At 37.0% G+C, this 288358-nt stretch overlaps 14 protein-coding genes and 1 long non-coding RNA gene across 25 annotated transcripts in view; 4 read left to right on the top strand and 11 right to left on the bottom strand.

Annotated features, from left to right (window-relative positions):
• LOC129352550 (uncharacterized) overlaps positions 1–899 on the bottom strand; it is a 2638-nt gene extending 1739 nt beyond the window's left edge. The window contains exon 1 of the long non-coding RNA XR_008604889.1: positions 726–899. This is a non-coding gene — a long non-coding RNA (uncharacterized LOC129352550). The remainder of the gene's footprint in view (positions 1–725) is intronic.
• Positions 900–19972: 19073 nt separating this feature from the next.
• LOC129358447 (RNA-binding protein 6) lies at positions 19973–35357 on the bottom strand. 2 transcript variants are annotated; one of them, XM_055027505.1, is made up of 22 exons: positions 35270–35357; positions 34661–34714; positions 30731–32186; positions 30549–30638; positions 30378–30447; positions 29514–29587; positions 25530–25604; positions 25128–25407; positions 24747–25005; positions 24510–24579; positions 24139–24241; positions 23999–24057; positions 23291–23411; positions 23068–23165; positions 22141–22491; positions 21901–22050; positions 21759–21824; positions 21324–21548; positions 21162–21236; positions 20962–21059; positions 20817–20868; positions 19973–20722 (listed from the first exon to the last, which is right to left on the bottom strand). In XM_055027505.1, exons 2-22 carry the CDS (start codon positions 34699–34701, stop codon positions 20630–20632), a joined length of 3906 nt encoding a protein of 1301 aa, XP_054883480.1. In that variant the 5' UTR covers positions 34702–34714; positions 35270–35357; the 3' UTR covers positions 19973–20629. The 2 variants fall into 2 exon arrangements, with proteins under 2 accessions (XP_054883480.1, XP_054883481.1); XM_055027506.1 differs by having other exon boundaries at positions 24139–24223.
• Positions 35358–36360: 1003 nt separating this feature from the next.
• LOC129358449 (caM kinase-like vesicle-associated protein) lies at positions 36361–52041 on the bottom strand. Of its 2 annotated transcripts, none has more exons than XM_055027510.1 (11): positions 51855–52041; positions 40937–41079; positions 40699–40830; positions 40177–40251; positions 39954–40092; positions 39679–39799; positions 39490–39565; positions 39268–39404; positions 39055–39133; positions 38352–38439; positions 36361–37694 (listed from the first exon to the last, which is right to left on the bottom strand). In XM_055027510.1, the coding sequence occupies exons 2-11, from the start codon at positions 41029–41031 to the stop codon at positions 37359–37361; spliced, it is 1278 nt and encodes a 425-aa protein (XP_054883485.1). In that variant the 5' UTR covers positions 41032–41079; positions 51855–52041; the 3' UTR covers positions 36361–37358. The 2 variants fall into 2 exon arrangements, with proteins under 2 accessions (XP_054883485.1, XP_054883486.1); XM_055027511.1 differs by having other exon boundaries at positions 40937–41062.
• Positions 52042–65518: 13477 nt separating this feature from the next.
• Positions 65519–78586, bottom strand: LOC129358446 (macrophage-stimulating protein receptor-like). The gene is made up of 21 exons (XM_055027504.1): positions 78419–78586; positions 76518–77801; positions 73414–73590; positions 73202–73321; positions 72948–73118; positions 72656–72819; positions 71678–71807; positions 71449–71588; positions 71198–71377; positions 70966–71062; positions 70617–70847; positions 70351–70497; positions 70097–70259; positions 69759–69845; positions 68843–69049; positions 68682–68762; positions 67813–67994; positions 67619–67728; positions 66875–67040; positions 66658–66794; positions 65519–66218 (listed from the first exon to the last, which is right to left on the bottom strand). Exons 2-21 carry the CDS (start codon positions 77715–77717, stop codon positions 65987–65989), a joined length of 4122 nt encoding a protein of 1373 aa, XP_054883479.1. The 5' UTR covers positions 77718–77801; positions 78419–78586; the 3' UTR covers positions 65519–65986.
• Positions 78587–83879: 5293 nt separating this feature from the next.
• On the top strand, positions 83880–113709 carry uba7 (ubiquitin-like modifier activating enzyme 7). Of its 2 annotated transcripts, XM_055027509.1 has the most exons (25): positions 83880–83969; positions 84073–84141; positions 84224–84392; positions 85428–85562; positions 85712–85818; positions 85902–85992; positions 86233–86365; positions 86557–86654; positions 86737–86886; positions 87121–87285; positions 87726–87830; positions 87951–88031; positions 88678–88833; positions 89087–89252; positions 89349–89545; positions 89655–89719; positions 91567–91777; positions 93438–93512; positions 94627–94828; positions 94915–94997; positions 97418–97510; positions 98901–99092; positions 110161–110262; positions 110797–110879; positions 112293–113709. In XM_055027509.1, exons 2-25 carry the CDS (start codon positions 84095–84097, stop codon positions 112423–112425), a joined length of 3039 nt encoding a protein of 1012 aa, XP_054883484.1. In that variant the 5' UTR covers positions 83880–83969; positions 84073–84094; the 3' UTR covers positions 112426–113709. The 2 variants fall into 2 exon arrangements, with proteins under 2 accessions (XP_054883484.1, XP_054883482.1); XM_055027507.1 differs by having other exon boundaries at positions 83923–84141.
• Positions 113710–113777: 68 nt separating this feature from the next.
• inka1b (inka box actin regulator 1b) lies at positions 113778–117446 on the bottom strand. The gene is made up of 3 exons (XM_055027512.1): positions 116541–117446; positions 116393–116448; positions 113778–114785 (listed from the first exon to the last, which is right to left on the bottom strand). The coding sequence occupies exons 2-3, from the start codon at positions 116393–116395 to the stop codon at positions 113856–113858; spliced, it is 933 nt and encodes a 310-aa protein (XP_054883487.1). The 5' UTR covers positions 116396–116448; positions 116541–117446; the 3' UTR covers positions 113778–113855.
• A 294-nt stretch (positions 117447–117740) lies between these two features.
• Positions 117741–154406, bottom strand: gnai2b (guanine nucleotide binding protein (G protein), alpha inhibiting activity polypeptide 2b). Of its 2 annotated transcripts, none has more exons than XM_055022676.1 (9): positions 153745–154406; positions 132045–132087; positions 129565–129706; positions 126193–126353; positions 123772–123900; positions 121343–121472; positions 119697–119850; positions 119418–119610; positions 117741–118791 (listed from the first exon to the last, which is right to left on the bottom strand). In XM_055022676.1, the coding sequence occupies exons 1-8, from the start codon at positions 153860–153862 to the stop codon at positions 119420–119422; spliced, it is 1068 nt and encodes a 355-aa protein (XP_054878651.1). In that variant the 5' UTR covers positions 153863–154406; the 3' UTR covers positions 117741–118791; positions 119418–119419. The 2 variants fall into 2 exon arrangements, with proteins under 2 accessions (XP_054878651.1, XP_054878660.1); XM_055022685.1 differs by lacking the exon at positions 153745–154406 and adding an exon at positions 135369–135402.
• A 645-nt stretch (positions 154407–155051) lies between these two features.
• On the bottom strand, positions 155052–180379 carry slc38a3b (solute carrier family 38 member 3b). 2 transcript variants are annotated; one of them, XM_055022657.1, is made up of 17 exons: positions 180185–180379; positions 169811–169984; positions 169471–169491; positions 169289–169370; positions 168713–168828; positions 166654–166727; positions 166155–166247; positions 165328–165409; positions 161314–161396; positions 160153–160211; positions 159891–160064; positions 159724–159803; positions 159535–159635; positions 159113–159237; positions 158883–159027; positions 157973–158076; positions 155052–157835 (listed from the first exon to the last, which is right to left on the bottom strand). In XM_055022657.1, exons 2-17 carry the CDS (start codon positions 169912–169914, stop codon positions 157731–157733), a joined length of 1548 nt encoding a protein of 515 aa, XP_054878632.1. In that variant the 5' UTR covers positions 169915–169984; positions 180185–180379; the 3' UTR covers positions 155052–157730. The 2 variants fall into 2 exon arrangements, with proteins under 2 accessions (XP_054878632.1, XP_054878641.1); XM_055022666.1 differs by lacking the exon at positions 169471–169491.
• Positions 180380–181969: 1590 nt separating this feature from the next.
• On the bottom strand, positions 181970–190726 carry rbm5 (RNA binding motif protein 5). 3 transcript variants are annotated; one of them, XM_055026419.1, is made up of 25 exons: positions 190579–190726; positions 190292–190339; positions 188850–189024; positions 188613–188768; positions 188438–188507; positions 187964–188037; positions 187188–187271; positions 186939–186999; positions 186525–186590; positions 186275–186435; positions 186076–186173; positions 185895–185982; positions 185738–185806; positions 185587–185653; positions 185087–185181; positions 184847–185000; positions 184062–184156; positions 183792–183971; positions 183550–183690; positions 183375–183461; positions 183105–183296; positions 182942–183016; positions 182753–182853; positions 182530–182659; positions 181970–182435 (listed from the first exon to the last, which is right to left on the bottom strand). In XM_055026419.1, the coding sequence occupies exons 2-25, from the start codon at positions 190306–190308 to the stop codon at positions 182310–182312; spliced, it is 2562 nt and encodes an 853-aa protein (XP_054882394.1). In that variant the 5' UTR covers positions 190309–190339; positions 190579–190726; the 3' UTR covers positions 181970–182309. The 3 variants fall into 3 exon arrangements, with proteins under 3 accessions (XP_054882394.1, XP_054882388.1, XP_054882401.1); XM_055026413.1 differs by having other exon boundaries at positions 188613–188771; positions 190579–190725; XM_055026426.1 differs by lacking the exons at positions 190292–190339; positions 190579–190726 and having other exon boundaries at positions 188613–188785; positions 188850–188951.
• Positions 190727–192170: 1444 nt separating this feature from the next.
• brk1 (BRICK1 subunit of SCAR/WAVE actin nucleating complex) lies at positions 192171–193732 on the bottom strand. The gene is made up of 3 exons (XM_055026435.1): positions 193556–193732; positions 192734–192816; positions 192171–192651 (listed from the first exon to the last, which is right to left on the bottom strand). The coding sequence occupies exons 1-3, from the start codon at positions 193707–193709 to the stop codon at positions 192625–192627; spliced, it is 264 nt and encodes an 87-aa protein (XP_054882410.1). The 5' UTR covers positions 193710–193732; the 3' UTR covers positions 192171–192624.
• Positions 193733–194949: 1217 nt separating this feature from the next.
• Positions 194950–196267, bottom strand: LOC129358533 (glutathione peroxidase 1-like). The gene is made up of 2 exons (XM_055027657.1): positions 195979–196267; positions 194950–195642 (listed from the first exon to the last, which is right to left on the bottom strand). Exons 1-2 carry the CDS (start codon positions 196201–196203, stop codon positions 195292–195294), a joined length of 576 nt encoding a protein of 191 aa, XP_054883632.1. The 5' UTR covers positions 196204–196267; the 3' UTR covers positions 194950–195291.
• A 1324-nt stretch (positions 196268–197591) lies between these two features.
• LOC129352318 (testis-expressed protein 264 homolog) lies at positions 197592–236575 on the top strand. The gene is made up of 4 exons (XM_055021254.1): positions 197592–198017; positions 205640–205861; positions 226323–226488; positions 234205–236575. The coding sequence occupies exons 1-4, from the start codon at positions 197766–197768 to the stop codon at positions 234483–234485; spliced, it is 921 nt and encodes a 306-aa protein (XP_054877229.1). The 5' UTR covers positions 197592–197765; the 3' UTR covers positions 234486–236575.
• Positions 236576–239372: 2797 nt separating this feature from the next.
• Positions 239373–268470, top strand: grm2b (glutamate receptor, metabotropic 2b). Of its 2 annotated transcripts, XM_055022917.1 has the most exons (7): positions 239373–240047; positions 245047–245665; positions 258499–259336; positions 261948–263011; positions 265797–265971; positions 267521–267561; positions 267800–268470. In XM_055022917.1, the coding sequence occupies exons 2-6, from the start codon at positions 245159–245161 to the stop codon at positions 267544–267546; spliced, it is 2610 nt and encodes an 869-aa protein (XP_054878892.1). In that variant the 5' UTR covers positions 239373–240047; positions 245047–245158; the 3' UTR covers positions 267547–267561; positions 267800–268470. The 2 variants fall into 2 exon arrangements, with proteins under 2 accessions (XP_054878892.1, XP_054878887.1); XM_055022912.1 differs by lacking the exon at positions 267521–267561 and having other exon boundaries at positions 239375–240047.
• Positions 268471–270709: 2239 nt separating this feature from the next.
• rrp9 (ribosomal RNA processing 9, U3 small nucleolar RNA binding protein) lies at positions 270710–278114 on the bottom strand. Of its 2 annotated transcripts, none has more exons than XM_055022941.1 (15): positions 277783–278114; positions 277590–277684; positions 276241–276353; positions 276085–276152; positions 275649–275690; positions 275446–275572; positions 275235–275359; positions 275028–275120; positions 274816–274916; positions 274585–274719; positions 272766–272828; positions 272486–272643; positions 271612–271691; positions 271147–271220; positions 270710–270862 (listed from the first exon to the last, which is right to left on the bottom strand). In XM_055022941.1, exons 1-15 carry the CDS (start codon positions 277861–277863, stop codon positions 270760–270762), a joined length of 1458 nt encoding a protein of 485 aa, XP_054878916.1. In that variant the 5' UTR covers positions 277864–278114; the 3' UTR covers positions 270710–270759. The 2 variants fall into 2 exon arrangements, with proteins under 2 accessions (XP_054878916.1, XP_054878927.1); XM_055022952.1 differs by having other exon boundaries at positions 272498–272643; positions 277783–278112.
• A 166-nt stretch (positions 278115–278280) lies between these two features.
• Positions 278281–287650, top strand: LOC129353576 (uncharacterized). Of its 2 annotated transcripts, none has more exons than XM_055022928.1 (11): positions 278281–278443; positions 278744–278905; positions 279568–279724; positions 281003–281175; positions 281360–281588; positions 281694–281787; positions 284255–284463; positions 284586–285583; positions 285702–285771; positions 286570–286744; positions 286850–287650. In XM_055022928.1, the coding sequence occupies exons 2-11, from the start codon at positions 278744–278746 to the stop codon at positions 286998–287000; spliced, it is 2418 nt and encodes an 805-aa protein (XP_054878903.1). In that variant the 5' UTR covers positions 278281–278443; the 3' UTR covers positions 287001–287650. The 2 variants fall into 2 exon arrangements, with proteins under 2 accessions (XP_054878903.1, XP_054878898.1); XM_055022923.1 differs by having other exon boundaries at positions 278283–278443; positions 284580–285583; positions 286850–287649.
• Positions 287651–288358: the final 708 nt, after the last annotated feature.

Raw genomic sequence — 288358 nt, 5'->3', positions numbered from 1 at the left:
ACTTCAATATTGTTTCTGAGCTACAATTATTTGGGGACAACAAAGAAGAGTCCAAAAAACCCCAACATCTTTACAGCAGAGGAATATGTATTTTAAAGAAAAAAAAATAGAAAGCTCAAGTCTGTAATAATGGATAATCCATTGAGTTTTAGCCTGACAAAATATACTAGAAATCCATAACTAACAGGTATTTTATGAACATTTAACAAAGCTCAGAAAGCAATGCTTTCTGCAGGTTTCACCGACTGAAATGTAGGACTTTTTATTACCATAATTAATTAAGAATCTCGATGATGATAGAAAGGTACCAAAGTGTGTGTGTGTGCATCTACATTTACCTCCATAGTAACATTACTGAAATAGAATTAAAATAGTTAGAAATAGACTGATGTTAGATCAGTGTGTTAAAAATCCACTAAACCTCCAGGGAGCTCAGGAGGAGCAAAACTGTGACATTTCCGGGGTCCATTTGTGTCTCTGGCAGCAGCTTTGTGACCCTTACACTACATATGGCTCTGCAGAGTTTTTTCGCACAGAATGTACCTAACATGGTGCGGCGATAAATGTAAACAAAAAGCTATCTGCCTTAACCTAACCGACTTAATCTACAGAACATGAAATAATGTGACACAAGTATGGAACAAGTAGAAAATGGTGCAAATGGTAGAGAAATTTTAAGTTACATATTTTTATATGGATTTAGATGAAAATTGTTTGACTCTTACCTTCTTCAAATTAAGTAGATGCACGCCAGGAATCTCCCCTCTGCCCTTGAAAAAACCCAACAAGGTGCGAGCCAGTTATCTCGCGTGATTTTCCGTAATCTCTTGATGTCGCTGGATCCTCTTCAGCGGGAGATGAGTCTGACACAATAGCGCTTTGGAACTGACGTCACTGTGTTTTTTTTTTATTAGATTAACTTTGACAAATATTGATATTGAATAAAATAAAAAAAAACATATATATATATATATATATATATATATATATATATATATATATATATATATATATATGTTTAAAAAAAACATATATATATATATATATATATATATATATATATATATATAGATATATATATATATATATATATATATATCTATATATATCTATATATATATATATATATATATATATATATTATATATATATATACTTATATATACTTATATATATATATATATATATATATTATATATATATAATATATATATAAGTATATATATATATATATATATATATATATATATATATATATATATATATATATATATAGATATATATATATATATATATATATATATATATATATATATATATATATATATATATATATCTTGGCACAGCCAAGATACTGCGCAGGACCCTCAAGCTCCCAGGCCTCTGGTAGAGGCCTGGGAGCTTGAGGAATTAGATGTATTCAAGTTGAGATAACGTCATTCAATCACGTTAGTTCAGTTGAGAGAAAAAACCGATTGTCTCGCGTGTTCTCGCGTGATATCCCGTGATCTCACTCGTTGTCGTCAGCACAATATCAGTCTAACTATAATGAATCATGTTAGCTCAACATGATTCAATTTTATAAATGTGAAGTCGTGAAATATCTTGTTTATCCAACATGATTTTATCACGTTTTCGCTTCAAACCCAACATTATTGTGTGAAAGGTACATGATATTTTTTTGTTAATGTAATACGCCCCGACGTTCTTTTTTTTTTTTGGCGGAAGATCTAGCTGACGTAATTGAATCACGTTATCTCACCTTGAATACATTTTATTCCATTTGCGAGAAAAAACCGATTGTCTCGCGTATTCTCGCGTGATATCCCGTGATTTCCCGTAATCTTGCGTGAACTTGCGTGATATCGCGTGATCTCACTCGTGGTCTTCAGCATAGGATCGGTCTGACTATAATGAATCATGTTCGCTCAACATGATTCAATTTTATAAACGTTGAAGTTGTGGAATATCTTGTTTATGCAACATGATTGTATCATGTTTTTTGCTCAAACATGCAATTATTTAGTTAACAGTACATGATATTCTTTTGTTAATGTGATAACCCCTGAGGTTCCTTTTTTACAGTGTAGAGGACACCACACATGTGAAAGAATGTGCTCTTGATATATGACACCAAAACTGAATTTGGAAATTCCTAATGGAAAACTAACACTGCACATAATCTTGAATGCACCTTCCCCCTGAGAAACATTGCGCTAATATCATGCTATTGAGAGATTTTTCTTCTGCAAGGACAGTGAAGCTTGTCTGATGTGAAAGGAAGACGACTAAAGTTGAAAGAAACCTGGGGGGAAAAAATTAAGGTTGGAAATTACTTGAGACTGAGGTTGAGGTTCATATTGAGGCAGAAAAACAGTGAGAAGGACACTACTCCTTTAGTCCTGTCATAGACTAAAGGAAACGTCCAGACCTCAGTATAACATAGAATTCATACCAGGTCCTGAAAATTGGTTCTTTGCGATTGTTTTGCAAAACAAATGAGCAAAATCTAAAACTTTATATCTGTACTCGGTCCAAGTAAAGAGATTCTACAAGTTCAAGGTGAAGATTAATACATATGTAAACCTCACTTGAATTAATAAATTAATTTGTTGTTTGTCATTATGCACATGTACAATGACATTAAAACCAATTCCACTTTGGCCTCACAGCCTGTGGAGTTTGTTTTTATTTATGCAATGTGGCTTTTTGATGCTACATTTTTCTTTACACTTATACTTATGCAGTGTTTTTGTGGGTCTTTCACATAAAATACTAATAAAACATATTAAGGTTCATGAATGTAAAGTGACATTTAAAAAAATATGTATGAATACCTGAACATGCATGCAAAGATGTCCCTCCTATAGCATTTTAAACAATCCTCAAATTGTATAAATCACATTACAATTGTTTGAACGGCTTCATGGCTCTTTGCAGGGTCAGTTTGCAGCACAGTTCTTCTTTTGCCCTAAGCTCTTTGGAGAGTCACTTTAGATGAAGATTGGGACTTGAGGAATTCAGCAACAGGTGACAGGTCTTTTTGTTTCACCATGCAGGGAAATGGAAAATGACCACATATGTCTGAAGGCTGCAAAGCATTAGAGAATGAGGAGAAAAGAAGCAGGATTAAAACAGGAGCCAGGCCCCTCCTCACTCTCTGCCTCTCTCTCGTCTTTCAGGATGTTGTTTATGCTGTTGACAGGCCTTTTAACCTCCCTGAGCTCATTCTCTGTGAGGTCTCTTTGGGACCTCACTTTGGGCTTGCAGCCTATGGAGTCTGCATTCAAACAGTTGCATTATTTATGCGTGCCGCGGTTGTTGTTCTGCTTTACATATGGAAGCTCTCGAAACTTTAACAAAAACAATGAGGGTACACCAGATTTAGGAATTGTCAACAGTCACTTGAGCAAGTGCTGTCTTGGTCATGACATCAGTGATTGGCTTTCCCGTTGGACAGGTCCAAAGGATTGTCCCCAAGCCCCATTTCACACTGGATTAGATTCCATTTCAACCCCAATCTTCTATATCAGAGGCCAGAACAAAGGTTAAACCCTTTGAAAGTCTTTTTAATCTTTTCATTTTTCATGGTTTTAAAAGCATTGTGATGTGTTTTGAGGGATAAACTACAACTGGTTATATCAAAGACAGATTCTAATCTAATTGTTCCAAGTAGAAGACTGGACACGTCAACAAAAGTGTTGTGATTGTCTGGCGTACTGAGAGAACTGATTGGTTATGGATCAATCTCACATCCCATCATTTAACAATGAACAATGTCAAAGTGGGTCAGAAATGTCTTGACTAAATTTTATTAATTGGTTAATAAAAATGGACTGTTTAGTTGTTAACTAAACACTTTACATTACAACTAATTTAATGTAAATTGTAAATGTGTTTCACGAGAGAATAAAAAAAATAAAAATAAAAAATCAATTATGAATAATCTGGGTTTCATCTCTTTATAAGTACTTTTACCATTTTTACCGAGAACTGTGTGCTCTGAATTGCACAAATCAGTAGGATATTCAATGTTTATTTCAAATGTTTTTATTGTGATTGAATTAATTACTTTTTCACTATTAAAGCTTAAAATATGTTTTTCATACCCCCCAGAGATATTCTGTGGTAAAATATATAAAATAGACCAAGGCCAGGAATCAACTACCATGTAACACTGCAACACTGGTATGTCTTGATGACATGAGTATGAAATGATTTGTTACAAATAGGAAAAGAATGAAATTGTAATACATAGGTACAAAATGGTGAAAGAGGGAATTGTTCCAGAACCGTATATTTATAATCATACTGTAGCTAAAATAATAATAAAATGGTGAACTCTCTGGTATAATTTAATTTAATTGCATAAAATTATCATACTGTTATTATATCTTTGAGTGGGTCACTTGATTTATGGAAAAAGACAAATTATGACCCCCTAATCACACCAAAAACATTCTGCTGGTAGTTTTAATTCATTGTCTCAATTATATGCTCTTCTTTATTTTTAATCCCCAACAACAGAAAATTCCAAAATATCAAACAAATGTGCAGACGGATGAATTGTATAGGAACAAAATTACCAACACCCAGAACTGCAACAGAAGACAATCTTCTTAGTGTAAAGTAATAGCAGCACCTGCAGACTACTTGAAGTACTAACTTTCATTCCAGACATTTATTCTAACTATTACCACTCAAACAAAATATGAACATGCAATTTATAGATTTAAGCTCAGGCTATTGTGAAGGCCCCAAAGAGACGACACTAATCAGCCTTTTGGGCTACATGGGAGTGTTATCCTGTGAGAGAGGTGTTTCATGCAGACAGCTGAATGTAGGAGCTATGAATTATACTTCCAGATGTGCACACACATCAGCCGGCATTTAGAACAAAAAGTGTGTTGTATCTGGGGAAACCATAACAGGAAAAGGACCAACAGGGAATCCAAGCAGATGGAAAGCTCCAGCATATCAAAGCCTCCGGACAGACACCTCATCACAATCTGGTATTTTGCAAATGATGGACAAGTGTTGATGACATTACAGTTATATCAAGGATATGTTTGTACTCATGTAAGAATCACGATAATCATAGTGTTAATACAAGTCCTTCAAACTAACTCATTCTGTAGTCAATTAGCTCCTGAAGTTGCTGCTGAGTCAGTGATAAAGCCCGTCCTGTAGCACCTCATCATAATAAACTTCCAGTCGCACCACATTAGCTGGACCTTAGTGAGGCCATTTTGGAAAGCAAAACCATTCTCTCCATGACCCTTGACTCTGGTTCATACAGCCTTCACATTCTATTATTTTTTTGCAGTACTTAAAAGCACACTAAGTGACACGAATGCCCTCACAGGCCAAAGACTGATGATAAATGATTCTTGAATTCAATCAGATGATCAGGATATTTGAAATGACAACAAAATGATAAAAGTTTTTCAATTCCAGGGCTTAAAAACAGTACTGCCTTTTGAAAATCTCCATTAAATGTCCAACAAGTTGTACAGACATTAATAAGTCACCTAAAAAACGGATGGAAGGAACATCAATATGATATTTTCTGTTTGTAGAAAAAGGACGAAGCAATTAGATCTAAAGTGTATTTAAGTATTGTCCTACAGTATATAGCAAAAATGTATAAGTAAAGAGAGGCTGAACTTAAGAACATATACATCTTAAGAAACACAAAGGTTTTCCCACCAACATCCCATCTAGTACAAAACATCTGCTGCTGTACAAAAGTGAATATAGAAGCATTAGAAAAGTCTTTGGTGAGACAAATTACAATTGAAAGATTTATACATAATTTTAAAGTACTTAGCATTAATTTTAAAGAACCATATGCAGGTGGTTAGAAACCCCTGACCTATTCCAAGGCAAATGATTTCAAACCTCCACACCTGTGATTAATTCAAATGCAATATTCATTCAATTTAAGATTGTAAAAAATAGAAACTGGCAAACAAAATTGTCAATAATAATTAACTTCCCACTGCTTCTTTTTAAACATCTTAAGATGATATTTTAACCTTTTTTGTTATTTATTTTGTGTTAATCTGTTGAAATGAAGATTCATTCAGTCATTCATTCACTGATTTGAATTAAGCATTTGCATCAAATGTAATTCATTTCTGAATTATTACATCACAAAAAGCTAGAAGCTTGAGAGTTCATCAGATAAATGTTATTTGTATAAAAGTGATGCAGTACAAGCTGTTTGTATTCAGATCTTCACTTTGTAGGAGTGGTAATTAAAGGAGACATTTTGCTTTAACAATGATTTTCCCTGGGCCCATTGACAGAGCTACCTGCTGAGATTGTGAACTTTCTCAGCTCCTGCAGAGTGGCACATTGCCAAAAAAAAAAAAAAAAGAGAGAGAGAGATACTAGAGGTCCTGCTGGCCAGACTGGCTTCATTAGCAGAGCTAACCTTTAAAACATTCTGCTATGTCCTGATCTGCCCTGGGGTCTGTTATGACTGTGAGGAAGTGGGTGCAAGATTTGTGTCAATTATACTGTCAATGCGTTAACCAGGAACACATTGAAAAGAGCCGAGTGACAGGCTAGAGTCCCGCCGGGAGGAGAATACTTTGTTAAATTTTACAGGAAGCTCTGAGTTTGTTTTGAAAAAAAAAAAAGAAAAAGAAAAGAAAACTGCCTCCAGTCTGCGTGAAGTGATAAAGAGATTTCCAGCTTCCAACTTTTCTTCAATAAAGTCTAAGATCTGGAATCGTACAGGAACATCACTTAGCAGTGGCAATAACACAGCCTAACTTTGTTACTCTGGAAACGTTCTGTTTATTAATCATTTCCATACATCTGAGTGTACGTTTTATGATACAAAATACCATTTAAAGCTGGCAGAAACAAAAAAAAAGCAACACAAAGGAGAGAACAAATACTAGTAAGTAAATTAAAGAAACTAACAACTAAAGACATTAAACCCCTGTTTGTAGAAATGCTCTCTGTTTGCTTTTCAACAAAAAGCAAAGATAGTGATTGTGAATGTTTCAAAATATGTATAAAAAGAGCTGCACTTCAGAACAACTCTTATTAATATTTAGATTTGATCGCTCATGAATAATAATATTGTAGCAAACAGCATTTCTGACTTTAAACCGTTAGATGGACAATCTTAGTCTACAGTACCTTTTATGCAGCGTAATCTTTGTTGGAGGAAGACCTGATGAAATCCAGATGAGGTGAATATTGACAAAAAGCTACATAAGAAGCATGGACTCTTCTGGCTGCTCAATTAAGCTGTCATGTTTGATTCCTCTAACGATACAAGTCAAAGTTTGAGCGGAGCCCAGTGCTTATCTCTAAGTAGTTTACAGTGCGTTTTTGCATTTTTCTGCGTCTATGTTAAGAGAAATACTGCCAATGATTATGTTGTGGTGAGAATATGTTTGAAAGCCAGATGCTGCACGTTTCCAGCTTGTTGCAACGGTTTAGAAAGAAACATGTAGGATGCTGCAGTTTTTCAATCCTTTCCTAATGCAAACTTCAAAAAAGTTTATCTTAATTATTTTTCTCTCTAGGTGAGAATCAATTCAAAACCTTTATAATATTAAAAATATATTAAAATACTTTGTTCTAAGTCAGAACATTAAATTATTATTAATTTATTATTATCTGTGTGTCTGACCATCAACATTTTAAGCAGCAAAGTAAATATATTTTGTGATAAAATTGTTTATCTTAAAAAATCTGAATAAAGATATTGGTTCCATGGCAAAAAAATATATATTTTACATGATTGAGCAGATCCAATTCTTCCTAAAGTAGTATTCTAATCCAACTATAATTAGTGTAATTCTCATAGGCTTCTTGTCAAAATAGTGGAACAGATTGTGGAAACATTGCATTGTGTTAGCAAACCTTGGCAACCGGGCCAATGAAATTATAGAAAAATAAAATTATATGCTGTCCCATGGGTGATGAAAACTTTGCTTTATAAACACGTATTTTAATTATATCTCACCATGTTGGGGAAACTGGTTCCCAACAAAACATTGTGAAGGTAAGTGCAATTTATTTCGTGGCTCTAAATGCACCGCAAAATTGCACTACTTCCCCAAACAAAAGCCTTACTCAGCATGAACCACAGACCACACTGCAAAGTTTTTATTGGAGCAGCACCCTGTCAAAAAAGTCCCTGTGAAATCTGTTCACTGAGAATTGTTCTGTGCATTCTTTTTTTTTTTTATTCAGCCATGCAAAAGATAGTTCTCATACACATTTAGTGTTGATTAACATTAATTTCAGTGGGATTTTACACATATAGAATATATTATCTTAGATTATTAGCATACACTTGCATGCATGCATTCATAAATGGAACTTTTTCAGCGTGTCCTGTGATTATCAGGACATTAAATTGTATTAAAACTTTGACTGATAGTATCTGGAGTTTTAGCAGACATGATAATTATTTTTATAATATTTATTATTTCTTGTACTCAAGGCTTGGATGGAGACATGCTTAGGAGATCACAAATAGTGGACAAAATACAAAAAAAATCTCAGGAAAAAAAAGCAGAAAAAAGCCGTCTTTAGCATGCCTTATCTGGAAGAGTTTATTAGAATTTGAATAAAATAAATTCACCCTTACATCTCATGAAGATCAGAAGAAAGTTATTAGACCATAAAATACAATATTTAACCAGTTAACTGCCCACAAATGACCAAAAATACCTGGAAAGGTAAATTAAATCAGCTGCTGTTCTTGAACCTGTTGGGGTTCATGCAAAACTTTGGTCTCTTTATGAATATGCCAAGCTAATTTTTTTTAATATTTTTGCAAACATGCTTTGAAGCAAAAGCATTTTCCTTTATTTTTTTAACTCAGATCACTTCAGTTCGATTAAATCTGATTCAGTTCAGTTGTGGAGAGTTCAGTTCAGTTAAATTAACTTTAGTTCAGTTCAGTTGAAAATTATTTATTTTTATTTGGTTTAATTAATTTAAATTCTGCTTCATTTATTGCTAATCAGTTTGGTTCAATTCTGGCCAATCGGTTCTGGTTCAATTACTTATTCTCACTTTAGTTCAGTTCAGCTTACCTCAAATTAGTCTCATTCAGTTCAGTTTAAGTAGATTTAAATCAATTCAGCTTCATTACATTTGATTCCATTTAGATTAGTTCAGTTTATCTGAATTAACATTCATCCAATTCAGTTCAATCACTTAATTTAGTGTATTTCAAGTTAATTTGACAGTTTAGTTCAATTCAGATTAAGTTTCTCCTGTTTAATTCTTCATTAAGCAGTGCAGTGAAGGTCTAAATCAATGCCGTTTTCTGAGACCTGTGATCTGAAATAAAACTTATAAAAATATACACTTTGATCAAAATAAATAGAACAGCAGCAGATGTAAAAATAACAAGATAGTTCAAACTAGACGTCGAACAAAAAAGACAGAAATTAAACCAACAATTAAGCCCATATAAAGATGGCAGTGTAAAATGATTGTGCAGGGTTTTTATGTGCATCTAACGCTATGACTAAGACTATTGTCATATGCAGTCTCAGCTTTGCAGGTTTTGTGAATTTATGATTCCTCCAACACCTGCAGAGTTCCTATGCATCAAAAGCATTTATTTTAAGAGCAAGAAAAATCTCAGTACAAGTTGCTCATAAATGTTCTTCTGTTATGACATGGAAGCTAGCTGAAACTCAGTTTAGGAGGATAATTTATGGACCCAGCTGTACAATAGAGTACATTTATCACAGAACACCTTTCCCCATGTGTGTTACACTCTGTTTCTTTTGTTGTTTTTTTTAGGATGACGTTATGAAATCACATCCACATCCATTAAAGTATAATATTACTCACTTTTATCCAAACTGGCTCCAGAATCAAAGCGTGTATTGTGACCGAACACAGACAGCATCCAGGTAGATTTCTAAAGCAGAGGAGTAAAGAGAAAGAGAGAGAAAATAAAGCTCTGATAATTATTGGCTGTCACAAGACACGGAGGGGATGCAGAACGATTACAGATGACACATAAATTGCTGTGTAATTTCAGACAGGCATTTTCGGCTGGAGCAGGTCTCCTCTTGCGCTGGCTGGCAAAAAATGTTCAAATGGAAGTCAAGGCCGGAGTGATAGCATGTCATTGTTGCACCATGTGATATGCCAAGGTGATATTAATGCTGCAGGCCCCATGCAGAGCAGCAGATCAAACATCTTTTAAGGTTTCAGGAGAATTTGGTCCCTAAACAAGATCTTAAAAATGAGCCAAGGGTTGAAACACACGTGGAGAAGTTAAAAGATTGTTTAAAAAAGAAGAAAAACATTTACGTATTTTATAAATAAAACAAAAGCAATTATGTGTTTTCTTTCTGATGTATCTAAAACTAGGAAAACCACAGAAATCCATAACGCTGCCACTGATGCTCACTGATATGGAGTAAAAGAACTGAAATATATTTTGTTGTCACATAGGAAAAAGTCAGGCGTCATTTTCAACATGTCAAAGGTAAGACTGCACAAAATATTAATATTCCCATAGACTGTCCACATTGAGGCTTCATCAGAAAGGATTTACTCAAGAACAGCTGCAGAAGTTGCATAAAGGACAAGCAACACTAACCATGGATCTCCTTCATCCTTCACTGCAGACAGAACGTCGTGATCTTTGCGAGTGGTCACCGCTTGTCAGGAAGAAGAGTAATACTCAGAGCGGGACAATAAACTGTGGGTTGTCGGAGGTAATCCAGACATTTTGGTAGCAGCTGATAGACTGAGTTCAAAGGTCAGCAGTATGATTAAGGAATAGTACAACATGACTATGCCATGTTTTAAAATAATGGTCTAAGAGTCCTGCGGACACAGAATGTCTTTTACATCAACAGAAAAGTGAGCAGAGTATTTCTGATTCTGAATATGTTTTTACAGTATTTATTAATACTGCAGTTAAAACTCTCAGAAAGTTTGTCACTTTTAAGAAGATAATTTCTTCTAAAACTCCACTTTCACTGTTGTTGGCTCACAATGAAGCTAAGAAAAGAGATCGTTTTGTCTACACCTTTGAGTTTATATCTGAGGTGAATTAAAGTCATATTTTTCTTGTGTTGCGTCAGTGCAGACGTTTTAGCCGTCTCAGTGATGCAGCAGTGAAGTTAATTTGATTATAATACCATGTTCTTTCACTCCAGAATGCAAAAACAAAAGGAAATAAATTCACAGTATCTTTACTTCCAAGTTAAACACCTGAATAAGTGCAGATTTATCTGACAGAAATAGAAAATGTGGTTTTATTCAGTAAAATTACTGGGCTATCACATGATTTTTATAGGGCGCCTGCTCTAATATGCTGATGCATGCAGCACTTGACGTTTAACAGGCTTACATTAAGACGCACTGCATTCAGGGAGTGCGTCCCCAAATGGCTCTGTTGTTGTTAAGTGCTGTGTCCTGGGAGGCTGGAGAGGTCCTTTCTTTTATTACTGGATTTGTGAGGCATTGCATGCATAATAATAGGGCTACAGACGGCCTCATATTAAAAATAAAGCTGTTTTATTAAATTTATCTAATGGACTTTGGAGGCATTTTAAGAGAAACATAATTCATGAGCAGACACCTCATATAAACACATATGAAGTAAAACAGACATGAAAAAAAGTCTGTGCAGTACGAGTTTGCCACAGAAATTGCCTCACATTCAATTAACTTTCTAGTGTAGTTCATTAATGTCAAAATAAATTTCCCTCTGGTTTCAAATGGAGCAGTAAACTGTGCCACTGACACAGACGTGCTCTTGTTCTCAAACCATATTGCAAACAGCGCAAAGCCACAAATAGAAAGTAGAGGGAATGAGAATCCCTGAGCTCGGATTGTAGCACTGCATGATTCCCGTCTGTCCTATCCATTCTCATTTGTGTAAGAGCACATGCAGCATTACAGATCGCCATAATCCCTCAAAGCTGACGTTTGTGATGTGGCTGTAGACTTTACTGATTTGGGCCTCCAGAACCAGGAGTAATTTGTGAAGCAGGTTTTCCCTTAAGAAATTGCTACCTATGCAAAGTGATTTGAGTTCCAACAATGTTGATGTAGAAAAAAAAATGCACTGAACATTAAGAAAAGCATCCTAAAGCCAGATCTCCATAGATCAAGATGTAATGCTGGTTGAGTGACAGACACAAACAATGCCACGTCTACATCTGCTTTCTGGATCAGTGCTGATAGGTTTATCCCTTGAAGAAAAATTTATGAAACCTAGTGTTGCTAAAGCTGAACGTGTGTCCCTGACCTCCGCCTATAGAGGGAGAACCAACAAGACCAAGGAGGAGTTCTGGAGGAGTTCTGTTCCTGAGTAAAACTTTGGTGTTGCTAGCAGCTTTCAGCACCTTCTGATTCAGTGCACATTTAACCAAAAACACAGGTAAGAAGTCTGTAAGGAGGCCGAAAAACAGCCAGTTTTTGTCATTAGGGGATAGTAGCTGGGATGAGAGTTCCAGCTGCTCCAAAGCATTCTCGACATATAAAGCGTCTGTGATACCCTGAGAAATAATGGCACAGCAGCAGCAGGAGATGATCATTTTCACTTATGAGTTTCTCTGAACTGGTTGGATCAGTTTTACTTGGGAGTTTCAAAAGGAGGAGAAAAGAGGGGTACAGGAAAGTCAAATGGATGAGTTTATATCAGACATTAATATAAACTCATTAATATAAATCCCTGAATCTTTTCTCACATGTTGATCTTGCCAGAAGACGAGAAGGAGTGTGGGTCTAATTTCAGTTTTAAATTCAGGATGAAGCCCACTGAGCTTGAGTTATGATTTTTTCATTGTGTGAAAAAGAGGGTTTTGAGACAAGTCTGACAACTTTGACCTACACTCACCTCAAAATCAATCAATCAATCAATCAATCAATCAATCAATCAATCAATCAATCAAATTTTATTTGTATAGCACATTTCAGCTACAAGGCATTTCAAAGTGCTTTACATCATAAACACAAAACACAAAGGCATGCAACATAGAATAAAATACCAAGGTTTTTTTTTTTTTTTTTCTTTTCTTTTTGTCACGGAATTTAAGCGCCTGTTACAGCCGGACTCCGCCGTCCGTTCAAACACGGGTATTCGCCGGGCCCCGTTGCCCACAACAGGAAAAGGTCTCAACCTTTTGACACGGAATTTAAGCGCCCGTTACCGCCGGACTCCGCCGTCCGTTTAAAATCCAATATGGTTGATTTTTACTTATAACACAGATCCCGTAATGTTCTGACTCTTAACTGAAACTCAGGGAAATTGGTTGTGAGGTCCCTGCCAGGCATGACGTCCAAGTTCAGAGGTTTATGGAACAATGAGCTTTTCCTCTGTCTTCATTCTTAGAATAAGAACTGGAATATGTAACTTAACTGTTGCAACAACACATATCCAGTATTTTGTTTGTAAGTAAAAATATTTTATATAAAAAAAATCTATTAGCAATGGCAATGTTAGAAAAGACAGAAATAAAATTAATGCAGATTAAACCTAATCTTATTTCCTCGTTCCTGTTTAAATCACATTCTTGTTACTGCTGGACCACTTTTTTCTACTGGAACTTGGACTAGAAGCAATTTAAAACTCAAATAACCAACTTCTGCAAAAAAAAAAAAAGAAAAAAAAATAAATAAATAATTATGGTTCTGAAAACACAAAACAATTCAAGTAAGAATTATTTACTTATTGTGAAATGACTGAATCTTTAGGGTGTTTATCCAATGCTGGTATTTGAGTGTGCAATGTTGAAATTGCATTTAATCTGTGCACCAAACCTGTTATTAGTGTATTAAGGTGTGTAAATTGAATTAAAATGCAATTAATTGACTATGCAGTTATGCTTGAAAATAGAATAATATCAAAGAAGCTGCAATGGCCATGTGTTTAAATAAATAAGTTTATGACAATGAAACATTCATCTGTCCCTTCTCTGTACCTGCTTGTCCTAGCTTGGTCACTGGTTTCTATGTCCAGCGGTCGTTCAGCTGTTTCATTTGCTCTAAATTATCAGTAACATTCTTGTCAGGTATTTCCAACCCTGGATTTACATTTTCTGACTTCAGACATTGTTTACTTCCCTGTATCTGTGCTGACCTCACCCGTTTGCCCCGCCCACAATTTTTTTATAGTACATTAAAAATGTATTGAGTCATTAATTATACAGAGCGGAAAATCTAATATATGAGTGCCTGAACCTGATGACCCCTTATTAACCAGACAAATAGACAGAAAATACTCACCTTGAGGGCCATTTCACTCATCCTCGTGTGAACAGGGATGGTTCTGACAATATTTTCATTTTTCCTTCAGGCTTTTTTAGGATAGAAATTGAAATGAGATTGTGAAAACATTCAGAAGACACACACAAAACTTATTGTATTTCATTAAATCGAGATACTATTCAAAAGTTGGATGTGTTACAAATTTATTTTTTGTTTGGATCTCCGTATCAACCTTTTTCACAGAAAACAGAAAACAATATATATATATATATATATATCTATATCTATCTATCTATATATCTATATATATCTATATATCTATATCTATATATATATATATATATATATATATATATATATATATATATATATATATATATATGCCTTATGAATAGATCTACATATATATAATATATATATATATATATATATATATATATATATATATATATATATATATATATATATATATATATATATTTTTTTTTTTTTTTTCTGACTGGAAAAAAATAAATTTCTCACATGAAACATTGTTATGTGATTAACAGTGATTGTCTGCACTTGTGACAGTACCTGAGATAAAAGGAATCCCTGTTCATTCCAGCACTTAAATCTAATCTTGTGACTGAGACTTGAACATACAATTAGATTATTACTTATTATTTTATTGCTTTTGTTGAGGGGGGAATATTTTGTTGCCTTTGGGCAAAGAAGCTTCCACCTAATTATGCATGTTGAGCTTTCATAAAAAAAAAAAAAACAATCCCCCTGTTCCCCACCCACAATGCATTAAGGCAAAATACTTGCATGTGTTTGCGTATGTATAGTAGAGAGTCAGCAAGATGAAAAGTACAATTTGTGGCACAAGAATCTAAAGTTTATTCTGTAGAAATAGTTAAGAAAGACACAACTGTCTTTACCTGTGGTAAAAAGGTAAAGGGACTTACATATATGCGCCAAACTTGTGAAATCATTTGACTATTTGCACTTACTAAACTGTGAGCCATCTTAGACAGCACCTGTCTTTCTCTACATAATATCATCAGCCATTTTTTCACACTAACTTCACCGCCCTTAAACAAAATTTGGTGACATGCTTTAGGTCCTTGTTCATTTGGTGAAGCCAAGCTTTAAAGGCGTATTTATTTCCATGTAATGTCCTTTTGTCATCTATTTTGTCAAGTCCTTCAGTTCCTCCTGCAGAAAAAAGTCTCACACATCATGACGCTGCCAGCCCTGAACTTCTTACTTTCAGTGAAACTGTTTCAATTCAGTTAATGAGATCTATTTATAAGGCAATACTGGGAGTATTCACAAAAACTGAAATGCTGCAGAATAAAACAGATGGTCACAGTAAAGGTTGTGAATCACAATAGCTCAGACTTGCTTAAAAATCTGACTGTTCACAGAGTGTTGAAGCACAGACCAGGACAGCTCTGTCAGGAATATGAGTGATCATTGCACAGGTCTGCTGCAAACCAGTCAAGTAGAGTATTTCTGAAAAGTTGCACTTTGTTAAAACAAAAGAGGAATCTTCCAACCGAATAAACATTATATTGAATTATTTGCAGCACAGCCGTTGTTGCTGTGTCAAAGCTGAAATGCGACACAATGGATCGATTATTAAAGTGTTTGAAAGTTTGAAAGCCAAACCCAGTCTCATGGACTGGGTTTGGCTGAAGTAATGCACCCAGTGCTATGATGTGTGTTCCAAATTATTGTGAGTACATTTCAGAGATGATATTAAAGATTAGTAATCAATAACACACATTCACTTTTGGCTTACACTGGAAAGGAAAAACCAGATGGTAAAAGTTGCTCAGACAAGCACGATTTTGCACAGATCATGTGATTGCAGCGTCTCTTTGTTTGCTTTGGGAAACCACAAACACATGCGACTCCTTAAGGGAGTCACTTTATACCGGGATACGCTTTTGATGATCGGTCATGATGGACAAAGAAAAAAATTGAAGAAACCACACAAACATCCTCCCTGCAGCCATATTTCAAATGCTTTTGTTTATAGTGTGTGGATTTGAAGGGCCTTAAAAATGCACTCATTCCTCTAATTTTTTTTCACATTTTATCTGGTTACAACCACAAATGTTCCTGTTTTTGTGAAATAAAAGTAAATTATATTTCTAAAATTTTTACAATGGACATCTGAAGTTCACTCTGTTAATTTGTGTTCTGTTAGTTTTTCTCCTTTATATCCATTTCCAAAATCCAGGGCAATAAAATTGCTTCCTCGCCAGCTCCATGTAATTTAATCTGAGCATAAATCCAGCTGTTCTGTAAAGGCCCCAGAGGTTTGTTGGGGGAACATTAGTCAACAAAAAGCATCATAAAAATCAGGAGACACAGCAGATAGGTCAGGAATAAACCTGTGGAGATGTTTAAAGCATGGTGAGGATGTGAAACACAATCCTAAACTTTGAACATTGCACGGACCACTGTTTAATCTATCATTCTAAAATAGAGAGAGCAAGGAACATCTCACCAAAACTGACCAGGCAAGAACATTTTTATTCAGATAAGCACTTAAGAGGCCTGTAGTAAGTCTGGAAGAGCAGCAGCAATCCTCACCGTATGTGGGATAATCTGTTGATGCAACAATTGGTCACTTACTCTAACATTTTGACCGTTATGAAAGAGTAGCAAGAAGGAAATTGTTGTGGATAACTATATGTCATGAAGATTAGGACATGGGAAAAATGTAAAAGAAGATGCTGTGGTCAGATGAGACCAAGCTCGTCTCAGGATGAAGGCAAAATGCTATACGCACGGCAAAACACTGACCAAAATGCAGATAAGTAAAATCCTGAATCTGTGGAAAAATTAGATTATGGATGTTAACACAGATGCTCCCAGTCTAAATTTACTTTGAATTCCTTTTCAAAGAAGAATTTTTAAACATTTGATTCTACAGGTGTGCGTAGGCCTTAAAATATGTGGGAATAGTTTCAGCAAAACGCAAAAACTGCAGCATTTTGCTATAGTTTAATGTTAAACTACGTTTTCTTTTTCTTCCAACTCGCCAAATTGGAACTTTTTTGCGTTTGTTCTATGTCCTAAAGTCCAATAAAATGTGACAGATGTTCTTTTGAAAGGCACTGTAAATTCTCTAAGAGAAAAATTAAATTATTTTTTTTTTGTGGCAATAAATATGGAAATTACAAAAATTCTGCTTATCTTTTTCAATTTGCAGAGTTCATTTTTTTTCTTTTCTCCTCTCACCCACAACACACATATGAACTTCAAAAACACCTGCTGATTCTCTTCTATTTTGCTGCCAGACTCTTGCTCTGACTTCACCTGCCAGCTGCTAAAGGACATCAAGCTGTGATAATTGGCCCAACTATCCATTCGCAGAGCGATCCTGTCCTCTCCCTCATGCAGACAAGGGAATAGAAACATGAAAGTTTCTACTTTTAGTCTGTCCTCTCATCTCCCCAGACTAATTGAACATCAATTCTAATTCCATAGACCATTAGGATAGGATAATGACATCAGTCACCAGGAGTTTGGCATGCATTTTTTTTCTTTCTTTTAGGTCATTTGGCAGAGCTAAGCAAGGACAAATGGAAACCAGTCCAAACACAAAAGTAAATTAACTGAAAATTGGAAGGACTCTTCTCTTGGAATATTATTCTCCTTGAGCAGAGAAAAAGAAATGTTAGATAAATCCTCGCCAGTGATTTTACTTTATAATAAATTCCAGGTTCCTCCCAGTCTTTTTAATGCATCTCATATTTGGATGGCAAAATAGCCTCGGCACTGGGAAAGACTTTGGGATTATGTGCTGACAATTTTGTTTAAATTGCAGAACTTCATGCCCCACTGAGTCCCACATAGTGCCAGTCAAGTACGCTCTACTACTGTCAACAGTTGTGCAAATCTTTCATATACAAGCAAATACTTGGGCACTGGATCAAAATCTGTTGCAGTGCAAAACCTTTCGTTTGATTAATGCCCCAGATTACAGTCACACTGAGCAAAAAATAAAAGAACGTTGTGGTGATTTCGACCAATCAGTGGAAAATGGTCGAAATGTGGAAATGCTGCAAATGTGGAAGCAATTTTGAAACCTTTGCATGTGATCTATGTTTGATATCAACATAGACATCCAAGCGATCCTTCTTTCCAAGGACAAATGGACCAACAGTGACCACAAAAAAAGCTGTATACACAACAGTTTGCATGATTTCTCTTTGGGAAAAAACTGCAGTTTTATGCTACAATGTAAATAGACAGTTATATGCTTTTTTTCATCCCTCCAAAACAAAGATGATAAAAAGTGTACCTTAGCTCGAAAGCTCCCTCGTTAATAAACTCCGGAGGTAAAACAGGGGGATTTTTCACAAAATCTGCGATCATGGCTCTTACGTTGCATACACCGATTAAGGAAATGTAACTTGGAACCTGTACATAAATATGCATACAGCTGGACTATGATGAGGTTAGCCTTTATAATGTGACACCAACATGTGATCTTCAACACCTTGTGCATACTCTGCAAAACTATTGCAGAGAAATAGTTTGAGTAATATAAGGAAAATTTTGTAACAGTACACAACAAACTATAGTAGATTTTATTACTATTTTATAGATGTAAAGTAGTAAAAGACTGAAGCATTTGTTTTTGAGTTTTCTTTAGTGCGCATTTTTATAGCACAATTAAAAAACCGTGACCTTAAGTTGCTATAAAAATGCTTGCTATATCAAAAATAACTTGAACAGAATATACAATTTCATGCCTTAAAATTGGCCTTTGTCTCTTTAAGAAGCTCCTGCTCTTTCTGACACTTCAGCATGTCATCACAACAATGTCCTACATTACCCATTTACAACTATTCTGGACTGATAAATAGTTCATACAATCAGCCCAGCAGACACAGAACTAAGTGTTTGCTAATTGCTGCTGCTAGTCTGGAGGAGTTGAATGAGGAAGGCTCAGGGGAAGAGTGCTCTGAGGTGGAAGCTCAGCTGAAGACTGCAGATCCAGGGAGATAGCTTTGGGTAACGTGGTGTTGCTGGCAGCATAGGATAAATGGTACACAACAACGGCAAATAGACAAGTTGAACACAAAAGTAAAAAAAAACTTATTAAGACAGTGTCTCTGAATGCAAAAGTCATCAATTAAATGTTTTGAGAAGATTCTTAAATTCAGGAAAAAGAGATTATTCCACAACTCTACGGCAAAATTCCAATCTGAAAGTTTTCACTTGCATTGGATATTTGAAGTAAGCAGAATGTAAAAATCAATAAAAAAAGAAAGGTTGTCATTCATCCCAGTGCAGTAGATCCAGATTAATTTAGTTTTGAGACTATGCAAACTCTTAGCTTTTGGTTGAGCAGTTTTTTGTGATACAAATGTACGTTTTTGACATAATTGCATAACTAAGCAGAACCACAAAGAAGTTAGTTTTACAACAAATACAAACATTTCCATATAAAATTACTGTAGGTTTTTGTAAAGCCTGAAAATGTAGCTTTACTGCCTTGTCTTCAGTGACAAGCTCCACGTGTTGCAATTCACTGGAAAAGAAATATTACTTTAGTCATCTGAAATTTAATTTACATCTGGCACAAGCAACTATATCAGCAAAATCCAACATCTATCTCTGCTGCTTGTCCTTAACTACAGCTGCAGTTTTGTGTCCACATTATGCTCAGATGAACTGCCAGCACTGAAATCAAACCCACAGACACCCACAGAACAAAAACTGTTCTTCTAAAGAATGTGGATTCAGTTTTTTATGAAATGTCACAAGGAAGGCAGATTGTTATAAAAACATCCATTGCTGAACAGTAAAACATCACTGGTAGGATATTCAAGTTTATTTACCAAAAAAAAAAAAATGTTCAGGAGACAAAAAATCCTGATTAAAACACATGGTTCAGAAGTATTTTTCTTCAAAAGAAAACATTTTTGGGACAATCTGAACCACTGCATACCATGAATGATCAAAACAAGAAAGAATGATATTGTGCCACCTAGTGGTAAGCTAATAACTTTACAAACGTACACCAAGAGACACTGATCTTTACAGTTTACTTTACATGAGCACATATAGCAATTTTACCAAATAAAAAATAAATCAGCTTTAAAATAAATCTGTGGCTTGTGTGAAAGTATAAAAAAAGCAGGCTTCTCAAATATACATGGCACAAAAATCAACATGTATTTTTCTGTACAAAATCCATTCCAGGGGAATTTTTTTTGGATAATTTAGACCAGTTTTGCTGAATCTTTTATTTATCTCAGTGTTTCACATCATAAACTGAGAAATGATGTCTGATAGTAAACACATGCTCATGGAGTCTATGCAATTTCTCAAGCGGAGGTGCTCGTCATAAGCAGTTCACATTTTAAAATGAATGTTTATTCAGAAGAGATCACTCAAGTTCCTTAAACCGTGCAAACATGGCTTTGCGTACTGCCTGCTTGTAGGTGTTGTGGTCCCAGGATGGGGACTGGTTTTTTCTTTTCTGTTAGAAAAATGAAAAAAAATAAATAAATAATGCAATTCACTAGATGATGCCTACAAGATGCATTAATCAAAAAGAAGAAAAAAACACTTACTTGGACAGGTTCAGCGCCTAAACCTGGCCTTTCACTAGCTTTGTTTGTGTCCCTGAAGATGAAAAATACAAGACACAATTAAAAAATAATGAATTATCTAGATTATTTTTCATATTTTTTTTTTACACTTTCAACTTCAGTCTACCTTGAGCTTCCAGCCCAGTTGCCATGTTGTTGCTGCTGTTGGTGATGCTGTTTCCGTCTTTTCTGTTCTGGCGATCTGGAAGGTTCTCTGGTGCTTAGCTGTGAAGAATAAACAGCACATTTAACAACATTCACTATCATTTAAAAAGTATGAACTAATTACATGACTGAAAACCTCTCATTTGACAAATGCATACTGACCTGCTTCTCCTGGTTTTCCAAAGCTTCCAGCTCCTTTTTCGACCTCTTGATCTTGAGGTGAATCTCCATGTTTTGCTGTTGAGGGAACAGGCTGAGAGTCAGAAACTAAACACAATCTGATTAGATGCCACGACTTTTTATGTATAGAATATGAGTTAGTACTTTATGGAGATCAGAGAGCTGCTGGTGGCGGATTAGAGCGTCTTTGTTGGGGAACTGTCTCCTGCACAGCAGACAGGCCATTTTCTTCCAGTCTGTAAGTCTGTCCTTCTCCTCTGGCTGGCTCTTCGGAGTGGTTTTAATTGCCTCCTCCTTGTCTTCTTCCACCTCTTCATCGCTTCCAGCTCCGTAGTCTGATGCCAGCAGACCCAACGAGCCCATTGGACGCTAAAACCAAAACAAAATTTAATAAGGAGCAATCGTCACAAACCTTGTTGTACTGTATATCAATTTCCCACAGAGTAATATACCATTTCTGTTTATATATAATGCTAATTATTCTGTATGAGTTTCAGTTTTTAATTGAATTACTTTAACTGAAATTTCAGCTATAACGTAATTTATGAGGATGCAGATGTTTAGGAGAGGACGACTTACTTTAGATTTCTCATCTTTCTTGACAGGAGCAAGAGGCTTCTTAAAAAGATCATCAGCACCTGTGATCTACAGGAACAAAAGAATATTAACAAAACCTCTAGAATGACAAAAAACTATGAAACGTTGAGAATCAGGTGCCAACCTTCCGCTCAAAAATAGCAAAAGCAGCATCCGCTGACTTCGACTGCCTCTTCTCATCGTCCATTCCAGACTTCAGGACAGGAGACGGAGAACGCACCGTTTCTTTCTGACGATTCTGGATCTTTGCCCAGCGCTCCATATCTTTCATTATCTGCAAACAGCAACAGCAGAAGAATTATTGCTCACCTACATGTTATGTAAAATCCACCATGATACGTGATTAAATTACAGGGAACGCTACCTTAACAGCAGCGAGACTTCTTGGTTTCTCATCTTTGCCGTCCTTCTCTTTGTCTTTTTTCGGAGAGTCTTCATCTTCCTTCCTCTCGGGAACGACAGAGGGAGATTGGACGGATCCGTCAGAGCCATCTGCAGAACCAACAATGGGGGCAGCAGAAGCTTGAGGAGGTGCTGAAGGTTTCTTCATCTCTAATGGAGCATCTGCAGCCGGGTTGGAGAGAATGGCTCGATCTTCTGCAGTCATGGTGGGAGCTGGGTGGGAAACCGCAGAACTCCCTCCTGGAACTGGGATGTAGGTTTTTGATGTTCCATCCCAGTACAGGTACTCCTGGGTTTGAGCGTTGTAGAAATACTAAACAGAAAATATAGAAAATTTGGGAATATTTTGCAAAATATTCACCAAAAAAAGCAATACGTGAAAAAAGGGAATTTTTCTTTTCAAAATCTAACAAAACCTTTGAATTTGTGAAAGAAAGATCAGGTTTACATATGTATTTTTAATTATAACCTATGCTGTGAAAGTATCCAAGGTAACTTATTAATGAATAGAAAAATGTGAAATTGATTTCTTGACCAGCATTGATGAAGCAAAATGTTTTTCTGAGAACGTTTTGTAAAAAAGAGAAAGTCTTGAGTAATGCCCACAATGAACAAGATTTGGCTTTCTCTGTTTTCAGCTCTGGAGGACCGACTGCATCAAGGAAATATTATAGATGCCGCTAAAGACAGACGACAACATTGCAAAACCTCACTAAAGCGTAAACAATGAGATGTTTTCAATTAGAAGCTTCATCAGCACCACAGGAAGTAGAAATGCATCACACAGTTTATTTAAAGTACTGCATATTCCTGACAATGTAGACTGGTTTGGCTCTTGACGTCAGTGGAGCTAAAGACAGAACTGCACATATATGTTCTGGATTCTCACCCTTGAGTTTGGATCGTAGTACAGTGTCGTCTCTGGATCGTAGTAGAAGCCTGATGTTGAATCATACAAGTAACTGGACGTGTCTGGAGTTTCAGAACCTGGAGAAAGTTTGAAATTTTAAACGTCTTTAGAATTTAATAGCTGATTTACAATCTAAAGTGGGTTTTATATTTTTATGAATATTACCAACTTTTAATAGTTCTCTAAATCCAGACTTTCTCACCATAGATGTAAGTCTGTGATCCTTCTGGTGGGGGCTGCATTTCACCTGAATCTGTGGGAACATGAAGTCCACCAGTCTGGAGTGCTGGGGCTGCAATAGCAGTTTTATTATAGTCCATTCCCTGCATAAAAAAATGTTAAGTGTCCAAATTTTAGAAAACCAAGCAGAGTCTCAAGTTAGATTGCCATCAAAAAGCTTTTTTACTTTAGTAGAATAATAAAAAAAGTGAACCTTGAATACATGTCTGTTCATTTTGATGTGCATGGTGTACATCTAATGAAAACCCAAGATTCAGTTTCTTAAGATGATTACAATTTTTACATAAAACCAGACAACCAAAGTGACACCATGGCCTTTAGAGCCAGTATTGGTGGTATTGGCAGTGGAGACACATAAAAAATCTTGCCAAAATATAAAATCCACCTGTTCCTAAAGACTGGACCAGATGACAGACATTAAAAGATGAACAGTTGATAGTGTGGCTTGCCAAATCATCTATATAAAAACTATAGAAACTTCCGACTGGAAGCTCAATAACGGTGATAATCATCTATGGTTAAGGAGGCCGTGACATAACATGTCTGCATTAAAAGTCATTTTTAATTATGTTATGTTCAGAATTTGGGATATTTGTACTGAAATAAAACTAAATAAAAATTATAATCGTATTTACAGATCTAATTTATTTGTTAATAGTTTGAAACCTACCAGACTGAGGCTGGGGTCTGACAAAGTAGCAGGATTCATGCCGATAGTCATTAAATCTCCTAGTGGTAAAAATGACATGGTTTGGTATATCAGTACAAAATCTCGTTCAAAAAAAAAAATAAAATCCAAAGAACAGTCACCTTGCATTGCAATATCTGTTGCAGGAACGCCAACCATAGGAACCAGTAGAGGATGCAAGTACTGTGGAGGTGGAGGGAACGGCTGCTGTAATAAAACATCAGTCTGCAAGATTTGGTTAGTTTGTTTTTCCAACAAAATCCAAATATTACACACAGATATCACACAAAACTGAAACAGTCTGAACAAGTTTCAGTTGTCGCTTAATATGGTAAAAAATGAAAACAAGGAATTTAAGACTCTGAATGCAGCCCCTGCTAATGTGCTTATCTGCTCTTATTGTGCACTTTAATCAGTTCACCCATTGTTTGAATATTCTTATTTAACTTTATATAACACAAATTACATGAGCTTGTCTCCACATAAAACTTACTCCTGTCATGGCGTCTTCAGATGGGTGCCCAGCCATTGAAAGGTTTGGTGCATCATAATCTCGTTTCAAACTAAAGCAGAAAGAAAATTTCAAGACAATTCAATAAAAAAAAATTATTGATTAAATACAATCAATCAAATCAAATTAAAATGAAAATTAATAAGAAGAATCAGGGAAATAAATAGTTTTTCAACAGAAGATGGATGAAAATGTAAAACTTCACTCATGGTAACTCACTTTTGGTTCTTGAGAGGTCTTGCGATTTCAGCATGGACTCTGACTCCATCGATACACAGCGGCCTGGGTTTGGTGATAAGCTCCACCAGACGCCTCACTTGCTCGTGGGAGTCCATGTCGACAAAGCAGAAGCACTTTGTTCCAGGGGGCTTTCCCTTCACTAAACGAACGTTTCTCTCATCCAGATACGCAAATGGATCTAAAGATTTTAGGATGGTCTCTACTGTGGTGGTGGGTTTCACATTCTTGATTATCATTGCTATAAAAAGCAAACAAAATGAAAAAACCTTGAGTTAATAGCCCTTATAAAGAACAAAGTAGATAAAGAAATGTAAAAAAAAAAAACTGAAAGAGATATGCAAAAAGTTTAGTTTAACATACTTTTGCTATCTTTGAATACAGACTTGAGATGGTCTAAGATGTGAAGAGGGTTGCGGTTAAGCGACGACTCTCCTGGAAGCTCAGTTTGTTCTTGTTGGTGCTGCTGGTCGACCTGCTGCTGCCATGCCTCTGGGGTCAGGTCAGTGTTACGCTGAAATTGACCGACAGGTAGCTCCTCTACAGGACCCTTGGCGTTTAGGTTTGTCCTCAGATTGTCTAAAGGCTTGTCTGATGGGAGTAAATGTGAGTCCAGGGTTGGAGGTCCTCTGTGATCTGGTTCCTGTTAGAAAAAATAGACAAAAAATAAAAAATAAAAAGGTAAAAAGATTTTAAAATATTTCTCAGTGGGGAAACAGCTAAGTACTGCCTTCTTACATAATGATGAAAATCAATAATACTCACAAGAAGACCTCTTTCACACTCATTTGGCTGGACGTACTCAATAGCAGACGTTCTAGTGCCAACCTTTATGGATCCCTGGAAAACAAACAGGCAATGCAGTTAGAAATCCACCATATCAGTGACCCAGCTATGATGACATCCAGCATGCACTGCACTATGGAAGGTTTTATCCATCCCGTATAATGCAGAGTAAAACGGCTCAGCAGTTATTGGTGTGGAGCCCAGGTCCGCCGCCTTGCCGCACACTAGCCTTTTATCTTCCAGAGTAGGATATCTTCACAGAAGCTAGCATTTCGGGCTCTGGCGTTTGGTGATGTTATTCATCATTTACGCGTCTCCTACTCTACCCATGTGTCAAACAGTTTTGCGATTCATACCATGTCTGACCACAGTAAAAGCTTCTCAGCATTTTTAAAGTTGAAAGAAATATCCTTGGATAGGCCTCAAAAACGTGCAGAACCTAACGCAGATGCAACTTTATTTAGACCATAAGTTAACAAGTCGAGATGCAACGATCTGGCTTTTTCAGGGCGACGTCAAAGATTTGACGATACGGACGATGATATCAAAGAAGATGTGTTGTAAAGCCTTTTGGTAGAACTAGCAGGTTAAACTCAACTGATAGTAGGAGACATGCCTGACATGCATTTGATTTGAAATATCATATTGGTTGAAATACTTGTCAACAGGAACATGTTCTTGATTTTGGTGAATTTCACAACTGTCTTCAGAAAAGAATGAAAACATCTTTTGGTGTTCGACTTTCTTATCACTGATCAGGGCAGATCAAGAGAAAATTGGCAAACTCTGTCCTCTGTCTGCTTGATCTAATAATAAGCTCTCTGAGTTTTACAGTTATAGTTCAAAGCCTGAAATTTATAACATAAGAAAACTATCAATCTTTAAATTGAGATTTCTTATTTCTTTTTGGGGGAAAAATTGGTACATTAAGTTAAGACTGCACCAACTGATATTAACATTAACCATAACCAAAAGAAGATTCCAATTTTCTTTTAAGTTTATTATTTCTAATTGTTATTAGATATTCAGGAGTTTTAAAGACCTTTTGTAAAATAGTTCTCAACACCAAAAACTAAGTTTGCATTTGGATGGCACATGCAAACACAACTTCCCCCGAGAGTCACTCTCACAGCAGATTCTTCAAAAACGAACAATGCCTTCATAAACATCTCCTTCCATCTGACCTTACTGCCTCAAAAGTAAGTCTAGAGCTTAAAGGTTTCCTCAAGAACTACCAAAAAAGTTACAATTTACACTTGAAAATAGCTAACGGATAACAGTGAGGAAGCTGCATCTGCAGTGCCATAGTTCTGTGATAATCACGCAACAACAAACCCCTTTGTAAGAGTCACATTTTGATTTACCCCATTCAAGTTGATTTGGGAAAAACACAGAACAGCTTTCAGAGCAAGTAGATAGAAGCCACTGGAACCAAAGAGGGCAGAGCTTACCCAGCAGCACCGACACGAGCACATGTATGAAATAAGTGATATACCAATAACACATAGCAAACACGGTCATAATCTTCATGCTGGCCGTCCAAATTCATTCAATGTCTTCCATTCTCAAGAAGCCTTCTGGAGCAGATTCTGCTGATGAATGCATTTTTTCAGATTAAACCAAGAGTCCTCCGGTTGCGATGTTCCTCTTGCGATCTGAATTTGTTGTCATATGAGAAATTGTACCTCGATCACATCCCCATCATTGAACTTACAAATTTCTGATTACCTCTAGAGGCAGATAACATCAATTGCTCAAGCAATTGCTCAATTGCGTTGACATAAATAATCACAAGGTATCCAGAACATGTTTAAGTCATGCATTGTAGATATGGTCCAAGAGCAGTTCAGTTCAAGCAATTAACGGTCGACTCGATCCACGTGAAAAACCTGAAAATGGAAGCCAGCTGCAGCCATCAATACAAGTCAGTCCACCAAGTGGCTTTTATAATGCCAAGTAGAAGTTGAGTAGAAATAATAATAATAAAAAAAACAATGATCACAAGAATAATTAGAATAAAGGCAATCAAAACTATTGTCCATAAGGTACAAAATGCTTGAATCTTAAGACAGAAATTCTGGCTTATCTGCAGAGCATCCAGATAAATTGGACAAAAACACAAAATTACAAAGTGCTGCAAGCAATCCAAACAAGGACAAAAACAGACTCGCTATGCTGAAAACCTTGAGCGCAGTTTGAAACAATTCAAAAGCTCAGAAAAGATGGAAAGTCAGAGCATCTGCGTTTAGAAAAGCGCACACCTGCACCGTACCCGTCAACCACATGAAAACCACAGCAGAAAAAATTTAATTTAAATTTATCCAACTGAAAACCAAGCACAGCCATTTTAGTTTTCAATCAGCAAAACTAAAATTCCATACAAAACCTGGGGAAAATAAAAAACAAACTAAAGTTAAATATAATCTAGGACACAATGAACTTCTTGCCCAATGAATCTAGAAGATTTAAGACTTTAAATGCCACTTAAGAATTTTAAGCATTAGCTTTCACAAACTCTCAGCTTTTACTAGCCAACTAAAGCAACAAAATATAGAGCTGCAAAAAAAATGATAAATTGCTGATATTTCCTTAAACAAAAAAGACTAGAGAAAAACTTTCTTAGTCGGTTTCCATTCAACCTTGTTTAAGAAAACAAAATGTTCCACCTTAGTCTGAGTTTAGATTATTCAAACAAAACAGGGAGCTCAGCTTCACATTAGAGTGCACTTGGACACATGAAACCAACATTGCAGAATCAGTAAAATGACAAAGGCATCCAAGTAGTTCATTGAGTACAACTCAAACTCCCGCTTCAAACATCAGTCTGTCAGGGTTTCTATCAGGAGAACATTTAGCATTACTTTCAACACTCTATAAAGCCAAAACCAAGTCACAAAAAAAAAAAAAAAATAAAATTTAAAAAAAAAGAGAGAAACATGTCTGAAATGGGCTGTTTCTTGCCTGGCCATTGCCATTTTACACGATTGTGCACAATTCTCATCTCCCTTCAGTGCTATTTTTGGTATTTCTCCCATCAAGCTTGATTTCTCTGGTTGAATTTCAAAGATTAAAAGCTGCCTCGTTCAGCTCGGCAATTCCCTCTGAACAGTATAGGATGGTTGCGTAAAGCACAGGCAATTTTCAGTAAGATTCATACCGTCGAACTGGCACATTTTATACATCCCAGGCAAACCTTAGCGATTGCGTAAAATTTAAAACTTCAACGATGTCCATGCCTCCAGGAAGAAATTGTTTCTCAATAGCCAAGGGTCCAAACCCTCAGTATGGAGCAAAGTGCAGAACAAGTGATGGTTTTTACCAAGCCAGGTTGTTGGCGTCATACTGATAACTTATATCATATGGCTAAACTGAGGAAAAAATTTAATGTTTAAAAATCCATGAAATCCTAAAATTAGAAAGGTTCACTCTATATTTGTAGACGACGTATTGTTCAATAAGCTGGCTGGATTTTCCAACACTATGCTATAATAAAGGCATGCCGTAGCATTATAAGGACTGATGTTCAAAAGAAATGCTGCCTCTGAGCACTGCTTAAAACTTGTGACAGATGAGTTTGCGTCTCAGATACTTTACACAGCAAATACCTCTTACTTTTGTTATTTAGCTTTTAAAAAAAGTGTTAAATTGAGAAACTATTATTAATGTTGAAGTCTCAGGTGCAATAAATGGGGACTATTTTCTGTTTCATGACGAAATCCTTGTTAGCTAGTGTGCAGCTAAAATATGAGAAGTTAGCTCTGTCAAGCCAGGTTATTCCTGAAATTACTGAATAACAACTTCAGTAACATGACTTTGTGGATATATAATGATGATAGCAGGATATTTAGGATCAACATTTTGGATTAAAGTCCCTTCCCAACACCCCAGCTACTGAGTGCCCTCTCAACCCCTTGTAATCCAGATGGGAGAGACAGCCGTCTCAGAGTGACGAGGATGGGCCACCTTGTTGGACTCCATGAAGTGGACTGCATCCTCGAGGTTTAAAAACTCCACATAGGCCATATCGTAGCTGTAACCTGGGGACAGCATTTGAAATACAGATGGGTTTTTGTTAGTCAAGGTCAGAAATAGAAAAATAAGCATTCGTGAAAACATCGAGATCATTGAGAGTGCATTTTCACAGATTAACTGAAACACATACCTTTTTGAGACAACTTTTGTTTGATTTATTTTTTCTGGTTACTAGGCCATTTACTATAGCTTAGATAACCAAGACAAGTCACTGGGTTCAAGATTCCCAAACAAATGGCTGTAAATGTTTGCATGGTGTGAACGAAAGATAGTTCAATGGCGTTTGGAAACATCAAGATGGAAATATGAACTTAGGACATCTCCTTTAATAAAAGACTTGGTCTCATGTAGACATTTGTGGCGCAAATATAAATGAAGTTTTACTCTACAGCACTTTTTCTGTTTTACATACAACGAACATGAACCGTGCGGTATCGAGACAGTTTTTGTTTTTTGTTCGGCAAGATTTGTTTTTCGATAATGGATATTCCTTCTATCCCAGATCTTCTGTGACAACACTTAATATCACTCCAAAAGTTGCCAGTAAGGAAACCCTCTCCTAATCCCCAAATGAGTTTTCCTCAGATAACAAAGGTTGGCAGAACAGGATTCCCCTGAAACATATTTTCACTGAGCGAGTTCACAGACACCACCAACAACAAAAGCAACCAAGAAAACAAAACAAACAAAACAAAAAAAGGCGAAGTTTCACATTTTGTTTCAGCGAAATATCGAGGGACATATTAGCGATCGACTGCCCCAAACAAATTACAAGGGTAGAACCTTAATTCTTACCTGGCACAACGTTTTGGATTTTTATCCCCTGCATTGGTACGCCATCACGGACCGCGAAGGCTCCAAGAATCTGGAAGGAGAGTCCTAGTTGATAACACCACTCAAGTCTCTGCAATTACAATTGCCCAAATTCATAATGTTAACTGAAAGTTGTACTTTTTTAAAAATTACCTGATCCACTGAGTCAGTCTTTGGAATACCACTTATGGATATAATGTTCGAAACTTTGTCCTTCACTGATGCATTCCTGTAATCTCGATCCTTTCAGAAAATAGTTATGGGATATAAACCAGAACATGAAAATTACAAAAAACAATGTCTTCACAATAACTAGGGCCAGAAAAACCACATACCTGGGAACCAGAATCTGTGAATTTTGAAGGTGTAATTGGATTAGGGTCCTTTACAAATTTATCCGTGGGAGGAAGTTCTTCGTGTTTGTAATCAAACACCCTTCTTGATGCTGTTCTGTAATCTATGTCCCTGTAGTCCTGATCTTTTGCTTGAATTGTGCTGTTGGTTTGGTAATCCTCTTCCTCCCCCAATTTTTCCCTAAAAGGTATTTGTTCAGGCGGGACGTCTTTAATCTCTCTAAAAGGATCACTTAGCTCCTTAATCTCACTTGAAGGTTTATTTTGCTCTTCAAGGTACGGGACTCTTTCATCATGACTCATTTTATTCTGGATATACTTCGGATCCCTTTCTCTGGGCCATTCTTTATCATCTCTACTGCAACGACCTGTTAGAGGATTAGTTTCTGGCATCAGATGATCCTGTGGACCCTTCTTGCCAGGTATCGGTGGGTCTATTGGAGGAAAGTGGTCCCGCTTGTGAAACGGTGGTGGGTTCCTCACATTCACATTGCTGCCGAGACCAACAGGGAAACTAGTATCAGGTCCACCTTTCAAATCTTTTCCCAAAAAAGGATTCTTGTCCTTTTGACGGCTCTTCCATTCTTCGGCGAGAGTCATCTCCTCGCCACTTCGATAATCCATTAGGGGGCTACCGCTTACATCAGGGTAATCTCTACATCCAACAGTGTCTCCTGGACCCTTAAACTCTGGCCTCCGACCAAGAACATCTGGGGGCAGGTCTAATCTTTCCCTTTCAGCTGGATGGAACTCACCTGGACCAAATCTTAAAGGAGAACGGTCCCTATCTCTGAAGTCGACAGCGGGTCCAGGCCGATTCCTGAAGTCCATATCAGATTCAAATTTACCTCTTGGGTTGAATGGTGGCCCTTCTCTTCTATCATTGTCCATGAGTTTCCTTTCATGTGGAGGTAAGTCCATCTCATAGCGATCAGCATCACCAGTACCCCCTGGGTGCCTGTCAGGCATGTCCCTAAATCCATCGTCTCTTTCCATTCGGTCCATGGGAAAGCCTTTTCTTCCATCAATATCAGGCCTGTCAAAGCGGTTCATGTCATTATGGAACATTTCTCTGTCCCTCATGTTTGAAAATCTGTTGTGTGGTTCCCATGGAGGCATACCCCTCCCTCCTAAATCCCTGCCTGGCCCACGAAAACCAGGGTTATCAACAATTTGGTCTCTAATGGAAATTTCAACATGCCTTCTAGGATGGAAGTTTTGATCGTTCCTGGGCATAAAGAAATCTCTGTTTGGACCTCTTCCTCGCATATCACCTTGGCCCATATCATGACCTCTCATGGGAAAACCATCCATCCTTCGCTGGTCCATAGGTGGGAAATCAAACGGTCTTGGGCCCATATGGCCCATGTTCATGCCATCTCTATAATCAGGCATTGGACGATCTCGACCCCAAAACATCTGTCCACGGTGATCACCACTGAAAGGTAAATAAATCTATTAGTCTGCTGATTAATTCGAAACGGACAATTGCTTGGGGTCAACTTGATTTTTTGGGGTTTTTTTATTTGCCAATTTGCTATCCAATTTTAAACCTCAGCATTGGCATTTTGTCACTGTGAACAAACAGTGGTTTTACATATGTGCTTAATTCATATCAGTTTATTTTTTGGTGAAGTTAAGGCTTTTTATGAAATACAGTGGTAGAATAAAAATACTTGCTGGATATATATTTGAATATCATCTGAAAAATCCCTGTATCAGCAAGTTCATTCTTACACAATAACACAGATCACAACCCTTGATTAGGGACACAATATATTGTGAGAAGAAATGTTTGGATGCATATTTGTTCCAAATTCATCCAAGAGTCATGAATGCACATTGTACATGGCAACAAGATGTTCAGCCTATGCAGGAATGAAAATGCTGAAGTACACAGTGAGTGTGAAGCAAATAGAAGAAAATTTAACAACCTTTCAACAAACATTCAGAAACTTGTGGAACTAATTTAAGGAGAAAGTTAAGTTCCTTTTAAACAATCTATGTCGAAATCAGGGGTGGCTAAAGGCCTTTGAAGAGTAATAGAGAATAAGCAAAAGCAGAAAAAAAAAGATTTCAGCTTGGTCTAAAAGTATAAACGTTAGTTATTAACTAACTTTTCTAAAACCAAACTATGCAAAGACGCTATTAGGACAACTCGCTGTCAAAAGCAGAGCAGCACAGTCATTCCTGCATGTGTCTCAGTTTAGAATAATGCGCTTTAGAAACAACATGCTCAAAATCAAGAACAGCTTCAGCAGCTGGGTAAAGATCTATCCACAAAAGTATTCAGAAGAAAACATTTATGACAAAAAAGTTGATTTACCTCATTTACCTCAGCATTGAGGTAAATGAGAAAGCCATCTGCACTGCTGTTGACACCAATTGCTCCATCATTGCCAGACAAAGCAAAGCGTTGAGTGTTGATGTACATTCATTCAGGGAGCAGATGATGTGTGCAGCAAATTTAAAAGAAACAGGCGAAAGCAACAGGTAGGACGATTGGGTTTTTACAGGTCGATGACCAAAGCAAATTAAAAATGAATGCAGAATGGAAACCCAGTGAACGGTTAATGAGATGCAACTTGTCCACGCTAAGGGAACATAAAAGAAAGTTGATTAAAGACATAGATCACTGTAAACACAGATATCAAGGGTTGTGACCTTCAACTTTCAGATGTGTCTTTGCTTCAAGACACCTGAATTAAATAATTAGGTAATAAACAGCACTTGTCTGTATATTGAGGAGCTAATTTAGCCACTGGATTCTGGGTTGTTGCACCAGTGACAAGTGTAAAAATCCTGTACAGCACGCCCCCTCCCCAACCCTGTTGACTGTTTAAAAGTAATACTGGCTACTAGACTACAACACCTGTTGTGCCTTTTATTAGCACTGACTGATGAATGGCTATTAAAATACAACAATCTAAAATTGTGTTAATCAGTGAATGCAACCTCTACCATTGATAACAACACTCTAAGCAACACTGTATAAAGGGAAATCAGAGGCCATTGAAAAGGAAACAGTATTTTCCATGACATTTGTTGTTCATGAAAAACAGAGTGAGAATGATACTTTGAGAACATAAGAAGCAGGCTCAACTTGCTACACCAATGTTAATCTGCTTTTATCCTTTTGAGCTTCTAGACTCCTTTATGGAACATCCTGGATTGGGAAATGTTTTGGCCAACTATTTGTTTTAGAACAGATGCACATTCTCCATGAGTACACACAGGGAGCCTGCTGATTTTACCCATGCTGGTTGCACTAGCCATGTTATTTACTGATGTAGGTTAAATTAAATTTCAAATCATTATAGATTTTCAAAAAAAGTAATACCCTGTTTTACAGCGCTGCCTCTTCTGCTATGAACTAGTGAGTGCTCATAGTTGGGAAACCAAGTTAAAAAATTAATCCTCTTCTTCTATCCAATTATATTATAGTTCTTAAAACAAAATCACAATAGACTAATATCGGTTTCAGCCACACAGCATCATAAACTTGTCCATTCTATCTAATTAAAACGTCAATTACCTTTTGGATTGTTACTCCACTCTGATACAAATAGTATCAGATTAGAGCCTGAGTTGATAAAATGACTACAGAGCAAGTCTGAATAAATCTAATGACAGATGAAAACATTGAGAGGAAGAAAGTTTATTTATGACAACCATTTTTTGTCCCTGCAATATTCAATTAATATCAACATTTCGAAAATGTACCCTCGTTTTGAACAGTCGTGTTAAAAAGTGCCAGCTATGCTTAAGCAAACTACTATGTAAGAATAGAACCTTACAACTGACTGTTGTTTCTAAACACTACATTAAAACAGAAATGCAGTACAAACCAAGCAATGGCATATTTCTTACTAATAACATAAGGTTGCATTAGTACCAAATATGTTTCCTTACCGGAAGGGTGGTCTTCCCCGAGGTCCCGGTCCATCCCACATGTTTACAATTATTCTATATTTAGAAAAAAATAAATATCAGGATCGTTCGAGCTCGGGCGCAACACTTTGTCCAGTGAAATAGCATCCCCAATAAATAACCATAAACCCGGTCACTCTTTAAACAACTGATTTTATCAGTGCAACTTATTTTATTTTAGCATCATCGTTATTTCATGGCACGACGTAGATTCTCTGAAGATGGCTGCAACAACGCCAGCTACGTGACAGAAATGACTGGGGGAGTGACTGTTAATAATGGTGGCCGGCTAACTGTAGCTTCCACAACAAGGCCCATTACAAAAAACACAAGCAGAAAAGCCACACATTACAGCACTGCATTGGGATTCGGAGAAATAGCACTAATTAACACGGATGTGACTTAAGACAAAAAACAAAACAGATTTTTACGTGAACTCAAAGAAAGAAACAAGTCATCCGGTGACGCTTTTAGCTATCATGACAAGCTAACGCTCAATAGTGTTCCTCTGCGTTTAACCTTACCTAAACAGTCTGTACCAAAGGGATTAGACTTAAACATTGCTAATAATATTTAATCTAGAAAACCCACCTTGACTGTTCTTAGGGCTTAGTTTTTAATTAGAAATATTTTCAACGAGTTTCTCGTTGAAAGAACTAAAACAAAAATGGAGACGATGATACTTCTTCTACGTTGAGAATTAATTTTTCCAGCTAAACCTCTTAACAGCGTCACCTACTGGACTGGAGGGTATAAGATAACGCAATGTGTTTTATTTTTGTTTTCCTACGATTTATTTATTCACGATTAACTATTTGGAAAATATTCAGACTTGATTAATCTCAATAAGTTCAAGTATCTGATTTTAGCTTTAGTGTAAATTCTCAGCTAAACTTAAACATTACAATTTTTTCACTTCCTCTTCACTTGTTTTTCTCTCTGGTGTTGCAATTCAAATCCTGGTGCATAACAGATGTTGCATAATTGCAAAAAAAAAAGACAGATATAAGTAGTTCAAACAATAAAACTCTGTTTTATGCCAGTGCAAGCCTCATGAGTAGGAAAATATCAATTAGTTTGTTCAAAAGTCCAAATCTTTTACAAATGGCTTTAATGATCAAATTTAAAACAGCCATTATAAATATGACTGTTTTTACTCAGATGATAGATCATGTCAAATCTCCAACAGAGCTGTCCCTTTTTTTTTTTTTTTTTTTTTTTTTTTTTTTTACGTTATTCAATAGTACCTTAAACTCTACTGAACAGTTTAATTTGTACATCTGGTAAATTCTGTATATTTTTGAAACTTTCTAAGAGCAAACTTCTGACAAAATGCAGTTCTTTAATGGATTACAGTTTTTAGACCTCTGTTCCAATCTTGTACACTCAAGTTTCCAGATCAGATGTTTTTAACCTAGCCGAAAAAGCTTTTGCAGTGGCGACTCTAACAGTAGCATGATTTGCCTCTACAAATCATGCTACTTCCATCAATAATTATGTTTCAATCTTGTTAAAACAAATGCTTAATTTTTCATAAATAGTATGAACAATTTTTTTCTATTTCTTTCCCAGGTAGTAGGCACCGTTGGCATTACGGTCCTAATATTGGTTGGCATAAACATATTCAGTGAAATGTAATAAACAAATAATATGCATAATCAATCATACATGGCATGTTGGCTTTACAATAAAATTTTTATTTAGTAATTACAGGTAACATCACAGCAACAGCGAAAACATCACAGTACACAGAACATTCTAAATATCTTTTGTTTGATTTTTGTTTGTAATAAATCAAGCAATGAAAGAGGACAAAATTCAAGGCCAAAAACAGAAGTCAATGAAATATTTTGAATATTTTAATTATTTAAAAAGCATTTTAAATCAAGTCTAGAAATATGACTGCAACAAATGATAAGGCACTTCAACTTAAAAGTGTGCATTCTTGCTGCCTTAAAATTTTAAGTTATCCGATAAACTGCACTAAATGTGTAGATATCTAGAAGTTAAATTCCTCTTTTCAGCTATATAGTCTCATTCATTAAAAAAATACTTCTCATATTTATTATTATATGTTACAGTTTTAAATGTTATTCTCATATATCAACTTATCCTACAGTTTGGATGATGCACATTTAATAATGGTCACCGTGTCTGATTTGTTTTAGGAACAGATTTCACTCAAATATGCTCAAAAAGTACAGTGTTATTTGTTTCCTTTGAAAACAATTGTAATCAAATTAATTGTGATCAAATGACCAAATATTTCAACTTATAATTTTAAGTCACAAGATATAAACTCAGACTAGTAAGTTCTAAAGCTAAAAAGTAGCATTTTTTGTGAGAAATACACGTATATTCAATGAGCCTGTGAAGTTCACTTAATTACACAATGAACAATGAATTACCTGAATATATTATACAGTTCTCAAAGGAGGGGAAACAATAAAAGAGCTACTTTGCAACAATCATTTTAAGAGACCTACACACAAAATAACAAAAGGAAAAAGGAAGGTAGAGAACACTAATAATCAACCAGTACAAAAGGCAAAAGATGAAAAGTTTGCAAACTGTGATTGTCGGACAGCACAGACACATACTCATGATTCCAGATGTTTTAGTTTTACATGTGCTAGTAGGCCCATATCTCATCACGGGTCCCCTACATGTATCAATTGGCTTAGTCTCCTTTTCTCTGTGGCACCATTTGCGGAGCCTCACCATTGCACCGTGACTGCTGCTCCTCCTGCTGCACTCCAGGCTGCAAGGATTGTGCAGGGTTGGTTGCAGTCTGTGTGTCAGAGGCCTTTTCTTTAAGAGCAGCAGCTTTAAGGGCAGCTGCCATGCTGAGGCCGCCACCAGCTGAAGGAGCAGGACCACCTCCGGGTGTGTTGGCATCGGCTGCTGCCCCTGCTGCAGCTCCTGCTGCAGCTCCTGCTGCAGCTCCTGCAGCTCCTGAGTCACTCTGGTCAGGCCCTCGAAGCCGTTTCATCAGGGTAGTTACCCTAACAGCTTTCTGAGAGACAAACAGTTCGCCATGAAATGTAAAAAACTTATCCAAAACCTTAAATAATGTCATTCAAGTCTGCAATGCATATGTGTTTTTCATTTTCACTTTCAAAAATGACAATTGTGCAAATGCATGTGGGAGGTGCAACATTAAATAACTTCAATATATAAATCAAGGCTAACCTAAACACTGTGGGTGAGCTATTAGACTGTTTAAATGGCATATTCTCATATTTGTGTCAGAGGCCTTGTTGTAGTTAATTGCACCTTCCTGTTGTTTGTAGTTTTTACACAAAAACTCTAGACGTTTTGCTTTTACACAAATGCTAGGTTTATGCTGCTGGAAAAAAGTTGAGTTATATTAATCAAACATTGTGTCAAAAGCTGTTAACTAGTTTGTTGAGTTAGAGAAGAAACTAGAAAGAACCCAATCTTAAAGCACCATTTTAATTCAAAAGCTTTACAAGGATCATTCTTAACAACCAAGCTCAGAAGCTGCATTAACAAAAAATAGGATACTCCATTAAATCTGCAGTTCTTTGCCAGGAAATGTTCTCACATTGATGTCCTAAGTAAGTATCTGTCTCTACAAAACGAATGTGCATGAACAGGAAAAGAAATGTTGTCTAATGTGAATATTTGTTATTTATGTGAGTGAGTCTACCTTCCACTTTGCTTTGAAAAAGTTCTTCTCGATTTGGGCACAAACTCCATCTTTAATGTTCTTGTCAGAGGCCGCATTTCCAGAAATCCTGAAAATAGTAAACAAAAGGACAATAATTTTCAGCACTAGCAATACTTAGAAAAGCTTCATAATTCAAATTGTTATAGCTGGATCTTGCAGAAATTCGCATATGGAAAAGTCAAAAACATGATAAGCATCTTCAAAATAGAATGATCTGCACTTTAAGGACAATATTTTCTATGTCAATAATTTTTATTTCCAAAGAGTTGCAACATTACAAAGCAGAACCAGGGGGCATCAGTAGAAGAATCACATGTGGAGTTGGTCGAAGGACACAGAGGTCACCTTGTATTAAATCAGCATGGATTCCATTGGGAAGGGAAAAGCAATCCATTTCAATCAATCAAGACAGACAGTTACAAGCGAGAATTGTTGTATTGTGCATCAGGCAGCTAAAAAGGGCCAAGGCATTTTTGTCTGCACCTCAACGGATGTATTATATTTTCATATGATGACATGAGATTTGACCACCATTTAGATCTCTTAAATTGAAATCTTAAATCCTTTACGTCTTCTACATGAGTACACAGCTAAATATTTTTCTCTGAATGCTTCACTTTGTTGTTGTTTTTTAAATTTATATTTACTAAAGAAGGTGTATTTAACTTAATTCCTTTTTTACCATTCATGTGCAATAGCTTCCTGTGCAGTCAGTCGCTGGTCTTGGTCGATATCCATCAAAGATGCTACCAAGGTTTTGGCTGTGAAACACAAAAAACACAAGAAAATAAGATTTCTATTTGATTTGTATTACTAAAATTCAGTCTTTTGATATGTTGTCTGTGATATGGTTAATGCACAGATTGAAATAACTTAGAATATGACTATATATTACCAGAATCTGAAATGTCATCCCAGTAGGGAGAATCAAATTCATAGTCCCCAGACAAAATCTTTAGAAAGAGGTTCTTGTCACGGCTATCTGGGTCTTCTTCGTCAGAATCGTCATAGAAAGGAGGGTTCCCTGATAAACTTTGAAGAAATGTATTGCATAATTTTTAGAATGAAATCAGTTAATAAATTTAATGCGCTTAAAAGTACATAATTTAATACTTACAGTATATACATGATGACACCGATGGCCCAGCAGTCCACTGGTCGACCGTATCTCTGTCTTCCAACCACTTCAGGTGCTGCAGTTGGAGCAAAGGTAATGTCCCATATTTATTTATTTTTTTTTTAAATGATATGATTTGTTTTATTTAAATTACTACTATAAATTAAGATCAGATGACATGCCACCCACCGAGATACTCTGGAGTCCCACACGGGTCTTTAATTAGTCCATTTTCCAGTTTTGCCAGCTGAAACTCGCTGATAACAATTTTGGAGTGCTTCAAACGATTATAGTACACCAAATTCTCCAGCTGTATTAATAGAGGATAGCCAAGCAACAAAGGATCCATTGTAGTTCATTGATCTGTGTTGATTGTTACGACATTCATCCTACTCGGAGAACTTTTCATCTGCTGGGAGATGAAATGCTTCTTCATTTTCACTAGGTGTCAGTAGTAGACTTACCTTCAGGTTTCTGTGGACAATCTTCAGAGAGTGCAGGTAAGCCACGGCCTCCAGAACTTGCCTCATTACATTGCTAGTGTCCCTTTCTGAATAGTAGCCTTGGTCCAAAATCCAATCAAAGACCTCCCTTCCTGTAGCACTGATGAGAGTACAGGTCTGGGTTAGAAAGCATTGAATTGAATCGTGTTGTTTAATAATGAAAGGCCCCCCACAAAGAACTCACAGCTCCAGAAAGATGAAGTACTCCTTCTTAGTTTCAAATGCATCAACCAGCTGGAGGATGTTGTGATGTTTTATCCTTTAAATAAAAGAATAGAGTTAGGAGTAGAGTTCACTGAGTGATGTAAGAAGACAACCAAAATACAAGCTACAATTTACTGTTAAGGTAGCCAGTTAAATACAAGGACTGCTGGAAATCAGAGAATCACCTGCTTCCATCTCGTACAACTGTTTCATGTCATGACTGATTTCCAGATGCTAGATCTTATTTATTGTTCTTTATTCAGCTGTAGTGATATAAATAAATCTATTTAACTGTTGACATTTAACGTTTTTCAATAACTTTAGGTCTGATTTATGAATTCAGTAAAAAGAAAATATGTAAATTGACCAACAGATATTTAGTGAATTATGTTTGGACTTTTGTCCATTGTATGTCTTCTACAGCATATTAGTGATGGAATGTGTCTTGATAGATATTCTTTAAATGAGGTTAGATTGGATAACTGTGTTAATGCGCACTTACATCTTCAAGATCATTATCTCATTCTTTGCAGCTTTCCTAACTTTCCTTCCATCCTTTTTGTTAAACTTTTTACATGTGTACATTTTCAAGGTATTCCTGTCCTTTGCTCGGAATATCTCACAAAACTCCTCCCTGTAAAATAAAGACAACACTGCAATCATTTGGCGAATTTTGAATTAAATCACCACAGGACAACAAATATGTGAGAATTTACAACCCCAAAAAAACTTGTACTCACGACTTAACAACTTGTCCGAGGTCATATTTGTCAGTCACCTCCATGGGACTGTTATAATCCTTCTTCTCTCCGAGTGTGAGACAACCAAACGGCATGGCAGCTTGTGCCCTTCAGCCAATGAGAGTCCTGCCACAGCGCAACACCTCAAGATTACAGTGGAAAATAAAGTTTAATTTCAACAAACCTCTTCAGAGAAAGGTCTGCAGTAATCTACTGTGATAATGTGTTAATATCTATAAGAAAACAAACCAAGAAATGAATGCACAATGATGCACTTCAGACAAAAAAAAATCTCTATAAATTAATAGGCATATATAGGGAACAGTTTGTGGCTTTAATTGTTTTTCTTTTACAGTTTTGCATCTGAGAATACTGCAGGTGAGCATAATTGGGCATGCAGAGGTAATAATTTCACGTTACAACTGGGGCTACAGAACATAATGACTTATTTCAATAATGTAGCTTTCTGCAGTGAGCTTCAGCTTGTTTCTCTCAGGTTCTGCGGTGAGTTGATGCCGTACTGCAGCAGGAGCTGCCACGACATTCATTCATCTCCTTTATAACAAAAGAACTAAAACTGAAATAAAAGTAAAGTACCGCTACACTTCCAGCCCTGGGAAAAGTGCAGTTTTGTAGAAAGATGCCACAAAACAGTATTTAATATCTGAGAAGTGTATAAAATGAATCTAAGCAAAATTGTTTCTTGTATTTATTCATATTAGGTATGATTCAAATTATTCATATCACTGGCATTTTTAGATTTAAAATAATTTTTCTTCATCTAACAGGTTTCTTTTTTATAGAGAACAAAAGAGGCAAATCTCAAAATATAACACAATGGGAAGGATATCAAGTTTGAAAAAAAAAGTGGTATTCAGAAAATTATGGTTAATTGATAATCATTTCAAAAAGCTTTCTTAGAATTTAAACCAAAACAATTTCTCATAGTATTTGATCTTTTTGTATGCTTTCACTTTGACAATGCACCTTTGAGGATAAGCCATTATCTTGATTTTTAGCACCCTGTATAGATTACCTATCTGTTTATTTTGGTCTCTCCAACATGTTTACAGTCAGAACAAACATACTGGTAAGATCAAAAGATAGTGTTGGACCTAAACCCCCAAGGGGCAGAATTATTTAGGGTTGAATTATACCATTCATGGCGATGTTCATATTGCAACAAAAATGTATATGCTATTTCTAGATAAAAAGTTTTAAGTAATGCATTTGAGAAAAAATACTAAACTTTCATTTTTTAAATTTTAAATTCTTAAATATTTGTTTATTTCTTCCACTATGAAGGTTTAAAAATCTATAACAAATGACCAAATCAGAACTTAGGACACAATCATAGTCTATAACAGATAGAATCACTTGTCAGAGACTATTAATATGATGCAAAATGGCATCACTACAATAACAACTGCTTTGTTACTATCAAAGCAAATTGCTTGCTTAAGGAAATTATTTCCTTAAAATACTGTAAACAAAACACACCATGTTTCTCTGTGATATCTCATATTTTCACATTTCAAGAGTTTTCAAAGATCACAGCTGAAATCTCTCTCCTGCACAGATCTGAAAATGAAGAGAACATTGTAATCACTTGAGAATGAATAAATATTTGGACATAATATGGAGTGACAGTGACACCGCTAAAACTGGACATTTGTCCAAAATTGATAAAAAGACAAGGCAGTAATTGGTAAATGAAGAGCAGCACACTGGCAACAGCAACACTAAAGTTACTGTAGAAATTAATGTGAAGGCCTGTCTAAGTACTACAGAGTGATAAGATGCACATGTAATGCAGTAGGAATCTGTGTGCTATTTTCTTGACTGATAACTTCATGCAAAATTATGTAGATCGGTTTGAATATTTTGGAAACAATACCTTTACTAAAAGAGAGTAAGTGGACATCTATTTCAAATTTATTAAATTCACAATAATTGATAGTCAATATGAACTCTAAAAGCCTGAAAACTGAAAATGTTTTTAAATAAACACATAGTAATAAAACCAAGTATTTAGTTGTTAAGATTTTATCATCTCACTTTTATAGTTAAATCCAATTTAAAGGGAAATCATGACTTTTACTCCAGAGTGACTGATGTTGCTGTAACTGCAATTCAGAAATGCTACAATGTTTAAGAGCTACCAAATAGACATTACTGCTCACATGGATGACTTGTATGGAAAACTTGCTTATTTATTTTGGCAGGCCTTACAATAAAAGTGGAAGCATGTGCAGAAGAGTGGGAGTACAAAGATTGTGACTGTCTGCAGCCTCAGTCAAGACAAGAGGCAAATATTTCTCACAGCTATTGTGTCCAGAAGCTTTAAACAAAGAATCTAGAACTTGAATGTGACCTGAAAATGCAAAACTGGAAGCACAACTTAAGAGACCCTGTCCTTCCATTAATCCTTAACTACATTTCACCTTAGGCCAAAGGGCAAAACTCTTCTTTAGTTTTAGGAAAATTTTGTAGTTACTGTTTTCACATTCAATATTTACTTTTTAACCAGTGGCGAAAAAAGATCCAAAATGTCACTTGATCGATGACCAAAAAATCAACACGCCATGCTTCATCTAGTACACTTCTACTAAGTGTGTTATTACTTAAGATTTTAAAATACAAATAATTTAAACAACTATAAACTAAGCTTTAAAGTCTCCTTCTGATAATACATTTTTGGACCTTTAATTTGATGAAGCAGAAATTAGTTTTAGAATTAACAGTTCTTGGAGGGAAATTAAAACTAGTTTTGTTATTTCTCAATCCACAAAAGCTATGTTAGCGGATGTCATGAAGTAATCAAACAGACAAGATGTCTTTAGAAAAAACATCTGGTTAGTATGGTTATATCTGTACAGTGTTTTGTTTAGTGAGCCATGCTTCAAATTTTGAAAGGCAGTGAACTGACGCATTCTTTAAGGGATTTCTTGTAAGTTAAAAAGTTTCACTTGAAGTTATGAATTTATCAAATTCTAGAATTATTCCATAGAGTCTATACAAATATACATAAATTATCACATCTTTTCATTTATTTATTGCTGACTTCATAACAGAGTATCATTGTCCCCTGTTGTAATATTTGTTTGTTCAATTCATATGACTTTGAAGGTCTCTTAATTATTAACTACATCATTTAAAAGTACCTAGCCTTGTTGCCATTCTTTTGTAGACAGAAGAGTGTAAGTGTTGTAAAAGTAAAGTCTGGGCAATTATTTTTGGGAGATAAGCTGGAAACTGTGAAGATTAAATCAAACAGTTTATGTCTCCAGTGCTGCACTGTGGTTACTATATGTAATAAGAATTAAAAACACTTATTTAAATCATGTTTATGCACAGTTAGGGGTCCAGCTGGAGTAGCCCAAGGGATTTTGTCTCTTCTATTCCATTAGTTTTCCATTCTCAAATCCATCCCAGACAATAGTGTTTGCTCAAGGCTAGTTTTATTCCAGAAGTATGCACAAATAGTCGAGGCCTGAGAAGCACTAATACAAAGAGGCCATCTCTCATTGCAGAGCTCTACCTCTAACATTTCTATTCTTCGATCTTCTCATTCAAAAGACACTTCAGTATGGCTCGTTTTGTCCTAAAGGAAGGAACTCTGAGTTCTGCATCAGACTGCAGCTGAAGCAGAGGTTTAAGAGATTTATGATAGATAGATCACATCCTTCTATTCACTAAATTTCAATAACTATACTGTCTTGATTTCAGAAATATTAATTAGTTACTGAAGGAGAGCCTTAACATATATTGTTATCATATAGACTTTTTTTTCTTGTACATAAAACACCTAAAAGACAGAACAAAGTTCAGCCTGAATCTTAAAAAAAACCTTTCATAACATGTCTAATGGGGCTTTCTGGAAAATTTGAACTGCCTCCGTCTTTTCTCCACATCACCCAAAAACTGCCTCGGAGACAAACAATAGTCCAAACAGCAAGCAGAATTAAAGCCCAGCGCTGCTGTGAGACCATTTATTGCAATCATCAGACGCTCACTGAATCACGGCTCCTCACACCTTTTCCCGGAAGCTTGACTCAGTTAGTAGCACTGCACAGCAAACACCAAACGGCACAGAAAAGTCAGGCAGGATTTCCTGAACATTTTGTCTTTTTTCTCATAAAAGCAATTTTGGAGATTAAAGGCTGTTCTACATAAAATTGACACAAAGAAGCCCACTGCTGCTGAATCAGAGATATTTTATCTTTAGCTTTTCAGAGATCTGAGTGATAAAGTCTTCATAATGGGAGCATCAATGCTGCTTCAAATTAATACTACTCACCATTGAGAAAGCTCAAATGTGAACACTAATTGGAGTTAATGAAAACACTAGAGTTCCTCTTTTAGATTTGTAGATTGTATTGTTTCACTTTTACATTTTAAGAATTCAATAGGTAGAACAAAACATCCTTTGTTTTTAATTTCTCTTTAATGATGCAGCAAATGCAGTAGCCCCTGTGGATTACAGAATTTGAGGAAAAAAATTAACTTTAATTGAAATTGGGATGAAAAAAAATCATCCTACAGTCTCACAATAGAATAAGGCCATGTATGTATTGTTTGTCCTCGTCAAATGGAAGACAGTAGCACACCTTTTGTGCTAATGTACAAAAGATTTTTTTCATTTGTATGCCCCTTAATGTTTTTTTGTTTGTTTCTGCTTGTGTAAAGTGTGATCATCCTTAGAACTGTCATTAATATGTAGACTTTCAGTCTTTATCCCCTCCTAAGTTGCCACAAACAATGAAAAAAAAAAAATAAAGCTGAAACTGGAAAGAACCAGAAGAAACTTCCTTTCTGATGGACAGACTGAAGTCCATCTGCAGCAGAGTGGAGACACGGCATTCTGTTCTTTAAACATGCCGCAGCTTTTCAAACTACAAGAACAGCCTCCAAAAACCTGGTACCACACAAGATGGATCATCAACATTGTCTTACATATCTGTGTGAAGACATACATAATCAAACTTGTTAAAGGATGTGTTCTTTGTTTGTCAGTCTGCTTTGTTGGTCTGCTGAGGGTTGTGAGTGGGTTGATCTTATATGCTGAATGTTGTTTTTGTTGTTGTTAGTGTGCACTATTAGTGGTAAAATTCTATGAAATAAAACTTTAAAAAGCAAATAGCCTCAATGTCTGCTGAGTGGGGAAAAAAATATCCAGGCCATAATCCTTAACCAATATCGTCTTAAAAATATGAAGATATGTCTGGACTTTACAAAAAAGAGTTTATAATCTCTTTATTTTTTAAAATATTTAAATCAGACTGTTTTAGACTTCTTTGAAACTACCAATGAATTCCCAGCTCCCTTCCTTGTGCTGCATTTTTTATTTAATTGACTGCCTTGTTTCCCATGAATCACCTTGTTTTTATTATTCATCTTCAGTTTTACTGTATTCTTTTCATTTTCATTAAATTTCTTGCATTTTTTAAATTTACCTTTCTTTCATGTGGTCAAACTTAACTCCAAAAAAATGTGAGCTCTCAATATTTCAAATATTAAGAGATTTGTGTCAGTTTGACAGCCACCAAGTTAAAGTTGGGCTCTTGGAAAATTCATAACTTAACTACATGGCTTATCATTTATCTAATGACTGGATATGTATGTGGCTTACATTAAAAAACAGTGATAATATCGTCACTTCTTGATGGAGATCATTGGGATGATTGTTCTTTAAACAGTTGTAGTTTGAAAACAGTTAAGCATCTTTCAGAGAATGTGGTTCTAAAAATAATTCCAGATAATAATTCCATCCATCCATCCATCCATCCATCCATCCATCCATCCATCCATCCATCCATCCATCCATCCATCCATCCCATCCATCCATCCATCCATCCATCCATCATCCATCCATCCATCCATCCATCCATCCATCCATCCATCCATCCATCCATCCATCCATCCATCCATCCATCCATCCATCCATCCATCCATATTTTGTTGATAGATTCCTTTGTCCAAGCCAGGTTTGCATCCATTCAAGCTCCTACTCACAAGTGCAATAATATTTATAGAAAAAAAAAATCCATGCACACAATGAGAAAGTGGACACTATAAACAGAGAAACAGACATGGAATTACATGTTTGGCCTACTTATGTGAGTCATATCAACGTCCTGAGATTAATGTGTAATAATGCATGCTAATTTTTCCAGTTCATGTTGTGATTAAAGTTGATATGTTTGAATTGTTTTGTCCAAATTCAATTGCTGCATTGCCTCATCTTCTCATCTTCTTGATGTATGAATAGTGTTCTTAGCAATTGTATTAGTTCACATTGCTACAGTGAAGGTGTATTCTCGCTGAAGGATAAATAGGACCCCCACCTCCAGTCAATGAATTTAGAATTTATTTTTAAATATATTTTCCCTACATATTTATAAAAAATAGTTTGGAAAAATTAGGTATGGGGGATATTTGATAGTCTTTTCTTTCATAATAGGAAAGAAAAATGTAATTAATGTCAGTTTAAGGTCTTGCTGCGTACTTTATTTAGAAACTGTTTATCTTTGTTTTTTATTAGAAAATGGCTGTGAATCATGCAACTTTAACTTCTATAAATATGCTGTTTGTGTTTTTTATGCTGCTATTTTGGGTTTGAATTGTTGTTCGAAGCGACACGAGACAGTGGCAGCAGGCCAGAGCTGCAGATTTTGGCATCAACTGAGGCTCTTCAAAGGAAACTGCGTGGTGACATGGGGGCAGATGGTGGTGATGATTTTTGAGCCAATTCTTATGGCCGCTAAAGCTTTATTTAAATGCCTCATTAGTGATGCATGTCTGTATGCAAAACAGAAGTGTACCTATCTGCACCTCTGATTTTACATCGGATAATAAGGTTGATAACTTCAGTCCAAAAGGTGAAGACAAATGATGGTGCAAAGACGAACTCACCAAATTTGTACATGTTTGGGACTTTAAGAATCCTGCAGGAGGAACTTGCAATCTCCACACATAAAGATCATCTTGCCAGAATGCAACAACTTCCAACACCCAAGGAAAATTAACAAGGATAAATGAATAGTGCTTGCTTTTTTTTAAGTAAAAAAAATCCGGATTTGTGGAGAAAATTTTGATCAGCATGAATCAGCCTCCTTTTGATTTGCTCTGCATTGACTCCACCATTCATCTCTTTCTCAAGCATCACTGGCTCATCTGATCAGTTTCTTCTGATGTTGTTTTGTTGCCATGGTTTCCAAGTGCTACAGTATGCACCAAGGTACTGTCTGTGCAGAACAGCTCTGTGTGTTCTCACTGCCGTCACTGGCCAACACTCCTGCCACTTTATGTGACTGGTACAGAGCTGGAATTCAGACTAGAGTCTAAAAATTGACAGGATTTGAGCCAAGCTCATAATATTGCAGATTATTACCACATATAACTCATAGGCAAAAATGTTAGCCTTTTCTTTAATTTCTCATCCATAAGTAAAGAAATCAGTAAAGTCCAACAAAACAGATTAGTGCAAACCAAATAACATACCAAAGGTCACACATGTGTTATAATCATGTCTATAGTCACTCTCTTCAATGATGACCCTTTCAGTTTCTCTCAATGAGCCATTGCCAGTTTAGAAGAGCAGAGTAAACACACTCCAATGAGGAGATATAGCCATGTGTGTGGCATTTGAAGGGCTAAATTAACCTAACATCAGGAGAGAAGCAAACAAGATGTTGCTTGCTGTAAAACTGTGAAAGAGGTGGATGGAAACACTCTTGACTTAACAGGAACTAAATTTCCACACTTGTCATTTATGTATACACGTGAGCTGGTTTTAGCACTGCAGCACAACCAACTGCAGCAGAAAGTTAGAAAAGTATCTTAGGGGATGGCGGAGCCCACAGAGGTCTCTGCTACCCAAATTACAGAGACTTTCATCCTCTACAAGGCTGTCACAGGTTTGAGTCCCGGCCTATTGACCTTTGCCAAATGTATACTTCTTCTCTCACAGCCCACTTTCAGGTCAAATAAAGGCTATTAGAGTCAAAACGGTATCTGTTCAAAGCTGTCATTAGTCATTCCTAAGTATGTAACATAGTTTATGATATTAGTAATTTGCATGGCGCAACCATCTATTTAGACTATCCTTGTAGTTTATGTTGAGTACTTCTAAATAGTTTTGTTATAAGGATGTTGATTTAACATTGGCTGTTAGTAGCCATCATAATAAAAGTTTCTACAGGAATAAGTGATTGACATTAACGCCGTGAAAAAAAGTGTGTGTAAGAAAAAGCATAATCAGTTCATTTGAGTCAGTCTTAAGAGCAACCTTCTACTGATATTCATCTTACTTATCTGGAGGACACATGGTCTTCCTTGACTCCTGGTGTAGCGTTTCTTTCAGTATTTAAAAATCTTATGACTCTAATTTGTTAACGTTTTAAACATGAATCACAACTAACTAGAGTCTGCAGAAGTGTAAATGAATTAAGTCACTATTTCAATTAACCCCAAAACATCAAGGGGCCAAGGAGCCCTTGAATTCTCAGACTGAATCTAAAAATGTCATGTTTTATTTACAATAGGAAAAGTAGTTGACTTCCAATTCCAGCTTCCTTCTGTCACATGATGATGTGCCCCTGTGCAAAACAATGAACCTCAAGTTGCCAACTAACTTGTCTATTGGAGTATGAAAGTTTGTGTGACTGCATGAATGAGGTGTTACTGTAATGTAATTAGTGTTTTTCTTGTCGTTATGGCTAGAAAAGCACTACATATTTCAGACCATTTGAAAACTAACTTACTCAAAAAAGTTACAAATGTGTTACACTTGTCCTTTGTGACTCCTGTTATTCAACACAGTCTGTTTACAAAGTGCCTCTTCAATACACTTTAGTAATCAGAGATCTAATTCATATTCAAAAACACAAAATCCAATCAGTTCATTTATATGCAGAGACTCAAATACAGATGCACACTTCCTAATTCTGACATAATAATAATAACAATAATAATAATAAGGAGAAGTAGAAGAAGAAGAAGAAAAAAATCCTACCACATTCAGTTTATAGAACCTATTGGAAAAGTGTTAACTATCTAAGAAAACCCAGCTGACTGCATCAAATTATTAACTTAGCAGCAATCTCTCCTGCAGAGCAAACATGCGGCAACAGTGGAACGGAGCGACTCCCTTCGGATGCCAAGTACAACTAAGCTTAGTTTGATGTAAGTATTAAAATGCGTTAGCACTAGATGCAAGTCCTAGACAAAATATATTCAAAGAAGTATCCCCTTAGATTCAATTTATTTGCAGCTGTTGACATAATAGATGTTTCATAGTGATATCATGACGATGCAGACTGATAGTTGTTGATTTTAAGGACTCATTTTCTGAGGTTTTCTCTCCTCTTTGTAGTCCTGCTAGTCAGGACCACCACCAACTATCGTTTGGCATTCAATTAAAATGCTTTATGGATAAATGGGCCACTTTATTACACATTTGTCAACATGTGTGACTTATTAAGAAATATACTGACTTTGGTGTATTTAAATTGTATTTAGAGTTTCAAACATTATATACTGTATAGTTGTCACAAAGAACAGATATATTATGCACATAAATGGTCAAGCGTTCAAGAAGTGAGCATTAAACCAATGTTAAAATGTCTAACTCAAGAAGAAATTGTAAGTGAAATTGTTGCTATTTTTTACTAACAGTAATTAACAAAGATGCAACTTGCAACTAAAAATATCACAACATTTCAAATCTGATATCATTTTGTTTATTGTCCCATTAAAAGTATCTTAAATGAGAAAATATGCACCTTTGTATTTGTATTGAAAGTCAGCTTCATTCCCAAACATATGATGAGAGCTAATACCAACATATAGTAAAAAAAAAGGAGGTCACCTTGCCACACTAAGAGTAGAGAAGAATAGGATTTGATTAAACTGGAATGGGCCTCAATTCAAACTCTCATTTGGGCCCCAAACAACAGTGAGCTTCGTCAGTGACTGACTCTTGAATATCACTCAAAAAATTGTCTCTGAACCGTATCATTTACTGCATAGCTCAGCTTAGGACTGAAAATGATCCATTAATGTAGCATCGTATCGCATCATACTTCCATTTAAAAATTTGTTTTAATTTTTTTATTAAAGACACGTAGCAGGGCTATATGTATACCTTCATTCCAGAAATAAAAAAAACAACCTGGCATGTAAGTGAGTGGACTATTCTGACATGCACTACTTCTTTAGCTCTGCATGAAGAGGTAGTTAAAGAGTCCTTTATTATTTAATAAGTTGGAATAGCTGCTTCATTGTGAAACGATGACAAGTGATGACAAGAAGACAAGGACACTGCGTGATTGTGAGTGTGTTAAACTCATGAAGTGTTCTCACACTTGGAGTCTAAGAACTCCAAGTGTGAGAACACTTTCATCCAGGCTGCATGAGCTGCTGGTATCAAGTTTGTCAAAGGAGTTCCTTGAGTAAGCAAATATAAATAATAATAATAATAATAATAATAATAATAATAATAATAATAATAATAATAATAATAATAATAATAATAGCATTAAAATATCTGAGAAAGATGGATTCACATTATCTGCTGCTGAAGTAGATTGGCACATAAAACATTTGCCTCGTCATGTGTTTACCTGCTCAGACTGCCTGGACCTAATCTTCTAAGAAACAACTAAAATTCACTCAAATATGTTATTGCCAAAGTTTTATAAACAAAACACGTACGCTACCCTCCTGGGATTAGATTAAAACCTGTTTCTGAATAAATTATTCCCAGATATTCAGCATTTATGCCTGAATTTTTCCAATGTAACCAGAACATTTTTTTTGTTTGTTTGTTTGTTCACTTGTTTGTTTTGTGGTATTAGATTACAAAATAATAATAATTAAAAAAATAAAATAAAATAAAAACAATCTTTTCACTTACCTTCAATGACTGATTCCAATCTGCGATTCCGCCCCTCGTCTGCTTTGATGACGCTTTTTTTTTCTTGTTGCGCTTTTACTTTACTTTGATCTTCGCTGATGTTACAGGCGGCGTGCAGTCGGACAAATGTTAAGATCCTCAAGCATTTCCAACAAGTCAGCTTAACCACGGGAGTATTACGTGAGTGTGTGATGGTGAGAGCGGAGCTGAGATGATGCAGGGGGAGGAGTTGTGTGTGCGACGCACGTTGCACCGCTTTAATGTTTGATTGCGCGGTTACAGTACTGCATCAAATCTCCAACAACACATTTGTGTCTGTGTGTGTGGAGATTCGGTGATGACCAAATAAAGACCTTTTACGCACAGTAACTCCTCTAACTTACGCAAGACAACTTTGCTGTAAACTGTAAATGTAAGCGTGTATGTGCTCAACAGATTTGATCCAAAAGCAGAACAAATCGTGGATATACATAGAGAGCAAAATGAATGCCAAAATCTGCTTCTGTCATAGAGACTCTTATGATGGTTTGCAGAAACAACCAAATTTGCGTTTTGTCTCAGTCATAAAATTCCAAAAGTGAAACACAAAAAGATTAATTACGCTTATATATTTTAATATTTTATATCTGTAAACCTTATAAATATGCATAACTGAAAAAATAAAATAATAAATAATTTAAAAAACTACAAATTTGGTGTCTGCAAAATTTAGAATGTAACAAGAAAGAAGATTTCAGACACAGAGAGGTTGGCCTTGCGGTGTGTCAGGTAGGGAATCTGCCTTTGGCTCTGCTATGGAGTTTAAAAAGCCCAGGTTGCTTCATTATGAATCCTCTAATGATTGCCATTGCTGTATTGGTTGAGCTTCATCTAAAGCTGTTTGCAATGATTCTTCTTTGAATTTTAATAAAGTAATTTTGTTGATTGTTCAAGCACAGAAGTGTTACTTACACATATTAAAACTGATCATTTCTGCAGTGTGGGCTCATGCAAAGTCTTGAAAATATTATCTACTTAAAGTGTTTCAGCATAGGAAAGTCCTCTAATATTCCCCAGTTTGAAAGTGGAAACTTTACTCTAGACCTGAGGCATATTGAATTTTGTGAATCTCCAGGTTCTTGGACTTTGGGGAAAGAGAATGCAAAGTTAACTTTGGACTTCTGAGAAATAGTCTGACAATAGTCCCTCTTTTCACTTAGTCAGGTTGGATGGAGAGTGTTGTAAGGCACAGGAAGAGAGGGCTTAAATGCAGGATCCAACATAGTGGCATAAAAACAGTAGTACTTACATACAGTCCAAGTCTGTGTGCACACAGCTGTGGGGTGAGGGAGACCATGGTGATGTGGTAACTCAGTAGAGGGAGGTGTCAAAAAGGCAACAGCAACATCACTGCCCTGATGTAAACATCTCAATAGTTTCATCCCTGACCAGCCTGGTGTGTTTCTTGGATTTCCTGATGCTGTTTGCTTAATGATGTTCTCTAACACACCTCTGAGACCTTCACAGAACAATTCATTTTACGTATACAGAGATTAAATCATCCTCTGAAGGAAATTGGTTGCACTGTATTTTATTTAGAGGTATTAACACAAATGACGTATACTTTTCTGATTTTTCCATCCATAAAAGACTTTATGTCAGACTATGAATCTTATTACTTTGACATCACATTTACTGTATGTGCTGTCAGTTGATCTATCACATAAAATACAATGAAAAACACACTGAAGTTTAATGTGCCAACATGTATAGAAGTTCAAAGGGTAGAAATATTTAGGCACTTTATGCAAGAAGGAGTATAAATTTGGAAAATAAGTATTTTATAATACCTGTATTTGAATTTTATGTAAAAAGGTTATCTCACAAAATGCTGATCATTGTAACTTTGCAGAAATGCACAGTTAGGCAGGCTTCAGCTCTGCTTTATGTAACACACAAGAGTGTTTTCTTTCCTAAAATGAGTAACACTGCTAAAAGGCCACTGGGATAGCTGAAAAAAAAGAGTAGTGAAGGATCTTTAACCTGCTCCCCACCAACCCACAAATCCTCCCACTCTCTTTTTATTCTGACTCTGTAAAACATGGCAACAACACTGCCACATTCATATATAGTGTTATAAGATCATACTCCACCTCTATCAATCACTGCAGGTGAGAAACAATCATTGTGGTTTAATTTGAGGTCCTAAATCTGAATTATAGACTGAACTGATTAAACATTTCAAAGCTTTTAGAGCATTTTGAAAATGTGTGCAAAAAAAAAAACAACAACCTCCCACTAACACAGTAGCAGCTGCAGCAGACAAACATTTTTTTTTTCTTCGAACACAGACAGGGATCAGTTGAGTCTGTATCAGAATTAGGTCAGAAGTGCCTTTTCAATAAGAATAATGTAATCATAATCCAGCTAGAGTTTGACACAGACTGCAACAAGTAGGTCACCTCTGCATTTTGTCAACGACGCCTTTACTCAGCACCTGAATGTTTGTGCTCAGGTAATTATATGCCCATGTGTTTGGCACAGCAGCCAAACTGACTCTGACATCTATGATGTTGGTGTGCTGTCGCCATAGTAACTGGCTCTTAAGGATGAAGATATTGCAGCGTTTGGTGCAATTTGAAGAGAAGAGCAGGCTTGAACATGTCATTTTTCAATAAACCTTAGAGGTATGTTCAAAGGACCATCAAGGGTTATTGTTACAAACTTTTTGCTTGGTTAAAATGCTATCACTTTTAAATTAAAGTACCGTCAGTTTTGAAGACTGACCACAATTTATTATTTTTTTCCCAAACTCTTTTTCTGTGCTTTTGTTACTTTTAGATTCATACATTCATTTTAATTACTTTCAATTTGCTTGCTTTAGTGCCTGGAGGTTTAAAACGGATTGGAGCAATCTAATGAATGACTGACTTTAAAAGCAGGGCAGAGTATCCTTTTTAGGCATGCAAAATATGTAAGATCCCTTTGTGCAATAACTTCTTGCTGATGAGACAATTTATTTTCCTATGAAAGGTAAATACAGTTAATCGCTTTCTACTAATGAACAAAAAGCATTGCATTTTTCTAATGGGATCTTTATTAGTTTAAATTGTCCACAATGAGCTTGTTTATTTTGTCAAACAGCAGAGGAATACGCAAGAGTGGAATCTGCGTCATAAAGCTCGCAGACAGTAGCACACTGTGCTCAGAAAATACTCAATGCTCAGCTCATCTTCATGTTACCATGGCTGCACTGAGTTAATCCAACATTTGTAAGACTGTGAATGGACTCGAATGGCTCCCCTGCTTCAGAGTCTCAGCATTTTATTCTGTACGTCTGCATTTCTGACACTCTCTTATGTGGGATTTAAAACGGAGAATTCAAAGGTTTTTAAGTTGATTGGTGCATTGTCTTTATTTTGGGGAAGCTGTTTGTCTTTAAAGAACAAAAGGTGAGAAACAATTCAATTGTTCTCAAAGCTGGCACTTTACTTTGCTTTCTGCTTTCCTTTCCCACAGGACAGGGCTGACTCTGAAATCCTTTCTGTCCAAATTGTTTATCTACAGAATCCTGCACTCACACTTGTGAAAGATGAGTCAACTTATATATCAACTCAGCTGCCATAGAAACCAAAACCAACAGTCAAGGGCTTAATAATGAAATTCTTTGAAGGGCTGAAGGCATGCTTCTCCAGCATTAGAGGAGACCTTGGAAGCGATTACAGTGATCTCTAAGTTGTGCAAAATGTTTCTAGTCAGAATTATCTCATTTGACATGAGTAAGATAACAGCGAAAACAGCCTCAAAGTGTGCAACAATAAATACATTTAGTGTATTTCAAATTCCACAAAAATAAGAAATCATCCAGTTTTTGAAAGAAATAATCAATGATTTTACAGGACTACTGGGGATTTTCATGGTGGGCCAATGGTTTAGCCCATGGAGAAGTTGCCTCCATGCAGTAATGCAGCACTCAGCACTGCAGCCGCTGCCATGCCTCAACCCAGGCCATATCAAATGTGTTTTCCGGCTGCTCCTCCTCTTCAGTCGGAAAGATCAGCTAACAAGGTCACAAAGCTGATAAAAATTCAAATTCCACCTCAGAAAAACTAAATCCATGACACTACAAAATTAACTGTGAAGGTTGATCAGCAAAAGCAAACTGCAAAATATAAAGGTAGTGCTGAAACGTTTAGAAAATGTATATCAGTAATATTATACAATTCTTTGACAATTTCTACCTTGAATCAAAATATTATCACATCTTTACTGGATAACCATCATGTTTGCACAACATATTACCATGTTTGTACAATATATTTATCGTGTTAAAATGCGACGGGGCTCAAAAAATTATTTTCTCCTTTGACATCAATGCAAAATCCAGAGGGCTGGCATTTTTAAATCAATTAAATATATGAATGTTTCCACTTCACCACTATAGATTTTAAAAGGCAGTGGGATGATTCATCGTTTGGCTGATTCACTCAGTGGCAGAAGTATTTGATTGATGTAAAAAAAAAAAAAAATCCTCTGTTTGGTAGCCGAGCCCACAATACTCTTTAAATAGACAACAAAGAGATTCTGTGAAAGTTAGTTGTAGTTTTGAATTATTTATTTATAGTTATAAACAGAAACAAAGACAGTGAGACATGAGGGTGAAACAGGGATGAAAACAAGCATGGGGTGTTTCGGTTTGGTTGACTTTCTTTCTCTCTTTATGGTTTAAAATGACTAAATTGATCTTTGTGAATAACTCAGGTACTCCAAGTTTTGAACCTGTCAATTCGTCTTAACTTTTTAACCATAATTTTCAATTCAGGATCATGGAGGAGAGTTTCTAGTTAATCACAGAGCTGTCAATACACTCGCTCACTCACTTTATAATGTCACTTTAGAATCTACTATTAACTCAACAGAGATCTTGTTATGTGAAAGAAAATCTGGGACAACTCATAGAAAACTTGCAGAGTTACAAAATGCTAAACAGAATGGTATGGCATCACTTCATCTGCTGATTGGAAACTGGAGACTGTGAAGTAACAACATGGACATGGTTGACAGTGTTACATTTTGTAGATTGATGATTTAAAAATAGTTTCAATTATCAAAATCACAGAAAATCCACAAACATCTTCGAAAAATGTACACTACATTTGCTGAAAACAAACAGAATGCTTGCTTGTGTTTGTTGTTTTTACAGTTTGGCCAAATCAACAATTTAGGACAAAATTATGCAGACAGATGGGGCATTTGTTGCATTTCTGGAGGAAGGGAGGTGTGGTGTCACAGATGATACCTTCACACAAGAAGCAGAACATTTGGTGCTCTTTGAGGTTACCATAGCTACCACAACACAGTGAGACCGGATGTCCAAAATGTCGCCTTGCTTGGATCGTGGGGTGCGTTGATGATTTCTGTGTCATAGAAAAACTCTACAGCAATCTGCTGCATTGACCTTGCTGCAGAGGAATGAGCGAAGTGGTAAATTATCATGTTGTAACCTTTAAACTAAGATTAAGAACAGTAATAAGAGAAAAGCTTGATGGTAACGAACTTTAGCCTAGTGCAATTCATTGTTAGGACCTGCCTTTGGGACAAAGTAACAGCAATAAATGCATAAACTCATGAGAAAGGTTTCATACCCTTGTAATTAAAGAAGTCTCTCTGCTCATGTGGAACGGCAATTTATCTCTGTTCCCTTGTGCTAATTTACAGTTTATGAGCGCTGCCTTTGGGTCTGCACCAGCTCCAAACCACTTTCATAAACAGTAGGACACTTCCTCCTAATTGCTGCAGGCCATGCTGGCTGCAGATATATTACACTTCACACAGTTTGTTGCATGAGGCTGAACAGATTAAATCCAAGAAAATAAAGATGAACTATCTTTTTCAAAACACCATAGCTTATGGTTTAAATATACATGACTTTCATAGTGGTTGTGCACAGGAGGAAGAGCCGACCAATGACTGCTCGCTTTAGGCCACTGTATTTTCTTATTTTTTTAAGCTGCTAGGTTACAGGCACTGTTCAAAACAAGCATTTACGGCACTTATTTGTGTTAATGGTAGGTACAATTTTAAAAAGTCTTCTGTTGTTCCTGCAGCCTATACTAAAGTCCTGTTTGTTTCAGACTGAGTGGATGCTGCTCATATTGAAGTGCGCTCAGTATTCTAAAAGTTATGATGGTTTGTTGCAGGTTGCATAAGATTGAAATAACAGCAAGTCACATTAACATTACTATCTGGCCTAATTTTTAATTTTGCAATATGTATTTTTTTTATTTCATCCTGCCTGGAAGTTTGAGTGATGTTTGATTAGTCAATGCTTAGGACTGTGAAAAATAATGAGGCTCCTTCTCATGTCTTCTCTGTTCTCACAATCTCTGAGCCAAAGCTTAATTAAAACTACACACCCAACAAATCCCGTAGCAGTTTATTTCCCTACATAATTTTTTAAACTGAAAAGCAGATTTTGAACATATTTTATTAGGCCAGTTTCACATAAAAAAGTAAAAAAAAAACATACTGGTGGAGATTAAACATTTGTCAAATTACTCATATTTTTACTCTCTAAAGAGTTGTGTTCAATGTTACTCAATTATTGTTATGTTGTTAATAAAGACCTGGGTGAAATATGATCCAACCAACCCTGGTTTGATTTAACACAATTAAAAAATATTAAGTTGGCTCAGCCTTCTGGATCAGACTGAATCATATTTTAGTTTCATCCCGCATTAAAAATTGTTGGCTTAAACAGTATTGCAGAATAATTTCCCATTTATTCTATGCAAAATGTTAGCACAAATCATCAACAAACAGGGAAATCAAAAATGATGGGATTTCTTTTTACTTTGACCAAAAGTGTTAGTTTTTGATCCACTTTTATAACTAAAGCACTTTTAAATAAACCACCTACCTGATTTCTTGGTTGTATAAAATTGAACATGAAGTAAGGAAGCATGGACCATCATTAGCTCACAGTGATATTAAAAATTACTTGGCATATTTTGCAACCACATGATGGCAATAACTGCTAAGATTGGCACAACTTGTTACATTAGAAGCCTATTGATTTTGGCTATTATAGGTTCTTTGAATTTATACATAACATCATAACAAAACACCAGTTTCATCTGAGTAAACCTGACAAAGAAGCAAAAAGACAAATCTGCAATGTGTCAAAATATTTATTCAGTCTCAAGACCAATAATAATTTGTAGTGCAAAACGTATTAAATGAAGCCTTCACAGACTGTGAAGGCTTTTTGTGCTAATTTTCTTCATCTTTTCTTCATCGTCTACTTTAAACACTGGAAACAGACTTTACACACTAATGTAAGGAAGACTTGCATCATTTTTGAGTCAGCTGCCTCATCTTTAGTAGTCTGTGTGAGGCAGAGCAACAAACAAAGAGAACAAACTTAAACTGTATCACTGCATTGGAGAAACTGTCATTCTTTTGTTGAATCTTTAGAGATTGTTGGCTGGCATATTTTCCTGTACCAATGTTATCATGTCCAAATATCTTTTTATCTGTTTATCACTTTGCCTTATTCAAGAGACTATTGTTTGAGTTCAATATTTTTGATAACAAGTTTGGATGACATTTTGCTAAAACAAAAGAATAACCCTTCAATTGTCATTGAGTAGCTCATGCTGCTCAACATAATTAAAACAGTTTCATTTAGTGCCACTGGGTTAAATGTGTAGCCTGACCGTTGCCTCATTGCCTTCCTATGCACTTCCACTCGATTCTCATCTCCCTTCAGTGCTCCATCAAGATTTTTTTTTCCATTGAACTTGATTTCCCCAATTGAATTTCAACCTGGCCAATCAGCGAGTAGAAGGAGGAGTTGTGAAAGTTGACTTTCTGCATCATTTTAGAATTGTAGTCTTCTTGTAGTTTGGCAATGGGATTGGAGAAAGTGACCTCAGCCATTCAATACATGTTGATCATGCTTTCAATTGACATTAACAGCAGTCTAGTTCAGTTTGACAGTTCTCTCTTCACAGTGGGAGGTGGTTGTTTACAGCGCAAACCATTTCTGATAAGCTGCATAGCGTTGAGCTGCTGCTCTACATACATCACAGACAAATGTTAGCTATTGGGTGAACTGTAAAACTCCAGCAGAGATCATGTTTTCATCAAGCAATCGTTTCCGAGTATTGGACGGTCCAAACCGTTTGTATGAAGCAAAGAATAGAACATGGTACTGGTTTTTATATGGGTCGTAAATATATGGGCTTCCGAAGTATTCCCACTAACGGTGACAAACATTAACAGCACACGTAGTGTGACGATTCTTTCATGAAGTACAGCTATTACCCATTAAACCCAAATTCGATTATTTCTTCACTCCACACTAATGTTTCATCATCACCCTGACACTACATACATTAAAGTTATGAATAACCGACAAAACATGCATGAAACAGTTTGCTAATTTTCCACCTCTTTCTTTCTCCCTTCCTACACACAATTGGTATCTGATGGTGGTTGTCATGGCAACAGGCTAACAAGCCACAACGGGGCTTTTGGGAGACAAACGCATCACACCATACCAGAAAATATCTCTTAAGCCACATTCTCTGTCTACAGACCTGCTTTGACTCTGCCCGTGTGAGCTAATGTGGCTAATTTCTGCATCAGGTATCCCCCACCACAACAAAAGAGACAACTTATTTTGTCTAATGAATCAAGCTGTATTAACTGGGCTAAAGGATTAACATGACCTTGTTAACCCAAGCCAGGAAACACAAGTTCATATGCAAGATTTTAAAAAGAAACACTAAACATAGATTGCACTAAACATTGACCCCAAAACATCCTATATGGCCTCAGATTTAAGAAAAGCAAAATTAAAAGTAAGTTAGAGGTGAGTAAAACAGTCTCAAATCAAGAGTTTTGCCATTTCTGCTCTTAAAACTGCAGTATGTAACTTTTGCAAAAATATGTTTATATATTTGTTAAATGTGTCACCATGTCATGACAGCATAATATGGGACAGATAATCTGTGAAAAGTTCGAGTTGCTCCACCTTCTTGCAGTTCTGTTGCAGTCTGAAGAAACGCACAGCTCCTTGTCAAAAACACCCTTTTAGACTCAGGAGGAAGGTCTTTGATCTGTCAATCAACCTCATGTACCTGGTGCTAAATGTGATAACAGAGAAACAACTTATTTTTCCCAGAAAACTGTTTATTATGTACCAGTGAATACCTCACTGACCGCCCGCAGTATGTGAGGACACAGGGCTGTATCTCTAACAGGCTGGTCTGCAGTACAAAGTCCGAGCAGAAACTGCGCTGGCACTGTTCCTGTTCACCTGGAATCTTCTTCATCAAGATTCCAGGCTGACACTGTCAAAAGTTTCTCGGTCGAGTCTCTTTTGAGCACCCAGATACACACCTGAACAATGAACTAGCCTGTACTCACAAGTCAAAACACTACTGTTCTCTACAAAAGAGCCGACTCTACCTGCTGAGGAAGTCTTTTTAAATGCATGCAATGGTTCTGAAATCCTTTTTTGACTCTGTGGTTGCATTGACCATCCCTTCAAATTCCTCAAGAACAGGTGTTCTGGAACTACTAGCTGTTTTCCTGCTCTAACTTGAATCACAGGGCTGAATTACCTCCTCAGAATCGTGTCTCCAGCATTCTGCTCATTACCTGTCTTTCACTCATATAGGTGCCAGTTTCAGTCCTCAATCAAATAAAAGCAGAAATAAATGTTACAAACAAACAGTACAAAAATCAGACAATCAAGATCATTGTTTACCTGTAAAACAATAAACAGAACAAGACTGAACACCAGGACAACCTCAAGATAAAAACAACCCAGAGTCCAAAAAATAGAAACATACCAAACTCTACCTTTATGATGGTTGATGTTTAATAGTACTACATAAATAATTTCTTTCTGATTGACATTACAAATGATAGTCAATTTATCAATCGATCAGTCAGTTAACTGTATTCATACCATTAGGTTAATTTGTTTACACTACGTTAACTACATTAGAGGACAAACATCGTCCTTCTCTCTTCCAACAAACTTATTCCCAGTTTTCCTGGTTAATTCAGGATTTCCATCTGCACAGGCAACACTTCATCATTTGATGTTGACATTTTTTCCTGGAGTTCTTATCACCAAAATAACCTGGGCACATATAAACCCTAATCACCCCGCTAAACAATGAGTAAGCTGGACACATATCCTGTTAAGCTGCTCCCAGCTTGGACTTGGTGTGAAAGTAACAGATACATTGTCAGCAAATGTTCAGTGTGACTTTAATACACTAGAGGAAAAGAAAAAAAAAAAGAAAACTTTGTCAGTGCAAAAGTTACATGTCTTCATGTGGTAGTAACCTGTTACATTTGACCGTGTTGAAAAAGTTCACCTGAATGAGTGCCAGATCATCTTTATGCCATACCAACACATAAGCACTTGTCTTGCTTGTCTGGAACCTCCCCCAAGTCTCCAGCCTGCCAAGAGTGAGTCGACTAGGAGTTAGCTAAAGATGGTAGCTCTCTTTGGATCAGTGCTTTAAGTGGCAAAACAAGAGCCGGTACTCCCCTTAAAGTCATACAAATATGTAACCGAAATATGGGTAATATTTTTATATAGATTTGTCTATGTAGAAAAAACAAAGCCAGTCCCTAGTCAGATTTTTTTATTCTTTGCTTTTCAGCACAGAGTTCTCTGTCTCTCATGCCTTGATTCACATTTTCTTTTCCAGAAATTCCCTTTTTCTGTTCCTGAGGTTTGTCCCACTGTGTGTGAGAAGAGCACACTCGTCATGAGCTGAGAGCTTTTCTTTTACGTGTGATTTTGATGGAGAAACATATGCAGATGTAACACTTATGACAACATCAGAAAAAGTCCAAGTACAACTAACCCATCCTGCATCCCATCTTGAAACCTGCAGACTCTTTTCTGACAACATGAAATGTGGAAAAAAAAGAAAACAAAAAGACCACATTACTGAATCTGCAACAGACACCTGGTAAAAAAAACTTCTGACTTAATGTATTTTTTCCATTGACCATGACTGGACTCCTTGCAAAAGCCTTAATAGATGTGATTAGACAACTGATGGAATAGTATATGTTTAAGTATGTACTTGATTACAGTAGAGAAAGAGTTTTATGTATATATGAATTTTTGTGTAGGTAGGTGAGACAGTTAAGTACTTGTTGATATTTAAATGAATATCATCATTAAGAGACATGTGTTTTCTCTTTTCCTGAAAACACATGTAAACATCAACCTCGGTATGTAGAGATGTTTGCAGTATCCAGATAACCTCATAAATTCAGTTTGTGGTATCAGTTATGATACACATTTTCATTTTATAAGCCAAAAAATATATACCTGAGCTCAGAAGATGGTTGATGGAGAAACTCCAAAGAGCCATAGAAATAAGAAGGCGCAGTCAGCCATGCGGCTGACCTTGTGTTTCTAAAGCGCTTTTATTGCAGTGCAAATTTGTGCTTGGCTTTCAATATATTTTCATCTGCAGAGACATTCACTCGCAAAGCAGAGACAGGAACAAACATAACATTTCTCTCCATCTGTGACCTCCCAAGTTCGCATCCTCTTTCAGAATGCAATGCGACAATGGAAAAGAGCAAGAGAGAGGGAGGAAGACTGCCTCCCTATTCAGGCAGCTACTGAAGGTACTAAAGCTCAAGGATAGCAGTTTCAGATTGCAGAAAAGAAGTGTCAGGCTACAGATCCACTAGATATTTTTTAACAAAAAATTCACTTAGGAAAGTATAGAAAGTAAATAATCCTACAGTAGCCTACAAAGCATATCTTGTGTATTCATTGTATTCAAGGCATAAAAGAATGCTGAAATTTTAAACAATCAACACAGCAAAGTAGACAGTCAAGCGCTACATAAGTTTGTTTGTGACTAATGGAACACACTCAGAAAATGTTCATGGTTTTTTTTTTCTATCATCTTCTTCTGCTAATTCAATCTGACTGAGGCATTTAAAATGGAGAGACCTTGACTACTGATGAAAAGTTTCAGATAACTCATCAGCAACAGCAATTCAAACAGCAAGGACTGAAGAGCAATGAATTGAGCTCATATTTTCCTGCACTCCTGCGAGCAATTTCACATTTACTGCTGCAATGTGAATCATCTGATGCAATGTTTACTTAATCAATGATATTGTTTTATTTATAAGAATTATAGCCGGTTGGGTAATAAAACCACAGCACCGCATAACTGTTCACATGGCACATTTGTTGTGTTCTCTGCTTCAGTCTTAGAACAAATCTTCATACGTCCTGATGGGAAATAGCTATAGCCACAGTTACTTTGGCTCATCCATGGATCACACAACAGCTGCGGTATGATATTTCACAGATTTCAGCCCAACTCTACACCAAAACCAGGACAGTGTGAAAAAAGGTGCAAAATACTTATATATATATATATATATATATATATATATTATATATATATATATATATATATATATATATATATATATATATATATATATATATATATATATATATATTTTAGATATATATATATTATATATATATATATATATATATATATATATATATATATATATATATATATATATATATATATATATATATATATATATATATATATATCTAAAATTAATGCCAACACTGAAGCATAGATACCTCCTAGTAATCTAGTAATTCTAGCTATGATGGGGGGTTTCTGTTAGAGGTAAACTAACTTCTACAAAACCTACTTGAGTACAACCAGGCTGTTTTGATTGCTGCAGCATGTTCCAAAACTAAAAGCTACTCATTGAAATGTTTTCCATAAAATATTCATAGAGAAAATTTTAAAAGCTGGATACACAGATCAGTAGCAGACAGGTACTTTTTGCTTTGGTTGGTTTGACACACTTCAGACCTCTGACTGTGTGTGTGTATTTTTCTCTCATCTACCTGGCAGAGAACAAAAGCTTTTTCTGCATCAGGTTTATGCCTTTGCAGTCAGGATTATTTTCACTTAGTTTTGATGAACCAGCTGTATGTTTGCTTTTTGCAGGGATTTTCCAAAAAGAGAGTTTGAAACCATTTCATTTCTGCAAATTATTAGGTTATATTACCATATTTAGTAACTTTGAAGAAGCGTCATCAAAGAAATTGTTTGTCAAGTGTTTATTTAAAAAAAATCAGTGCAGTTTAGTAAAAAACAAACAAAAAAGAAATAAAATTGTCCTGAATAAAAAAAGTCACATAAGATTACAAATAAGCCACTGTTGCTTGTAGAAATCTTTTGTAGTCTATTGTCTTGAGAGAACCATATTGTAAAGTTACTAAAAAAAAACACAATAATCAGTTTCATGTATATATATATATATATATATATATATATATTATATATATATATATATATATATATATATATATATATATATATATATATATATAGCTTGTGTCCAATCATTTTTAAATTCACAAATCAAATAATTAACAAAAATGTGTCACACTACTTGTTTCAGCTTTCAGGTTGAGATAGATACAGTGCTGCTGTTTGAGCAACAACTATGATTGGAGGTGTTTTACCGCACTGCCAACGCCGTACTGCAGAACAGTTCTCTTTACAAGGAGGCCTTGGTTGCCCTCTAGTGAATAAATACGAGAATGAGACGAGATTCTGAAAGGCAAAGTAATCTCTGTATGGTCCTGCAGGTTTATTGTAGTAGTTCTGCATATATGAATTAAATTCATGTTTTGAAGTCACAAAACATATTTCATGATATACCCATGTATATTAAGAACAGTTGAAGTAAAAATAAAAAACCCAATACTGCTGACCTATGGGTATTAATCAGAGGTCGCTGAAAAACATTCCTCCGAGGTTAAAATACTTACATTCATTTTGTCTCATTTGTACCTGCGCTGCAAAAAATCTTTGCAATTGTTGTTTTTTTTTCCATTCTGCTACATAGAAATGATGAGAAACTGCCTGAATTACTTATCTCCAGTAAGAACTTCTTATTTCAAATATCAGTAGTGATTGGGTTTGAAAATCATCAACAACTTAGTAAAATGGCTCCTTTCCATATGAAGAAATCCTCATTGCAATCTGGAGTCTCTCTTCCTTTCAGCGGATTTCAGGCAGTCTTGCATCGATGCAACCTTAACTGGCTGAGTGGTCGTCGGAGTCCAAGTCCGAGGATTCAGCCTCATCTGCAGAACCACTTACAGGCAGATATGGCCTTGGCTGGTCCAAGTTGATGTAAGTAACCTTCAGGTTGATGTAGTGTTCTCCTTCCAGACTGGACAGGATCTCGTCCACTTCTGCAACCAAGCTGTGGAAGCTGGGTCTGCACTCGGGTTCTGGGTCCCAGCATGCCAACATGATGGAGTAACTGTGGATGATTTAAGAATTTAAGAAAATGACTTCAAGAGAAGTTAAAACTGGAAACAAGTTCAGAAACAAAGGTTGTCAAATTCTGAATGACAGCAACCACCTCCTACAATTTGGGATTTTATGTGACATAAAAGCACACAGTAAAAAATATTTGTAAAATCGTAAGGGGGAAAAAAATCAGTCTCGTTTAGTCTAGGATCTCATTTCAATCAGAGCTCCACTTCTTTTGGATATGTTGTTACCAGCTTTGCACAAACCAGAAACTTCAACTTTTTATCCTTCATAAAAATAGCTCAGGTTCAGTCAGATTGGTTAAAGGTTGCCTTTGAACAATAATGCTACAGATTCTCAAATGGATTAGAGCATTTATTCATATTGAGATTATATTACACATAGGTAATGAACATGAATGCAGAGGGAGCAGGTGGTAAGCTTACAGAGGATCTGGGCAGTACTGTGGTTGTGGAAGTCTTCGTCCCTTCATCAAATAGTGTGTGATGTCATATGGGTCCACATCTGGATATGGGCTGGCTCCTCTGGTTATCAGCTCCCACATTAAGACGCCGTACGACCACTGGCAACACACGTTCACTTACTGAAGAGGTAAATTTACTATTGACTATGTGAGACTTTCTGAATATCAGCCACACTCACCACATCTGACTTTGTTGTGAACTTCTGTGTCTGCAGGCTTTCGATTGCCATCCACTTTACTGGCAACTTTGCTCTTTTGTGATTCTGAATGCTGTAGTACTCCTTGTCATACACATCCCTCGCCATGCCAAAGTCTGCAACTTTTACTGTGAAGGTTTCATCCAGCCTGGAAGAGAGGAATCAGTGAAACAATCACCTCCTTCATGCCGACATTTTTTGTATAATAAGTGTTTTTAACCCTCTACAGGCAGGTGTTGCAGATTTGCAACAACTTAGCCTGTCTTTTCAAGTAATTTGAGCCTGAGAGGGTTAAACAAATTTACATATCCCTCAATCAGCAGTTTCAAATAAAAGCAAAGTACATCTTAATCCTCTGATGCATAAGTGGGTCCTTTTTGACCTGATGATGTCATCTTTTTGCAATATCTTTGTAATGAAAAGTTTTCATCACTTCACATTCCAGGTATTCCTCAAAAAATATGTTACTGATAATGGATGTCAACATTGTCCATTATTGACATTTTAACAGAAGACTGTATAACGAGTCACTCACACATCAGAGTGTTAAACACATCTGAACACTTCATTATCAGATTTTTTCTTTTAACCACATGTATTTTCTTTTCACTTCACTTTACTGTATGTTGGTCAAAAGCATTGAATGATGGTGAAATACATTAAAGTCTGCTGTAACTTGACACTGACACAGATCTATGATATGAACAGGGTTTGTTTCACACTCACATGCAATTCCTTGCCGCCAGGTCTCTGTGAACAAACTTTTTCTGTGTTAAATACTCCATACCCATGGCAACCTGAAGCCCAAATCCAATCAGATCCTTCACTGTGGGATTCTGTGAAAGAAAAACCATCTGTAATCAAAGATGGCAGTTTGGACATATCCACAATCAAGGTCACTGCGTCATACAGCGTCGCACCCTTTGCTCAGATCGGATGAAGTGACGCAAATCTCCATGTTTCATGTATGGCAGAACAACCAGAGGAAGTCCTTCCTTGGGCAGCATAATGCCCAGCAGAGACAGTATGTTGGGGTGGTGAAAGGCCTTCATGATGATGCCTTCTCTGAGGAACTGGTCCACTTCACCCAAATCTGTGATTCCTGTTATTATCAAATGCACTCTTATTAGCAAAGATCTATTTCAGCACAGACAAGTCTTTTTCATAAACACTGAAAATGTTCAGGAAAAAAGGCAAAGTAATGTGTTCTACACTGTGACATTCAAACAAACTTCATTATAAAAACACATGTACACTACCTATTTACCGGTCAGCCGATTTCCTTAATTTTGGGAGATTGGTGATCAACACTTTACATGTGAAGCTGATCTTATTTCCCCATTTTTCCTATCTTGGCAAAGGTCTAAAAATTACTCACCTCAACTCTTTTGCTCTCCTGTGAGACAAATTTGACTAATAGACCAGTTCATCAGGTGCATGTTTGCAGTTAATAATAGTCACCCGACTTAACAAGTTAGCGACTTTCTTGCCGAGTTGGCAACAACAACATTTGAGCGACTTTAAAGACAAAACAAATTGGTATCGACCAAAAAATCCGGTCAGTTTTCTAAAAACTGACCAGCCACAGAACTGCAATCAGTGCAACCTCCTACATATTATCACCATTTGTTGTTAATATCTAAAAGGTTCTACCGAGCATCTCATTTAGAGATTGATGGGACAATAATACTTTTGTACAACACCACAAGATAATCTCCAGAGCTTTTCAGAATGGTGCATAATGAAAACTCCAGTGACATTAACTTCCTTTATAAGCAAATGCCCTTACTGTTTAATGACTTCACAGCGCAATGAATTTCTTGTTTATTGCTATCCAACAGGTATCCGTGATAAACGGTCCCAAAGTGACCTGTGTGAAAAGAAACAGTTGATGAAGAAAACGACAAAGTGAAATGAGTTAATGTTGCGTAAACAAGACAAGAGATTTACCTTTTCCAATAATTTGCCCCTCCTCGATTCTGAGCCTCTCAGCAGGAATCAGCACATCTTTAACTTCCTCAAGCAGCTCAATATTTGTACTAACCACCGAGACGTCCCTGGACATTAAAGGGATGGCCAGATGATCATAGCTGGAGGCGTACATTAAACCCTGGAAGGCCAATCCTCCTGAGCCCGATGACTGAATCATCGGGTGACCTAATGCAAAAGGTAAAAAAAGATAAGGAGAAAAGAAACATTTAAATTAACATTTTAGCATTTAACATGTGCATGGGTGGATTTGCATTCTTTAAATTGTTTAATAATTTATAGTGTTGATGGTGAAATATTCAGAATTTGCAATTTTGTTTTTAGAAGCATTATATTAGTAGAACTGCACTTATCAGGGCAACCAAACATGTGGCACAACCAAACATGATTATTAAATGTAATAAACAAATGAAGTATCAATCAGCAGATCAGAGTTTGCAAATTTACGATTATCTATTGATTGTTTGATCAGATAATCGAAAGGCCAAATGCTGAAATTTACTTTCTCTTTTTAAGGAATGCATCACCGTGTTCAATGTATAAAAGCATCAACAACTGCCATGTCACTTAACAGACTTTCTTTGAATCTAATAAAAGAGGAAAGAAAATGAGAGAGTGTAACACAGACTCGACTCAATATTTGGGCAATTTCAAACATCTTATTTATAACTACTTATAATCAGATGTTTAGTCAAGTTCAGGTTTTAGCATTACACGTGAATCTTGTGTTACTTTTGTAAAAACCTGCTGTTGACATCAAGTAAAAGAAGCTCCCAAAAATGTTTGATTTATTTTTTAAAAAATCTAAATAATTAGTTTATTCATATTAATTGTATTTGTACTTCATAAATCATGTCCAGTGTGTATTATGTCTCACTATATCTGTAGTCAGGTGTTGGAAACAGGTCAGTCTGGTTGTTCATCCGATTTTGGGGCACCATTGATAAACTGCGGTCTATCATTGCTGAAATAAAACATTTGAAACAACATATTTAAGTGAAAAGTGAAATAAAAAAGACAACTTGTTCAGACTATTAAACCAGTGGGCGATAATAATCATGTTTTGTTCCAAATACACAAAAAATCATGGCAGTTTTTTTTAACAGATTAGTCAATATCACTAGGATCACATTCAGATGTTTTCTGTAGATTTCCACTATGTTCACTTATTGCATATTTTCAAACTGGTTCATAAAGTTTTTTTTTTCTTCTCACCTCTCTCTTTCTTCCTCAGGTACCTCATCACAAACAATGCAAGGCCAGCACCTACAACGAGTGCTGTAATAATGCCCAGCACAATACCTGCAATCACAGTGCTGTGGTTGGTTTTGTCATAGACAACTGTACCAACATAGAGGTCTTTCCCATTTACAGACACCTGCAGCGGCAAAGCAAAAATTTTGTTTTGGTTTTACCTTTTACTTTGCGTTAAATTTGGTTTAAAGCAAAATTGTAATTGGTTTTCTTACCTTAAGTGGTAATCCACTGCTGGGGAAAACCAAGCCATTAGGAATCCTGCAGGTTAACTCGTTGAGCAAAACTACATGTTTGCAGGGCTCATTGCCAATGCTCATTGTTATTGTCATGCATTTGTCCACTAATTGTAGTTTGTTGTGCTGTTGGGTATGTAAAAATGATCAAATATTAAACATTTGTATTATTTGAAGCATCATATTAAGCAAAAAAAAAAACAGATTTTTTTTTGTTTTCTGATAAGATGTGTAAACCTTCATACATGCAGCGAAACTTCATTTCCTCCTGGTTTTAGACGGAAAATATTATCCTCTTTCTCCAGCTGGATGACATGGGCATCTGCGTGGTAGGTGAACTTTGTCCTCTTGAAAATATTTTGTCCATCTATGAGAATTGAAATGGTTCCAACATTAAATTCATCCTCTGCCATCTGTGTTGAAAAAGCCGGGGTTTGGCACTCCAAGTATGTGGCATTTCCTGAGCTGTTGCAGTCCTCGAGTAAAAACAAAGAAACAAACAAAAACAACATGTAAATGTTTAAAATTAAATCCACAAGTCCTGGTTTATTTTTCACATTTCGGTTTGCATAATTGATCAAAGAGTTGACTTACTTGCTGAAGAGAAAACTGAGAATTTTCATGTGTATACCGAACCACGACCTTGTGGCCCGAATCCAGATTCTGACCTCTTATAGCCAGCTTGGAGCCGCTGCGTGGCAGGATAGGCGTTATTAACACCAATAACATTGTGATATTAAAATGAACAGAAACTACAGTTTTTATGAAAAAGTTTGAGTTAACTTCATACTGATACAGCAGTGAATGTACCAGGTGAGAACCCCACCTTCGAAAGCTGCAATGTGGATAGATAGAGGTGATGACAGAATTGTTCTTATAGAAGAACGTTTTAGCTGTCGTCACTTCGAGGTTATCAATTACAACTTTCACTGGCACATCCCCAACGCTTTCCGCCGGTGGTGTGTTACAGATTATTGAAGACAAATCCCCTGTTTCCTTCGGACCACTAAAAAAGAAAAAAAAAAAAAGGTAAAACTGGAAATATGTGATGTAACAGTGTTCCAACAGACAGCTCACCTTGGAACCAATGTGCATTTTCTGTCTGCAAATAGAACCTGTCTTTGGTTCCCAGAGTGAAGATGTTTTCCTAGGATAGTAACTGTTGTTCCTCCAAACATGGGACCATGGCTCGGCTTGATGTCTGTTATGCTTGGCTCCTGATAGAGGTAGATAAATTTCTTTTAATTTCTGTTATTTAGATGAATGATCTGGATATTTTAGAATCTTTAGAAAAAGCCATTCTTACCACAACAGAGAAGCCAGACATCTGGACTGTCCCTTCAATGGAGTAGTCGCCCTCCACCTCTTCTTCATGTATATCCAGTGTGATATTCAGGTTTTGTTGTGGTATTGTTTCATTAATTTGGCACACTAGCCTGTGTAATAAGCATGTAATTGTTGTTTTAGAAGTATAGTATTTCAATGAAAAAGAGATAGAAATATGCATTTCAAGTAATCTTAGGCTTCCTCACACACATTTTCTTATCTCACAAGGTATGTTTCCATATATAAACATCAATTTATAAACACACCTATCACTCAATAACGAAAGGTGTGAAATGGGCTGTGTGCCACTGCTTTAGGACTGAGTAACTGTTGTAAAGTGACCCTTTCATTTTTAGTACTTATAGCTGCCTAACCATTGTGAGATGATGCAGTCTCTATATGCAGTCAATGAATGCTTCAAGTTGTTAAATAATCATGAGCTGAATTAGAAAATAGATCACAATGTCCTGCTATATGAGCCACTTTAAACATTCTGCATGTTGAACTGAGTAAGCCAACATCAGTGCAGACAGTGTTTGTATCCAACATCGTTATCCAGTCGCTGCTGAGTTGAACTAGCACACATTTAACATTGTGGTGCATTTATATTATATTATATTATATAAATGCACCATAAATACCTGAACAAGTTAGCACCACAATACTTTAACTATCTGCTTTTGCTGTATCAACCTTGCAGACTTCTCAGGCCTTCTGATTCACAACTGATCTGATCCCAAGAACCAACAAGGAGAAGCAGCATTCAGCTCAATAAGGACTGCCAAATCTCCTACTTGTCAAGTCAGAGAAATATCATACAAATTAGGGAAATTTCAGAAACTCTCAATTTAAACCAGTATCATTCACCATAAGCATTAGCTAGTAGAAAGCCGTGGAAGCAAAACAAAAGCTGAAAAAACGAATCCTACTGTCAGTGTTTTGTATCTGTGCTTCTCACACTGTAGTGTTGCTTTTTTTGGGCAGGACAGCACACAAGGCTCCAGAGTCTAGTCTAATGACATGTGTTCCCCCGCTGATGATGGCTGGGCGCCGAGACAGAAACTCTGAGCCACACAGCGTCACCTCCGTCTCCCCTCCAGCAGGTACCGTTTTAGGAAAAAACTACAAAATAAAAAGAGATAATATCTGTGCAGTGGTGTAACAACAGCTGATACAGCAATTTTCTAATTGATTTTCTTTGAAATCTGTACATCACATCAGTTAATTAGTTGCAGTTTGCAGCCTGATACCTGAGTTAAAGTAGGTGCACACGAGTCTTTGTTCCAGGCGGAGGTACACTCGGACTTCCTGGAGCACTTTCCAGAACACCAGCCGCAGTTCATGAAGCGTGGAGCCGTCAAACACACGGGGCATGTCAGAAAATGATCACACCCTGGTCCTGTAATGGGCACTTTGAACATCTTTTTTAGGGAGAGAAGAAGATTAAAAAGAAATTTAAATCGAGAAATCCCTTTGGGATAATGTGTGCATATAGTAAATGTACCTTATTTCCTACAGTAAAGACAAGTGATTCCTCTGAGTATACAGCTGCTGTCCTCGATATTGCCACCTCACCCAGAGAATAGTTGGCAAAAACTACTGGGTTGTGCAGAGTGAGAATCACCTACAACCAATTAAAGTAAAGGACAGCATTTTACATATTGTTTAATACATTGACACATATTAAACAGAATAAGTACAACAACAGCCTGTTACCTGTAGTATCCTGCCATCTGAAGTGCCAAAATGACCGATGGTATGATTTTGTATGATGCTGACCAGAACAGACGTGAACAGGACGTCTCTCATCCTGCTGTTGAATATATCCAGTCTGTAGTGCGGCTTCGAGACCAGTGTGGCTTTATGTTTGCATGTGTAGTTTCCTTCAGAGTTCTGCAGAAGCAAAAGACCCACAGTCGCTCAAATTAATAATTCAAATACTTTCGAAATCAAACCCAGCTTGGATTTCCTTCAATTAGCAATTAGCTCCTATACAGGTGCATGCCAGTAAATTAGAATGTGTGAAGAAATGCCAAGTTAGCAAATAGCAGCGTACAGCTCATCTGCATTCTTGTCCCTTATTCCTTTTAAAAAGACTTCATTAGTTCTCTGAATTTTAGTAATGCCACAGTCAGAGAAGCAGGTATTTTTACCTCTGGTGCCAAGAGACTTTGAACTTAATTACACTGAACCAAATCTAGTTTTAGATTCATTAAATCATCTGTGCAAAGACTTTTATTTCTCAGCTTCTAGTCAGTTGGATTCTGTGTCTCTCCTTTCTTCCTCCATACTTTGAGACCTTGATTTCCAAATGAAATGCAAATTTTACTTTCAAAGGAAAACATGACTTTGGCCCATAAAGCACAAGTTATTTCTTTTTCTCTTTAGCCCGGGTTTAAAAGTAGCTTAACACAAGGAATAATTGTTTAATCCTATTTCCTGAAACACCTCTGTAGTTTAGAAATCGCCTCCAAATTTCTGAATGGGACTTACCTCACATTCTTCAATGTGCCTTGAGCTCCTTAACTTACACACTTTTTATTCCCCAAAGCTTTCCAAATATTTCTTAAATACAGAACCATGTTTGTGAGAAGCCAGGTTCCATAGCAACACGATTTTGTATCTTACCCTTCTTAAGAGTGTCAATGTCAGTGAAAAACAACCTTTAAAATAGTCGTTTTCCAAGGGATAAAAAGTAACATTTCTATATTAGTCCCCTATTAGTCTCAATTCAAATGAATTGGGACTAATAGTCTCATACACATTTCTGCATGTAATAAATTCCAAAGGTTATTGTTTATAAAAATGAAGTAAAGCTGGAGCTTTGGATTGAGATTATTAGTCGCAATTCAAATTAATTGAGAATGATTCAATTCATTCGTTAGTCCTCTGAGACTAATAGAGGACAGAAACACTACACTTTGACATCACTGACATCCACCTATATCTCCCTCTGAATAGATGACTTGAAGAACAAAAGAAACAATCTGATTCATTCATGAATTTAAAGAGTCTTCTGGCTTTGGAGTCAGCAAAGGGAGGGGCCTCATAAAAGTTGTAAAAAAATCATGTACCCAGCTTTGTTGCCTGAGTGACTGTTTCTAAGTGTAGTTTGTTAGGAAGTGAAACTACACTCTATGCCTCCAAGGGTACTTAAATGAGTGCGTCACAGAAGTTTTAACAGGCTGCCAAAAAGTTAGGTCATGGTGGTCAAAACAAGTTCCTTGTTCAAAAAATGCAGGATCTGTTAAACTAATAGTAAGCATTCCACTTCCTGGCAGCGAGCTGAGCTGTCCCATCAAGCTGTAGCTCGCTTATTTCACAGAGTAACTTGTTTGCAGTTTTTCAAACTGATGGTTGTTTGGCATTGCTTGTATTTTTTACCTTTGTTGAACCTCCTCCTAGCACAGGATGGTGTTAATCTCACAGCTCAATACTTATTTGCTCAATTCAACATCTAATATATACACTGATTGATTGGTTAAAAAAACAAAAACATTTGCATTTTATTCCTGCTTCACAGATGAGTTGTATGTGTTTTGAACTTGCTGTTCTGAGAACAACTGTTTACTCTGATTACGCATCAGTGAATCTGGCAAACTTACTGCTATAAAATCCTCCAAAAATAAATCCTATTTCATATTAGTCAGCTGAGATGATGACTCTGACCCTCCTCCTGAAATTCCAGCTTTTATCAGAAGGATTAATAACTTGCGTTTGTTGACACGACACTGATTCCTGTGGGTGTTCACACAGCTGAAAAAGCTCAAAGGGCACATATGGAGGTTCATGAAAAGGAGAAGCCACTCCTTTTTTTGTTACAACCTGTAACCCAATTACTGAAGCCTGTGCCACACATTGGCTAAACTCGACTGATTGGAGGTGCTTGAATTTGGCAATTTCCTTTTTTCCCCAATGTGCTTGAAAATAAGAGCAGAGAAGTTGGAAGAAGATAAGATGTAACACACTGGCTTGTATGTCAATGTTCTAAAGTTGATTCTCTTTAATGTAAAAAATCTTGGTTCACCTCTGGTGTAATTTAAATTAGGATGTATTATTCCTTTCCAGAAATGACAAACAAATTGGAAATACTCAACTTTGTGTAAATACTAACCACTTAATCTGATACATTTTTTATGCTCTCGTCTGAAGCAGAGTCAAACTTGCATTAGAGTCATATCAGAGCAATGATGTGTCAATGTGCAGGTTAGGATACTGACTCAACTACCACTCCCTGTTCTCTCACTGGTGTCTGCTCTTCCTCGCTTTTTTTACATAAGCAAACAGACAGATAAAACAGTGCCTTCCAATAATTTTCCCACATACATTCTTTTCACATTTCATCAATGCCACACATCATCCAAAAGACAGCCGTACCTATGGAGACTATCATCCGTTGAGGATGTTTTGGGGTTTTTTTTTATTCATGACAAGGTAGCAAAAGAATGAAGCAAAACACAGGACAACCTGGGAAAAAAAATCCTTTAGATATTACAAAAAAGTTGAGTCTGGAGCAGAATCTCAACTTCCAACAGGAAAACAGCCCTAAAACATTCTGTCAAATACACATTTGACAGAATGTGTACGCTGGAATCCGTATGCAAGAAGTTTGCAACCTGCAGTTTTATCGCCCCAGAGGGGTATTTATTATTCCTGATCTTCAGAAACTCATCAAGTTGGTGCAAAACTGGAAGCCTCACTGCTGTGTTTGCAGGTGGCTTCTATTGCATAATGTTTATCTGAACATATCACTTCCTGTCTACGCACATAGCAATCTGTACATCACTTTGTTGACACGGAGTCATAAAAAAGTTACTCACTTCATGCAGGCAGCTCTCACACAGCTGGAAGTGGCAGAGGCCTCTGGACAGTTGCTCCGGTCCCGAGGTACAACATGCCTCCACACCCATATCAATCGCATTGTTGATTTTTTTCAAAGGAAAGGCGCACAAGGCCGAGGTCTTCTGACGTTCCCCTTGCTCGTTGACCACTGTGAACACCCCGTACAAGATGTTATCCCTTTCAGTGACCCTCAGCTCTTCGGCCAAGTCCTTCCCTGCATGTCCAAAATGGGCGGCCTGCAGCCCGTTATACACAATGTCTCTGTAGCCACTTCTTTTCCTGCGCTTTGGTTCATACCGGCACTCCAGCACCACCTCTCTGTACATCCAAACCTCTGGAGTTGAAATAGGCAATCGTCCCAAATGGGTCTGAAAGGCCGAGTTGTTCCTTGAGGGATCTTCCCTTTGTAGGGACAGAAAGTAGACAAAATCTTCGGTGGAAAAACTGTAAATATAATCAATCTTGTAAGAGTTAAGTAAACTGGGCAGCACGGTCAGCCCATCCATGATTTTATAGAAGCCATTTTCAGTTGAAAGCGGCCTTAGCACTGAAATTGACCTCCGAGGATATTTCTGCATTACTTTGTCATTGACGGAAGCTGCTACAAATAATAAAGCAGTGTCTCTGTCCTCGACGAAGGTGATTTTAGTGCCAAGAGGACTGGCTATACAGTCAGGACAGTCCGTAAGAGAGTTCTGCTCTTTTTTGTAAAAGCAGGTAGGTTTAGGTTTTGGTTGACGAAAATCGATGCGGTAACAGATACCATACTGCGTGCTTCCACAAATGTATAAGTATGAATACAAATCTGCAGCAGGATCCAAAACAAGAACCGCGTTGTCTGTGTCCACTGGGTCCTCCGGATCAGTTTCTATGTCACACACTGGACAGGTTTCACAGTCGGAGCTGCCTATGGGTCCCGTCTTCAGCTCCCATTTTTTCCCCATGGAATCATTAACTGCAACTATAGCATTCTGACATCCAAGATACACTTCTGTTTCATCCGATTCCTTGTTTACCACAATGTTCTGTATGATAGTGTTTGTTTGGAAGTAGGGCAGAGAGTACTCTACACTGAAATCCACCACCCCACGGTGAAGAGAAGGACATGCTTGCTGTCCTGAAGCAATTTTTGCTTGTATCCATATGCAGATTGCCAGCAAGGCAGTCACAGTGACCATCTCCACGTCACAGTCCACTTTGACTGAGAACTACCTGCAAGACACTTTCCAAAAAGAGAACATTCTGGAGAGGCAGCAGAGGCCCTGTGGGAGAAAACACAGCAGGGATGTTGAGATTTAACAGACAAGCATGCCAAAACATTTTATTTCAACATTCAGCAGTGATACACAAACTCAAACGGGGGTGGACTGAGTAAAACCTTCGTCATTTCAACTGAAAGTGGGAGAATTGTCAGGCAAAATATAAGCAAATATTTAATTAGTGAGAGAAGCACTGAATCTAATAGTGCTACGAAGTGTGGGTTGAGACAGTGGCAAACAAAAAAAACGGACTTGGGAAAAGATTAAATCAAAAGTGGAAGGGTACTTGTTGCAACATGTAGAACAGCGATGGAAACTTTTAGGCCTGCTTAGTTACATAAAAAAATACTGGCTAATAACAACTTGACATTACGTCCTCTACTGGCTGCGGATTTTATTTTTCCAACAGCTTTCCTTTTCTTTATATGACAATCATATTGAAGGTGAATAGTCTATTAATACGACTTTGATCAGAAGACATTTTCAAATGTGAACTTTTGTTTTGATTGTGATACATTAACAATCTCAACAAAAACACATAGGACTGATTTAACCAGTTTAATTGAACACTTAAAAAGTTTATTCGACTCTCCTCCAGAAAAGTAAGAAAATAATCTTACCTCAGTCGGAAAGTAAAGAAGTCGCGTTGAAACGTGTCCTGCTGACTCTAAGGTGTATTCCTGTCGGGTTGCGCTTTCATAAGAGAAAAATGTTCAATAAGGCCGAAGCTCAAGTCTGGGACTGTATTCACCTGCCAGCGTCACACTATCACCTCCAGAGAGTCCAGATCGTCTGGGAGCGAACCGCTTGAAGAAACTGAACCAGCAGCAGTACGAGAACTCACACAGGATCTCAGCCTTCAAAATAAAAGCGCTCACACACTCCTTTTTGACGACAAACTGTGTTTGAGTTCAGGGCGAATTTGGGTTTTTGATTTACTACTTTCTGTATTAAACTATGCATACACGTTCCAAATTAATATTTAGAGATAGCATTGAGAGCCGGGGTTCAGTACAAAAGAGTTGTGGTTTATTTTATTAGGATCGCAGACAGGAAACTCATTCTTCAGCCGGGCTGGCTTGATTTTATATTGCACGTCTGGGTGCTGCCCGGTCAAGCCGCACCCGCCGCGACTAGGAAGTATGAAACTCTTGCGAAATTTGCCCACCTTTAGAGGAAAGAATCCTTATGGTTTCCTTCATAAGATGATACCAATTTATTTTCTGCAACCTTTTGCCATACAGGCATGCAGGCGTGGGGGGGGGGGGGGGGGGGGGAACAAACCTCTGAAGTTTGTTCCTGAGCAATAAAAAAAAGGGTGTTCTGCCAAAAATGGATTTTTTTCTCATGAGGGATGGATTTTTTACTCCCGCCAGGAAATTATGAGAGGAATGTTTACTCTCCCCAAGCAGACCCACTTTTCTTTAATATAGACTCAAAAAAAGGAAAAAAGAGGAGCTAAATGTCAATGTTGGGTCAGCTGGAAAAGTGAACTTGTCTGCGTGAGGCAGGCATGAAATAAGCTTTACATTCATTATTTTTTATTGTTCCCAAACATTCTAAGTTTCTGCATGAGACGCCATTCATCATAAATTACCAATTGCAATTGCTATTGAAAACATCATGTCTAATTTGACATCTAGACGTTAATCATCAACCTCTGAATCCAAAGTTCAGGAGCTGTATCCCCTCTGGGAAGATACACTCTGGTGTAATTTTTAAAACCACAACATTCCTGGGCCAATTCTAAAAGAGAAAGCATTTGACAAATACTACGAGATTACTGCAACAAAAAGAGACATAACACCCAAAACTATGCTTCTATTCAGGGGCAAGCACCATGCAAGGGACAAATTGTAATGCAACAAACCCTTAAATAAATATATCATGTGCTGAATCAAGCAGAAATACATACGAAATGTTGCACCATAGAACCTAAAACCGTATGCAATATTTTGAGGGAAGAAAATTTGTCTGCATAGCGAGATTCACAAAGAAAACTACGCTGTTCCCAGACTCTACCCCTACAGGAGCTTTAACATTTTCTTTTTTTTTTTTTTACAATAAAATAGCTTGTCTGTCTGGAAATGTAGTGGAGCTCTAACATAGGTCAGAGAATATTTAATGTTCAGTAAACGTCTTGGACAAACTTTTATTCTTCCCAATAAATTTATTTGGACTCAAATGTTCAACTAGGAACAAATTTCTATTTGTGGGAAAGAGAAAGGAAATGAAAAAAAAGTAACAAGTAGCACTATTAGAGTAACACTATTAGAATAAAACATTTAGCTATAATAAATATTGCTGAATAAATAGATGATGCAAACTCTTTAAAAGTGACATATTGCCATAACAATAATACTAATCTTCATCTGAGATTGTACAATACAGAGGCTTATTATGACTCACTGCAGCTTTTCTGCCATTGTTGAATGCAAAGTTCCAATTGTGTCTGTTCCTCATTTCATCCCACATTAGGATTGTCAGTTTCCTTCCATGTCAGAATAACTTCATCAGTTGATGCACTCAAATGTCAGCAAAATGAAAAACAAAAAACCGATGTGAAAGAGTTTTGCAGGAAGTTGTGTTGGCAAGAATTCTGGCAACTCATCACTTAAACATATGGTTTACGTGATAATGGTTTCTGTATCTCTATAGAGATACAGATCATAATTTAAAGAGGATTTCTTATAGGTCACCTTGTTGTCACGTGTTTCCATGGAAGTGCACCCACAAGTGGTACTGATAAGGAACAGGTACGCTCAATCAACCTCACTGGGGAAAAAAACATTGACAGGAGAGAGGGGGCTGGCTTGTGTAAATATGTATTTATTTGTTTTCTAGAGATTTAATTTAGCCAAGAGTGTGTGTGTGTGTGTGTGTGTGTGTGTGTGTGTGTTGTGTGTGTGTGTGGTGTGTGTGTGTGTGTGGGTGTGTGTGTGTGTGCGTGTGTGTGTGTTTGTGTGTGTGTGTGTGTGGGTGTGTGTGTGTGTGTGTGTGTGTGTGTGTGTGGGGTGTGTGTGTGGGGTGTGTGTGTGTGTGTGGGTGTGTGCGTGTGTGTGTGTGTGGGGGGGGGTGCGTGCGTGCATGCATGTGCGTATGTGTGTGTGCATACAGAAAGTATACATTTTGTCTCCACCACTTTTAATAAGAAGTAGGCTGTACTGTTTTAAAAACTGGGTGGTCTGAAACAGGGAGTTCGTCTTTTTCATTGGTGGTTGAGGAAGGTGGAACTCACATCATTTGGCTGTCAAAATGTAAGCATTTGTTTCTTCAGAGTATTAAAATATCTGACTTTGTTGGCTATGGATTACATGAATTAATCTTAACACCATAATTCTCAGAGATGAAAGGCTGACTCGCCCATGAACCCATGGGAGAGTCATGGTTGCTGTGATGGGCCTCATTTTGGGGAACAACTTTACACATCAGACAAACTACTTTTGAAATTTAACTATTTCTGTTTGAATCTTTTTACTGTATTTGTTTTGTTTGATTTATTTTACTGTTGTGTAACTTGTAAGTTTTAAATGTTTGTAAATAAAATAGCTTTGGCATTGACTTTGGTTATCACTTTTGCAGTGTTCTAGACTGGTCCACAAACAAAACGTGTTGGAAAAACAAAGACAAAAAAAAAAAGCACAGGGTCATCTTGCTGACTATGTTGAGAAATCTGAATATTTTAAAGTCATGAAACATTTTTAACACAGTGGAAGTAGGAGAGCTGCTGGGGTGTGTAATCTTACCAGTGGTGCTTATACATTTATGTTACAGACTGTCAGTGAATGCACCAGAGAAAAGACTGAGATGCAAGTGCACAGGTGTGTTGTAGAGAACAGAGAACATCCAGAGGCAGATTGTAACCATGTATTACTGTATGAGCAGCATTTCGTATGACTTAACTAGTAAAGCAACTTCAACTCCAATTCAGTGAATTTCTTTATAAATGTGCAAACATCACAGTGTGGTGCATATGCAGGACAGTGAAAACAAAACAAAACAAAACAAAACACAGAGGGCTTGTCAGGAAGGCCAGTTCTTTCCACTGGGCTATAATGGGTGAAGGATGGTGGCTGGGTTCATGTCAATCAAAACAATTTCTCATACCTCCTGGGTGAAACTGGTGATACTTTGAGCAGATCTTCCTGTCACAGACTCCTTCACACACGCTGAGGGAAGCAACACTGGCAGACATCAGACATACAGGGAAGAGTCTTATTCTAAGACATTGACGTTTTTTGTTGGTCTCATTTTCTCTCCTTCTAATTTTACAAATTGACCGAGAAGTATCATGTTTTCTCATTTTGCAACTCTTATAGACTCATAGGGCAAGTTTTCTTTTGTACATTTGGTTCTATCAGAGGGATCAAATTAGCAACCATTTAAGCAATAATGTTATGACTGTTATTTCCATCAAAGACATACTAAACATCCCCTCCAGATCTGCTGACACTTATTTAGAATTGTCTGTAGTGATGAATTATTGTTATCCACTTTATTATGAAATTGACCAAAAATTATTTCACCGTCTGCAACTAATGGAGAATGAAAATTGAAAGTGTGGCTTCACTACATTAGCCAAGATTGCTTTTAAAATGTTAGTCAGCCATAACACTCCAATAAGGTAACACGTTATTAATCAAACTCCCCAAAACTTTGGGAACTAGAAATAAACTTTGACTTGACCTTTGACTTTGTGTCACCATAAGCATAGCTTCAGTCACTTAGTAAGTGTGACTCAATATACATTAACAAGTTTAGAGATCAGAATATTCTCCAACTTAAAGCACTGATTTCTCACTATCCACACCAAGATGCAACACAACTTCCCCCCCAAAAACAATGTGACAGTCTCCACCTACTCAAAGTCCCAATAATAACATAGTTCAAGTTATATCAGCAATGTCATAGCTGAGCTATTGTTGTCTTGTTTGTTGCACGGGTGACAGCCATCTCTGCTCCTTTGATGCTTATGCTTGTCTTCCCTCTTTGCTCTCTATCAGAGTTCTCTCTCTTTAGCAACCAACGTATGGCTGGGCAAATCCCTCTGTTGTAGAAAAATAACTTAAAACCTGTGAGACAACTCTACTGACAGGCTATGTCAAAAAATCTTTGTGTGTGCTGTGCTTCTTTTGGTCTAGAAAACTGAGATTTGAAGGCTGTTTGAATCACCCTTATTACATAGAGTTATTTTTACTTCATAAATGAAAACAGACAGCTTGGTTTCCCTGGAGTACACAGCTGCTGTGTCATGTGTTCGATGTGTCAAGGCCTGACTTTCTGCTGAAAGCCTGATAAACTTTTTGAAAAAAAAAAAATGTTAAGAATACATGAATGATGATTGCATTGGGATGTACATAAAAAAGAAATGTTAGAATGCAAGTTTTAAGGGAATAATTAATAACATTCAGGAATAAACTGATAAAGTAGGTTTTGAGGTTGAACATATTTCTTTATACACCAATAAGAGGATTTTAAAATCTATCCTCCTATAAACATGAAGGCAGCACAATAATAAAAGGACAGGTATGCCATTTTCATGGTGTTAGTGAAGATTCTGACTTTCACTGATTTTCTTTCAGTCAGCTAAAGAAAATTTGGTCTAATTTTCTCAAAATAAAACCATGCATTAGTTTCTCTGAGGTCAGGTTGACAATCTTTTCAAGATAGTGGCATTTTGGTTTATTAATAGATTTAATGTGTCTGAACAGTTCAAATCTGATCCATAACATCTCTTTTCCAAATTTAGCAACGTTTAAACATCTAAATGCTATTTATTAAATAAAACTCAAAAACTGCATTAATAAATTTACTGAGAAGTAGAGAAGACATTTGGTGACGTCTTATCTTAAACTCGGTGTAGTTGGACTTTGAACTTGCCTGGTATCTGGAAACAGTACAGATTATTCTGATTTAAGTCAAGCACAGAGACACATCCTTCTTCAAGGAAATAGCTCCAATGAAATGAGGCCTGATATTTTATTTCATTAGTAAAAACAAAAAAGTCATCATGTCTTGATTCTTATTAGAAGTCCTGATCCGCCCCCTAGTGGCCAACATACAAAGGAAGGATTTGTTATATGTTGTTTTTTTGTGAAGTCACTGAGGAGGGAATCAACTGAAACGAAAGTGAAATACCGGTAGTTTTAAACTCCGGTCATTTGCTCTCAGGTCAGACCTTCAGACTTTGATCTGTTCCTGGTTTGGGTTACCTGCTCGCCTTTAATCCAGCTTTTCATTCCCTTCCCTGTAAAGTCACGTTGTTTTGTTTCAGACGGGAAAACTGAGTGGTGAACATGGCAGGAGCCGGTGAAATCGATGAGGGATTCTACTCCCGACAGCTGTAAGTCACAACACTGCTGTTTATTGGGAGACTTTAACAAAAGTACTCAGCTCATTATTATTCTGCTTGGTTTCTGGCACAGGTATGTTCTGGGACATGAGGCGATGCGCCGGATGGGCACAGCTGAGGTCCTCATTGCAGGCATGAAGGGGCTGGGAGTGGAAATAGCCAAGAATGTGATCCTGTCTGGAGTGAAGTCTGTCACTGTTCAGGATGAGGGTCAGGCGGAGTGGTCTGACCTGTCCTCACAGGTAATATCTGCTGGCTGTTGGGATAAATACATTTAATACAAATCTGGAAAAGTAGAGAACTTCCTGCTTGGGCGTTGACTTGCCACACCTGATCACTATGCATTTTTGAATACCTGTCAGTATTCAATATCATAGTGGATGAAATGGTAGATCTGAAAAATATATTTGTCAAATTTCCTGTTCTTCCATAAAGGTTGATAATTTAGTTTAACACATAAAAGAAGATACGTTTCAAGGAAAATGGTAATGACTGAATCCCACTTTTACTTTCATTTATGACAACGTACCAGACAGGCCCATAAGGTTTTCAGATCCAGTTCTATACAACACGTTCCCATTCAGTTACAATAATCCCAGTTTTAAAGAACTTGAAGTCTGATTAAATTCCGGTAAATTCAATTAAATTCAGATCAAATCATCAAACACCTGACTACAAGACTGAAATTGAATTGTTGCCAATTTAATTTAGTTATATAAAAAAATAGACTAGGTCAACAGAGCTGTAATAAATGGTGTTATTTTTCAATTAGGTACACTCCAGATTGAGTTGTAATATAATGTAGCCTTACAAAATTCTAAGCCAGTCTCATGGAGAGGCAGGTGCTATTGTATTTATTCATTTATTCACACCTCTATGCTGTTTTTAGTCATGTTTTATCACATTTTGTGTCATATTGTGATGATGTCTTGATCGCAATCTGTTCACTAGCATGTAATAGTTATGCAGTCAAATTTAGATCAAATTATATACATTTCTTTTCAAGCCAATTATAATGCAGTAAGATTCAGATCCAATTAAATTCAGCCCACTTCATTTTGATTCAGATCCAAATGTTGTCCAAAATATCTCAGCTACTATCCAGTCAGATTCACAATAATTTACACACAAACCATTTCAGTTCAGTTACAGGAAATGTCAGTGTGAACATTTTCCTTTATTTGTCTGAGAACAGAGCAAAATCAGGGATTGGGAGATGAATGTTAAATCTGAAACACTGAAGCCATCTTATTTTCATCGTTTTGTTATACATTCAGTTTTTTCTGCATGAGTCTGATCTTGGTCAGAACCGAGCCACATCGTCCATCCCACAGCTGACTGCGTTGAATCCACATGTGCGTGTGTCAGCACACGCCGGACCACTAAATGAAGACCTTCTTCAAAAATACCAGGTGTTGTTTCATACATTCACTGATGGTGCATAAAGACTTCAACTTCCTCACCTGTAACAATAATGAGCAGAGAAATTACTTTCATCTTTAAACAAATTAAAGTATCTTCATCTGTTTAACTCACAGCTTAACACTTGTCATTCTTCCAGGTGGTAGTCCTCACTGACTCCTCGCTGGATGATCAGAAGCGTTTTGGGGAGTTCTGCCATAAACATGGAATTAAGTTTATAGTCGCAGACACAAAAGGGCTCTGTGGGTAAGCGGGTACATGCATACAGTGTGCAGTGAATTGGATACAATGTTGATGAAGGATGCGTAAATTTAGATATTTACTTGCAGCCAGTTGTTCTGTGATTTTGGAGAGCAGTTTGAGGTCTTGGATCGGGATGGAGAGATGCCCACATCACTGATGATTGACCGAATCACTAAGGTAAAAATGGCCTTATATTTTTAGCAATTGCAGTTGCTAATTGTGTAACACAACATCATGTTTGATGTACCATTTGACAAACTGTAAATATACTTTATATTCAATAATTTTTATAATTTTACAATTCAACTTTAATATTTTGTTAGAGTGACACAGTGGACCTAAAATGTGCTAAAATAATACTTTTATGACCATTTATCTTTAGAATATTTTTTTTCGATTTGTTGGCATTTATTTCAGGACAATCCTGGAGTTGTCATCTGTGCAGATGACCAGAAACACGGACTTTTTGACGGCACTAAGGTTATGTTCTCTGAGGTCCAAGGCATGGCAGAACTCAACAGTATGGCCCCTATGGAGATCAAAGTCTGCGGTTGGTGTTGCTTAACTAAAAACACTTTGACATGCTTTTTATTTTCTTAATTAAGAAAATAGTCGGTAGTATCATAAGTAGCCTCATGATACTACTGAGTTATTCTTCACATGCCTAACCCTCAGGAGAGGACCAAAGTAAAATGCTCTTTATGTTTCTGTCTGTGTTTTATTTGTCACCTCGATCACCAGGTCCGTATTCCTTCAGCATCTGTGACACTTCCAGCTTTTCCGATTATGAACGAGGTGGAGTGGTGACTGAAGTTAAACAGCCTCTCACGCTGAATTTTGTAGGTGTTGACTGTTCCAAGATTACCTTTTAAAAAGAAATGTTCCCCCCAGGAGGTAAAATATTAACAACATGCGTTGCAGAAACCACTGAGTGAGGCTCTTAACGACCATCAGCTACTCATTTTGAATGACTACGGAAAAATATCCAGACATAACACTTTGCACCTGGCCTTCCAAGCCCTCCACAGCTTTGTAAAGAGAGAGCAGCGGCTCCCTCTTCCTTGGTCACAGGTCAGTACAAATGCTCTGTGATGACAGAATGACATTGCTGTAAAAAACTAAAAACTATAGCTGTATTAACTCAGATTATTTGCCTAATTTTAAAAGTACTTTCTTTAACAAGTTTGAATGAACAATAATCAGAAGAAATTTGCAAGGAGTCAAATACTCTTACACATCCCCGTATAATGTAACTTACCTGGTTGTTACAACTCACTCTTTATAACTGTTCATTAACTCATACAGACAGATGCAGATTTGCTGCTTGACATCGTGAACAAGTTGAATTCAGTTGCAAAACTGGAAGAACTTGATGAAGCTGCAGTGAGGATCTTCTCGTACACCGCCCGGGGAGATTTGGCTCCCATGAACGCTTTCTTTGGAGGCCTGGCTGCTCAGGAAGTTATCAAGGTGAAGTCAAACATCATGAATTAAACTCTCATCTTTTTACCTTGTTGCTCCATGTTGCAAAACCTCGACATACTAAAACAGCTCAGCTCAAATCTGTGGCATCTGATATAGAGACTCAAGTAAATTGTGGCTAGCGATGCATCAATCAAGCTCTTTACTGGCAGATACCAACTTCTGATTTTAATTGAGGTTTGACCAGTTGTGAAATTACACACTCCCACATTTGTTTGATTTTGCACTTATTTCAGCTAAATGACAGTAAATGCTGTTTATTAATGTGTTTATGAACTAAAACTTGTTGCAGTTCTAAGTCTTTTTGCATGTAATGAAAAAGGTTAAAATCTTTGACAGATTGATTGATGCTTATCTGTTTGTGACTGATCCATGTACCCTTACACATTCGATCTCAACTTTTTTGACTTCTTTAAATATTTCTGCAGGCATCCAGTGGGAAATTTACCCCTCTCCAACAGTGGATTTATTTTGATGCCCTGGAATGTCTTCCTGAAGCTGAAAGTCGTCTGCAAGAGAGCTCATTTTCATCAGTATGTGAAATGATTGCTTTAATTTAAATCTTGCTGACCCACTAACTTTGTCAGTAGATCAATGTGTTTTGATTGACGATTGCTCTGCGATTTAAGCTCTTCTTTTTATCTCTCTGATAGAAAGGCACAAGATACGACGCGCAGATCGTTGTCTTTGGATCAGAGTTTCAGCAGAAGCTTCTGAAACAAAAGTATTTCATGGTAAGATGTCCAGCAGAGGGCAGACTTTACTTGGGGAATGCCCAAAACCTATTTGTGCTATACTTTGATCTCCTGAGTGAATGATGACGCGTACAGAAAATGGGATTCACTTCCTGGCAGGGAGAACCTTTTGCTATAGAGGTCACTTAAAAGGGCTCAGTCCTACCTCTGGTTCCTGTGAAGGCGTTACATTTCCTGCTACTCATGGGCTGCATGCTCGGTTTTATTTTCAAAGAGGATGTTGTGTGCTAGTTAGGGTTTTACTCACTGTAAGAGTTGACCCTGACATATCAGTAATGAATTAAATCAGGGCTGCAGAATATTAGGAACATATTGCAATTAAGTTGCAATCAAACTATATTTTTCCCAGTCTTCTCTTTCTGTCATAGTTATACTTTTAAATATATGTCTAAATATTTATAAGCAAATTCAAATGGTCAAATTAATTATTGGCAGGCAAAGCTTGAAAGACTTGCACTAGAGGTACACTGTAGTAATGAAATACAACATTCTACAACATTTCATAATGTAACTTTGAGTAAAATAATTTCCTGCATTGTCAGGAGCATAAAAGATCACAATGAAGATGAGTTAATATGTTGATAATGTTTAAAAGACGTGGGGAATATTTTGTTTGTTTCTTAAGGTTGGAGCTGGTGCTATCGGCTGTGAACTGCTTAAAAACTTTGCTCTTATTGGGCTCGGAGCTGGAGAAGAAGGCCGCATCACTGTAACGGACATGGACTACATTGAAAGATCCAACCTGAATCGGCAGTTTTTGTTCAGATCCAAGGATATTGGGGTGAGAAGTAACACAAAATTCAGTGTTTTCTTTAAGAACCTGACATGTACAGGGTTGTGTGATTGCTCTAGTTTAACCCACATTAAGAGGAAAAGTCACCAGTTTTCACTGTTAAAATTGTCTGATGGGATTTCTTTCATATTATCTAACTCATATGTAAAAATACCCAAATGAGATCTTCACTAAGTTCTTCATTTTCTCTTTTTATTGTCTGACAGACGCATATCTTATATGCTTTTGTCTCCCCAAACAGAAACCCAAATCTGAGGTTGCAGCCAAAGCGGTGGCAGAGATGAACCCCCAGATCAAAATCACCGCTCACCAGAACCGACTGGACCCTGACAGCGAGGGCGTGTACGACTACAACTTCTTCATGGGCCTGGATGGAGTGGCTGCAGCCCTTGATAACGTGGAAGCTAGTAAAGGCTATCAGCATTATGAGATCAATCCCTCATTGACACAATATGGTGAAAATACACTTTAAAATGGTCGATCCTTTCTTTGTGGGCTCCTAGGGGTTTATCTCGATAAGCGCTGCGTCCTGCACCAGAAGCCGATGCTGGAGGGGGGAACTTTAGGAAGCAAAGGTCACACTCTGGTGGTGGTGCCTCATCTGACTGAATCTTACGGACCGGGCAAGTCGAGCTCCGGAAATGCCATCCCGCTGTGCACTCTGAAGAACTTCCCACACCGAATTGAGCACACACTACAAGTACCTACTGAGCTCCTTCACTTTGTGTTTGACTTCATTAAAGTGAAAAGTTATGTGTCCAGGTGAATAACAGTCAAACTACAACTGTGTCAACGTGTTTCTGTTTCAGTGGGCCAGAGACCAGTTTGAAGGACTGTTTAAACAAACACCTGAAAATGTGAATCTCTTCTTGAGGTGAGGCAAAACTTCACCTTCGTCGGCTCTAATTTAAGTTCAAAACAAGCTAATTGCTCAAATTGGGTTCAGTCATCTTCCTAATTCTTTTACAATAACATGGAAGTACATTTTTACCAAACTCATTAAACCGACTGAAATGTGAGATTTTCAACATTATCACATTACAACCACAAACATTAGTTTCATTTTATCGATCAGCGCAAAGTGGTGCACAATTGTGAATTGGAAGCAAAATTACATGGTTGTCTTAAAAGTGGGACTTTTACTCTGATGCCCCGAAATAAAATCTACTGTTACCATGTAAATATTTTCTATTGATTAGAAAAAATCTAATTAGTAAATAGAGTCCAACTGTGTAGAACGAGTGTGACAAAACAGCAATCATACCAAGGGACAGCCTTGACAGTCATGACAAATGTAATCGGTGAGGCATTTGTGACTAAATCCAGGAAAATCCTGGAAAAGATAAATCTTGTTGGAGAATGTTAAAGATTTGAGATGAACATTTACCCTCTAGAAGGACATTGAACTTAATCATACAACCAGAGCAATAATGGAAAAGTCTAGATTAATTTATGGGTTAATTAATACACTTTAAATGCCTAAATGCAGTTAAGAATTGATGAATATTCAAAAGACAGGATTTTAAAATTGAGAACTGAATGAATTTCACTATCTCTAGACCTGTGTAGACATTCCCTCAAGGAATTGTATTTGCAGTAAATTGTAGTTCAAAACAATATTGACTCATCAAACTGTCATACAAACTGTGAAATAGTTTGTCTTCTTTACAGTTGTATTTCTTTCATGATTTATCAGTATTTTTTAGCTTATTTTACAAATAACACCTGATGTACTGAGTTTATCACAAAGCAAAATACCAGAGCAAATAATCAGTGAGAGTGGTGAGCTTCAAGACCCAAACTCTGTGTGAGCTTTGAGCCTTTCTAATCCAGACATGTTTGAAATGTCTCTCTGTTTGTTTTGGTGAGATTTGATTTGATCCATTGGGACTCCCAGGTGTTTACACACTCACTCCAATAGAAACCGAAAGATACAGATTAGAAAACTTTGGTATTTTCCATTGTACAAATAAAACCTTCTGGACTTGTTTTTTCTCCTGTGGATGGTCATCCACGTTTCATTGTCCAGCGATTTGTGACTCATCATATATGAGGTCATGGAAATTAACTCATATGTTTTGTCCCACTTGCTGCTACATGCAGAAGTATGACTCTGAAAGTTCCTGTTCAGACACGTTTTTGTTTAAAAGGGGAAATATCCCCCATCATCATGATGCATACAAGGTGGCAGGAAGAGCATGAGTTGGAACATGTTAATAACTCAGAAGTGAATTAGCCATTTCATGAATTAGTATGAGATTTTAGAGAAGCACTGATCCGCATTCCTACGAGTTAAGCAAACACTGACTTACGATGGATATGACTCAGAATAAGAGAATGAAAAAAATGCCTTCTGTCTGGTGAGTGCTTGGAAATTACCTGAGAGGATCAATTTTTCCTTAATTTTTCCCACAAATTCAGTATTGTATTCTGGACTTTGACTGGTCCATTCTAATATGAACGTGCTTTCATCTAAACCATTGTAGCTCTGGTTGTATATTTAGTTCTATTGATTTGCTGGAAGGTGAACCCCTTTCAGTATGTCCCTGCCTTTAGCTCCATCCATTTCCCCACACAGACCAGGGTAGCTTTCTGGTTGCCATTTTTCTTTAATGGAAAGAAGCGTAAAATACCAAACAATGGTTGCCTAATCAATATTCAGACACTTGTACTTTTGTGAACTGTAAGTCTGTTATTAAAAGCTGCTACTGGATCCTGTAGCGATCCAAATTTCATAGAGCGGACTCTCACTCATGGGGATGCTGAGGCCCTGGAGATCTTAGGAGGTGTATGCGTCAGCCTTCAGGAGATGGAGGCTGGAGGCCACCGTCCAAAAAACTGGGAGGACTGTGTGGCCTGGGCACGCTGCAAGTGGGAGACTCTGTACAACAACGATATCCGCCAGCTTCTGCACTGTTTCCCTCCGGAAGAGGTAAAATCCCACCTGGGTTTAAAACAACCTTACAGTCAAACGTCATAAACCTGCAATTAATGTTGAAGGACACACAGGGGCGCTGTTGTGGTTTACGCCAACTGTCTGTGTTAGTTATTTAAACGGAAAACGTCCAAAAACAACACAATTGGTGTTGTATTTATTCTTATATGAGTAGACCAGTGAAAAACCAGCACTGATAAATACCTTAGAGGTCTCAAAGGGATTCTGAGGGGTTGAAACATGCAGACAGATTGATGTCACACTGGTGTGAAGGGCGGGGTGACAGATTGGTATCAACGCAAACAAATCCTCACTAAGGCCAGTTTCTGACCCCCAGTTTCTGCAATTGGCCATGTCGTGCTACCACAATGTCGTGCACAGTTATGGAAATTCCTCTGACTGTTCTTTTTTTTTTCTTTCCTAATATCTACTCAAATATTAGGAAAAATATTTGAGTAGATATCTTTCTACTCAAAAAAAGCGTCTAGAGAGACGATTTCCAGAACGTCTCTTTAGAAAAGCAGAAGTTTTCTGGCTTCATATATTTATTGTTTTGTGTAATAATTACAAAACCTAGTCCTGCAAACAGTAGTTATTGCTGATTAGGGTATATTGTTCTCTTTTTTCCACCTTTAAATGATGCAACAGTTGTAGTTCCATTGTTCTTGTGGAACATCGCTCAATACCACAGACTTTCTGAGGAACTATGATAAGGTCACTGATGTCAGTTATCTGTCAACTTCCAACGTGACATTTACTGGTCATAGATAAACAGACAGGATGTAGCAGCTTCTACTGGTCAGAAGTCTTTACTTTCAGCCTGAAGGCCTTTTGACAAAGTATCAAGCAAGATTTTAAAGCTCCAGTTTATGATTTTTACTACACGATTAGCAATAAGCTACACTCCCTCTCATGTATTTTATGTTGAAAATGTCTGTTGCAGAGACCAAAAGCAGAAACATCATGTTTACATGTGAAAGTGGAAGCAAAATTTAGGGTTTTCCTTCTATGAAATATACACATCTTAAAAGACAAAGAAACAGAACAAGGGATGTGAATCAAAATAAAAATCAAAATGTGAAAACTAGAACAACCAGGAAGACACTTGCTCTGTCTCCACTTGTGGACCATTTGGCAACATCAAAGCTGCCATACCTTATACCTGATAACGATATAATTTGTAGCTTCAGGAATATGAAGAAAATCACAATTTGAAAACTCCTTTTTATATTTACTTAAGTTATCTTTATCTTATACTAAAATATGAGATGTAATGATTCAGATTCTTGCGGCAAACTTTTGCCACACTCAGAAGTTTGCCTTTTGACTGTGACGAATGGCAAATTCGAGAAATGAGCAAACGCTTTCTGACAGAACTGGAATTGGTCAACATTTACATTTGTACATGAGAAAATCAGGCAACTCTGGAAATTTGAACCTGGAAAGGCTCAACATTTGACAAAAATTATGTAGAAACCATGGAAATTTCAGGCATTAATGCCCCTGAATCTAGAAGATTTGACAGCTTCCTGACCTTTTGGAATGGTTTGTGGTGCTTTGCACTGAAGTGAATGACCAATAACCTAAATCCACCATGATTTCACAGCCATTCATCACTGTGATAAAGAGATTTTCTCCTGCTTCCTTTCCTTTTTAGTTGACCTCTAATGGTTTACCCTTTTGGTCTGGATCCAAGAGATGCCCTCATCCACTGACATTTGACCCTAACAACGTGAGTAGAGTTTGATCCAATACAAGGCACCTAACTGATGAATGTAAAGGAAAAGTACCAGTGTTTTTTGAAAGCGGTTCACATCCCTTCTTTATCTTGTCTGATAGTGCCCTTAAAGTTATCATCTAGGCTACAAATGCACAGTAAAAAATAATGATCTCCTGATCTCTTACACCGATACCCTTGTTAACCAAATTGCTTATTTGTCTTGCTATGAACCGGCAACAGTATTTATGCTCAGTGGAAATAGTGGACTGCCAGCAACCAAAATACTAAAAATGTGAACAAACGTGTGATCAGTAGGTGCTGAAACAGCATTTTACTGCTGACAGCTGTTGTTATGACTGAACAGAAGTGAGTGTTGTACCTTAATGTGAAGTGACAGGATTCAGAAACACATTTTCTGCAAAACTATGGGTGTTGCAAAGACTAAATCTGGAGTTTGAGTAACAACCACTTCCTGTTTTTTCCTTAAGGAAAGCCTTAAGGTATTCCCTCAATGCCATTCTTCTCCCTCTTCACCTTTTTGTTAATCGGACATCAACAATATTACTGTCAAGGCAAATTTATTCAATAGTCTCAATTCTTGATTATATGCATTATGCATTAAAACCTTAAAAAGGTTTAGGAGTTGACATGTGGTACGTTTTCTATTCAAAAAATAATTAATTATCTAAAATGTAATTTTTTTTTCCACTGTCATAATGTAGTATTTGTGTGTAGAAAGTTGAGGAAAGAGATTACCTTAACACAATTTGGAATAAAGTTGTTTGTTATGTTAGGCAGTAACATGACAAAATGTGGAAAAAGAGAAGTGCTGTTGATACTTTCCAATAGTGCTTGCAGCCTCTTTCACCATGTAAAGAAACAATGGTTCACACAAGGTTTCAAAATTATAAAAACAAGTTTGAAGTGTTTATACTTGCTCCTCCAGATTCCCGAGACCTCATCTGTGGGATGTTCTCAACAAATATTTTCAATCCAAAACGGTATCACATCATGTTGGTCTCAGTCGTTATGGCTATTTTGACAGCAAAGCAGGAACAAGACACTACAAAGTAGATGGTCATATTGTTATTACTATTTGGTGTTTGCATTTGAATTTTGTGTTCAGGCAACCCACATGGAGTATGTGGTGGCAGCAGCCAACCTATATGGGCAGATTTATGGGATCCAAGGGACAAGAGACTGTGCTGCAATCAAAAATGCCTTAGAGAAAGTCTCAGTTCCACCATTTAGTCCAAAGTCCTCTGTAAAAATTCACCTCACTGACAAGGAAATGGAGGAGGACAGAAAAAAAAAGGGTGATGACGCTGGTAAGTTAGCTTCCGATCTTTTAACTTGTGTCTGCCATCTAATGTAATCTTCCTGAGTCTTCAGCCTCTTTTTATTTCCTCTGCAGACAAAGCCCAACTTGAGGAGCTGAAAGGAAAGTTGTCCTCATTGAAGAGCGCAGGTCAGATGTCCCCCATTGACTTTGAGAAGGTACGTTGGTGGGTATAATGATAGCTCTGCGGCACAGTTCAGAGAGGCTGCAGGTGGTGACAGCATGGTGACTGAGCCTTAGCAGGGAGCAACATTTAAATCTATAGGTGCTTTCATATCGTGTCTTTTTCCAACATCCTTTGAGCCTCGGAGAGCTGAATCTTAGCCAGTGCTTGACCATTCATTAAGACAGAGCTCAATTGTGTCGTGTCTTCACACAGAATATGTTGACTTGGAGCGGAGGCAGATGTTTTGGAGATTTCCTTCCTGTTTTCAGAAATGTGGAAAAAGGAAAAGTTGAGTCAGGCAGCTCATTAAAAGAAGCTGAGTGTTGAATTAGGTATTTCCTGAAGTTTGTCCTTGTTTAACTGCTTCACTTTCTATGAAATTCAACTGTATTTACTTTTGAGGCAGCTTCCTAAATGTTTGAAACTTAGACTTTTATTGGCGGTACACTGGTAAACGTTTTACGATGTTTTCAGCTATATGCTAACCAGGTGCTTCCTCAAAGCAAGCCACAGTGTCAACTGCTTTTAGTTGACACTGAAAGTATCACCTTTATCTAAGATGGTAATGCAACTGAGATTAATGCAACTAGTCCATCTGAAAATCACTTTACAACATAATTACACCATTTTTATTTTTGCGATTATTTCTCTGGTAAACTCTGAAGATAGTAATAAATGGACTGGTTTAGAGCATGAATCAGCTTTCTAATCACACTCCCACCTTCAGGCATTCATGATTGTACGGATGCAGACACTCACTGAGGTTCAGGATGTTTGAATTCATCCTCCTGAAAAGGAAGTGGTAGTTATTTCACAGTGAAGAAATAGCTCTGTATTGTGTGATGTTTTAGCAGTCTTGCTTTGTGTAGTAGTAAGTAGAAGTTCTTTGTTTCTGTGTCCGATTGATCAGTTTCACTTTTAGTTAGGGGCAACAAAAAGTCCCTACAAAGTGCTGTTTGATCAATATTTTCTTTGTTTCTGTAGTGCAAGCTCTTAAAAAGGGACCTAAGACCTCAAGGTACTTTCCTTGTACAGAAATGTTTAAAGAGGAGTGGCTCATTGAGGCTTCTGTACATCCTTTTCTATCATCTCATTAGTAAAAGAAATATCAATGAAAAGAAGAAAAAATATTGTGAAATAAAACAAAATGTAAGCTACTTTTTAATAACTTCTTTTGCTATTTTTAAGATATGGTTTATTATTGTAGAGTTTTTCCTGAAAGAAAGACTCTACATGGGTCTTGTGTGAAACATGGAATAAATGTGACAACGCACCTTATTCTCAGTGCTAAGCATGTTTTGAGTTTGTCATTAACCCAAGAAATATTACAAATCAGCCAAAAAAAACAAAAAACTGAAAATTTATCATGACTGGATCATTCAGCAGAATCTTTATGCAATGCATCTAACTGAATTAAGAAATAGTTCACCAGACACAAATTTTTTTTTTTTATGGAAAACTCGGGTTCCAAAGCAAAATCTGAAATCAGCAGTGAGCTGCAGAGTAGAGACTATTAAGACACATCTGGATCATCTACAGAGATTTAGCTGAAATATTGGGCTTCCTGTGTGTGCCAACAGTGTGAAATGTTACAGAAGACCAATTCCTGGCCTTTTGACAAAGAAGGCATTGTGCGAAATATTTACAGCATGAGTACCAATAAATGTCAAATTAAAGGTAATTTTTTTTTCTTTATTTTCAAAGTCAGACAATGCTGCTGTCATATTTTTTTATTTTAAGGCCATTTGCACATCCTTATAAGAGGTTCCAGCCAGTAAATACAGAAGACACAATTCATCGGGCTCCACCTTGAGAATGCTGTGCTGCAAAATTACGTATCTGATTAATAGAAGACCTGGCACAAGTTTAAAAGGGTGCCTGAACGAGCTCCTGTTAAAACATTGTGTTAGTTCAGTAATAAAGGTGTATGAGGTAAGTCATGCGTATATTGAATTTCCTCTTGAATAAAAAACAAAACTCCCAAACTCCCCTCTCTCAGTAGCATCCCTCCATGCCCTGCTGATGCGCTGGATGGATGGAATGTGTGGAGGAGAGATCCAGAGGCATCAGGTTGCCAGCTAGCAACTTTACCACAGACCCTGGAGTGACAGTCAGCCTCCCAGCTTTTGTAGAGCTGCATGATCTCACTGCTCACATCAATCACAGCAGTCGTCTTTTTCCCACTGAATTGTGTCATGGTGACCACAGGGACTCGAAACAGGCAGATCACAAAGCAGGAGAACTTGGACTGTCACATAAAATGGGAATCAGGTTGATCTGATTCATTTGGAAATTGAGAAATTATTTATTTATAATCGAATGTTTTTTTGTTTTGTTTTGTTTTTACAAAAAACATTGATTATTTTTAAAACCCTTATGACTGAAATATTATTAACATCCCAACTCTTACAGGATGATGACAGTAACTTCCACATGGACTACATCGTTGCTGCATCCAACCTGAGAGCGGAAAACTACGACATTCCGGCAGCTGATCGCCACCAGGTCTATATTTAAATTGTGCATTTCATACATTTGTAGTGATCCCATAAAGTCAGCTTGGCCAACGAGTTTATCAAGTTTCATAGTCTTTATTTGGTCATTAGCTGCTTAAACACAGTTAGAAATCCTGAAAGAAGTGTTGATGAAGACAACTTTATAACATCATAAAAACATCAGCCTAACGTAAAGCAAAAGAAAACAGGACCACTCAGGACTTCTGCCAGAGCATTATAAAGAAACAAAAGAGAAAGAAAAACAGAGCGACAGACTTCATCTCCTCCCCTGTGGGCGCGTTTTTAGCTGTCGCTTCACACACCTGCCCTGAAGCTGTAGAAAACAGCCTCCCCACCTATTGTTCCTGGAATGGGACTAATCATGGCACTTTACCTGCTGCCTGGAAGGTGACACCTGAGCTGGGCCTTGTTCCAGCTGCTGCTGCAGACACTCACCGCCAAGACAGATGGAGGCTCAGAGAGGCGCCCAGAGTCATTGAGTGAGGGGAGACAAAGGAGAGTCACCCACTGCCCCTCCCCTCCAGCCCTGTGTAATCACAGCCTTTACCACAGGCTGCATCTCGTTTCAAAATAGCTTCATACTTAGTCATCAGATCATATGATATATAGTATCAATTGTGCTGATTTTTATGATCTGAAGGCTATAAATTAGTGTTAGTATGTGACATAATTTACAGTGTGTCATTAATCTGCAAAATCTTAAATGAAACAGTCTTTATGTATCTTATACGCTGAATGTAGCACTACATCGAGAGGTATTTAGCCATGTAAGTAGTCAGGATATTAAAAAATTTAAATAAAAAAATTCTACATATATTTCGGAGATTTACAAGTTCAGTATAGAATTTTTTCTGGATGATGAGAATATTCTAAAAGCATGCATTTAGTAAAATGCATTCTTTGTCGCAAAGTGACATAGATACATAGACAGCAAGACGTACAACGTTTTAAACAAATCTTTTTGTGTGTATCCACTTGTTCTGCATCATATTATGTGAAGTATCAAACTCTGCTTATCTGTCCAGGTCAAACACAATAGCTTTAGTGATCAGACATCAGATTCAGATTTATTCCTATCCCCCAGGGACAATTGATGTTATAGCAAGTATAAAAAACTAAAAGACAAAACATCATCAATTTTTCTGATTGGTTATTCCTCTCTTCATGCATTTTGTAGCTAAAGTCCATGTTATCATTTCCTGCAGAGGAAAATCTTTCACTCTTGCTTCATGCTGTCATGTGGACAAATTTATGCTTTGTGAAATCATAACATTCAGTTTTTTAATTCACTCACATTAACACCTTGGATATTTCTCCAACCTATCTGCTTGGCCTGCGGTGAGGCTTGGCAGTGAACTTCTCATTGTCTCCTTTCACAGAGCAAACGCATTGCTGGAAGGATTATTCCTGCCATCGCCACAACGACAGCAGCAGTGGCAGGCCTGATGTGCCTGGAGCTGTTCAAACTGATTCAGGGTCACAAGAAGATCGACTCCTACCGCACAGCTTACCTCAACCTGGCTGTGCAGTACTTTGTCCTGTCCCAGCCGTGCCGCCCACAGAGCTTCACAGTGAGTAGCAGCTTCATGCAGCCACAGCAGGTCTCAGTTAAGAGTCTGTAAGGCTTTAGGGAAAACGTCCATAAAAGCATCCAGTCACACAAATCCTGAGTGGAGCACTTTTTACAGTCAAACAGAACCTTACTTTATATACATTCATCATTTAAGTCAGTCTACTTCAGGAAAAATGTGTTTACTTCTGTTTGAAGTGACGTCCCTCCTCTTTGGGTGGAAAGTATTAAGTCATGAATGAAAGCTTTCAGAGCGAGAGGCCACTGCAAACTCTGTCTTTTACATGTAAGCCCAGTCTTTAAGCTGCTTCAGCATAATCCGTAAGATATTTAAGAAACAGACCCAGGCTTGCCTCTCTGTTTGGACACGTGAGGTGAACTCAAGCCAACTGTATGTTGATAAAAGAAGACTCTTCTAGGGTCAGATACAAGCTAGTGACTGATGTTAATTGATGTTTGATGAATGTGTCTGTTGAGGACGCATTCAATATTTAAACTGCTCATGCAACAATGTTCAAAGCTAGTAACATTTGAGAATATATGCAAAATCATCGTCTGTGTGTAGCTCACCTCCAAGTATAATAAAAAACCAGCTGAGAATGTCAGCTTTCCCTCAGCCAGAGGTCAGTGAGTGCCACCAAATGGCTGGTGACTTTCCCTCTGTGTATCTTAAGGGTGCAATGAGGGGGCATGGAGACAGTATAGATCTGGTTTCAGCTTCGGTTACACGGAAAAATTCAGAATCTGCAAAAAAAAAAGGCCACCTTGATGACAGAAGCAGCTGTGACTTACTGCTCTTCAAAGGCTGCAGGCGTTCTCTGTTTCTCACGTTCAAACATATGGTAGTTCTAACACTGTTTTTCTGTAACGCTGTTATTTTGGTCAAAGCGAATAAGTCATTCCACTTCATCTTGTCAGTAGTAGGTGTTAGAATTTCAAATCCTAAACCCTGAAAAGGTCTTAAGATTGTTTCATTTATTGCGCTTTTGAAAGCAGAAGTAAAACTCTTCCAGTTCGTGAGCCTTCTGTCGTGAAAGGTTTAACTTGCAAGAATTAGATTTTTCATCAGTAAAGTTAATCTCTTTTAGTCACATAAAAGTGAACATAGCTACCACAATATACTTCATTGAGTTTTTCAAAGGTGATTCATATTCAAGATATTTGTGCAATTTTCAGATTTTCCCCATCTGTGCTCGCTGAAATATTATTTTCTTTTGCACATCAAAACTGTTTATGTAATCATTTCTGCAAGAATCTAGTTGTAAACATATTTTCTATCGTATTTCCACTCACTTTTTCTCACCTCATTGAGCACAGGATTACTGATAAGAGAGAAGAAAACCAAAGAAGTAATTTGAAGGCAATAAAACAATTATTTTTGTTTCCCAATCATCTGTTTGAACTGATGTAAGGTGAAATCTGTTAAATTACTTTTCTTGTTTCAATGACCAGTCCTCTGTAATGACTGCAGCCCAAAAGACAACCAAAAGAGGCAGTTCACGCTCTCACTCAGTCCTAACCGCAGGAGGCCTTGGTCTAGCCCAATATGCTTATTGATATATGAGTAAAAGTAAATGAAAGCACTAATTTGATTGCAATTATATAGTAAAGTCTTCTGCATGAGTATGTATGTGAGTACATAACTTATTTATTGAATCTAATAATCCTTAATTTCTTTCTGAAAATATTTAAAATTGCAATTGCATCTTTTATTAAGCTGTCAATTAAAGTCTAAGATTTGTAAATTGCTTGCTAAAGTCTAAAATCTTTAAAGTTTTTTTTTTCTCTCAGGACAAAACTTTCCTTATTCTGTCTGCCTTGTAGTCCCTATGTCAACAGAAGAAAAAAAAACAGAACATTAAACATTATTTGCTCCCTCAAAACATTTTAACTCTATGGATTACAACCACTTTATGAACTGAAATGTTCAAAGTGAGCATCTATATTGTTTCTTTACAAAAAAATACATGAAAACCTTCAAAGGAAAAGCAAATAAAAGCTCTGGGTACTAATACTGTCTTATCTCTCTGGGTTTAGGCAGGGTTTTTGCTGGCTGCTTTTGTTTCAACTTCAGACATGCAGCTGTTAAATATCACCGATCAGACATGTGTTATCAAGAGCTCAGATTACTTTTTGCAATAACTTAGACCTCCCCCTCATGAGCTCAGTCTCAGTTCATTAATATCAAGCAGCAACACTCACATCTCTCTGATTTGACTGCTGGCAAATTAAATGTTTGCTCAAAGGTGCCAAATACTTGCCAGTCACCCTGATGAGACTGGAATTGTTATGACTGCTGATACTGGAGGCTTATTTAAGAAAAGTGTGTAACATGTAGCTCTGTGCTTTCCTATTTCAGGTCATTCATCCAGCAACCTAATCATTTTCCAGGGTTTCTTTGTTTTGTTTTAAAGCAGCTGTTTCCCAAAATAGGAAGTCTCTGTGTTTCTCTGTGCTCCTTCTCCTCTCTGTGGGTTTAGAAATATGTAAACAACCAGGAGATTGTCCTTGTCTGCTCACTGTAACTTTGTCACACGGCTTTTTTTTTTCTCTCTCTCTGTCTCTTTCACGTTGGGAACCAAGGCCAAGAAAGGAAAGGTATAGCATGTCTGTGGGCTTCCAGACAAACAAAATTCCTGGTTGACTTTGGGGGCTGGTGGAGAACAAACTAGTTCAAGATTAATTGAGTTTTGTGACTTAATACATTGGCCTACGAAGCGTCGCCGTCAGAAAATGGGTATTTTACTTTCATGAAGGGATGGGCATGGTCAGTAAATGCTCATCTAAATGATGCTCAGTGTCCTACAAAGGGGCTAAATGTGTGCCATGAAAATCTTGTGACTGAAACAAACCATTGCTTCTGATCAACCTGAGATTTCTGTTTAACAGGATTTAGTAACTGTCACCATGTGGCTTGTCTGGTGAAGCAAGTGTAAGATGATGTTAAATTGATAGTTAGTTTATAGACTTCTTGTTTCACATTTTTGGTACCCAGCAGAAAGACAAACAACGGAGACAAGAACAAGATGCAAACTATTTGTAAAAAATGTAACAACTTGCTAACTCCTGACAATTTAACCTAATCCTATGTGTTCATCAAATGCATAGCTGACATGTTTGCTCTCTGCAGCTTTCTGAGCAAACTGAGACATGTCTGCTGCCACAGACTTGTTCCAGTACGCTCAGATCTTTAGAGAGTCTCAGGAGGATGCAAAGTGGTTGGACTTATTGAAATAATTTGACATTTTGCTCCTTTGTACACAAAAATATGCGAAAAGAAAGACATAAAACCTTACTCTAACACTGATGCAAAAACTGGTCCTCTTTGTTTTTGTTTTCAAGAAATTTTAACTTTTATGTCTGAGAAAACTACATTTATTTTGAGATCTGTGTTATCTATGTTGCACTCTTTTTGGGCAGCGTCAGCAACCAAACATAAAACAGTGACAAACATAGAAAAGGCTTGTTTTTGAGTATGATTACTAAAGTGTACAAATATATTCTTAATAGCTATTTTAATCTCTTAATTTGCTGCTGTGACTGATGTGCAGCTTCAATGAAATCTAAAAACATTACTTGAGGCAAGACAAGGACATGTTTCAGCTATGTAGTAAATCAGTTGATCCTCCGCCCCTGCAGCAGCTGCTCCAGCTCTCTGTACTGGTGTATGCTGCCCTTACTTGTCTGCCAGGAAAAAACTCCCTGTGCACTGACTTTGCAAAAGGATTCTGACTTTGTGTGCTTTCAAACTCCCCACGCGAACCCTGCATCATAGACCCTTAACTGGACAGGAGTTCAGAAGAAAGGAAACTTTAGGTCGACTCTTACACTTGCCTATTTTTTCTCTCATATTTACTGCTATAGACACATTACATGCTATTGTTTACATCCGGACATGTGCACAACATTGGAGGGGATAAAACATGATCTTTTTACATGCCAGCCATAGCCACGAACAATTCTAATTTAAACACCTGCTCTACTGATGATCTGTCAGAGAGGTGGTGTGTGGGTTGTTTCTTCTTTTTAACTGAAACACATCAAATTCTGCAGCACATCTACATGTTAAGGTTTTCCCAAAAGTCAAAGTCAAGCTAGCTTAAATGCCAAGCAGCATTTTTTTGCCCTTCAGCAGAGAAATGGGAATGAGATCTTGTACGTGATGTTGATATTCTCTCCAGAATACGATGGAGATAAACTTATTACATTTGCTTTCACAGCATGTTTACAGTGTGCACCTTTGTGAAGTGTGACGAAGATGCTGTGATTTACAGGAAGTTTGTGCTTTAAGATATAAAAAATAATTACCACCCTACCAAGTGGCTTGTGATTTAAGTACCTCCACAATTGAAGGCCACACATCTGCGACACAAACATCAGGGGATGGCGTAAGAGAGTCTAACAAAAAGGAGGAAGGGGTGAGGAGGGGGGCTTCACCTCACATGTGGTTAAGTCTGCGTTTGGCCACCTTGGTCTGTGCCAGTAAAGAAACCTGGCAACATGATCCAAGACCCTCTGGATTCCCAAAGGAGAGCAGAGAGCATTGTGCAGTTTGTAACTCAAGACCCCTGATAATGAATAGAGCTGGAGGGATAATGACTAATCTGTGATCATCACATTGGGCATGTTCCGTCTGTTGTTTTCCATGGTTTATTTGTTGGTTTTGTTTGCCTGCCCTCATGTTGTTCCATGTTATATTGTTTTTATCTTCTGTTTTTTTTTTTTGTTCCTCATAAGGTGAACTTTCCGCTTTTTGTCACAACAGAATGGTCAGTTTGCTTATCCATGTGCCACAAAGCAGGATGTTGTGCACAAGTGAAACAACATTTAAATTCAGATTATGGAGGATATAACCAACCTTAAAAAGGTAGATATAGAGAGTTTCTATAATCAGAGTGTGTGGTACAGTTCATAAACTCAGCATGCACGCTCTGCCTTTTGTAGTTTAAAATGCCTCAGGCATTTGGTCCAGTAGTCTCTCTTTGAAATCATCTGATATGATCTTCTCATTTCATAAATATTTAATGCAGAGGCGTCACATACAAAGGATATCATGACTTTTACCAAAACAACTGCCCTTCAACTAACTGAAATAGAGTCCAAATTTGGCTCAGTTTTCTGTGGGTTTGTGTGAAAACACACCTCTGTATTGGTCCTTGACCTCTGCACTTTCTGTTTTCTCATAAGCCATTCATTTATGAAACATAATTGCTCTTCTGCAGTGTTCTGCACACAAATGAATCTGAAATGAATATGTCAGACAAAGTCTAAGCCGCCTCCTTAAATTGTTGTAAAATTCACAAGAGAAATTTGTTTCTTCATTTTCCCTTCAATTAATTTTAATTTTTTACTTTTTTGTCTTGCCTGATTTAGATTAAATGGAGTACTTGATGCTGACCATAACCTTATGAGATAAAGTTATAGCAGGTTTGATTTGATTGGTTTGTATATTATTTTATATTAATCGACTGAATCTGAATCACAAATAGCAGTAAAAAGCTTAATATATATTTTTAGAAAATGGTGTACAGGTAAATTGAATTAAATTAATTCTGCAATAGTTGAGCATATTATATCTATCTAATTAATTTATCAAAATACTTAACAACCAAGAGAATTGCCTGCATTGGTTGATTTTTCTTTGGTATGAAATGGAGTACGATGTCTGCAGGGAGACATCTGGAGCTAAATGATGTGCATTAGATCTATAACTCTATTAATCAATTATGATTTACAGCTAATGTGTGTCGTTTTAAAAGCTACTGATAATTTTAAGAAGGCAGCTTTAAGAATATGAGTGAACCTTATTTTTCAGTTGATTCTGAAAAAGAAAATGAAAGGTTCATTAGCGCTGCCAACAAGAATACAGCTATGCTTGGTTCTGAAATTGCGCTGGAATTATGTTGGTGTTATTGTCATTGCTGCATGAATGTGGAATTATCAGATAGCTTGAAGCTTAACATAGCATGGATGAACTTCAGTCAGCCATTTTCTCTGGAAATTGGAATCATATGTTTTGTAGTTCTGTCTTTCACCTATAATAGCTTCAACTTAAGTTTTTCAAATAATCCTTATATCACCTGGAAACGTTTTGGAGAGATCATATAGACTATTTCACAAACCTCAATAGCATATAATAGGTAGACTTTAAGATGTTCCATTATTAAATAAGTAATTAATTCTAGATGGATGAATGGCTGGGTCAAACTGTCTCAGCTAAAACTGCAGTCTCTCCGACATTTAGTTCTTCTGCCGACTCCATCATGTCACTGGCCCATTTGTCAGAGTTTTATTGACTCAGTACTTCTGCCCCGGGGTCATTTTCAGTCAGGTGGAGTGTCGTTATCTTCTCATTTGAAAGACAATCACACTGAGATTCTATTTGTTGTTTTACACGTCAATGGGAGCCTTTCAAAAGCGACAGACTGCTTTTAGTGCGTCTGTCAAACTCTGCGCTCTGCTGAGAAGTGCCTGTTGTGCTGCAGTCAGCTGCACCTCCTCCATCCTGAGGCAGCACATCAAAAAACAGCTTATTAAACAGACTCTTTTATGTATTTTTGTTTTTTACCTGGTTATCACATTTTATATCTCACCCCAGTTGTTACTGTAAGGCTGAAATTATGCCCAGTGTTTGGAGATTTAGTCATTTTAGTGAGTGGAAATACCAGTTGGAGGTCCCGACCATCTGTCCTTTCACCGAATCCCAAAGGCTGTGGCGATCAATATTGATCAATTGGCAGACAAAAGGACGGAAATAGACAAAAGGTGCTTTTTACAGTGTACTTTCATCCTTCAGTTACAAGACAAAAAAGGCTAATCTAAAGCCATATAAACAGATGTGTTTTAGAAGATGCCCTTTGACTTCTGTCTAGTCAATGAACATTTACCATGTTTGCATGTCTTGCATGTACAGTTACTAGTGGTTAAATCACAATAATATAGCACAAATAATATTCATTTTTCAAAACTGAAACTGATATTGATTTGGCTGGATTAAAATGTGACACCAGACTCTGATATCTTTTGTTGTTTCTGTGATGCAGATCTGCGGTCAGTATTAGCTGATAAAGACACAGCAAGAACCAAATCTTCACTTCTTCCTTAAAAAATACAACAGTTCGTTGTTTACTGTCAATTTTCACTGTTACTTTTTCAGATTACCTACATGTAACCATCGGAGGTCACTTCTGATTAAAGCTTGAAAAAATCTTTTTTTTTTTTTCTTTGCGGTAAATCATTAAGAGTGAATGTGTGAAAAATATTATATTTTATCCATGTGGACCAACATAATTTGCTTCTTTAGCCTCATGAACCTACAGTTTGCCTATTTAGTTTTTCGAACAGGGAGTATTTTCAGGAATAGTGGTAGATAAAGATTTCAATTGTAAATCTTTAAGTATCATCCATTCAATGATAGGAAAACATGCATGCATTAAGAAAAGAATAGACTTCTTAGCAGAAATAAACTGTATGGAGTACTTGATTAGCCTATTATTAGATTAGTACAACATGTATTTGCGTGTATTTGAGGCTCAGATATGGTCAAAAGAACAACGCAGGGCTTTCAGTTGCCAGGATGTCTGCAGAAAGAGAAGCAAAGACTAGACAAGCTCAATGAGATTAAGATATAAATATGATGTGAGGAGGCCACACAGATTCACCATCTGACTTTCCAAAATCTCACTTGGAAGCCATTTTAAAAGAAAAAAGCTGCCTTTGAAGAAACGAGCCTCCAGCCACAGCGGGCTGTAAAAACGTTTCCAATGTTGGAATTCTGGGCCGATAATGAAGCAGAAAAAAAGCTTCTGCAGAGGGACAATATTTCTTGAGGCACAATGTAAATGGGAGGGCTTATGCTTCAACTCAGATTACTGGTTCCTTAAAATTTGTTTTAAAAGCAAGAATGAAGGAAGCGACCTGTGATCAAAGGATTATGACTTACTACTTCATAGCGTCGTAAAATTTTCCATGTTGACTTCTTTTCAGACTGGAATGCTGTTTGATTGTTTTTTAGAGTATTTGGCCCTTTACTGTAATAAGGCTCCTATAGATATGTGTTGGACAAGGCATCCATTTTCATGCTGCATCAGTTTAAATGTACTGCCAAGCTAAAGAACTATAAAGTAATTCAAATGATAAATGCAGGTTTATTATTAAAGTAGGTATAATGTGGCTTAGTTGTTAAACTGTATTAGTTATTTACACAATAAAAGGCAAAAGCATGTCAAATCTGGTATTAGCTTTTATGTTAACAGAGGGTACATTAAGAATGATCTGTAGTTTTCATATTTGGGAAATTTTAACTGCAGGAATGAAAGATTATTGTGAAATGAGCAGTGGCCAGGCAGGGACATGTGGGTGAAAGGCCAAATTTTGGAGCTGCAGTTCTTTTGACCATTCTGAAACCTTTAACAGAGCAATAATGAATATAATGAAGTTATTTTTGATAATTTTGACAAAATCATATGTTTTTGTGGTATTGCAAAGTAAATTGTTTTTTGATATTAGCTTTATGTCTGTTTAAGTGGGAGGTGTACATGATTGTTGTTGAGTGTATATGGCTTATTTTAGAAGATTATAAACTACTGGCTGGCTTCAGATTTGTCAGGAAGAGACAGGGAGCTCTTCAGACTTCCTGTCAACAAGAGGAAGTTTGGCCAGATATTGGGGAACTTCAGATCTCAAAATATCACTGACAGAAATTATGATAGGTGCTTCTTGTCACGGTTTGAAAAAAAGAAACATATTCTAATCATATTCTAATCCTTTTTTTTAAAAACTCGGAAGAATGTTTGCTTTATGGCATCGAATGAGTTGAAGTAAATTCAGCAGAATGACCTTTTGTGATCATGGCAAATTGCTATTTGTTTTCATGTCCAAACAAATGCCATTTGTGATCCATTTTTTATTTGTATTTTAGTCTGAAAATCCAAATGTAATGTCCTTTTTTTATTTCCAAACTCAACCATGTTTTCTAGGGATCATTTTAGCTTACTTCCCTGCCTCCTTAAATTTTTTTATTTCCAGTCAAATTAGATATCTATTTTTAATGTGGCTATTATAAACACGGAAAAAGAAACTTTTCCTACCTTTTGCAAGTTGAACACCATAATAAACTGTAAGCAGTATTTAGGAGGGATGTTAGTTGGTACTGTTTTTGTAACATAAATTATTGATGCTAATATGAATAAGTTTATGGGCAGAATGATATTTGTTATCTAGTATCCATCTAGTGTGCTCCTAGTTATTTAATAAAGGATTGTCTTAATATGGTTTCCTACTGATAAATCATATTTCACTCTTTTGTACTGATTCGTTTTAGTTTGTTTTTAAAGGAGAACAACATTCTGGTTCACATTTCTTGTCTTTTCCCTAAAGGCAAATGTTCTGCTGGCACATTGCTGTTTTATTGTGGCAGCTCCATGAAAAAGTTGTGCTTGTGGGAGACCATTTGTAATTGTTTCCAGCAGCATGTTTGATCCCAAGATTCTTGCAGTTTTTTGGTTTGCTTTTTGCTTTGCCAGCTGAGCTGAGTATCTGGACTGATATCATTTGGATTACTTCAGGTTTTTGCCATACTTGTATGACTGAGGCTAGAGGAAGAGAGGAGACCGTGTAAAAATAGGCTGCACGCCTCTTCTGCATTGTGTAGAAACAGCGTTTACACACAAAGGCATGACTGAAAATAGCTGGCATGAGACCACTTAAAGTCCATTTTGTTTTACCACAATGTTGCTGCTTTAGCAAAGAGTCTTTTTTTTTCTCCTTTCATTTTAAATTGTTTTGCTCATGAATAGTTTCAGGTTCTTATAAAATTCTGCAAAAACATTTAAAGTTTGCTAACAGGCCAATGTTATGATGTGCATCCTGCAAATGAGCTGCGCTTTGTCTGAAAACTGGGACAAAGCACATTTACAGACGTTTAAACTTTGGGAGATGTGTGCTTCAAGTACTTCTCCATAACCCCAAACTCCAGTAAGTGGTGGGAGTTGTGAGGGCTAGTCCGCAAAGTTCCCCTTGGCTGCTGATGCAGAGATAATTGGAGCCAGGTTCGGCCGAGGTTTTGGTATTCACAACCCAGGCCAAGTTTTGGTCTTCACAGCTTCTCTTGCCAGACGGCGCTTGTGTGTGAGCCGAAGCGTCTGACCGGGCGACGTATTTTGACTTACTTTCTGCATGTGAGGAATCCTGACCCACTTTAGTCTGATGATGTTCATTCTTTATGTCTTTTGCAAGTGGATTATGATGTTTACGGTAAACATTTGCTGTTTATGTTGCAGGAGTTACATTAATCTGTCTGGGTTTGTGTTGTGTTGTGGTTTGGGGGTCTTCAGTTCATCCTGCTGGAATAGTGACCTTGTGCTCATCTGATGGGAAAGGCCGAGTTGATGGCAGGACATTATATTGACGATTAGAAAAGAAGCCTGAACTACAACTGAAATCTTAGTTTTTAAGTGTTGGTGTAGGCTCCATCCTTTTTGATTTGCCTTAATTATTGTGTCTCTACAGTTCAGCTTGCAGTGCTGTTTTTTTTTTTTTTTTTTAAATAAATTTACACCAAATATTTGATAACTGTTTGGAAAAAGGATGACACTTAATATCATATTGACCAATGTAAACTTGAAGCCCCCAAGGAGAGCCACAGGTTTTGACATATTCTGACCCGGTCACTTTGACTGAGTCAGAACATGAACTTGCTCAAATCCCCTACATTTTCTCAACACATGAGCTTTGGTACATCACCAAAAGTTATTTTTAGAAACTATCAATGTTCTTTAATGTTGTCCTCTTTAAATGTCTCCATTTTATTATTTTATTATATTTTCCAAGCTCACAAACATTTTTATGCTGCTAAGATTTTATGTGTCTCACATTATTCTGAAGCTTTGACAAAGATGGAACTTCAGAAAAGCAAAGTCCCACTACAGGATGCACCTTCTTGACCTTTTTGTGGGTTGTTGGGGCCCTGCTGATTGTTGTCAGCTGGTATGCTCTGCACACCCGTCACACCAAGCCGTCCTTCGTCTGTCAACTTGTTCTGTGTAACTAAGTAACGTGTCTATTGACAGGTCGCAGGAAAGAAGTACACCCTGTGGGATGATTTGCTTGTTGAAGGAAGACGCTGCAATCAGCAGGAAATGACCTTGGCAGATCTCATCCAGCATGTGAAGGTACTGCAAGGAAACACTTTTTTTTTCACACCCGCTGCTTCAGAATGCACTTTTTATTTGTTTTCCTAAACTTGCTCTCCTTCCTGCAATGCACGCAATGTGACAATCACTATTGTTTGAGGCGATTGCCCTATTTAATTCTGTAAAACACATTTGAAATTTTCTACATTGTAACCAGTAGAAATTGCTTTCTTTATTTTTCAACTTGAGTAGATGCTATAGAATGGGCTGAGATTTGAAAATGGAGATGAGTAGAACCAGCAATAATGTACACAAAACTTTGCCTTCAGAGATGCTTTAATTTTTTTGTGGTCCAAATTCAGAGTGACGCTGAATTGTTTGATACTGGTTAAGGCATTTCTCTACTGAAGCCTCAGAATTACACCCCATTTCTTCTCATCTGTCTTCAGCAACGTCAGCATATTTGTCTGCAGGGATCATTCTAATGTGTTCATGTCCATTGTACATATCATCCTGCCTAAAGGTATCTGTCCCCATACAGAAGTATAAATATTGTTTTCTTTGTTTATGCAGAAAACAAATGACCTGACCATCTGCAGCCTGTTTTATGGAACTGCTATCCTATACAACGGACACGAAGACAGGCTGAAAATGAGGTAGGTCCAGTAAAAATAATTCTGTACGATGCCCCCTCAAGGCTGCACTCGCAGCAGTCCAGCGCTCAGACCACATCAGAAAAAGCAGCGCTCCTTTGTTTGTTTTGGGTCATAATGGAAGAAGGAGTTGTTGCCGCAGAGCCCGTGAGGATAGACCCTGTTGACACACTCTCACATGCATCACCGCACACAGATGACCGAGACGTCTCCTCAGGTTTCTGTTTGTTGTGCAAAAGCGTTAAAGAGTTAAATAAGAGTGAACTTTTGCATCCCAGAAGCCACGTTGTTTGGGCCTGTTTAGTTTTGTTAGATACCCCTGGGGAGGTGAGTCAGTTGTCTAATGGATGTGAAACGCTCTTAACCCTACACAGTTCGTTTTGATTATTGCAGGATAGGATAGATGAATAAACCACAGGCAAATTCACACGCAAAGTGTTCCTCTCTCATTTTTTGTCAAATTTGATGCTGCTGATTGTTGGTGTTAACTCCCAAATGTTGACATTTGAGTCTCTGTGGAGTCGTTGTGGTGGCTAGATAAAGCTCCAGGAAGAGAGGCAGAACGACGACCATGTGGACACCAGGCTTTACTTGATAAATGTCCACAACAGCAGCCACTTCCTGTGCAGTCGCCCTGCCCTGAGCTTCCTGTGTCAAGTCACTGAAAGTAGAATGAAAAACTGACAAAAGGTTACGAACAAAGCACAAAATGGACAGGAGGGCATTTCTTGTTATTTAGTAATTAATGGGTAACAATTTTAATATAATTCATTATATTATGAAGATGCTAGGCAAAAAACAAGACTCATATTTTTCTAACAAATTTAGAGGTGTTTTATAGGAGAGGTAGATGTTCACTGCAACAATGTTTTTCTTTTTACTGTGACTTAACCAACACTTATCATAAACAGGGCAGGTTATAAGTGGATCAGGCAGGGCCACTGGAATAATATCCAACATCTAGAGTCCCACTGCAACATTACTCAATCCAACTTAAACCACAGACTTAAACATATCGTGTTGGGACTTTATGTGATAGATAAACGCAAATTAGCACACAGTTTAAAAATGGAAGGAAAATGATCGATGTTTTCCAAATACAGTTTACAAATGAAAAAAAAATATCTACAAATGTGCCATACGTTTGTCTGCGCAGGATTTCATATGATTAGAAATCCATCTGTTTTGTGAAGGCGCCACAAGTTTGTTAGAGAACATGTGTGAGAAAACAGTGAAGATCTAGGAACATGGCAGAGGGAAAGTTGTTGAGAAGTTCAAAATGGGGTTAGGTTATAAAACACTGACATATAAAAGCAGTTGTTTCACATGTTCATCTGTTAATAAAAGAAAGTCTAATCCTAAATTCATCATTTCCCTTTGGACAAAGATTATAATATGCGTGAATGTATTTTTCAGTGTGTCCGATTTGGTGAAAATGGTGACAAAGACAGAAATCCCTCCTCATAAGAAGATGTTAGAGCTGATCCCTTCGTTTGATGAAGATGAGGACTGTGAGACGGTACCTACCATCAGGTACATGCTCCTGTGATGGGTTTCACAAACAATAAGGTTTTCTGACTCCACGCCCCTGAATATTATTTCTCTTAATAAATAATAGTAATGACGAAAACTAGTGTAAAGCCATTTTAACCAAAGATTGCTACGGGAATTTAAACATTTAAAGTGTTTCCTTGAAATTATACCAAATGTACAGATATTTCTGAACAACAATTTGCATCATTCCTCTGTTTTATGGTTTGATAAAATCCAACTTTTTTGATATTGTTCTTGTCAGTTGCTGTTTTTGTGTTGATTTTTTAACAGAGTACCTTGTCCTAGTTTATAATTTTGGAGATTTTAATCTGGTTTTATTAATGATAGACCAATGCACAGTTCCTGCCTCCAACCCTCAAAATAATAGTGGAAGCAGCGTAAGACTACTTGTTGAGTGTACAAGCTTTATTACCAAGTCAGTGAAACAGAAGTCTTGTATCAACACCAACTGCTACTGAAATATTGTTTTTATTCATTTGTTTAATAGAACAGAGGATTTATAGCACAAGTTTTCTTTTACTTTTTTAAAATTTTTGTTTGATTTCTTTGTTGTCACAATCTCAGCTGGCACACTTCATAAAAATGTGATTGTTTTCCTCTCCAGGATGTTAGCTGGAGGTTGCAAATAGTTACTTTTTGTTTGATCAGGGATCATAATACTGGGAACAAAGTCAGCTGCTTCAAATGGAGATTATAACCACAATCAGTGTAAATATGATTGAAATCTGGGTGCTAGGATATGAGTGTTTTTATTATTTATTTACAATTAGTAAGTAATGCAACATCTCCTTTGTGTTCTGAAAATCTGCCTTCACAACAGATATGAAAAACAGACTTTCCTGTATATTTTCCCACTGAGCTGTTGGAGTTTCTTCCTAAGTAGATCTTTAGGTTCTTTGCTGTTATATTCAAATCTGGTGATTTCTGTGTAGTGGCAGATGTTTTTTGGGGTAGATGGAAACATCTGGATAGAAACTGGCAGAGGAGTAAGCTGACCCACTGCTGAGGACACTCTCCCCTCCCAGCCTCTTCCACAAGGCCTTCGTCTGTCCTCAGACGGCTCGTGTTTGTCCTGCCCTTAAGCTCAGCCTCACATTGTTTCACTCCACACTCTCAAATTAACATCCAGACACTTTAAAAACATGCACTGCTTTCTGCTTGGTTACATTATTAAGCTGGAGTGTGAATTATTGCTGTGGTAACTCAACCTACACGCTGAAATATCTAAACTGTGTAACAAATCAGATGTGATTTGTCATTAAGAGATAATAAAGGTCTCCATGGGGAACATATTGCTTGAGGATTTTTACTTTTATTCTCCCATAAATATTGAGCACATTTGTTCAATAAATATATAAAAAACTTTTATTTGTGACATTTCACCAGAACAGTCTGATTTAAATGTATTTGGACGAGACATGACATTCAAATATATCCAATGATGTCGTTGCATATGATGGGCTGCCGGCTGCCCGTCTTCATGAGTGCAGAGAACCTGTAGAAATCGGTGTCCAGCTGATGCAGGCCTGTGTGAGACTGATGAAAGAAAGGCTTGAGAGGCTCAAATCCCACAGGACAGGACATCCTCTGAGGAGCCTCCGCTGCTCTTCTCAACCGTGTGCAGTTTGCTGGTTTCGGCCGCAGCTCCACGCCTTTAGACATCCCTGCCAACTTCCGCCGCATGTTGCCAAAAATGTCTCTCGCAAGACGCCGCCCCGAGCAGGGCTTCATCTCAGCTGGTTCTGGAAGATCAGGTAGGTCCATCCAGTTCTTTATGAGGTCAGCAAAGCTGTTGTCCCCAAGAACCAGCGGTTGCCTGTTCCTGCTGCGGCTCAGCAGCGACGTGGTCCAGTCCTCCGAATCGCTCGCTTCAAAAGAAGTCCATCGCTCCAAACAGACGTCAGACGTCGACTTTGGCCTGGCACGGCCGGAGGTTCCTCTGTTTGTTCGGACGCAGGCGGAGGAGGAGACTCGCACGTTTCTGGTCCTTCTCAGCACCACACCTTCATCCTGCCAGGAAGCCTCGGAGAAACCAGAGTCCAAATCCACGCTCTTTTCGCTGGCTGCAGAGCTCCGCGCCAGCCGATCTGGTTCCCGCTGCTCTTCCTCCTCCTCCAGCGGGTTGGCCAGGCAGCAGGCGGAGTCGTAGGTGCTGGCCTCGCTGGCGTCAGACACACGGAGGCGAGTGAGCCGCTCCTGCTGCGCTCTCTGTTTGCAGAGTCTTGTGACAGCGAAGGACTGGTCACACGGCTCACTCAGCGGCCTCGGCCTGCTGATCTGCTTCAGGTCCTGCAAGGACCTCATCATAGACTGCATTTGGTCCCGGAGGCAGTCAGTGGAGTTTCCCAAACACAGCTGCACATGGAGAAACAGACAAATATGCAATTACACATGCAAAACTTACAAGATGAATTATAATCAGCTTTGCAACCACAACAAAAGCATTAGGACATAGAACTTTTTCCACATTTCATCATGCAACAACCTCATACTGTAATATATCTTATAAAGATTTAATGTGATAAATTAAATCACATTATAAACTCTCAAGTGTGCATCATTTAAGAGTTAAATAATGCACACTGGTGCATCACTTAACTCTTCCTAAGGATTAGTCAGATTGGACGTAAATTGCAATCAGTTTTTTTCTAGATTTTGACTGTTTCTTTTAGCTGTCAGGTTTTCTTCCACAGGCGCAGCACGTTTAGCTCTATGCATCTTTCCTGTTCCATAAGCATCAAACTGCCACTACAATATTAACTTAACAGCACTCTGTAGAGTTGTCAAACCTGGGATATATTCAGAATAAAGCACCACTTCAGCTCTATCAAGACATGTGTTCCTTGATTTTTATGTTGTCCATTAATTATCTCAAACACACAGGTGACTGCTGGAATCATTGATTTTACAGGATTGTATTTATGGATATCACTTTAAAGGGCTCCATTTACAAATGCACAACACTTTGAAATTGTCTATTTCTCATAAAGAAAAAAAAAATACATAATTTTCTTTCTACTTCTCAGTTTTACGTTTCTGTATGTTGATCTATCACATGAAATCCCAAAGAAAGGGTAAAGGGCAATGCAAACATCTTATTGTGCTCCTGTAAATCTCTTTGAGATAAAGGCAAATCCTCATGTAATTTCCACAAAACCAGTAGGATTTCCATCAGCTGAGATCACTCGCCAACTTTCTGAACTCCAGCACGAGCCAGAATTCACAGCACAGGATGCACATTTTTAAAATGACATTTAAAAACCTCTGCCTCCTAATCTTAAGAGGGGAAGTTTTGAATAAAGTGGAGCAGAATCTGGGCTGCGGCGTGCTGGCTCACATATCCTCCCTGGACTCCTTCGGCCCACAGGATGTCGAGTGCTGTGTTTAATACAGAAGGAAATGACAGCAACCCCATGGAATTACACACAAATCTTGTAAGCACAGTGGATAATCGCCTTCTGCAAGTTTCAAATCAGTAACCTGATGTTTTACAATTCTTTATTAAAAAAAAAAAAGAACAACAACAACAACAGATAAATTCTCAGCATTTGCAGCCCCCAAAAGTTGTTTTTTTAATTTTCCCCTGAAACATTAAGTTCTGCCTCAGAGTTTGGACACCACAATGCCACGATGTTATCACAGCTGTGGGTGCTGAACCATTTGGCCCTCAAGTACAACTTATCAGACATAAAAAGACACCCAGAGGGAGACTTGTTAAAGTCCCCCTGTTCCTCTTGGCTGCTTTCACACAATGGGGAGAGATAATTCAGCTGCACTATGCATTTGCCTGGAACACTTCAGTGTGAGTAAACTACAATTTGTGGAGAGAAGCATGTCGGTGTCTCACAAATCACTGAAGAAAAACTAAATAGGCAAAGTTTCTGGCAGTCACTTAGACCTAAATGCTGTAGCTTTTTGCCTAAAAAGAAAAGTGGAAAAAGATCAGAGGAAAATAAACTTACCATTCCTTGCTAGAAGCTTTGCTGAAGCCTCAATCCCCAGGCTGTTTTCTTTTTCTCTGGAACAACAAAAAGGAAATTTAGCCAAATAACAATAAGATTACTCACTTCCTAAACTTTAACTGCAACCAGAACTGCAGGTCAACCTCACCTTTAAAGTGAACTTTAAGCGCAATAAACGGCCCAACACATCCAAGCTGATTCCAGGCGATGATGTGTCTCCTGGCATCAACTCCCTCCTTTAACACTCATGAAGCTCCGTCACATCAATTTGAGGGCTCCGAACGTTTCTATTGCACCCAATCAGCGCAGAGCACTGAGCAAAGCCAGCCAATAGGAGGCTGTCTGGAACAATGCGCTCGAGACAACAACCACAGCGTGTTACTGAGAGTAAATTTCACCGTCTTCTGACTGCACATCTGGATCTGCACAAAAAGGAATCCAGGCTTAATAGTGCAATAGAAACATTTTATCATTCGGAATCACTGTTGACTGTAGTTTATGACACTTTTGCTTGTAGTATTTACCTTTAATTGGAATATGTACAATATTGTTTTCTGCACAGTATTGACTGAATTGTAATTTAACGTCGAACATATTACCAGTATTCTAACTAAACAGTTGGAGGCACTTGAAGCTGTGATTTATTAACAAAAACTACAACTCGGGTCACTAATTTCCACATCGAACAGTTTTAGATTATGATTCTGCTTAAGACTGGGTCATAAATTCACATTCAATTCAGAATAAATGTCATCCAAATATTGCTCAGAGTAACTTCCGCCACTAAACTCCACGGCGCCACCTGCTGGATATTTCTTCTCTGTCCCTCAACTGTCATTTGAGTAAAAGCAAAGAATTCGTTGGAAAACAATGCAAAACAATTGTTACAAATATTATAGTTCAGTCAAATGAAGTGACGGGTAACATGGTTGTTTGCTCTCAGGGTAGCTGCTGCTCTAAAGTCCAAAATATCGTGAACTAAATGTTTCAAATTTTAGTTTGAAAAACGAATTCTTAGCAACTCGAGAACTTTGAAACCAAAAATACTGACCTCATCACCAGATGTGATAGATTAACCAAAAACCGATAAGTATGTGTGGTAGTAACAGATCCATCTCAGTAAATTTTAAGTTCTAAATATATGAGATTAAATATAAATGTCTACTTTGAATTTGAGAAAGTTATTTTCAGTTATTCAAGATCAAAAAGCAAAACTTATGTCAAAGTCATTGGATATGCATCTGTTAATTTTAATGTTTAAAACTCAGTGCTAATGAAAAACCCAGACTCAAAGATGGAAGAAACAGCTTTTACACTCTTGCTTAAAAAATCACATTGAAGCTAAAAGTGAATGTGGTCAAACTTTATTTACATTTAACAAGAGAATCAGAATAATATTAATGAACAACGATCATCCATTTGTCTTTGTGTGGTGTTGCATCATAAATCTCAGATCCCGTGAACTTGGGTGGAATAAAAATAGCCCTAATTCACACAATGAAGATGGCATGTCTCTAAAGAACAAGTGTAAACAGATATCAAGGCACAAACATATGTTTAAAAAGACTTGGAATGAAAAGACCGACAGAACAATCCTTGTTGGGAACAGACATAACCATTTAAAAGTCTTACATATACCTTAAAAGTGACACATTAACCATTTCTGCTTTTTTTGTTTTTTTAACATGATGCTATGGGGTTGTTAATCAGTTTATGGGAGGAGATTACAGGCTAATAATCTATGGAGGTTCATGCAGAATGATCCACTATACATGTGTGAATATTGACTCTGTGTAAACAGTGTACAAAAAAACATTTATCCTTAATCCAGTTTCTGTTTCCGTGCTTAGTTTTTTTCTAAAAATAATCTCTGTGCAGTTTATAAGGGTCCTAAATGAATGTTGACAGAGATTCATGTGCTTTTTTATATATGTATAAAAAAAAGTTTTTTGTTTTGTTTCCTTTTTGTCAGCCAATATCAAGACAAAATGATAGGAAAATGAAATAAAACCATCACTGCATGTGGCATTAAAAGGGTCAATTAATGATTAAATTCTTTCAAAATCTTCTCTATATCCACCACCATTGTGCTGTGATAACATGTCATGTTTTGCATTTTAAACAAAAGCTACAAAGACAGATCTTATTAAAGTGTCACAGTTTAAAATTACAATATAAATTGTGTTTTAGGACCAAATATGTATTATGAATTTAAAAAAAAAAACTCATTACAGAGAAATGTGGATGACGGTGAATGTGGATCAGTGATTACAGAAGTTCTGACAGGTTCCTCTTTCCAAAACAAAAATGAACACATCATGGTTTTCATTATGAAAAAGCAGGAATCATCACATGGCTATTGTAGTCTCTCATGCAGTCTGTTTGTGATGGGTGCTGTCCTGCACAAAGAGAAAGCAGAGACATGCATTCAGACACGTTTACATTAAATACACGCTTCCACAGCAAATCAAACTAAAACTACAAATTTTAAGTAACAGTGCAAACATTCAAATATGGTGTCTTTAAGTCTGGGTTAGATCAAATTGGTGATGCATGTTTTGCAAATTATGATGTCTCTTCTTAAAAAATTGTTACTGCATACTGCCATAGCAAAATTATTTCCCTCCTGCATTTTTAGAGCCTTTGTCTGCCTCCTGGTCTGTAAGTGAGCAACAAAGTATCGCAAAAATTAAGTAAAAAACCGGATCAGGAATAAAACTGTGTAGAATAGGAAGGGTTAGGTGATAAAGCAACATCCTGAACTTTAAACATTTACTAAGCACTGTTTGATTCATTATCCAAAAATTTAATGAATATTGCAAAACAGCAAACAAATTTCCTTTCCTTATGAATGCACTACCTTGTGTTGGTCTATCACGAAATAGATAGACCAACACTAAACACATTTAGTTATTGAAATTTGACATAAAAAACGTTAGATGGGTATGAATACGTTTGTAAAGCATACATATTTTTTTCAGAAGGCAGACACTTTTCTGCAACTCCTTTCATTCTCATGTCTTACCTTTAGAAAAGACCACAGTCTTTCAGGTTATTCTTAATAATAACATCAGTGACAGCATCGAAGACAAACTGAACGTTCTTGGTGTCAGTGGCACAAGTGAAGTGGGTGTAAATCTCCTTGGTGTCCTTTTTCTTGTTCAGGTCCTCAAACTTGGTCTGGATGTAACTGGCAGCTTCATCAAACTTGTTGGCTCCTGGCAACAACAGTTAGGAAAACATGAATTATCAAAGTTTTGGGGTTGATGTTCGGCGAGATGTTGCAAGGGTTAATGATGTGTACCTGTGTATTCAGGGAAGCAGATGGTGAGAGGGCTGCGAGTAATCTTCTCTTCGAAGAGGTCCTTCTTGTTGAGGAAGAGGATGATGGAGGTTTCTGTGAACCACTTGTTGTTGCAGATGGAGTCAAAAAGCTTCATACTCTCATGCATTCGGTTCTAGACAAAAGAAAAGATAGTCATGGTCAACAGTTTCAATTAGAGCCGAGTACTACTAGTAGTGCTTGGGTAGCTTTTAGTAATGCTAAAAGACATTTTGGGTTATGCATTCATAAGGTATGTAAATACAAATTTAAGTGTGATGTAAAGACATAAAAATAAAAAATAAATAAATGAGTTATTTGATCCAAAAATGGATCTTGCTTCAAATGGAAATCTTTTAAAGGGGCATTGTTATGTATTTTCCAGGCACATAGAGCCATTTTATAGCACCATAAAGAAATAATCTTACCTTTAGTAGTTTGAAAAATTCTGTATATATCAAACATAACTCAAAATTTGACTTTGCAATTTAAAGCATTAAAATTGGCTTTGTCTCTTTAAGAAGCTCCTGCTCTTTCTGACTCTCCGCCTTCAGTACGTCATTGCAACAATGCCTCTCCGTTATGCCTTTGACAGCCATTCATATTGTGTTCTGAGAAGCAGTTTGCATGAGGAGCTCAGAGGACCTGCAGTTTCACCAGGTCACCAGGTTGCCCCTGCTGCTCCTAGTATGGTGGAGCCCAGTTACCCCCGAATGGGTGCTGAGGATTTCTCTAACGTACATGAATACTCAAGGGATGTTTTTAACGAGGCAATAATACGTGCTCACTGACATTCAAACTGTAATTAACCTGTTCAATACAACACACCTTGTGCATCGTCTCCAAACTCCTGAATAAGTTTTGCTTCACAACACTATTAAGTCTACTGTTATCCTTGCTGCACCTTCTTCTGCCCCAAGATTTCCTTCCACTAAACTATCCGTTGATATACTGGATACAGAACGTTATTAGCAACCAATTTCATTAAAAATGTCCTTTTCTGTCTGTCTGGTGCTGTCTTTTTGTAGGACATAATAAAAAAAATTTGCATGAGAAATCCTTTTTTATTTGAACTTGTGTAATATACTAATAAAGTCATACACTGAATTTGGGTTTTTCATAATGTCTAAACTGTAATCATCAACATTAACAGAAAAAAAAACATCTTGAAATATAACAACTGTGTGTAGTGAATCCTTAAAATATGTTAATGTTCCTTGTTGAAGTGAATTCCTCCAATAAAAGTCCAGTGATATTCTAGCATCTTGAAACGCACCTTTAAAACAAAACTACATGATTGCAGCAATGCCTCTGAGCTTCCACCAGGGGGCAAGGTTGTTTCATGCAATAATTTAAACGTGAGGATAAACAGAGCAGAGATTTTGTTGAAGTCTTTCCCCAAACCTTTCCTAGTCACTCAGAAAACACCTATTAGAAATTGTACTACATACTCACACTCCAGATTAAAGTTCAATGAGCCAATTTTACAACCTGGGATTGGATGTTCTCAGGTTATAATCCAGAGTTCTGCCCATAACGCCTTGCAGTCCAGCAGAGCCTGAGCTGACACCAGATAAAGAGCAGGTTTGTGAATCTAGGAGAGACCAGAGGATGGGGGTTTTTCTTACCATCTCTTCATCCTCAGCCAGCACCAGGTCATATGCACTCAGTGCAACACAAAAGATAATGGCTGTTACTCCTTCAAAGCAATGAATCCACTTCTTTCTCTCTGACCGCTGGCCTCCCACATCAAACATTCTGCAAGGGAAAATTTCAGAATAAAAGGATAAATTGTCTGCTTGTATAAGATGTGGTTAATACAGAAAAAGGACACTGAAGAGAAGCTTAAGGGAAGAACATCTGTGGGGGACTGAAGGAGTAAGTTAGTCTGATCATACTTTCATGAAGTTGCTTTGAGAGGGAAAGTGGTGACGAAGTGTAAATATGTAAAAAGAAGGGAATGAAGAAAGGCTATGAGAGACAGAAGCTGCCTTATATTGAGAGTAAGATGTTAAATGGAAAAGCTGAGCGTAAAAGTTGATGGCAAAAACTCCTCTTCGTTCAGGACGTTGGTCTCATTGTTATTGTTGTTCTGAAGTGTAAACAAAGCTGATGAAATCTAATAAAACCATTTACACAAACCTGTGTAAACCAACTCCCTTCCCCAGTTTTTTCTGTCTATGATAATTGACGGAAAAGGAACCAAACTATAAAAAGCTTGCTTCCTGCTATCGATTGTCTTTGTGTATTATTCAGGGTGAGTACTGAGACTGAGACTATGGGTAAATGTCAGAGTTTATCAGGAGGCTGGTCACACCAGAGACCTTTAGCTTGAGCTGCCTTTTTAATGAATTCACTTCAGTGACGGAAAAGCATTTTAAATCAGCAAAACATTGTAGTAGGTGTAATGTCCTTCTATACCTTTCCCTCCATTCTCCAGTATTTAAACCACTTCCTGTCCTCTATAAGAGCCGTCCCTATACATCCATTACTAACCCACGCATAAGTGCTTCACCTGGGTCACAGCATATTTTATGTAAGACCAAAAGCAGTGCGTCATGTAGAACCTACTAAATGTTACCACTCAGTAGAGCTCTTGTTTTATTGAACAAGAGCGACGTGGGCAGAATCCGATTTATTTACTCTGCTCTGAGAGCGATAATGATGGCTGAGCTTTTAATTTCTGTCATAATTTGGCTTATAAGTGTTGGAATTGCCCATTTTACACCAGCATGGATTGCCACTTCTAATGCTATTAATAACAGGACCATTATATTTTCTGCCCAAATGTGTAAACAATGTGCACACTCTTAATCACGTAAATGCAGCAAAAGTATTCATACCCTATTGACAAACTACAATAGGGTTTGTAAATCTGAATTTTTAATTATTTTATTTTGACTCAAAGTAGTTTGCTTTATTGTGAATTTGTTAGAAAAGTGCCGGAATACAGCTAGGAGCTATACTATGTGTAGATTGTGTGAATCTAAAATGAAATATTTTGAAACCTGAGGAGGTACATAACACAATTCTACTCTGAGGTGGAGGAAAAACATCTGAGGGTATCTTGTGTGTACATGCACTATGCATGAAGAAAAACAAATTCTCTACATCATCAACCCCATGATTAAACATGGGGGTGGTAACATTGTAATATGAGGAATGTTTTTCTGCAGTTGGGGTAAGCAAGCTGGTCGGAGCTGATAGGAAGATGGATGGTGCTAAATACAGGGCAATTGTTGTAGAAATCCTATTATAGGATCCAAACCACAAGAAAGTTGGGTGGCAGTTCCTTTTCAAGCAGAACAACAGGACTTAAAATAAACCTAGAGTTGGGAAGGGTTAGTCAAGGCGTTTTTTTTTTTAAATATACATATTAGAATGTGTTGGACAAAGTTCAAACCTAAAGTCAACTTAAAATATGTGGCAAAAATGATAAAATATCAGTTTACAGAGGCTCAAAGATGAGGCTCTGCACAAGCATTTCAGCCTCCAAAGATATATCAAGAGACCCACTGACTGTAACTGACACAAAATGTGTGGAGAAGACAACTACAGTTCACAATATTCACATTTTGATTTTGCTTTTAAATAACTTTGAAAACTCTATATCAGTTTCTGTTTACTTCACAAATTCTGACAATTTGTGAAGTACTTCACAAATTCTGAAGGCAGCCGGTCTTTATATTGATCTCTGTAGACTTTACTCCCAAATGATTGCAGGGTTCTCTTCCAAACTATCCAGATAAATAAATCCAGAGCTGGGAGCGATAGAAAATTCTTATTTCCAAGAATCCCAATAAAATCTATCAAAACTTGTGGTGGAAAAATATTGAGAATATGATCACCTTTCCAGAACACTGAGATTAATGTTGGATGATGATGATGATAGAATCGGGTTCGTTTGATCAGCAGCACTTGGCTGCAACAAATCCTCAGTTACAAAGTTTCCCTAAGTGTGTGAATCTGCCGTTACAATCTGAGAAGCACTGTGTTATTATTGATTTTGTCTGTCCTTTTTGCATCCACCAATCAAGTCACTGTGCTATGATCTTACTTGAAGTGCAATTCCTTGAAGGTGAAGTGAGTCTCAACGATGCCGGTTGTCTTAACCCGAGTGCGTAGCACATCTTGCTGGGTGGGGATGTAATCTGCTTTAGCTATCCTCTCCAGATCATTCAGGTAACTAAGAGACAAAAACAGCGATCAGGAGCTCAACGCAATTTCTAACACTTGAGGCGAAGCAAAACAACAATACATGCAGGCTTATGTGGTGGACAACACAGAGAGCAATAAGTTCATTAGGCTGCAACCCAAAGCACCCTGAAAGCTCTAACTTCTTAGAAAGACTTTGAGTGCTTTTGTACATATGAATGTGCAGTTACAGTGTTGTAATAAATGAATAAAATGTATTTCTCATGTTAAGACTCAATTGCACTGGTTGCTGGTCTGCAACTTTATCTTCTTGCTAGTTCACTGCGGTGATGCTGCAATAGAAATAAAGAGAAGCGTCTTCCGAACAGATTTTACTCTGTTCACAGAACACCTGAACATGCAAAAAACATTGTCTTTATTCCTTCACATGTGCTGCAAATCAACACAATTAAAGGACATAATTAATTAGTAGAACAATCCATATCAGTTTTTTAAAACTTTTAAATCCATCCATCTTGGTGCAGTCTCCCAACATCAGTCCAGACTTATGCGTAAGTGTTTTGTTGTCTGAGTGCAGCAGTATGTGCAGAATTGATTGTGCAGCCTTCTCCCCAGCTGCTTGTTGCTGCTAATGGTTTTCATGCTCCAACGGGTCACTTTGTGAGTCTTGTGGAAGATGAGGCTCTGCACAAAAAATGCAGCTCTGACTCATTCACACACATTGCTAACATTTAGCTTACCAACCAACAACACACAAATAATGATATATATTGCAGCTACTTCTCAAATATAAACAAGATTTCTCAGGGGAAGAATTGTGGCCTTATATGTACAAATGTTGTGTTTGATAAGCGGAAATGAAAAATCAACAGTGAAGCAGAAAGTTTCAACATATAACTACTGACTGAAGGTTTCATTAGTCAGTTTTAAACAGCCCTCTCATTTTTAAATCTACTTAAAATGCATCTTTGTGACATTTTAGGAAGTTGCAGTCATTGTTGTGCTTGTGAAAAGATGGTCTACAAATATCATTATCTTGCATTATGAGGCAAGACAGACTGAAATGCAAAAATCAGAGATTTTCCATGGCGATAAAAAGATAATTTGCTATTTTTCTCATAACTGTTATGAATGGCATGTTATGATGATCCATGTAAAAATCATCATTTTGTGATTCTCTTACTTGTCAGAAATATTGTAAAAAAATTTATATATATATATATATATATATATATATATATATATATATATATATATATATATATATATATATATATATATATGCATTGCAAAGACAATCAATATCTTTTTATTATATCCTCTTTGTTATTGCAGCCGGTTCTCCTAAATAATTTCTTGCAGTTCCTCTAATTTCTGACAGATTGCTGGTCAGTAGGGGGGCGTAGAAGAATCTTTGCTACATGCCGCTCTGGCTGACCCACTTACACAAGTTTTGCATCATCTTCCAAAGACAGCTTGAAACTTTAGATGTCCAGCCACTCTACACTTTGTAAAAAGAAATGGATATTTCTCTCATTGATCTCTCTGTTCTTGCTTGTCACAGCCATACGGTTTAATATTTAATGAGGTGTCAAAACCTGAAAGGCATACAGGAGAGAATAAAACAAACAATTTCCTAAATATTCTCTCTGTTCATGATAACTACTCTCATACTATATTCCTCAGGAAGCTAAAATCTATAAATTAATTCCAAAAGGCAAAAAGAGCCACTTGTGAGTATTAATGTATCATCAGTCCTGAAGGAAACACTTAATGTCTTCATTGCCAATGAAAAAATACGGTATATTTTTCTTCTTATCAGTTTTCAACATTAAAGATTAAGCCCACAGAGGAAGAAATGACGGGTAAATGGAAGTTATTGGCCAATTTCTCTGGTCTCCATTACTCCCCTGGAGAACTAGTGCAGGTTTTCACAACAGCTCATATCATCAATGCTCCAAAGAGAATCCATCACAATGCCAATGAATCGCCTCCTCCAAGGCAGCAGGTTTAAACAGTCATTAATAAAACATACAAATTTGTCAAAACTATAAATCCAGTGCAGGTAGAATATTCCATATGCACTTTTTTTTAAATCATTAAATGAGTACTTGAGTTCAGAGGCAATTATCTAAGTGAGAATTGTCACAAAGCCTTTACAGTCCCGTCTAAATAACAGTTTCTGCACAGGCACAATGTTCAGAGTTTGATTCTCAAAGTGGCAGATCAACACCCAGCTGAATTATTACATTTTCTTTGCAGAGACGACAGTGTGTAATTTTCTGATGCATCACTTTTACATGAAACACCAATCCATACTTACTACGCTGCTGAGTCATTGAGCTGGTATTCTCGCGACCTCGTAAAGCAACTCTGTATGCCGCTGTCGGCCCACAACCGCCTGATCACGTTGGCCAGGTCTTCAGGAAGAATGCCTTGCTCCTCCGCAGCTGCAGCGAGAGCGAAAAGCTGCTGGGCATCGTCCTTCAATAGAAGTAATGACAATTATGAGTTTTCCTTGTGGAGAAGTTTTAAGGTACTATGCAAAAATTTAACCTGGTACACGAAAATATACAAAAGTTTGTGGGCTATGACTTATTTATAAATGATCATTTGTTTGATAAGAAAAAGGCTGGACAATAGTATTATCTTTGGGAGAAATCCAAGGCTTTATAATTATAATAATTTGTTAAGTGAAAAAAAGCACACTTGGATCCAAATCACTGAAAAAAAAGCCAAAATAAACATTTGGGAGTCAAACATTTGGACTCAGACAGGCAGAAGACAATAGATGGATGGATGATGGGAATAGAAATGTTTCCTGTATGGTTTCTCTTTTTACCATCCATATCCAGACCTTTTGACCAGTATGCAAAATATCACCCAACTATAGCTACAAGTTTAAGCTACAGCCAGGGAAGCAATATGGATATTAGCAGCAGTTGTTCCATTTTACTTAAGTCTTTTAACATATCTATCATTAATTACCTTCTAGATCATTTCTTTTCCTATATTCAGCAGAAAATATATAATTTTTTGTAGTGGTATTTAGTCTAACAAATGTACTCGACTTCAGCAGCTGTACTGTACATATATTCACATATATATATTATATATTTGGCAGACCAAATGGATGAAATCCAAGTGGAAAATTGATTTCACGAACATTTTTGCACTTGTGTAAACTGGAATTGCACGATGTGAGCTTGCTTGCGTGCATTCACATCTCAACAGAGCTGATGTATCCAAGTGCAGGCAGGCTAACGCGCTAATTGATACGCGTAGGAGTGTGAGAGTGTCGTCACGTACACAGAGCCATTTAACAGAAAGGCTGGTGAGAAACAAAAGCAACACACACAGAATTACACTACAGCAGCGTCCTCAACCTTCTGATTACAGCTTCAGTTTCTGAGCGCATACGCTGGCTTCACTGTATGGACACACAGTTCAGTCAGGGTTGACTGCAACTTTTCCTGGGTTGCAACAAGTCTGCAGGATGCAGCGGACAGCATCTCTACCTGGAATTGTGAATTTTCCATTTTAAATTTAGCAAGGTTGAATTGTGTATATTTATGTCTAAAAGTCATATAATGAAAAGAGTGAGCTTTGGTAAATGAATCATAATTAGGACTATACCACACAGTTTTACAACATTATTAGCATAATAATGAAGGCAATTCCTCATTCGTTTGTATGCAAATTTTGAAAAACCATCACAGGTCAAAACAAGATGACAAAAACAGGAACAATGCAAAAGGTATTTGCAAAAAAAACAAAATAATAATAATAATAAATACATAAAAATAGGTCTTGATATTTGGGACTCACTATAAACCGATCTAAGGTTTGTTTTGATGCAATTGACCATTGGATCGCCTTGACTAATTCCAGCACGATCCCAGAAACTTTACGTTTAAAGACTACTGCTGAGTCTTTAAACTTTTTAAAAGGGATTTTGAACTTTGTCCCTCTTTGCTTTAGACACAATCAAAATATTCAGGCATACACTTAAGTTATTATAAAGTTTATGTTTCTAATCCTGTAGCTGTACTTATTGTTTCAGTAAAACATTTATATTAGTATGTGTTCATGTTTCCTGACTCCCCTTTAGTTTTTTTTTTTAGGCTATTTTGTTTTTTGGATTTTATTTATTTCTCTGTGAAGCACTTTGAAAAGAGAACTGGTGAAAAGTTCAATAAAAATAAATATTGTCTTATTTGTACACTTGGGTTTGGCTGGAAAATGGAGGAAGCAGAGTAAAATTAGACTTCTTTTTTGTGGCATCACCATAACTAACGAATTAATGAGTCCTCAGGCATGCATGGCAGGACATCTTCAGCATGCAGGACTGTGAGTTATGAACCAACCCCAGTGACATAAACACAGTCATCAAGTTCTCCTTCAGTTTAGTCATTTACACAAAACCTCAGGCAGTAAAATCACAAGGTGGTGCAAAATAAGGACTACTTTAAATCCCCAAATAAACAAGTTATGTAAGAGTCATTAGTTACAACTCGTGAAACACACACCAGTACTGACAGGGCCACAATGCCCAGTGTTGTGGTGTTGCTATACTCAAATAGTAGAAAATAAGCAGCATGAGACGTAGTTCAGCTTCAGTTCTCTCTTTACTCCTCTCTTCTTCTCCTCATACAGCATATCTTAGTCACATACTTAAGAGCTCCCCCTTCTGTCATTCCCATGCAATAGCAGAACATAACACCGAGGTAGACCCGACAATGACAGGAGGTCATGGATAGTCATAAAATTATAATTCATTGCCCTAACAATGCAAAATTTAACAATGCGACCATGTCTGGACTCTTCCTGCTACAGCTGGGCAAATTAAGCAGGCTATCAAATTAATTCAGCTGCTGATGCTATGGATAGCATCTGTTAGCACTTTTGAACATACCCAATCCCCCCAGAAGACACTACTTCTGCAGTAGCTGCATGTATTTATAAGTTTCAGACTCCAACGTGTCTATTACAGCTCTTAGAGAGAGCAGATCAAAGATGGAGGGGAAGATGAATTCAGTAGGGCAGACACCGTTTCCCTGCAGGTTGCAGTGATACATCAGAGAAGAATCACACCATGATCCAGTTTCCACCACATCAATGTTTCTTCAGACAAAAAAGGCTGCTGTGAACAGGTGCGTGCTGGAAACCACATGATCCTACGTATGTTTTCTGGCACAGCTTCCCGCTGTTATTGACTGAGCAAGAATTGCCAGGAGAGTGTGAGAAACAGACCTGCTTTCCCAGAGGCGTCGTAGCCTTGAAATAATCTTTGAACACCAAGTTGCACTGGGGTAGGTCTAAGTCAGGGAGTAAATGTTATTTTACCGTGAAAATAAGTGGAGCATGCAGCTAAGCTTGGTAAGGAGTGGGTTTCGAAGCAAAGCTACACACTGGTGAAATTGGTCAGGGGAAGCATATTGTGAGCTTTAAAGTCTGAATTAGACACAGAACTGCAAGATGGTGTGGATAAAATAGTGTTTGTTGAAGCCAAAGGGAGACCTTGCTTAAGAACAACAGCTTCACACTGGATTTACTAATTATAATTAGGATTACTTGCTTTCAGCCTGGCTGTTTACATTGGAGCATTTGCTAAGAAATTAAATAATGTGTAGATACATTTACATTTTTGACAAATATTGGACTTTGATCAGTGTCTTGCGTTTGTGTGTCTTACCGTTCTGGCAGGGTCACTGTAGTTTATCTTGAGGCTGGCCATGGCTTTAACAATGGCCATAATCGACTGGATCGTATTACTGTAAACAACTGCTCTATACTGCTTACACTCATCTTCTGAGTAGCCGTCTTCATGGATGATCCTAAAATGTCAGAAAAAAACATGAAGCATCTGTGGAAAATAATAGAGAAATTCAAAAGTCCACAAAGTAAAGCAACACTGCAGTTGCTTTTCTAAATTGAGGCCTCACACTGTCTTTGCTGCTCTGCAAAGACCCTTACAATTATGGAGTATCTCTGCAGAAATAGTCTTCTAACAGTGTTGGCACAAATACAGCTGGTAGAAATAAGGATTCACACACATTTTCAAAATTAAATGATGTGGTCAGATTTTAAATATGTAGCTTGCAAGGAAGGAAGAAAGAAAGAAAAGAATAAAAGAAGAAAAGATGGAAGGAAGGATAGACAGATAAAAAATGTTTATCTTGTCAAACAATGTTTATCTTGCCTCCACACACAGTGAGGATTAGAATAAACAAGATAGGAAATTCTCAATTTCTCACTTGTTGAGAACTGCACCAGAGTGGAGTCACAAAGTCTCCATAACAATCATCCATGTTATGGTTTTATCACACTTCTTTATCAGGGGCAGAGGGGGCAGAAATTGTAAAAGGTTCTGCTTTTACAGCCAAAATAAATTTCACACAAAGCAAGTGTGGCTGTACCATGTGTATCAGTGTCTAATTGAACATGACTTTAACAAACCTGTGGCACAACATCAGATATGTCTAGAAGAGTTCAATGGCCATGGCTGGTCAAACAGCCAATGATTTAGTGGATCCACAATTTTAGTATTGATTTTAACAACATAGATTGGAAATGAGCATGGTAAAAGGTGGGTAACCATCCATGCAACCAGTCAATAATGTGTCAGCAGTATCACATTAAAACTGGCAACAATGGCCTCTAGTACTTTGCTTGAGGGTCAATAAAGACTCAGCAACTGACCTCACAGGTGTATGATTACACTGTCAGGGAGAAAAAGAGCAAAACAAGTGCTGGAGGAACACAAGAGTACAGAGAGAGGTCTCACCACCAAGTTCAATTTCTGAGGTAACAAGCAAAATAAAGTATCTAAAGCAGATGCACAGTGAAGTTATACAGTTATAGAGTGACTACAATGACAGCACTAAAACTAACATGTTTTCAGCTTTGCAATCAAAAGGTATTCTGCATGCTTTGCAACATTTCACATCAGGTTAATTACGCTTCTGAAGTCAAATCAATATGTTTCACAGTTTGTGTTCTAATTAGCATTTGGTTACAGCATAAATTCATGGAAGATATGTGTGGAGCAATCTGATTTAAAATGTGAGGAAAGCAAATACTGCTGGGTGGGAGGGAGGGAAGCAGATAGGGAGGAATAGATAGCGAATGAATGGACAGACAGATGTGCTGATGAATAAACAAACAAACAGATGATGATGAGACGAGGAAGAAAGTCAGGAAATATTGTCCTTATTAGTCAAGCAGACCATGAAAAAAACATTGAGATAAAATTGCAGAGAATGTAAGAACCAAGTCTTAAAGACATGCAGCAGTTTGGTAAACACTTAGTTGAACTGCATCATCTCTGCAGCGTTCAGCTGATGCAGTATGGTGGGACCATCCCTTGCAGCACTGTAATTGTAAGTAAAGAATAATGGAAGTGCTTGCCTTTCCACACGTGCATAGACATTTCCCATCAGACACATCAGACTGCACAACAAAGTGCTGAAAAAGCAATCTCAGATAATATTCTCTTGATTCTAAAGTGAAGCTGCTTGGTGGAATAAACTGAAGTGATTAATGATGACCAGAGGTAAGTTATAATGAGATCTCGTTTGTTTTAAGATGTCAGGATTGTGGCTTTTCTAGCTTCCTACAGGCTATTTCTGTGTAACAGATGGATATCATGTGTGTCTCACATGATGATTTATCCATGTGTCTGAATGTATTAATTAAATTATTTCAAAAACAATGGATTGTTTCCACTTGCTGCTCATAATAAGTGGATTCAATGCCTGGTTAGCCCTGAGGAATGTGAATAATTTAGTTTCCTCAGCTGTGCGCACGTGCGCATGTGTGTTTGTGGGTTTACTGAATTCTTCACAGAAATAAGTACCTCTATGTTTACAGAGTTATCTAACAAACATAAATTCTTAAAAATAAGTGCGCAGAATATCCCTGGGAATCATATTGGAGGAATCCAAATGTATCTTAACTGACAATGACATGGAACTGTAAACTATTGCTGTTCTGGTTTAAAACATTTACAATCAGAGAAGTAACTGAAAAAATATAAATGGAGTGGTAAAATAGTTCAATAATCATTGAAGTGCTTTCCGTTACTGTACAGGACTCATGTCAGGTAAAAAAAAAAAAAAAAAAAAGAAATGAGCAAAAGCAAGAAATGAAATAAAAATATTGTTCTTAACTTACTTCATTTGCTTTACAATGGTGCTCTTTCCAGACTCCCCAGCACCTGTTGAGACATTAAAATGTTAATAGTTACAAATAGTGTTGTCTTTGCTATATAATTAGAACAAAGTTGTGTCTGAATGTATTAGCTCCCATAGATAAAACTTGAGCGACTGTTCTGCTCTGAGAACATGAGTGACCCAGTGATGACCTGGCTCTGGAATCAGTCTTGTCCTCTGGGTTGTTCACGTTTATTTATGTTCCCATTTGTGTGAACATGAGCCACAGAAACACATGATCTTCCAACATTAATTCCAATGTTTGTGTTTTTTTTTTTTTAAAGAAGAGTGCAATCAATAAATAATTACAAAATCTTATCTTTTAAATTGTACCATATTTTTCCACCCTTAAATCTGTTCAGCAGCTTCATAATTTATTTTCTTGTTTTCTTATTTTATTCTGCACCTCAGTGAAATATTGACATGTTTTATCTATGGGAGCTAAATCATGTTTAGTTTTCATAAGCTAAAAGCTGATAAAACTGTTTTTAGTGGAAAAAAGATATTTTAAGTTAATTAAGTTAAAAATTCTTTATGAACAATCAAATATGTAATAAAGTTATTCAGTAAATAAAAGGTGTTAAAAATTTAGGGTGGCAGTTCTTTGACACTTTCCAAGCGCTGTCAGAATCAGTTATACCTTCTCATTGCATCTCTAGAAAAGGCACCACCATAACCCACCAATAATCAATGATCATCAAATTCACACCAAAACAGTTGTTTTGTTTGTCTGTATTATTTTTTTATACAAACTATAAAAGTTAACTTTTCAAAACATTCTTTATTATTTGATTTTTCACAAGTAATGTATGAAAACTAATACTTTAAACCTAGCAGATTAACTTTAATGAATGATGAAGAGCAGGTTTTCTGAAATCAACCTGTTTAATTTAATCATTTAAGCATCATGTCTCCAACGTGTTTTTATTTATTTATTTTAAATCGGAAAACTTGCTTAAATTTCCAGTTTTGCCCAGCTCTCCACTTCCATAATAAATAATCAAAGACTGCCTTTGGTGAGATGAAGAAAAAGTTCTGTAAATGCATAATCTGGCTTCAAAGCTCAAGTTTAAAAAACTGTCCTGTGTAAAGAGAAAGTGGAGTATTATTCCCACTGCAGAGACACACTCACAGTGAAGGTCACCTTCCTGGCACAAAAATAAAATGCTTCCATTAATATTTGAAGCCTAGCAGGAGGTGAACGCTTGTAAAAAGGAAGAAAGAGATGAGGCTCCTAATCTTTCTCCCAGGGTGGTTTATGAGAATAAGACACTGTTCTACTGCTTCAGGGGGAAATTTTCTGAACCTCTATCAGATTTTACAGGTGAACATCAGCTTGTTGCAAATTGAAGGAATAAACCGTGCAGACTGAACATTATTGTTGTCATACATTCTTTGGGCTGAAAGTCAATTATGAAACAATTCCAAAAATAAGTCACCATTATTTGGCTTTCTTAGTATTCAAAAAAAATAAAGAACAACCAAAATGTATTTTGCTGCATTTCAAGGTATTAATACTGTGTTTGAGATTTAAGATCGAGACTATAAGTATTGTGAAAGGGAAGCTGCTGGTGTTCTTGTCGTTATGTCTTTTTTTTTATTACACAGCAAGTCTAAGTGCTACACAAAAACTGTGACAAAATAGAAACAATTTATGGAGCCGTTGACCTCACCCCAACCCAGCAGCGGCTGCCTCTTGGTCCACAAATATCAGCTAGTGACTACAGCTGCCTCTTTCAGAGTAAAAATGTCTGAGCTACAAGCAAAACATCCTAAACAATCTGCCTAATTTTGAAACATTGTAATTCAGACTTTTTTGTTGCAATGACATAATAGAAAAAAGAAAATTTCAGCAGTGCTAAAAAAAATTAAATTTGATCAATTATTTAGATAAAGGAGAGGTGGAAGATCACTTTTTACTGATAGCCTTGAAGAATTAGATTTTTGGGAACCGTGACCAACCTGGGCCACAGCCATGTTGTTTGCTATAGTTACATATGGGATCATTATAATTCCACATCAAGGATGCAGTGAAAAAGGAAGTCAGAAATAGATGTTATCTATGCACAAGATAGTGTTAAAACTGCAGCGCAGATAGCTACTACTGGAAGTTAAAACAGAAGTGGTTTAAGTAAAACTGAGAAACGTTGCATCTAAAAATGTATTTAGATCCTTTTGTTGTTTTATTACTATGCAGTAAACATTTCGGAAAATATTTCTGTATGTCAGTATTCATGCCACTTATGCTACTTCATTACTATTGGTTAACATCCACCATGAGAAAATGTCTGCCTGCCAAGAGTCACATTCTGCCAGGGTTTATAAGAGGACAAGACCGATAGACCAATGGATATTTGCTAAATAAAAGCTAAATGTTAAATTTAGCTTTTATTATCTGTAGTCAAAAACACCACTTTGTGATACTGAATTTGTATCTGGCTCTCCAGAGAAAAGTTTATTTTCTGCATGTCTGATTAGAACAGAAACAAGAAAAAAGGACAAGTCTGCATGTCTTTGGCCAAAAAAATGATTGTTTTTTTTTTTTTCAAATATCCTATGTTGAATATGTAATATTTAATGCAACCAATAATTGATCATCAATATTGACAATTATACAACAATTGCTAACCATTGTAACTGAAGGTATAATGGGATCAACAGTAAATTCTGAACTATTTGTAATCTTTTTAACATCTAACATATTACAAGGAGTCTTAAAGGTGATCATCTGTGTAAGCAGTTTAATTTTTAAAATAAAAACAAACAGTGTAAACATTAATTGATCACAGTGGGACACAACACAACAATTCTCATCTCCGTATGAGATAGGGACACCAACAGTCAACGAAGCTTCATTATGAGGGGACATAAAATGTTGAAGTATATTCTAGCACTGAAGGATATAATTATGGTTTTATAAAACCATAAAATGATTGCTGATATAACATATTAAAAAGTATTCACATAGAGCTAAATAAAAAACAGAAATATCTCCACAATTATCTGTTTTGCATAGAACATTAAATGAGTTTGATTAGAAATGCCACATGGAGTCAGGCATTTGGTACACAGTAGGGGCAAGTCACTTACAGACCTTGAAACTTTGACTTTTTATTGTTGGCGCAGCAAATTCTGGATTGCTTTGTGATGAGGATAAGACAACATCATTTCCATTTTCTGCTTCATTACCCACACCTATTTGTAGTAGTACCCATGTTGTTTTCCAGTGAGTGTCAAAAAACGGGATCAGTGATAAGAAAATCCAACTAGCATTTCATTCTCTCACCAGCCATGATAGGTGCTGAGCAGCTCTCTCAGTTTCGCACTTCTGATGACACAGAGTCTGTTGAGTAAATGGATGACATATTATGATATTGAGCAAATAAATTTCCACCCATCCTTTCAGAGTACAAAACAATGAGAACTAGCTCAACAAAAACAAACAAACAAAAAAAAAGATGTTTGTCTTTTTGGTTGCCAAAACGTCTCTGGTTTTAAATTACTATTTAAAACCAGAGAGGACACAATTTTTTATTTTTTTTTAAAAGGATGGTATGTATTTTCCTGGCACATAGTGCATTTATAGCACAATCAAGTAACTATTTTACTTTCAGTAGTTATGAAAATGTTGGCTTAATCAAACATTTGACATCTTGGTAATGGGCTTCTGTCTCTTTCATAAGCTTCTACTCTTCTGACACTCCATCTTCAGGACGTCTTCACAATAAATCTACTTAAAATGTCATTGACAACCATTCTAACGGCTTTATCCAAAAGCTCAGCAGACACAGTTTCACCAGATATTTGCTAATTGCTGCTGCCACTAGTCTAGTGGAGCAGTGTGCAGGAGGCACAGGAGAGGGTGCAATTCCAAGCAGAGGCTTTGTATGAGCAGGTGTTTAAGCATTCCTCGATGGCTACAACAAATGATTCAAGGATTTCTCAATCATGAATGAGAGAATCAAAGCAACACTCCAAGTATGATTTTGATGGTGACAGAACATCATAACATAATGTAAAGCTAAAAAAAGTCAATCTTACCTAATACCTCCTCATTTAACAGTACAATACCCTCACAGCTGGACCTACAATCAGTCAATGTCTGATGAACATGGAGTCGTACTGCTCACTCACTGCATGCCCTCAGGGAAGGGTTTATATTGGGCCGGATGTCTGCTTCTTCATGTTCAAATCACAGTTTGTTGGGGGTGGATGTGGATCTGAACTGACATAGGTTGGATGGTGAAACCTGGTATTCAAATCTAACAGTATGAGTGTTATTAATTAGCACACAGCAGTGTGCAATGCACATCCTCCGTTTGGTCACTGAAGCAAAGGTGGGCAATAATACCATGAGAGAAATGTCACTGTCCTTTCATCATTGGCTAAAGCATCACATGCTGACTTTTCTTTTGATCCAGAGTTCAGCACTGGAGGTGTGATTTTATGCAAAGTGAATCAGAGTAAGACATAGACTCATGATTCAGACATTACCCTGAGCCTGTAAGTTACAAATTACCACAGTGATGAAAAAAATTATACACAATGGAAATCATATATTAAATGTAAAAGAAAAAAAAAAGATTATTTTCAGGAATCATATCCAGGCTTCTGGGGACTTTATAAACATAAGGTCTTTAATGGTTTTAACAATAGAATTATGTCAGATTACAAAATGTGGGTGGAAAAAGATCTACAAGAAAGACAGATTTGGTTGTTTATAAATATTTCCACCCATGAAAAGGTGAACAGTAATAGTGTGGAAACTAAAGGAGCTCAATTCATCACTCTGCCAAGCATGTGTATCGTGCTTGTTAATCAGCCAACTGGAGCAAATAGCACATGGCTAATTGAGCAGCTAATACCAACTAGTTACACTGCCAGTATTACTCAAAAAGGAGCAGAACTGCAAAAAAGGGTTTATCGTTAATGTAATTAGACCCTGGAATCAACTCAGAATTTCAGTAAGTCTGTGTTTTAATATTGTTACAGATCTAATAGTCAATGTATGATCATCAGAGTAACTAAACAGCATTGCTGTTAGCTCTTTCTATAATAGGAAGCAACCAGACTTCTTGAAAATATTTCACCTCTCATTCCAAAAGGTTCTTCCATTTTGCAGCTGAGTTGTGAGTAGCAACAAACACTTTTATTCAAAATCGGAACTGGAGAAATGCTTCACATAAAAGGGTATAAAGACAAATACATTTCTATTTTAGCACCAGAAATAATAGTATATAGTAATATAAATGATTAATTTTACTATAGCATTCACATACAAAAAAATAATAAGTTGGTGATCAGCACACTTGCAGCGTCCATAGACATCAAAACAAAAAGACTCATTAAATAAAAGCAGTATTAAATTCAAGTGGCTGTGTCTAAGGCTGAGAAGCCAGGACAGGAAGAGATAATGCCATGCTTTTTATGGCTTCTGCATGCTACTAATGCTCAAGGGAAGAAGCACCAGTTCTTTAAAAAGGAAGTGGAAAACCTCCTGGCAAAGTGTCTCTTTAGATAAAAGGAAGAAATTGCATGACTGAATGTCAATGAAGGATATCTAGGCCTACACGAAACCCAAAACGCCACCAGAGCAGGGGGTGAGGGGAATCCATTATGATCAGGTGACTTCCTGAGGTCTGCATTTGGTTCATGCGCTTTAATTACAAGTCTCAAGCCAGGACAGGCCATATTATAAATTGGCTGAGAATAGCAGTGTGCAATTGGGAGAAGATGCAAATCATTTCGGTGTAGTTTGGAGGGCACAGATTCCCTTTGGAAAAGCTGAGCACTTCATATTAACTCTGTGTGGGGTGAACATGCAGGCCAACTAGTATCTTGCAAAGAAACCCCTAACTATAAATCCTATGCAGGAAAGACGCTAAAAACTGTGTGAAGGAAATGCAATGTTCCGATTGTAATTCTGATTCCAGCTTCTACTGGTCAGGTCGACGTACCATGAGCAAGGCACTTAACTTTAAATTGCCTTCTGGTGAGTGCATAAATGTATTAAATATGTGCAGGTTGTGAGTCTAAATGGGTGAATGTGTCTAATATCAGGAACCTTGAGTTCAGATTATTTGTATAGCATCAATTCACAATAAATGTCATTTCAAGATGCTTTACAAAAAAAGTCTTTGCAATCCAATCACACATTCATTCCAAATGATCACCTTACAGTGCATTAAGCTAAGTTCATTATTCAAATTAATATAAAAGGCTTTTTTTAAGGAAAGCCAGCAGACTGCATCAAGCAACTGACTTGAAGCATTCACTCCTCCTTGATGAGCATGTAGCGACAACATGCAATCACTTGCACTGACTTTACACCAATCCTTCATGCACGTAAAAACTGGAGAAGACAAAACACCCACTGAACAGGAAGAAACCACCAACAGAACCTGGCTCTAGTTTCAGATAAATTTAGTCAATTTATCTTTTTCTGCCTTGAAGCTATAAACTACAATTAATCATAAATTTAGGAGCACAGGCAACATCACATTCTACACATAAAGGAGCGATTGCTATAAAATGTGATTTTAATACTGTAAGAAAAAAGGATGAAGTTCATTGGTCTCAAATTTCATTAGCAATTAGCACGATTTGTGATGTGTTTGAATTCCAGATCATATTTAGTCTGTGATTTACAAAATGCTAAAGCTATTTTGAAATTGACCATGTTCCACCGCAAAGATGGAATCCACCAAAGATAGGACAGCACAATATTGCAACACAACCTTCCTGTTATCTTATTACCTCTAGCACTTTATTGCAAACTAAATGAACTGCAGATATGACTTAATATGTAGTGGGAAACAATTTCCTTTTACAATCTGACTTCTGACTTACAATCTGACTAATTAATATTGAAGATACTTAATTTTGAGATGCTTCATTCGGTAACACCACAAACACAAACACTCAGATATCTGAGAGCATTAAAATGTAAACTGCATTTCAGAAACAACATCCTGAAACTAATTGAAACATTTTCTCTTATTAAGTTGTGCATGTTTGTTAATTTTGCGTACTTCTAGCACAGGTTTACAATTTGTTCAGACATATCCATGCAACAGAGGGACGTGATTCTTATGTTTGCATGCCTGCATTTCAGTAGATGTGCACAAGACACAATGCACATGCTGCCTCACTGAGCAAGGAGACTTGCCACTGCAGAAGTGAAAGTGCAGCATCAGCAACAGTCTGAAGCCAGACTATGTTGTGTTTATGTTGGCAGTTTAAAAAGTCAGCAGTAAGGTTTTGGAGCAGTCATTATTGCTTTAAGTTGTGTTAAGTTAAATCTGTTTAGTTTATTCTTACAGTGATCCACACATTACATGATTGCAGACAGTTTTTGGAAATTAATTAAAAACAAAACAATTTAAAAAGACACAGGAGACAACATGACAGAATCTGTAGCAGCTTTTGAGACAAATAAGTTTGGTTTGGTAATAAGGTGGTGCAAGACAAAGTCTTGGAATGATCAGGGACATTGAACAAAACTATGAAACATGAAGGTAATCTGCAGAGCAGCTTATTTTAATTATAGGTTCAGTGTGGTTTGAAAACAACTAACATAAAAAAAATAGAACAAACACTCATTAGCAAATAAACTACTTTCCCAGTTGAATACACTCCCTTTAAGAACAGTGTTTCAAATGTCTGTGTCTCACACGGGGACGCACAACAGTTCTTCAGTAGCATAGCCTTTGCAGAAACATTTTGCTTTGAACAGCATGTAAGCCCGTTACCACATTTTGGCATATGTCAGCGTCACAGGCCACCTATTGTCTGAGCAAATGCCACGGAAAGATGACTCACTATCCTGGCTGTGGCACGATTCCTCCTTCTCTAATCCCAGCTCACTGCCCGCAACTGTTGGCGTCACGACTGTTCACATTCACTTGTCTATTTCAACTATTTACAGATCAGCCTCCTCAGGGCATTGATGACATTAAATAGAAAACACTAAAAACACTTACGCTCTTACTATTTCAGACCTTATTGAAAAGCAACTCCCATAAATCTAGCCATGCAGACCAGCCGTTGTGCTTTTTTTTTTATAGCCAAGTGATTAATAGTGGCAAACAGCACACATGTGAGTGTACCTGTGAGTCCATATATGTTGCTCAAGGTTTCACAGTTTTAAAAATCTCCAAAATGTTCCTCTCACCTAGCAACCCCATCTTAAACCATTATCTAGCAACCCAAGTTGAGCTCCAGAAGGTTTGGTCAGCTTGTTCTCCCGCTGTATGCGCTGTACAGTGGCTGGTGCTACCTTGAATGTAGCATCAATATCCAGAGGAACATTTTCTTTCACAAGTTTTCTGGGCTAGAGTCAAAACCGTTTCAAGGTCTCCCCTTACTATGACAAAAATCTATACAAGTTGATTATTTAGTTATTATTTATAATTCAGAAAAGCAACAATTGCTGCTGTTAGAAAAACCTCACAATTTGATATTTTATACACTGCTATGAAACACAAAAAGGAGTTTTCAGTAGGTGACTTTGTAAGGTAAGAGAAAAGTTTCAAAGCAATCTAGTATTATCTGGAAGTATAACTACCTTTAATGCTAAGTCATGGGTTGACTGATGTGTAATCATCAGTGGGCCTGACCGCTGCACTGCCAGATTCAGTTACGTCCCTTTAATAGAACATGAAGTAGGCTGAAATATCTCAAAAAGCAACAGATCACTTCCTGATCTAAAGAAAGTCACTTGCATCCCAGAACATATGTCTAAGACTTTAAGAATGGAACAAATTACAATAATAGTCCTTACAGTGGTTTAATTTTCATTAATGGTTGGCCAACCAAAATAACCACAAGAGAGCATTAGTTATTCATTCTTAATGACACAAAAAAATCCATAAAAAACATTTAAAGCACAGCAGACCTCACAAGAGAGAGAGGGAGAGAGAGAAAGTTCAGAGTTCCAGATTAAACAATAAGAAAGAAATTTTGTCATACCTGGGAGAAATCCAAATAGAAAACTGTTGAGGAGATCCATTTCACACATGCAAAAAGTCCCATCTTAATGATACCCAAGAGTTTTGGGAAAATATTAAACATTTTGGAGGGCATGAATGTTGTTATATCCTGTACAAAACTGTCATAGAGTGATTGTCTAGTCAGAAAACACCAGACTGAACTAAAAGAACTATTTAGATATAAAAGCATAAATACTTTCTATAGTCACAGGAACAAATCTAAAACTGTGTTATTGTTGTTTTTTAATTAATTTAGGACAGCTTCTTATAAGTGGAGATGATTTCCTTCTATTGACCATTCACTTGCCTCTGACTTACTCTCCTTCTATTGACCATTCACTTGCCTCTGACTTACTCTCTGCCTGCAGTCATCCCTCCTTTATAGCAGACCTAAGCTTAAGCCTTTCTCTCTGCTCCGCTTTCTTCCCGTCTCCCCACCACCTCGGTTTCTGAAGAACAGAACTCTAATTGCCTTAACATATAACAGCAAGCTGGATGCAGTGGTGCCTGTTTACAGATCAAAAAATTGTGAGTCTTTCATGCAGCCATGCAGCCACCTCCCACTCAGTAGTACCCAAAACCCTTTTCACATGCAGGATGGATAATAATGGAGGAATTTTACACTGCTGGATACAGTATGCTACTGCCTAGAGTAGGAAAGTAGGTCATCAGCCTTGCAGGGAGCAGTGAAGCTTCGCTGCCTCTCTGGAAGGTTGGATGCCTGCTGAACTGATGGCAACCTAAACCAATCACAGTTAGGGAAATGAAACAAGAAAACAATGTAGATCTAAAATGAGAAACAAGGAAACCATGTTCAGCTGTATTCTCATAAACAGAAATTAAAAGCAGCGCACTATTAGAGCAAGACATGCTTTATAAAAGGAGAAACTTAGACCTTGTATGACATTATATAGAATGCAATTCATCATTGCTACCTGAAGCAGCGGTAAGTCCAGATGAGCTGCTCCATTATTGTCTCCTAATAGCACAAGCAAGCACTTCTTTACATTTAATCCCTTTAGAAGTCAGTGCATCTTTCAGCACCACTGATCATCCAGTTTTAAATCAAAGCCCATAAGACGCATGTCTGTGTTCCCAGAACGCCTCTCGACTGTTTTAATACCTTTTTCCACTAAATCTTGTCTTCCTCACCACTGACAACACATCCTCCTCTTTAGCAAACACGACACGCACTCTGCAAAAGGTGCTGCTACTCTTCTAATGTGCTCACTACCTGTCTCTCTATCGGGTGCAAAACACAAACAACATGCTTGATTTATTTTCTGAACTTGTGATGCCCGAATGGAACAATCACCAAAGAGATAATTCAACCAGCCTCAAGATTTAAATAGGAAAACCTCATGGCACTGCATCAATATCTAAATATTTTTTTATTTATATATAAAAAAAGAAAAACATTCACTTTATCTTTTTTAAAAGTAATGGGCCCATTTGTTGGTATATTTTCTAAAGCAATCTGTCTTTTGGGATGACCTTACATGAGTTCAAAACAATCGCTCTTTTCCCATTTGGTCTTCGATGAAAACTGATTAGTCCCTCAGACATACAGCGACATTTGCTTTCATATTTTTGTCATTAGACTGTACCAGAATGGAGCAATGCAGCGCAAAAAGCAATTTTCAAGGTGATATGGAGGACGTTAAAATCTCCACCAGAACCCGAAAATAGAATAATATTGTACAACATTCATTTCCGGTACCTTTGAGCCTAATGCATCAAAAAGAAAAAAAAAGATTTAAACATTTTCTAGACTTTACAGGTGACATCTTAGCAATTAATGCCTTGGATAGGATAAATGAGATTATGTTAAAACAAGAAGCAAGGTGTAAAGCATAGTTTGGAATAGAAAAAAGGCAGAAATCCTCCTGAATTGCTTTAAGACACTGATCTAAGAGTTTCCTTATCTTTTTTTCAAATTTGCTGATACACTCCTGTGCTTATATTACCTTTAGGAAACGCTGCAGCACAAAGTTAATCTCTAAATGTGGGTCAAACTGGATCTGGATGATAAAACTCCCTATAAAACTCCTAAATAAAGAAGAGATTTAAAAAAAAATAAAAAAGACATTAAAATAAAAGGATTTAGCCTGTTGAACTGTTTTCCAATAAAGCCATGCTTTATGAAAGGACTGACATAGTCATGCAGATTAGATGGGTACAAAAATAGGAATAACTTTTTCTTTGATCTCTGCAATATTTCTGGTTGATCAAGTATTTCCTGTACAGTTTTTTTTTTTCTGGATAAGTAGGACACTCCCAGCAGAGCTGATTCCAGATCTTATGGGAGTCATGTACCATTCAGAAAACTAAGCAGATAAGTAATTCAGAAGGAAATCAATGTGTACTCAGCTTTCCCAAAGACCCTATTAATTACACTAATGAAGTGAAAGCATATCGATTGCTGGTTACGGCACTCAACATGTGCAAGCTCTTTAAGCAAATGGTCAAAATGATGTTATAATTAGCTTTTCACAGATGATAAAAAACACTAAAGCTTTCATTTGCCATGAGATTTCTGATAAATAGAAGCTTTTTGAAGATGTTAAAGCAACAGCTATTGGTCACTTTAATGATTCTTTTTTTTCAGCAACACTTGGGTTTGACAAAACAATTTGAGATTTACCTCTAATTTGAGTGACTTATTAAGTGAGCTCCATTAGTAAAGTTTCTAACATGCTGTCCTACAGTATTCTATAAGATATACAGAGAGGATCAGGCCCGACTTTCCCTCCACCCAAGGTTTGTCAAAGGCTAGGGTCAGAAAAAGGGCAGCTAATGTCTCTGCAGACCCCAGACATCCAGTAAAGAACCTGTTAAGACTTTTCTTGTCAGGTTGGTGCAGCAGAACACTATTTTCAACAAACAGTCATCACAGAGACAGTTTCTTTCCCTAAGCCGTCTAACTAATGAACACTGAATCTATTAGTGTATGGACAGCTAAGTAACAGCAGTGGTGCATGGGAGCAGCTAACATTTCTGAGTGATTGTGTTCATTTAAGGATGGTTTGTGTAAACTTGAAAAAAAAAACATTTTGATTTATTAGGATTAGCCATCATTTCTAATTTGTAATTTTCTCAGAATGCAAAAACATTACCGCATCTAAAAGCAATACAGCTTGCTATGTAATGTTGCTTCAAGAAGTTTTTTTCTGATACCAAAAGCATGCATTTCTCAAATCAATAAATTAATGAGTCTTAATTTTGGGGAAAGCAGTTATCTGCTTATATTTGCATAAAATTTTAAATATGTAATGGTGAAATGTATTTATGCTTCTCAATTTGGAATGTCCTCATTTTCTACAGCAATATCAATGAAATATTTTCTCTAAACAGTATAAATAAAAATTATATTTGTACACTAGAAATTATTAGGGTCTTACTAGTTTATTGTGTATTTTTAGTTATTTTATTGAGCAATATTTTATTGTTCTTACCTATTTTAGCTGTAAAGCACTGTGGTTTACTGTTGGTTCTGTTAAGGAGCTTCATAAATAGAAATGGTTTGGAGTTAATATTTCACTTATTCTGAAATTGCTCTCACATAATTCATGATGTGACAACTGAAGCATCCCACATGTTGACTCACAGAAAAGTCATTTTTCATGCATCAAACCACCACAGCTGGTGTTTACCTTGCAATAATTCTGCTTTCTCTCACACCTCTCTATGCTTCTGCCTATATTTTCTCAACACTTTCAAAATGATGAGGTGTCAGAAGTGCTGGGCATTGGCTGTAGTCTTTGAAGGACCATAAAAGCATTCAGTATTTTATTATGTTCCTTCACACTGGAGAGTAAATTTTTGAAAGTGCTGACTTATATAAGCCTACAAAATCTGCTACCGCAAAAGCAACATTGGGTGATTTAGTAGGGTGAATTCTAAAGACAGGTGCCAGATGATGGCAGAAACACTTAATAAGACTAATAATGTGGTTTTAAAAGAAAATGTCTGTCGTATATAAAACCTACCACTTTGCCCAGACATAATATACTCAGTTTATTTTTGCTGAGTAAGAAAAGATGACTTCAGATCTAATCATTTCAATCTGGTACCATAATGCTTGTGTAACAGCAGCTGGTTCATTATAAATGCATTGACTGATGATAATGGAGATAAATAATCAACTACCTGAAAATTATGTCCATATGTTGACCTCTAAACACTAAACTTTTGCAAAAGTGGCCACAAAGACAAGAAACAAACCCTTTAAATTGACTCATGCAGATTTGTAAATAGAAAGGGACATTCTGTTAACTCCAGTATGTTTTCCTCATATTTTGGAGACTAAGACATAATGACAACTGAAAGACATTTAAATAAACATTTAAAAAATGATTTTTTTTTTTGTGAACTGTAAAAAAATACATTTTTTTGTGGATAATTTCATACATTGTGACATTTTTGCCCACTTAAACTGTCCAAAATTATTTTAGATGATTTGAACAGGATGAGAATATCCTCAGTACTTACTGCTCCATATTCATAAAAATCTTATAGAGATGACATATAGATAATGACTAAACATTGAACAAGATCCACAAATTCAAGCACATGACTTCAGCTTTTTCTATTTAGTAGTTAAAATTTTACAACATGGGGGGACTCTGAGTAAAACCACCGACCCTTTCCACTAAAATAAATCAGCTGTCACTTCAATATGTGACGTCTGGCCTGGAAATGGCTTATAAGCTACTCAGGAAGAGTTAGATAGACGGTAGGTTGAGGTTTCCCCTTCTAGACCTTCCAATCAATTGTCCTAACAACAGATAAGGAAAAGAAAAATAATGACTAGTTCAATCACTTTTCTGTTAAGTATTGAACTCCTGGTTTTCCAAGACGTGAGTCTGGTTTATATCCCAATTCATCATAAAACACATCTTCCTTTCTTTAAGTACCTTGCCACACCTGTTTTTCAGTATTCTCGTAGTTTCTTAGCTGATGGTTATCATTTGCAAGCTTCCACATTATTTATGTACCTTCTGCCAGATTTTGTAACCGTCTTTTCATTGTTAATGTGCTTAATATTTGTCTCTGTAGGTTTAAATTACACCGTCACTTCACCAAACTGTTGCTCCTTTCATTACACTTACTACTTTGTTAAAAAACAAACACACAAAAAAAACATACATCTAGCATTGGCTCATCTTTCCATTTAATGTTGGAGCAACTACCTCAACAGCTTGTTTTCTATTCCATCTGTTAATTTTTTTAAAGGAAAATAATTATTTCATTAGAACCGAGAAGGCTTTATGGCCTGCAGTGCAATAGTTTGTTGCCACTGGTTAGTGCTCTTATTATGAATGAGCACTAGAAGCTGATAGCTGTTTCCTGGAATGAGCTGCGAGTCAAATCAATGCCTGACCTTGAATATAGAGCCTGGAATTGATTGAGTCTGTAGCAGAGCCGCAGATCGTAAATGCGACTGAAAGCACCGAGTTCATACTGCTGCAAAGCAAACAGTTCCTCCACCGTAGCAGCGCTCCATCGGCATTCCTGTTGCCAGATCTTTAAAACCTGTGGCACAGAGTGAAGAAGAGGAACAAGTCAACTGCTCCCGCAAAGTCGTTAGCAGGATGTAAGATGACCCCTGCATCTTTATTCTAGCCGTTCATAAGCCGAGACGGTGCAACAGAGCTTCCACATTAAAGTTCTGTAATATGAAACTGCTCTTTGATGCATAAATCATTCCAGGTTTTCCCATCACAGCGAACTCAGGGTTTGGATTCCAGACGCAGAACCTTTAAACAGCATTAGACATTAGGTAAGCTGCTAAATCAAGAATTTGTTGTCGTTTCCTGGAATGTACTGTGGATAAAATGTTGCATAAAATACATCTTCCTTTCTTTAAGTTCTATATTGACACACCTGCTTTGAAATATTCTCACTGTTTTTCAGCTGTTGGCTGAGAACAACAACTGAGAAACTGTGTATTTTGGATGAAATGTTGCAAAAATGAAAGTTGATGTACTAGAAATTGAGCATAAAATCATAAACATACATTTACAGTTTTAAATTTTGGTGAGAAAGTAATTTCAAGGCACATAAAGTCTCTTCAATTCAAGAATAAGAGCTAGATCACAAGTAAAAATCAAAATGTGAGTGGATGATATTGACTTTTACTCAAAAATACAAACTAATCTATTCAAATTTGCTAAAAATTTACATTTGGAAGAATAGCTTTTCTTTTAAAATGTTATTTTATTTCTTCTATTTAGTTTTGCAAAAAAGATACTTGATTAATCTGTTAACAGATTTAACAGGTAACCTGCTACTGAAAACAGTGAATCCATTGGATTCACATTGGAAACACTAGCAGGTTTCAGTGAATCCAGAGTCATAATGTAGTCAACAGTCTGTATAATAAAACAACACATTATTACAATCTACCACTTCTGGGAGGAAAAGGGATTTTTATGGTTCCACATTAACGATCTCATGTAGCACACGTAAGAGTGTGTGACTGATCGATGGATGTAATATCCTGAACCGGTAATGTTTCCCTCTCCACCAACCTCTGAAGAACGATAATTAGGGAAGCAGTGACAGTTTGCTTCCCTGCAGTTGCTCTCCTGCAGTTTGCTCTTCTGTGCATCACATTCTCATTGTGCCAATGAGCAAATTCAGGCAAATTCATCGAACAAAATGTAGATGAATACTTTTGGAGAGGTTGATAAATGAAAGGGTATGGGTAGATTTTATGTGGCCTGCTGGCTTTAAAGTGTTCTTACATCTTTACTACTAGCAGCAGGCTATTGATTTAGGGCTGCTGGAGGATTGAGCATGTAATTCCAAGAGGTAATACACTTTTGCAGTAGTAAAAGTCCTGTTAAGTTTGATAGAATTAAATGTTTAGTAGCAATTAAAAGTTTAGATTTTATTCTTTTAATATTGGCCTGGATTTAAAAAAATTATAGCAATATCAAAGAATTTAAAATTTATGAATATGAATTAAACTATATATTACAGACAAAGCAACAAAACTGACAGCAGCTAAGAAAGGGTTACATTATTACTGGGCACCTCATAATATACTTTATGGACAAACTATTAAATTAGGTAGAATTGGATCTTATGATCTATGATTATCAACTGCATGCAGTTTCGTAGTAAATTTTGCAAATTACATCCAATTTGAATTTTGTACAATGCTTCTTTAAGATTTTATCATCATTTCATTGCGTCTTGTTTGTCTCAAATGCGGAACATTTTAGGGCCAACAGCAAAGTTAATTAGGACACTTTGCATAAAAGCAAGATTCCAAGAGTCAATTCATATTTTCAAGCTGGCTATCAGTGTTTGCAGCTGCACTACAGTGTTTTAAAATCATTCAGCAGTGTAATAAGTTGAATATCATTTCTTGCCATCACCATTGTCTGTATTTGCTCAATTCAGCCACCAGAGGTTAAAATAGGAAGCAAAATATTCACTGCAAACTAGGATTCTGTTCTACTATGTCAATATACTATTAATTACCAGCGATATACCAGGGTTAGAACAGCATTATTCTATCCTATTGAGATGTACCTATGTTAAGACAATCAGATTTTTATTTTCTAATTATCTTTTAACAGAAAACATGCGAGTGGTTGCATGCTTTTTAAAAACCAATTCTCTGTTGCTACCACTTGCTCTCTCCACCACTCACCCTGTTTTTCACCATCACTCCCTCTGATCCTTTATCAAACTGACAAGGTTTCTGAGTATTCGTGCAGAACCAATTAGTAAGTGAAGGTCATGCCAACTTACAGAACATCCAGCAACTCCTCCATTAACAGGCTTTAGAGACTGATGATGTCCAGGTCATGTGATGGTGAGTAACCATCCTATTCCTACTTTCTGACATTGGGTAAATTATGTTTTATGCTGCACTTAGTGTATTAGGGATCTGTGTAAGATAGAAACGGAAATCACTAAAATTATATCTGGAACTAATAATAAGCATGAATAAGAAATTAAACCTGAATTTTAAAAACGCATATTAAAATGAGGGAATCGCTTTCTACTAAAATGGACAACTGCTTTGAAAGTAGATGAATTACATTTTTCTCCCACGTAATTAATTTAATATGACTTCAAAGACTACAGAAATAACTTTGAACAGCAGTTAGAAACCACTAACTGAAGGCAGAAGCAGTGGTTTCTAATATAAAATACAAATATTAAGAACAAAAGTGCATGATCTAATAGCTTTTTATCTAAAATTGACAACCAGCGACTTAATCGTGAATTACACATAAATTACAAATTGCACACATTGATATTGCAAAGTCATTCAACATATTGCTGCAGCTCTTAGCTCAAACACTGCACAAATACAAAACCTGACACTCTTCCAGGGTGTGATAACCCTCCATCCTGCCTCAGGAAATATCCGGAGATCACTTCCCACTTCATCAGGGTGAGCAGACACACGGCTGAGCCACCTCAGTCATGATCTCATTCACAGACAAAATAAGGCCCAACACATGCATGGAGCCTGAAACATGAACCTGTTTCTGAGAACTCTCTCATTAGCGGAAAAAAAGTGTTTTCGCAAACATTCTTCACAATTCAAAGTAAAACTTATTCCAAGGTCTGAATGTCTTACCAATTATTTCTTGCAAGAGCAGCACATGCACGCATTTCCTGATGACTTCTTTGTATTCACCAGGGACGTGACTAATGGTCAATAAGTATATTCTTTCAATAGGTAGGTAATTGTGAAGCTGTCATCTCAAGATGGACAGTCTCATACTCTGAGCTCTCTTCCCGGTTGAGAGGTGAGTAATGTCTGTGAAGGACCGTTATTATACTTTTGCCTTGCTGAGGAGGGAATTAAGAAGTTAGATGCAGTGGATGGTGATTTAGGAGATTTTAAAGGGATGAAGAAGAGTGAAAATTCACAGAACTCCGCCAAATGTAAAACTATACAAGTTCTTTGTTTATATTGTTTTTGTAGGAACAATGGATTCGACTTGCTTGTGATCTGTTATAATTATCTGAGGAGAGTTATGTCAGTCATAAAGTCTTTATTTCTTCTTGAAATAATAAATGATTCATTTTAAAATTATGTTATACTCGTGGTATATGCTTTGTAAGTATTGTATTCTGCGCTCTTATCAGAATGCCCAAGTCTATAAACTCCTTTACAAGCCTGAATGTAATGGCTGATCAGTCATTCAGCTCTACAGAGGCCTGGCAGTTATCCATTCATTTCATACATGTATTTTTGGGGACGAGATTAAGCCAAAAAAATAAATTTTCCATGTTAAATATTGATATAAATCAAAGAATCGGTCAGTTCCTTCTGTCAACTTTTAATTGACCTCCCATTTGGTTTCTGTATTGAAAATCAAAGACATGGACAGATGAAAAGCTACAATATTAATTTGTATAAATATACATGGAAAATAAAAACTGATACATTACGTCGATGCATTCAAAGATCAAGCCATTTTTTGGATCTTCATAAGATCATTTTTTGATAATGTGGTTTCATCTTGAGATGGGTTGAGTTTCTGTTTCCTGAGGTTTTAGCAATTTCCTAAAAAAATAAAATAAATAATAATAATACAGTATCTACAAAAAAAACAAAATTGTAAAACTGTTGGTATATCGTTTAAGAAAAGGATATGAGGAGTCAATGCACCTTTCCAAAAAGCTGTCCTGCACATACCCATTAATATTGAGCAAAATGGGTTTGATATAATTCCTCTGGACACATAGTGAAATATTTACACAGTCAGCCAAAGCATCCGGCAGAGTATGCAGTCAGCTCTCTGTATGTTTGAGAGAAGCTTTTCATCCGTCTGCAAACCAACATTGTTTCATTTCTTCTTTGTTTAAGCAGGTTGTTATTCATTAAGGATATAGTTTTGTGCCAATTTGTCAGACAGCTTCTTACAGACTAAATGTTTCCAAAACGTTTTGCGATGGTGACATTAGAAAGGTTTAGTCAAAGCAGTGATTATGTTAAAGCTGTGAAACCTGACAGCTTTAACATAATATTAGTACTTACTAAGGTAAATACTGTAGAATAAGATAAAACATAGTCTAACAACAGTTTCACAGATGTAGATCTCATGTACCAATATGGAGATTTTGTTACATATAGGTTCCAAGTTTTGAAGGCTTTCCACCATCACTGTCTGTTTTTGTTACATTTTTTTGCTGGGTGAGAATGAAATATACTTAATTTAGTTTGTGTGTGCTGATACTATCCATAAAATACCAAAAGTCAAATCATCAAGTCAGAATTTTGAAATAAAATTGATATCAAGTTATAAAAACTTGATCAGCGTTAACTAATCCATTTTACACATAAATGTCCCAGTGTTACACTTTAACTTAGAGAAACACCAAGCAATATACCTCTAGAGTCAGTTTTCATACTTTTTAAATATGAAAACTGATGCTGTAAATGAACCGTCACCTTTACTGTGACTGTGCACAGTGCACATCTCTGAGGTGTCACCTTCTTACTTTACTGCCACCCTTTAACAACAGGATCCCTGATATCTCATACATACACATCTAAGGATACACTCCATTTTCAAGAGTGTGTGCCAAAAATGATGGCGTATGAAATGAGACAAGGTGACAGCAGGTCTACAGCAAAGAAAGAAAAGGCCACAATCAGCCGACAAGATGTAGCCATGTTTAGGCAGCAAGAGCTGTTTACTCCTGCTGGATATGGACAATAGAGGACACAACATCAGCTAAAAGAAATATGATGTAACAGAGATGACTGAGATTAGAATTAGTTAATTTTAATGGGACCACTGATTTGGACTCCATTGTCTCTTGTTGCTGAAGTCTAAAAGTCATCTTTGAATTGATTTTTAATCTTGAAGTATGAGCTACACGTAAAAAACATTTTTTATATGTACAGCTCTAGAAAAAATGAAGAGCCCACTGTTCTGAACCCTATTGAAAACCTCCTGGTTATTCCACCAAATATTGGTCTCTGAACTCTTCCTGAGTTAAAACATTAGCATTGTTGTTTCTAAATAAATATGAATGTGTTTTCCTTCCATTATTGCATTATTGCTACCGAAGATCTCCACCAGTAGAAAATCTGATGTGGCAGAGTAAGCGATGCGCTGCTAACCATCTTCTTCTGAGATATTCTCAGGGGGAAAAGGAGAAGATATTTTATGTAATAGAAGTGCATTCAGAGCAGAAACAATAACCAAAGACAAATCACCAGAGCTCTGCAGAGGAACAACAAAGAGCACACAGTAAGCAGACAATAGAACATTTAAATGGAATACTGAACCATATTTGCTTTTTTACTACAACCTCTACTATGACACATGACGATTTTTAAATCAAAATATTATGTATTTTCCAGACAGATTGTGCTATAAAATAGAATCAATTATATTCCATTCAGCTTTTTTTTTATAAATATAAAAATGTTGCATTTGTGAAACACAACTTCATATTTTGAGGCCTTGAAATAGGGCCTCTGTTTCTTCAAGGAGGTCCTACTTTTTCCAACACATTGCCTTCAGCACTGTATCACTAGAATGCTCACCATTATGTCATTTACGATGGTATAATGGTCTTAACAGCACTGGACTAAGAAGAGGTCTATTTGATAAGTTCAGAATAAACACAGTTCCATTTAGGTGTTTGCTAAGTGCTGCTGCCGCTAGTCTGAAGGGGCTGAGTGAGAAAGGTTTCTGAGCGGGTTGCTGCTTCGAGGAGCTTTACTTTGTGTGGGCACAGCGCGTCGGCCCTCTGAATGTTTCCATCAAAAGCCTCTCCAATTAACACACTTGTATCATTATTAATAATAGCATTTGTTATTACAGAGGCAGCCATCTTTGATGATTCTGGTTAATGAAAACATAACAACTGACTATATACCTAGATCAAGTCCCCTATAAAAATCTTGACACTTCAAATAAAAATAAAAAAAAAACATTTTTTCTCTCTCTCTCCTTTACACATAATAAAGAAACAACCTCCAACAACCTAGAATAATTAATAAAAAAATAATAAAAAGACATATCAGACTTTTATTGATGAGAAGAAAACAGCAGAGGAGGACAAGGGGGAACTGAGATTGTGGTGATGAGTGGGAGGATGTGTGTTGGCCGTTTGCCCAACTATGTTTGCATATGAGAGGAAAAGGCCAAGGGAAGAATGAGGACTGTGCCGCTAAGCTGCAGGATACTTTTCATAAAAACAGACTGATTTTAGACAACACTTGGGACTGAATCTGGCTGTGTGTAAAAGTGACAGGTGTGTTTTTGTGATAGTGGAGCTGGAGGGAGGCTCTGTCAATGTTTAGCCCTGGTCCACAGGTTTCATTGGCTGAATTAAATTAGGTTTTCTAGGAAGAAAAAACAACAACAACTCTGAGAAGCAAATCAGGACAGCTTGTTGACATGATGATGTCTGCCTTCATCTCCAGGAATCAGGACATTTGTGTTGGCCAATTAATAACATCTTAAATACTGTTCAAGTGTGACTCTTGGGTGACTTCAATACTGCGTCTGCTAATATAAAATGAAACCCAGAGAGAATTAACTCTGTTTCTGCTTTTATTTTAAATTAAAGTCTGACTTAACCTTTTGAGATTTGCTTTCCTTTGGGAATATACACGTCCTCTCCTCCCATTAAGTATTATAAACCCAGAAGCAATCTCCCGAGGTAACCTACCTAACAAAAGCAATTTCACCTCTCTTGCTGCTTTCTCTCCATCTTCTCGGAGGTTTTTGTCAATCATCTTTGACCTCTCCGCCGCAGCCTTATCCTCAGCACTTACAGTGCAACCCATGGATCCGGAGGCAGGGGCGCACCGACCACTTGCGCAAAAAAAAAAAAAAAAAAAAATAAAAAATGTATCTCTGCTGATTTCAGGGGAAATAGATGGAGCGGCTGGTAGGGAGAAAATACCCTACTCCTGATTATTGATGTATGTATGAAATCGGTGTCCCTGCTCTGTAGCTCTCAACTGGAAGCTGTTTGGTCCATGCCGAGAAGCTCCGAACCTCCTCTCCCCTACATCCATGCATCCAAGCACGGACTGGAGACGCCTGCGCCCGTTCCCCTCGTTCGTCTCGTCAGCCTGGTTTGCTGCTGAACAGCGCGTCCCTGCGTGGTGCAGTCAATTAGTCTCGCGCGAAAATCATCAGATATCGTCGCGCGAAAAGTTGTCAACCGGTTGCGTTGACGTCAGTTCGGCAACTTGTCGCGATAGTCCAATTAAAAGCAGGTGAGCTCTCCACGGACTGGCCCGAGCGAAACCAATTAGAGGGAAAAAACGAGCCGGCGCGGAGAGACGTCAGGGGGGAGTGCTGTGAGCGGTCTGCAGGGGGCGCTGTTCCGGCCTCACTCCTCTGCATTTCTGCTGACCATAGGTCGACAAAAACACAGCAGCAACGACAGCTGCAGTCACACAAAAACCGCTCAGTCAACGGTAAAACGGGAAAGGTGTCTGTGCGTCACATGTTTATGAAATGCCTTTGCACGTAATTAGGCCGCAGGAATAACTAGTGCACAGCGCCATCGCCTGGCATTTAGCTGAACATAATCTCCGCCAAAGAGTACCAGTTACTAGCTTTCTTGCTACATGAAATGGAAGCATATAGAAAAAAAATTAAACATATATGTTTCCTTAAAAAAGTGCACATGAGAGTGCAGATATAATAAACTGCAGAAGTGTCTAGTACTAAGTAGTATTTATTGCTAAGGGTCTCCAGATTATGTTTGCCAGCAGCGTGCAGGGTCATGATGACCCACAGAGCTCAAAATAAGTTTAGCCTTGACAAGAGCTCTGATAAGGTGCAAATAGCCTGTGTTGTGGGAAAAATACTGTGTTGATGGTTGGAGACATAAAAATAAAAAAATAATGTCTCAACTGGCTCAAAAGTCTAATATCATAAAACAATTAAATGTGCAAAGCTTGTGCAGAAATAAAACTGCCAGAACCATATGAAAGACAAATGAAGACAATAAAGGCAAAATAAAAACATGTACAATTATTTTATTTCCAAACTAAAACTGTCCCAGCTATTTACACTTTACAATCTACTGTAAATAAGCATCACAAATATAAAATGTTTACATATATATACATTATTTATATAAAGTTCTGCTTTGTTGATCTGTTTAACATGCTGAAGCATAACGTCTCACACGAAATGGTTTACACAAATCATTTTTACTACAATACTGACTGGAGCTGAAGCCGTGAAACTGATTTAAAGGCATTTTGATACAGTAGGTAGTCTGTTGTTATTGATGGCATCATCTTCACAGCGGACTAAATGTTAAACAAAACAGCACAATACTAAAGAATGGTAATTACATCATAACATCCACAGGAAAGGCAAAAATATATATTATGTTAACAGAGGCACATAAGAAAATCTGTGTCAATCAGTTTCAAAAGTCTATGTAGGACATATAGTGTCATATTCAAGATGTATTTGTTTATCAAATTAAAAGTACCTTTTGAAAATAACAACCTTTAAGCAGGCATTAAACAAAGTCCTTATTAAGCCCACCTTCCTGTATTAAATTATTTTTATTGATCTTTTATAGGTGATATTCTAACATTAAATTTTATATTCTCATTAGCCATCAGTGGAAACCATCATAACTAACAGAAATAAATATTTGTGAATAGTATTGTTGTGAATCTTGTTTATTCAACTTTTATCTCAATAGAAAAACTACTGAGCTAATGAGAGCCTCATCTGCTATATTTATCCAAAATAGATGATTTATACTACAAGATTCATGACACAACTCTGTTTCCATTAAAAAAAACTCACATGTAAAGGACTAAATACTCTTTGGAAACATGTTATATTTTGACATACATGTATGATAAAACCTTGCCTTATTAACACTGTAACACATTTTTGGTTTGTAATGATAATAATTTAAGCATTTCTGTAAACCTGAATTATAGTATTTAGTATATTTAGTCATGCCATTGTGGGTTCAGAATTTCTCTGAGAACCGTTTCGGGAGGTATTTGGTCAAATATGTAAATGTCGCAACATCATAACAATAGCAATTTTTCTGTCTTAATCATTCTACAGCACAGACAACAAAAGTTGCTAAATGTACAGGACATTACTACATCATGCAAGGCAGTAAAGTCAGATCCAAGCACTTTAAAAGCTCGTTAAACCTGCAGGATTAAAAACTCTGCAGCTGTGTCAAAAAGGCACAACACTTTATCTGCTGCAGACCAGGCACTTTTACCTTGTAGTGTATAAACATGCAGTAAGGTTTGGTTAAATTACTTTAAATATGTACAGTGCTCTGAAGGATGAGTTTATTTAGATAATACAGAAAGTTTGCGTATTTATTGGACCATTTGAACATTATTGGAAAAGGGACTTTTGTAAATGTGGATTATTAGCACCAGTAGTTTCTTGACTCTGTTGACTCCAGCCCTGATAAATATTTGTAAAAAGGATCAGAACTCTATTTTTTCTTTTTTTGTAGAACCGATAAAAATCCATAAAAATAAACTAATTTGCTCATGTTTATTAAATAAGGACTAGATTAGGGTAGTTATTTGTATTTGAAATCATTTACCACTTATAGCCCCTCTAAAATGAATGTAAATTAAGCATGATTATTACTTTTAATCTGATCAAGTAAAGCTTCATTTGTAATCAATTTCTTCCTGTTTTTCTGGGGTATGCATATGACACAGAGGCCATGTTTGTACCAGTTACAAAACAAACATGTAAACCAAGTAAATCAGATTTGGTAGAATTTTTTAAAATATTTCTAATGATAGAAAATAATTTCAAGTCTGTTTATGCCTCTTTACCAGGAATGCCTAGGAAAGATTGCCAAACCATGCTATTCAACTAATAGGATCGGCGTAATTGACTGTAAGATTATGATCGAAAATCACAGTATGCGTGGGATAAAAATCTAATAAAAGGAAATCTTAAACTTCAGAATAATTAATAAACACTGTCAGTTTTTGTCACCATAAAAGGAAAAAAAAAGTGTAATGCATTGATTTTCTGGACATAATCAAACACAGCAGTTAAATATAGATCCAAAATCAGAAAGGAGCTAACTAAATAAATATACACTATTTATTTGTTTTTGTGCCATTGCAAATGGTAAAAGGCACAGCAGTTTTAATTCATCCAGAAACCTTACTGAAAAGTAAAAATGTCATGCCACTTCAAAGACTTATTCTGCATGATGATGATGATGCCACATTGAACCAATTCTGGTTCCATGTGAGATTCCCTGACTGCTTGTTTTTGTGCATCTCATTTAGAACAATTAAAATAGTTTTTGTTTATCTACACAGAACCAGCTGCAGTTATTAGTGTGAAAGTAAAGCCTTAGAAGCAGGAGACAACCATTTCATCCTCCCGGGTTGATTTTGTGGTGTAATTTTAATGAACTGCATTAGAAACTCTCTGTAATATAAAAAAAATAAGTTAGAAATTGCAGCAAATAGAAGATTTTTGTTCGGGTGTCTGCCTTCCACGTAGCATTTATTATGGGGTGTATTTTGTATTGTGGCACACCCAGACTTTGTGCTGGACAGCCGATAATGTGTTCAACTGAGGTGAACGCACTCCCTTTCTAAAGAACATACCGAACAACCCTTTTCCAAACACTGCACACACAAATAAGCATTGAAGCAGCTGTTAGTGACCTCCAGCAGCCCGGCTGGTCCCTGACGTCCAGTCGATGAAAATGAAGCTCAGACTCATCACCATGAAGGAGATTCCCAGAGCAGCAAAACAAGAAGCCTTTAAAAAATATTTTGGAAAACACAGCAAAGCACTTAAGCCAAATGATCAACTTTTCAACATTATCTAAACTGTCAAATGTTGAAATTGAAGAATAGATCATGAAAGATGTTTGACGAAAGATATTTATGCCTCACCAGTATTTTTGAAGTGGAGGTCATGGGTTCATCCTCTTTGGGAACGATGCGGATGTAGAAGACAGCGGGGAAAATGAAAATGAGGCAGGGAGCTGATGTGGCACCTGAATCACATGAACACACATAAATTACAAATAAAGTACAAATTGGTACTTTCCTCTTCGAAAGGCTTTATCTGACCTCCTTTCAGGACATTGACAAACTATTGGGTCAGGTTGTGTATCCTGCCATGATGCAGAAGAAATCACTCACAAAGTCACTTACAAAATTGGCTTTAAGATTTTCATATTTGGTTATGAAGCTGTAGAATTATTTCAATATATTCATAAACTAATTGCCCCATTCGGAAAACAACAATAGCTTGACTCATAAACCACCCACAGTTCAATTTTTTGTCATGTGTACAGGATATGTTTTTTTCTAATCAAACCAATTTATATAAAAATTCAAAAATAAAACATTTTCTGGTTTTTATGTTAATTTGTGCTCTGTATGTCATTTTTAGAGCAGGAAAGGCTGCTTTGAAGATGTCGCCCCGAGGTCCTTAATGTTTTTGCCTTTGACTCATTAAACGTGACCTGCACCCTGAGGACAAACTTCGACAATAATATTGATTCTAGCTGTTACTTTCTCCTGGAACAAACATGTGTTAGTCACATGTCATAGTTCTCACTTCCAAGCTGTGAGAACAAGAGCCAACAACGCATAAAATTACAGTGCGAAGTAATAATAGCTTTTTTGTTTTCTGATTATATATTGTGAAAGATGTCTATCTTGGTCAGAGGAGGCATTTTTTTAAATTTGTGAACCATGTTTAATCACCCATGATGGAATTAATCAACAAAAACAAGTGAAATATAACCAGGACCTACTTAAGTTTTCCATTAAAATAATACTGTTATGCACTAACCAATGATGCCAAAGATGCCCAGAATGTTGGGAGCAAATATCACCAGCATGTTGATGAAGGCGAGCAGAATGAAGGCGATGCTGACATGACGTAACCAGTTGAAAGACTTGCTGGGAAATAACATCTCCTGGATGGCTCTGCGCACCTGCACATTTTATCGTGCGATTAAAAAATACATTAGTATATTGTGTCTGCTTGAAGTGTGGAAACAAACAAAGGGCTCAACTTACAGGGAACAACACAATTGGCACGGTCAGCGTTACAGCGGTGAGGACAGCCACTCGGACACACAGGATCAAAATGTCATAGGGATCGATGCGGTTGTACGTATGCAACAGCTCTGGCTCCACTTTACCTGCATGGACATTAAAATAAACCTAATTCATAAAAACATTTTAACAGGAAAAAATACTGGACAGCATTTTATTTCTACAGGCCACCACTAGAGGGAGCCTGCAATCTGTGTAATAAAATGCTAGTTTCTTAACCAAAGAGATGCAGAGACAACATCAATGTAAAGATGAAGGACTCTACAGTTTTAAAGCACTGCATGTAAATAGTTAGTTCTGCTGTCTCATTTTCTTGGTTGAGACAACAAACAAGAAAATGTTTGTTGTCTCAAACAAGACAACAAACACAAATCTGCTCTCACCATAAAAAGTCAGGTAGCCAAAGAGAGCAGCCAGAAAGTACATGGTGTACATGAGAAGGATGGAGATGTTGGAAACCTTTTGCATCTTTTTCTTTGTTGGACTGAAATTAGAGATTGGAAAGTTATGCGAATGCCACATTCTGCACTGACGTCTTGTTAAGTATCACAGGGTTATGAGGGGAGACTCACTTGCGTAGCTCGGTGTAGATGGGCAGAACCTCGGGGTGGCAAACAAAGGCAAAAGCCAAGATTGGGATTGTGTACGCCGTCTGTGAAGAACAATCTGTTCAGCACCTCTATGTCCATGTTTCAAACAATGATACAGGAATAAATAACCAAACACTTCAGCTGCCCACCTGTGAGTTAATTGTGAACATGCGTGGGGTGCAATGCGAGTCCTTGTCTTCATCTGGGAAACCGTCGCTGTAGTCATGGACCAGGCTGGAGTCGTTCAGGCCAAGGTGTGCAGCGGTGCTGTTGGTTGAGAACTCCTCAAATGGGCAAGGGATCTGAAACTTCTTATAGCTAACCTACACCGAGACGGGGAGGAAAGCAGGAACGCTATCAGAAAAATGTACCCAAGGATGCTGCTCTTATGTGAGAACTGGACTGACTTACAGCAGACAAAAAGAACACCATGCAGCTGAGAGAAAACCCGCTTGCATAACCAAGGTAACCTGAAAATGAAAAAAGAAGTTAGCAAACGCAGAATGAACTGAATTACAGAACTGATTCACAAGAAAAGAAACCTTCAAGCTTATCCTATTATTATTAAAGCTACAAAGAAAAAGAAAAAAAAACACTTGATCAGAACCACCAAATTATGGTGAGAGAGTGGAAACAACATGTTTTTGATGTCTGTTAATAAACCGATTATGTTGGACATGAGGGTGTGATTATCTGAAGGTAATTGATGAGAACCTGCTGCTCTCACAGCTGGCAGCAGGATAAAAACACGCTAATTGCTTCATGTCAGCGTACCACCTCCATCTGAGAGTGAGGCGGCTTAATGTTAAATGACATTTCTAATGAATCACTTCTTAACGTCAAAAATCTTGGCTGCAAAATAAACTTGAATGAAAACCTAAAAAATGATCCATCAATGTTATTTTAAAGTATTTAGTCCTCTCAAGATACTCTGAAATTTTTTTTAATGCTTTACCAAACTACTTTTTAAAGTTAAAATTATGAGACAATAAAGCATAACATTATAACTTTGATTTGAGAATTTAAGTAACAAACCACAGTATCACATAAACAACTAAAGAGCGTGTTTTCTGTATGACAGCTGATCTTATTTAAAGCACACTGATTTGTTGTAGGAAAATGTTTAAGAGGTGTCAGATAGAGAGTATGGTGAGAAGCAAACATGTCAATGAGCCAGTTAGCAATGTTTTTACTGTCAGAGGAGAGTTTCTAAAGTCTGACTGAAAGTCTTTGAAGTCAATCAATACTAATACTATAAAGCAATCATCAATACATTTTGAGTAAAAAAAAAAATCTGTAACAAAAGGACAAAACACTTTTTCTTCACTGGATAGGTGAGTTAATATTACTAATTTGCTGCTTATTTGCTGAATGCCAGATTATCAGACAGACGTTTTGAGTCACAATATGAAGAGTCAAAATTCTTCATAAATTAAGCTTTAAAACAATTTATTCAGATGATGATGTCAATCCAACCTGCTTTAATCTACATATGCTTACACTGAACTAGTGTCATATTCTGCTTGATGCACAATTGTTAGAAATCCAAGTCGATGCATCAAAGTTTCTCACCGAGCTGTTTCATCAGAGCGAGGGGCAGGATGACACAGGAAGAGACCAAGATGACCAGGTAGTTTCCATTCAAGTACCACAGACTGTTGGAGAGAAACCGAGTGTACTTTGGTGAGCTCAGTATTACAAACATTGCTACTGAGAGACAGACACGCAAACACATGCAATTGTGAATAATTGCTCAAACAAATTGTTAACTATGAAGCAATATCTGTCACAAATTTAAGTGTCCAATGTAACCTGATGGAAACATTCTCAGGCCCGAGGCTGTGGAAAAAATGTGTGTGCTTCTGTTGCTATCATCAGAAGTACTGGAATAGAGCGTTACATAACCGAACCAACTAAAAATATTCAATAAGTATGTTAGTGCTGACATGTATCTCACACCTCAATCACTCACCCAACGCAATAAAAAAACGAGCGCGGAAGAATTTATATGATCATAAACTACTTGCACTACTTTCTTTTTTTTTTAATCAACATCCTGTGTATGCTCTTTATTTAAGAGATTAATCATTTATCAAAGGGGTCTCATGTAAAGTGTGCTCCTCGCATGTGTGCTTGGAAATTTATTTCTGAGCTAATGTTTTGTGTCGAACCAATACAGTGGCTTTGTTGACGACATAGACAGTAAAAAGTTAGCAAAAACTTTCCACCAGCATATACATCACTGCATTTAGAATAGACTACACTAAAATAAAGTAGATATAGATAAACTGTTAATTTTGACTCAAAAGGTTACTGTCAGAGGACATAAACTTGGTGTGGATGGTTAAGCTCAACCCATGATAAACACAGAATAAAGTCTGTTATGAACTCGAAATACATGATCAATGTCACAAGTCAGGGAAGCTTGTTTTACTGAGTCTGAGAGAATGCAGACCAATAAAGAAATCCTCAATACCAAATTGGCACCTAAAATCTGAAGCTACCCATAATGATTGTCTTCTGGAGAATACTTTAGACAAAGACAAATTGAGCTATTTGAGCAAAAAGTATGTTTGAAGGAGTCGAGGTGACAATTTTTAATTTGAGAATATTGTACTACCAAGCATGGCCATGTTAGAATCATGCTAAGTGTGTGTTTGGTTGCCAGTTGTATTGTACGAAGTTCGTGAATAGTGCACAAACTTCAACTTTGCCTCAAATAAACAGACGGAGGATGATCCCGAACACACATTAAAGCTAGTTTTTGAACGGATAAAGCATTAAGTTTCTATAAGTAGCCCAAACTACAACATCACAGAAAGTTGTATTTATGCTTTAAGGTCATGCCAGAGCCAGGTCTTCAATTTGACCATATCTGATAGCAGCGATCAAATATCTATCCAGAATTAAATCGCAAGCTTGTTGATGACCCAAAAAAGGTCTTTAGTTTCTCTTGATCTTGCAGACGGACAATTATGAAAAACATTAGCAGTGGTACAGGCATATATTAGAGTTGGTAGTATAAGTTTTGCCCTGCATAAATGAGAGAAAACTGCAATAAGTTCAAACCTATATACCCCAATATAGTTTGTACACTTCACCGATGTATAATCACTGCTTCCTGAGAAAAGAAGGATTCTATTAAACTTTTTTACATAATATTGTATGCAGGACACAAACACTCTGATTTTTAATAGCATGTTTATTATCATGTCAACAGTTTTTTTTAGTGGCAATAGATTTTAAACCATTATCAGTGGAAAATGTCATATCACAAGCAGCAAGCAGCTTAAATAAATTACTGTCAATCCACTGAAGCGCTATTGTCGCCTAAATCTGGTGCACACAGAGGTTTTTGTGTCCTGGAGCCCCTTCATCTTTATAAGCTGCTGAGCCTGTTATTCTCGACCCCAAATGAAACAGAATCGGGGGGATAAACTTTCTGTTACAGGTCTCCAGGTTTGAGTGATGTCTGACGTAAGTGGCGTGTGGGGGGTTTGGAGGAGCCCCTTGACAGCTCAGGAAGTCACACACAGACAACAGGTCATGAGTCTTGTACCCTTTTGGTCACTAGGTCATTTTAGCTGATCAGTTTTCACACGCGAAAGTCACTGGTGACAAATGGGAGTCGCATCCATTGTGGAGTTCAGCTAAAAGTCAAGTTCTTCAGAGTCGCTCCAAGCTGTAATTAAGTCTCTGTCAGAGTCTTTAGGGTTCCTGAATTCCAGCAAACAATAATCAGTTCACAACAATTATTATCACACGCCTACAGCCAGGTTTAAGTGACTCAGAGATGCACAGTTTTGGGATAAACTCATTGTGCACTACATTTGACAGCACATTATTTTCCATTTAAGTCAATTTGTTGCAAATCCAGGTCTTGAGTAAATTCAAGAATAATCTTAACCACTTCCAAATGTTTGTTCAACTTCATTGCAAACCTGATCACATAATCAATTCAACAAGATCGAGCCGTGTCATGACTTGAAAGGGTCCAGCTGACTGCCACATGTCGTTGCTGCCTACTTACAGAACTACTGGACACAAATAAAGCTCGTAGCCAACCACTGAGCCCACATTCCTTTTTGTTCCTTTGATGCCACGAACCTGGAAAATGTAGGGAGCCTCAAGAGGAGACGAGCAGCCAGAGCCAGCCAGGCCTGAGCTGTCCTGTCCTTACGCTTGGCTTTGGAATTTGGCAGCAGAGTTTCACACACCTGCTGCCGTCGCTTGAGTGAGTGCATGTGTACAAAACAGTCATAGCACTTCATGCATCATTTTTAACTATAATGAGACCTCTGAGGTGCCTAACGGCTGTGCTGATCCGAGAAGCTAAAGGAAATTGTGATTGTTGTGCAATATTAGGACCGGCTTGTTTGAGCCTTCGTGGAAGAGCTCCATTAGTTTAAGATTAGAAGAAGGCCACACCATCTGTTGTAAAGATCTCTCTTGTTGCTCAGGCCAGTTCTTAATCTGATTCCAAATTTGGGACTTGTCTGGTGCTTCCGTGAGATGGATGGTGTTCTAAATATATTTATTTGCCGTGTAAAATGAATCAGCAGTACAGGATACCCCCCGATGTAACTGTGAAAAGCCAGAGCTACAGTAAACTGCAAATGCATTGAGCCTTTACATTTTAATATTTTAAATGTTTTTTCAGGCTTTCAATATATTTTCCAAAGTTTGACTGTATATTTTTTATTTTCTGCCCACTCCTTGCACCTAACCATGATATTGCATTTTTGAGTGATTGTACCTGAAAAGCAAGAAAAGTGAACAAGCGGTGGTCAAAGAAAATGCTTTATGCCATAAAACCTTTCTACTACAGATAAACATTAATATCTTAATTTGATATGTTTTAGAATTGAAGAGAAATAGTGCAAGACTTCCCTGTAAGTATTCAAATAAGGTCAAGATGAATAACACTTATTTATAATTTAAAGGACAAGTTAAAGATTCTGCACAGTAAGTGACGGTTTTAACATGAAAAAATAATTCATAAACATACATTTTCGATTTATTTATTTTCTTCTACTTATCTGTGGCTCTAGTCAATGGTAATGGGCACTTCTACCTATGTTGTGAAAACTAGAAGCAATTTAAATGAAAAACCACAGTGAATTACAATGGTTAAGCTGATATCTGATTCCTGGCTAATGAGATAATAATTTAAGACGTAACATATCAAGGGTGTGAGGAAGACAGTTGGTCATTTCAAGTACTTTTAACATCTGTAGAGTCAACAGTATAAATATAAATATATTTAGATAACTGTACTGCACTGACGGTACGCAGCATTAACTACATATATCTGCATCACCGACATAAATATCTCTTTATTGCCCAATAAACTTACAATCAAGGCCTTCCTGCCTCTCAATCAGTTCTAAGCGTTCACTATTTTCACACCCCCACACTGACTGAACCAAGAGCACATGAAAAGCGAAACATTTGCTCCACAAACAACCTGCTAGATCACAGGCAAAAACTATACTCTGGGTCAACGACCAGCAGGACCAACGTGCCTTTCACTCGAATTGGCACACTGATGACTGTGATGACGAGCAAACAAACAGCAATACTCACTCAGAGTTGGGGTCCGCTTTCAGGAAAGTTTGGATGACCAGCGGCAGCTCTGATTTAACGATGTACAGGTAGCTGGACATAGCTGCAAAAAGAAAAGAAGAAGACGCAAACAAAATATTGTTTAATTCAAACCCGAGAATGACTAGTCAGGATAATTTAATGTTATGACATACTTATTTACCTGCAGTTATTACTTGAGGTAATAACTAGGTAATAAGTAGTCTGGTAGATTTCACTATTATTATTACTGTTCTCATAGTCTCTTTTCACTATATAATAAGGGATTTCAGCTTTTTTATCAAAAGTCTTTCGACATTAATAAAAAAATAAATTATGACCACTGATTATTTATCATCAGCCAAACAGTCTTCAGACTGGTTGCACTTTTAATAAACCATTCATATAAAATTATCTTATCTCTAAATTAAGTGATTTAATTGAATATCTTTGGATTAAAAAAAAGTTTTATATTAAAAAAACAACTAATGTAATTTATTATCAATTTAAACAGGGGCCAGTTTGTCTCTCAAATGTTTCAGTTTGGGACTTCTACCTACACGCACTGTATGAGCAGCCATCTCTAATTTACTCACCACAAACAAAACAGCTGTTTACCAGCAGGCTTCTTACTGTTTTCTCGTAATATTTCTCCATACCCCATACTTATCACAAAGAACAAAAACTAAAGTAATACCGGTGATTTAGGTGGATGTCATTATCTGTTTGAGGGTTTAAAGTCAAGCCAGTTTCATGGTCTATAATTCTTGCTCGTAGAGTTGAACTGTACACAATAAAATTCCCATCATAAATTTGATGAGAGTGCCCACCTCCAATGTTCTGCAGGGTGATTGCAATACCAGCAGCCATTTTTCCAGGAGTACCAAAGGCCCTGTAGCCCAGCTGTTCATAAGAACGAATACCTGGAAGGAGATTACAGACAATTACAGCCAGATAGATTTGTTGAGATCCTCCTCAAAGCAATACAATGAAGCCACTTTTAAAAAAAGCAATAAAACATAATCAAATTTATCAGGTAACTGGTTCAGTATTTGTCAGGACATTTTAAAATTAGCTTCATGTCACATGATATTTTTTTTTTACATTATTAGATTCTTTCCATATGATCCATTGCAGCGTTCAAAAAGGTTGGCAGGAAACCTAATCTGTTCATCTGTAAACAATCCAACAAAATGACCAAAGTTCCCACAACTGTTCCGTTTTATCCAAGGCCTTTATATGTTAAGAAATCAAACAAAAGTTTGTAGGATTTGATTAGAAAATCCTACAAAGTTTTATATATATAAAAAAAAGTAACACAAAACTCACCCACGATGCCAGAAGATTTGAGCAGCAGATGAATGGAGTAGGATGACAAGGCTGCAACTCCAGTCAGAAGAAACCTGTAACAAAGTTGGTTGTAAACCCATTAATACCAAGAATAATTTGTGTTTTGTTTTTACGTTGTATTCTGCCTGTCTTCTTGAGTCCGTCTTTACCTATTTAAATATGAGAACCTGGACTCCTGTTCATGGTTGATTAGACTGATTCCAAACAATATTTATTACTTCAACATCAAGACCTTTAAATGAGACCATTATTCCATCCAGTTGATCAAAAAAATCTGTTGTGAATCCCAGAGGAGTACTGAAATGATATGGATCAATAATCTCTTTTCCTTTTCAGTGGCACAGAAACCCAAACACAATTGGGCACAAAGTTCTGATAAGTCGGTGTGCGTTCACAACCTCAGCCTTTCTTGTCAAGACCGTTCTAAAGCCCATTACGAACACGCTGGGATCATTATGGCCACAGTTAATGAGAAAGTCATTAAGGCTGAGCCAGAATGACTTATATCCTGCACCAATAATTACATCTTAATTAGGTGATTGAGAGTTTGTGAATCATTTGGAAATGGCAGCCGTTCAATGTAAACATTTTTGGTTCCAGAACCTATTGAACATGACAAACATTTTACCTTTAGTCATTACTTCTGGAAGATTACAGTTTCCAATAATAAGGAATACTTTTTGGAAATATACAACCATATTTAGAGTGTATATTTATACAAAATATAATTTGTTGTCATTGTTATTTTGGTCATTAAATCTTAAAGGGTTGATAAAAATACATCCGGATTTTTAGAACATTTTGAAAGGAATAATGAATGAATAAACTATGGATTAATATTTATTGGCATGTAAACAACAGTCAGTGTTTTCTGTTCACTCTCCTGCAATCGACTGTTTGCGTTCTCTGTTGCAACACAAACAACATGACTGAGACGTTGAGAGTCATAGAAGGACAGCAACAGCCTGCACAGCTCAGGTGAAAGTAACCGACCTGTCCACATGTCTCACTGTGGCCTGGAGGTTTGGTTATTCTGAGCTGTGTCCTTTCTAGGACCTCTCTGTGGTAGCTGGGGTCAGATCAGAGTCTGAGAAAAAGGGTTATGACTAGAAGTGGGCATATCAGAGTGTTCTGAATTAGCAAGATGCCCAGTGACACATTAAAAATGAACCCTTCAAAAAAAAAAAGGTCATTAATACAGGCTGCTTATTTAGCTAGGATTTTGCAGGTCATCACAACAATGACCAAAGATTATTAGATTATTCATTTTGGGCTGCAGTTACAACTAAATACATTTCATATTAACCAGTAATGTGTACCTTGCAATGGAGTAGTTGTTATTGTCATATTTGCATATGTTGTTTGGCACTATGGTTTCTTGGTTCTCTTGTTTCCTTCTTTGTCATCTCTTTCTGCAGGTGCAGAAGTAGACTTCTAGTTGTTGTCTTGTGTCCTCTATCCATATACATGCTCAAAATATGTATCCTGAATTTAATGAACTGTAAGTAGAATTAGAAAATACATGAACTATTTTCAAAATGAGCAAAAGTATATTATGCTCTGATGAATTATGAAACTAATAATTTCTTCCAAAATTGTTATTTTCCTTGTTTAGAAAGCGGAACGTAAACCTCCAGAACACCATGACATGTAAACACGAACCAGCTAGTACCTTTGGGGTGCTTTTAGAAAATGAACAAAGCAAATTCTACTTGATCCCAATGCTCACACTGTACAACAAGAGTGCTTCAAAAGGGACAGACACACTTCACATCATCATGTTAATGCTTAGACCCACATGACATACATTTCTCAATGCACAACATACCTGGTAAAATGCAAAGGCAGCTTTAAAAACATAATGAAGGACACAATAGTGATGTCACTACAAAAATAACCTAAGTCATCCTGACAAAGTGATACATTCTTGAAATCCAGGAAATTATGTCCGTATTAGAACATGCAAAAATTTGTAATTTTTGCCAAATCATGTCATTCAAAATCATCTTAAAGTTGACATTTAAAATTATTTACTCACAAGAAGAGAAGTATGCCAGTGTTCGCCATGGCATAAGCCAATCCTAGGATGCCACTGCCCATAATCGCATTGCCAAGGTTGAAGACTGACATCCCAAAGGAGGTCTTTCCTTCAAACTGGGAATGAATTTAATACAACAAAACAAAACAAGAGCAAGTCTTGAATGACCACAATGTCTGCAAATTTCAAACTATAACAGCACTGAGTGCTATAAAAATGTTCCTTACTGCTGCGGTTTTAGTTATTCATATTATTTTATAAAGAAACTTCCTGTAGGCAAAATGTCATGTAAAGTCCAAGAAGCTTGTATGAACACAGATTACTCCAAAAAACACAGAAGAGTCTGACAGCTCTGCAGTAGCAAGCACAATAAAGAGCTCAGACATTATTTTTTGAAGTATTGAGTAAAGCACTTTCATTCTCTTAAATTTATTGCCAGTCCCTCTTCATACCCAAATATACATTCTCGAAGAAAAACAAGTTAACTTTTTAAATAAAATGTTTCAGGTGTGATAACAAAACATAAGTCAAATTCAACAAAATATTGGATTTTATAGGGTATTTAAAAATACGTACATCTGTGAAACGTGTGGGTTTCTTTCCATGTGTATTGGGTAAGAACTCCTCACTCTCAAGTGCACCTTCAGGGTCATCAAACCTGAGGATCAAAAGTACAGCAATGAATTTGCAGTTTATTGACCTCTGACGTGTGAAAACATCAGAAAATAAAACTTCAACACAATTCTTAACAAACATACCTCAGAGTTTCAGTGCCATTTCTGCACAAGGATCCGTCAGACGAAGTCAGCACAAAAACAAGGCAAACATGCATTTAAAGAAATGTACATTTTTGGACAAATACGTCATACTTCATGTTGCTAACCACATGAAGTCAGCTACATATTAAACATAAATTAAGGAGCCTGATTTATGATAAATATTGGTTCACTTGGTTTATTGTGTAGTGCCAAGAATGTGGTTTTCACAAAAGTATAACCACAGAGAGACAAAAAGGAGCTAAGTATAAGTAATTGATACATGCTGTGATAACAACAAGGCAACCATTCATCTGTGTGAGAAAAATGTGAGACAACTCACTGATCTTCTGCTAACAACGTCTTCATTGGCACACACATGTCATCTCCGAGATCATGGGGTTTTCCATTGGATAATATGTTCATCTCTGACTCGGCAGGCTCCATCTTTTAAGAAATATCAGATTCTCTTTGACCTGCGTGTGTTCGGTGAAGGAGGGCTCCAGATCTTGAATTTCTAAAAACAAAGAAGGTTATCAGATCATTTCTCTCACAGGACAGCCTTCAGTAACAATACAAAGGTTTCTTTATACATCTGTGAAAACAAACAAAGAAAAAAAAACAACTTAAGAACAAAATTGTACATGATGCGATTTATTTTATCTCGAAGAGAAAAGAAACTATTATTCACATTACTTTGTGACATTGCTACTTTGTGACTGTCTTTTGGTAAAATTTAAAAAAAGTCAAAATTTTGTTTTGTTGAATGTAACAACACTTTCTATGGATTATTATTGAAAGCACTGAGTCATAACAGTATGAACAGTATGACAAATCATTTTAAAATTGTAACTTTGGACTTGCTTGCGACCTCTTGAGTGACCTCACCTTTTTATGTATTTTTCTACAAAGTTAAGACTGAAATAGGGTTGATCTTTAAATTCTAATGACAGCAGCTCAAAACTAAATTCACATTTAAATGAATCTGAAACCAGCAGACAGGAGGGGCATTCATAATATAAAATAAAGTGTTGGCACTTGTTTCTACTATGTACTTTGGGTACATAGTAGAGAACATCCCAGAAGTATCTCTATCACACTTGGATCTGATTCAGTTAGGGTTCACTGTGACACTTTAGATGATTTTTATGTGAATTGGGATATCAGTGCCCGACAGAGTCAATTCATCTGTTTGATCTCTGTGGGGCAGATGAACAACACACACTTACTTTTGACATAGTGACCCAAAAGACTTCTATCGTCACTCACATCATTGTTGCAACATATTGCAATACGTAAATGTTTGAATACGTCCTTGAGCTCAAAAGAGCCCACAAGCTGTAATGTCATCCCAGAAAGTTTGTAGGAGTTTCGCGTTTCGGTAAAGAGTAAAGCAAACAGTCAAAGGGATCACCGCACAGTCAAAGGTCAAAGTCTGAATTTTTAGAATTTTGCAGTTCCATGTAGTAGAAATCTACTAATTATCTGAACTACTTCTAAAACTACAAAAAGACAAGGTTGTGTAATGCTGTAAGATCACTCTGAGTGTTATTCATACAATACAATCAAACCAGGTAGACACCATTCAGCTGCAGCTGTAGTAGAAACGTGAGGTAGAAATAAAATAACTGCATGACATTGAGTAAAACATTTAAACAGTTGTAGCCACACAGAATATTTTCTATACTCAATAAAAAAGAACTATTGGAAGAAGGATCCTGGCTTATCTCCTGAATGAGTCACTTGGTTTACTCAGGTTAACCTTTCCCTTATCAAAGCTTCAAAAATAGCATCACCGCATCCTGTTTCAGCCCTGATACTGATTATTTACACAGAGGTATAGGGGGAAATGTTTCATTCAATATAAATCTAGGTCACAATGAATCCTGTAGGATTTTAGTGCTGAGAGAAGCCACTCTTGTAACTGAACAAATACATAAATTGGAGATGTTTTCACATCATTACGGTCCAAGAAACTGGATTTGACAGAGCTTGATGGGCATCCCCAAGTTCAGCATGCAATATGCTGCCTTTAATTTGAAATGTATTTAAACTTAAATACATTTAATTTGAAATGTATTTAAACTTAAATACATTTAAGTATTTAAATGTATTTAAATACTTAAATGCATTTAAGTATTTAAATACTATGCATTTGCATACTTAAAATGCATTCATTTCACAACTATGCATTCAGACTTCCACTAAATTCATAGTTTCTTGTTTCTTGTTTTGTTTTTTGGCAACTCTGACTTCCACACAAAAACAGAGCGCACTCTGTGAACTGTATTGAAAGGTTTTGACAATTTTCAGATAACATATATCTGTAATATAATCAGAGCTGATTATATCTCATCAGCTCTGCTTGGTTTATATCTCGTTGAACTAGAAACACCATTATGCTGTACAGTATGTATGTGCGTACATGTTATTTATGTGTTTTAATGGATAGGATTGAGATAAACAACCTGTCATCATTTTGATTTGTTAATTGTAGTACCAAAACAAACAACAAATTTCATTTTTCAAGAGCAGACTTGTGGTGCTCATTGTTACTTTCAAGTCAATAATCATGTAGTTCTTTATACAAATAGATACTTTACAGCAATATGTATCATTTAGGTATAAAGCGATACCAATAAAGTGAAAACGAATCATATATATTGGCCAACTGCAAACTATAGATACGCAGCCCTATATGTTATTAAATTTAGGGTTATTTAAAATGCATTCATTTCACAACTATGCATTCAGACTTCCACTAAATTCATAGTTTCTTGTTTTGTTTTTTGGCAACTCTGACTTCCACACAAAAACAGAGCGCACTCTGTGAACTGTATTGAAAGTTTTTCACAATTTTCAGATAACATATATCTGTAAATTATACATCACTTCCTCCCCTCGGTTTAGTTTACTTTAGATTGCTGGATACTCTGTTTGCTTTTTCACAGTAAGCAAACCGAATCAGGGGTAACTTCTTAGTAAACCGAAATTCACCTTTTCAGAGATCAGATGAGCTTTCACTCATGCAGCACTCCAAGATACAAACTCTGTTTACAGTGGGCAAAAGAGGGTTGGGGTGAAATTATAGAAATAGAGAGATCCATAGAGAGATCATAACCACTGTTTTCAGTTCACCAATACGGGATCAGTGAATTTACAGTAAATAGGACAAGGTTCATCACTGATGACGTTTCCATCTCTGACATGTTGCATGTTTAATGCATGTCAGGAACTCGTTTTTTGGCATAAAATATATTTTGATCTTTCAAAATAAATTAAATGCTAAGATCTGGACTTTTTCATTGAAGTGAAATGACAAAAATTAAAAGAAAATTGTTCTTTTTTTTGTTTATTTTCTTTTTACTTTGATTTAAATGTTAGTAGCTGTTTAAAGTAAATGTTTTCAAGAAAGTTTGATGGCTTTTTTTCACAATGCAGTTACTTATGAGTAAGATTTCTTAATAAAAGTTGATTATATAGAGACATTTATTGAGAAAAACTTTTATGTGGATGATGGCTTAGTCAGTGTGCCATCAGTTGAGGAAGCCAAGAAGTTGATCATTGAATCACAAGAGTGATTGCAGACAATAGATCTCGTCTATTGTCTGCATTTAAATTAATTTGGGTTCATACCTTAATAAACAAGCCATTTCCACAAAGATTTGAATGTACATTTTCACAATCTGTCTTGAATGTAGAGTGAAAATGGCACAATTCAAAACTGCCACATCAATAAAAAGGTTAATCTGAGAATGCAATCACTTAATGTTAAATTTACAAATAATTTCTTGACACATCTGAAATATGTTTCAATAACTTAAAGATATTATGCAAGAATTATGAGAACAAATACTGCTCCCTTAATTGAGAAAAGGACAGTATGATATTTCATTGACTGCCAGAAAGTTGACCTGACATGTTCCTGGAGCTGGACTCAGTTCTGTTGAGCTACGAGTCATGGCATGAAGGTTAGAGGTCAGATTTAGAGTTACCGTTCAAATGTCACACGGACATTTGAATGGTTTGAACAAGAAGAAGGGTGAACAACAGTTAATTAAAGTGTAGGTCCTTATTATTAAGTATCTCAGAGGAGCTGTCCCCACTTACTCTTGTGTCATTTTAAAAGCAGGGAGCAATGAGTATGGCGGCAGTTTGTGGCGCATCGGCACGTGGGCATGAGATAAACAAGGTTCAAGCAAGTGCACCTGGCAGCACTAGCTCATCCTGCAACACGTGCCTGATGCAAACAAACCAGCACATCATCGTGTCCTGCATTATCAGCGGCGGCAGCATATTTCATTAACCGCAACCATGGGAATACATGCCACTGGTTTTTAAGGGGAAACAAGATGCAGGCTTGAATTCAGACAGAAATAAATGATCAATGCATAACATCTATGCATGCTGATGAGAAGTATTTCCAAAAAAAACATGCAAATTCATAATTTATATAAAACCATATAAAATGAACAACCTTGTAGTCCATTAATATCACAATTAAACTATCATAAAAGCAAATTTTAAACATAAACCAAGAGTTGAATATACAACCTATTGTTGATTTATGAAGTTTTTGCTTTTTTATTTCTAAGATGACTGTTCAAATATTAAACAACTCATATACAATTAAGTCCCAAATTAATTTTATCCCTGGTATTTTTTTTTAATTATTTATACAGTAGTTTTTTTGGGGGCCAGGGGATTCATTCAATCAAGAGGATTGGTTATAACTGGAAATGAAGAAGACATTTCTCAAAAGATAGCAAGGTAATTTAAAGGAATCTAATTGTTTTAAAAATTTATCTTTTTTATTCATAAAGATTGTTTAAAAAAAATCTTTATTGGCACTGAAGAATAAAATACTCCTTCCAATTCCTGACAGTCTGTTTGCATGTTTCCCGAGGTATTTTGATGATTCAATTCTGGTGATGAGCTTCAAACCTTTGGATTTGAAGGCCCTTTTACCGTCCAAAGATTCTCAATCACATCCATATTGGAACTTTGGCTGTACAGCTCGAAAACATTAATATTACTTCCAGTCAAAGCACCAGAGTTTGGCGATTTTAAAGATTACTTTAACTTTAATTCTATGATAGTTAACTTTGGGCTCAATTATAATACCTAACACAACTCTGAAAAATCACAACATACGTTATAGTTACAACTGGATTTTACTGTATTATTTGGATTTTTGTTGTGGATGTGACTCTGAATTTTTCCTTCATGATCAATACTGTGAGCTGCAAATGTGATATGAGCTAAAGATGTACGTACATCAGAAACAGTTGACGTCTGCTTCAATGACAATAGATCATTACATAGACTGACATGAAAATGACTCTTCTCTCTGAACATCTCACCCCTTATCAGTCAGTCAGACCATCAGACAAACCTAATCAGCGAAAAGTTAAAATGTTGTCATCCTGATTGAACTGCAGACAGGAAGCAAAACTGGTTCAATATGTTTCCCGAGCTTCCAATAACGTTCGTGTTGGCAAAAGATTTAGAGGCCTCAAACTTCAAGAACTTTAAATGTAATGATGCATACTGACTTACTAAATAGTGACGTATAAGGGTTGTACTGGTCCAAGTTATCTAGAACTTTTTATACATAAACTATTCAAATGAAGGCAGAATTGTTAAACAAGATATATACAAGTAACGAGTGGTTTAAATGAAGACCAGATCAAATCAGTCACAAGATTTGTCATTTCATTCATGGTGAAAGCTTATGGCAGCTTTGCTCTGTATCCAGTTAAGAAAAGGTGGTTTTCAAAAAGTAACTTCACATTTTTTGCATAGCTGTGCGGCCTGATGCCCACAAGTTATCGGTATTAATACTTCAAAACTCTTAAATCTTGAGAAATAAATATGAAAAATCTCTTCATAATTTTTTTAACTTTACATTAGAACTCATGAAGTGGAGTGGTAAATAATTCATGCATCAGAAAGATTTTTGGTAACACTGACACTGATTTATTCATGCAAACAATGCTCGTTTTTTGTAACTGTCATCTGGCCTCATACATGTTAACTAAAAATAAAACCCATGTATGTTACATAAAGGCTCAATTACCTCGAATTAACTGCGAGTGTTGTTGAAATGTGGCAGGACATTTTTTCTCCTGGAAAAAGCATAAAAGAACAGCAGGACATACTCAGCAATTACTCTCCAGGGAGCTCAGAGCGCACAGTTTTGATGAGGGTCCGCTCTCAGAGTTGGCACATATAGCTTAACTTTGACTAATTAACTTTTTAGTTAAATGCTCTATCACTACCCTTTCTTTCCACTGATATTTCACAATATTTAAATTCCAGGACAATAAATGACTTTAATAGCTTATTTAATGATCTATTCCACATTTATTGGCAGCTAGCACCCGCATAGTACTCAAATGTTGTCAGACGAAACAAGAAATGTATTGATGGTGGTATCATGTGGCTTTAGGTTTAGGGAGAATTCACCACAGAGCCAGACTCTGTAACCGACAGAATAAAGTGAAAAAATGTCAATGAATAACCTGATATTACAGGAAACTGGAGGTCAAGCCACAACTTTCAGATTGCAAGTCGAGTTTGAAATGCTTCTGCTTTTCACAATTCCTACAAAAATAGAAATTTAAAGCACTTATCAACAAAAAAAGAGTTGAGCTTGAAAGATGTTGAAATGGGCATTCCTTCATAAACAGCATACAAAGTGATACTGAAACAAGAAAATCCATTTGAAACAACATACCTTGTTCATTTAAATGTGCATCTATATCTAAATATATATATATACACATATATATATATGCATGTATATAAATATAAAGCTATAAAGCACCAATGTAGCAAAGTTACATTGTAAGGTTCATGTGACATAAAGAAGTATACTGCTGTAGGTATTTTGTTCCACATATGACCATCTTATGAAACTACTCTTTATGTCAAAAAAGAAGCCTCTTTTTTGTGCTGATAGTTTCTTCTCTGCATTCTCATACCATAAATTAAATCCACAAAAGGGGTGAATAAATGCATCATTCTTTAAGAGCTGAGTGTGTCCATCTGCTACTCTTCTACCCTTTTCTCCAAAAAGTCAAGAAAACATAAATTGGAACAAACAACCTTAGAATCGCAATTAAAAGTGGCCCAAATGCAGCTCCTGAAACCCCGAAACGGGTCAGCACATCTCTGTCGTCACTCATGATCACATCTCTGTCAAACCTCTGCCAAATATTTCATCCAAAATTTGAAACAATCTGGCAACTGTTATCAGACACAATATTTCCAGTGAGACAGCTTGATGCTAGAATGTAGCCTTAATCGGTCTGATTCGCCGATCTGACATCAGATCCAATTTGTTTCCTGAGTCCTGAGGGAAATATTAATAAAGTCTATAGACAGTGCAAACAAACATAAGAGCAGTTATGTGGTGGACAAACATGCCTACATGTTTTACTGAAAAAATGCACAAGTTTGGCGAATGTTTGCCTCATTACAGCATGAGCAATACCTTTTGGAGCATGATTTGTAAGCTGTGGTCGTCATGTGTTAGTCAAATATTTGACCATTACCGCTGACGTACTTTACTCTGAGCTTTTTTTAATTAAAAAATATGTACCTGCTACTAAATGTAGCTTTGAAAGAGACATTAAACAACAATGTAACAAGTCAGAAGAGGATTTAACTTGTTTTTTGGGAAATACTGTATGGATAATAATGTCTATTTCAGCACTGAAAGCTTCCAATTTCAGAAAGAAAAAGCTCAAATCAATACTGTATGGAACAACCACTCTATGTACAATACGTATTTACAAAATGACTTGCAAGGACTCCAAAACAAATCTAAAACAGCACATGATACAGTCGTGCTCAGCTCTCACAGATTATGAGCCCCATGACAAAGATAATAATAAACCCTGGAGTGGCTGACACTTAACACTTTGGCTGACTCAGATACAGAAATCCACACATCTCCTCGATGGGACTGCAGAGCAGCTGGCTGCGTCCAGCCTAGATAAAACATTGACTTCCACACACTGTGCACCTGTCCACTTCCTGCCATTTTGACCTCTGCACAAGTCGAGGTCACTGCCAACACAAGGGTTTATTTGTTCTTTTTGAACTCTAATCAACCCACCACTAAAAACCTTTAAGAGTTCAAACCTTCTTTCTCTGTCCCCAGCGGCATTGAAGCACCTTTTGCAATGTGTTTGATGTTCAAATAAAGTTGTTTTACCCGCGTCGGTGTTACTGTGACGTCAAGTCATGGCCCACATTGGAGCAAGTGGGGGTTATGGACCTCATTTCCTGTCATGTACGTTATTGCAACAGCTGGTCCCCGTTTCAAGGTTGTCAAACAACCAAACTAGAAGCAACACTGAAACAAATTTTAAATATGAAAGAAGTCATCTTGTAAAAAAGGAATGTACCTTAAAATGACTCGATCGTCAAGAGTATATATAACAAGTTTAAGCTAGAATATAATAAAATAAACAGTGACAATAAGCTTCTCAGAGATTTATTATTATTTCCCTATCGCTATTTTGGAAAAACTCAGGGTTGACAAAATCCACATTAAATTTTATGAACAGTCTGAGCTCAGATTAATACCATGTTGATCATGTTGTGTATTTTTCATTCACACTGTTAATATTTCCCATTTGAAAGGCTTCAATCAATATGACAGCAGCACATGACATCGACAAAAGGTTCAAAATGATAACAAGTGAAGGTCTAAAAATTGCATGCTGCAACATGTAGAGAGAATTGCTTAAGATGTGGATGATGGAAAGTGACTGTGATCAATATCTAGAATACAATAGCTCAGATCATATGTAGTTGCCAAAGGGATCATGTGGTGTTTTGGACCAACAAAGGTTTTGTGAATAAGGTGTATCTGCTGTTTCAAGCTTAAAAAAAATGTCTCAATTCCTTTTAAGAAACTTCAGTGAATGAGAAAAAAATAGTTTGTGTTTAATCCAGACAAAAATATGACCAAGCTTGAATTAGAAGGCAACCAGCTGTAGGTCCACTAAGGTCATGGATACATTTTCTATTCTCTTTAAGGCTATCAAGCCAGATAAACTCTTAAAAATGAGACTTTTTAACACCCTCATCTTTAACAATGCTATCGGGCAAATCTTGTTATAGTTTAGAACATTTGATCAACTTGATAACCACAGTTTAACTTGTTGGCAGACCAACATAAGGTCTGTCAGATTAAATGTTATTTTAAAATACACACACACACACACATATATATATATATTCTCCAACTAGCAGTGATTATTTAGTGGTGTTTCTTTCTACCAGCTTTACGCATTTAGAGACACGTGCTGTTGCTAAGAACCTGAATGTTCTGACTGGGAAACCTGAAGCACCACCTGGTTCTGTCTGTGCGCATCTACTACGTAGTTGCTCGTATTAACTATCTAGTACTTCTGATAGTTTGCATGTCATTGAACCAGTGATGACCCAGCAGCAGCTGCTGGATAGTGTCTGACTGCAGCATAGATAAAAATGACGGTGGAGTCAAAGTAAATAAAGGTGCAGCACCTTCATTTGCTTTCCTGAGATTTAACAACCATATACACAAAATATACTCTATTGAGCGCTGGTATCTTACAGAATTGTCCTGGTCATAATGTGAACGTGAAGAAATGTATCAAAGTTCAAGGGGGGGCAAACACTTTTGCATTGCAGCACATGCTATAGTTCATTTGTTCATATTTACAATGCCAATATTTGTGCCAAAATGTTGTTTCAGAACCATTGCAGGAAACCTCAATGGCACGAACTGGACTTGCCCCACAGTTTGAGAAGCATGTCTGTAGAGTAAAGCTTCTCATTTTTATTATCAGCAGGCACACAATGAAAACACATCAGAGAGGAATGAGTGAAAATGCGCACCATGCAGGCTACTTCCCACACAGGGCGCTCTTTCCATTTCTCCCTCTTCCTCCACATGGTTATGTTTAGCCTACAATAACAAAGAAGAGGAGCTTTAAATGGCCTCTGCTGGTTGGTAATGGTGTTTGTTTTGCTCGTGTATGGAAAAAAAGGAGAACATCCCTCACCCATTAGCGGCAATATTACCCATTATCTTCAATAGTAAGGAACCTAAGTGGTTAAGGAAAAGATGTGGAGCTGGAAAATGTCACGTAGAAGTGAGGCAGTGACGTCACGAGACAAAGTTTTAAGAGCGCTGCAGAAATCTGGTGCAGCAAATCCCAAACTAGGATATTTGGATTCCCACGCTGCAAACGCGGGTTTGTGTGTCACAGTGCGTCACGTTTGCAACTTAGATTAAACAGTTCAAAAGGGTCAATTAAACTTCACAAAGCCCAGGGAGAATAAAACGCTTCAGGAACAAAAGATGGACACCACCAGTTTGTCACTTAAAGCGCCACATGGTCCTCCTGACATGTCCTGAGGTTGGCGCTCCCTCAAAAGAGGGAGCAATTTGTGCTCTTTTTTTTTATCACCTAAGACGTTCAACTACAAGTTGGTGCAGACACTTCGCCATCCAACAATAACACATTTAAGTTTTCACATATTTCCATTAAGATTAAGATTAAGATACCTCCTTCTCTTCCACTTATGACTGACAGATCTTAGTTTTAACAAAAAACACATAACAAACTTGAATATAAAATAAAACCAGTTAGTCATAATACCACAGAGTTTAGTTTATGAGAAACTTAAACATAAAGATTTTGTCGACTCTTACCAATCGCACTTGTCCTGAAGATTTGAGCCTTATTCCACTGATGTTGCGAAGTGTTACAATGGGCAGCGCTGTTTCCTTTCCTCCTCAACTCTCCTCTTTCTCCGTGTTTGATATCTGCGGCTTTTACTCGACTGATCGTCTCTCTGCTGCGCTGCGGCCACAAAATGTGCTTGGGGAAATGGTCGGCATCGTAAAATCATCTTCAGCCAGAGCTGTGGGGGTCGCAACGTAGGTCCGCCTCCTGTGTGCGCACCCCGCACCACCCCCACCCCACTCGCACCCCACCTCCGCCCTCTGTCCATCCCACCCACTGCGCCTGAGTCTGCTGGGAGGTAAGGTTTCAACTCTTTTGGAAACAAGGGAACCGAGCGGATACCATTCTGCAGCATGCATGAAGCAAGATAAAGCGGCTCTGCAGTGCGCATTGAGCAACTCACACTTTTGCGCCTTTACTTCCTGCCTGAAACAGAATCCATGTCTGTTCGGGTGAAAGAGCGCATCAAGACCACTAAGAGACAATGTGGAAAAGTTTCTGCTCTGTGCTGCCAGTGAGGGATCCAGCAGAAACATCTTGCAGCTTTCTCAATGCCAGCTAAGTCATCGCTGAACATCTGATGGGTAATTATAACAGAGATTATAACAGAGGTTATAATTACCACTGTCAAGTTATCTACCGATGCATGGAAACATGACTGACGAGAAAATTAGGAGCAAATTTAAGGTGTGGCAACAATACAATAAAACAAAACATGTAATCTTTTTTTTTTCTTTTTCTTGTGCCTCCAGGAGCCAAAATAAAATCACCGATATTCTCAAAACAGATCTAGTCACCTGCCCGCCCAAAAACAGTACTTTTAGCGGCCTCTAGGGGTCAGTTTGTATGGAAGACCAAACTGACCAAAAGTAGAACTATACAATAATTCAAGAGTTGTTAAATATTTATATATCTGACCATCAAAAAATATATAGCCTACTAATAAAGTCATTAAAAATGCATTCTGACACAATCTGTTCCATAAGTATGAACATAAGTGACATATTTATACAGGTTCCTTCACAGTTTACTGTGGGATTAAACTGAATTTCTTAAAATAAAGCAAAATCAGAAAACAACCCCCAAAAGAATCTCTGTGGGTGCCCCTTCCAAATGTTTCATCGTCTCATGCTCACAAATAAAACAACTAAATCATGAAAATATTCAACCATTAAATGTTCTGAATTTTAAATAAACACACAAAAACTTATCAGTGTTATTTTCATGGACTGGACTCTCAGTCCTGTGAAACAACAGTTTCTGTTGTCCTCCTCAAGTAGGCTGAAATACACAGATCTCACATTCCTCACAAATGTTATCACTTCTGACTTCCAGTCACTCATCCTGTTTCATTTGTAGAGTAATAAACACGTGACATGTCTCGAATTTTCCTTGTTTTTTCAGTTTAAAAAGGTCTTTCTTTAAAACGTGTCAGTCCGTGCTAAGCATAAAATTGTTGGCTGTGCTGTAAAATGTGTGAACTGCTGAAACAGTTTTTGTTTCTCAAATTCTTAAAGCTTGTTTTTTGTGCTGAAATCATGGGGAGAGAGCTGGTTGGCAATAATCTACAATGTAAAAAGTCTTCAAATACCATCCATCCATTTTCTCACTCCCTTGACCCTATTGGGGTCAGGAGGTGCTTGTTTTTAAAATACCAGTAGTAATTAATCTTAACACACATAACAGATTCGCTTTCTGAAAAAACTTTTAGCTGACCTGTCATAACAAGACTCAAGTCTTACATAATGATCCCAACTTTAATCCCATCTTTTATTTTTTTTTTTACATTTGACAAGATCTCGTATAAACTGTACAGTCATGCAAAAACAAATTTAAATCAAAGAAACAAAAAAAACAGCAATGTAAATCAACAAAGACGACTCATTATGCATATGTACAATTTATAAATTAGATCCTTTACAACTTCAGGTAACTTTAACAAATCTCCTCTGGTGGTCCATTTTGTGACAGTACATTAACCGTTTTGTGTCATACAGAGTGGATTTATTTAACAGGAGTCCATCTTCTCCTCTGCGATAGTGTGGCTGATATTTGACAGATCACAGCAACACAATCAAGTTAGAAAACGACTCATTCCAATTCTGTGAAGCGGGCAAACATTGCTTTCCGGACCGCGTCTTTGTATGTATCTGAAGCAGACAGGGTGTAGTTGGTTCCCTTGGTGCCCAGTCCAGCTCCTTTAGTTCTCAACTGGGCCTGCAGAGGAAAAGGACACGCATTAGCACACATTACAGTAATTAATACTGCTCAGCGAGATGCAGCCTGTCATCTCCAGGTTTACGGTATGTACCTCGATTGGAGCGGTGATGCCCTGTTGGTTGCGACCAAGACCTTTCCCCTCCTTCCAGCCCATGGCCTGCAGCATCTTGTTCCCAATATTATCACTTGTAAGCCCATCTTTAGTGGGCTGTTCATAGTTTCTGCACAGGTAAAAAAATAAATTTTTAATTTTTATAGTAAAGCAGAAAAAAAAAGTACAAATTGTGTCTTAAAATACACAACAATGCTCTTACACAACTGGTGCTGGCTGGTTGAATTTCTTCTTTTTAGGCACTGGTGGTTCTGGGATGCCATATTTTTCTCTTCTTTCAGCTGCTCTGTCCCTGTATTTTTGCTGATACCAAAAATACATATATTTCAAATTAAAAAAAAAAGGTCAAAGTAAGGTGAACATATCCAAGCATATGAGTGTATGCTCAAACCTCTGTTTCTTTCCTTTCCAACTCTTCCAGCTCTGCTTCACTCATTTTAGATCTGCGGAGAACTTCAAGGTTTTTCTAAGAGAAAATAGAATTTTTCTTTTTTTTAGTTGGACTGTTGAAATTTGAAACAAGTCAGTCAGAAGTCAGTAAGTTAGGGTGATACCTTGTGAAGGTCAGAGAGCTGCTGATGTCTCACTAAACCCTCTTTGTTGGGGAACTGTCTCCTACACAGCAGACAGGCCATCTTCTTCCAGTCTGTCAGCTTGTCCAGACACAGGTCACCGCCATCGGATTCTCCTCCTGCTACTCCTTCCTCAGGGTCACTGTCTCCACTGTAGGCTGCCACCAGGCCACACTAACCCACAAACACAGAGCGGACGTCTCATAAAAACCAAACAATAACACCGAAGGAAACTCCAGAAAGAGGAAATACCTTGGAAGAACTGGCAGAGCTTATGGGAAGTGCTTCCTCTTCAGCGCACCTCGCAACCTCTTGCATGAGTCTGTCTAGACCTGCCTGCTGAAGAATCATTCAACATGTTTATCCAAATTTGTTGTCAAATATTACCCTACGCTAGGATATTTTGTTGTTGAATCTTATGAAATACCTTCTTCTCAAACAATGTGTATCCAGCATCAGCTGCTGCTGCCTCCTTCCTCTCTTCTTGACTGATGGGCTGAAAGCTGCTTTTGAAGTTTTCTTTCTGCTTATTGAGACTTTTAGCCCACCGTTCCATGTCTTTAGCAATCTGGAATATTTAAAAATCAGTTTAAAAATAAAAGAAAGTAATAAAACAGATAAAGCTAAACAAAACAAATAAAGTGTTTAAAGTGGGATTTATAAAAATACCTGCTGTGCAGTCTTGCTCTTTGGTTTCTCTTTTTTCTCTTTAGGCTCCTTGCTGCCTCCAGCTGAGCCATTTGCTGTTTTATCATTCTGCCCAGCATTTATGTTGCCAGAGGCTGGTACATACGTTTGTTTCTCACTGTCCCAGTACAGGTACTGCTGAGTCTGAGTGTTGTAATAATACTGAAACATAAAGCAGTGATGTACAAAATCAAAACATTATGAAATCTCTCCAACCAAACTGGCTGATATTAAGGACTTTGTGTTACTTACTTGTGAATTTGGGTCATAGTAGAGGCCAGTCTGAGGATCGTAGTAATAGCCAGAGGACTCATCATATTGATATGTAGATGTATCAGGAACAGAACCTGTTGATTATGTAAACATTAGCACATTAAAAGGTTGTGATAGTACCGGTTTAGGATATGCAAGTTATTACTGCTGTATAAGACAAAAAGTCTTAGAAATTAAAGAGTCATCAGAAAACCTTCAGCTTGACCTACCCTGACTGGGTAGATCAAGTCTAGTGAACTTAATTTAGCATCTTCAGTAATGATGAGGCAATAAGAAGTCAGAGAAGGTACTTACAGGAAGCTATGTTTTCTACAACACATTGAGACATTTCTGTTGTTAATTGAGGCTCAGACAGGTAAGACTGGGTCACTACCGGCACTAACTGATAAAATGCTAAAAATTAGTTTTGTGTTTCAAGATAGTAAAACCGTGTTTTTCATCAGCTTCTGTATTACACAGTGTGACATCATCTTGGTTGCTAAGATGAATATTTAAAGCAGGAAGGATATAAACAAGTATTATAAATAGCTGACTGTATCTTTTTTTTATCAATACTTCAAAGAGTAAAGTCAGAATCAGCTTAAGTTTGCATTCAACTCTGGTCAATTGATCTAGAAAAAGCTAGATCAATTGAAACCTACCAAAACCTATTTAAAGGAGTTCAAATTTTCCTGAAATTTCTGTTTTAAAAAGTAAACAAAAAAGTCAGATTGTATCCATTACAAAAAAAAAAAAGTCTATTAAAGCAACACATCTGTCCATACCACTGGTGGGCTCCGCCGCCGGTCCAGCAGCTGGTATTGCACTGGCTCCATTAACCTGGGCAGCAGCTCCAGCCAAGGCAGGCAGAGCTACAGATTCAACAGCTGCAAGTCCTGGCTGAGGTTTTGTATCAAGTTGCTGGGCAAGAGGCAACGCCTGGAATTAGAGTTTATGGGGGATTTTTTTTAGAGGTTCATATGGTTTATCAACTTTATGTAATTCATTACAAACGATGGTATTACCTGTACGGCAGGTGGTGCAATGATATGTGGTTGGTAGACTTGTGGACTCTGTGATATCACAACAGCAGCAGGAATCAGCTTTACACCTGGAGCAGCTAAATCCACAAAGAAGATCAAATTATTACAGCATTATGAGTCACTAAAGCTTTAAAGTGAAGTAGAGCAGTACAGCGTTGCTGTGGTATGTGTATAAAAGAAGATGTCCAGCAATTTTTAAATATGTCCCTGTTCCACCACAGCTGAAACAAATGTTTACTTCCACACCTCTGCAAAACCTCGTAACATGCTGAGGATAACATTCATCCATTTGAATCAGCAGCATTAAAATAACATATTTTAAACATACAGGACAGCAACTTTTGAAGAGTTTAGTTAAATAGTACTGTTCTACATAAAGTAACAGCTTCCAGTCTAAATTTGAAAAAATTTTATATTACAATTAAGACAAAAGTTTAAACATTACAGATTTATATGATCTAATGTGAAAACGGGCAATTTACCTCCTAGGATTCCATTTCCCTGACAAGTACTGGCTGCTGTTCCTTGATGATAATATGTCTGATAGTCCTGTAAAACATCCAAAGCAAATGTAAATGTATAAGTGTATTTTACTCCAAACATTTGGCACCGAATGTACTTCGATGAACTAACCTGTGACAGAGGAGCGTAACCTTCCTGCAGACAGGCATACTCTGACATCCCATCTGAGCTCTGCTGTGGCTGGAAGGTGGAAAATAGATCATTAATGTATGATCGCAACAGCTGCAGAAAAAAACAAAACAAGGCACTCCGAGAAAAATGGGCCAACCTGAGCTGATGACCACTGTGCTGCTGCAATAGCTGTGCTGGCCACAGAAAAAGCACTGACACGATTCCCATCAGGCAATAAGAGGTCCCTAATTGAGACAGAAGGTTAAATGACTTTGTGTTCAACAAAAGTTCCATAAATACAACTAAATGCCTTTTAATGCATTACAGAGATGACTCACTTTCTAGCACTCTTAGCATAATCCACTCCGATTGTTTTCCCATCCAGTTTCAGAGGAGGTTGCAAACCTTGTAAGATGGTTAGCAGCTGGGAAGCTTCCTGCAAAAAGTTGAGATATCAAATTTAAAATGGTACCTTTAGACCACTGGCTTGTGATTTGTTTTGATAAATAATCTGATATGTATCCAAGGTTGTTTTACCAGAGGGGAGGACAGCTGAACAAAAGCAAAGCCTCTGTTCTGGCCTGTTTGCTTGTCCTTAATAAGGCGAATGTTATTGGCTGACAAATTGGCGTACGGTGCCAGTGCTGTCAAAATGGCATCCACTGTGGTCAGAGGAGCAATGTTTCTCAAGATGATTGCTGAAAAAAACAGCAAGGATTCACTTTAAGAAAAGCCAATCGTGGATAATCGGTTTAGCTTTTGGATTTGGAAGAACAAGAGCTCTTACTGTCTCCATAGAAATCACCAGTGGGTTGAAGTTCAGGGAGCCCAGCGGCATTGCCCGCTTCACCATCTGTTAGGAGAATCACAGAAATAAAAACAGCATTAACATAACCTTTAATGATGATTTAAAATAACATAAAACAATTAAGTGGTAAAAAAATTGTTTTCAGCCTCGAAAATTATAAATTACACCATGAGGGTCAAAAATTTAAGGGAGCTAGTACTAATACTTCAGGCATTACTTTGAAATATTGGACTTCCCTTCTCGCTTACGATGGTTCCTTGTCTAAACCAAATTTAAAAATACTTTTAAGATTGTACAGTTACTGGAACAGATGTTGTGCTAAACCTCAACACTTTCAGCCCAGGCTGTGCGGATGTCTGCAGTGGTTGGCCTCCTGCTGATTCAACTACTTACCAGCTTTAGCTGCGCCACACCTGAAGCACTTCAATCGCCTCCGGAAATTGTACAGGCCACACTGCAAGTAACCGTTCAAATCATTTTTATTAAAAACAGCTAAAGCCCAGAAAAGAGCTGCCGCAGACTAAAGGAGGTCTACTTTGATGCTAAACCAACCTAGCGACACAACTTCAGCTTTAACAATTGTACCAGTGCAGGAAAAATTGGATTGGACTGAACAATGGTAAAAATCATGGGTTTACTTACTGTGTTGCAGAGCCAGTCTTCATACTTGTTCCTAGGGTAACTGTAGTGCATGTCCACAACTTTGCCTTGGATGACCAGAAGTTTCTGAAAGAGGAAACAAAAATCACTCAAGAGTTCATGGTGGACGAATATCTAATCAATTGGGGCAAGCAGTGTTGGAAGGGAGAGAATGGGGAGAGGGACCCCCAACAGACAGCCTTTGAGTTAAAGACAGGCACATGATGTATAAGTGAGCATGATGTAAAGAAGTTTCTTTAGGTGTTTGGGACCCGCGTGCCCAGACTAGGCTGGAGCAGAATGTATAATGTGATCCTAATAGACACAGCTGACAGCTTTAAAAAAAAAAGACAGAAGAAAATAAAACATGAGCTTCTCCATTAAAAAAAAAGAAAACATTTAAAATTCCCATGTACTGAGGATAGGGCGTAAAAAAAGATAACACTTAAGTCATCAAATGGACACCGAAATTTAAAGTAAAAAAACAAAACAAAAAGGTGTGCTCATAATCTTAAATACAGAGCTCACAAAATGTGTCTGCTGTTTAGTATCAATGCTAATAGTAAAACTAAACACTTTGTTAATGTAAGAAGGTTTCAGATCAAAACCAAATAGACATCTCTGGTTATAGTAAGTCAGACTGTTTTGATGTGTGGTATTCATTCTATGAGTTATTTTCCTAAATTTCCACACTTCATATTCAACACATTCTGGTTGCCTTTAGAGTCAATTCTCCAGATCCCCAAGATTAAAACTAGACTTGGCGATTGTGAAGCAACCTGATTGGTCTCCATCCATCTGGTAGCATCTTGCAAGTGATAAAAGTCCACGAAGGCGAAACCACGGCTTATACCTAGAGACAGCATTCAAATATAGACGGGAGGTGTGTTAGTTAAGAGTCCATGGGCATATTATTCAAAGTCTTCCACAAACTGCTTCACGACCCAGGCCAAGTTTGGTACACAAAAGGCCACTCCTTAGGAGTTTTACCATAGCAAGAAATCCTGCTGAATACCACTCATAGAGTGGGTCAGTCCACTGACTTCAATAACTAGTAATGCCGTACTTACTTACCTTGAATAATCCACAAAGTACTGAAACAGTAAGTCTTGCATTAAAGTTTTACATCTGTTTGTTTCACACAACTCTCTCCTATGTGCTATGGGAAAATGGGTCTGAATGGAAGCAGATTGGCCCTATGGTCAAAGCCTGGGGGTGGGGAGTTAAGGGTCCGGGGTTCCTCTGGTTCTCACCTGTTCTCTTTTTCATCAGTCTGACATCTATGGGCTGGGGTCCCTCCAGTTGGTCAATGGCAAAACGAATCTAAATTATACAAAAATGTACAATTTACAGTAGGGTTCACTGTATCTTAATAAAAATTTATTTACTCAAACTAAATATGCAAAACTGATATTCAAAATCACTTACATCCTCTTCAGTAGTGTGAGAAGACAATCCCCCAAGCATGATGGTCTTACTCTTCCTGTCATCCCCAGGTTCTCGTCTGTAATCCTGCTCTTGATAGTCACCGTCTGAGTGATAGCCATCTTCTGATCTATCACTGTTCCTCCGTTTCCTCTCTCTCTGCTTCAAAACAAAGCCTTTAAAAGTTTAATATCAGCAAACAAAGTGAGAACACAAATATGCAGATATTTGAGCTCATACCTCAGGGCTGTCTCGTGGTCCTCTACGGTCTCCATCATAACGGTCACGCCTCTCTTCACTCCAACGCCTGGAGTTGTGATCACGCTCTTGGTCTCTGTCCCGTCTGTCTCGCCAGTCGGGATCATCACGGGACTGCTCTGAGCCATATCTACCACTACGCTCAGTCCGACTGATCCTGTAAGACAGCAGAGAAAAACATCATTACAAACAATTTAATTGACTATGAAAATGAATTAATTCATATCAAAACAAAATGCTTTAACAAAACTACCGTTTTCCATCATTTAACCCAGGATTCGTGTGGCAACAGTCTCCAGTAAGTTTAAGGAAACACTGGATACCGATAATCACACATTGCTAAATTTACACCATAATTCTTTATATGAAAGTGGCCAATAGTTAAGCAGTAATATAAAAAGATGGTGGTAGAGCTTACTAAGAAGTTGATGTTTTCTATGTTATCGACACAAAACTCTCACTCTGACTTCAGAAAACCTGAACCGCCCCAGCTGCAGTTTACTGACAGGTCAGAGGAAGGAAGTATTTTTATCAGGAGCCTCATGGGGAACAACAATCATTCAAAACAATGTAAGCACAGTCCTCACACTGCTTAGAGCAAACTATTTCCCCTTAACTCAAAACAGTTCTTTAACAATCACATGCCAGCACTTTAGACTAAAAGATGTTTTTAACACACATTGTGTGTATAGCTGTATGTCGACCACACTCATTTCCACTTCTTTGATATCCTTGATTCTTGTGTGGATATTGTCTGCTTGACCTGTGATTTATCAAAGACCAGGAGCAGCAGGCTTGTCTTTGCAGGGTTATGCAACCACATTTAACCTTTTTATGTGCATAAAGACTCTTGCATTATCGGATTGGATGTAAACATTGAGTTTACAACTAACAAAGTAGCTCAACTTATCTGGGTTCTATGGCATATGGTTCTTCTGGCATTTTTTACATTCAACTCGATTTTGGTGGTGGCTGGTTATTGATGGAAAACAATGAATCCCTACAACATCAGTAACACACGTGGTTTAAGAATTATAATAGTGCACATCTTTTAATTTCTGACCAGTATTTATATGCATTTCATTAAACGTTAAACAATTATTTTCAAACTAGGCCTAGACATTAAATAGGTCTTAGCTGAAAGAGATTTTAAAGAAATAAATCCGTTTCCGATAATGACAGGAAATAAATCTTGGTTGACCGAGCATATCAAAAATAATTTTCTCACGAGGTAATAATGTTAGCATTGACGGCCTTCGCTGCAAGAACAAGGACATATCTTTTTCCGCTTTAGTACTGATGTAACTCTGGCACCATTTTACAATTGAGCTTATCGTGAACGGTCGTTCTCTAGAATACAAGCACTGAATACCATCTTGTTTTAACACTATTGAACATACGAAGCGGATTCCTTTGAGACTTACCTCTTATCAGCACCCATTTTCTTAACGGACTCTTCTCTCCTGCAAAATCTACAGGAAAGAAAGAATCTGAAGTTTACTCATTGTTCCCTTCCCACAATCTGTCTACATATTTTATTTAATTTAAAACACATTCAGTCACATACGCATTTGTTTCCAAATGAACCCAAGGAAACCATGTTAAAACGTAACATGGAGCCCGAATATTTGTGGGGAAAGGACAAAAAACAACGACGTCACCCAGTACAAAAAACCGCTCTATTTTCAACCCAAGCAATAAAACAACTCACCGACGTGTATTTCTTTACAACGACGCTCTTTTAATAATTACTTTATAGCAGAAACATTCAAAAAATTACAAGAAACAAAACTCATTTCACGTCGAAAGGCTGCTGACGACACCGACGACGATGGAACCTTCTTTATCCCAAGATGCACTGGGGCAGCGTCTACAGTAGAGGGGTTTATAATTCCCTGGTAAAGTCTCGCAGGCATCACTATAATCAGAATATCAGTTTTAAAACTGCCATAGTTTTGTGACTTACATTGAGTCGGGATTTAATTCGAAACGCGATTTTAGATAGCGTTAAAACCCGGTCTTACCTGTTTCTTTCTGAGACAAGCGACTTTGAGCTTAAATGGGTTGCGCTTTGGATTTTGCCTGCAAGTCAAAACTATGGAAATAGTATGTGTTAACACGGCGCCATTTTACGAGAGCCTACCTATTATGTAATATTCACAAAAGAATGTTTGTGACCTTTTATAGCCACGGAATTTTACAATGTTCATGTGTACCTTTATTAAGAATGTTACTGCTGCATCTTTATCATTTGGCATAAGTTTTTCTAATTGGTTAATTCTTTCGTTCTGGTTGTCATAGGATTACATATATATATATATACACATATATATACATTCTATGGAATGTGGTCTAACCAGTCTTAAAACTAACCTTCTCTCCCATCAACTGAATGAAAAGCTTAAACACTGTTTTATTTTCATTAGTGAATAATTTGCTCTACTTTTACCTCTAAATGGTGTTATTTTCAAAGAAGACCCAACATATGGTAGTCCATCACAAGAATTATTAAAATTAAACCTTTTTTTAGTGTTCACCAACAAAATAAAAGATTTCCTAAGCACAAGGTTCTTGTACAGAATCTGCTGTTTGTGTAGAATAAATCTTTCTCCATTTCCTACAATCCCCATTAACTCTGTCCAGTACTGACCTGTTATGAAGTGAAATTTTCAAGATAGTCAATCTACTGGAATACCAGAAAAAGCATTTGATTCATTTGTTTTTCACAAATTGAATACAATGTTTGTTTCACAACATTCTTATGTGTCTGGAATAGAAATATGATATTAATGTTTTTAAACAACATGAGGAGGAAGGGCATTTCTTTTTCAATAAATGAATACAGTTTTCAGACAAAGTGTTTTCTTAAATATATGTAAAGTACAAAACAAAAACCCTTCACCATTGTATTTTAATTTTTCAAACTAGAGTGCATCAAAGATGGTCTACAGCTGTTAGCTGTGTGCTAAACAGGAAACCGACTAATAAATGTTAATTTCAGAATCAGCAAATATCCTCTGAAGTTCCAAGTTAAATGCAAGCGATTATTCATTATGGATTTAAACTCTGTATGTAGTAGCTATCTGTAAAGTAGTATTGCATTAGAGCACTAGTCATATAAATGGTGAATGGTGCAAATCATTTGTCAAATATAACTGTATACTTTTTTCAATTGTGCATCTTTAAGAATTGTAGATGATGCCCACTTCAGACTGTTTTATCCATTTGAGTTCTCCAAAAGTTTTCTTGATGAATTTCACATATCTATATTTAAACTGTATATGGCTAAACAGAGATGAAACATAACTGTTCATAATTTATTACAGTCTTTAAAGTTTCATCAACACTAAACAGTTAATGTACAGGCAGGTTTTCCATTAAGGTAACTACACAATTACTTGGTCAACTTGGCACACAAGAATGTTCCCCTTTTTTTCCATTCATTTCTGATTAGGTAATGACACTGTACACATAATGCTTACAGCGAAAAACATCACTAAGCCCCAAGATCTGTTGAAACCAGTACTTAATTTAGCTTAATTTTTTTAAACGAATGTTTGTGTCAAACAGACCGATGTATTGTATATAAATGTGTCATGAGATAAAAACAACACAAACTTTCAGCCATATAATATAAAAAAATGGTCCACATGATCCCTCCATGAGGATGGTGGAGTCCAGCACATTTAGTCCAAAAAGCTTCAGGGTGGAAGGTGGGGAAGTAGTTTGAAGATGTTAGGAATTCCCATGATGAGATCTAGGTCAGGGTCTCTCCTTTGGTCACCTGTATTAAAATACAGTTTAGTTCAATGGTTAGATCACTTGAAACCAGCCAAGCACAAAGTCCATCTGATTCCTATACTTACTCTGGCCTCTATGTATTCAATCCTTCTCTCCAAAGCTGTTAACTTTTCGTTGAGGGTGGCCAGACGAGACCGACAAGACATATCTGTAAGGGTTGTAATGAAATACGACGTTATTAGTATGCTTCAGATGCAGGTGTTTATCTATAAATGGTCCTTTTATCCAGTCCTGTTCATTTACAAAGCATAAACCCCAACAGATGCTATCCCATATGTTTTAGAGGTGTTTATGCTCCCAGAAAGATGAATTAATGGATGGATTATCAGAACTACTCAGTTTGTCATCAAGTTTCATTACTATATGCAACTTTACATCACTAAGCACAATGCAAAATGTAGGACAGGACCTCGAGACTTATTTCGCTGTACTTGTTTCGTTACTAGTAGCATCACATTTATTCTTGATTATGTATTTATCTGGACTAAGTTTAGCACGTAACACGATTTCCAGAACAATACGACCTGTTAATGAAATGTAGCTACAGCTATATCCATCAGCTGTTCGCTCAGTAAACACGGCCAACTAAACCTGTAGAACCTGTTTAGAAAACATTACGCTATTACACTGTCGTACTTACGGAATTTTTAAATGAAATTTACTCTTAACCTTGTGTAGACAATATTTAATCGACTAAATTTGCTTTAAATGTCCTGACAAAACAGGAAGCTGGAGGCTAACAGCTAGCTGGGAGTGGCCATTAACAACATCAACATCACTGCTAGCAGAAGCTACATAGCTAGCTCAACTAGCCAACCTGATCTTTTCAATCAAATTTTACACTCTAGGATCATCACATTCAAGACTTCGTTCGCTGAAAATCTTACCAAACGAGTTAAGAAAGTCAGCAATTTTCTTAATGCTGCTTGTAATCACTTCTATGTACTCTCGATTTGCCCAATCTTGATGAATCTCTCTCTGTACGGGATCTTCCTGGCCAGCCATGTTTAGATGATGAGAGGCAGCAGCTCCGCGCAGCATTAAGCAGGAAGCATAGATCAAACGGCTGTTCCTGACTGCTAATGTCGGCACAGGACAGCGAGAAGAGTTTAAATCAGTGGGGAATGTTTCACAGAACCCAAACAGGGGATTTAGTCAACATCCATCACGCTTATCTGGTATTTTATTAAGTTTTCATGACAGGAAGTAAGGAAATTACATTACTTAAATTTGGCAAGCTGGCCTTAATTGTTAATTTATGCTTTCCCATTTGAGCAAAAACCTCAGAGCAAGGATTTTCTAGTATGACTATAACCACATACCTTCTGTTGTTGTTTATAACGTGCCGGCCACTTGACTAGGTTCATCCAGGCAATCCAACCCATTACTCAAATTTAACATTCAGCAAGATACTGGGAACACTTCATACATTTTTGACCTTATTGAATATACCAGAAATGGTCATGTTCAGCAAACTAGTTTTGAGATTATTTCAGCCTTGTGACCTGGTTTATCAGAATGGTCTCTGCATCTATTTATAAAGCTATTTCAATTATTTCCTCAGTTTGCATTGCTGATTTAACATGAAAATACTATAACTTTATATAGAAACTCCAGTCATTTCAATGTAACTATAGTCACTGACATCTATGTATGACGATGATTTTTATACTAGCTATGCATTTGTGAGTAATGGATACTTGGGCCTTTGCAGCACAGTATAGCATTTGTGTATGAAGATAAAATTGATAACATTTCTTGGAACCTGAATTCATGCATCCTGCTTTTGTGAAACAGTCCTTGAATTTGTTTACTGTTGCTTAGAAAGCACCTAATTATAGATTAACACAAAAAATTTCTATATTTTGTCAAGAAGAGTAAGTCATATAGAACTGAAAGTACTAATTAGCAGTAGCCCTTCTGAAATTAGGACAAAGAGCCTCACCCTGAATTCAATTTCACAATTTGTGCTCCGTGCAGAAGGCAGGTCAGAATTCAAGCAGGACCTTCTTGTGTGTGTTTTTTTTTTTTTTTTTGGTGTATTTCAACTGCATTCATTTTAGCTTATCACTTTTAGAGTTAATTCTTATTTTACTACATAGTTTTTGCTTTGTTGATAAATGTTTGTTTGCTTCTGGTTGCTCTTCAGCCCTTTGCCCAACTTGTTTTTAATGTGTTTTCGATGCCAGAACTCAACTTACGGCACCATCTGGGTGTAAATAATTTCCACATCACTTTTCTGTGCTCATGAATTATCTAGTTATAGATGAGATGCATTCAGTCTTTTGTATAAATTGTATTTTATTCAAATAAAAATACAATGCAAATGTTCTCTTTTCCCCAAACAGACATTGTAGTACAGACAGTGGTAAAGTCGGACATTTACATCTGCATCAGAAACTTCCCACACAAAATGGTTTCCAGGAGTCTCTTCATTAAGTAAATGGGTTCAAGAACCAAGAGTATACCACTGAAAATATCACAATCTTAGAAATATGTTTTGGTTAAGCTGTTAGCTGGGAAAGCTAGATAAAGTAACCCCAAGTGTGCGTCTGCTGATAAAGAGAGGGAGGGGTCACAGCTGATATTTTCAACAACCAGCCGTCAAGTGTCTTAGCCCATTTTACTTAATCCTCTTCAGCAACTCTTTAATGTCTCCCTTGAGATCAATAGTGAGAAAATTTCTGCTGTAGCGCTTGTATGGCTCACCATCAGCACCAATCAGGAACTTCTCAAAATTCCAGGAGACGTCACTCCTGCACACAGGGCTCCAGATGATGAACTTTGGGTCGTTCATGAGAGACACAGCATTGTCACTGGGGACTGGAAGTTTCTCCTTCAAGTAGACAAACAGGGGGTGGGCCTCACTTCCATTCACGTCCACCTTTTCAAGGAGCTGAAAGTTTGGTTCAAAGCCATTCCCTGGACGGACGTACTTCAGGGATCTCAGGATTTCGTCGTTCCTTGCGTTCTCCTGTTATGCATAAATATTAACGTAATTGTAGCTGCATTGAAATGCAGTTCTGTGTGCATTAAAAAGTCAGAGTAATAAAAGCAATTAAACACATAGGTTGCCTCATAATGCAATTAGGCGAAATTTGAAAGCTTGTGGAAGGAATTTTAATTCTAGGATGATCTGAAAAATTCAACTTATAGTGGGCAAGACCTTCAGATAATACATAGAAATCATGGATAATAATGGATGGATTCTTTTTTTGCAATTGACTGCCTTCAGATACTAAAAAAAAACTTTTGAACGGATGGTTTTAAAATGAAGATTGAAATTTATTTACAAAGACGGAAACCTTACCTGATGTCCAAACTGATTACAGGGGACACCCAGGATAACGAGTCCCTCCGCGGAGAAGCGAGAGTGAAGCTCGTTCATCTGCGTGTAGTCCCTGACTGTTGTTCCTCAGAGGGACGCTACATTCTCAATGAGAACAACTTTCCCCTTCAGTGAGGAGAAACTGAAGGATTCACCGGACAGTAGCTTTGCTGTCAGGTCGTAGAACTTCTTAATATTCCCGGCCATTTTCTGCGACTTCCTAAAAGTTGGATCGGGACTAAGTGAACTTTCCTGTCTCCTGTCAACAAGTCATAGTCGACTCCACCCCTCGCTGTCAGAGAGGCGGGGCTGCTATGTGAAGACGGTTCTCCACAGGGGGCCTTGAATCAAATAGGCTATTAACGTCACCTGGAAGTTTGATTCCACATCTGGAAATACCAAACTAATACACTAAAGTTTTTTTCAATAGCATGCCTGATTGAAAACGAATTAAAATGTGTTTAAAAAAATGTAAAGAACCACAAAGATAAATACCGTCACAAAACAAATGCAATATTTTTTTTTCTTCAAAGTACCAGTTCCATTTGAACTAACTTTCAAAGTATTGACATGTACACCACATTCCCAGAAATCCATTTGTGACATTCCAACCTTATATTCCACAGTAAACTGTCAGTGGTATTGCAATAAAGTGGAAGCAATAGTAACTTAGACAGGAAGTGAAAGGCCATGTAAAATCTCTCAAACTAGTTTGATTAGAGTCAAACCTGATGTCCAGACAAACATCAGTTTTAATTATTTTATTGATTTTCTTAGGGAACACTTTGGTGTAACCTGCTTGTGTGTTATATGACTAAAGGTGCCATATAGCTTTGGGCTGAAAACATATAACACGTTGTGGATTAACAATGGGATTTTACTCATGCTCATACAAGTGTGAAGATGCAACAGATCTCAGCACTTCAAACCCAACATTTTCAGGTAAGAAATAGCCTAAACAATCTTTTTAAAAATGAACAAAGAGCAATTATACATGTGCATGTATAAATGCAATCAGATATCTTTGAATACATGCTTTTTTCCAGTAGCTGTCATATTTGATAATGAACTGTGGATGCTTCGGGCACCTTCAAATTTCCAAGCTGAAGGTCCCATTTTAAGAAATTTTGTTTTCCAAACTTGGACCTCATAAAATCCAAGTACAAATTGGACACTCTATTACTCTACAATCTACTTTTTAACATAATCTCTTTTTTTCCATTTTAATTAGCAGTAGATAAATCAGTGTCTGACGTTTATTATTAATAGAAATTATTTGCGCAAGATATATGTTCTCATTAGAAGGTGCCATAAAATTAAAATTGTCATATATGGAACAATGACATATTATTTTTAAAATCAAATGTATGGTAAATCAGCAGGAATGATAGTTTTTTTTTTCAGCCGTAGTAAACGCAAACAGGAAGTTATCGAGAAGAGAAGAATTTGAAGAAACTGTTCACAATCTACCCAACAACACTCCCCCAACCCGCAGCACCGACTGGCGTTTCCTTTTCAAGATTAGAAACTGTCGCCTCCTTAACCCCGTTTTGTCGGCATTAATGGTACTTTCCAGGAAGTCCCGTGCAAATGTGTAATCCAGTGTTTTCTCGGGTCTTTGTGAACAAATGTACGTCGTGTAAACGACGTGTTTGCTTTTTGTAAAACAACCAAACACTTTGTGACACATGGCGGCTTCTCGAAAGAAATAACAAATAGTTTAGAGTTCGGCAGCGGCTGAATAGCAGAACCTGCTGTTCGGAGTTATCATGCCAGACTGCTTCTGTCTGTGTGCGGTCCTACTGGGTCTCCTCATTTTAACATTAGCAGGTTGTATATTTTATTCAGGAGTTTTAGCGGATATCACTGTGAAAACTTGCTGCCCTGCCTTTAATAAGCTAACTTTCGCCTATAAATTCAAAGAAGGCGCATATAAAGACAGCGGGGAACTTTTAAAGGAGGCTCGCTGTATTGGACTTGGACTCCCATGTCTTGGAGTGTTTTATGAAGACCCTACAAAGGTAAACATTATTTTTCAAAATTCTTTTCAAAAAGATGCTGAATAAATGCACCATATATATATTTTTTATATAGATAATGTTGTCCAATGAAGTGTAAGGGGAGGACATAGATAAGAACATAATTAGTTCACGACTTGGCCACTAGATGGCGATAATGCCATTCTTTACAAAAATAATCTCTCGACTTCTTTAATGATTTAAATATTGTGCTATCCTGTAGTTCTTTTCTTATTTCTTCTCAAATTTGATATATGATCCGAAAAATAACAAAAAATATTTGTAAGACTTAATTAATTCTCATTCATAATTTACTTGTCAAAACTTGATACGAAGTTGTGGATTTAATATAGCAATTGATAATGTGAAAATATTTTGAAATGGTGTACATGTTTGAAACATAATGCTGAGGTTTTTAAAAATGGGGAATTTAAGTAACTCATATTTTATGGTTTACATATGCTTTTCTTAATTCATTTTGGATCTGATTGTCACAGGTAAAGCTTTATTGTTGTCTATGATCATGTATTATTTTATGTTTTAATATTTTTTGCAAAATTATCTGAGTAGAAAAACAAAACTGGAGCATGTTATAAGGCTGAAATTTTGTTTTTCTGTTCTATCATTGTACATATTGTGTGGCTGTAGTGTATCTTATGTATTTAGCTGTCATAAAATGTCTGAAATTTCATAATTAAATCACTGTATTTCATTTGAACAAAAACTGCAGACTATTTTACTGGATGATTCTTTCAGCAGTAACAGCATGGAGTGAGGCTGATGTGAGATGCACAGGGTACATATAAGTGGCTAATGTTATGTGGCATATATTCTACCAATGTTGTTTAGTTTTGCATGTATTTCTCAATGAATAAAGCAACCTTTCAGGTTTGTTTTGCTGAAAATATACCCTGGCAACAAGATGGCACACTAATCATATTAACCCTGGGTTTTTGCAGTAACATTCTGACAGGTCATTTGAATACAGCATCATTATTTCTCTAAAGGAACTAAACTAGAATCATGCTTCAGGAAGTGTGTGTCAAAAATGGGAGCTATTTCATAAAATTAACAAGCAGCCAAGAGGACAAAGAATATTCCTAAATATTTTGATTCCAAGAAGATTATATGTCCAACTTCAAATACTTTTAATTTTTGTAAAAATAAGATGCCTATTTTATTTTTTAAATCCAAGTTAATTTTCTTGGATATGGCTAAGAAATGGAGTACATAATGTTAAAATAATCCCATTAGATTTGACTTCCTGATGATCATCTGATGACATGTTGCTCTTTATGTAAACTTATCTTTCACAAAGTTTGAGTTTCAAGGTTAGGAGAAAATAATTGAGTTTTTATGCTTTATTGGTTTGGAATACTGTGGTACTGATCCTCATGTTTTAAAGGGAGTCCAATATTAGAGGTGATCATTTGCACAGCTGTTAATCATCCTTCCATATTGAGACTCTACAAGAATGCAAGCTGTGTGAACTGTCACTACAGATGATTAGTCTATTAGCACCATGATGATGTTCTTAGAATAGTAAAATATTTATGTAGAAATATTTATAAATATGTCATTTCTGGACCATAGTTCTTATGAACAAAAAAAGAAAAGACTGCAAACAATAAAGAAAGGCGATATACAAAACGGGATTTCTAAATGGTGCACTGTATGTAACACCATGAAGTTTTATTTATTTATGGATGAATTTGTGACATCAGTGAAGAGACATGAAAAAAAAAAAATCTAACAATACCAGAGGAAAGCAATGGATAGATCATACTGGAATATTTGCTATTCTTTTTTAAGTGCTTAATGCCAGCATTTGTAGATTCTGGGAGATAGATTGAGTGAATAAGAAGAGATGACAAGTGGAAAAGCTGCAGATTGACAAATGTGGTTGCCCATCTTCAGGGACCAATGTTCATGTCACATTGTGATGAAAGCTGTGAGGATGGCAGCGAAACGAGGGGCTGCTCAGGAAATGCTTGGCAGTCTTTGGGTCGTCTGATGAAATCTCTTCTATACTTGTTCCTCCAGGAAGTTATTTTAAAACATTTAAAACCTTAGCTCTAAAGAATCTGAGTGCATAAGAAACGCTTTGTATGCTTGTAAAGAGGCTTTAAGCAGTTTTTTTCTGTTTTTTTATTGCCTCAGCAATGGCTGTTCTGCTTCTACGCAACTGAGACCAAAGGCGACATGATTCCTCGGGTAACATTTTAACATTTTTCTTCATACCAGCCATCAATGGCTTGCATGAAGAACGAGCCATTGAAGAAACTTCATAAGGCATCAAACTGGTCTCAAAATAAGAGCAGCTCGAGAAGCAAAACAAAGACTGAAATGTTGTGAGTGTCAGGTGTACAGAGATTGTTTACTGCACTTGGTACCATTAACAAGTTTTTCTGTTAATCAAAGTTATTTCTTAGAAAGTTTGGTTGGGCTGGAAAATGTGTAATAGGACCGAGTTACAAAATGCCACCACATTTATTAAATAACTTTCCAGTTTTGCTTCTCTTATTGTAACAGAGGAAAGTCCTGCTGGTCCCTGAAGTATTCATTTGGAGTGTTTCCCTTTTTCTTTTTTTTATGCACACCACTCTCTTTTAAAGTAGGAAAAGGAACATGAACTGTTTTTCTGCCAATTTCCTCTATTAGTGCTAAAATAAATAATACTTCTACAACTTAGAAGTGTTGACGGCAGCTAAATATCTTTAGTATGTTTTGTCTAATTTGTCTCAAACTCTTGCTTTTCCTAAAATCTTTCTTTAACATTCAGTTTGTACATTAAGTTTTTGTCTGTAAAATAATATTCTTTGAATATTTTATTGAAACTTAGTGTTTCTTTTGTATGTCTGTTCAAATGACCAAGGATAGATTACAGTGGTGTTATTTTTCGCCATTAGTCATGTCAGGTGTCACATTGGACCTTTACAGAAGTAGGTAGTAACTCATATAAAATGTGTGGGTAAAAAACTAAGAATTGTGCAGTTTTTGATGTTTATGATCAGCTTGTAGACTGTTCTGATATGACACATAGCTCTGTTGCCACCAGCTATATTGAAATTATATCATATGTAATTTTAAGGTAATAGGCTCAAATAATGGAGATTATATTATTACAGATACACTTTGAATGAAGCAATTAGAATTGCCTTTGCAAAATAGATTTGCATAGCAAATAGGAAATCATTGAATCGCAGCTAATATCTTCTTAAGAGTTTAAAAATGCAATGAAATTCCAACATTATGGCTCTTTGCCGGAGTTTATCTTGGACAGTTTTATGAGGAAATACCAAACATATTTAAGCTTGAATTTAATGCTTTAATTCTCTGTTTCAAATTTTATGTGTATCATGTTGGATTCTAATTTGTAGATCTACCACTCTTAATAAATTAGAAGTCATGCAAAAGGAACATTTCTTTGCATATATGTAAAAGTAAATACACTGTATAGAAAATAAAAAATGAACATGCCAAGGTTTTTCTCAGCAAATATGTCTTATGGGGGTGAGATAAAGCTTATGCCATATTTAATGACCCAACTAATAAACAAAGAAATAGAAATTCACAAAAAAGCCCACAAATTAAGTATATGTGTAATAAAATGGAATGACAGAGAAACTGATTAATCCTCCGAAGACCAGAAACACACAAAGTGTATTTATTTGGATTTTTATGGCTGGAAAATTGTTTGAAAGTATTGTGCATGGAGTAACCTTCCCAGCCAGCTTCAGATTGCGATAGATAGCTGCGGACACTCCTGTTTATTGCTTACGAAAGCGATTAAGAACTGCTCGAATTACTTGAATCCAATTAAAAATCTTTGAAAATCTTTGAAAATCATTGGCTATCAGAGAGCATAGAATAAGCCCGTAAGACCTACTTGAACCAAAGACAGTTTGTGAGAAGGAATGACTCAAAATCATACCTGAGTAATTTATGTGATTTGTTTCTCCATGAATGAGACATTGACATCGCTAAAATTGTTATTCCCACAAAAGGTTTTTTCTTCAAAGTAATTAAAAAATTTCAATAAATGTATTTTATACCTATTTCTTCTGTCATTGCACTTTACTACACATAATGTGTGGGCTAAATTGTTTAAATTTCTTCCTATGTTTAGATCACTTGGGGTATTATCAACATTGGAATGTGACTCATTCAGACAGAACCTTTCAAATTAACATCATTCATGTTGTAATGGTCAGACAGAAACACAATGAAACCCTGAAAATCATCAAGTCCAAGGCTATTTATGGTTGAGGTTGACCTTTTCTGTTAAGAGTAGGGGGAATAAAAACATTTCACAGTGAAATAAAAAAGCCATGAGACAACTAGAACCTGGGCTATATTCACTCAGCAAATTGTTTGTCAAATATGTGAACATTTTTTCATTGCTAACTGTTAGTGCAAAATTGATGACACTGCCAAAACTTCCCATAGCAACCTGATGGAATGTAACCAGAGTTTAGAGATGAGCTCTTCCCAGCTCTGCTTCAAAACGCCTTTGTTATGCTCTTCCTCTTTTCTTTTTTTCCCCCTTTTCCCAAGCTTGCAATTAGAGCAGTGGGTCCTGTTTCCTCTGCACGGTCACAGCCAAGTCCTGATCTAAGTTGGAATAATTGTCATAATGATCTCGGCTCATTAGTGTCTGAGCCTCGGGATGCCATTCAGTGGCCGCACTGCCAGCCCTGGAGAGAGTACCCTCACACAGGAGCACTGGTATTTTGTGCCTAAGGAGGCAGATGCTGTTTGCTGATATTTGCTGCAGGAAGCTCTTGTTAAAAGTGTAGCTGAAAGAGGATACGTATATGTGCGTCCCTCCTGCTCAGTTCTCCCACTTTTACCTTGTTTAATCAATTCCTTTGGAAAAACAAAAATACCTCGATGAGACCTTGATTTGGTTCTAAAATGGTTACCATGGATACAGGGCTTGCTTCCCATTCTGGGCTCCACTCACTGCAGCTTCTCCAATCAGCCTCTTCACAGCTTCAAAGCCGGAAGGGGATTCTGGGATCCAGTGTGTGCACTTCAACTCAACCTTTAAGCCTCGAAGTTTGAATCCAGGTGTTCGAGGAAACCATTTGTCCAAGGGGACAACATGAAGCACAAATATTCTACACAATAAATGCTTTCTTTCACAATGTGTACGTCAATGAAGTAATCTTATATTGGCTGATTTTATTAAAGATGGAAGCTCTAAAGTAACATATCTAGCGAAACTATTCATACTCCGTTGACATATGTAATTGGCCAGTTTCATGCTATGAAGCTTACCGTGCTGTAAACAGTTATCCCCCTCTGCAAAGAGAGTAGTGCTAAGCCAAACAAGATGGCTGTTAATATTAATTGACTATTTGGAAGTGTGGCCAACATAGACTGAATGACTTTGTTCACTTCCTTGTCTGGCATTTCCAAACTACAGACAGAAAGTTTGTCATTGTTCTCAACACCTCCTGTATTCTCATTGGCACATTTAAAATTCAACTGAACAATCAAATTCAATGGAAGAAATCCCAGACATCAGAGATGAAAGATTCTCATCTCTCATCATCATCTCTCATCATCCTATGAAATTCTAAAAATGAAAGAAAAAAAGACGATAGACGATAGCCTCACATTTAAAATGTAAAAAGTGCCTTCACTGACAGATAATGCACTTTGTTCACTATTTTGAGGCATTAGTAATTAGTGCAATTGGAGGTGATCTTTACACAGCTGTTAATCATCCCTCCATATTGAGACTACAAGAATGCAAGCTGTGTGAACTGCTACTACAGATGCACTGTCTATTTATGAGCATCATGATGACACCTCTTAGAACAGTAAAATATTTATAAAGAAAGGTATTGCATGTCATTTCTGGTCTACAGTTGTTGTGACCAAAAAAAGAAAAGACTGCAAACAATAAAGCAAGGTGATATACAAAAAGAGATTTCTAAATGGTGCACTGTATGTAACACCATGAAGTTTTATTTATTCATGGAGGAATTTGTGACATCACTGAACAGACATAAAAAAAAAATAAATCTAGCAATACCAGAGGAAAGCAATGGATAGATCATACTGGAATATTTGCTATTCTTTTTCAGTGCTTCATGCCAGCGTTTGTAGATTCTGGGAGATAGATTGAGAGAATAAGTAGAGATGACAAGTGGAAAAGCTGCAGATTGACAAATGTGGTTGCCCATCTTCAGGGACCAATGTTCATGTCACATCGTGATGAAAGCTGTGAGGATGGCAGCGAAACGAGGGGCTGCTCAGGAAATGCTTGGCAGTCTTTGGGTCGACTGATGAAATCTCTTCTATACTTGTTCCTCCAGGAAGTTATTTTAAAACATTTAAGACCTTAGCTCTAAAGAATCTGAGTGCATAAGAAACACTGTATGCTTGTAAAGAGACTTTAAGCAGTTTTTTTTCTGTTTTTTATTGCCTCAGCAATGGCTGTTCTGCTTCTACGCAACTGAGACCAAAGGCAACATGATTCCTCGGGTTACATTTTAACATTTTTCTTCATACCAGCCATCAATGACTTGCATGAAGAACGAGCCATTGAAGAAACTTCATAAGGCATCAAACTGGTGTCAAAATAAGAACCGCTCGAAAAGCTAAACAAAGACTGAAATGTTGTGAGTGTCAGGTGTACAGAGATTGTTTACTGCACTTGGTACCATTAATCAAAGTTATTTCTGAAATAGTTTGGCTGGGCTGGAAAATGTGTAATTGGACCAAGTTGCATAATTTTGCTTCTCTTATTGCAGTAACAAAAAGTCCTGCTGGTCCCTGAAGTATTCATTTGGGGTGTTTCCCTTTTTCTTTTTTTATACACACCACTCTCTTTTAAAGTAGGAAAAGGAACATGAACTGTTTTTCTGCCAATTTCCTCTATTAGTGCTAAAATAAATAATACTTCTACAACTTAGAAGTGTTGATGGCAGCTAAATATCTTTAATATGTTTTGTCTAATTTGTCTCAAACTCTTGCTTTTCCTAAAATCTTTCTTTAACATTAAGTTTGAACATTAAGTTTTTGTCTGTAAAATAAGATTCTTTGGATATTTGATTGAAACTTAGTGTTTTTATTGTATGTCTGTTCAAATGACCAAAGATAGATTACAGTGGTGTTATTTTTCACCATTAGTCATGTCAGGTGTCACATTGGACCTTTACAGAAGTAGGTAGTAACTCGTATAAAATGTGTGGGTAAAAAACTAAGTACAGTTTTTGATGAAACAGCTTGTAGACTGTTCTATCCCAGCAATGACATGAAGAAGTTATTTCCCTTCATAGTGGTGAATTTTTAACCACTCTTTATTATATTGTATCAGTCTACTGTGGGCTTCACAGATATTTATTCCTGCAAAACTGTCTTAATGTCTTGCAGTAGCATTGAGTTGAAGTCTGGACTTTATGTTTAACTCCTTTATTCATTTCTTTTTCAGTTATAATGTTATTGCTTTTGATTTCAATATCTTTGTCCCAGGGCATCCATATTTTTGGATATTTTTGATATAGTACTCCTCACTACACTCTTCTTTATGGCTAGACTTGGCTTATTCAGAGATTCCTAATTGATGTTATTAACAACAGTAATATTGTTTTCAATCTCTTTCTCCATAGATATGTACTCCACTTTGCCGCTATGCGGTTGGCTGTATTCTGAGCGAGGGAGAAAACAAAGTTGATGAGGAACTTCTGAAACAATGCAAGTCATCAGGGTTTAGTGTCTTCTCCTTCCCCCAAGTCACCCACGTGATTTCTACCTCATTCCGTCACACAGCGCTTTTTTCTACGTACCTCAGAGTGAGAAGAGTCTATCCACAGCTTGAGCGCTACATCAAGGTATGCAGTTTAGATGTCTACAATAATTTTCATAATTTTATCAGGGTTTATACGAAAAGTAATGTTCAAATGGAAAAAAAAACCACATTTAATTTGTCTGTTTAATTTTTCCAGAACTAAGGTAAGTAGTATCATGAACCATTGTTTGAATCTACTGAAAATATATTAAAACATGAAACAACATTTCAGAAAATGCAATTTAAATTTTTTTTTTTGCTAACAACAAAAACCACAACTAGAGTTCAGGAAGTACATTTCACAAAACCAGCGTTTTGTCTCGAAAAGTTAAGTTGTCAGAACAAGTCAAGTGCAGTAACTCTTGAGTCTAGAAAAGCCAGGATGATACCAGAGGGACTTAAATATTGCACTATAAGTTCATGGTTTTATTAAAAAAAAACATCTATAGGAAAATTCTTCAGTGTTACATGAACATTGTTGGGTGTTGCACCAGAACAATAATCTGAAGAATACAACTAAAGTGGTTTGGAGTGGATATTGCAGGCTAATGTTATACTTCCAGCATGTATTTATCTGTTTATTGCTCTAAATAGTGAAATTACAAGGAATGTTACAAACTGGATATTCATTTAAGAAATATGTTTTGATTAGAACTTGACATTTGCCTATTGTAAACAGACAAAAAATTAAATGTGACAAAACATGAACAATTTGAGTCAGCTTTATTTGTAAGGTTAGTAAACAAAGAAGGAATTTGACTTTTATTCTCAATGAAGACATTTTAATAAATATAAATGCAACAAAAGGGAAAAGAAGATGATTTCCTTTGTAAATATGTGCACATACACTGTTTTTTCACATAATTGTAAACTTTAACAATTGAACAGCACTCTTTTCTACGTACTTCAGAGAAAAAACTGTTTGTAAACTTTAACTGTACGAGACAGTACAAAAGAACAAGAAGAAGGAAGTAATCTAAGTGGCTTAATTTGGTTAAAAACAACCAGTTTACAGAAGGTTTTAAAAAGTAAAATTTTCAAAGTATTCTTTTCTTGTATCAGTCTTTACAAGATTGATTTTAAATGCCATAATAATTTCCTTTTGCAAATGTTAAAATAGAGAAACTGCATGTTCTGTCTTTGTGGTTATTTATAAAAGAAAAGGAACGATTTTCTGGAATGAATCACTGAAACCCTGAGCAATCCTTGCTTCTTCCAATGCAAGTAAATAATCAATATTTAACCTTATACCCTCTCATGCATGAGTAAGTCTTTCAGTTTTTGTCTTTTTTCTGTTGAGAGTTTTGGCACATAAAAACTTTTCATTACTCATTCTGTTTTGCAACATCGTGTGGAGGTTTGGAGGCTTGTGTTAGGAAGACATAGCAGATAAAGAGATGGCGATGTGGTATGATCCTGAACAAATGAGGGAAAAGAGGAAAACAGTAGGTGTGTTCACTTAGAATGATGTGTCTAAGTGCTACCAAAGGGATATTGAGAAAGTGTCACTGAGATGAGCCGAGGACTCAGTGAATATGGTGAAATAGTGAAGTGTGCTATAACAGGTGGCATTGCCGTAGGCAGTCTCAGGCGCTGTATGGCTGCTGAAATTATTGCATGACCCGTTTGTCGCTGGTTCTGCCATCTGCTTGGAAGCTGTTTTGACCTGGCTTTTCTCCAGTGGCACTTAGCCTGTCTGAAAGGTCAGTTTTTAGCTAGCCCAATATAACCTAAAGCTCTATTACATTTCACTTTTTTTCCCTTTAAGTATTTAAAAACTCGCTTATTTCACGGTTTTTACTTTTTTTTTTTTTTAAGTTTTCTACGCTTGTTAAGAAAGTTAAAACAGATTAAAATAAAAAGTAGGATCTGGTAAGAAAAATTAAGCGATATTGCCCAGCTCTAATATACATATATATATTAATATACTTAGCAAGGTTGCTGTGGTCATCAAGATGTCTGTCAGATATCCACCAAATGAACACAAACTTTCAAAATTGTTGTTTTAAAACATTTTCAATAGCTTTAAATTATTAAGCAGTTATGCTCAGATGTTCATGCATGCTATAATTTTCTCACATATTTCCTGTTGCATAATAGTTTGGGCTCAAACATTGCTATGTAAACACTAGATGTATTTCATCTTTGCACAATTCAGCTCTGAAAACCATGAACAAAAAAAGCCCATTTATTTGCCATCACTGTTTAATTTGAAAAAGATAAATTTTATTTAACATTGAGAATTCCACATATCTGTGTTAATATAAATTCTATGGAAATATACATTTTCTCTAAAGCAAATCATTTGCATTCTGTTTTGAAATTATATCAAACTGCACTATTTCTATTCAAATAAAATTGTATTTTATTTATTTTTTTCTTTCTCCTTTTAATGATGTTCTCTTTGTTCTCAAAAATTGGATTTCACAAACTGGCAGCAGCAATTTGCAACAAGAACTTTACTTAACTCAGTTGTGATGCCATTATCAACTTCCAAGGCAAATTGAATAGTTTATGTTCAAACAAGGGACACTGCATTCAACATTATACATTTTAGAAGTTTTTGGGATGACTTGTAAAAAAAAAATCTGCATATTAAAATTTTATTTGGCTAAAAATCTTTAATAAATTCAGTTTTTCAAATGATAAATGCTTAATATTTACAAGATTTAGAGGAAATATTAAAGCTATGGATTTCTAAAAGAAGCAGATTAATGAGAAAAGTTCTCTGTAGTTTTTAAAAAAGTTGTTTTTTTCTATGTATAAATATTCTGTTGATGGCTCAACATATCCCAAATGAGGAGACCTTTTCAATAAGCTCATTAGCATTTAGCCTGCCTAGCTTGTCATGGCAAAATGATTTCCGTCTGTTACACTTTGAATGGCTGCCCCGTGGCCAGGCCTGATATTTGCCTTGTCAGGCCATCGATTGGCCCCAATGTTTTTTCTTCTGTGCCTTGGCTCTTTAGTCTTGGGTGAGACCACAGAAGCATTGGCATCTTGAGATTTTATTTTTTAGCATATTGGCCAGGCCTGCAAATGGAGATGGATAGTCAAGAGGGAGGATAATATTGCTGACATTCACAGAGATCTAAAGTTTGTGAAAGGCAGATGATGGAACATTTGTTTGCTTGGGGCCACTCAAGTTTCTGGCCAGTGCAGAGGTCCTGTGCTGAATGTGAAGCAAGGTTTTCTTTGCTCAGTGGAATTGTTTTTAGAAACTGCCCCTGATTAAACTCTGCATGAAGTCTTCTGTTGCCTAAGAGAGGGATTCAAGGGTTCGTCTTTGGACTCGCTATGCTTGCTGTCAGATTTCGTTGTCTTGTTATTTAAATGCGTGAGATGGATGCGAAGAAGAGCAGAGATGCAGGTCCACAGGGTTTGTTAAACATGCCGACTTTTAGCTAACTGTGACGTCCATTCGGAAAGGTCAGAAAAGGTTGTTGAGTTTACATACTTGAAAATGTCACGAAGGCAGCTCTCTGCTGGAAAATGTGGAAGGGTAGCAAAATTGTGTAGAACGGTTGCTTACTTGATGGGAAAGTTACACATTTACATGTTTGAGGTCTTAAGATTTTTAAACTCCCCTCTGTATTTAATATTATGAGTTTCACTCTGAACTCTTACACTACCAATCCTGTCTTCCTAACAGAAAGCTGCTGTTATTCCTTCTATTTTCTTTTATTCTCCCATTTCTGCTGCATTGCAGTACTGAACTAACTAAAATGTGGACATCCTATATATCAGAAAATGTGAAATGAATTTGACCAATAACTATGAGGTTGTTTGAGAACTTTTATAGAACAGTGAAAGTTTAATTCCCTGGCAGAGAATTGATGCTTAAATAGACAATGATGCCTGCAAGAATAAAACTATCCTGACACAGTAGAACGTTGTGATTCTCACACTCTTGATCTCAATATACATGCACTATTCATAGGTAAAGGACATAAAAGTCGAGGCACTTTAAAGAGTCAATGAGAGCTTGATAGTCTGCAAAATCTTAATTTTTTGAAATTGAGACAAATGTAATGTGTTTTATTTTTAAAATACTCATAAAGCTGTCAAAATGAAAAACAGTATTATAGTCTCTTACGTTTCCCCTTCCTTTTTGCTTTTAGCAGTTTGTTCAGCTCTACTTTTTCTTTATCTGTGCCCACAAACACCCACACCACATATTTTGTTCTTACTCTATAAAAGCCCCAAACTAAAATCTTATTGAACACATTTGAAACACATTTTTTTTCTCAAAAAAGAAAATTGTTGTTTGATACACTACCATAAATTTGGATGTTTTGGTGTTTTAACCATCTTTCTTTCCTCTTTCTCATGTGGTCTTTACATTTATCAAACATCAATTTCTTCCTTGTTCTCTTTTCTCTCATTCTCAGTCTTCCCTTTTTGCAGCACAGTATCTTTGGTTATTTTAACTTGCTTGTTTCTGGACTGGCAGGACATTGGAGTACTTAGAGGAAACCTGTTCAAGCACAGGGACTATATTCAAACTGAAAACAGAAAAGCGCTGCTCAGAATTTGAACCAGCGACATTTTTCTTATGAAGCAACTGTACTGAAGAGGGCTTCACTGTGCAGATTGCTTAAGTAATAAGAATATATGGACTATTTTTTGCATATGTTTATACTCGTATTCAAGCTAAACTCAAAACTCTAAAAATAATTGCTTAACTAATGTTTGTAAAAATGTTTAACTGCCTCGTCAATTTAAGGTATGTGACATTTAAGTGCTGGTGGTGAAATGGGAATATGAACTGGGGAGAACTGCAAAACAGAGGCAGTGCCATAAAGACAATAACAATTTGACACAATTTCTGTGAATCAGACTCCCTCCCTGTGTATGGATTTATTTTTAACCAATTATTCACATTAACTTCAATTCAATGGGCACCTTTTGATCAAGTGTGTTGCATCACGACCCTGCAAGCCAACTCTTCCCTCAGGAGCTTCTGCAGAGTTTGCCTGTTAAATGTTCAAACATGACTTTCATCCAACAGCAGCTGGGAATCTACTGTTGATGTTAAATGTCACATCTACATATGATTGATCTGATTTAAACTTTATTCACTGTTGCTCTGTCGCTATGAATTAAGATCAGTCAGCGGGGTGTGACTGCAGTTTTGGAGGGTTGGTTATTTTTAGATTTGTGACAAACAGTTTTGTGCCTGTGGCCAACCCATCAGTTTATTAAGGAGCAGCAAATGGAGCAATACTAAAAGGACATATGCTGTTGGGTTTTGATGCTATGAGACCGTAATTGTGTGTTGTAAAAAGTTTGACCTGCTTGGAACGTGGATTCTTGCATCACAGCAAATGACTGAAGACATTTGTCAATAAACAATATGATGAAGCTGGACTAACCTAATAGGAATGAGAAAAACTGAGCTTTCAGCACATATGTGGAGTCTTTGGAGCTTATGGCTTTGGGAAGAGGATAATATCACAATCTGTTTTTTTTTTAAAGTAGGGACGCTCGATTAGATGAAAAATTGTTGAAATAAGATGAATATAGCTCCATTTACCGGTTATTGTCAGGAATATCACATAAAGTCTTTCTCATTTCCATTGGGAGCAGAGCTGATCAGCTCCCAGGAAAGGAAATGGCCTTCCTGTCCTGGCTGCTATTCGAAGGCCAGCCAATATCCGTCTGTGAATATTGAACTTTGAATGGGATAGGGTGAACTTTACTTCAGTTGATTTTAGAAGCAAGAATTGTTTGCACAAGTTTGAATTTATTGTTGGTTTTTTTTTCTTCTCTTATTCATGCATTGCCATAATGTCTTACACGTACCATTTCACTGGTAAATAGTAGCCAGATTTAAGGTTTGTTTTCATCACAGTACAAACATTTTCCATTAGATTCAGGTTGGAGGAATTTCCAATAGTAACTTTGATGTTGATTTGTCACGCCCAATGAACAATGTTTGACTTCAAAATTTTTACCTATTGATTGAAGGTGAAATAGAGAAACGTCAAGATTTTCCTCTTTCCTCATTATTAAATTAAAGTTATGCAATCCACAAACATCGCTTTCAGCAGCATTCAGCATTATTCTACCAGCACAGTGACTGATAGCTGGTCAGTTTACAAGCCTTATCTCCTCTCTGTCAAACATACTTTGTGTTATTTCAGCCAAACAGTTCATTCTTTGTCTCCTCCGACCATAAAGCGTTCTCCAGTAGGTATTTGACTTTTAGTATTCTGCAAATTTGAGCTGAGGTTGAAGGTGTCCATTTAGAATCAGGGGTTTCTTTTTGACAGACATCCTCTTTCCACCTTTTCTCCCCTTCCTATTTCCTGCCCACATACTGTTCAATAAAGGCAACTAAAGCCTAAAAAAGAATTGAAAATAAGCATAAAGTTGATGTGCACCTGAAAGTTTCACTCAATGAGAAAATTTATATAAATTGTGAAAAAAAATTATCATGAAAGAAATCACTCCACTTTGAGTTATAAAAACTTATCAAATTAGTCACCAAAAGTCCAACATTAATAGAATGTTCATGCTGACAATAACTGAATGTGAATATTTGATGTATGTTACTGTATTTGGCATCTAGAGCTGAAACGTCTGGTGTTTTTTGGATGATTCACCGAACCAAAATCCAAACATCTTTCACAGATTGTAAAATTTAATGCTCTGTTGGGGCAACATTCTTTTTAAATGAAAATACTAAACACCATCTGTGATTACGGCTTTGCTGTAGAAATAACAGACATAAAACACACACACACACAAACATAACACTGTTCTTTGTCTGTGTCTTTTATGCGGATAGATATGCAAATGAAATAAATTACTCAGTGTCCTCTTGAGGGATTTTCTAAAAAGTAATTCAAGAAGCAATTTTAAACCGTTCAAGTATGAGTCTGACAACAGGTTGAGGTCATCTAACCAAGGTGTGGGGTTTTATTAGTGAATGAAATAAAGAAAATGAAAAAGATAAAAAAAAAAAAGAAAAAACGGGGGGCTTAAGACTTAACAGCTCTGTTCTGTTCAGTGACTTCAGACAGTCCTTGGTCATTTGTCAAGGTTGAATACATTTTTGCAAAGACTGTCACTGCTTGACTGACACCTGGATTGTTCCTCCTGGCAGCAACTACAGCCTCTTATCCTGCTCCAGACTCTTTCAACCATTATTTTCCTTCACTGTTATGAAATGAAACGAAGACTGTAATTGGGTTGTAGAGATACCGAGTTCCATAATTCTGTTCTTTATGAGGAGCTATCAGCCTCTGAACAGGCTATTGTATTGTTGGAGAATCACTATTGTTATACTGCTGCTCTGACATTTAAAATGAGCACAGAACAAAGCAAAAATGATGAGCTAATGGCACTAATATCTGGGATGTAGAGTGAAGGCATAAAGTTGAAAAGTAAATAAAGACAAAGTGGGCAGTGAAAGGAAGCAGGGACATGTGCCTCTGATGGAGCAGTGTCTCGCTAAGCTAACAGTTTGCTCTTAATAAAACACAACTCTAATGAAACTGTCAAATGCCACTAATTACTCATTCTGTCTTACAGTTGAATGCATGCACTTTCATTACAGTGCCTCTTGTGCTGCACTTTAAGTATTTAAACTGAAAAAATAAAGCAGTGTTGGAAGTTTTAGAGTTTTATTCGCCTCAAGTTAAATGATCTTAGCAATTCAGTTCAGATAATGCTATATTGTTTACTGTGAATTAATATCACACAGTGTTGAAGTGTTTATTTCTGTAATATTTGATTGTAGCTAAAGGCGTTGATAGGATCGTTCAGCGTTGTGGATTTAGCTCAGGTCAGAAAGAGTTGAATTTTTAAATGATAGCGGCTTTATTAATAGTAGACTAATAATGTGTTGTACTAATTATTCTAGGCCTTATTTTAAAAACATAGATTCCTTTTTAAGAATAAATGTGAATAATCTTTGCAGCTGAAATAAAGGACTGAGAAAAACCTACAATTTAGGACTGATGAAAAAATCATTTTTCTAAATCAGATAATAAAAGTATTTTTCATAAATAAAAAAAGTAAAGCAGAAAGGGGGCTTCCAGGACAACTGCTAAAGAGTCCAGTCTTTTTCAGTGGCCCAGGTTAGACACTTCTGACATCTCTGGTCCAGGAGTGTGACAGCTGCAGTTTCTATTAATATGTTTGGATGCAGCACCTTGTGAAGAGCTCTGAAACAATGCCACTATGTGGCTTACTCTTGTGGTGAAGGTTGGCAGTGACTGTCTGCTGGACAGTTGTCAAGTCAGCAGTCTTTGCATTGTGTAGGTCATGCTGATATTTATGTATTAAAGACCTTTTGTTCTGTATTAGTCTTATGTAGGATGCAAAAACTTTGGTGCAGCTACCTGACGTGTTTTTTTTCATCATCCTCTTTATTGTTTGGTATTCTACGATTGCTCCCTAGGATTCTAGGACTCATTTTTGTTATGCTTCTAGTTATTTAAAAGGTTATATAAGGTTAATGATTGTAAAGCATTCTTTATTTTGTGTGTTAAATGTCTGCTGAGCATGGGTTTTATACTATTTGTCTTTGATCAGTGCACACTAACACAATGGACTTCATGTCTAAGATTTACTGCTGTGTGAAAGACCTCAGCATCTGCCGTGGAGCAATTAAAAAAGAATACTAGAGTAAAGTCATGCAGAAAAACAGTGCTTTTTACACTGATTCATTATTGCAGATGTTGTATCAGCACAATGTGCCTTCGCTGCTTGTTAAAATATGCCTGTTCAGAGTTGATATCAGCTCCTGCTGCTGGTTCTTTGAACAATGCCCTGGAAGGAAAGCTGTAATTTGCACAAGATGCATTCAATTCATTCTTTGTTTTCCTGAGAAACATTTCCACACATTTTGATATCTTTGTCAACGTTCTTCTAACTTTTTTCTCTCCCCATTTTGTTTTTGATTTATTACTGAATCTGAGTTTTTAGTAAGACATCACAGTTTTGCAAAATTCTGAAAAGATTTTACATATTTTATATTAAAGAAAAGTTGTGTAAGACCGCAAGCTTTTACAGAGACTCAGTGTGATAAATTGCCTGTGACATTACCTGGGGCAACATTGACAGCGTAAGGATTTGAAACTAAAATAATCCTGGGATGTACAGTTATCGCAAGTTCTACAACTCATTTGTCTTACTTTTTTGCGTTATCTGTACTTTTTGTTGTTGTTTGTGCTTCCCTACATTAATTATAGCATCAGAGGATATGCTCACATTCTTAAACTATTATGAGTTTTAGAAAACTGCTCACTTTCCTGTAAAATCCAAAGATGATGGCTTAAGACACAAGTTTAAAAGTTTCAGACATTTTTGGTCTCCCTCCAGGAAATTTAATGCTAATCTGGCTGCTGTCATCCAAAAATGACTACAGCTTTAAATTGGAGCATGTTTAAAGAAAACTGGAAAAAAGGCATGGTTGGAGTCTTCGTGTGCCAAATGAAATGTTTGTTGTTTAGCAAACAAGAAGGTGTTGTAGGTTTGCCAGAATCGGCTCTGTATGCATGTCTGCCAGCTTTACAAAGACTGCAGAAGGGAAGGTGTTACTGTAGAGGAAATTGCAGAAGGGCTTCAGTCATTTCAGAAATGAGGGAAACATCCAACCTGATGTGGCATCAGTTATTTAAGTCATGCCACAAATTCAAGGTTTTGTCTAACATACAACATAATGGACTGAGTACCTTAGTGTAGACTACCTGATAGAAAGTAATTTAAAATATTTGGAAGTTGTTTCTGCAGTTGAGTTTACAAAATCCACTGATGTCCACACTGGACAAAAAGCAAGTACAGATAATCCTCTTTCCATAACTTTTTCTTGTTTTCTTAACTTTTTGTTTTTGGGTGGTTTGCTAGAATCAGCTTTGATTTTGTAACCCTTCCCAGACTGACAGATTTCAGTGTTCTCAACATTACCTTGGATTGAATTATAATGTGGTAGCTTCATGTCATCAGACTATTTTTATTAAAGGAATTTTGACAGCTCTAATAAGACCTAATTTGGCTTGTGGAACTGAACTTTGTTTTCATCTTTATGTGGTTAGTCATAGTTACTTTGTAATTTAACAAGCTCCTTATTCAATTACCTCATTATCTGAAAGCAGCTCTTTCTTTTCACTCACCTTAAAGCTGCAAGCCAGCTTTTAGTCTGCCTTGCGAATTGTTGTCTTTACAATTTCACAAAATAGGCAACAAAACAAGTTCAGCCAAATCCTTTTTCATGCCTCTCAGAGGGATGGATGCCTTACAGCTCTTGATCAGCAAGGGCTTTCAGGTGCAGTGGCTTTACAGAAGTCATTTTCCAGGGACAAGTCTATAATGATGTCTTTGTAACCCTTTGCCAGGACAGTAAAGTATTTTATAAAACCATAGAGCTGAGACTGTGGTTGTCCTTTTTATAACTTGATGTAAGTTAGCAACCTACGACACGAGGTTGCACATTGCACCAACTGATTGACAGTTTTCTGGCTAAGGAAGCTGAACTACTGAAACTTAATAAATATGGAACTGACGACATTGTATAGAGTGCATGTAGAGTTAAAGACAAATGGTAATTTCACAAATCCAAATCCTACAATAAATAGTCAAGATTTGAAATGGATTTGAAATCAATTACATATTGCATTTACCAGATAATTGCCCCTTGCTCCTTTTCTCACCTTGAGTCTTGCTGGACTCACAGCTACTCTAAATTTGTAACCTGTAAAGTCACTTGTAACAGTCCTCTCATATTATTATTTTTTCATTTTAATCAAATAAAAGGATGCTGTCAGCCATACAGGAAAACACCTTAAAAAAATTAATGAAAACGGAGAACCGTGAAAATTTTAAATTAACCCCATATCTTATTGTTGAAATGCCTGTAAATACTTTTATTAAAACCATCCCCCAGAATCTCACAATAATCTGTTGGTGATATTGGATCCTGTTCTCATGTGTAAACCGGTCAGTTTCATTTTCCAATTCCTGCTTTTCTTTGTTCAGAAAAATTGCAGTATCTTTGTGTTTGGAGGAGCAGCCCATAGTTGTGTTATCTATAAAGACATTTTCAATTCCCTGCAGCAACTGAAGGTGGTTGGTAATATCATCCACAAAGCAATTTTTAATAGCATTTCCGGCCGTCTTAACTTTAAGCTTTAGAAGCAAGTTATTGTATATTTGCTCAAGTAAAGTTGCTGCATTACTCCGTATGCTGTAAGCCTTTCTTAAGATAAATCTGATGTATGTCTTCATCTTCACTGATCCATGTTACCAGTTATCTGAACTCAAAATACGCCTCTGGAGATATGACCAGAATGACCCTAAAATGACAGCTGCTCTCAAAATTGAGACAAATATATTCCCCTTAAGGAGTCGCAGTACATGTCCTGCAAACTCAAGAAATATGAACGCTGTTCATAGTCTCTAATCCCCTTTGCCTCAAATAGGACACACACTCAGGGATATGAACAGTGAGCCTTTGAAACATTTCTCTTACCAGTAAGGGTTGCTGATATTTCTCCACAAAAACATAATGTCGTCCCATATCAACACTGCATGTGAGTGTAACTTTATTCTGCCATATTTTGGCTTAATTCGAGCTGCTGTTATTGGATTTTTGTAGCAGTCACAGAATGCCCATCACAAATACCAAGTTTGACCATAAATACATTACTGTACTTAGTATCAGGCCATGTTGGGCCAAATGTTGATCAATTTTGCCACAATATTATTGATCTAAAGTGTAATATTTCAGTTGTAAATCGATCATCTCCTGATGTTGTGTTGGATCCAGTGGCAGGAAAGGCTGGCAGATAAATCTAGAAAGCTCTAATGAATAGGGAGCGTAAACTGAGAAAGTCTGGTGAAAGACAACTTTTAAAAGATTTCCTATGTCAAATTTACAGAAAGGGGCTGTGGAGTGTTTTCCAACTACTGGTATTGACGGCTTCCCACTACTCAACCTGTGTGGAAAAGTGTACTCTTGGTTGCACAATAGGAAGCTCTAACTGTCAAACCTGTGTACACTTACATTCAGCCACGGCAGATTGGAGGGGAAAAAAAGTTGAAAAAGATAAAAACACCCCAGAAATGGAATAAAATGTTCAGAATTGTGTACAAAAAATGTTTGGACACAGGAGGAAAAAGTCTCATTTGAGCTGCTGATGGAAAAATAGACCAGTGACTTTGCATCTTTAGCCTTGCAAAGTCACTGAGGCAGTCGACATATGTCTTAAATCATTCCTTCTCCATTTAAAGACATTTTAATGCGTGTCTTCATTAGAACTTTAATTAGTGCCCTAATTAAAGCTCTAATCTTTAATTAGGGCACTGTTGCCTGGAAACAAAGCTCATCTGATTTTAAGTCTTATTCGCTGTTAGTTTTAGTTGTTTCCTTGTATTGTGGATTTTAAAGACTGATTTCTAAAAGCTTAGTCGTGGACTGGTTCTGCACATTAGTGTTTGACTAGGGGGCCACTTAAAAGGACAACTGTGTTATTGTTTTGTGTTTTGATGCTGCTAAAATAATTTTAGATGAATGACAATATGAAGGTCTTACTTTAAACTTCACTGTTACATTGCTAAACTAGCAATGGGAATAATGGGAATATTGGGTTATTTTGACAACGTGTTGCTCCAGCGATCCAATCATAAGACGACAAGTTTAAGAATAGATGGATAATTTTTGAGAATTGTTTCGGTCCAACAGATAGATTCAACTTTTATTGGACTTTATGCTTGTCAAACACATCGATAATACACATAAGTTACATTTGGGGATACATGCTCTTTGAAAATTCTAGAAATATCTGTAGATTTTTTTAATGGTAATTGTTAACTATACATTTTGGCTTCAGCTTATTTATTCAACAATTAAATGATCTAGTATGGGACTCATGGTACTGTTTAAATGAGAGATCTAAATTATTCAGATTTAAATAATTTTAGAAGCTGTTGAAGATTAGATAATTCAGTTTTTAAGTTTGCTTCAGACATCTCTTTTTGGATCTGCCTGTTGTTTTTTTTATTGTCAGAAGATAGAAATTGACTATCAGTTATCAGTTTATTTACCTCTTATACATTTGGTTCATAGTGATTAAAAACAGACATTTTTTTGTTTGGAATCTAAATATTTTCATTAAATGTGTTGTAAAGCTGTACTTTAAAGGTCTTGTACCATTCTATATGGCTAATATCAGTTTTTATCATTGCAACATGTGATTATATCTGCACACATAGGTCACATATAATTTATTATACAACATTTATTTGGCTTAACATTTTATTCAAAGAATTATTAAGACTAGGGAAGTTTGGAACAATCTTTTGTGTTCACACCAGTTTGAATAACTTTTGGTTACATCATCTGCTTATTAATAATCATGCACTGTGCTCAGTCTGTATGATTAATTTTTTAAATGGTTTGTCACACTTTCACTAGACTTTAAATTTAAAGATGTCATTTCCAGTGGCTGGAGATGTAATGAGGCTAATTACAAGTCGGAGAAATTAAGCAGCTGATATTTTCTCTGTCCAAATAGTGATGCCTGTGCTGCCAGGGAACAAAAACAACACCTTTAATTGACCCTGCTGCCATAGTCTGCCATAAGCTCTCCTGAGGCCTGAGGTCATCGTACTGCTTTGAACTTGTAGGAAAAATATCAAACAAAAAATAACTTGAACATCATTCACAATCCTCTACGCAATTATGACCTCTAATATGAACTGCTTGTCTTTTTCTTCCATGTATTCTCTTCATAGGACACAGAGAACTTGAGCTCATTGTATAGTTTCAGCTATAGTGGGCCGGTCTTTTGTTTTTCTCCCTGCCAGTGAAGGAAAAGCTCTGGGCTGCACGCATGGATGCACAACCTAAGCAAAATGTTCTCAACAAAAACAATGCAAAGTTTGCTTCAAAGTCCACTGTACTTTTGCATAATGCCTAATTGTGGTCCTTTGCACATTGATAATTATGTTTATTTTATTTTGCAACAAGCAAATGTAGTAAGTGTGATTACAACACTTAAGCAGTGCTGTAATGTATAACTATGTGAATGTAAACTTAGAAAACATGTGTTCTTTAGAATAACTTTTATTTTCATGTCTGAAACCACTCATTTTAATATCCTATTTTATTATAACAATACATTTGGAAAAAAGAGGATAAAATAAGTGGAACTTTGCTTCTGGTTTGCTCTGCCACGACATCATAATCACAAACGCCACCACAATATCTGCAGATTCTTAGTTCAGAAATCCAGTTTGCTATCATATCAAGTGAGGGAAAGCAATCAACCATTGTCACAGAAGATTACTTCAGGGTCTCAAGAGGCATTTTACTTTAAAAGCACATCAAGGTTGAATGTTTAAATAAATTATTTCTTTAGGCCTTTCAGTTTGACTCAAAATCATTGTTCAGTCATAGCTTGTGTTTCACTTTACTTGCAGGTGCAATTTGAATATAAAATAAAACCTAAATTCAATCTTAAAACTTCCTTTTCTTTGTTCTGTAATTCAGTTCAAAAGTGAAGCTCATTCATTTCAAATAGATCAATATATTTAAAGTTAATTTGAATAATTATTTCTTAGCTATGAAAGTTGGCTACTCAGAAACTTTGGACTATTAGATCCAAATAAGTTGTTGAATCTCAAAAATAAAATATTATGTATTTGCCAAAAGATTATGCATCAGACTGAAACTACATTCAAAAGGTGGATATGTTTTGCTAAATAAGTCTATGTAGAATTGATTATCCTTCAGTTTCCTTTATTCACATGAAAATGTCAGAGGCATTAATTGACCTTCTTGCTTGCACAAAGCGATTTTGTTTCGACAATAATGCAGCTTCTTGGTTTTTAAATAATTTGTAGTGTGACTGATTTCTAGAAAATCTTGGATTTGTCAGCAAAAAAATTTCTCCCCCCTTCTCTCTATGTATATATAGAGATATTAAAACATATATATATATATATATATATATATATATATATATATATATATATATATATATATAAATATATATATATATATATATATATATATATATATATATATATATATATATATATATATATATAATAAATATATATATTTATATATATATATATATATATATATATAAATATATATATATTTATATATATATATATATATATATATATATATATATATATATATATATATATATATATATATATATATATATATATATATATATATATATATATCTGGGTGTTTGTCTCAGGCTGATGAAGGAAGTCAACATGAATATCCAAATGTTTTCGAGGGAAAAGGCAGCAATAATTCATGTTGTTCAAATTTCTGAAACTGACAACATTGTTCTTGCTGACAGCAGTGAGAGATTGCCTCTACTGCCGTAATTGGGTTGAGACAGATGGTAAGAGAGTTGATTGGACAGAAGTTGTCTCTCTTCTCTCTAAAAGCTTGTCTTGCCTTGGTCTGTCGACTCTACAAACCTGGTTCTCTGATGTCTGCTACTCTCCTCCATATTTAAGCATTGCTGGCTGTCATTTCTCTCACCTTTCTTGAATCTGGGACAGCAGCTGGAGGCACTGAGACTGTACTCGTAGGAACTGTCAAAAAGAGTTATCAAAATGTTCAACTTTGGGTGAGAAATGACAAGATTTTACATTTTTCTAAAACAGTTCAAGTACTAACAATTTAATTAAATAATCAGTCATACAGAGGTAATTTTTGGTAGCTACAATGTGTTGTCATTTTAATGTATCAGCACATTAAGCCAGGAAAGTTGATAGTAACAGGCAATGGCTGTGCACACAAAAAATGATGCTGTGAATAAAATGGTAACAATCCTAGAAAAATGAATGTGAGACTCCCATCATCTGGGGGAGGAGAGGTGAGGAGCATCAAAAAAGACTGAAAATGTGGATTCATTACACACAGAGTGTTACATTTCAAATGTCTATCTGTGTTTTGTATTGTTTTTTATGATTATGACAGCCATTGAGCCCATTGCAAGGATGCAAACCACTAAATATTAAGATTAAAGAAGCTGGCTGATCACAGACTGCTGTATTGATGGAAGCTTAAATGGAAGGAAAAACTGTGGGAGAAAAAGCTTCACTATTCACATTGATAACCACAGTCTTGAGAGGATTATGAAGCAAAATCCATTCAAACAGACTGAGCGTCAAGGGTGATCACGTACCTTTTATCCCAAACATGAGCTCCAGCAATCCCAGTCCTTGTGTTAAGAAACTCCAGTCATAGGATGCAAGCAGACTGAACAAAATTTTGCTTTTGACTTTTACAAAACCAGATTCCCAGAGTCTTGATGAAGATTAAGGCCCTGAATAAACCTTTCTTAAGGTCCAATGTGAAGTTTCCACAGTCAGTGATGATTTGAGGATCATGTCATCTGCTGGTGTTGATTCATTGTGTTTTCTCAACTCCAAAGTCTAAATTGGCAACAAACATGATTAGATCTCTTCATGAGATGCTAATTCGTTTTTGTGGCAGGATTTTGCACTTCCCCACACCACCAAATTTACTAATACCATCTATGTCAGTAAGCCATGGTCAATAAACTATCCAGGTCAAATGAGTCAGTGCCTCATAGTGTACAATACATTGAGATGCCATTATTAGTTGTCTGATATTTCTCTATTTAATATCTCCTTCTCGTTGTATTTATGCAATATTCATACAGTTAGGGCCAGAAATATTTGGACAGTAACACAATTTTCGTGAGTTGGCTCTGCATGCCACCGCATTGGATTTGAATGAAACCGCTACAACAGAATTCAAGTGCAGATTGTAACGTTTAATTTAAAGGGTTGAACAAAAAATCTGATAGAAAATGTAGGAATTGTACACATTTGTTTACAAACACTCCACATTTTAGGAGCTCAAAAGTAATTGGACATATATACATAACCCAAACAAAAAAGTTTTTTCTCAATATTTTGTTGCGAATCCTTTGGAGGCAATCACTGCCTTAAGTCTGGAACCCATGGACATCACCAAACGCTGGGTTCCTCCTTCTTAATGCTTTGCCAGGCCTTTACAGCCGCAGCCTTCAGGTCTTGCTTGTTAGTGGGTCTTTCCGTCTGAAGTCTGGATTTGAGCAAGTGAAATGCATGCTCAATTGGGTTAAGATCTGGTGATTGACTTGGCCATTGCAGAATATTCCACCTTTTTGCTCTCATGAACTCCTGGGTAGCTTTGGCTGTATGCTTGGGGTCATTATCCATCTGTACTGTGAAGCGCCGTCCGATCAACTTTGCAGCATTTGGCTGAATCTGGGCTGACAGTATATCCCGGTACACTTCAGAATTCATCCGGCTACTCTTGTCTGCTGTTATGTCATCAATAAACACAAGTGACCCAGTGCCATTGAAAGCCATGCATGCCCATGCCATCACGTTTCCTCCACCATGTTTTACAGAGGATGTGGTGTGCCTTGGATCATGTGCCGTTCCCTTTCTTCTCCAAACTTTTTCTTCCCATCATTCTGGTACAGGTTGATCTTTGTCTCATCTGTCCATAGAATACTTTTCCAGAACTGGGCTGGCTTCTTGAGGTGATTTTGGGCAAATTTAACTCTGGCCTGTCTATTTTTGGAATTGATGAATGGTTTGCATCTACATGTGAACCCTTTGTATTTGCTTTCATGGAGTCTTCTCTTTACTGTTGACTTAGAGACAGATACACCTACTTCCCTGAGAGTGTTCTGGACCTCAGTTGATGTTGTGAACAGGTTCTTCTTCACCAAAGAAAGTATGCGGCGATCATCCACCACTGTTGTCTTCAGTGGACGCCCAGGCCTTTTTGAGTTCCCAAGCTCACCAGTCAATTCCTTTTTCCTCAGAATGTACCAGACTGTTGATTTTGCTACTCCAAGCATGTCTGCTATCTCTGTGATGGTTTTTTTCCTTTTTTTTCAGCCTCAGGATGTTCTGCTTCACCTCAATTGAGAGCTCCTTTGACCGCATGTTGTCTGGTCACAGCAACAGCTTCCAAATGCAAAACCACACACCTGGAAACAACCCCAGACCTTTTAACTACTTACTTGATTACAGGTTAACGAGGGAAAGGCCTTTTGAGTTACTTGCAGCCTTTAGAGTCCATTGTCCAATTACTTTTGGTCCCTTGAAAAAGAGGAGGCTCTGCATTACAGAGCTATGATTCCTAAACCCTTTCTCCGATTTGGATGTGGAAACTCTCATATTGCAGCTGGGAGTGTGCACTTTCAGCCCATACTATATATAAATTGTATTTCTGAACATATTTTTTGTCAACAGCTAAAATAACAAAACCTGTGTCACTGTCCAAATATTTCTGGCCCTAACTGTAAGTCTTCAGAAAATAATTTTATTTAAATTACCCGAAAAAAGGTGTGAAATTAAAAAACTCAGTGAATTATGAATCTATATGAATACAATTTTCACTCTTTCATTTGGTAAGATGCATCCCCATCTCACTTAATTTGAGATTTGTTTAGCTCTTTAAAAGTATGCTTGTTTTGAGTGAAACAAACACTTCAGGTCTGTTTCAGTAAAGTGGCACACAGCCTCAGGCAGAACCCGAACTCTGGCTATGGAGCTCTGTGAACCTGGAAGGGAGGGACTTACTTACCTGTTAATGAGACCACGGATGGTAGGTTTGCAGAAACATTTTCCCTTGGGGTGAATGAGGGTCACGGCAAGTTCCTTCAAAGTTGTGGAGTTGCAGGAAAAGAGCCCAGCAGATTGCCAGACCTCAGCATTAAGAGATGCAGTGTTTTGTTTGTTGTGGAACTCTGAACCAGCTTTTTTATCTTTGTGAGGCTGTTTGGAGGAGGCGACCTTGGCTAACACCTGTACAGTCTGGAGAAACAGATGGGACTGAATTGAGGGGATGTGTTATTATGTTGGTGCAGTGTGTACTGATTTGGAGCCATACCCAATTTAAATGATTGTCACTGTGTCACATGCTAACATAAATTAATCTTTACAAACAGTCAGTTCATGTTCAAAAGTTGATCTAGAATGATGAATCCACTGCCTTTCTGTTGCCCAGTTTCTGTTATGTACTAAACTAAAAATCAGAAGGTTTCTGTATGTTTCTCAGGTTTTAGAATGCATTTAGAATCAACAAGAAAAATGAACAATTATGCTGAATAATTCAATTAGAATCAACAATAACTGCAAAAGATGGAATAAAGAATCTAATTAATTAATGATCAACGAATTACTCACTAAAGATTAATTAAAAGAAAAGATGAATAATCAGGAATTCACGTCACACTGCAACACCTGAGGAGCCCAGAGGAAATTTCTCAAGCAGGCCGGCTTTGGGCTAAAAGTCCAGTTTGTTTAATTGTGAATCTTCTTAAACAACACTGCTAGATTCAGAATTTTTCTTTATAAACAGTTTGTCTGTCTGCAAATTCAACAACTAACACTGAGAAGCTGGAAACTCTTTCTTTCCTGTCCTACATTTCTAACAGTGTCATCATGCTTCTTCAGATCACCCGGTAGACAATCTTCTGGAATTTTGCTTTTGGTCTGGTGAGGGTGCCGTCAGTGATGAGTTTAGACTTTGCACATGAAAAGGCACAGTAAACAGAATATATTTGGTATATTGCAAGACACAATGACAGAAACAGATGGAGCGGGGGCAAACCACCGGTTCAAGGACACAGTCTTACCACCAACGCCTTGAACAGAATCTGTGCTTTTTGTATTTCAAAAAGTTCAATAGTGAATTTTAGCAAAGGTCATTGCAGAAATCCCCAGAAGAAGCAGAACGTTTTGATATATGAATTAGCACAATTAGTTGAAGGTAGTAGAAGTAGTTGAATGTAGTAAAAAGTACGGAACATTGTATAATAATAATAACAAAGAGAAACAGAAACTCTATATGATGCATTCTCACTGATAATACCTCATCCCTAAATTAAGAAATTACCACCTGATTAAATGGAGAAATTTGATTTGGGAAGATGGTCAGGGCTACTTTGTTTAATTTAAAAGATAGATGTTAGCTACAATAAGGATGTATTTTCATTGGATTTGCATAATCTTTTATGTGAATCCTATTCCACATTTAATTGGATCATAACTCAATTGATATTATTCTGAATTTATTTTAGATGTGTGTGTTTGAGATTTCATAATTAACTAAATGTGATTTTAGATTGTTTTTTTTAACACGTATTCATTTGGTAATTAACAAAGCAAGTTGATCAATTTTAGTATTACGGTATATGTTGGTAACTACCTCTGCTATTTCCTAATTGCACATGTGATTCAATTTCCTCAAGTCTCTAGACTGAAAATGTATTTGTAATTTTAAAATTGTTGTTCTCCTGTATGATTGTTGATTGTACTTTGTATTGCATTTGAACAATAAACAGGAGAAATGTTCATGAAGTCAGATGTCAAATAAATGGTGCGTCATTTACAATACAATTATATTTTTTAAGTTAAGTTGGTCACCTACTTGAGCTGTTTCTTTGATATTAGTAACCACATTTTGTGCTGTACTTCTCCTCCAGGAACGAAGGCTCTGCGCTCACCCTTTCCTCGAGCTCTACAGAGATGGTGAGATCCAGTTCATCGTCCCCCTGGCTCGGCAGGGGGATTTTTATGTTCCGGAGGTACGACAGGCAGAGAGGAGGCTGTCAGAACAAGAGGAATTTCACAGTGATACTGACATCTCAGGTACACTATCCTTTTTATGTTGTGCTAAACTGGCACAAACATCTGTTTGTATTTTGGTTGAATTTCTTTATAAGTGTCAAAAACATCATATGGCTTGAAACTTTTTACATGAGTGAAGATTTGGTATGGCAGGAGTAATTGCATATTTAACTTTTTTATTTTGTCTAATTACAACCACAGTCTTTGTGTTTTTTAGTAGGATTTGTATAATAGGCTAACACAAAGTAGCTTATAATTGTGAAGGTAAAAAAATTTACATGGCTTAGATTTATTTTGCTCTTCCATTTGTTAAGCTGCCTACACTCTGATTCCCCTGAGAAATTTTTAAAAAATTACCTAATTTGTGAAGAATCATGTCTTTATTGAAAAGAGGCAGGACAAAAGCTATTGTTGAACGAAAGTCTTATGTAGTTCCATTTGCAGTTTGCCACAAAACCTGTAGGGGGCAGAATAAAGACCCTTGTCAAATGAGATGAGAACTGAGCTTCTGTTATCAAAGAATGAGAGTCTGTTCCAATGACTAGAGGAATATTAAAATAATCTCATTCGAAGACCCATCTCCCTGAGCACAGTCTGTAGAAGAGCCCCGAACAACACAGATCACATGACTACATAGTCACAGCAAAAAAGAACACACCCCAAGTCTGAACTTATCTCCATTACCACATCTTTATCCACTGTCATGCAACTGTCCCTCACCTCATTGGAGGGAACGATTTTTAGTTAAGACTTTTCGTTGGAAACCCACACCCTCCATGTACGGCAGGAATTGAGAGCTGACAAGGCTTCCAACAGAAACGTCTAGTTCTTCTCCATAGTTGCAGGCTCTCTCACACTTACAGAGTGACAAACATTAAAGAAAAACATTCATATACACAAAACACTATCAATCCTCATTTAGATGAGGTTAAACTGAAATAGTCTTCTTTGGAATCATGCTCAATTTTGTGTCGGTGTATCACATGAAATCCCCATAAAAATGTTAGCTTGTTGCTGTAACATGACAAAAAATGAAATATTATATAATAAATATTATGTCTCATCTTTTACTGACCATAAAGTCCTTATTCACACATAATACATGAATAGGAAAGGAAGGCTACACATCAAATTTTACTGGTGTTTTTCCAAAACACCCCTTTCCTCCATTGTTCAACTAAGAATTGCTTCAGTTCAGCAACTGACCACAACAACAGTATTTATGAGCTCTGTGATCTTACTGCATCCTGATGCAGCACAGCACTGTGCTAAAGTCTGTTTACATATCTTCCTACTCACGAAGGAAATATCTTGCTTCGGTATGTTTTCATGCTCAACAGGGAAAATGAAGCAAAACAGCCAATATGATAAATGCAAATCAGGTGATCTTTAAAAGCTACACAAAAATGAAGAGAAGAGATATTTTCTACGAAAGCCGGCTTGATCTGCCATCTGTCCTGACAGGTTCCTTGATGTTGTGACCTGAATTGAACCTTGTATCGAATGCTATTTTGTTTATGGGCAGCTCTGTAGAAGTAAACTGTTACTGACACCTTCTTAGGTGTTAATGAAAAGCCCAAATACAACAGTCTTCGTTGGCGCTCTGCTGCCACTCACCAAGAGGGTGACTGCAGCTTTAAGGACACCACCTGGGAAACTTGCTTTCAGAGAGAATACAGAGCATTCAAACATAAATGATAGTAATGAGATACGAAAAGCTACCAGAGAGCAAAGTTAGATGTCAGGAAATTAAACTAGCAGTTTAAAATAATATGTCGGGTTTACAGGCCTCTAATTAGAGGTAAGTAGTTGGACTTGCAAATGTCTACAGGGTTGGGCCGGTTTGGATTTTTTTAGGCCAGATCCAAACTCTGTTTTGTCGCCACTAACACCGAACTGTGGGTTATTTATCGGCAAGGAGCTTTCACAATTTGACGTTTTACTCCAGAGGTATCCAGTCATGGTACAAAGCGGTGATGAACTGAGTTCCTCAGAAACTGTATGTATATCTACTCACTCCTTTGGCTTCTTGCTCTCTAAATTGGTAAAGAAAATTGCAAGCTTTATGCAGTAGCTGTTGCAATAAATGGAAAACCTTTGCCTTTGTAAGTTGAAAGGAATTTGGACTTCAGAACATGGACACATTTTAAAACTTATCATTGGCTGCTAATCAAATTATATCCTGAAGACAGCAGCTTGACAACTCAAAATGGAACAAGTGATACATATGAAGAAACATTTATTTCAAGGGTATGAATATAATTTTACAAAAGTCTGAATAATTGGTCAAGTTTTTTTTCACTTTTTGCTGAATTGTCGCCAGTATTTTGCTCAGACTTGTTTGTTTTTAGCAGTCTAATAATAAGACTTTCTTGAATATGTTATTTTAAACTGTAACTCAATAAAAATGTCAGATTTTTTAATCATTTCCCACCCTTGTGACATCTTAGCTAAAGCCCACTTGTCAATTAGATATTCAAATTGAGTCTTTCATTCGGATGTCTATTCTATATTGAATAATTTTGGCACCTTTTTGCAATTTTATCACACTCAATAAGATACTTTTCTTTACTTGCAAGATGACATCTCAGTTTTGTTAAAACTTGAAAATAATAAAAATCAAATAAAGAAAATACTACTGAATTTTAAAACATACTTTGTAATATTTTCTTTCTTTTTCTAACTACCCAAATTTACATCAATTTCCGTTTGAATTTCACTCAGTCTTAACAGAAAGCCAGACCCTGAAAGTTCCCCTGTGAATCTTCTCCATTTTTCGCCAAAGCAAACAAGAGCACTGCTGACAAATCCTGCTCCTCGTGTGTCACGGCCACAGTGCAGAGTGGAAGTGACATTCAGGTCCATGCTTCTGAATGATAATGTGACAGATAGTTGTGCCCCTGTCACACTGGGATCTTTTCAGCCAGAGTGAGCCAGCGGAGCATTCAGGCCACTGGAAGCTTCTTCGGTCTATTGACACCCCGCTCCACACGCACTTGCACTCGACCACCCGCCACTGCCACAACCCCCCCAAACACTCGATACCAATCCTGTCTCGGTGACCTTATCAACCCCCAGCCTCTGCACACATGGCTCCTCATACTGCCTGGCAGCATTCTAACAATTATCCTGTCAGTCCTCGGCATACTTCACTCAGCTGTAAAAGTGGTTTTGCATTTTGTATAGTGGTAGTTCTTTGTAAACATGTTGCATTTGCTGCATTGGCTTGCTGTTTTAAGACTTTTGAGAACAGTTTCACATCAAGCATCAGGTAATATTAAAGGAATAACTCACAGATCAAGTCCAGCAGGATATGTATCTAATTTTCAGTAGAACTCGGTTGTGTTTTCTTGTTTATGAACTTATTTTGGTTCAGCACATCTCAACTTCACTTCTGTCTAGCATCTTGTGCACAGTAACTTAATAAAATTTATCAAAAAAAGCAGCAAACAAATATCAATAAAAGGTTCAATAAAAGCAAAGAAGTAAATGTAAACAAATGGACTTTCTCCAACAAATTTATTGCATACAACTTATTTGTAATTTGCCTTTTGCTTTCACATCTGCTTTAATTTTGAATGCCATACATTTTACAAGGTGTTGGGAAGAGCCCTCAGAGATATTACCCCATACATCACACAGATGCTGTAGATTCCTGCATATTCAATATTTAAAACTCTTGTTCCTCCAAATCCCAAATGATACCAGTTGGATCTGCTACACCCTTTTGCGATTTTCAAGAAGCATGGATGAGACAATTTAAGTTTTATGACATGGTGCAGGATCTTCCTATGAAACTCTGCCAGAAGACAGGCGCACTCTGGTCACAAAGTGATGTATGAGTTTAGCATCAATGCACATGCATGCTGCAGTGCTTAAGCAATGCTCAAGCACTTAGCAAAGTATGCCAAAAAAAATCATCCTCCGCACCATTACATCACCAGCCTGAACTGCTGATGCAAGGCAGGATGGATCCATGCTTTCATGTTGTTTACCTCAAATTCTGACTTAAGCATCTGAATGTTGTTTCTAAGATAGAGACTCACCAAACCAGCCATCATTTTCCCAGATTGTCATAGTTGAATTTTGGTGAGCCTGTCACTCTTGTAGCCTTAGTTTTCAGGTTTTCCTTGACATGAGTTGGACTGAGTGTAGTAATCTGCTTCCGTAGTAGATTACTATCCCTCGCCGTCATTCTGCCCATTTCTGCTCATTCTCCTCTCACCTCTGAAACAACTGGATTCACTGAATTTTATTTTATTTTTCAGTTTGTTATCCCTAAATGCAGGAGAAGGTTGTGTACTAAAATTATTTGTAGGTCATAAAAATACACAAGTGTCAAACTGATTGGAGAATGTTTAACTCTTACTATCAAATATTCACTCATACAAAAACGCTGCTCTGTCTCTAAGATACTATGGCATTTTGTGCCTACCTTTCTCCTTTTAGTTTCCATACACAAAGTATTTGACTGTTTTGTACTGAAGTATGGAGAATCAAATGATTTATCTTAGAAATTAGACAGTTTGATTCATTCTGGAGATAAATGTTCAGATAAATGAATTCCTACTCAGTCCTGAAAAGTCTGGAAATTGTTTTATTCATTTCCCAGGTATGTAAATATGAAAATGAATGGAAAATATATAGGTTTACAGTGTTTATGTAGTTAATTAAATGTGAAACATTTCAACTTGAATTTTTGTGTGACTTAAATATCAGTGTTGTTTTACGGGATCCATCTAAATTCCATTAATATTGTTGGTACACTTTTTCTTTCTCCTAAATTGATTATTCTTTTTGTTTTGCTTAGTAATTTAGGAAGTAATCACATTTCTTTCAAAAAGTGAAAAAATAATGAATTTGGGTAGGAAAAACACAAACTGAAAAAGAGCCGGAGGTATTGTATAGTTATTGAATGAGATAACACACAAGACGTCCCATTGAAATGTTTAAATAGATCACCTTATCTGTTTATTGGCACCTTTATGTTCTTAGATTTGTTTTGGGTTGGACTTGTGGTTTTGAAACGGGATCTGGTTTAGGAGTTAAACTGAAATTAATATTTATTTTTTCTTTTCAAATAAATCTATTGGAAAATAAAGAAACTGTTCCTGAAATAATCTTTATTTCTTTGTGCTCAGCTGTTCTGAAAAATAACTAAAATTTCAATCTGGAAAAATATGGATGTTTTAAATTGGAAAATAAGGGAACCTTCTGTTAATCTAACTCTCTGTCATTCCTTAGGCTTTGACCTTTTTCCAACGATTTTCACAAGTTGTCTGTGCAAACAGACAACTTGCGAAATATGATTTTGGATTCTGAATGGGTTTGAGGGATCTCTTGCTGTTAGATGATTAAATTGAGCTCACATAACCAAATTTTGTTACAGTAGGAGATTATTAGGTTGTACAAAATTACATGCAGAAGAAGTGAAATGATCAGAACCTCCTAAGTTTCTCAAGTTTTGGATAGATAAATTGCCATAACTATTAAAAACAACTGCAGTCAGAGATGAACCTTTTTCAGCTTTGATAGGACAATAAGATTAAATTAGGAATACGATTATGAAAATAGTATGAATAAGATATAAAACACTCATGGTTGAATCTGATAATGCATTAGATTTTTAGATGACTATTCTTATATCTTCTTTTTTGCTCTCCACACAGCCTTTTCACTATACTTCAGAATATAAATCTTCATTTTTATGACCTGACTGCCCTTCCCAGTTACCAACTTAGCAACTTCTGTGTTGTAGTTTTTTGTAAGCATCTGCCATCAAATCCTGCAGCTATTTTAATAAATTTTAGATACTTTCTGCTAAAGAAACTTGATAGACCCGTCTCTCCTGCACAACATTTTACTCTTTTTTTTTTTTTTTTTTTTTTGTTTTTGACACTTCAGCTTCTGTCCTGTACCTTCGGCTGACCAAACAACAGCAGGGAGCTGCATATGTGAATCTCACTGATGCAACCATGTCCATACAACCAAAATCAAAGCAGAGTCATTGTTTATCATGCTTACTTTACTTTACTAGCTGCTTTGAAAGATCTGTGGCCGTTGGTGCTCAGCTTCTACATAACCTGTTTATTGTGTACATCCAATTCTATTTAAGATAAAGAAACATTGTAGAGAACTCGGTAATGTAAGAAATCTATGCTAAAAGTTGCAGAGAAAGGTATTTAGTAGGTTCTGGTGCTTTGCAGAATGTTCGTATTACTCAATAGTCTTGCATTTTACAGCTGCCGACTTCTATGTGCCTGTCAGACTGGACCATTGTAACAACAATCTCAATCTAAAGCAATCTAAACAAGGTCTTAGTTTAGGGTTTGATACTGATGGAAGGTGAACCTCTGCCCCAATTTTTTTGCAGTTTCCAGCAGATTTTGCTTAAAGGTTTGCACTGCATTTAGCGCCATCTGTTTTGTACCCAGTCTAATCAACTTCCCTGTTCTGGCTTAACAATACAATGCCCACAACACTACACAGCCACCATTATGTTTTACTATGGGTGGTTCTACTTTTATCCTTAGGATTCTCTGAGAAAGAATAAAATTATTTACAGCGAGAGCTTGGTCTGCATTAAGACTCTGTGTTTTAAGTCTGACTCTCATGATTACCCAATAAAACACATTGTAGTTCTTATTTAAGTTATGAACCATCTGTCAGTCAAATTTATCTAGAGGCCAGTGCTTAAAGACACCACTAATCCTGTAACCCACAAAATGCAAATTCCACCTCCATATGAAGACATAATGCTTATTGTGTGTTTCCCACGTTAGCTGGGATTTTTCTTTCTCCCCACTCACTAAGTTTTGTGACTTGCTTTGGGGGCTTCAAGTCAAACCGCTGCTCTTTTTGTCCCCATTGTGCTTTTTTTTTAAAAATTTATTTAATTTTCTCTTTTGTCTCATCAGCCCCATGCATGAGGTAGCTGTAAATTAATCATACTGAGCTTCTGGCTAAATTTAATTTACTTTTCTTTGCCTTTTTGTGTGGATTTTCTCCAATAAAAATTGTACTACACTCTTGTTCTTACTGTCAGATAATTTTAAATTATGTTAGGAATGTAAACACAACTGACTGAGTTTTTTGAAAAGTTATATTGATCTGAAACCCCCCCACCCCCCAAAAGAAACACAGCCAAAAGGTCAACAAACTGAATTGCTTAGACATGAAACTGTCCTTCTTAGCCTCCTAGAAATTAATTGAAAATACTCCCACTTCAGAGTAGCTGCTTATATGATCCCATCCAATTAAAACCTTAAGCTCGTTGAAGTTTCTAATTAGCGACACCTCACTGCCTATTTTTGGTTTTCTTCTTCAACTAGCAGCACAAGGTGTCGAAGCTGAGAGTTTGTTAACAAACAGAGAAATGTGAGAGGCAGATACGCTATAGCTGCCTTGTCATTATGAAACATGCACCCAAGTGGGGTAGGAAAGGTGAGAGCATTCTTTTTTCTTTTATTAAGTTAAGATCCAGAGAATAGGCGAACAACAAAGGGAATCACATATCACATGAATGATTGACCTGTTTTCTGGAAGATAAAGGCAAAGTTGTAAGGAAGAGTCCTTCTGGACTCAAATCAAAGTGCAGCTCAAATGATTCCCGCAGTGTTTTTGCTTGAATCCCAGCGTGGAGATTTTGGGCAGTCTTTCATTCCTCGTGTGGTGTTTGTTTATGGATGTCCTCTCACCATCTGTCCTTCCCCTCCCTTTGTTTCACTGCTGCTTTAGGTGCAGACTCCAACAGCGAATACAGTTCTGGGAGCGGCATTCTGCTGTCAGACAGCAGAGAGACGTCATCGGTGGCGTCCTCCGTCCGCTCTGTGGCCGTCCGAGATCAAGGGAGTGGAGACAACAAAGGGAGAAGCTCCGGGGGACCCCGGTTTAAAGAACCGAAGTGGGAGTGGAGCGGAGGAGTTCAGAAAGGGAGAGGACGACATGGAGAGCCCAAAGAGGAAAGCCTGGAGGTCTCCACGGAGAGGTTGTGGGGCGTCGTTGGAGAGGAGGAGTAAAGATTCAGTGAACTCTATAAGCCAAGGAAGAAAAGAAATGGCTGCTACGCTTTAGCTTGTTTTAAAATAACAACCAAAAACACCAACAGTGTTTAAAGAGTTTTAATGAAGAAGATCTATATTTACACAAGTTTTCACTGGGTGTAATGCATTTTTATTACTGATGAGTGTTTCAGTTGTGCCTCAGATTAAAAGACAACTGGTGCTAGACTCTGCAGAGGCATTTTCAGGAAAGTACTGCATAAAGTTTCAACAAAGCAACAGGGATCCAAAGCTTTTGGGACTTTGTTTGTTTCCTTCAGTATCATTTTGAACAGGCTGTTCTTGTTTCAAAAGCATCGTTTTTGGTTGTGCTCATTTCATAATTGTTGTTAAAAAGAAAATGTAAATATCTGAATATTTTTTCTCCCTTTTTAACGTGCAAAATTATTTGATATGTTTTGAGAATATTACAATTTTTACTTGAAAAAAGCAGATACCTAAGGTTTATGAAAGATTTTTGCTCTGCATTAAAATGAGCATTTTACTTGAACATCCACTTTCAGTGTTTTGTCTTGACCACATTTCCTCCTTTTAGAACGCCGTGATCGCTGGACAATCCCACAGAATCTGTACTTTGAATTTGTTCGGATGGATTAAGACAATTCCATTCTGCCATTTTATGATCTCACACATGTGGTAAAATGACAACATTTTACTTCTGATGTTGTCAATGAACCTTTTCGATTTTGACAAAGCTGTAACAAAGGTTTTTTTTTTTTTTTACTTTCCCTCAAACTATTTTGTCATCCACACATTTGTTTAATGTTTGTTGAAAAGTTTTTACTTCAGATAGTGTGTGATTATTATTTCTGTTCAGTCAATAAATCAAGTTTATTTGTGCATCACATTTGAGCAACAAGGCAGTTCAACGTGCTGAACATCATAAAAACACAAAAAAGTCATAAAAACAACATGCGGTCGACAGTTGAGAAACCAGTGACAAACATAACAATTTGACGAATGCCATCATCAAAATCATCAATATATTGGTTAATGTTCCACTTAAACAGGCACTCAGTGTTTCAGCTGTTTTGCAGGTTTCTGGAAGTTTGTTCCAAATTTGTAGTGCATAGAAGCTGAATGGTGCTTCTCCTCGTTTGGTTCTGATTCTGGGGATGCAGAGTGGACCAGAGCCAGAAGGCCCGAGATGTATGGAAGGTTGATACGTCAGCACCAGATCTTTAACATATTGTGGTGCTAATACTGATTTATAAACTAACATTATTTTAAAATGTATCCTCTGAGCTTCAGGGAACCAGTTTAAGGATTGTAGAATTGGGGAAATGTGCTTTTTCTTCCTGATGGTTGCTTGTTTTCACTTAGGTGTCTTCTATTATGCCTGCAAACAACTTCCCTTATTTATTAGTCCATCCAGAGAGGAATATGCTAATATGTTATTTAGCAGTCTTTTATGATGCGTGTTAGCTTAATGGTTTATATATTTTTATTATTAATGCTTTTGTAATAGATTAAGAAAATAAGTTAATTTTAAGCTGTTGTGAATGAACTATAATAATTGATCTTTTAAGCTTAATGACTTTTTGTTTATCTTCTGGTGTCACTGAATATTTGTACACATTTTTTCCCGATGTTGATTTTCTTCTGCTCACTGTTGAAGATGTATTTGTGTCGCACCTGTTTCATTTCATCTGAATCAATATTCAGCAACATTCTTCCTGCAAAACCTCCTCCACCTGTGAAACTGAGAACGTGATCACAGTCAGTGTGCATCCGAGACAAGTGGGCGAATCATTAATATTCAAATCACTGTAAGTGGAAGCAAAGTTCTGAAGCAAATCCTTAAAGTCAGGCTGGTAGCAACTTTTTGTCACCCTGCAATATTTTATTTTTAATCCGATAAAGCCGTCATACTGGGATATGATATTTTTGTTTTTTTTCCCTCATCGTTAGCATGGATTTTATGTGTTAATACCAACAGAATGTTGCAAATAATAGTAACAAGGAAACAAATTGATATTTAGTTTACAAATAGGCATCCAAAAAGCATGCTTTATTCTTATATCCCTAAATAAAATCCATTCTAATTAGTTTGACTTCATCTGTGTTAAATCTGATCTCAATGTAAATCCAGTTGTTCTGTGAAGACCTCATAAGTATACATTGAGACCAGCTTCTTAAAATTGTAAGATCAAATACAATTCAAGACTTTTCTAAAAAGATTGATGACTTTCAATGTCATCAACGTGCGGTGGAGGTCAGCCACTTTCTCTTGTGATGACTAAGGATTTTGTTTTTCTTTGGGTTTTACAAACAGAAACCCCAAAACTCTACAAGTCCGTTTAGCCTTTAAGGTAAAAGGCTTTGATTGTTAATTACCAAAGTGATGAGCTTTTACCCACATTATCCACAAATAAGAAGATCTATAGGATGTGTTTACATTTTTAATCTAAATGGTGATTACTCCAAAGATGGAGTCAAGATCCCACAGGAGAAACTTAAATGTGATAGATGAGTTTGGGAGTAAACGCTGAGATGCTTCATCTGTGTAATTATAAAATCCTCTAGAAAAGTGAGTACACTTTACAGGTTCTAACTGTACATTTTGTACACAAGATCTAGAAATTCTGTATTGCAAAATTGCACATTCTCTCTTTCAGTGTCAATGATAATTTGATGATTCGTGCCTCTTTTTTTTGGCCTAATTTGGTTTGACACTTAATAATAGGCTGGAGAGAATAGCTTTTGTGTAAAGTGACTCCTGAAACCAAGATTACAAGATGAAGGAAATAAGGTTGATATCCTGTGCTTAAACAGGAGAAGGAAGTAAGTAAGCTTTCTTTTGACGTTGGCATCTTTTCTTAGAAAGTAATAAAAAAAAAAACAATAGTTTGCAATCAAACCTCTGTTTGATTGTAAACCAGCAGAAAGTTCATCATTCAGTTGGTGGTTTACCTTTTTCCAATGTTTTTTTTATTTTTTATCTAATAATCTTTACAATTTAACTAATTTCCCTGGGCAAGTAAACAATCAAACACTGGCTGTGCCTTTTAGGCCATTTCTAATTTAAACAATGTCTACTCTAGAATCAGTTGTCACACCAAAAATGATCAGTTAATGATAATAGTTTTTCTTTTTTTTTTTAATCAAAAACACCGTCGGAACCTCCTGAATAACACGGTTAGTTCAAATTATGACATTGGTACAAATGAGTCACCTTCATTAGGGTCCAAACAGTAAAAACTTCCAGGTATGTAAAGTTTCCATGACCAAATCGAGACAGAGAGAGGATTCATTGTAGATTGTTGCTGTCAACGCAGGAAGAGCAGCAGGAACACTGATGCGCGCTGACCGCTGACTTGAAGCGCTTTCCTCCTCTGCCCAGTAATTTTGCCTGACATTAATTGGCATGTTCCTATCTAAACTCTGCGTGCCACCCACATGCCCTCAACCATTGCAATGTAAACCACAATTCCTATTCTTTCTTTCTTTTCTTTTTTTTTTTCTCTCCAGGAGAAAATTGGCCCTTTTGTGTTGGCTGTTGGCAATTATGCAACAAGCAGCAGCACCACCCGCTCGTCACTTTTAATTGCCGCTGTACTCAGGAAAAAGGTTCTTCCTTTCTCCAGTGAAACACTGGGATGTGCTTTTTCAGTCTGTGTTTGGGGGAGAAAAGGGATGCGTGAAACCGCAACGATACAAAAATTTTGCTGAATGTTTTCAACCAAATCCTAACAGGTGATTGCCATGGTAATTTAGACGCAGAATGGTGCAACCGATTCTCTCTTTCTCCACTCTACGCTAATTATGCAGCAGGAATGTAATATTGATGTAGGTTATATTGTGGTTCTGGCAAAAAAATGTTTTGGCCCAGTCAGAATGGTGATTTCGGGGCACTTCCGGTCAAACCCATCACTCACCACTGACGTCTGGTTCGAGTCGATCATCTCTAGCAGTTTGCGAAAAGCACAAGTTGTTTTGTGGCGAACCAAAAAAATGAATCTGAGCGAATTTTGCAGTAGAACTTAAGAAAAGAAAACAAACAAACAAAAACAAGCGGAATACAAAAGCTTTAAGAAAATTGTGGAGATGATAGCAAATCTGTGTCTGGTTTTTATCCCTGAATGAGAATAAATGTGTATCTGAATTTATTCATAATCTAATGTTTGCTTTTTGAAAAACATTTAGTAAAAAAATTAGATTTTATATATATATATATATATATATATATATATATATATATATATATATATATATATATATATATATATATATATATATATATATATATACATTTTTAATCATTTATCAAGGTGATACGTTTCAAAATGTGGTCCTATTTTGTTGGCACTTTCCAAATAAATCCGTAGAAAGGTGGTTTGTGTGTGTCGACAGTCAATTCTAAGGTGTTGCAATGCATTGCATGGGCTTCAATCTGAACCACATTTCAGTTGAAACATTTGGTAGCAATACTGTGGCAGTCAAATTTGCCCCACAGTAATTTAGAAAGATCCAATAAAGTGAGCAGCTTTGAGATGATCGTGTAGAAAAGAGGCACTTTTTGTAAGAGTACCTCGGAGCCGTTGGCTGTAACTTAAATGAACCGAATTAAAGTGAATTAAAAAGATAAAGCAGAACAAGGACAGCTGAGCATTTTGGTCTCCGGTGCCACGGGCCGCATTTTCCCCTCTTCTTTCCGGAGTGAAAAAAACCAAACTGCCCAGTGCCTCTCAAGTTTATGAAGTGCTTCGCCACTCACCTCAAGAGCGATTCAGTTTTAATGACATGGAGGTGAACGAGGACCTGGCCAGCCTTCGCGGAGCAGTGGAGAAAAAAGGAGGGGAAGAAAAAAAAAATAATAAAAACCAGATCCCCTTTTTTAAAATTAGCTGAAGCGAGGAAAGATCTCGTGTAATCTGTTTATGCACCCCCTCAGCCCCACTCACGTTTTTTCACATAACTGGACATATTTCGGAAAGTGATGGTTAAAGTAGGTGAAAAGACACATGAGAAGATAGGAGCTTGATTTGAAGGCGTTTTGTTTTCTTTTTTCTTCTTGTTCTTGTCTTCTCAGCGTCCCCCGCTGCAGAGCAGGCTCATTGTTCTCCAATCTGGAAACAATTGGGGTGGCCAGGAGAGATCGGCGCGTCACTATTTCTGTGGAGGCGCAGCGAAAGGTTGCATCCAATTGATCTTCAGCAGCGTCTCTCAGCAGCTCCTCAACTTCCCAAGTCAAACCTCGTTGCTGTTTTCGTTGAGAGTCCCTCTGCGGTCGGACAGGTGGGATCCCCTCTCCGGCTCTTCCTTCTTTTCTCCTCTGAGTGAGGATCGATCGGTCGGCTGGGGAGGCAGAAGTTCTCGGACCCGTCAGGAGGAGTTCACCAGTGAGAACAGCGCTTCAGCACCAAGGACAGATCCTTCGCAGCTGGCGAACAAACATGCTCAAAGTGAGCAACATCTGGACGCGGCTCTTTCTCACGAACCTCGACGCGCGCTTTGTGTAGATCACCGATGCCCGGCTGGTGCAGAGGAGGCATCCAGAGACATACTTCTTCAAAAAGGGTGAGAAACTATGAGATACCCTGGACTTCCATTGTGGCTCGGCTTCTAGACGAGTTGTTTGTTGTTTTTGTCTTCTTGTTACGGGGTTTTCAAGCCTAATCCGTCACAATTACTTATTAGATATCAGAACTTTACAAATATTTTTACTTTATCCAAATATGTCACAGCAGATGCAGAAAATCAACAGTTATAAACATCAGGTTGGAATAGATCACTCTGTTTGGCTGAGCATGCAAATAAGAGAGGGGAAAAAAAAAAACAGATGTGTCCTTAGCAGTGAAGGCAATCTTTTCTCTCTATTATGATCCTCGTTATAATATTCTTTGCTCATTATTAAAGCATTTAAAAAAAGTAGAAGACAAATTTAAGAATGTGTTTTTTTTTTATTTCTGCGCAGTTAATGTGTTCATAAAATAAGTCAACCTGTTGTCTCTCAGTATGTCTGTGTTAATCTGATTTCTCCCCATTAAGCATCCAGGTGGGATTATTGTTATTTTTTATTCACTCAATGAAATGTGGTTTCTGGGAGTTAAACGGGCTGACAGCCCAGATTTCCCCCCAGTGCGGGGTTGGATCAAATTATGCATCTGATCCATGTTCAAATGCAATCATCTGGCTCCTGGTCAACCACAGTTGCATCCTAATTCCTGCAGCTGACAAGTCCAGGTGGAGGAATAAACTGAGTCCTTGCTGGAGATTATATAATCATGGAAATCATGCAAATGGAGTGATGAAAGATGCAGTTTTTTTTCATTACCCCCTTTTTTAATGAAGGTTTGTTTTACTTGTAAATAAGCATATATTGACTTTTAAGATATGTAAAAGGGATACGCTTTTATTACCCCCCTCATCTATTTTAATCTATTTGGGTTTTTTCCCTGTTATTATAGCTTCAACCATGAGTCTGAAGGATGCATGTGCAGTGAAGTAGGCTCTGAATTAAATGTCATGTCAGTTACGCTGAAGCGTTAAATAAAAGTGGAAACAGACGTGAAGCACTCTCAGATAATTTGACATTTACAGCAGATCAATTAAGATAACAGTGTGATTTATTTCCATTCTTTCAATTAAAGAGCTACACTGACGAAAACAAATTGTGTTCTCACATTCATCGTCTGCCATCATCTACTTTTCCCAAACACCGCCTTTCATGCTATTAATATGCTGCACATCCCAGTCACCTATCATCTCTGACTCCCTTCTCTGAGTCAAATCTTGCACATTAGCTGTTTCTGCTCAAAGAGAGAGGACAATGGCTTCATGAAGAAACTCCTCACTGTGCCAGGGCTGCAGCAGAGATGCATTAGCTGATGGTTCAAAGCTGAGAAAAAGCTTTGCAGCCTTTTTTCTATTTTTCTTTTTGAACCCTCCTTTCAGAGGGAATATTGAGCGCAGACAGCTGGAGAGCGCAGTGACTCCATTGGCTGCTGGGTGTGAGTGTGTGACAGCCGTTTCAAGATAGTTTTTAATGATGTTATCGAGACACTGCTCTGATGTCGGAGGCAGAGATTTGGTTTATTGCTGGCGTAAGTGAGCTACCGACACGCCTCTCATTTAGTCTGCCTTTCAAGTAATTAGACACAATCATGTGTTTGATGGCTGTAAATAAAGTGCTGTAGTATTTATTTGCAGTTTAAGAAGTTCTCCTGGATGTCCAACCTTGGCCTGGTTTGCATAGGTCAGTCTAATTGGCTGCTCCTTATTGGACCATTAATTCACACTGTGAATTAATGTCTTTCCAGCCATCTGCTTCAGCAGAAAACATAGAGGAGCAATTAGACTTCTACCGTTCAACTGCTCAAGTTATTTTCTCACCTCGACTTCTAATAATAGGGCACGGAAATGCCATCCACCTGTTCTTGCTGTTCAGAGAACAAAGCAGCAGCAGATCCAAGACTAGTTTGACATCACAAGCCCCGTACATTTTCTAGTGTAATCCTCTTTGTGTATCAGAGGAGTTGTGAAACATACAAGCGCATCATAAGGTTTCCCACCCACAACACTGATGTAATATTTATCTGGGAAGATATTCTGCTTTTCATTACACTTTTCCCTCTCCTTTTCCTCATTTCCTTTGTTGTTTGACAGTTGCATATCTTCTAAGCTGTCACAAGACATCGTTCAGAGTGTAAGCATTCTAATTTACGTATTAAACCTTATGGGCTTATCTGTGTGTAGCTGCAGAAACGGGTGTTTTTGTAGCCTGCCTCTGCATCTTACCTCCCACCAACTGTGATGGTTTTCTGCATCTGTGACCGCAGGGAACAGGGCACATTCAGGTTAAATGAAGTCACAAGAACAGAGCTGATAATTTCAGCTACAGACTTAATCATCAGGAACCAGTAGCAAAATGTTAGCATTCCTTATAAAGAGTGACAAAGCTTTGGATTGGATACCCATCTTATTTTCTTTTTCTCCTCAAAGGGAGGGAATGGAATGATTACAAAATTCCTTTCCGTGCCAGGACTGGACAGAAAGGAGTTAATTTTGAAAGCATTACAGCTGACATCTGCTTTGATCAATATGTTGACTCAAATACCCCAAAAATTTCAATTTACAAATATCTGCATCGGATTGGTTGGCGTATTTGATCCTGCACTTCTCCCTGACCCAGACATCACATCTGCTCCTTTCTTCAGTCCAAAACTACAAGCCACACAAAATGATGGGGAGCTGGATTAGCATACATGTCTCACTGCCCACCTTCCCTCTGCAGTCCCACCCTTGTTTTTTTACCCATCATGTTTCTATGGCAACCACAGCCATTGAGGTGAACCACCGTCTATGTGTTATCTCAGTTGTAAAGCTCAGAAAAATATACTCTGTAGTGCCTTAACTATCTATAAATGTTTGATAGGGTCACTCTAAGGGGATCTCATTTTTTTCTCAGCGTGATAAAAAAAACAAACACCGGTTTCAGTTTCACTTTGCAAAGTAAACTCAAAAGATCAAAAGGATTTCAGTCTGTCAACAAAAACAACTTCGTGTCTTAGACTCCTCATCAAATTTTGATCTCAACAAGCCAAATCAGGTCCTATTGTTCAGACAGAAACCGATAAATCAGATAGCAACCACTAAAAGACAAAGTTTATTTATAAAAGGTTGGCCTGCAAGTTTTGGTTTGCCTCATTAAGAAGTGCTGTAACTGTGAACAAAAGTGTGGCTGAAATGCTCAACGAGGAGACTTGCAAAAAAAATGCCTATTGTTTGATACAGAGACCTGATCAGATACTTCAAAAATATATATTTAAAAAATAAAGCCGTTCCTTGATAGTGGCTGAAATTGCATTGAGCATGTGATATGAGCAGTATAGGAATGAATATCAACACTGGGGAGGCAAAAGTGATTCAAATACCTGAAACATTCAGAACTACAAATAAACTTTATAAAATTATTTAAATGTAATAATGTAAAAACTTTATCATTTTTGCATACTATCATATTTAACCAAAATACAGTTATTAGAATTACATACAGTGAAGGAGATAAACAGTGACTGAGGTTGTGCGAATCAAATGCAGGGATTTATTTTGGTGCGACAAACTATATTTTCATTTTATTCAATGTAATCGGAGCGGAGCGGTACCGCCGCATGCAGCGGGCCGCATCACGACGAGACTGACTTTATGCCAGTACTTCTCAGGTATTCATGGCAGTTATCGGTGCTTTCCCCTTTTTGTCGACAAGATCTGAGAAAGCAGCTAGATTTGTCGCTAGTCGCTTTAAAACACAACAAATTCTGGGTTTGGAAAGTTGCTAAATGGAGCGACGGTGTCGCTAAATTAGCAACACTGGTCCCCTGTCAAGCTGATGTCGCATTCTGCTTCGCTTTACGGCCGTCACTGCTGCAAAGTGTCGCGCATGTGTTGTTTTGAGACAGTCTGACTCTGTACCGCCACATAACGGTAGATCCTAACTGTCATTATTCACATTTGTGTTTAGAATAAATATACATATATATATATCCGATCATTGATCGGGATGTATCACCCGATTCCGATCGAGTCAGACCTGAGTTTCGATCACGTGATCGGATCGGGACATCCCTATTTAGCGTCATATTGTATGAACGATCTCCATCACCTTAACATTTACAGTGATATTCAATGAATTAGAACATGGGTATGGACGAGGCTTGTTTACATAATGTTAATTTATGAACTGAATTAGTAAAACAGATTAACTTTTCATAATTTATTGAACGTAATGTTTGGACAGCCAGAATGATGCTGGTTCAGAGAAAGCAGCTAGATTTGTCGCTAGTCGCTTTAAAACACAACAAATTCTGGATTTGGAAAGTTGTAAGCTCTCGCACGCTTTTAGCTACATATTTGATCGAGGCAGGGAAGAGTAAAATGACTCGGTGAAAATAAATAACATCTGAGGATGTTTTCCACATCGAGAGACGGTTTAGGTCTTGAAAGATCTTTCCTGATAAGACAAACATACAAATTTGTCTGCACAAAAACTGTTGATGTACAAACAGTGGGATTTTATGTTAAAATGTTAATTTGACAGAAGGATTCTTATTTTTTTAAAGCCAACTTTAATTTTGGTTCAGTCAAATACACCATGGCACATTTTTAAATGATTTGAAAATGATTTAAGTTTATTTCCTAACTGATTGAGATTCGATAAGAGAATTGAAAAGGAATCAAATTGATTAGTCATATCGATAATTGATCGCTAAATACTTATGAATTCCCAGTGTCTCTGCTGGGGCTTCTTGTGATCGGTGTTTATGAGTGAGGACCATGTCAGATGCTGAGATGGATTGGTTCCAAAGAACTGCCAGTGATCAACAGTGTTTAAACATGGTGAGGGGATATAATGTGAGGATCAGCATCACCTCCATAGACTTAATCAGACTGACCTCCAGCTGGTTCTCATGTACTATTAAATTATGTGCTTCAAAACGTCTTCATTGAGGTTTTCTTGTACATGTAAAAAAGCTAATCTATTTATTTTTTTGTGATTGCTTCTCCCTCATACTTTCAGAAAACACCAGAAATGCTGTGCTCAGGAGATTTAGTAGTTGTCTGCCTTCAGTCCTTGTGAACATTCACCAATCTCTTCTTTGACCAGCTCAACCCTGCAACCTGATCCTACCATGCTGCATGCAGTGCTCTGCACCAACTGGAAGGTTAGTTTTGCCCTTCACTGGCCCTTTCACATGTTCCTGCTGGAGGTTCTGATACCCGGGGCCCTGCCAATCATCAGAGCACCGCTTTCAGCTAAACGTGATATCCTCATAGACGGGGACTTAATGATTGGGGGCTTGTTCCCTGTGCATGAGAAAGGTGAAGGGTCAGAGGACTGTGGGAAAATCAACGCGGAGCGGGGCATCCAGAGACTGGAAGCCATGCTTTTTGCCCTCGATGAGATTAACTCCAACAATCGCATCCTTCCTGGGCTCCGGCTGGGGACGCACATCCTGGACACCTGCTCCAAAGACACCTACGGTCTGGAGCAAGCCTTGGATTTTGTCAGGTCGTCCCTCGATGAGGTGGATGATCATGGCTTCATCTGCCCTGATGGCTCCAGACCCGTCGAAAATAACGTTCCACGTTCTGTTACTGGAGTTATTGGAGGATCCTACAGTGACGTTTCAATTCAAGTAAGTGGAGAAATTGTTTGACTTCACATTTGAAAGTAAATGTAAAGAAAAAGAAAGAAAATTGTAGTAGGTATCACAGACCAGCAGTTAAATTATAAGAAAACCCCAAAAGGCTTTTGAATGTTTGTTGAAATGCAAACAAATAGCATTTTATTATTTCTAACCTTTAGGTGCTTTAGATGCTGACCTAAAATATATGTGAACAGTCCAATGTAAAATCTTTTTAATATTATTTTTATTTAAAACAAGAAAAATCACCAGAAAATAGCAATTGAAGCTCAATTGATCTTTTTTGAACAATATATGTATTCAGTCACAAAACCCAACAACTGGGTGTGCTGTGGTGGCGTAGGGGGTTTGCACAACCCACACCTGGAGGCCTTAGTTCTCGACGCGGCCGTCACAGGTTCAACTCCTGGCCTCAGCGACATTTGCCACATGTCTTCCTCTCTCTGCCTTTCTTTCCTGTCAGCCTACTTTTAAAAAAATGTACAGGCCACTGGAGCCAACAAAAAATCCTCAGAGGAAAAAAAAATCCCCAAAAAACACAGCAACATTTAGATGAAATTATAAAATTATAATAGGCTGAATAAAATTATTCAGCCTGATAGTTTTCAGGTCAACCATATAACTTGAATATGAGTATAATAAGGTGATCCTTTGATTTAATTTTTGGATATTTACATGTAATCTGTTAAGAGGTATTTGGAAATACAGCTTATGAAAAAAGAACAAGATAAAAGAAAACACTTTTTTATAAAGACACTAAATCATTGAAACAGTTTGGAGAAAAATGTGCTGATGAGCAAGAACACTTTTAAACAAAACTAAAAGCTAAACTAGATATAAAACTTCAGTAAATGTCCATCAAAAGTAAAATGAAAAGTTGTTGTTTGGATGCCTCAGTGTTTGTAACTTATACTATATGTAAAACAAGAGCCTGTTGATGTAAGAAGCGTGTACAGGGACAAGCCATTACTGCTCTCAATAGCCAAAATAAGAAATGCAAGTCTTGTCAAAAATGTAAGTAGGTTCATTCATTTGACTCCCCATTAAATCAGAGTTTTCAAAAATTAAAGTTAAATATTCAACATTGCTTGAGTGAATAACATGCTTTCATTCTAATCTTCATTCTTCCCATAGCCAGACCTAAAAAATAACTGAATATACCAGTAGAGAAAGTCTGTCCATACAAACAAAGAAAAAAGTATTGTTGATTGGTTCCCTTGCTCCCAGACAGTTAGACAGTCATCGATTGCAAAATATTCTCAGCAGTACAATTAAAATACTCCTTTGTTTGTAGTCTATTGTAATTGGTCAAGTTAGATTTGAGCCCCTTTGGGTAAGAGCTGAATTTTCTCAACACTTTCTCTAATTTGCATGTGAATACCTTCAATATAATGATGTGATACATTCTGCTCTAATTATTCTCAGTGCAAATCATGTCCTGGTAAACAGATATTTAAAGTTTTACACTGTTGTTTTTAATTAAATGTCATTCAATTAAATTGAATTAAATTCAGGCTGCACAGTGGAGCAGTTGGCAACATTGTTGCCTTGCAGCCAGAATGTCCTGGGTTTGATTCCCGGCCCGGGGTCTTTCTGCATGGAGTTTGCATGTTCTCCCTGTGCATGCATGGGTTCTCTCCGGGTACTCCGGCTTCCTCTCACAGTCCAAAAACATGACACACATACACACCTAAATTCTCCCTCGGAGTGAGTATGTGCATGATTGCCTGTCCTGTTTGTGTTGCCCTGCGACAGACTGGCGACTCACATCTTCACAGTCCCTCATATTTAGATCCTTACACTTTTTTTTTAACTAACTTTTCTCTGAGTCTAAAGAGTTTCAGTATTTTTTTTGTCAATTTGCCACCAGTGCTTGAAGCATCAACATTCACAAAATCACTGTGGCAGTGATTTCATTTCTGAATTGCATCCTGACCTTTCCCACACATATATTAAAAGTAGCCAGCGGGTAAGTGTCTGAACATAATTAATGACTTTTTTTCACTTCCCTTAGGTAATATAACTACTACAGTGCACCAGGAGTTAGTTATAATGAATAGGAATGATATTGTTACACATTTTTTTAACTCCAGATCACAGCGTTTCTTTATCATACATAAAGCAGTTGGGTTGCACAGGCCAGCCTCACAGTGGTCAGTGTTATTTCCTCACAGCTGAAAGGTTTCTGTTGGCTGTTTCTTGATAAATGAAAAGAGTCTAGGCTTCCGGTTTCTATGTATCAGATTAACTTATGATTTTTAAGCAGTGTAAATGGTTAGCTGTCTCAACACAAAAATGTCAATTATACCCAATGTTGACTCCCTCAGCTTATTTTTTATTAAACATCTCATTGTAGTTGTTTTCAGATCAAGTTTTTTTATTCTTTAGATTTAGAAGCTTAGTCATAAACTGACTTTTAGGGCCTGTGTTTAAACAGTGATGAATATGTGACATCTCAGTTTTTTAAATTGTTAAATGCTTATTAAGGAAAGTGCAAACTTAATAATTATACCACATCAGTCCTCAGAATACTGGGGAAAACACCCATCTCTTGCTCACAGACTACACTCACAGCGGTGCTTGGCTCGGCTAGTACGCACCGCCAGCAGCATCCCTGCTGGTTTCTGCAGAGCTAATGAAGCAAACCTTCTATAGCTCTGTGACTATCATATAATCCTCATCTCATGCTTGTGTTTGTGTGTGTGTGTGTGTGTGTGTCTATGCAGGGAGCTGCTGCACTCCAGTTAACTTTAAAAATATATTCCTGGTCTCCAGCACATCTATTATTAATCTAATAGGAGAGGTCATGAGTATTCAGCTGTTTATGGTTGATACGGTTGGGTTACTTTAATGCTTGAAACAGGCTGAGACTGTTGATTATTAAATCTGTTACACAACACATATTCTTTGACATTTTGACTAGTTCGCAGCTGGACTAATATATTTATATTTTTTTATTTTGTTGCTCCTTGGCCTGGACCTGTTAGCAGTTGGGAATAGTTTAAAAAGTACTGTTCATTGTTCATCCTGTCGATTGGTTGCCCAGATCAGCTGAGGACCTGTGAAGGGTGTGCCTCGCCTCTCGCCTATTGACCAGCGATTGGTCACTGGGCACCTCTAAAAATAAGCAGGACTAGACAGTGGAATGACGGATGAAATGTTGTTTCTCACTGTTTCGTAAACGTAAAGGCGGTTGCCTGCTATCCTCTCTGTTTTATTGTCTGTTGGAAAGCCGCAGCTCATTGTGGAGTAGTTGTCTTGCAATCAGAAAGTTGTGGTTCAGTACAAGCTTCCTCACCTGCCGCATGTCAGAGTGGATTCGGCAAAGCTACTTAAACACAATGCCTGCTGATCTTCTTTTCAGTGTGTGAATATGTTCATGTTTGGCCGCTATTGAAACAAGATCAGATTCTCTCACACACCATCCTGTTGCATCAAACTACTTCAGACCAGTACCTACTTGACTCAACAGGGAGTTGAAAGCAAAATTTAACACCAAAAAGCGTGATATAGCCGTGTTTTTATGTAAAGTTACCATACTGTGAGAATCTCATTCTATCCCATGGCTAATTGGCACCCAGAAAGGAAAGAGGAAGATGCTGCTTCCTGTCTGGGTTGTTGGCTGCAGCCACAGTGTGATTCATTGTTGGTTATGTTCTTGTAAGAGTCTGCATATTTAAAAGCCTGAACTCAGCAGGTTAAAGCTGAATTGAGACTCTGACAGGCTGAATAGAGGATACCCACCAGCATATTAGGCTCACTTAAAGCCTCCACTATTACAAACAGGACTTCCTCTCACACCTCTATGGATCTCTCACAACTGTCATGTTTTTAAGCGATGTTTTAGCAAAAGACCAGCATGTTTTTTTTTGTTTTTTTTTTTATTTCTGTTTTGCATATCTCTGTGTGAATAGCTTTTCAACAAGCAGAGACTCCAAAGGAAACTCTCAGCTTTTGTGAGCTTTCCCCTTTTCTCTTGTATTTGAATACATACTTCTTCTGCCTCTATTTGGAGAGACGTTTTGTTTGGCTTTCCCTTCCTGGCATTAAAATGGACAGAACTGTGAGAGAACGGCTTGAAGCCCATAGTTGTTTTTTTTCTTCTTTTTTTTCTTTAGAGGTCACTGCTTTACACAGTCTCTGTTTGTCCCAGTGAAGCACTTTGTGAAGATGAAGGGCATTATAAAAGTGAGGAGGACGAGTGCCAGGGGCCATCCCGGGGAACTTTGAGAAGAGCAACTTTTCCCATCTGTGGGGTTGCTCCTCTGTTGGCTGGCAGGGATGTGTCCACCTGCCTGTGACAGGGCGGGCCAAAGATGAGCCATGGCAGCAATGGTGGGAGACAAGCTTCTCATTACCCACAAAGGGATCAGCTCATAATTAGCCAAGCACATTTTTTAAAAAATCTTTCATGGCCCTCTCACTCATCCTAATGCATTTTTTCCTTCCTTGTTATTTCTTCTCTGTGTTCAAGTTCTTCGAAGTAGTTTTAATTGCCATCAGGGATGTTAGCTATATAAACCAACCGGGCGTGATGACTCAGACTCTTTTGCTGCCCACACACTTTTACAGCTATGAATTTAAACCAGAAAAATAATGTGAGGAATAACAATGAAATAATTTTCAGCTACATTCTGACATGCTTTCGGGACTGATAAAAATGAATATGAGAGACGAGTCTTGAAATCGATATGTGGTGTTTTTGCCTCAGAAACTACACAACAATCAGAGCAAAATGGCTCAGAGTCATAGGTCAGTTTTTCCTGGACATAAACTCACTTTACTCACAATGAACTCGCAATGAAAAATAACCCCTGAAAACAACAAATCTTTCTAATTGTATGCAGTGTTTTGCAATTATTCACCCCTTGAACTTTATATGCACCAGCCTTAAACGTCTTTTACTCAGATTTTATGGAATAGACTAACACAAAGTTGGGAATATTTCAAAAACATTTTTTTTTGTTTTACAAATAAAGATGTGTAAAGTGTAACATCTTTATTCAACCCCTTCACTGTGATGCTAGTACATAAAAAAATACTCAACAGAGCCATTTATTTAATTAAATCTCTGTGATGGTTTAGAGGTCAGGAATCCACAGGGTTAAAGTAGGATAGATTATAAAAACAATATCAAACAATTATTCAATTATTCAATCCATCATTCAATAATGAAAGCACTATGACATTACTGCAAACCTGCCAAGATGTGACTGTGAACTGAAACTAACAGCCCAGAAAAAGAGAGCATTCATCAAAAAACAGACAAGAACTACAAGAAGCTGCAGCGATCCGCAGAAATGTTTCTGTAATGGAAAATGTGAAAACCACCTTTTGTTTTACTCCTACTAATGCGCCACTTTGCGTTGCTCTTTCATATACAATTCTGATAAAATACATACAGAGTGTGCTTGTAATGTGGAACCATGTAGACGTTTCAAGGCATACCAAAACCTTCACCAGCCATGATAGTTGAACTTAGTCTGTATGAATCATAGTAGGAAGAAAAAAAAACACTGGAAAAATCCTGCAAGAAAATTAGACAAACCCTGTCATACCTCTGTTAAGCCTGCTGGGAAACTTCTCAATAATTTGAGGTTATAACATCTGTCCTGCCGTGTATTTGAAGTTTAATATTTTTGGTTTCCTGTGCTTTATTAGCTCCTCTGGAGTGTGATGCGGTGGGGGAGGAGAGGGTCTGTCTTTATTGAGTTTCTGCCTCCTCACACTTTTACAGATGGAAGAAAAATCTTGCTTTGGTGTTGACTTCAAAAAGCTCTTGTTTGCCATGCGATGCTCTCCTTGAAACTGTTATGTAGCTGCATTCGGAGAGCACATCGCCGCTCTCTAATTATCGCATCCGAATGTCATTCAGCATCAGGGAAAGCTCTGTAATGACTGCAAGGTTGTTTGGAGTCACACGATTATTATCATATTATTCTCCAAGCTTATCCGTGTCGGGATGCACTTCAGTTCATTTTATCTGCCTTAGAGCTGTTGTTCTCAATATCACAGGTCAGTCTACATTCACAGCCTGCAGCTATTATTTAGAATGCACTACATATGTGGAAAGAGTTTACATTTTATTGCTGGATTAATATTTAGTTTCTTTGAACAACACTATGGGCAAGAAGTAGCATGTTAAAGCTTTAAGCTGACAACACTAAACTGTATCCGTATAGTATTGAGAACTACTGGGAAGGTTGCTGTTGTTATGAGCTTTGTTTTGCTGGTGGGAGGAAATAATAGATGTAGGTTTATTGTGAAGAATTTCTTGTTCCTGAAATAGTCTCGGCAAGCCAGTTGGCATAGGCTCCTCTCTCCCAGTGCATTGCCAGCAACACAGACACTAATATCAGGCTCTCATCAGACAGCTGTGACCCACAGACATGAACGCACCAAGTATATGGCCAAAGCTGAACAGTCCATATTCTCAACTCTGCTAGTAAAGTTCCCCATATTAAAAACATTTTCAAGATTTTATGGGGTTTTTTGCTGCTTTGTTATTAACGTTGAGCAAGGTGTCTTTGAATGACATTATTCTTTGATTGTTATCAATATTTCTTAAAAATGATGTGCTGTAGCAACTAAAATACATATTTAATGCATGATTCACTGTGTAAAATATATTTTATGTTTTATTCAAGCTGATTATACACCTCCATACTTCATCCTCCCTCCCCCTAAAAATGTTTTTGTCTTTGTCTCTTTGTATAAAAAGGGACTGTCAAGAATCTGGCAATTAAAGACCAGCTAAATAAAACTTCTCTGGACTTTTGCAACTTGGTGCAATAATATGTAAAATCAGGAGCATTTCAGGGTAATAATGACAGCAAAGAATGGTGTTAAGATGACAGCATCATGTGAGGTGGGTAATAAAAAGATTGTTACCAAGGAAACCACTCCGACAGTCAAGTATCAGCTATTAGACAATTGGCAATTTTCAAAGCACATCTTTAAAATAATTCCCAAGGAGTGGAAGTCAAAGAAAAGCAAGGTTACAGCAAATGTACACTTGATACCAGATATTGACATACATTGTATTGAAAAACATGGATGATTCTTGTATGTCCGATAGGATTAACAAAATAATTTCTAATTGCTCTTGACCACTTGGAGGATAAATTTGTTCCCAAATGATCTTGAAAGATCAATTGGAAAAGCTTTTTTAAAGGTTTCCAAATACAGACTTTTTTGCTAAATGGAAACACTCTCTGCAAAGCATACAATCATCTACATTGGTACACCTTCATTATCATTAATCCCAGAGTTTTTTTTTTTAAGTGCCATCAGGTTCTCCTGAGCAAGTATTGTGGCTGTTGCTTTGCGACTGAGAATAGGGGGAAAATACAGAAGAACAAAATGTTTGTCCTTTTTTGTGAGGCACACCAGACCCTCCTGAAACAAAATATTCTAAAATATATAAATAAATTGATGTTGGTTAGCTTACTGTTTTTATAGTACTTTCATTCTTGATGTAGCCAGTTTTAATGATCAGTATAGATTTTTAATATTAGTAGTGTTAGAAAATGTTTATTTTTTGTAGCAAGAGTGGCGTTTATATTAGACAGGGATGTGGAGAGAGCAACAGTGGGAAGACGTGCAGCAAAGGTCCAGGAACTGAACCACAGATGGATATGTGGATCCAACAGCTCTACCTCTTTTCTACATGCCTTCATGTTGAAATATGTTGTTTTCTTCTTAAGATTTACATTACAGATTTACATTTCCCTTTGTATGCAGGAGTCAAAACTATGCACTTGATATGTATTTATTTTTCACATGTATTTCTGGGTCTCTGGTGAGCCTCGCATGCACACCCTACTGCAGTTACAGTAGAAGACATCTATTGTTGCTACAGCAGAGCTCAAACTGACAGGGACCCCAGGGGCACACGGTGGACTCGCCACGTTAAATGAAAAATGAAGACACATGACATACGAATAAGAGACTTCCAGAAGTTGCATCTGTGTCTCAGTTTTCCATAGTGCTTCTGCAGAAATACTAACCTGGGATCCCATTTCCCTGATCTTACCGTTAAGTTTCCCAAATATGTTTTTTGGCCTAAAGCAAAGTGCAGTGGCTCATTTGTTCCTGCTATTGATGGACTATCAGTAACCTTTGCAGTTTCGCTGTGAGGACTCATTTTTAACTGTAGTATAGGTCTGATGAAGGCTCGTTGGTGCTGAAAGTGGGGAAAAACAAGCTCTTTGTATTTTACATACCTTACAAAAGAAAACCACATTTCTATCGTTTTAGCTAATTTTGTACACAAAGATGCTTGTTAGTCACTTTTTGAAAATGTAACAGACAGGAATTATTCTGTCACTAATTATAAATTACAGAGTACATACTGAATATTGATTGTGTGTTTTGTTGAATATCTGACTGTGGCAGATTGTTAAAAATAACCTCAACGAGAGTCATTCCTGGGTGATCAAAATCAAAGAGAAAGGACTTTGTACAGGCTTTCATCTTGACTTATTGCTTCAGTAATCATACTCTCTGTATTTAATATTGGTCTCCATATTTTAGCGGCTTCTCCCTGCATATAAAAGCAGGGACTCTGATATTGCTGAGAGACTCTGGGTGGACAAAGGGAACACTGCAGAGCGAGAGTCATACAGCTTCACTAATGAACCTTCTGAATAATGGAACCAAAACAAGACATCACCCTTATCGACTGTGGCCGTAATTGCAATAATATAACATTCTGTTTTAATAAGGTCATTATTATTATTATTTTAAAAGGTTTGCAAATGCAGTCTTTTTTGCTAAACGAAAACACTCTCTGGAAAGCATACAATCATCTACGTTTGTACATCTTCATTATCATTAATCCCAGAGTATTTTTTTTAAAGAAATGATGTAGCGCAATCAGGTTCTCCTGAGCAAGTATTGTGGCTGCTGCTTTGCGATTGAGAATAGGGGAGAAATACTGAATGAGGACGAACAGACGGCTGCTGTCACACACTTCAGTGCCATCCTGAGAGGTGTGCTGTCAGGTTTCTCCAGGAATATACTGAGGGAGACCTTCCAGAAAAACCCAGCAAGCGAAAACGACCTGATGATGCAAATATGACTGCCTGACTGACAAAGAACTGCTCATAGTTTAACTCTCAAAATATAGATAAATAAATAGATAAATTTTCACCAAGATTCATTAATTTAATACTCCTAAGTTTTAAAAATAGATTTAATCTCTGGTTTTGATTTGATTTGACGCAGGTTTTTACACAGTAGTTACTGTGTCACAACAGCATTTATAATGATAACATATTAGAAAAGTATCAACAGTGTAAGGAGATTAAAAGCAAGTAAAAAGTATTTTTATTTAATAATACATACATGTAATGACATAAAATATGAAAAAAAAAATCAACATAAATATATGAAGCACATATATAACTCAATTTAGAAGCATGGGACAGCCTGCTCATAAAAAATGTCTTTAAAGAGGTGTTAGAAGGATGAAATTGCATCTGTCAATATGATCCCTGCGGGGAGATTACTCTGGAGAGCTAGTGGGAAAAACAGATTCATAGCTGTAATTTACATACCTAAATACATCACATTTCTTCCATTTTCCCCCTTCAGGAGTGGGGAGCGGATCTGCATTACTTGCAGTTTATTGTTTCAGTCACGTTTGGGGTCTGCAAACTTAGGCATTCCTAAGATTAATGTCGGTATTTTTAGACAAAATAATTCAGTTTTTGTTTAATTTAGAGCTTTTACACCAGAATTTGTTTTAATTCTGGTGTGATGAAGCACAAAAGTATGGCTTTATGTCTGAAACTGGTTACATTAACAATGAAGCTTAAGAGAATTATTTCTTACTTATTTCTCATTGACAGAACAGCTTACTCAGGGATCTATTGTCACACTGGTGAAAATTTGCTGATATAAAAACACATCTCTTTGTATCAGGATAATCTTACATTCCTTGTTTCAGAAAAGTCAAACCTATAACTTCAGTATATGCATTCAATTTTAAATACAAAAATCTATTTTAAAAAACTATGTTTTAAAATAGTTTTAAAACAATTTTTATTCAAAACTAATTTTAAGATATTTTTTAACAAGATCGCAGGTTACAAAATTCATTTTAAAGCTTTGTGCCACTTGTTTTTGCAAGTAGGACAGCACTTAGTCTTCTCCTGTTACATGTCACAAGCATGGCGCGTACAGAGCCGGGTATCTTTGATCACTCCTCTTTGCACAATCTCCCTAGATTAACTAGAGTCCTGGCTTTTCTTTTTTGCTCTCCTCTTCTGCTCACGGCACATTTTTAAAAAAATAGGAGTTTTAGCTCTGTAACCTGAGATGGCCATAGAAAACTGTTGAGCTTGTATCTCTTGAACCATTTCTACGTTAATTTGACCGTGTGTCTTAAGTTGGCCATGTGTTTTGGAGTGTTATCTAACTAAAAGACTCCATTTACAGTTTTCTGATGTAGTGAACTTGGTATTTATTTTACAGCTGATGGTATTCATGATATGTTCATGATTATTTAGAGCCTATCAAAGTCCTCAGGGTTTTTTGAGGAGAAGTAGGCCCTCCATCATACTAAACAGCCGGCCTGAGGAGCTATGCCATGTATTTATTCTTTGTTAGTGGCATGTAGAAAGTGTTTAATGGTTGCTCTGGATACCATTTGACCCCCAAGAACTACTCTTTCCTTTCCCAACACTGAGCTTTAGAGATGTTTTGTTTTCTACCATCCAACCATGTTCCTCCGTGTGCCTTGTGGCAAGATAAACATGGAGCTGAGTAAAGGTTGGTAACCACAGAAACAGATTGTGTTGCTTGGAGTTCCTAAAAACTGTGAATTATACACAATTTTACCACAAATGTGAAAATGTGTCAATTGCATAATCTTTAAAAGGTTTATTGCACCAATAATTATTTGTTCTCCAATTAAGTAAAGGTATAGTTTAAATGCTGTAATTAAAAAAAATTATCTAATTAAAGGTTTTTCCAAGTCTTTGTCATCGGTAGCCACAAATCTTTCACTTGTGCTGCAGGTGAGCAGATTAAAAAGAGCATGAAAAGGACCAGGTATCCATTGTAAGAAGATGAAGGGAAGTCTAACAAGATAAGATGCATGATAAGAAGTTGATTTTGCATAATTTACTACTGCAATCAGATTTAAAAAATGGAAATAATAACATGTGACTGAGTCTCTCCAGAGACAAAAAATGGCACATCCTTCTCATATTCGTCTGACTCAATATAGTTGCTAAAGTTCACTTCATAAGCTGATGACATTTAAGGAGAGCTTCTTGGCAAATATATGAGATCGCTGTTAATTTAAAATTAGTGGTCTAACTGATTGACATTCCAGAATAGGTTGTTAAATAACAAGCAAAGGGAATTAATCATACACAAAAAAGTGATTCTGCTGTAAATAGACTATAATGTGATGGCAGAATGAGTGAGCTGAATGGCTCTCAGTGTGAGTGTAGACGCTTCCAATTAAATCCGGGGGGAAACCTTGTTTGGAAAACCTCCAGGCATACAATGATGCTTGAGGGAGGGAGCAGCCATATTGAAGCCCATGGGTTCTCACTAATCACTACTGTGTCTCTTGGGGTATGCTGCAGAATGACAAGTTTTTACTGACTCTGTCATGCCTCTACAATGCTCTGTGAGAAAGTAATTGCAGAGGCTTCCTGTTTCAACCATGCATGGCAATTATTTCAGCAGGTTTGTGTTTAACATGGATTGCACATTGAGGTTTCAGAAAAGGATTTGTTATTCACCCTGGTGGCCAAAGCACCAACAAACTCACAAGAAAATCAATATATTAGTCTGGGTAGAGGGATGTGAAGGTATTTCAAGATAACACCACTTGATTTGAAAAAAAAAAAACAAGAGCTGTATAGGAAAATATACTCTCACAAAATCCTTATGTGTGAACAGTTGCTCATATTAACACCCAATGAAGGCACTTTGTGATTTTGCAGCCTTGTTCAAAACTGACATGGAAAAAAGTTTGAGATAAAAAAAACTGCTGAATTTTAAAAGTATAACACTCCAAATAGAGTGTGCACATTGTTAAATTAACACTTCAATTAAAATCTAGAATTGAGTCTTCTTGACTGAACACTTAGTACCACTTAGTAATGAATCCATATGAAATTAAAAACAGACATGATCTCATTTGCATTGTCTAGCTAAAGCCATAGTTTCCACAGAGCTTATGAAGGATCAAATGGATGGCTTAGCACAAACCGATCAGTGAGGAAAAGGCTACAAAGAAAACTCAACAGCATTATTCACATGTGTTGGCATAATAAAGACAGATGATTTGACAAAATAGGGCACAAACATGACATGACATAAATTGTGTGCTTCTACAAATGTGATGAAAAGTTAAAGAGGCTGCAGAGATGGCAACAGCAACACTCAATGAGCTGCAGGGCTTTTCAAAAAGTACTTGTTCTAAATTTGATAATAAAAAAAACAATAGTAAGAGAAGGAGAGAGTGCTATTTGCATGCAATATCAGCAGATACTACAATTTGTTGTACTAAATAAGAAAGACCTATTTAAAACGATTGAGTTATAATATTGTCTATTTTTTATGTTGTCAACTATATTTGTCTACTAAGGTTACTAAAATCAGGGTTTAATAAATTACACATAAATATTCATATAACATAGAAGTGCTCTTTTATATCCAATTTACCAACTTATTGCCTCTAGAAATATTGAGTGAAATGTTTGAGGCCAAGCATTAGTCAACCTTCTCACTTTATTTTTTTTATAAATGTTTTAAAAGTTGTAGGGAAAGTCATAAAAAATTATGTTGCACTTTTTCAGGTGGCCAACCTCCTACGCCTGTTCCAAATTCCTCAGATCAGCTACGCCTCCACCAGTGCAAAGCTCAGTGATAAGTCTCGCTATGACTACTTCGCCCGCACTGTGCCCCCAGACTTCTACCAGGCCAAGGCCATGGCTGATATCCTGCAGCACTTCAACTGGACCTACGTGTCAACAGTAGCATCAGAGGGTGACTATGGCGAGACTGGCATCGATGCCTTCCAACAGGAGGCCCGTGAGCACCAAATCTGCATCGCCACTTCAGCCAAAGTGAGCCGCTCCATGAACCGGCAGGGCTATGAGAACGTGATCCGCTCTCTAAAGCAGAAGTCGAATGCTAAGGTGGTGATCCTGTTCACCCGCAGCGAGGATGCCCGCGAACTTCTGTCCGCTGCTGCTCGAATGAACACCTCATTTATCTGGGTGGCCAGTGATGGATGGGGAGCACAAGAGAGCGTAGTGAGGGGCAGTGAGACTGCAGCAGATGGAGCTTTCACCATTGAACTGGGCTCCTACACAATCAGAGAGTTTAAAGACTATTTCACAAAACTGAACCCATATACCAACAAGAGGAACCCATGGTTTAAGGAGTTCTGGGAGCACCACTTCGCCTGCAGCCTTCAGGAGGTCAACTGCAGTGAACGCAGCTTACGAGATGGAACCTTTGAGCAGGAGTCCAAGATCATGTTTGTGGTGAACGCTGTGTATGCCATGGCCTATGCCCTGCATAACATGAGGCAAGCAGTATGCCCCGCCACACCTAAGGTTTGTGAGGCCATGAAACCAGGTAATGGAAAAAGGCTCTACAAAGAGTTCATCCTGAAGACCAAGTTTGAAGGTGAGCAAACTACCGACAGAAAACACAGGGACAAAATATTTTAGTCTAACGTGGTAACATGTAAGACTTGAACTGTAAGTAGTAAAATATTATTTTGGTGAAAAGTATACAGTCACTTATTGTCATGAATATGACTTTTCATATGTTTTTAAAAGTTTAATTCAGAAAATAAAATCTTTTGTGTTATTGTAAGCTTAAAAGTTGGCCCAGTGCCAGGACAGCAAGCAGTTGAAATGGGTTCTGTCAGTTCTGATAATATTCCGACAAAATTATGGCAGAAGCTTGCCAATTGCCACAAAACGTTTTGGTACTCTGCAACTGTCTAAATGACTTTTATTCAATCAGTTCTATAAGTTAGGATTGTGAATAACTGTTTTGTGGTCTGTCCGATTCATTTTAGATAGACAAAGCAATGTGCATGATATGAGTGAGTTCATCCACCTGAGTTTAAGGTTCAAACTTTAATCTTTTTGCACCTGCTCCATCAATCCACTAGCTTCTTGTATGTGTGCAGCTGCATATCTAAGTTAATCTTAGGATCTCTCGTGGATGTATATGTTATATTAAAGCCTGTAGACAGAACTTTCACTCAATATAAATGAGGGGAAATTTCAAACAGAAAACATGCAATATTATCCAGTTTTCTGCAAATCAATGCAGTTTTTCCATTACAGTCATTCAAGTCTGCAGAAAATTCAAATGTCTCTTCATTATGAGTGCATGTAAAGTTCTGTCATTTTTATAGCACATGTAATTTAATAAATATGTAATAAATGTTATCTGATTCCAGCACTGTTGCCTTGCTGCAAGAAGGTCCTGGGTTCGATTCCTGGCCCGGGTTCTTTCTGCATGGAGTTTGCATGTTCTCCCTGTGCATGCGTGGGTTCTCTCCAGGCACACAGGCTTCTTCCCACAGTCCAAAAGCATGACTGTCAGGTTAATTGGTCTCTCTAAATTCTCCTTAGGTGCGAGTGTGTGTGTGCATGGTTGTTTGTCCTGTCTGTCTCAGTGTCCTGCAACAGACTGGCAACCTGTCAAGAGTGCACCCTGTCCGAAACGTTCGCTGGAGATAGGCACCAGCACCCCTCCTGACCCCATTAGGGACACGGTGGAAAGAAAATGGATGGATGCATGGTTAATTGATTATAAAATTAACTAGATGAAAATAAATAAAATGCAGAAACTCAAAGAATCATTCTTCCAATGAACATTTATCATGCCGCAAAATAATACTTCAATATTATTGTATGCAGCACAGAAAACTTTACCAGAAGTCATAAGAGACACAGAATCTCACATAAAAAACTAAAAATAAAGATAGGGCTACAAAGAGGCCACACAAGTGTTGGATATACGCTGAGTTCGTACAGTCAGAAAGGTTTGAGTTGGGTTATGAATACAGATAAGTTTTTATTGACATCAGTTCTGCGGGCAGCCTGCACCAGATTACCTGAAGTATCCTTTTCCTCTGCCATGAAAAGATTCAAAATTTTGAGGAGAGCTCAAGTTCTATCCTTAAAAATGATATTTTTAAAATTATCTCTTACAACGGCAATATCCCTTGTTCTACTGGGGGACTTCAACTCTCATGTGGGCAATGACAGGGTGTGGTTGGTAGGAACAACCCCCTGATCTGAACTCGTGTGGTGTTCTATTGTTGGACTTCTGCTCTCGTCATGGATTGTCCATAATGAAAACCATGTTCAGGCATAAGAACGTCCATATGAGCATTTGGGACCAGGACTCACAGTTTGAGAGATAGGGTGAGAAGCTCGGTCATCCGAGAAAAACTTGGAGTAGAGCCATTGTTATTTCACATCAAGAAGAGCCAGTTGAGATGGCTAAGGCATCTGGTGATAATGCCTCCTGGACACCTCAATGGTGAGGTCTTTCGGGCTTGTCCCGTAGAGAGGAGGCCCTGGGGAAGACCCAGAACATGCTGGAGGGACTATGTTTCTCGGTTGGCCCGGAAACACCTTGGGCTAGCTGAGGTACTAGCCGAAGTGGCTGGAGAGAGGGAAGCTTGGACGTCCCTACTTAGACTCCTACCCCCACAAATCGACTCCAGATAAGCTGAAGAATATGGATGGATGAATGCCTGCTCGGAAGTCTTCGACAAAATTCTGAAATTCAAAGCAAAATATGATTGAGGAATAAGATGGATCAGGTATATTCTGCTGAGTATGATGAAACTCTTAATGCTGAAGCCTCATGAGAAAGCTTTGCTTATTGTGTTTACTATAATGGCAAAAGCAATAAGACATGCAACCTCTGCTGGATGACTTTGTTTTTACAAATGAGCAGTCCCAGTGAGTGTGACATTCTATGTGACCAGAGTTTGAAAGTTAAAAGGCTTTAAGGAAAGAAGAAAGAGGAGGTGTCAGGAGTGGAGTCATAACAAATAGTCAAGTCATAGTCAGAGGAAAGAAAATGATCTAGACCAGATCTGCATTAATGATTGTGATCATTTAAACAGATTAATTTCCCAAAACAGTTGTAGTATTTAAAAAAAGAATACTATTTTGTTGCAGTGTCAGCAAAACACAGAAATTTTATATTTACTATTACTGTAAATAACTTCATGCATTGTGTTCTTTCTGCTTTCCACCAGCTCCTTTCAGACCTGCGGACACAGACAGCATTGTGCGCTTTGATTCTGTAGGCGACAGCATCAGTCGCTACAACATCTTTCACTACCACAAAGAAAAGGGCAAGTTTGTATATAAGAAAGTTGGCTACTGGGACCACATATTGATCCTGAACAACAGCGCAGTACCTTGGTTTGGTATGGCTCCTCCCACTTCCCAGTGCAGTGACCCATGCAAAAGGAACGAGGTGAAGAGCATGCAGCCTGGAGACATGTGCTGCTGGATATGTATCCCATGCCAGTCCTACCAGTACCTGCGGGATGAGTTCACCTGTGCTGACTGCGGCTTTGGTCAGTGGCCATTGGCTAATTTGACCGGGTGTTATGATCTGCCTGAAGAGTACATCCACTGGGGAGATGCTTGGGCTATCGGGCCTGTTACAATCTCCTTTCTTGGCATACTGTGTACTCTGGCAGTTGTGGGCATTTTTTTAAAGAACAATGACACCCCTGTAGTCAAAGCAAGTGGACGTGAGCTGTCCTACATCCTCTTGATGGGAGTTCTCATGTGCTACAGCATGACGTTCATCTATATTGCAAAACCTTCCACTGCTGTCTGCACGATGCGAAGACTGACCTTGGGGACCTCATTTGCTGTATGCTACTCTGCTTTGCTAACAAAGACCAACCGCATTGCTAGGATCTTCAGCAATGTCAGAGATGGAGCCCAGCGGCTGCGCTTCATTAGCCCGGCTTCCCAAGTGGCAATATGCTGTGCTCTCATCTCCTGCCAGCTGATGGTGGCCCTTATCTGGCTCTTGGTTGAATTTCCCGGAATCCGGAAGGAAATTAGCGAAGACAGAAGAGACGTGGTAACCCTCAAGTGTAAGAGCAAGGATAGCAGCATGCTCGTGTCACTCTCCTACAACTGCATCCTCATCATCCTCTGCACCGTCTACGCCTTCAAGACGAGGAAGTGTCCAGAAAACTTCAACGAGGCCAAGTTCATTGGGTTCACAATGTACACCACCTGCATCATCTGGCTGGCTTTCCAACCCATATTCTTTGTCACTGCCAGTGACTACAGGGTAACTATGCCTGCAACTATTATTTTTTTCTATATGCGTGAATAAAGTATTTAAAATCTTTGCTTCACTGCAGTAAGCTGCAGTGAAAGGATCCCCCCAAAATGTGTACCTGATCTTTATGTGTTAATCTTTGAATCAGTAGAAGATTCATGTGCACATTGCATTTGATCTACAGCACACAGACTCCTGAGAGGTTTTCTTTTCATGTCTACTTAATGATCCTTCAAGAGAAGAGCAAAGAGTTTGTAGACAGACGTGCCATAAATATATCAGCAAGTCAATAAAACAATGATTTCTAACCTGCTTAACTTAACTCCAGCATTCTTTATAAGCATAAACTTACAAGTAGTTTATAATAGTTGCTGAAAAGATGACATACAAGGCTCTGTACATTTATTGACACCAATGGTACAGAAAAGGAAGATTTGATGTTCATTTTGGTTTTTATTGGAGGTCATCCCTGCTGATGATATTCATCCTTTCATTGTTGCAAGGAGCTGGTGTCTGTCTCCATTGGTCACTTTAGGGTTCTGGCTATGAGTCTGGAAAGATGACTAAATCAAACTGATCAAAAGTTCACTATTAATTGTTCAATGTTTTAGATATATAAATGTGTGTAGGATGTACAAGATGATCGTTATTATAAGAATTGATTGGTTTGTGATTGTTTATCACATTATCATAAATTTTGCAAAGTTATTAAATGTGCCATTAGAGTGCTCCAAATCCAGCGATGGGTTAACTTTTGACGACATCATGCAAAACGGCAATAGCCAAATTATTTAAATATTCATTCTGAATCTACATGATATTTTGAGGCACCTTAAAGTAAATTAGAATAAAAACAGAGTATATTAGGGTGTAAAAATGACAGAGCGTATAAGCTGCTGCTGCAGTGTATCCAGGCCTTTGTTGTGCAAACAGGATGAGAGGGAACGTTGGGGGTGGCTCAGAGATCACATAAGCCGTCTGTCGTTATGGGGAGCCTCAGCCTTTTCATGTCAGTCATAATACAATCATCAACCAACATGAAAACCAATAGGCACCTGTGCTGATGCTGCCTGAACATTTTCCAAAATACAGCTTGAGCAAAAATATTAATGGACTAAACTAAAGGAGACATATGAAACTGCAGCAAAGAACTTAAGACTTTTCTAACAACAATAATGGTCCTAATTAACAAGTCTCAGTTTGGAGTTAGGCAGGTTGGAAATGTTTAGGCCTTGTTGCTCCCTGAATGACAATGAACTTAAATTTACTAGGCAAGATTCACATCTTCTTATGATATGAGGTGTGAGTTATTCAAATCTATTTTTTTCTGTGCATTTCTTTTATGATTCATAATGATCACTGCAGACGTAATAAGCTCCTGGGGTGTGTGAACCAAGTAATTAAATATTCACATATTTTCTGTTTAATTGTCTCAGGGATTAGTTTTGCAAACTTGGTTTTTATAGTTTCTTACAAATATAAGTTCTCAAGTATGCGATAGAACTTTTATACCACTAAATAAATTCTACATCTGCCTATTGCATTCAGAATGAACCTGATTATTAATTGGAGTCCCTACCTGTGTAATTTGACCTCTGCATAAATTTAGCTATTCTGTAAAGGACGTGAAGATTTGCTAGAGAACATTAGTGAATAAACAGGATGATGAAGACCAGCAGACAAGCCAGGGATAAAATTGTGAAGAGGTCAAATGGAGGAGTGGCAGACAGATTGCCACTGTTAAAAAAAATCCATCAGAAATCTATTGAAATGGGAATTCCCAGGCAGGTTTCATACATTCAGCTATCAAAGTATGAGTTAACTTTTAAAAACAAAACTTTCACAATACAAAGAGATTAGAAGCAGCAGACAAAGTGGTTTGTTTGACTGACCAGCCCAATGGCACTCCTGCTAATTGACTTTGGAAGTAAAAATCTGTGACGTTTTTCCAAACTTCAGCCAGTGCCTTTGTTGTGTCTGTGTGTTTGCGGAGGATTTTCACTTCACGCTGTGGTTCTGCAAATAGAAGTTCCTGGACTGTAGGGGTAACCAGTGGGGTGGGAAGAGATGGAGCTCAGGAAGATGACCCCAGCAGTCAGCTCACATTAGCAGCTGAAATATGACTAACAAAGCAACAGACTGTCTGGAAAAGCCAGCTGCGCTTATATCATATTCTTCTTCTTGCCCTCATATTCATATAAATCCATGATTAGAATTGCTAACATGCATAGCTGAAGACCTCACGCTCATTCAGAATTGGAAATGGAAATATGATGCATAATTGAGGAACATTAACTAGTTGACATAAAGGGCATGGCAGATTATCATTTGACTGGTGAAATAAGTCACATTTTAGTAGAAGTATTTGAGTTTTACCTGAAAACCAGAAGTTGTTTTCTAAACAGTCATCCCAAATGGTTGTTGCAGAGGCATCTTCTGGTAGTAACCTAATTGGCTTATCCATATGTTCTCATTGAATATCCTTTCGACACTCAGGTCATGTTTGGTTTTACAAATGATTCTTGGAAGTGAACAGATTGCTTGAATTCCTTTGGGGAAGGTATCAAAGGGTTGAAAAGCAGATCTAGGGATTAGATTAAAAGTTTGTGAGCAACCGGAGCAGGAAATAAAAGTTACAAGAGAACAGATTTGATCAAAGGCCTGTGTGCTGGGTGTGTGTGTGTGTGTGTGTGTGTGTGTGTGCGTGTGTGTGTGTGCGTGTTTGTGAGGAGCGCTGCTTTTGAAGACAGATTGCAGGTTGATGTTTCTCACACAGTCTCCCCTTTTTGTGTAGGTCCAGACCACCACTATGTGCATCTCTGTCAGTCTGAGCGGCTCGGTGGTTCTTGGCTGCCTGTTTTTCCCTAAAGTCCACATCATCCTGTTCCATCCCCAGAAAAACGTGGCCAGACTCCCGGGCCAACGCCGCAGTACCTGCGTATCTGCGGCCACCTCCCACTACGCAAGAGGTACAAACACAAAGCAGACCAAAGCAGACGAAAGCTGTTGAAAACTGAACCAATTCCAATAAACATAGAAAAAGGTGTCAACAATTAAATTCAGCTTTTTCACAATCCTGTTCAATTGAGCAAAAATGAATTTCAGTTTAATGGCAAAATAACTCCTTTACTTTGCCATTGAAGTGTGGCAAAATAATGCCACACTTTGAGGTGTTTTGTACAATAAAACAAAAATAACAGCGTGAGGAGTATTTTTGAAGAATGCATTCAAATTCTGAATTTAGAAGAACCAGACGTATTCATTGTTAATTGCTCGGATACTTTCATTTGGAACACGCACACAATAGAAAAAGTACAATATCTAATATCTGAAAGGAAGCCGCATCCAGTGAAAGAAAAGCTTATCTCAGCACAACAAAAACATTCAGAGTGGAAAAACGTCACCAAAATCAGCATTTAAAACTCATTATGTGGCACCTCATTTGTGAAATGTGTGGACAAACAATAATGGCTTTCCGGTGAACAAGTAGAGATTAAAATTTTAAAAAAGGCAGCGATCCCAGCCAGTCAGCGAGCCGAGAAATTACCCAGCAGATTACAAAACAGAGATATAGTGTTTTAATTAGTCAGCTTTACGGGTTTCTGGGTGGCGTGTGTGCTCTGTTCATCCAGCTCAGGGCAGCTTTCTGTGTTTATGGTCTGTAACGTTGAAAGCAACTTTATGGTCATTAAAGTTAGTTTTACAACCAGAATAATCAGAATAACTGATAGATTATGGTGCAGGACAGTACAAGTTATTTGAAGTGGTAAAAACAAACAAACGTGTGATTGTAATTCAAGAAAATGAAATTTCTAACTGTAAGTTTGTCCTGGAAACATAGTAAATATTTACCAAAATTTTTTTTTCTTCACATTTTGCCGTGTTATAACAACGCATTTCAGTGTGTTTTCTTTAAATTAGTTACCAACTGTTTACAGAAGTAGCCTGGTGTGTAGTTTGTAAACTACTATAAATGTAAATATATGTATAAATACAGCCAGAAGAATAATGGAATGGCTTAGATCAAAATATATTTTTGTTAAAATGGTCCAGTCAAAGTCTGTATGTAACCTTTGGTTAAAAATGTACCCCAAAAGACTTGTAACACAGTGTTTCCTCAGGGTGCCTGAATAAAAATGCATTTAAAATTTGTAATGTTTTCTTTAAAGAAAACTTTGAAAATTGTGTATCATTTTCATCCAAATTCAAAAGTACGCAATTTATGTTGCTAGAAAAATACATTGTAGTTTGAAAATTTTAACATGACAAAATGTGAAAAGGCTTAAAAGAAACGACGGCTCGCTTATGAGGCTCTATTTTTACTCATCTTTTTTCACTCATCTGTTTTTCTCCAATCTAAGTGAGGCTATCAGAACTGAAAATATTGATTTGTCTTTAATAAAATAGCTTTGCTTTCATGTATACCAAACCTTACCAAATCCAAAGGGTCACATCAGAAAGTATTTGTTAACAGAGCAGCTTTGCTTTTCATTTTTACACGTATTTATTGTTTTACAGGTTTCCCTGGCCAAGTTGGATTTTAGCTACATTGTATGAAGGTGGATATATTAACCAGTTTTCAGTACTTTATAATTTAGACTTTGGCCATAATATTCTCTCTATTAAAAAAAAAAAATCATCCTAAAGCCTAACAGCTTTCGAATAATACCTCATGCCCATTTCCATCCTGTTACTCACAGCTTTTTTCTCTGGTTCAAAGTCTCACTTCTCATCATTAAAACAGAGAGGAAACTCAAACATGCAGCCTGGCTAACATCACTACTTCTATTCTCGCAGAATCAACTGCCAACTACGTGCCGGCAGTCTGTAACGGCCGCGAGGTGGTGGACTCCACAACGTCTTCTTTGTGAAAAAGTTTCTCTGAAAGCACAGGAAACCATCCCCGGCATCAGCCATACTTCCATCAAACACGGCCCCAAATACGACGAGAGCCCTCTCCCTTCCCTTGACATCTCACATGTTGCAGAGAGATAACGGTCAGGGTGGAACGACCGGCAGCAACGAGAGCAACTCTAACTGTGAAAGCTAAAAGATGTTGGAGCTTCCGAGCCGTATGTAACAACTGTAAAGCTTTTTTTGTATAGATTTTAAACGCTGTGATCTCCTTTGGTTTACAGATAGATGTGATTACCTGCACCGTGCCTTGTCTTTAAAGAGTCTTAATGTGAAATGGGTGGTTGTGAAGCAATAGTGAAATACAAAATGCTGTTCTTATCTAGTCCTAACAGTGTTGTGAATATATCCAAATGTTTTAGACATTGTCAAAAAAAAATGCTTTGAAGTAAATTTAGCCCTTCTGTTGAAAAAATGTGTAACTAACCATAGTGAATGATGAAAAACAGACACTATAAAGGACATGTGTTACCGTAGACTAGATTAAAAGTGTGTTTTCTTGTAATTAATGTAAATAAGATGTTTTTTAAATTAAAAACTCAATTTTACTCGAAGCCAGCTTTCATTCGTAGTTTTTTCTCATTTTGTTGGGACGTTTTTCTTACCTTTTTTCACAAGAAAAAACAAATGGGTGCAATAGATGCTGCAATATTATTAATAAAAAGTTGGATTTTTCTGTATTTAGCTAAAACTTTAATATATAACTACATTTAATAGTGCTTCAACCCAGCGGTGACAATTTATATTCAATAGGCAGTAGTAACACAGCTACAGTACCCTAAGTAAATTTAAATTTAACTGCTTATTCATGGGTTGAAATGTATTTCCAGCTTAATTAATAACTGGCTTATTAACACATTTTCAGGCATATCTGCAGTGTTTATGCAAGTCACAGAGTTAAATTTAAATTAAGACCAACATAAATTACAGTAGAATATATTTACTCAATGATGTTATATACTTGAGCTAAATGTAACTTCGCATACATGTAGTTTTCATCTCTTGCATACAAGATAGCCTAGTGTATTTACTGATGCCAGATTTCAGCAGCTTTAGAAACTCCAGTATTTAAACTAAAATACTAAAAATACTCATGTCCAACAGCTAGTAGCAGGTGAAGTAAGATGAAATATTTAGTATTAAAGTATAAGAAGTCACTTTTACCAGTCTTTTACGAGGTCACACTTGGGTGAATGTCTGATGATATTTTGCTGCCCTGCAAAATATCATCTGTTCAAAAATAATTACACAAAAGCTTTTATTTCAATGAACACAAATGCTTTGGGATAATTTTATATTATGTTCCAAATGAAAACATAAACCAAATGTGTTACCACTCAGAGAGAGGCAAAGAAAAAATTTAAAAATAAAAATACATAAGACTAAAATATCAGGTTCTGGACTTTTTCTCACATCCTCAAAACATTACTACATAAAAAAAGGCTTGAGGATATACAGTAGTTTCTGTGAATTTGTAAATTAAAAGCTGTCAAACCACTTCTTTTTTTAACTTCTCTGCATGCTGTCACAGAGTTAACATGTTTCTGGCACAAAAAGACATATTCCAATCCATGCATCCTCTGCATTTCTTTGTCTCAGGAATTACTTGGCTGAAGGCCTGATGACTAGGCTGGGGTTAAAGGGGTTAAACATATCAAGATTAAACTTGGTGCGTTTTAGGATTACTGCCTTGTTGCAGTGCCACTTTTTTTCAGCATGAAGCAACATTTCTTCAGGTTTGTGAGTGCTTTCAAACTGGTTCTTCATTCCTGGTATAAGATCAAGTAATATGAGAAAAACTCCCATTCCCTGATGCCCAAGCCACCATGCTTCACAGTGGTGGATGTGTTCTGATTCAAAAGAATCTTATTTCTGTTCACTCTCAATATCATGAATGTTTTTCTGTTAGCAAATTCTAACCTCAGGTTTTTCTAAAACTATTGACTTTGTGGCCAGCTGACTTCCTCCTTCAGTTTAAAACAATCAATCAAGTCAGTGATGCTTTGCTAATATTTTGAACACACCCGCTAGTTTAACGAAAGACTTTTTGAAACCATTAAGCGCCTTTAAATGTATTAAGAGGAAATGGCATTTGTCTCACTTCCTGCTTGGTTCATCGCCGCGGCTTTGAGGTACCTCTTGTCATCCAGTGGAGAAATTCAGGAATTTTAAAATGTAAGAATCAAAAGACAGCTCATCTTCAGGGTGCTTGTCTGCAACAAACAGCACCATCAGTGTCATGTCTAAGATAAGAAATGCCTCTGCACAATGGAGATTGACATTTACATCAACACCACCTGAAATGCCAAGTCTTCAGTGAATACCTGCAAGATAACAAACCTGCAAGAACCTGAAGACAGTTTTACTAAATACAAATGAAGGAATTTGTGTTTCACACAAATTTAGTACAACACGTTTGTTTTACTAAACAAATGTTTACATCAATTGACATTTTTGACATTGGTGTCAGACTTATTTGTTCATCAGTGTGAGGTTGATAGAATTGCAATAAGAACTTAAAATGCTCCCTATCAACAAAGAATCTGGGAAGTTGAGATCATGTCAATGTTTAGGTCTCTGAATAACCTGTACAGAGGCAGCTACTGGGGATGGAAATGCAAAGACTCCTACAACGCAGCCTCTTCACACCTTTCATCCATCCTGTTGCAGTCGAACTCACCCACAAGGCTGTGATTCTTTCACAGAACATGAAGCTGCACTTCCATAAAAACAGCTACTGAAAAACTTCGTTAGTGGCTAAATAAATACCCTTCATATTAAAAGTAAAGAAAACAAAGACATTTACTGTAGGTTTGAAACATTTAATTTACAAAAAAAGGTCTTTATTCTGTCTGTTTTGCTTCTTCTGGATTTGATGGTTTTCTTTTTAGAGGAATGATATAAATCCCATTTTTGGCTTCTTTCAATCTCCACCATCGTCCCAATCTGTACACAAAACAAAAGTCCACATACACGTTACAAGATATGATTTTTCACAAAACTACTGAAGAGTTGAAACATTCAGAGCGTTTCAGAGTCAAACTAAAATGTTTAAAATGCTTCTCTTATTTTTTACTATAAAACCTTTTTTTTATTGTTTAAATAAGCTTGGTGCAGTTCTGTTACAAGAGTGGTCCAACACTGCCATCTAGAGAATATGCGCAGGGCAAGTATGCTTCTGAGTTGCAGTCATAGATTTTCCCAGGGCAACATAAACAGAAGTTTGGTACCTGTGCTCCTGTCCGACACCAGCCACCAAGAACTGCCCAGCGCTCGAAAACTTCAGACTGTTGATGAAACCAGACTGAAACATGGAAAAAGAGACAGAAAACACATTCAGCAAGACTAATTGAACCCAAAAGTGAGTCATAATTCACATTGAAAATATTTTATTGATCCCAAAGGGAATTGAAACATATGTTAGTTTCAATGTGTACATATACTCACGGAAAAGATAATATAAGCATTTGTGTTTATACAACTACAGAAGTTCATACTTTGTAGTAACAGTGTGCTGGACTGTTTATGTAGGTGGATGTGCAGCGGTCAATTGTTCAGTCAAAGCAAAGGGTAAAAAATGATGAAGGGTGAGAAAATGGAAGTTGGTGGTTCACAGTTGTAGCTGGGCTTACATTTATGATAAAACTATTTTTAAAATAGTAACTTCAAAATAGGAGCAAGTTAACCGATCTTACCACTGGCACACTAAAGAGAAGCTCCAGGCTACGGTAGTTGTGGCCACATTTCCACACATTCACCTGGGAGTTGTGAGAACCTGCAGAGGAAACAATGGTTACCATATAAAGCACACACACCCAGTTTTAATCTAGGAAACCACAGCAGAACCAAACACATTACTTCAATCTATATCAAATTTGAACACCCTAATATAATCAGTTCCTTAAGAAATGATCGCATATGGATATCTATGTCTTATTTATCTCAGTAGAAGAAAGTGATTCAACTTCAGGTAAAAAAAAAAAAAAAAAACTGTGTTCTCTCTGGAAGACTTGAATCGGCTTTTCATGTTTTTCTCTGAGGGCAAATGTTTTCTCGTCGCACGCCTCTCATTAAAGTTAACCATGTCGATACAGACATGCCCTTCCATGTTAACAGCAGTGAGCAGCTGCCTTAAGTATTTGATATAATGTTGGGTTTTTGAAGACTTCTAACATGTTGTAGCCTGCTATTGGGGTGAATTTGCTCCAACCTGGGCATGTTGACCGTTTTTGAATGTCTTTCATTAGCAGACAGCTTTCTGTACAGCTCAAGACTTCTTTAAAAGTCTTTCCACTCTGAAGCAGCTGCAACCTTCTTTTTGAAGGACTCAAGAGATGTTTTAGTTTGGTCTCACCCTCATTTCAACATTTTGAAGCACACAAGTTAAATATTTGATGGGTAAATCTCCTTAATGATGCTTACTAATGATGCTCTTCTTGTGTGCAACATTCTTTACCTACATTTGGGGTATTAATAAAATGAATATTAAATATCCCCGTGTATGTGGTCTAATGCCTGGCAGACAGCATTTTGTCGAGTTATTAAAAAGCTCGTGAAGAGGACTCTCACAGCCAGAGGCACCTGAGGCTACAGTATCCGAATTGTGAAGCGCTGCCACTGAGGACACCCAATGAGGCTGCTCCAGCCCCGGCTCGCCACGGCAGCCGTGAGCCCGCTTCACCGTGCCGAGAGGCTTCTTCTTGTTGACGCTCCAAAGAGACACTGAGCTGAGGTTGTCGAGAAAATGAAAAGAGAGCATGAAAGAGAAATAAATGATCCAGGCGAATTACTAACATAATGGGTGGGTGGGCAAATAAGTGACTGTGGATGTGAAAATAAAATCTCTTACCCGTCATCTGCTCCTGTTATCATGTGCTCCTCATTTATGAGCTGGACACAATCAATCGAACCTCTGAAGGACAAACAGAGGAAGACAATAACATCATTACAGTTTGTCCCTTTATAGATACGAACACATAAGTGCAGTCAAATTATTAACGTGTGTTTACCTGGGTATAAAAAGCTATTTTTTGTGTTGCCTTATTCAGTGAAAGTGTCAGACCGTAGTGAGAACCAACAGTAAAAATGTAAATGTCATCTACGTATTTTATGTTTCAATCTATTTTAAATTGTTTCGTCAGCATCCTTTTATTTGACCCAACTTTGCTTAAAGCAACAGATACATTTTGTTTCTGCTGTGTTGGCAGCTCCTTCTTTCAGGCCGTAGTTTAATGTGAGCACATTTCTAAATTGCTGATGATGTGTGTTGTGGTACAACAGTAATGAAATGTTTATTGCTTGTTTCATAATTGATGACTGCATGACGCTTTTATGGCATGAAGCACTTTGAATTTCCGTGTTGCTGAAATGTGGTACACAAATAAACTTGACAAACAGAAGGCACAAGCTTATTTAAAATATATATGTATTTTCATCAATAAAATACAGCTGTGCCTTTTCCGTCTGCTTTTTATTGCCACAAATGTTCAAATAAATTTTTGTGAAAGAAGATTTTTTAAAATGCTTTCCAAAATTATATTTACCTCAGTTTATGATAAAATATGAACCCAAGTGGGTTTGTCAAATCTTACTCTTATTACACACGTTACTTACCAGCATGTGGTAAATACATATTCAAGATATGAGCCAGGTAATTTCAGCTCTGAAGCGGTTTTTCCAGTTGCAGCTGTTTTGACATATCTAAATGTTACTGTTTCAGACTGAAAAATATTTTACTTTCTCCTTCTGTTGAGGGCAATTTCTGCTATCAGGCTGAGAACAGGATGTCACACTCTGCTGACTTTTTGCACAATAAATTCACAGATGGTTTTTATGTCTCACTTTTCCTGTCACAACTCTACCAGCCACACACATCTGTATGCAGTAGCATAGAAAGCTGAAAAGAGTGGAGCTGTGTTTTAGCCTTTTGAGGTTTCAACCTCTGTTATTGAACATGCTGGATTTTAAAACTCAGGACCTATTTCAAAATCTAAGACTGAAGGTAAAGATCTGCTAGAAAATTCACCAGGCTCCTCTCCCAGCAATGCAAACCTAACTTACATAAGATGCCTAAATGTAGCTAATTATGTTAAGTTTGTTTGCTCTCACAGATGCATCATGATGTCACATAGGCTCCTAGTTTCATTAAATATTTAAAAAAATATTTCATTTAATATTGGTCTTAAATTCTTTAGGACAAATTCAATCATCTTAAAAACCATTTATAACAACACACTTCTGATCAGTGTGTCTCTAATTGTTACGTTTGGTGTGATTGCCACCTACTGGTTCACAATAGTTATTTCAATGCTTGATGGGATTTTTTCATGTTTCTCTGGGTGGAGAATTCAAGACGAAACCAATATGTAAAGCAGTGCAGCCAAGGCCACAGTCTGTACTTCTCTTGCTTTACAAATAAAAACTAGTTTGTCAAAAGATTTATGCTGTGATTTACAGCAGTGTTAGTTTTCCTCCTCTGTGCTTCACTGGACTGTGCTTTGTTTGAAGTGTAGGAGAGGTGAGACAGCAAATGTTTCCCAGCTATAATTTTCACATATGCAATATATGTGAAACTTACACTGCACTAAAGTAAGCAATAAATTTCAACCAGTTAGTGAGTTACAGATTGACAAAAAACAAGTTTAGGTCAGAGATCTACAGAAACCCACTCATGTCCGTGGAACACCAGCTGCGACTCCTCTGCTATCTTCCACACTCTGACGGTGCCGTCCCGCCCACCTGCAGTGACGCAGCGCTCACGGCTCAGACTGTCCAGTCCGGTGATCACATCCTGATGGCCGAATCTGCAAACACAACACTATTAGACTAAAACACAAGAGACAAAAAAAAAAAAAAAAAAAAAGCGCTACAAAGGATTACTTTTCTGCCGAGCGACTTACAGAGTTTCCACGTATGCGTTCTCATCTACATTCCACACCTTGACTGAGCGGTCGTGAGAGGCGCTGTACAGTTCATGAGTTCCCTTCCTGAATGAAAGACCCTGAGAACCAAACAGAAAGATATTAATCTCTGCAACAACAAATTAAACCTGTGAAACATTTTATAAGGGAGAAGCTCTATAAAGCTTTAGGTAAAAAGAAGTATAACGTACCGACACCGGGCCTTTGTGTCCTGTAAATTTATGCAGATGTTTACACGTTTCTCCCTCCCAAATCATTATCAGATTGTTCATGTCTCCTGTGGCCTGAAGAGGTTTGAAGATGTCACTGTTACATTTAGTGTGTCAATTTTACAACAAAGGTGGGATATAGACGTTTCCATAACAAAATTAGGAATCAACAGAAAATAAAGGACTCACCAGGTATTTCCCATCGGATGATATGGCCATACACAGGACGTGAGCTGTGTGTCCAACATGGCGGTCTTCTGTACCTTTTCTTCCACCGTGTATTGTATGGAGCTTCTTCCCATTTTCAACATCCCCTGAAAATATAATTTAGCAAGGTTTATTATCAGATTTACAGCCCAATTTTCATCAGTGTGGTTAAAATACGTAGCCAAATACTAACATTTAATTATGGAGCAATCTTTGGCAGCTGAGAAGATACATCTGTCATCAGGAGTTATAACCAGACACGTAATCGGTAGTTTGTGACCTCTTAGCAATCTGATCTCTGAAGCATCTGGTGCCATCAACTAAAGAAGAAAAATATATTATTTAAGGACCTTAGATAAGTGGAGGTCTGGAATGGAAAGACATTTCCACACTTACATCTTTGGCTATAAGACGCTGGAGCTTCCCTTTCTGTTCAAGCTGAAATAAAATGAGAAACAGTAAGAGGAACAGAGAGGAATTCAGCAAGAAAATATCTACTACTCAGCTATTATGAGACTTTACAGAGTTTGTACAGGTTTTCATATCAAAAGTCCATATTTTTGGCCTATACAACTATTTTACTAAACAGAGGGTTAAATATATTTGCTAGAATAGTGCAAAGTACTTCTAGTGACTGTATCTACTGTACGTTCACCTGACCTCCAAAAGGCAAGCAGTCTCAGCAGATAGTAAATAAAACATTAGAACAATAAAGCTGGTGTACAAACTAGACGTCTCAGAGAAGACGTGTATTTTTGGTTAAAATGTGTTTTTCATCTTTCTGTGGGTCTTCAGAAATTCCTAATATGCACAACCAGAAGACACTTCTCACCACTTCTTCTTGAAGCCGTCCAGCTATCAGATCTGCCTCAAATGACTCATCCTCAGCTTTCTTTTCCTCTATGAAGAACAATTAATCTGTTAAAATCTTATATTAAACATAGCTAAGCTGCAGTTTGATAATATCCAATAATGTACACAAGCCTACCTTCTTCTTTTAGTTGTTCAAGATAAAGTTTGGCTAATCTGAGCTTCTTCTCCTGTGGAGTTTCCTCAAACTCAATCTCGTCTTTGGCCTGCCTTTTCTTGGATTCGTTAGGACTGCAGAGAAAAAACAAGATAAACACACATCCTGAATCATGGTGACATTGTTCTTAGGCATTTATTTACCCTTATTAGAAGATCTGAATTTGATTATGTGTATCTTGCTTTTGTTCATATTGCAAACACAAAAATCAGTGTAGTTTAAGAAATGTTATGTTTTAGATCGATACAAATTAGAGCACAATTGTGAAGTGGAACGAGAACAAACTTTCACTGCAATTTCAGTCTTTTGTGGAATATTTTTCAGTTTTTCACATGTGGAGGCAAACGTTGTTCCCATTCCTCTTCCTGTTGATTAGATGGAGATCTTCATGCCACTGATTCATTTAGGTCTGGACTTCGACGAGGGCATTCTAACACTTGAATGTTGTGGTGGTTTATGCCGTGTCACTGTAGCTCTAGCTGTGTTTTTTGAGTGGTTGTCCTGCTGGAAGGTGAACCTTTGCTCCAGACTTCAGTCTTTTACAGGCCCTAATATTTTTTTTCCAGACTTGTACTGTGTTCAGTGCCGTCCATTGTCTCCATCAGCTCAGATCGGCTCACCTATTGCTGCTGAAGAAAAACATATTGCCACCTTTGCGTTCAGGTTGATTTACGGTGTTATTTTCCCACAAACAATGTTTTCACTTGAGCCGAGAAGTTAATTTTTTTTAGAATCAGCATCTTCATCTGTGTTCCTTGCAGAAATTCTCATGGCTTTCGTTTCATGACTCTCTTCAGAAAGACCATATGTATAGAGTACATAAATAGTGGTTGTCACGTGAACAGTTTTGCCACCTTGACTGTGAATCGCTGCAATTGTGAATTAAGCCTGCAAATTTATCCTGATCATAATCGCTATATGCAAGAGCTGTTTGAACTTCAATAAAGCATCATCACCTCAGAGATGGAGATTTCAAATATCTATCTTCATTTTTACTATACAAGCATATTTTTTGTATTTAATTACATTTTGTCATAACATTCAACTATTTTGAAAACGTTGTAAACACACTAGTTGTTTCTGTTAAAATCTATTTAAATGAAAACGCAACAGCTGTAATTTCAAAGAGAGTTTGTTTTCCATCAACTCTAAAAAGGGAAATATAATAATAAAGTCCAACCTGAATTCCAAACAGGTACGAATTTAGGATTTAAAGAAAATCCATAATATTTGCATAATTAATAAGGCTCAGGTTAATTTCATCAACAGAATCAGGTGTTCAACTGAAAAAGTAGCAACGTCTCTCTTACCTTTCCACCTCTGAGTCACTGGAAATCTCTTCATTGTATTTGCTGCTGGATTTCTTTGCTCGTATTTTGCTCTGTGCTCCTGAATCTCCATCAGCCTGCGGAAAAACATAAAATCAACACATTTATTGAGCGCATAAACACGAACAGTTGCTAACATGACTTAGCTCGATTGCTAACAGTTTTCTCAACTTGCCTTCCGCTTAACCGCTGCTGTTTCTTTGCCTTTTTTGGTCGTTTTAGGATTCCCTTTTGTCTTAATGAAAAATGACGACATTGTGAAATGTGACAAAAGACGTGCTAGAATAAACTTTAGCTCTATCGCTGCTCAAGTTTGTCTTAGCAGGAACATTGAAGCCACATGTGTAGATCGCAACTAGTGTGGTATTCCATGCCCGGCTCGGAGAACAAGTGCTGATTGGCTCGGAATCTTGCCAGTTTTAAAATGCCCCGCCTTTTCTTGGAAGCGTGATTTTCCATTGGTCGAATCCTTGAAAGAGGGTGGAACAGGAAGTTGTACAGATTAAAAATGCTTCCCTCGGGAACCACCTCTCCTCAGCAATGTTCCACAGATATTTGTAAAAAAATACGGATTTTAAAACATATCGGTTCAGAGCGCACCATTTCCACGTAGTTTTAAATATAAACATACACTTAATATTTCACGCATCTGCAAGTGAAAATATTTTACGCGAGTGTTAAAAAAATTAAGCAACTACATCAGGACCTTTATACTGTAATACTGGAGTAGTACTACTACTTCCTCCTCTACGCAGTATTTCCATGTATTCCGCTGCCTTTGTCTTCAGTGACTGTGTTTTTTAGGCTCTCTCCCTGAAGGCGATCTAATCGGTCAGGTGAGACTCTTATGCACTAACATTAAAGCTTGGTTTAACAACAGCTGATGGATAGTTTGTCTTCCTCTGTGCGTCCAGCTGCTGTAGTGGGAGGGGCTGAGAAGGAGACAAGGGGCAGTGGGAGCGAGCCAAACAAAAAACCCCTCTCCATCTTAGCTGGCATTAAATAATTTAATATGAAAACAAAGAATGATCGCTGAGTGAATGTGAAAAGTTTGTCTGCGCCCCTGTGTGCGGAGAAAATCAAAACTTGGAACGTGTTTCCATATGTCCAGATTTACTTCTTCTTTTTCTTCTCAGATGCCTCCAAAGAGAAGCTCTGGATCAAGTCCAGGACAGCCGCAAGTGAAGATGATAAAGATCGGCAGCCCTTTAGATGTGCAGGAGTTCAGTGCTGGGTCTGTGGAGGACAGATACAGGATGGCAGAAGAGTCCAGCCACTCCCCTCTTCCCACCAACGAAGTGATCGCAGTGAACTCAGTTGACCTTTCCATTCACTGAAAAGCAACAGTTGCTATTTTAAGACATTGTTTCGATCTGAAGCGCGACTGAAATCTTGACCGTCGTTTTCGTTACTTGAAGTTTTAAAGAAGTCTGGTTCAAAACAGATTTGCTGCAGGACATTTCGCATCTCTTTGCAAATCAGTGAATTAAAGTATTTTTTTCATAAACTACTCATTGTCTATAGTAAGAAAACTTGATTATGTGACACCAGGAAATAATATTCGACCACAGGAAGTTCCTTAGATATTTAGATTTCATTTGGGATCATAACAATAATAATCAAAGTAGTAAAACTAGATAATGCTATACATAGTTTATAGCTGCATTGATACCAAATGAGATGAGAGAAATAGAAGGAGTGATATGGATGCCAGATCAGGATTGAAATCGACAAAATATCGGTTTACTCCCAAAACCAACTGTCGTTATTTTAATGAGAGTAATGGATGGCATTCCTTTAATTGTCTTGCCAAGACGTTGCTTTTCAGAGCTGGAAATATTCTCAAACAGCCACATTTTCATTTCTCAGAAGCCAGCCCATGCTCACTCTGAAGCAGGACTGTTTTTGCACGTTCCTTGGAAAGTATTTACCGTCTCTTTTCTTCTTTTTTTTTTGGCAGCCTGAAACTTTTGACTTTGATGAGGAACACTTTGCAAGCCAAGGCATCAGGACGGACACCGTCAGCCTCCTCATGAAAATAGAACAGCTGCAGGCGCAGCTCAAATACGAGCGCAGATGCAGGATCTTGGCTGAGAGAGAGCTGAGGGAACTCAAAGGTTGGTGGAAAGATACACCAAGTAATCAATCATTAATCTCGTAGCACTTCCTGTCTTGAGCACATTATGGTTTTATGTGACGTCAAGCAGATGTGTGGTTATTGTTGATATCATGTCCATGTCATATTTTTTCAGATTTGTTTGGTCATATATATATATATATATAATATATATATAATATATATATATGTGTATATATATATATATATATATATATATCTATATATATATATATATATATATATATATATATATATATATATATATATATGCATCTCTGACTAAAAGATAAATCAATTTAAAATCTGCCAGAAATCAGAAAATAATACTCAAAATGTTTTTCAAAAAATTAAACATCAGAGAAAATGTAAATACATTTTATTTCTTTAATTATGTAAAGTTCTGATGCCCACACTGTTCAGATTTTAATGGATTACAGAAGCTGATGTAGTCTTATTATAGAATCTAGATTGAACTGTGGGTTATTACCAATTATGAAGAAAATGAGTGAGTGTATAATATTATTTTAATAATATTGCATTTTGTAATGCAACTCACTTTGTGATCATTTTATATTTTATATATAAGGCATCATAGTTATTCCTAGAAGCTTTCTTGCATGTTGACTTCATGAAGACTTCATTAATTGTAAAGAAACTGGTTCAAGGATATAGGCATACCTTTAAAAACTAATTGTGTTCATCAAAGCAAAAACATATTCTAAATATTTAAGGTGTTACTTCACCTCCTATTTGGGTCTCCTACAAATATCAAATAAATAGAACTATGAAAGTAAATATGTTTTGAGAAGTTGTTTCAATAAATTCATAAAAATACTCACTACTTGATAAAACTCAAAATCCTTAAAAATACTTGTATGCAATTGACCTTTTATGGTTTTCCACCTTTTTGTGTAAAGTTGTACTGTGGAGATTAAAAAGATTTTTAATATAAGGGCCTTGCACACAACTCATGTAAACATATTACTGCAATTGTGAAAGAAAGAGCTGCTTTGCATCCTCAGGGCAGAAACACATTCTGTGCATGCAGGAAACAATAATCCCACAGCCTCACTGCATCATCTAGTTCTGTGTGAGAATGTCAGGACGACTCCAGCTGATTTGCGTTAACTTGTCTTGCAGCTGTATGTTTTTGTGTACCGCGAATACTTATCTTGCGTTAGGTTTAGCTTTTCAACGACTACTCTGTGACAAAGTTGCCAAGTTATATAAAGTGTGTTTCGCAAGTGTATTTGTGTTGATTTAACATTATTTGCAGAGATGAACACTCTCATGATACAGATGAGGCACACAGCAAATGAACTTCGAGTAACTCTGGATCACGTTCTTCATGGAAGTGAGGCCGGGGTTGAACCACAAAACACTGATGAAGGCGTGACCTTCCTGAGCGATTCTGGAGTTCATGTTGGAGGAGTTCACAATATCCCAGAGGTCAGTCCCAGAATGATCTGAAAGTCTTTTGCTAATACAACAGTTAAAGGTACTGAGCCCAGTTTTTGTTTTGAAATCAAACTGGACAATCCTGACTGTCCTGGTATTAGAATATTTATATCCTGCACCATACAAATGAAGATTGTGATTTTTATATGATCTTTTTTTTGTTGTTTGTTTTCAGGATGACCTTAACTTTGTGTATCTTGCTGAGAATATACGAGTGCCAAAAGATCTTTATGAGCGTGTTGCAGACATTTCTGACTTTAAGAAGTATGTCGGCGCTCTGCTGATGATAATTTTCGACCGAGACACTTTGGCCACTCACTGTCTGCAAGGCCGGAAAAACAACTTCACAGGAGAAGATAGCCACAAGCCTCCTCTCCCACCTGAGATCTTAAAAAGCTTAATGGGTGAGATAAAGAACACCAGCCAAAACTCAAATATTCTTTGTAGCATAACACTATCTTCTTTAATATTGTTAATATTTTGTAATGTGTTCTTGTTTTCCTCTTCAGATCATGTTGCTGAAAAGTTTGGTGTCGACACTACCCAGATCAAATATGCCATCCGTACAAAGCTGAACAACGAGGACAAGCTGCTGAAGAAGAGGTTGGGGCTGGTTAAAACTGAAAACAGAGCATCTGTTGATCAAACTTTCTGCCAAGATGCTTCGATTCTGTCTAGAAATGATGCAATGGCAAATGACTCCGTGTTCTAGTGGACTGTATTACTGTCTAATCTCATTGTTGCCTTTTCTTTAACCAAGTTAACTTACTCCCATATTAAGCTGCTTATTTTTTTAGTTTGATAGCTCTTAGTTGATTATTTAGTGTCTGAAAAGCTGGTAACACTATGAAATGTCACATATATACACTGTAACAAATTGCTGTAAAAAAAAACGGCCAAAACTGAACAGTATCATACTGTTTCTATTGAAATCGGTACTGCACCGTGACAAACAATGCATTCTGGGCAATTATTACCGTTTTCAATAAAATACTGTAGTATACTGTGAGTAGCATTGCATTTTGGAAATGATTTTAGATTCAACGGTAAGGAGGCTGTCTTTAAACAGAACGCTACAGTATTTCTGAAGAAGACATGTTGTTGTGACATGTTGAAGCAACCGCTAGAACTTTCTTTACAAGGACTATCCATTTGAATCCTGCATTTTATGAGCCAATCCTAAGGTAAGTTATTTTTGATGATTCATATTTACAAATATTGACATGTTTGGAAGCTCTTTTTCTTTCTTTTGTGTAATTTAACTTGAATTGCTATGATTAGCTGCTAAAGTGAAATTGGTGAATGCTAGCAACTGGGAATTTGGAGTTTCACAGAGTTGACTTGGCAGAAAATTGTTTAAATGTTATGCTGGTGTCTTTTTATTAACTCTTAACATTCAAAAGTTTGTCTTCACCTAGCACACATTAAACCCTGACTCCTTAATCTGAAATTACGGCATTTTCAGGCGCTTTCTTGATATCAACTCGGACCAAGGCCAGCTGTAGCAAGATCATCTCCAAGAGGACAGGGAAAACTTTTCAAAAGAAGTCGGTCACTGTCATCCCTCGTGTTTCAACTCTGCTGAAAAACCTCATGGACTTTGAGTGGAATTTCATAGTGAGAACTTTCTAACCAAGCTATAGATATTGTTGCCCCTCCACGCAAAAAACAAACAAAAAACTATACAGCCATGAAGGCAACTTATCCCTGAACAGGAGTGTTCTTGAGAGATTTTTTTGGTTTAAAGGTCAGCATAATCTTAAGACATCTCTTTTAATTAAGAGCATACATTTTGTTAAGGCTCCCACTTTCTGTTCTTCAGATGTAATTTTGACTGTACAGGCACCATGTTTAACTTATCTTGGCAGTGTGTTGTCAAATATTGTTTCACTGTTTTATATTTTGAAGTTGGAGCTCTGCACTGTAACAAATTGCTGTTAAAAACGGCCAAAACGTAACAGTATCATAGTGTTTCTATTGAAAACGGTACTTCACAGTGAAAAACTGCATTCTGGGCAATTATTACTGTTTTTAATGAAATACTGTAACATACTGTGAGTAGCATTGCATTTTGGGAATGATGTTAGAACATCTTGTCAAAGTAAATCAGCTGTTTACTTATCTTGAGTTGAATCGAATAATAAGTCACTTACATTATCTTGATAATGATGCCACCAGCAAACCTTGTGAGGTTAATCCCAACAGTGAGAAACTTAGTGGCCATGCTGGGCAAAACTGTGTTTGCTAAGAATGTTGCCAGTCTTGATTGGGAAGAAAATAAAAAGCCCAGCAAATAATGAAGTGTGGCAACTGATTTTACAACTCAGAGAGATTGTGGAGTTAATCTGCACCTCGTATTTCGACTGGTCAGATAGCAAGTTTAAGAGTGCGTATTGACGAATATTTGTATTTCAGACTACACATGTTTCCTGATTACCCAATGAAGCCCAAGCATCATTATCTCTGTCATTATCCAGAGCTTATTTTGCATTTTGGACCACTCATTCGTTTGTGGACGTTAAGATTTGAGAGTAAACTTACATACTTTAAACAATGTGCAAGAAAGTTGCACAATTTTAAGAACCTTTCCTCAACTCTTGCAGAGAGACATCAGCTTCTTCAGGCTTTGAGTGCAGGTAACTTTTTCCCACCAGCTGTTGTAGTTGATAAGGGTACATAATTTGTGTTGGAGGACTACAATGATGACATCAGAGAATCAGTTGCACATCACACTTTTGAATCTGAAAACACTCTCATTGCCCATGAGGTGAATGTTAAGGGTACAAAATACAAGAAGAATATAGTCGTTGTGATTGCTGATTGTGAGGAGGGGTACATTGTAGGAAAAATTTAAGTAATACTCATCCATAGAAATTCAGAAGTGCATTTCATCAGTGAAAAATTTCTTGCTGTTCGTCTCCCTGAAATGGGTGTTTATTATATTTCACAAAATTATAAAAGCTATTGCTGTGTTAAACAAAATGACTTGCTTGATTACTATCCTTTGACTGAGTACACCGTCGATGGCATGGAATTACTAGTTCTTCATCATGCTATCCTCTTATTGTAGATCAATGTCTACATTACATGAAGAAATCCAGAGCATCATCCTCAAGGCATTGCCAAATCTTTCAGAGGAAACTCAAAGTCTACTTATTTCAAGACTTCAAGCTTCTGGATTGGAGTCAAAAGGGGACTTGAAATATGTCCAACAAGAAGACATGGCTGACCTATTGCCTGTTATTCAGCTCCGGAAACTGTTGGACGCATTTAAATCAGGTAATGCTTAAATGTTCAGTAGCCATAAGGTAAATTTGTGCAATTTTCATGTGATTCAATCTTTTTTCCAAATTGCTGTCTTTATATCATAATTGACAAACTTTTCTTTGATTTAGAGACAGAGGTGGTCATTCCAGATCTCCAGAGTCATCCATGCCCTACACCACTGTCCAGCCAATCACTGCTAGAATGTAGTTTGCCACCATCCAGCCCATCAACTTCCTTGTCTGACTGCAGCACTCCAAGCAACAGCAGTTCTCCATTCCTCATATCCAAAACTTGGCCAGAAACATTCCAAGTCCCTTGGGACAAAATGCCACTGGAGATTTGTTCAGCCATTGCCAATAAAAAGAGACCAAACCCCGCAGAGCGCCGGCAGATGGTGAGAGTACTCGTTGATGAAATGAGGAAACATGATGCTAACCCCACACGTTCTCAGTGTCTCACAGTTTGTCGAAATATTGTGAGGCAGTACCCCCAGAGTTTTGCCGATGTTTGTGCAGATGGCTCACTTATAGCAGGAGGTTATACTTCACTGCTTATACAAGTAAAAACACGTATTGAAAATTTGAATCGTGATGGTAACTTTGCACGCCACCGTGCTTCAAGGTCTTCTGGGTGGAGCTTTGGCTGCAAGAGGGGGCCCACTGACTCATATGGATGCACCAGATTTCAGCCTGAACTTCCACCGGAAGAGACTGATGACACAATTGAACAAAAACGCCAAAGATTGGAGGAGATATATAGACAAGAAGGTGCACGTGGCATTGAAAGAGCAGAGGTCAGTAGTCTTATGGAGATCACATTCTGTCTACAACGTCGCCATATTAACAGAATTCCAGCTCCTGCCATTGAGGATCTCAGACGTGACTGGCCATACCTCTTCCATCAGAGGAGCATCTATGCTCATTTTCAGCTTCTAACAGACCGTAATGTTTTGCGTCTCCTTGAGCTTTCCATGGAGGAATGTGGGAGACCAATCATAGAATACTTCCAAAGCAAATCCACAAACAAAGCGACTTTCTGTCAGGATGAAGATGCTGAGGTGGCACTTCATGTTGTCCAGCTACTGATGGCCCATTTCAAAGAGAGCACAGATGGCCTCATCCTTTCCACAGATGTTAGTTTTGTTAATTTATTTTCATAATATTTATTCTGATATATTTCACTGAATTGTTGACATCTGAATTCATCCTTAGGAACTAATGTTCTTACTGAAATTTCTTTGATCTGTACAGTCATCTGCCACAGTGAGTGATGTTGAGAAGACCTTTGAGCTGCCTTTGACACCACGCCTGATACTACTCTGTGAGTGCACTGTTAACTGACATGGACTGCAAAGTTTCAGTGACTATATGTAGTTTTCAGTCCTTGAATTATAATACAACCTGACATGACAGATAGTAGGTCACCTTACCTCAAAAAGAAATTTCTGCAAAAATGTTTTCTGCAGCCCAAAGTGAGTATTTAGTGTAACCTGTGTATAATTGTCTACAAAACACACAAAAAAGCTTCAGGTTGATTATTTTGGGGTTTTTGGGGGGTTAAGCATAACATGCATCCAATTACAATTCCATTCAAAAAGCCAAAGATCAAAGAATTTAACAGATGGAAAAATTACAATTTTGTTTTACATTAAATGAATAGAAAAATAGAAGAAAAAAATGAAATAATCAAGAGAAGTTGATCACAAAACAGCTTTCAAAGATAACCTACTAATTGGTATCTAGTTTTCCCAAGAGTTCACGATAAGCTAAGTGGCAACAGAGATCACTTACGGTTAGGTCAATATCAACTTTGCCTGTAGAAACTTTTTTTTAAAGATTTAGCTCATATGTTCTTAGGTTGTCAGTAGACATCGTAAGAAAGATGACCTAACTGGAGAATGAATAAAGATGGCCATAACTTTGCAAAGAAAAACCAAACTCATTGTGGCTTAAGATTTTTAGGACAATAATACGATACAATAACATGCAGATGAGACAAGGTTTTGATTTATTTGTATTGCATGAAACAAGATCTGTAAATGAATGTTGTTTTAGAAATAATGGTAAAGGTAATTTGTAGTAGTCACAATACTTGTTCTAATGTTATTTTATTTTTCAGGTGGAAAAGACCATGTCACTGCTGGGCACTGGATGATCAGTCTTGAGAGCCATGTTGTATGTGAGGGCATTCAACCAACCTTTGTGACAGGGCTTGCTGCACTGTTTTCAATGTACTACATCCTTAATTTACAATATCAAGAAGAGGCTGCATGTACACTTGAATTCATCCAGAGGTAAGGTTTGTGTCCGCCTGTCCGTCCCACCTTTTCCCACCTATCACTCATTAAACCCTGACTCCTCAAGCATCATATGCCAATCTGAAATTACTGCATTTTCAGGCGCTTTCTTGATATCAACCCTGAAAGAGGGACCAAGGCCAGCTGTGGCAAGATGGTCTCCAAGAGGACAGGAAAAACTGTTCAAAAGAAGTCTGTCACTGTCAACCCACGTGTGTCAAGTCTGCTAAAAAACCTAATGGACTTAGTCTAGATATTGTTGCCCCTCCGCACAAATTTTATTTATTTATTTTTTTTTAAAGGTCAGCATAATCTTAGACATGTCTTTTGATTTATAGCATATATTTTGTTAAGGCTCCCACTTTCTGTTCTTCAGATGTAATTTGTAATTTTGACTGTACAAGCACAATGCTTAACTTATCTTGGCAGTGTGTTGTCTGAGCAATGTTTGAGTTTTTTTTTTTTTTTTCAAAATAAATGTTGGTTGACATGATGGAACTTACATTTTCTAAGTGTTTTTTTTATGTTTCTATTTTGAATTGGAAATTTACAGTAGTAAGCTGTATGTGAATTCAACAGTAATGGTACCATAGAAAAACTAATATACTGGCAACACTGCTGCCAGTAGTCTACTGTAAAAATACAGGGCAATTTGTTAGATTGTAGAAAAACGGTAATATACTGGCAACACAGCTGCCAGTAGTCTACTGTAAATCTGATTAAAAACAGCAATGTGCTGTAATCAAAAGATTTCTTTTGTGACGGTAATATACTGTAGTTGATTACAGTAAGGGTACTGTATATTAACGGTATAATGCTGGCAACCCTGCTGCCAGCATTTTACTGTAAAAATACAGGGCAATTTGTTACAGTGTGGGCTTCATTGGGTAATCAGGAAACATGTGTAGTCTGAAATACAAATATTCGTCAATACGCACTCTTAAACTTGCTATCTGACCAGTCGAAATACGAGGTGCACAGATTAACTCCACAATCTCTCTGAGTTGTAAAATCAGTTGCCACACTTCATTATTTGCTGGGCTTTTTATTTTCTTCCCAATCAAGACTGGCAACATTCTTAGCAAACACCAGTTTTGCCCAGCATGGCCACTAAGTTTCTCACTGTTGGGATTAACCTCACAAGGTTTGCTGGTGGCATCATTACCAAGATAATGTAAGTGACTTATTATTCGATTCAACTCAAGGTAAGTACACAGCTGATTTACTTTGACAAGATGTTTTACAAACAACGCAAGATCAGATGATACAATCTCTTCAAAAAGATCATGGCCAAGACAAGGTGGTAATCCTGGCTGGCATACATGAAAATAGTTCAGATCATGGAAGATGGAGTCAAACTTGACACCTCCACTTACAGCTGAATCTCCATCACTGCTCTGAGCATGATCTTTGTATGACTGTGCAGTTCGATCAGTACCCTTGGAAAGAGGATCAGACTCAAATGATTTTCTGTCAATTTCACAGTACCTACAAAAATGTGAGCTCCGACTGAAATTCTCAACAAAGCCCCCAATGTTGTGTGAACCAAGGTTGTCACCAGCAATAGCGCACAAGGTTCCTTTGCATGAAGTTCCATCTGGCATTTTAATG

Source organism: Poeciliopsis prolifica, unplaced genomic scaffold (genome assembly GCF_027474105.1).
Source record: "Poeciliopsis prolifica strain line A6 unplaced genomic scaffold, Auburn_PproV2 SCAFFOLD003, whole genome shotgun sequence".
In the NCBI taxonomy this organism is placed as follows: domain Eukaryota; kingdom Metazoa; phylum Chordata; class Actinopteri; order Cyprinodontiformes; family Poeciliidae; genus Poeciliopsis; species Poeciliopsis prolifica.
The sequence above is the reverse complement of the archived record's forward strand: the minus strand, read 5'-3'. Positions and strand labels throughout refer to the sequence as shown.

Coding starts and splice junctions, on each gene's coding strand:
- rrp9 (XM_055022941.1), bottom strand. CDS start 277,863: ATGTCGTCATTTTTCATTAAGACAAAAGGGAATCCTAAAACGACCAAA. Junction 276,354..277,589: donor AGTGACTCAGAGGTGGAAAG/GTAAGAGAGACG, acceptor TTTTCTCTGCAG/TCCTAACGAATCCAAGAAAA. Junction 271,692..272,485: donor AGCCTCAGGTGCCTCTGGCT/GTGAGAGTCCTC, acceptor TTTCCTCTGCAG/GTTCTCACAACTCCCAGGTG.
- uba7 (XM_055027509.1), top strand. CDS start 84,095: ATGGCAGGAGCCGGTGAAATCGATGAGGGATTCTACTCCCGACAGCT. Junction 89,546..89,654: donor GAATTGAGCACACACTACAA/GTACCTACTGAG, acceptor TTTCTGTTTCAG/TGGGCCAGAGACCAGTTTGA. Junction 99,093..110,160: donor GCCGCCCACAGAGCTTCACA/GTGAGTAGCAGC, acceptor GTCTATTGACAG/GTCGCAGGAAAGAAGTACAC.
- slc38a3b (XM_055022657.1), bottom strand. CDS start 169,914: ATGGAGCCTGCCGAGTCAGAGATGAACATATTATCCAATGGAAAACCC. Junction 159,238..159,534: donor TGGCTACCTGACTTTTTATG/GTGAGAGCAGAT, acceptor ATGTCCATGCAG/GTAAAGTGGAGCCAGAGCTG. Junction 157,836..157,972: donor CCTCCACTTCAAAAATACTG/GTGAGGCATAAA, acceptor TATTTTTTAAAG/GCTTCTTGTTTTGCTGCTCT.
- brk1 (XM_055026435.1), bottom strand. CDS start 193,709: ATGCTGCGCGGAGCTGCTGCCTCTCATCATCTAAACATGGCTGGCCAG. Junction 192,817..193,555: donor TGACTTTCTTAACTCGTTTG/GTAAGATTTTCA, acceptor CAACCCTTACAG/ATATGTCTTGTCGGTCTCGT. Junction 192,652..192,733: donor TTGAATACATAGAGGCCAGA/GTAAGTATAGGA, acceptor ATTTTAATACAG/GTGACCAAAGGAGAGACCCT.
- rbm5 (XM_055026413.1), bottom strand. Junction 183,462..183,549: donor ACACATTGTTTGAGAAGAAG/GTATTTCATAAG, acceptor ATGATTCTTCAG/CAGGCAGGTCTAGACAGACT. Junction 183,017..183,104: donor AGCTCTCTGACCTTCACAAG/GTATCACCCTAA, acceptor ATTTTCTCTTAG/AAAAACCTTGAAGTTCTCCG.
- grm2b (XM_055022912.1), top strand. CDS start 245,159: ATGCTGCATGCAGTGCTCTGCACCAACTGGAAGGTTAGTTTTGCCCTT. Junction 245,666..258,498: donor ACAGTGACGTTTCAATTCAA/GTAAGTGGAGAA, acceptor GCACTTTTTCAG/GTGGCCAACCTCCTACGCCT. Junction 259,337..261,947: donor CCTGAAGACCAAGTTTGAAG/GTGAGCAAACTA, acceptor GCTTTCCACCAG/CTCCTTTCAGACCTGCGGAC.
- LOC129358449 (XM_055027510.1), bottom strand. CDS start 41,031: ATGCCGTTTGGTTGTCTCACACTCGGAGAGAAGAAGGATTATAACAGT. Junction 39,800..39,953: donor TTGTCCACAGAAACCTGAAG/GTAAGTCTACTA, acceptor CTATTAATACAG/CTGGAGAATTTGGTGTACTA. Junction 37,695..38,351: donor TTTTCAAAGCAAAGTGGAAG/GTAGACTCACTC, acceptor TTTGTCTCTCAG/AAAGCTGTTAGGGTAACTAC.
- LOC129358447 (XM_055027505.1), bottom strand. CDS start 34,701: ATGTGGGATGGACCGGGACCTCGGGGAAGACCACCCTTCCG. Junction 23,412..23,998: donor CAGACCCCAGCCTCAGTCTG/GTAGGTTTCAAA, acceptor TTTTTTATGCAG/GGAATGGACTATAATAAAAC. Junction 21,237..21,323: donor AGCTCTCTGATCTCCATAAA/GTACTAACTCAT, acceptor TTCCCTCAACAG/CAAAACATGGAGATTCACCT.
- gnai2b (XM_055022676.1), bottom strand. CDS start 153,862: ATGGGTTGCACTGTAAGTGCTGAGGATAAGGCTGCGGCGGAGAGGTCA. Junction 129,707..132,044: donor ACCATTGTAAAGCAAATGAA/GTAAGTTAAGAA, acceptor CTGACATTTTAG/GATCATCCATGAAGACGGCT. Junction 123,901..126,192: donor CTCAATGACTCAGCAGCGTA/GTAAGTATGGAT, acceptor TTTGTCTCTTAG/TTACCTGAATGATCTGGAGA.
- LOC129353576 (XM_055022923.1), top strand. CDS start 278,744: ATGCCTCCAAAGAGAAGCTCTGGATCAAGTCCAGGACAGCCGCAAGTG. Junction 284,464..284,579: donor GTTGGACGCATTTAAATCAG/GTAATGCTTAAA, acceptor TCTTTGATTTAG/AGACAGAGGTGGTCATTCCA. Junction 285,772..286,569: donor ACCACGCCTGATACTACTCT/GTGAGTGCACTG, acceptor TTTATTTTTCAG/GTGGAAAAGACCATGTCACT.
- LOC129352318 (XM_055021254.1), top strand. CDS start 197,766: ATGCCAGACTGCTTCTGTCTGTGTGCGGTCCTACTGGGTCTCCTCATT. Junction 198,018..205,639: donor TTTATGAAGACCCTACAAAG/GTAAACATTATT, acceptor CTTTCTCCATAG/ATATGTACTCCACTTTGCCG. Junction 205,862..226,322: donor AGCTTGAGCGCTACATCAAG/GTATGCAGTTTA, acceptor CTTCTCCTCCAG/GAACGAAGGCTCTGCGCTCA.
- LOC129358446 (XM_055027504.1), bottom strand. CDS start 77,717: ATGGTCACTGTGACTGCCTTGCTGGCAATCTGCATATGGATACAAGCA. Junction 72,820..72,947: donor GTGCACCTACTTTAACTCAG/GTATCAGGCTGC, acceptor TTTATTTTGTAG/TTTTTTCCTAAAACGGTACC. Junction 67,041..67,618: donor CTGGCGGCAAGGAATTGCAT/GTGAGTGTGAAA, acceptor CCTCTCTTCCAG/GCTGGATGAAACCTTCACAG.